The 217,685-nt window shown below is 44.1% G+C and overlaps 3 protein-coding genes and 1 non-coding gene across 5 annotated transcripts in view; 2 read left to right on the top strand and 2 right to left on the bottom strand.

Annotated features, from left to right (window-relative positions):
* The window catches only part of LOC112235933 (phospholipid phosphatase 2), a 31,720-nt gene extending 8,418 nt beyond the window's left edge, over window positions 1–23,302 (top strand). Inside the window, exons 2-6 of the mRNA XM_024404519.2 lie at window positions 14,409–14,560; window positions 14,726–14,988; window positions 15,234–15,291; window positions 21,006–21,182; window positions 21,547–23,302. Coding sequence (XP_024260287.1) covers window positions 14,409–14,560; window positions 14,726–14,988; window positions 15,234–15,291; window positions 21,006–21,182; window positions 21,547–21,699 — 803 coding nt within the window. The 3' untranslated portion in view covers window positions 21,700–23,302. The remainder of the gene's footprint in view (window positions 1–14,408; window positions 14,561–14,725; window positions 14,989–15,233; window positions 15,292–21,005; window positions 21,183–21,546) is intronic.
* A 36,478-nt stretch (window positions 23,303–59,780) lies between these two features.
* On the bottom strand, window positions 59,781–59,852 carry trnaq-uug. Its single transcript has one exon. It is a non-coding gene; the product is annotated as a tRNA-Gln (tRNA).
* A 5,258-nt stretch (window positions 59,853–65,110) lies between these two features.
* On the top strand, window positions 65,111–111,989 carry tle2a (TLE family member 2, transcriptional corepressor a). The gene is made up of 21 exons (XM_042306459.1): window positions 65,111–65,291; window positions 66,045–66,109; window positions 76,291–76,436; window positions 92,171–92,234; window positions 94,640–94,684; window positions 96,854–96,916; window positions 98,601–98,675; window positions 99,343–99,580; window positions 99,843–99,904; window positions 100,096–100,191; window positions 100,317–100,365; window positions 100,458–100,621; window positions 101,192–101,321; window positions 102,229–102,422; window positions 103,776–103,855; window positions 105,869–106,118; window positions 106,479–106,726; window positions 107,506–107,653; window positions 110,248–110,398; window positions 110,795–110,871; window positions 111,064–111,989. Exons 1-21 carry the CDS (start codon window positions 65,279–65,281, stop codon window positions 111,169–111,171), a joined length of 2,466 nt encoding a protein of 821 aa, XP_042162393.1. The 5' UTR covers window positions 65,111–65,278; the 3' UTR covers window positions 111,172–111,989.
* An 830-nt stretch (window positions 111,990–112,819) lies between these two features.
* LOC112236020 (transducin-like enhancer protein 4) lies at window positions 112,820–198,868 on the bottom strand. Of its 2 annotated transcripts, none has more exons than XM_042306406.1 (20): window positions 198,090–198,868; window positions 186,348–186,445; window positions 184,231–184,294; window positions 167,588–167,632; window positions 148,944–149,006; window positions 146,103–146,177; window positions 145,156–145,330; window positions 144,593–144,609; window positions 142,641–142,778; window positions 140,338–140,391; window positions 134,331–134,501; window positions 134,071–134,212; window positions 133,587–133,738; window positions 133,060–133,148; window positions 132,138–132,387; window positions 131,801–132,048; window positions 131,358–131,505; window positions 130,955–131,105; window positions 130,760–130,836; window positions 112,820–115,877 (listed from the first exon to the last, which is right to left on the bottom strand). In XM_042306406.1, the coding sequence occupies exons 1-20, from the start codon at window positions 198,111–198,113 to the stop codon at window positions 115,770–115,772; spliced, it is 2,289 nt and encodes a 762-aa protein (XP_042162340.1). In that variant the 5' UTR covers window positions 198,114–198,868; the 3' UTR covers window positions 112,820–115,769. The 2 variants fall into 2 exon arrangements, with proteins under 2 accessions (XP_042162340.1, XP_042162297.1); XM_042306363.1 differs by having other exon boundaries at window positions 145,156–145,333.
* Window positions 198,869–217,685: the final 18,817 nt, after the last annotated feature.

Consider the following 217,685-nt stretch of genomic DNA (forward strand, 5'->3'; position numbering starts at 1 on the left):
CTGGTTTAGAATGGGACTTGAGGAGATTTCTCTTTTTTTTCTTCACTCAAACTCAGTGGCACAGCAATGCAAATCAGAGTATCCCTGGCACATCTGAGGAAATGAGTGCAAGACAGCAAAGGAAATGCTTTGTGATCAGTTAAGAACTCACAATGTCTTTTCTCCAACTCAATCATCAAGTTTTCTGATGACACCACAGTGGTAGGCCTGAATACCAACAGCGATGAGACAGCCTACAGGGAAGAGGTGAAGGCCCTGCTGGAGTGGTGCCAGGAAAATAACCTCTTTCCTCAACATCAACCAAACGAAGGAGCTGATTGTGGACTTCAGGAGACAGCAGAGACAGCACACCCCCATCCACATCGACAAGGCCACAGTGGAGAGGTTGAAAAGCTTGAAGTTCCTCAGCGTGCACATCACTGACAACCTGAAATGGTCCATTCACACAGACAGTGTGGTGACATCACTGACAACCTGAAATGGTCCATTCACACAGACAGTGTGGTGACATCACTGACAACCTGAAATGGTCCATTCACACAGACAGTGTGGTGACACATCACTGACAACCTGAAATGGTCCATTCACACAGACAGTGTGGTGACACATCACTGACAACCTGAAATGGTCCATTCACACAGACAGTGTGGTGACATCACTGACAACCTGAAATGGTCCATTCACACAGACAGTGTGGTGACACATCACTGACAACCTGAAATGGTCCATTCACACAGACAGTGTGGTGACACATCACTGACAACCTGAAATGGTCCATTCACACAGACAGTGTGGTGAAGAAGGCGCAACAGCTCAGGAGGTTGAAGAAATTTGGGTTGGCCCCTAAGACCCTCACAAATTTGTTGTACCACCACCTGGTACGGCAGTTGCACGAACCGTAACCGCAGGGCCCTCCAGAGGTTGGTGCAGTCTGCCCAACCCATCAATGGAGGCACACTGCTTGGCCTCCAGGTCATCTACAACACCCGGTGTCACAGCCACCCGAAACACAGCCTGTTCACCCTGCTACCATCTTGAAGGCAGAGACAGTACAGGTTCTTCAAAGCTGGGACCGAGAGACTGAAAAACATCTTATTTCGTTAGGCCGTCAGACTGTTAAACAGTCACCACTAGCAGGCCTCCACCCAGTACACTGACCAGTCTCTGACATCCCATTTGGCCAAAAAGCAACAAATTAGAAATTTTGGAATGGCCCAGTCAAAGTCCAGACCTAATTCCAATTGGGATGTTGTGGCAGGAATTGAAACGAGCAGGCTTGAAAACCCACAAATGTCGCTGAGTTGCGCATGGAAGAGTGGGACAAAATTCCTCCACAGCGACTTGGGAAACTGATCAATAAGTACAGGAAGTGTTTGGTTGGAGTCATTGCAGCTAAAGGTGATGCAACATGTTATTGAGTGTAAGGGGGCAATTACTTTTTCACACAGGTGTTGAGTGTTACATGACTTTGTGAAATAAGGATGTAATTGTTGTATTATTTTTTTCCCTTTATATATTTATACAGTGCCTTGCGAAAGTATTCGGCCCCCTTGAACTTTGTGACCTTTTGCCACATTTCAGGCTTCAAACATAAAGATATAAAACTGTATTTTTTTGTGAAGAATTAACAACAAGTGGGACACAATCATGAAGTGGAACGACATTTATTGGATATTTCAAACTTTTTTAACATATCAAAAACTGAAAAATTGGGCATGCAAAATTATTTTCGGTATTACTGCACTGTTGAAGCTAGAAAAATAAGCATTTCGCTGCACCTGTGATAACATTTGCAAAATATGTGTATGCGGCCAATAAAATGATATTTGAATCTTAGTGCCACCGGTAAGAAAGCTTTTCTATCTGTGTTAAATAGGATAGTACTGGAAAAATGTTGGGAAAAAGATTTGACTCAATAAAATATGTTCCCATGTTCTTTGACCTGACTGCCCTGGAGTTTGTAGTGGTTGAAAGAGGCTTGTAAAGGAAACGATGAAGTCTCCAGGGATTCAGGACTCTCATCCAGATTGGTTGGGAAAAGGCATTGTCATGAGTTCTCCAACTGTTTCCACTCAATGAGAGATGTACTGATGACAGCAGAGGGAATAGTGCTCCCAGGACAGTTATGTTCTGGAACCTGAAGGTATTTCACTAAACAGAGTAGAATAGGTGGACAAACACACTTAGATGAGTTTGTTTAGTGAGGTATTACAACATAAATTTCACAACCAATGACCATAAGCACTACATTTTTAGGATTTGATACTATTAGGTTAAATGGAATGGAGAAGAGTACCTTAAATAGTTTCTTAACCATGGGTCTACAAATATCTATAGCTCCCAGATGTATAATCAAAATGTGTTGTCTGGTCTATTCGTTTGATCTAAGTAAAGTCAGACTGTTCCCCAGACCAGATTTAACTGCCCTCCATCCGCACTACTTGGTGCTCAGAATGCGTAAATGATGAGAACGAGAGAAAGGGGATTAGAAAGCAATGGGTAGCTGGATTTGGTGTGACTGATTGGGGAAGTCGGGTGTTTCTAGTGTGAATTAGAATTCTCGATCCAAATGCAGAAGTTGTATGCTCAGCACATACCTTCCACATTAGTCAGTCTAGCCTGCCAGAGAGGACCGCGCAGAGATGGCTGGGAGAAGGGCCCTAGTCCACACACTACACAGTGAGGGAAGAAGACACTGAGAGAAGTTGAATGAAGGGCTCTACACAGTCTACGCAAACAGAGCTGACGTAGGTCCATTTTCATTGTGTTCCAAAAAATTCAGCCAAACAAATGTACATTGAACTACTTAGAGAACGACACAGATGGACCTCCGCCAGCTCCATTTGTGTAGACTTGGTAGAGAGGAGTGAGAGTTGAGGAAAGGGCATAGATGGACTGGCGAAGGAGGAACAGAGTAGAGCCACTGAATGTGAGACTGAGAGGAGAGTGGCTGGAGAGAAAAAAGTCACTGGATGACCGACCCTCAGTGTGAAAGACAGGCCATCCAATCCCAGTGTTCAAGCACGTGGCCCAGCTGTGACTCTGTAGGAAGGCCGCCTCTCCAGTCTGAACCAGTCAGGTCACATCTAGGGCTGTTGGGGTGACAGTGTTACTGTAAAATTCTAGATGACTGTCGAGTCACAGTAATCTCCTCTTGTGCATTCTTGTACCTTTTTTATTGACCTTTTTATTTCAGTATTTGGACTGTCTCTATGCACACTCACAGGGCCCTATACACTCTCTCACACACACACAAACACTCCAACAAACACTCACTCCATCAACTGCTCACTCACACATAATAATGCACATACATTTATACTGACTCTACATACCCGCACACCCACTCACATACAAGCTGCTGCTACTCTGTTTATCTTATATCCTGCTGCCTAGTCACCTTACCCCTATACATATCTACCTCCATCACTCTAGTATCCCTGTCACCTTACCCCTATACATATACCCCTATACATATCTACCTCCATCACTCTAGTATCCCTGTCCCCTTACCCATATACATATCTACCTCCATCACTCTAGTATCCCTGTCACCTTACCCCTATACATATCTACCTCCATCACTCTAGTATCCCTGTCCCCTTACCCCTATACATATACCCCTATACATATCTACCTCCATCACTCTAGTATCCCTGTCCCCTTACCCCTATACATATCTACCTCCATCACTCTAGTATCCCTGTCCCCTTACCCTTATACACATCTACCTCCATCACTCTAGTATCCCTGTCCCCTTACCCCTATACATATCTACCTCCATCACTCTAGTATCTCTGTCCCCTTACCCTTATACACATCTACCTCCATCACTCTAGTATCCCTGTCACCTTACCCCTATACATATCTACCTCCATCACTCTAGTATCCCTGTCACCTTACCCCTATACATATCAACCTCCATCACTCTAGTATCCCTGTCCCCTTACCCCTATACATATCTACCTCCATCACTCTAGTATCCCTGTCCCCTTACCCCTATTCATAACTACCTCCATCACTCTAGTATCCCTGTCACCCCTATACCCCTATACATAACTACCTCCATCACTCTAGTATCCCTGTCACCTTACCCCTATACATATCTACCTCCATCACTCTGGTATCCCTGTCCCCTTACCCCTATACATATCTACCTCCATCACTCTAGTATCCCTGTCACCTTACCCCTATACATAACTACCTCCATCACTCTAGTATCCCTGTCACCTTATCCCTGTCCCCTATACATAACTACCTCCATCACTCTAGTATCCCTGTCACCTTACCCCTATACATATCTACCTCCATCACTCTGGTATCCCTGTCCCCTTACCCCTATACATATCTACCTCCATCACTCTAGTATCCCTGTCACCTTACCCCTATACATAACTACCTCCATCACTCTAGTATCCCTGTCACCTTACCCCTATACATAACTACCTCCATCACTCTAGTATCCCTGTCACCTTACCCCTATACATAACTACCTCCATCACTCTAGTATCCCTGTCACCTTACCCCTATACATAACTACCTCCATCACTCTAGTATCCCTGTCCCTTACCCCTATACATATCTACCTCCATCACTCTAGTATCCCTGTCACCTTACCCCGATACATATCTACCTCCATCACTCTAGTATCCCTGTCACCTTACCCCTATACATATCTACCTCCATCACTCCAGTATCCCTGTCACCATACCCCTATACATATCTACCTCCATCACTCTAGTATCCCTGTCACCTTACCCCTATACATATCTACCTCCATCACTCCAGTATCCCTGTCTACCTCCCTTACCCCTATACATAACTACCTCCATCACTCTAGTATCCCTGTCCCCTTACCCCTATACATATACCCCTATACTACCTCCATCACTATAGTATCCCTGTCACCTTACCCCTATACATATCTACCTCCATCACTCCAGTATCCCTGTCACCTTACCCCGATACATATCTACCTCCATCACTCTAGTATCCCTGTCACCTTACCCCTATACATATACCCCTATACTACCTCCATCCCTCTATTATCCCTGTCCCCTTACCCCTATACATATACCCCTATACTACCTCCATCACTCTAGTATCCCTGTCACCTTACCCCTATACATATACCCCTATACTACCTCCATCACTATAGTATCCCTGTCCCCTTACCCCTATACATAACTACCTCCATCACTCTAGTATCCCTGTCCCCTTATCCCCTATACATAACTACCTCCATCACTCTAGTATCCCTGTCCCCTACCTACCCCTATACATCCATCTATCCCCTCCATCACTCTAGTATCCCTGTCCCCTTACCCCTATACATATCTACCTCCATCACTCTAGTATCCCTGTCACCTTACCCTTATACATATCTACCTCCATCATTCCAATATCACTGTCACCTTACCCTTATACATATCTACCTCCATCACTCTAGTATCCCTGTCACCTTACCCCTATACATAACTACCTCCATCACTCTAGTATCCCTGTCCCTTACCCCTATACATATCTACCTCCATCACTCTAGTATCCCTGTCACCTTACCCCTATACATATCTACCTCCATCATTCTAGTATCCCTGTCCCCTTACCCCTATACATATCTACCTCCATCACTCTAGTATCCCTGTCCCCTTACCCCTATACATATCTACCTCCATCACTCTAGTATCCCTGTCACCTTACCCCTATACATATCTACCTCCATCATTCCAATATCACTGCACATGTATAGTAAATATGGTAGTACAAGCTTTTTTATCAATAGCCTGTAGTTGCATCACGCAGCCCATATATGTTTTGATTACTAATGCATTCTAAGGTTTGTATCATTAACAAGTGAAGTTGCCCAATAACTAGAAATCTAGCATTTAGGACCTGTTTCAAATGATCACTTTTATGTATAACATAGCCACTTCATATGCGCGCGTTCTCTTGTTCCGAAATGGGAAAAATATACATTATATTTTATTCAGCTAAGTTCAAATATATTCTTCTTACTATAAAATAATGTCACAGGACTCATAAGCATATCTTGTCAGCTAAATGAACAAGCCTACAGCCTATATCATGGTGCATAGCCAGATAACATACAGAAGGCCAAATCATATTCTGTTCTTCTGAAATACATTTCCTTCAAGTTTCTTTAGACCTGCCTAAAATAAATAATGAATTTATTGTGATGGTGTGTATTCAATTGATTTATTCAACTTTTTTTAAATGTAGATGTTCCAAAGGCGAGCATCAGAGGATGCTGCTTGTGTGAGTGGAGCCTGGAGATGCTAAATGTGTTTATGTCAAATAACGGGAATGACATTAACCAGCTGACATCTTTTCAAGACAGCCACAGCCCTAGTCACACCACAGCATGTGAATATCACATCAGATGAATCAGCTATGCTTTAAAAAAATCACACAAAGTAAAATCCCAGGCTGTATGTTTTTGTAATTTTGTAATTTTGTCCAACTGTGTCTATAAAGCAGTCCAGGTGCCACACAGTAAAAAGCAGGAAGAGGCCCGCCCGGGCTATAGTGCAGTGTCAGTAAAGTTTGAGGCGGAGAATGATTCTTTAATTAAATCAGTGGTCTAGATGTTCTGTGCAGTTACTCAGGTGTTTGAGTTCAGGCTCTGACCACTCCATTACTGCACTCATTTCAGGGAATAAATGTACATTTCAATGCAAGAATCGAAATGAGCCGTGTACAGCCAGGTCCAACATTATTGGCACCCTTGTTGAAGATGAGCAAAAAAGACACTGAAATAAATAATACATTTTATGCTCAACATTTTTTGGAAATGTATATTTTATACTAATACAATTGCTCCAAAAAGAGTGTAAAAATTATTGGCACCCCTGTTTTCAATACTCCCGGCACCCTCTCCTTGCGAGGATAATGGCACTGAGCCTTTTTCTCAAGTGTTTTATGAGTTGGAGAACACATTGGGATGGATCTTAGACCATTCCTTCACACAGAATCCTTCCAGATCCTTGATATCCTTCACCTGCGCTTTGGACTGCCCTCTTCAATATAAACCACAGGTTTTCAATGGGGTTCAAGTCTGGAGACTGAGATGGCTATTGCAACATTATGATTTTGTGTTCAATTAACTATTTCTTTGTGGATTTTGATGTGTGCTTGTATTGTATTGCTGGAAGATCCATGTTTTGGCTTCCTGGCAGAAGCAAACAGATTTTTGGCTAAAATGTCCTTGTACTTGGTAAATGCCGTTGATCTTAACAAGGGCCCCAGAACCAGTGGCAGCAAAACAGCCCCATAACATCCAAGATTCACCACCATATTTACAGAAGGTATGAGGTTATTTCCTGTATACGCATCCTTCTTTCAACGCCAAACTCACCACTGGTGTGCGTGGCCGAAGGGCTCTATTTTCATGTCATCGGACCATAGTAGTGGTTCCAATCCAAGTGCCAATGGTGTTTAGCAAACTTTTACATTTGTTAGTTGCTCTCAATAAAGTCACTTTTTATGGCAACCCTTCCAAAGAGCCTATTGGCATGGAGGTGGCGTCTAATTGTAGATTTGGAGACGTGGTGACCCACAGATGCGACCAAGTTCTGTAATTCTCTAACTTTGGGTCTTTGATATTTCTTTGCATCCTGAGCCATCTTCCTCACTGCGTGGGGACAAGATATGCGTCCAAGTTTATCACTGATCTTAATTGTTGCCCTAATAGTGGTAAGTGGTATGTATTTTTTGTTGTTGCTATTTTCTCTGTACCCATTGGTGGATTTTATGAAGGTCAACAACCATTTGTCACTTGATTTGTGAGCTCTTTGCCTTTTCCCATGGTAATGGATGACAACAGGAATTTACATGCGTATTATGACATTACCAGTAAAACAGGAAGCCATGGAAGGCCACTAGTTCATTTGTTGAAATTAACTTAGAATCTGCATTAAAATTCAAATGTTTGATTTTGTTTGATTTTATTTCTGAGAATCTTTAGATGTGCCAATAATTTCAATTCCATATGTGATATTTCATAGTTTTGATGTCTTAAATATTATTCTACAATGTAGAAAATACAAAAAAATAAGGAAAACTCTGGTATGAGTAGGTTTGTCCAAACCTTTGGCTGGTACTGTGTATATATAGCATCCAATAGCTCACTATTTATTTTAATTATTTGTTTTATACAGTAATTTTTGCTTATATTTATCAAGGGTGTCTGACTGTATTTTCAATTATGTCTCTTTGGTTCTTGTGCTGGAAATTCAATTCACTTCATGAATTGAGATGGCATTGATCCCTGCCCTCCACTGTGTAGACAGAGAGAGGACGTGACAAATTGCAGTGACTCTCAGTTTCCAGTGAGATCATGACCCAAATCATCCCATGTAATTGCAGATCAGCTGTCTAAAATAAGCCGGCCTCCATTCAGACCTCTATATTTACAGAGCGGGAGAGTATAGGAGGACACGGGGATTGAAGGAATGACAAAGGATGAATGAGCTCGAGAGACTCTGAATAAGAGAGTGAGGGCACAAAGGAGGATAGAAATGAGTGGCGTTGATGGAATAAAATGAATCTCTTCTACCCAGCTCAGAGGGGTCAGGTAGCTTAGGACCCTCTATGAAAACGTGTAGATCTTATGCATATCCTGTAACTTTGAGCAGGTGCTGGATAGCTTTAACAAACTTTTTTCCCATGTGTTTGTGTCTGAACCAATTGTCTTAAAGAGTTATTTTCCTCCCCTCTCCCTTGTATTTCTGTGCCCCAAGACCCCATTTAGGAGAAGCATAGAGTAGGCGAAGGTGCCATTGTAAATTATTGTGAATCGAAAGTAGAGGAGGAAGGGGAACATTAGCTTCTCAAAATGTGACTGAAAGCTGTTCAAATGGGGTTCCTTAATCTGAGGCAGGTAATGTGAACTCCTGCTTCTTGTGACTTCAGAAGGCCTCATTATGGGCTCAAATAGGAGATATTTCACTGGCATTCCAAGCAGGGCCTCATTTCCCTCCAACTGTAGAGTCAGGTGATTCATGGGGCGAATACATTCCCTTTCAAACCTGCTTTCCTCTATTACTCTACCTTTTCTTGTAACAACTTTCATTTGGACCGTGAAAGACCAAGTTCCCTATTTTCCTTCTGTAAAGATGAAGTTCTGCAGCACTGTCAATTTGGGCTGTGGCATTTTGTTGTGGTATCCTGGAGACCTATTTTGCCTGTCTATTTTTGCCTGTCAGTGGGACTGTGTTTGTTTGTGTCTGTCTGTGTGAATGTTTTTTTGGGGTGGGTTAAGAGGCTTGGAAATCTAATAGACACCCCTACTGTAGGACACTAGTGCCGATTTTTATTTAAATTTTATATTTTTAACTTATTTTATTTTTTAGCCGACATTGTTTAAAAAAACTATTTTCATATGAACTTTTAGATGTATGTCTCATCAGTCAAAGTGATGTGTCTGCAGTATAAATGCAGTATTATCAGTACAGAAATAAAGACACACACACAGCTTAATAAGCCTGGAGGGGGTCATTTCAGGCTAGGTGTACTGCCTACCCCATGCCTTCTAACTTCTTTATAGCCAGACGTGCTAGATCCAAACTTGAGATGTGCAACTTACAAGCATTGATGTAATGTAAGATTTGTGCACAAATATTTGTTATTTTTGCTCATCTCAGATTCGACACTGATTCCCTCCACTCCTCGTTACTTGTGTTTCTCAGTGTTCTGTTTTCAGTTTACAGGAACTAATGTTCAGAAGTCTGATTATTCGGTCGCTTTTCTTTCATAATTTGAACCTTATTTTTCCCACTGAGCCACTACTAATGCTTCTGACAGACCCTTCTGAACAATGGTGTTGAGAGCATTGCAATTGCTGCAGGGTGTTTGTTATACAGCATCAAGCACAAACTGTCTATTTAAAATGGCCTTCACCATGCTGTATTAAAGAAAAGAAAAATGTCCTAGATTTTATCCAGAGGGCCAGACCAGCGCTCAGACTCACAACACTAATACGGTAAGCATTCTAAGTTCACTCATATGGGCAATGCAAACCAGATACAGGTTTCAATAAGCCTCGAGTTTGTCAGCATTTCCATTCTGTTTTCAATCGGCTGCAAGGTGTGAACATTCCTACCAATAGGATTTTGTATTGAATGGCTGTGTGTGTAGAGACAGATTTCATGTCATACTGTCTAAAACATTTCCAGCTGTACAGTAACGACAGCCATGCACACAGTAGCCCTCAAGCACAAGTTTATTTTTATTAGGAATGTATGGCCACTTATATTCCCGGTAAATATTGTTTTTCTGAATACATTACAGAGGATTTGACAGCTGGTACTAATCCCAAGCAAGTTACATTATGAAAGATCAAGAGTCTGGAACTTCGCTTTAAGAAAATACTGTATGTTGTATAAAAACTTTCAAAGTGATGTATGATTAACTCAGAAGTGAAGTGGTGATAGAGTGAATGTCCTTCAGAGATCATCAGCCTGTCCTGATTTAAGTTACACTCAGCTCAGATGTTGGGAACAAAAACATGGCAAATTATTCCTCCAGAAACCAAACACATGTTATCATGGACACTGGATCAGGGGGAGTGGGATGAATGAATAGTCACAATAACCAAGAAACACAAACCTCCTCCACTCTTTCTGTGGTTCACTTCCTGCCATGTGTGGATTTGGAGGAGGAAAAGGAAGCCGTTCCTTGACGTTCTTGGTGTGATTCTGACTGATGTTGTTTGTGCTAGCTGGAGGCAGGATGTAGGACAAATGAATTGACAATAAAATGGTGGACGGCCACATTGTCTTGTGGCACCACCAGAAAGGATGGAGGTGCTGAGGGCCTGGGGCCACTAAGGCTTTTATTTTAGGGTTCTATTCCCTCACGAAGCTTTCTACCACTGTGTAAACACTACCCCAACAGCCTTGTGCTGAGGAAAACGGAGCGGCGGGCAGGTGAGCAGAGTACAGAGGGATAATGGTTGGTGCCGGTTGAGAATGAAGGGTTGCCACTTGGATCCCATATCTGACGGTTAAGTGCCACCTGTTTAGTGGTGACGCTGTCTGATCTCTGTTGATATAATGGTGGGTGCTTGCATTCATATTAAATGTAATAAACATATCCTCTTGAACTAATATTAGAAGGCTAGCAATACAATGGACACTTTTTGTAGATGTAGCTTGAGTGAATCTTAGCGGCTATCTCCAGTTTAGGTTTTTCTCTCAAATGTGTGTCTCATTGTGCCTTTTGTCGTGTCTGAAACCTAGCAGCAAGGCTAGACTGTATGACACAGTACACTGATCTATCTTTATCCTATAAGGTCATTCCACCTCAAAAAGCACAAGAAAGAGGATTTCGACACCCACCATCTCAGATTGTTCTGAAATTGTTTCTGTTGTTGTAAGCAGATAAGATTAGCATTCCTGCAACATTGTTTTATATAATTTGATCTCTGAGAAATTAAGCTAATTGATTACACCCAAATTGGCCATTTTAATTGATGGGATTCATATAATATTCAATAAATATAGTGCCTAACATCTGATTTGGACCAAACTTTTTTTCGAACAATGAGTTAGACCATTTCTTTGGATTCCTCATGTCTAAAGCCCCTCACGGACCCCACCCCAACCTCACATGCCAATCCCACCCCAACAATGAGTATATCGTATCAGTTCTCTATGTCTAACAAGTAGTTTGGAGCTGCGGCTTGGAGTGTTGTTTCTTTATCCAATGTATTGTATTCTCAGTGAATTTTGTGATCTTTTTTTCCCCCTGTTCAGAGAGATTAGTCATTGAAATTGTTAGGTTTATGTCCCATCCTACATTGTTCTTGGTGCCGAAGACGTGGATGTAAATTATGGCAGCCTCCCACACCTCTCTGATTCACTGATTTCAAAGGGGTTGGGTTAAATGTGGAAGACACATTTCAGTTGAATGCATTCAGTTGTACAACTGACTAGGTATCCCCCTTTCCCAATCTAGACAGTGCTGTTTCAGCGGATTTTGTATTTTTGCATATTTATTTTTAGAATCGAGGATCAAATGAGATGTGTTGACTCTCTGTTCATGTGATACGAGTTAGATCTGATATAAATATCATTTTCTTCTTCAAGCTTAGGCTAATTCTTATCCATGTAAATGTATATGTCATCAACATCTAGTTTACAGTAAACTAGATGGTGTTATCTGGCCTTGTGTTTTCTTCATGATATTTACTATGAATACTAGTTTGTCCAAAACAGTCATTGAGCCGGCCGCAACCGGTAGATCCATGAGGCGGCGCACAATTGACTCAGCGTCGTCTGGGTTAGGGGAGGGTTTGGCTGGTAGCGATGTCCTTGTCCCATTGCGTACTAGCGACTCCTGTGGCGGGCCGGGGGCACTGACACAGTCGGTGCACAGTGTTTCCTCCGACACATTGGTGTGGCTGGCTTCCGGGTTAAGCGGGCATTGTGTCAAGAAACAGTGCTGTTTGGCTGGGTTGTGTTTCTGAGGATGCACGGCTCTTGACCTTCACCTCCTGAGTCCGTACGGGAGTTGCAGCAATGGGACAGGACTGTAAGTATCAATTGGATACCATGACAATTGTGGAGAAAATGGGTATATAAAAAAGTCCATAATAAATTAGTAATGCTAACTGGCTAGCTACCCACGACAAATTTACATCTACCTTGCATAACGTTAGTTTTGGGTCATTTTTGCCTGTTTAACTAGCTGGCTAGCTAGATTATTACAATTCACATATATCAAGCTGATAATTATGACGTAAAACGCTTGCGTTGTTTATTTCTTGTTTCGTCTATTGTTGCCATTGTCCTGGCTGGAAGAAGGTTCAGTGAAGGGGGAGGTGCAGCATTAGTTAATACAGTAGGGGAGCGACTGCTTCTTAAATGTCATGTTTTATGCGTTCTCCACACTCTCGCCCTTACAAGAACGTCCCCTGAGAATGCACTCGGAGAGTGTGGAGCACGATAGTATGCATATTGAGAAACACCCTGTGTTTTAAAGCACTGTCTGTGTGTCCCTAATCTTGCCAACAGACAAAGCTGTGAATGGATCAGTGGTTCGCCTTGATAAGCTCCGCAACAGTAACAAGGTGTGATGTGTAATGAGAGAGAAAAAATGGGCGGATAGGACGTTTCTTTAGGACCATCAGGTGACATCCTGACAACTGATACACAGAAATGTGTATGGCAACAATGTTTGGTGGAACGTTGATGGAATATTCTAACCCTCAGAAAACTGGACACATGAATTGTATTGCAATGTCCCATGAAATGTGTCTAGAATATTAATATGGGATATTCTGAGAACATGGTAACCACGTTCTGGATTGGTTTGACGTTAAGGGAATGTTCGCCTAACTCTAACCCCAAAACATGCTGAATAGTTTGTCATTGAATGTTCCTGGAAAACTGGACCCTCAAACATCAGTGAAACATTAGGGGTGATATGACAAACACTTTCTCTCTCCCTAGAATTGTTAGCTGGGAAGAGCTCCTAGCAGTTGTACCAATAAGGTCTTTTTCACATACGTTTTAATTTGTAGATGCAGCACAGACGAGAAGAGTATTATTCATTAGGTTGAGTTTATCAACATGAACTGCAGTAATGAACGCATAATGCCTTCCTCATGGTGTGTTTGTGGCTTTGCATCACACATCAGACAGGTTGAGCGTGTGTGTGTGGATTCGAAGATGTTTTCCGAAAGTTTCAAGTGCATTTTCCATCCACTCTATAGCCTTGAGAGGCTGTATTTGGGCTTGTTTGTGCACACCACCACATCAGTCAGTCTTCTAAGGAAGTGCACTGGGGAGGGGTGTGTGTGTGTGTGTGTACATCTGAGTCCATGTGTTTGTTTTTGCAATCCCTTACTCTAAAGATTTTACTACAACATTTCACAACCTACTTCAATGTTTGGTGTGCACTGCTTCGGTATGCTGGGCTTTTCTGGGCCATGAATGTGGTATATTTTCAGGATAGTGTTGTTCCACTGAACGAGGTCTTCAGGAAAGGAGGAGAAATAAAACTTCTCAGAGCACCTTGAAGAAACATTTAACCTCCCAGATTGAATAGTGATGTAATGTCTGGGTTTCTGGAAATGTAAAATATGTTATTTAACTGATGGATGCTCTCGTAAATCTTTATATACGTTAGCTTGAATCAACAGCATTATCATTAATCGCTCCTGATGTACTTTATCACCCTTTATTATAGGAAAAGTCGATGCTGGTAGTTGAAGTAAAATAATGAAAGAGAAAATAAAATTCACATCCTGCTAGTTCAGGTGCTGGACATAAAAATGAATGAAGAATTAAATTATGTCAACAGTTGGATCCATACAATTGTTGCAGACATCATTTTTCAAGTTGGAGTGAATTAACAAGTTGCCTGCCTGCTCTTTCTTCTCATAGCGGCACTGCCTTTCCTCATTATGACCGTCGTTTTCCGGCCCTACCAGAGGGGTGTGTACTGTGACGATGAGGACATCAAGTACCCCTTCAAACATGACACTATCACCCACGGCCTGCTGGCTGCAGTCACCATCTCCTGCACCGTCGTTATCGTGAGTTGAGATAAAGAACATCTGACTACATTGATTCCCAGATCAGTGTCACAAACAGGCGTTTGTCTATGTAGCCAGTGGACCAAACCATATATTACCTGTCATACTGGAAGATACTGGAAGGTTAGATGTAATTCAAGCTCCTCTCTCTTTCTCTTCCCATAGCTAGCATCAGGAGAGGCCTACCTGGTCTACAGTAAGAGGATTCACTCTAACTCTGAGTTCAACGGGTACGTGGCGGCGCTCTACAAGGTGCTAGGTACCTTCCTGTTCGGAGCAGCTGTCAGCCAATCACTGACAGACCTGGCTAAGTTCACCATTGGACGCCTGCGGCCCAACTTCATGGCCGTCTGCAACCCCAAGGTCTGCAAAGGCTACATGCTGGATATCAACTGCACCGGCAACTCTCATGACGTCACTGAGTCCAGGTAGTTACTGAGGTAGAGGGTATGAGGGGAATATTGTTGACCGGTGCATTGCTCTATGCCAGTGGTTATTGCTGAACTGGAACCCATGCTTGCACAAACTGCTGCTCACCAGGACAAGGGTTTTTGACCACAGCTTAATGCTCTGGTACAAACACACTGAATAGATCCACTGTAGTCTCCAAACAGTCATGACAGGTTGACATGACCATTTTTAAGAACATCAATTTTTTTCTCAATTTTTCCAGGTTGTCCTTCTACTCCGGCCACTCCTCCTTCGGGATGTACTGTATGCTGTTTCTAGCAGTGAGTATACAAGGCTCATGGAACAGATGCAAATATCAACTACAAACACCCTTATATTCAACATTCTCAAATGGAATCAATTGATGTAACGCCTCTCCATTTAAATTAGGAGTAATGGGGTAGATATGAAAAGGCAAAATAGAGCAGGCTTTACTGAGAGTGATTGTGCTCATATATAAATATATATAAAGGGCAAGTCAAAAGTTCAGCTGAATTTGGACACAGAGGCTAATGCCCTGCTGGACTGTCATAGACTGGAGATGAAGGCTAGGCCTGTGTTCTGTTCCTGGTTATCTAGTTCAACTGCCCTGGGCCTTGTCATTGTGAAATGTAGTATTTATTAAGATCCCCATTAGCTGCTGACAAGGCAGCCGTTACTCTTCCTGGGGTCCAAACAGGAATATAACAACACATCACAACAAAACAATAGTCCACATCATAAATAAAACAATTACATCACAACAAAACAATAGTCTACAGCGGTGGTTCCCAAAGTGTTTATAGTCCCGTACCCCTTCAAATATTCAACCTCCATGTGCGTACCCCCCCTAGCACCAGGGTCAGCGCACTCTCAAATTTAGTTTTTTACCATCATTGTAAGCCTGCCACACACACAACCAGGCTCGTGGGAAGTGACAAAGAGCTCTTATACAATAGGACCAGGGCACAAATAATAATGACCAATAATTTTACTCTTTATTTGACCATCTTACATATGAAACCTTATTTGTTCATCGAAAATTGTGAATAACTCACCACAGGTTAATGAGAAGAGTGTGCTTGAAAGGATGCACATAACTCTGCAATGTATTGGAGAGAGTCTCTGTCTTAAATAATTTTCCACGCAGTCTGTGCCGGTATTCACATAGGTACGTGGTTGCAAAGGGCATCAGTGTCTTAACAGCGCATTTTGCCAGGGCAGGATACTCTGAGTGCAGCCCAATCCAGAAATCTGGCAGTGGCTTCTGATTAAATTACATTTTCACAGAACCGTTTGTTGCAATTTTGATGACGCTCTCTTGTTCAGATATCAGTAAGTGGACTGAGGCAGGGTATGAAAGGGATATCGAATCCAGTTGTTTGTTTCATCCGTTTCGGGAAAGTACCTGCGTAATTACGCACCCAGCTCACTCACGGTGCTTCGCTATATCACGTTTGACATTGTCCGTAAGCTTGAGTTCATTTGCACACAAAAAAATCATACAATGATGGAAAGACCTGTGTGTTATCCTTCTTAATGCAGACAGAGAAGAGCTCCAACTTCTTAATCATAGCCTCAATTTTGTCCCGCACATTGAGTATAGTTGCGGAGAGTCCCTGTAATCTTAGATTTGGATCATTCGGGCGAGAAAAAACATCACCCATATAGGCCAGTCATGTGAGAAACTCGTCTGACCTCTTGCATGATGACAAGTGAAAATTATGGTCAGTAAAGAACTTTAAGCTTGTCTCTCAATTCAAAAAAAATTGTCAATACTTTGCCCCTTGATAACCAGCGCACTTCTGTATGTTGTAAAAGCGTTACATGGTCGCTGCCCATATCATTGCATTGGGCAGAAAATACATGAGAGTTCAGGGGTCTTGCTTTAACAAAGTTAACCATTTTCACTGTAGTGTCCAAAATGTCTTTCAAGCTGTCAGGTATTCCCTTGGCAGCAAGAGCCTCTCGGTGGATGCTGAAATGTACCTAAGTGGCGTCGGGAGCAACTGCTTGCACGCACGTTACCACTCCACTATGTCTCGCTGTCATGGCTTATGCACCATCAGTACAGATACCAACACATCTTGACCACCAAAGTACATTTGATGTCACAAAGCTGTTCAGTACTTTAAACATATCCTCTCCTGTTGTCCTCGTTTCCAGTGGTTTGCAAAAGAGGGTGTCTTCCTTAATTGACTCTCATAAACGTAACGGACATATACCAGGATGATGAAGAAATTGTCTGAAATTGAATAGTTTTTTTGGCCTTTTCCCCCAGCATTGTCCCAGCCATATCCGCGGCAGCAGGAAGAATTAAGTCCTCCACAATAGTATGGGGCTTGCCTGTCCTAGCCACTCTGTAGTTCACCATTTAAGACCTTCTAGCCCCTTCTTAATAATGGTATCTGTTGCTTTTATACATGTCTTACTACTTGAAAGTCGTCTTAATTCTCACTCAAAAAACTCCTGTGGCTTATTTTTCAAATTGGCTAGTTTTGTTTCTAAATGTCTGCGCAAGAGTGAAGGTTTCATCGAGTTGTGAGATAGTACTTTTGCACATGTGACACACTTTGGCTGAAGAAAGGCACTACTCCCAATATAAGTGAACCCCAAATCAATGTAGTTCTCATCATATTTGCGCCTCTTCGATGGTCCAACGTCCCTGTCTGTTATCCGGTGCTTTCCCGGGTAAGGGGGTAGTAGCTCTTAGAAACTGTCAGTGTCCATGCTAGCTGGGCTATCAACAAATGTAGATTTACTGATGCTAGCATTGGATGTGCTCATGGAAGCAAAACAACTTGTGTTATTGACAGGTGCAGGTGTAGTACTGCTGGTAGTAGCAGTACTACCAGTAGAGCTGGTATGTGTCTCTATGGACGCGGGCCTTACATTTTGTTTTATACCATTTATCCATTTTAGAGCAAACTGAATGAGCAGCAGCTACATACGGACTGTTAGTGGGATTCCCACGAGAGAGTAACGATTAATGTGATTGGACGTTAATTATTTGACTAGGCTACCTGAATTTGACATTGTTATTTCGCTGAACACTATATGGTTTAATGGTATTTTTGGCAGTGAAACGAGGCTACTCAGGTGAGAAAAAACCCTCACACAAATGTATAGCCCTGTTGGAAAATATAAATGGACTGTTTGAAAATGTGAAGATCATTTTTTTAAACAAATACAACTAAAACAATAAAAAAAAAAAATGTGAATCACATTTTTATTTGGCGTACCCCCGACAGCATTGCGCGTACCCCCAGTACCCAGTTTGGGAATACCTAGTCTACATCATAAATAAAACAACTACATCATAACAAAACAATCTACATAATAAATACAAATACAATAAAATAAAATCATTATAAAATAATACAATTACATCAAAACAATAAATAAACATAACTAAAATGATACATCACAAAAGACATTGTGCACTATGCAAATGTACAATAATGCAATATTACTGTGTGTGCATGCATGTCTTTACAGTCCGTGTTTTGCCGTGAGGTGTTGTTTTATTTTTTATTATAATGTAACCTTTATTTAACTAGTCAGTTAAGAGCAAATTCTTATTTACAATGACAGCCTACCTGGGAACAGTGGGTTTAACTGCCTTGTTCAGTGGCAGAACGACAGATTTTTACCTTGTCAGCTCGGGGATTTGATTCAGCAACTTTCGGTTACTGGTCCAACGCTCTAACCACTAGGCTACCTGCCGCCCATGTTTTATGTTTTTTTTTTTTTGATTTCACTGCTAGCTTGTACTGGAGCCATGATGTGGAAGAGTTCCATGTGGTCATGGCTCTAGTACATTGCTGTACAGTGCAATGCACTGCATTTCCCAGCCTCTATGTTTGGGCTTAGGGACTGTGAAGAGACCCCTGGTGTCATGTCTTGTGGGACATGTATCGGTGTCTGAGCTGTGTGTTCGCTGTTTGAACAGACAGTTTGGTGCTTTCAACACGTCAATAGCTCACAAAAAGACAAGTAATGCTGCAGTCCATCTCTCCTCTACTCTGAGCCAGGAGAGATTGACATTCATGTTCTTGATATTCGCTCTCTGTGTACATTTAAGGGCCAGCCGTGCTACTCTGTTCTGGGCCAACTCTAATTTCCCTATGTCCCTCTTTGCAACACTTGACCATATAACTGGGCAGTAGTCCAGGTGTGATAAAACTAGGGCCTGTAGGATGTGTTTGGTTGATTGTAATGTCAAGAAAGCAGAGCAGCATTTTATCACAGACAGACATCTCCCCATCTTAGCAACTGTTGCATCAATATGTTTTGAGCATGTAAGTTTTGCAATCTAGGGTTACACCGTGCAGTTTAGTCTGCTCAACTCACTCAATTGCCACATTATTCATTAAACTATTTAGATGAGGTTTAGCTTTTAGTTTTTTTATATTTAGGTGTAGTTTATTACTAGCCTCCCATTCTAAAACTGACTGTAGCTGTTTATTATAGGTTGCAGTGATTTCACTTGCAGTGGTAGCTGAAGTGTAAATGTTGAGTCATAAACACACAAGCTTTACTCAAGGCTAGTGGTAGGTCATTAGTAAAAATAGAAAACAGTAAAGGACCAAGACAGCTGCCTTGAGGTATATCACACTACCTGGTTTACGTGAGAGAGGCTTCCATTAAATAAAACCCTCTGTGTTCTATGAGGTAGGTAGCTCTCAATCCACGATATGGCAGAGGATGTAAAGCCATGACACGTCTTTTTCAGCAGCAGATTACAATCGATAACCTCAAAAGCGGCACTGAAGTCTAACAAAACATCTCCCACAATCTTCTTTCTGCTTATCATCAGTCATTTGTCTCAGTGCCATACATGTTGCGTGCCCCTCCCTATCAGCGTGCTGAAAGTCAGTTGTTAATTTGTTCAGCTGTTTGAACCAGAAAGGGGTACTTCAATATTCTTGGGTAGCGGAATGACTTTTACTTCCCTTCAGGCCTGAGGGAACACACTTTCCTGTAGGCTTAGATTGAAGAGATGGCAAATAGGAGTGGCAATACAGTTCACTACTATCCTCAGTCATTTTCCATCCAAGTTGTCAGCACCAGATGGTGTGACATTGATCGACAGCAATAAATCTAGCCATTGACAGACAGACAAGGCAGGCAGACGACTCGGTCCTCACTGCCAATCAAAGCAATCAGTAATCTGCTCTGCTTTGTTCCTCTTTGATATTAATCACATCTAATAGGCAATATCTCCATCTCCCTACAAGTGTTGAATGCTGAGATTGAGTGTATGTGCGGTAGGGGGGCATGCATGGATGCCAATTTACACACCTACTATGGCTGGAGCCTGGTAGCAGCCCAGAGAAATGAATGTGCCAGTTAGACATTCTGGCAGCAACTCTCCTCTTCTGTGAAAATGGTTTTCAGTTCATAGTTGGGCATAAATTAGATCAACATTCAACGTCTTTTCATGGTTTATGCAATTCAAAGCATACCATATTTCCGTTTTTACTGGGATTTGATTTAGTATGAAGGGGCATTTAACTTTTAAATTATTGCCTGTTATCATGTAATTTGATTTAGTCATATAAACATTTCATTTATTGTGTATTTAACAAAGTTACGACACACTTGACGGAAAGAAATTGAATACAATTCTTGCCTGTTACGTGTTTATCTGACTAGTGACTACATGTAGCCTGCTGATGTTAGCATTTTGTAAAAGCTGAACAATGTGCTTTCATATTAGCCACGTGTAGAATGGACTCACACACTGTATACATGAAAATAACATTTACTAACAAATGCTGTGTTTCAGACGTTCATTGAGGCATATTTGATGGACTGAAATATGATGATAGGCTTAATGTTACTGGGGCCAGTTTACAGTCAAATAACATTGCCTTATTTGGTGAGATGGTTCACCACTTGTGAACACAAAAACCACTAATGACCTCAATCAGCAGTAAAAGCAAATAGTCTTCAAACAAAGATAGCTCTACTTATGAGAACTGAAACATCTCCTCCCTCTCTTTCTCTCTAGTTGTATGTCCAGGCGAGGCTGAGGGCAAAGTGGGCCAGACTCCTCCGACCCACAATCCAGTTCTTCCTGGTGGCTTTTGCAGTGTACGTGGGCTACACCCGTGTGTCCGATTACAAGCACCACTGGAGCGACGTTCTGGTGGGCTTCCTCCAAGGTGCTCTCATTGCCATCCTCAACGTGAGTGTTGCCTGCTGGCTTTTTATAGTTCCTAGTCCCCTGTTTTTATTTAAGCTCTTTCAGCAGCGCCTTTGGGAAGTCTCGGTGACGTGGGTGATTCATATTGGAAAGCGTAGCCGCGATTCGTATTTCAGACTACTGCATGCAATTGGGGACCCTCCCAGGCCCAATGTTTTATGACTTCTCTGGCCCGGTTATAGAGCTGGAGGGGTTATGCAACGCACTGTGTGTTCCTCTGAGACGTGGAGCAGCTGCATGGTGCCCTCCACCACCAGACATACAGTATACAATCACATTTTCCAGCCCTACTCTGGTCCTCTCACTTTGTCTGACCCACACCATTTCACTCCTCTCCTCCCTACAGGTGCGCCACGTGTCAGACTTATTCAAGCAGGGTCCTCCCCACTGCTCCAGCCCAGACACGGTCGAGAACGAGGAACTGGAGCGCCGCAAACCCAGCCTGCAGATTGCAGATGCAGATCACAACAACCATTACAGCTACCCAGGGCCTGTGTGAGAGGGGCCAACCCAGTCAACCACTCTCACAACAAGCTCCCACAAACCACTGGACTGACTGAGGGGGCTGCGCACATTACCAGAATCCTCTATGTCCTGGGTGCACCAGCGCATGAGTGGGAGAGGACTTTTATATTGAGACATCTTGGTTGATGTTCACTAGTTTCTTAGTATATTCGTCTCAGAAGTTTTTATGTTGCTTTTTTTAACACAATAGATTAGGTAAGAGTACCAAACATTCAGATAAGAAAAAAAGACCATTCTCAGAAGAGAAGATGTCTAGATGAGTCCCATTTTAGTGCACCTTTAGTCATATGAGTAATCTGAAATTCAGTGGGAGTTTGGGATTGATATGTTGATTGTTTCACCTATGTGAAATGGACTGCAGAGATTTAGAAATGTTGACGTTGATTGTGTAAGCTTGATATACCACTAGATCACAAACAATCAATGCAAACGTTTGGCATAAAGATTTTAGAAATTGAAAATGAGAAATTCTGCTTTTAGCTATGCACATTCTGGCATCAATCACTCTATTTTTTTAAATGAAGAAATCAATGTTTTAACAGTAACATTGCTCCTTTAAGGTATTTGGAAAGTGCCTATTCATTTTTATTTTATAGATGACTTTATTCACAAGGTCAGAAATGTCTATAATGCCAGCACTGTTAAGGTATTGTGCAATCACAATCACCCCTGTTAGCCACTGTGAGCCACAAATACTGTATCTGCTAATATTATGGCATTTTTATTTTTTCAAGTATGTTATTTTTTTCTGTGGCCCATATCAAACCAGTGCCTTCTTGGACTAGTGCCCTTTAAGATTGACACAAATGGATCAGATTCCAAGTTCACAACACAAACCAGATGCCTTAACATGAGCCTTTAAGAGTTGTAATGATACAGCTTACCATTCATTTGTGAGTCATTTGTGGCAAGCTGGTATAATGCTCTATGCAAAGTTCAAGGATTTTTCCTTTCTTGTGTGGACTGCTGGGGCTAATTTGTGAAGAAATGCTCCTGTACAGTGACAATGTCAGGCCTGGCCCTGCTTGGCACAGGAGGACTGATGACAGATCAGTCAGCTCTGGCAGAGAGAGGCTCACCTCTGGTAGTAATTGTGAGGCTCAGAGAGCTGACTCAGAGCTGGCCTGTGACTGTGGAATGGCAAGGTACTCAGAGGGGCCTCCTTCTAAGACGCGGGTCCTACGGACTTCAAGAGATTTAAAGACTTTTCTTTGAATTCCATAAATGATAACCACCTGGAGCAGCTTCAGTGAAGTGTTGTTGTTGTGTAACATCTCACCTGTATATTACTGAATCCCCCAGCCCAAATTTGCCCATGAAGCAATAGTATCACAATGTTATGGGGTTTGAGTTTCCTCCAGGTTTTCATCATAAAAGGCCCTCCGTTAGCCTTGTTCTGGGTGGTGTGTGTTTCATATGTAATAATACTATTCCTGGCCTGCCGGGTGGCGCATTGGTCTAGGGCACTGCAGCGCTAGCTGCGCCACCAGAGACTCTGGGTTCGCGCCCAGGCTCTGTCGCAGCTGGCCGCGACCGGGAGGTCCGTGGGGCGACGCACAATTGGCCTAGCGTCGTCCGGGTTAGGGAGGGTTTGGCCTGTAGGGATATCCTTGTCTCATCGCGCACCAGTGACTCCTGTGGTGGGCCGGGCGCAGTGCACGCCAACCAAGGTCGCCAGGTGCACGATGCGGCTGGCTTCCGGGTTGGATGCGCGCTGTGTTAAGAAGCAGTGCGGCTTGAAAAAAATGTTTTTAAAGAATAATAATACTATTCCCATTCGCGGATTGGTCCTGGTTGGCCATTATACATGTACAGTTGAAGTTGGAAGTTTACATACACCTTAGCCAAATACATCTAAACTCACTTTTTCACAATTCCTGACATTTAATCCTAATAAAAATTCACTGTCAGTTAGGATCACCACTTTATTTTAAGAATGTGAAATATCAGAATAATAGTAGAGAGAATGATTTATTTCAGCTTTTATTTATGTCATCACATTCCCAGTGGGTCAGAAGTTTACATACACCCAATTAGTATTTGGTAGCATTGTCTTTAAATTGTTTAACTTGGGTCAAACTTTTCGGGTAGCCTTCCACAAGCTTCCCACAATAAGTTGGGTGAATTTTGTCCCATTCCTCCTGACAGAGCTGGTGTAACTGAGTCAGGTTTGTAGGCCACTTGCTCGCACACGCTTTTTCAGTTCAGCCCACAAGTTTTCTACAGGATTGAGGTCAGGGCTTTATGATGGCCACTCCAATACCTTGACTTTGTTGTCCTTAAGCCATTTTCCCACAACTTTGGAAGTATACTTGGGGTCATTGTCCATTTGGAAGACCGATTTGAGACCAAGCTTTAACTTCCTGACTGATGTCTTGAGATGTTGCTTCAATATATCCACACAATTTTTCTCCCTTCCCCATGATGCCATCTATTTTGTGAAGTGCACCAGTCCCTCCTGCTAGCAAAGCACCCCCACAACATGATGCTGCCACCCCCGTGCTTCATGGTTGGGATGGTGTTCTTTGGCATGCAAGCCTCCCCATTTTCCTTCAAACATAACGATGGTCATTATGGCCAAACAGTTCTATTTTTGTTTCATCAGACCAGAGGACATTTCTCCAAAAAGTACGATCTTTGTCCCCATGTGCAGTTGCAAACTGTAGACTGGCTTTTTTTATGGCGGTTTTGAAGCAGTGGCTTCTTCCTTGCTGAGCGACCTTTCAAGTTATGTGGATATAGGACTTGTTTTACTGTGGATATAGATACTTTTGTACCTGTTTCCTCCAGCAACTTCACAAGGTCCTTTGCTGTTCTGGGATTGATTTGCACTTTTCGCACCAAGGTATGTTCATCTCTAGGAGACAGAACACGTCTCCTACCTGAGGGGTATGACTGCTGTGTGGTCCCATGGTGTTTATACTTGCGTACTATTGTTTGTACAGATGAACGTGGTACCTTCAGGCATTTGGAAATTGCTCCCAAGGATGAACCAGACTTGTGGAAGTCTACAATGTTTTTTCTGAGGTCTTGGCTGATTTCTTTTGATTTTCCCATGATGTCAAGCAAAGAGGCACTGAGTTTGAAGGTAGGCCTTGAAATACATCCAGAGGTACACATCCAATTGACTCAAATGATGTCAATTGGCCTATCAGAAGCTTCTAAATCCATGTTTTTCTGGAATTTTCCAAGCTGTTTAAAGTCACAGTCAACTTAGTGTATGTAATCTTCTGACCCAGTGGAATTGTGATACAGTGAAATAATCTGTCTGTAAACAATTGTTGGAAAAATTACTTGTTCATGCATAAAGTAGATGTCCTAACCAACTTGCCAAAACTATAGTTTGTTAACAAGAAATTTGTGGAGTGGTTGAAAAACAAGTTTTAATTACCCCAACCTAAGTGTATGTAAACTTCCGACTTCAACTGTATGTCAAACATTATGCTGTTCTGTTCACTGTACATTTATCTATCCATAGCTGTTTATGTATGCACAAAAGGAATCTAAATAAATACCAAATACACCATGTTTCAATGCAATGCTATATTTTCATATTAACAAAACAGCTGAGTCTCTGCGTAGCTTTCATCAAGGTTTAATCTTCAATGTATGCATTGTCTTGACACATTGTTTGTCATACATTCCATTCCACATTTAATGAGTTTGCATTCCAAATAACTCATTCAGTAATCAAATAATTTGATGCCACGCTGGTTTCACTCTTGCAACACATTTCACAAGTATGGGTTAGGTGGTGGGGCTTGTGAGTTCAGAAGTGTGAAATGTAACTGATCTCACATTGTGGCCGAGTGATTTGTAAATCGTGATGAGGTGGGTATGATATCAGAGTGCGTTTTGAAGTAAATTTTGGGGCAATAAGAGAAACGGGATGCCTTGCCATCTAGTCTGGTTTTGACTCAATGGGATACAGCTTTTGTCAGATTTGACGTTTTGTAGTAGGTTAGGAGAACTTATGCAGCAGGTTAGGATAATTAAAATAGCAGACATAGGTTAAGGTTAGGAAAAGGGTTAGAGCTAGCTAAAATGCAAAATGGCGTCAATTTAACAAAAGCTGTATCCATTCTAATCTGGGCATGCTCCAGCTAGCTTGTTTATAATAATCATGAATCATGATTTCCAGCTGCTTGATGATTCCAGTCCCTCTGCAATTACTTACTGTATGAGGTGGAAGGTCTCATTCAGAAATTTAAATTAAACAAATTAATTTAAATGTTTATTTCACAAATATACAGTAACTTATATACATCTACTGATAAAGGATTGGTATCTGCTTTTATGGGTCTATAGTTTGTGAGAGAAAAACCTGACCATAGAAAGATAATCCCTATGAGTTTGACATCCTTCCTATTGACAGTGGAATTCCCACGAGTACGTTTTTCTGACTGTTAAAAACACCCTGCCTCACCTATTGTTCCTGTGCAAAGAGGAAACCAACATTCTCTGTAAAAAGCTATTTGCTCATTGTTCTGCTATTACCATGGTTCTCTTATCTGAGTTTCCGTTCTTGTGTGAGGAGGGTATATTTGGTGATTCTTCAGTTTCCTTCACTGTTTGTGTACACTTGGCCCTGAGTATTTTCACTAGCCATTGTAGGGAGTTTATCCTGTGTACATTAAAGAGATGAATAGAGATATCACAATCATCAATGCCTGTTGGGTTTCTGCTCTTGCACACTTGTGATGGAGTATAGCTTTGGAGAAGCTATCTTGAGGTGGTTAATCATGACACTTCCACTGAAATTTTCGGACCATTTAGGTAGCGGTAGCAACACTGACTACATGAGGTTATAAGTTTGATTAGTGTCTGAGAGCCCAAGGCTTTACATGCAATGCATGGTGGGAATATGGCTCAACTGGGCAGATCCATGAATTACATGGTTTTTACTTGAAGACACCCTGTCCTGTGGTTTACAAGTTCAGTACAAAACCCCTTGACTTATCCCCCTGGCTTTTCAACAAGACTAATTAAAATCAAGTTCCAGGGATTGGGAGAAGTTGAGCAAGACTCTCTACCCCCTCAGACAAGGGCCGGAGAATGGGAACTCTCAACCATAATAAACATACATATCTACATAAACATTGGACCCCATATTTTTAAAAGTCTTACTGGCAGCTCAAATATACACCACTCATTTAAAACAATATTAGTTACTGACCTATTTCGAAATACCTGAGTATGTCTCTAACTTGTTTTGTGTTTTCAATGTCAGGTGGTTAGGAGAGTAAAAATCGTTGATTGAGTTGCAGCTAGGTACTGAGTGGACTTAAATGCATATGCTACATTTCTCAGTAATAAATAACACATGCATACAATAGTATCCCGAGTTTGCTGAATATCTGTTCCTATGGTAACACAGGCACATTTCAGAGCAATGAGTGTGAGGCTATGGACCTATAGCTGAAATGCTAAGACATTTCAACCCCTTATTTAGCATAGTAATAAGAACATTCATAGATCTGACTGGAGAGGTAACCTCACAATAAATATGATTAGGCTAATCTTGCAGGTGTGCATTTATTATAATCCTGAAATCTTAGTATTAATCCAAAATACAGGTATCATAATCTTCATACATGACAAATAACACAGTAATTCACACAGTTCCTTAAAACCCATCTGAGCGCTAGAGACATGAATGGTCCAGGAGTGAATGGCTCAGTGCCTGGTGAAAAGTGGCTCCTCAAATGAGCGGTTAGAGAAACCTCAGCTGGGAAGAAGTCTAGAAGTCTGACAGAGAGAGAATGTGCTCCGGCTGCAGTGTTTGGGGCTGTGGCTCCAGCCCTGTCGTGCGCCTCATTCTGGTCCGACTCACACACACTGTGACGACCATGTGGTCCCAAGCTGGAATGCCTGGGCAAACACTGGAGCACATTAGATTGTAGCCTTGTATTGTCTCTCTTCGCCTCGGCCTACATTGTTATTTTGCGGCTTTCATTGTTGTTATTTTGCGGCTTTCATTGGGGTGTGTCTCTGTTTATGTTCATGGTTCACGTGCTTAAGACAAGGGACGTGAGTGCTCCTCACAATGTCAACACCCACTCTCAGTAACTAGCTCCTAGCTGTTATCAGACTTAAACAGGGGATTAGACCTATTGATCAAATGGCCCGGTTCAAAGGTTATCTAGATAAGACCATTAGGCCAGTGTCCTTTCAAACATTTCACAGATAGTGGTCTGACTACTCAATGATTCTGCTGCATTCACTCATTTGCCAGTCGCTATTGAATGTAAAATGTACACTATGTATACAAATGTATGTGGACATCTAGTGGAAAGCCTTCCCAGAAGCGTGGAGTCTTATAGCAGCAAAGGGGGGATCAACTTCATATTAATGCTCATGATTTTGGAATAAGATGTTCAACGAGCACGTGTCCACATACTTTTGGCTATGTAGTGTATCCACCATCAACTGTAGATATACAGTAGGTGTCATGGTTAAAGTTTTATTTTCTCATGCAGGATCCCTGTATAGAGGCATTTTCAGCTTAGCTCTACATTCTACCAATTAAAATGTATCCACAAAATAAGCTGCCACTGCTTGAGTCACTGTTGTTTTCCACCTCCTGTTACAGGCAGCTCTCTGTCTCACTGCTGGCTCCTAATGAGACACCATCCCTCATGTGGCCTTGTCCACATAGCATCTATTCACTGTTGTGTTCTGTGTTCATTCGTCGTGGACTCTAAATCCTCTTGAAATTGTATTGTAATCCCTAGAAATATAATTATTCTTTCGCCGAGCCATTTGACCAAGTTTTAGTCCACCGTCATATTTTTCATATAACTCCATTAGTCGACTTGTCTAACGCTTTAGTAAAATTGAGTCAAAACTGATTGTCATAACAGAAAAGCCACATGCCTCGCTATAAAGTATGTTAACATGTTTTGGTCCATTTCACTGCATCTATTTCAAGAAGCTTCAGTTCATTTAAGTAATCTGTGACAGAGCGTAACCACGTCCTTAAGCCTATTATTTTCATGTCTAGTAGGGTTTGACTGTAAAACAGTCCAAAGCAGATATTTATAAAAAATATGTGCATACATTTCATCCTGCAAAATAACCAAAGGGCGGAGTGCCTCCAAATCCTTACTGTACTCACACACTCCCATCCATTCCATAGTTTGTATCGCAAATTAACCCATGGTTTGATTCTCATGTGACCCATTCATATTTGCAATTTATATCTAGGCTTTACAGAACGATGTATTGCTTTTGCAGACATTCCTTTTACAAACCATTAATTTCAGATGCAAACTGTCCCTTAATGTAGCGAGCTAGAGTTTTCTCCTTCCCCTGAAGCAAAAATTGAAAAAGAGAAGAGCAGAGTTCAACCCGGTCTCATAGCCTTTCGCATTATTATATACGTAAATCTGAAATGTTTGATTGTACATGATTTGGAAAGGCTGTCTATATAAGATCCTACAGTTGACAGTGCATGTCAGAGCAAAAACCAGGCCATGAGGTCGAAGGAATTGCCCGTAGAGCTCCGAGATAGGATTGTGTCTAGGATCAGATCTGTGGAAGGGTACCAAAATGTTTCTGCAGCATTGAAGGTGCCCAATAACAAAGTGGCCTCCATCATTCTTACATGGAATAAGTTTGGAACCACCAAGACTCTTCCTAGAGCTGGCCGCCCGGACAAAATGAGCAATCGGGGGAGAAGGGCCTTGGCCAGGAAGGTGACCAAGAACCTGATGGTCACCCTGACAGAGCTCCAGAGGTCCTCTGTGGAGATGTGAGAACCTTCCAGAAGGACAACCATCCCTGCAGCATTCCACCAATCAGGCCTGTCTGGAGGAAACATGGCACCATCCCTACGGTGAAGCACGGTGGTGGCAGCATCATGCTGTTGTGATGTTTTTAGCGGCAGGGACTGGGAGACTAGTCAATATAGAGGGGAAAATGAACGGAGCAAAGTACAGAGAGATCCTTGATGAAAACATGCTCCAGAGCGCTCAGGACCTCAGACTGGGGCGAAGGTTCACCTTCCAACAGGACAACAACCCTAAGCACACAGCCAAGACAATGCAGGAGTCTCTGAATGCCAGTGAGTGACCCAGGCAGAGCACTCTCCATCCAACCTGACAGAGCTTGAGAGGATCTGCAGAGAAGAATGGGAGAAACTCCCCAAATACAGGTGTGCCAAGCTTGTAGCGTCATACCCAAGAAGACTCGAGGCTGTAATCGTTGCCAAAGGTGCTTCAACAAAGTACTGAGTAAAGGGTCTGAATACTTATGTAAATGTGATATGTATTTTTTTTTATACATTTGCAAAAAAATCTAAAAACATGTTTTTTCATTGTCATTGTGGGGTATTGTGTGTCGATTGATGAGGGAAAAAAAATATTTAATCCATTTTAGAATAAGACTGTAATGTAACAAAATGTGGAAAATTGTCAAGTGGTCTGAATACTTTCCAAATGCTCTATATATTCTGTTCAGTTTGAGAAGGAGAGTGTGAAGATGAGAAGGAGGACCGGAGGTTAACTCTGATAGCATGCTACTACTATAATTTAATTTAATTAAAAAAATATATGTTTCTTGCCCAAGATGTATTTATCAGAGTTATTGACCTCACTCATTCGAGTAACTTACATTGTGGTGCTCAAACTTGAAGCAGCAGCTGCATCACAATCAATTGGAAATGGACAGTTCATGGTGCTGAAAGTAAGCAAATTCGAGTAGGCATAATTCATTTCAACCATCTTCATTTTAATTAGACTTTACCAAAAACAAGATGGCTTTGTGTTGGAGCCTATTTCTTCCTTTTTAAGAAATAAGAGGTAGGCCTACCTGTTTGACAGACTATAGGCTATAGGCTGCTAAATTCATAGATTTGTAGGTCAATTCCTCCACCCACCATGCACTCTTTAAATCCTTAAGAGTCTACTGACTCACCGTGCATCAATCTAAGTCACATAATTTAAAAATCCCATCAAAATCCATTTAAGCTAGAGAGAGATATTTGTTTTTTTGCATGGTCTATGTATGTCTCAATCCACAGCATCCACCGTGGAAGGTGGCCGAACTACAGCGATGTTTGTCAGACCATGAGACAGGCGTTGAGCTCTAGACCCGGGACCTGGCTGGACAATGCTGTACTTCTTTCAGCCTGTGGAGCAGAGCACTGACGTCTGGCACCCAGCCATCCCCACAACCACCACCAGCCCTGACGACGGATTTATATATTTATACATGGTCACTGTTACTGTCGCTTCAACTGCGGCTCCAGTCGCTACTATTTCACAGCGGCGTGTGCTTTGCCGGCCCCTCATAAATCTAAAAAGCTGTGGATGACTTACTGGCTCACTGGGAACGACCATCTCAGACACACAGAGAAAAACAGACGTTCAGTACCTGAAAGCGCAGTGTGAGAGCCATGACAGCCAGGGGCTTGACATGGATACAGCAGAAGGCTCTGTTTCAGTATGGGATGATGTCATTTTGCAGGGAAGGATACACTTACTGCAGCATGGGATAATACATCATTTGTTGATCAGACATGATGATGAGCAGATATGTTGCTGTGTCTATGTGTTTACATATACAATAATGTACACACAAATCATATGAATTATATACTTTAATGGTGTACTGATGATACACAGCTCAGCCATCTCATCTAGTGTGGAACTGATTTATGTCTCTGCCAAAGGGTGAAAAGGAGTATTTATCCAACTAGATTTTTACCATGTTTATGTGTTTATCTTTAAGCGAGACCGATTTAAGACCAAGACCGGAGCTGAGGGAAAAATAGAGCTACACTACAAATTATTACTAACCCAAACACAGTGGAGAATAATGGGCCTTCTATGCCTTCAGAGAAGGGCTAAGGATTTATAAAATTATTATTATTATTATTATTTTCAACGATGTTCTGATTTAATCTCCTCAATTTTTGTTGGAAATGAAAGGGTTAACACTGAAGAGAAAAATCAATCAGGATTTTATTTTTGCTGTTCTCTGGGGAGATAAATCTAGCTAGGTAAGTCAGTCATTGGCTAGGCCATCAGAAGCTAGATAAATCAAATCAAATCAAATGTTATTGGTCACATACATGTTTATAACAGATGTTATTGCGGATGTAGTGGAATGCTTGAGCTAACAAGTAATATCTAACAATTTCACAACAAATACCTAATACACACAAATCTAAGTAATGGAATGGAATTAAGAATATATAAATATATGGATGAGCAATGTCAGCCATTCAACTGTGTTAGGGCAAAATGTTGGAGTGGCAGTGGATTCAACCAATCACATTTGGACTGTTTTTACAAAAACTTATGGAAACTTCTGTTACGGTTTTCTAGGTGTGAAGGAGAGTCGGACCAAAATGCAGCGTGTAGATTGCGATCCATGTTTAATAACGAACGTAAAACACGAATCAATAACAAACACTACAAAAACAATAAACGTAACGAAAACCGAAACAGCCTATACATGTGTAACCTAACACATAGACAGGAACAAGGACACTAAGGACAATCACCCACGACAAACTCAAAGAATATGGCTGCCTAAATATGGTTCCCAAACAGAGACAACGATAAACACCTGCCTCTGATTGAGAACCACTCCAGACAGCCATAGACCTTGCTAGATAAACCCCACTAGCTACAATCCCAATACATACACACCAAAACCCCAAGACAAAACACACCACAATACAAAAACCCCATGCCACACCCTGGTCTGACCCAATACATGAAGAAAAACACAAAATACTTAGACCAGGGCGTGACAGAACCCCCCCTAAGGTGCGGACTCCCGAACGCACCTCAAAACAATAGGGAGGGTCCGGGTGGGCGTCTGTCCATGGTGGCGGCTCCGGCGCGGGACGTGGAACCCACTCAGTCAATGTCTTAGTCCCCTCTCCTCGCGTCCCTGGATAGTCCACCCTCGCCGCTGACCATGGCCTAGTAGTCCTCACCCAGAACCCCACTGGACTGAGGAGCAGATCGGGACTGAAGGACAGCTCGGGAGTGAGGGGAAGCTCGGGAGTGAGGGAAAGCTCGGGAGTGAGAGAAAGCTCGGGAGTGAGGGAAAGCTCGGGAGTGAGAGAAAGCTCGGGAGTGAGAGAAAGCTCGGGAGTGAGAGAAAGCTCGGGAGTGAGAGAAAGCTCGGGAGTGAGAGAAAGCTCGGGAGTGAGAGGAAGCTCGGGAGTGAGAGGAAGCTCAGGCAGGTAGGTAGATCTACCAGATCCTGGCTGGCTGGTGTTTTCAGCAGATCCTGGCTGACTGGCAGATCCCGGCTGACTGGCGGATCTGGAAGAGTCTGGCTGACTGGCAGATCTGGAAGAGTCTGGCAGATCTTGAAGAGTCTGGCTGACTGGCAGATCTGGAAGAGTCTGGCTGACTGGCAGATCTGGAAGAGTCTGGCGGATCTGGAAGAGTCTGGCTGACTGGCAGATCTGGAAGAGTCTGGCTGACTGGCGGATCTGGAAGAGTCTGGCTGACTGGCAGATCTGGAAGAGTCTGGCTGACTGGCAGATCTGGCTGACTGGCAGATCTGGAAGAGTCTGGCTGACTGGCAGATCCTGGCAGACTGAAAGATCTGGCTGCTCCATGCTGACTGGCGGCTCTGGCTGCTCCATGCTGACTGGCAGCTCTGGCTGCTCCATGTAGGCTGACAGCTCTGGCGGCTTCTTACAGATTGGCAGCTCTGGCGGCTCCGTGCAGACTGGCAGCTCCTTGCAGGCTGGCAGCTCCTTACAGACTGGCAGCTCCTTGCAGACTGACAGCTCCGTGCAGACTGGCAGCTCCTTGCAGACTGGCAGCTCGGGCTGCTTCATGCAGACTGACATCTCTGGCTGCTCCATGCAGACTGACATCTCTGGCTGCTCCATGCAGACTGACAGCTCCTTGCAGACTGACAGCTCTGGCTGTTCCATGCAGACTGGCAGCTCTGGCTGCTCCATGCAGACTGGCAGCTCTGGCTGCTCCATGCAGACTGACAGCTCTGGCTGCTCCATGCAGACTGACAGCTCTGGCTGCTCCATGCAGGCTGGCAGCTCTGACTGCTCCATGCAGGCTGACAGCTCCTTGCAGACTGACAGCTCTGGCTGCTCCATGCAGACTGACAGCTCTGGCTGCTCCATGCAGACTGACAGCTCTGGCTGCTCCATGCAGACTGACAGCTCTGGCTGCTCCATGCAGACTGACAGCTCTGGCTGCTCCATGCAGACTGACATCTCTGGCTGCTCCATGCAGACTGACAGCTCTGGCTGCTCCATGCAGCCTGGCAGCTCTGGCTGCTCCATGCAGCCTGGCAGCTCTGGCTGCTCCATGCAGACTGACAGCTCTGGCTGCTCCATGCAGACTGACAGCTCTGGCTGCTCCATGCAGACTGACAGCTCTGGCTGCTCCATGCAGACTGACATCTCTGGCTGCTCCATGCAGACTGACATCTCTGGCTGCTCCATGCAGACTGACAGCTCTGGCTGCTCCATGCAGACTGACAGCTCTGGCTGCTCCATGCAGCCTGGCAGCTCTGGCTGCTCCATGCAGGCTGGCAGCTCTGGCTGCGCTGAACCACTGCAGCCTGGCAGCTCTGGCAGCGCTGAACCATGCAGCGCTGGCAGCTCTGGCAGCGCTGGAGAGGCGGGAGACTCCGACAGCGCAGGAGAGGCGAGGCGCACTGTAGGCCTGATGCGTGGTGCTGGTCCTGGTGGTACTGGACCGAGGACACGAACAGGAAGCCTGGTGCGGGGAGCTGCTACCGGAGGGCTGGGGTGTGGAGGTGGTACTGGATAGACCGGACCAAGGCGCACTGGAGCTCTTGAGCACCGAGCCTGCCCAACCTTACCTGGCTCGATGCCCACTCTAGCCCGGCCGATACGAGGAGCTGGAATATACCGCACCGGGCTATGCACCCGCACTGGGGACACCGTGCGCACCACTGCATAACATGGTGCCTGCCCGGTCTCTCTAGCCCCCCGGTAAGCACAGGGAGTTTGCGCAGGTCTCCTACCTGGCGTAGCCATACTCCCTGTGAGCCCCCAATACATTTTTGGGGCTGACTCCCGGGCTTCCTTGCCAACCGTGTTCCCTCGTATCGCCGGCTCCTCTCTCCGGCTGCCTCTGCTCTCCTAAGTGCCTCCACCTGTTCCCATGGAAGGCGATCCCTTCCCACCAGGATCTCCTCCCATGTGTAGCAACCCTTGCCATCCAATATATCTTCCCATGTCCAATCCTCATTGCGCCGCCTTTGCTGCCTTTGTTGCTTCTCCTGCGGCTCCTGCCTGTTGACACGCTGCTTGGTCCGTTTGTGGTGGGTGATTCTGTTACGGTTTTCTAGGTGTGAAGGAGAGTCGGACCAAAATGCAGCGTGTAGATTGCGATCCATGTTTAATAACGAACGTAAAACACGAATCAATAACAAACACTACAAAAACAATAAACGTAACGAAAACCGAAACAGCCTATACTTGTGTAACCTAACACATAGACAGGAACAAGGACACTAAGGACAATCACCCACGACAAACTCAAAGAATATGGCTGCCTAAATATGGTTCCCAAACAGAGACAACGATAAACACCTGCCTCTGATTGAGAACCACTCCAGACAGCCATAGACCTTGCTAGATAACCCCACTAGCTACAATCTCAATACATACACACCAAAACCCCAAGACAAAACACACCACAATACAAAAACCCCATGCCACACCCTGGCCTGACCCAATACATGAAGAAAAACACAAAATACTTAGACCAGGGCGTGACAACTTCTGCCTTCTTGAAGGCCAACAGGTCACTGCGCAATAGCGAGCAGTAGTGTTCCCACAGTCTAGCTAGCTAGCTTTTGGTGTTGGCTAGTTTGCAGCAGCTGCAGCAGGTGTTATCAATGAGGATGTTGTTGCTAATTTGTTAGTGTCTCACTTCTCAAGAATAACATTTAAAGTGGACGTGACAGCATTTTAGCCATATCAAATCTTATTAAAATCACATACAGTCGTGGCCAAAAGTTTTGACAATGACACAAATAATAATTTTCACAAACTTTGCTGCTTCAGTGTCTTTAGATATTTTTGTCAGATGTTACTATGGAATACTGAAGTATAATTACAAGCATTTCATAAGTATCAAAGGCTTTTATTGACAATTACATGAAGTTGATGCAAAGAGTCAATATTGGCAGTGTTGACCCTTCTTTTTCAAGACCTCTGCAATCCGCCCTGGAATGCTGTCAATTAACTTCTGGGCCACATCCTGACTGATGGCAGCCCATTCTTGCATAATCAATGCTTGGAGTTTGTCAGAATGTGTGGGTTTAAGTTCTCAATGGGATTAAGGTCTGGGGGGTTTCCTGGCCATGGACTCAAAATATTGATGTTTTGTTCCCCGAGCCACTTAGTTGTCACTTTTGCCTTATGGCAAAGTGCTCCATCATGCTGGAAAAGGCATTGTTCGTCACCAAACCGTTCCTGGATGGTTGGGAGAAGTTGCTCTCGGAGGATGTGTTGGTACCATTCTTTATTCATGGCTGTGTTCTTAGGCAAAATTGTGAGGGAGCCCACTCCCTTGGCTGAGAAGCAACCCCACACATGAATTGTCTCAGGATGATTTACTGTTGGCATGACACAGGACTGATGGTAGCGCTCAACTTGTCTTCTCCAGACAAGTTTTTTTCCGGATGCCCCAAACAATCGGAAAGGGGATTCATCAGAGAAAATGACTTTATCCCAGTCCTCAGCAGTCCAATCCCTTTTGCAGAATATCAGTCTGTCTCTGATGTTTTTCCGGGAGAGAAGTGGCTTCTTTGCTGCCCTTCTTGACACCGGGCCATCCTCCAAAAGTATTCGCCTCACTGTGCGTGCAGATAGACTCATACCTGCCTGCTGCCATTCCTGAGCAAGCTCTGTACTGGTGGTGCCCCGATCCCGCAGCTGAATCAACTTTAGGAGACAGTCCTGGCGCTTGCTGGACTTTCTTTGGCGCCCTGAAGCCTTCTTCAGAACAATTGAACCGCTCTCCTTGAAGTTCTTGATGATCCGATAAATGGTTGATATAGGTGCAATCTTACTGGGAGCAATATCCTTGCCTGTGAAGCCATTTTTGTGCAAAGCAATGTTGACGGCACGTGTTTCCTTGCACGTGTTTCCTTGCAGGTTCTTCCTCTGTCATGGATGACAGTGGAAGAACAATGATTCCAAGCACCACCCTCCTTTTGAAGCATCCAGTCTGTTATTCGAACTCAATCAGCATGACAGCGTGATCTCCAGCCTTGTCCTCGTCAACACTCACACCTGTGTTAACGAGAGAATCACTGACATGATGTCAGCTGGTCCTTTTGTGGCAGGGCTGAAATGCAATGGAAATGTTTTTGGAGGGATTCAGTTCATTTGCATGGCAAAGAGAGACTTTGCAATTATTTACAATTCATCTGATCACTCTTCACAGCATTCTGAAGTATATGCAAATTGCCATCATACAAACTGAGGCAGCAGACTGAAAATGAATATTTGTGTCATTCTCAAAACCTTTGGCCACGACTGTACACCTCCAGGAAGAATATGACACTAAACAAAACAAAGAAATCTGACAAGTGACCACTTAGATATTGTCATTTTCACGTTTTGATAAATTCTTTGAATGTTTGGGAATTACATACACTAAGGCATTTGTGAAAATTCTATAGCAAAATAGAGTGGGAAAGCATATGTGCATTTGCACAATTAATAGACACTGCAGTAAATAAAACCAAATAAAAACATCTGTCTCGTCCAGGACCAGAGTCGACACAGACTGGTGCGCTATAGCCAATTAGAGTTATAGTTGGCCTTGATAAAAACAAGCCATTTACCAAACGGACCTGCCATCATTCACTTTGAACTGGAATGTGTGTTTTACAGGCAGTTGCAACAGCGCGACTTTAGATCATTAGAACGCATTCGGCAAAATCCACGTAAATACACCTGAATGGATTTCTGAAAATATGTAAATACCACAGGAGTCCTCTTACATTTGGGAACTTTACTGTCCTATTGATCAAACACCCATGAAAGGTAGGTGCTCTCTCCCTCAGTTATGCACACCAACAACAACAAGATCAAGAACTAATGCTAGCCAGAGCAAGATGAACTAAAAGGAACATTAGATAAACCCTCTTAAACTTTTTCAGCTAGTTGGCCATCAAAATTGCACTGATAAACAATGGGGAATTGTAGCCTCCTTGTCCTGCTGTAGCTTTTCTGCCATTGCATGCTTGTCCCAACCAAGCACCCAAGCAAACTGGCTAAAGTTGGATAGCTTGCTAGCTACCTACTACCAGACACAAATGAGGGATCACCTCGTTCTCACAATTTTACTCGCCGTAGCAGAGCTGGTTAGCCTGTTTACGTGTTATCTAGACAGTACTTGACTAACTATTTATTTTTTGGTCTACGTTTCCTGACATCGGTCATATTCAGCATTTGTAAATTCATCAGTTGTTCTGCGCTCTGGCACACAGATGAAAGTACTCTGAAATTGGTGTATATAGCAAGAGTGAATTTGCAAATGCAAGATATATGCTAACTGGATAACAGTCATTCAGGTTCTTAAAAGCTAACCAAATGACACCTGCATCTCTAGCTGTGTATAGCCACTGAAAAACAATATGAGGGGGAAAAGTCAGTCTCTCATCCACTCTTCCAATGGCATGACATTACATCTTCCTAGCAGCTGGATAGCTAGCTAGCCAACATTAGGCTCCGTGTTTTTAGCTTGCTACATAAATAGATACGCTAGCCTATTAGCAACATTATGACTGACTTGTGATCATTGCCCTTGCTAGTTTGATTGTATTGACATTCCTGGCCTTCAATTACATTTGTCCATTTTTGGCCAAAATATTGTGTAATTGATACTGAAACAGTGCATTCCAAATGGAGGCAGCAAACAATGTACCAGGCCAGCTGGGATTTACAACCTGATAGCAATATTTTTTGGACTACCGAGAAATGTATTATTGAATTATATTAATCATGCATTGAACTGCATCTATCTATTCTGCCAACAATGCCCAAGTGTACACTATGGAACTTTGAGTCAAATAGAACCTATTTTTAAAACCTCTTATAAAGCTGGTTTTGTAGCATAAACTGGAAATTTGAAATTATGTACTGATATTATGATTGTTTGTTTCATATCTTCAAAGTAATTAAAACGCTGTCAGTTCTACTTTAAACTTTAGGTCACTTTGTGTGCTAAACGGGAAATGTTTATGCAATGGGAAGTAATAGTTACATTTCGACTGGGAAATACTTAATGTTTGTGTTTTTGTATTATTACGATTGGGACCTACTGGCTTATTATGTCACAGTTTATGGACGGCTTATCCTTTAACATCATGCTGTGTTTGACTGCTGTCTTTCCATCAGACCTATGCAGTGGTGTTGTGGTACCTGGAGAAGTGGGTATACTCAAATGTTGCCAAAAGGTTCCCAAACGGCCCACCCAGTGAAGGAAAGGCACCCTGTATGAAAAATCACACTTTTTACGGAAAAAAATACAAAGATTAGATGGTCGAACAATGCTTAAACAACATCAATCTGATTGGGTGGGCCTGTCAGAGCCTGGCTTCCCAGTGGGTGTGGCTTCTTGTCCACCCAGGCCCATCCACTTCTATGCCCCTGATGCAAACAGTGCATGATGACAATTGCACATCACAAATAGGCTACTAACCAACACTTTGGACTAAACTTTTTCAATAACTGGTTTGCATACCGATTGTTGCCTTAGTTACTGGTAGATATCATACATTGAAATGTCTTTCCTACCCTACCGGCTACCGATGTCATTATTCTGTGAGCTGCTCCATGCCAAAACCAGTTGAGAGCTCCACACTCTTGCTGCCTGGAGATGACATTCCCCTGAAACTAGGCTGTGTGTTGCCCAGATGTGAATATAATTCCCTTGCTTTGCGATTGTGTGGGCTACTTTGTGCATGATTTCTCTATTGTACTAAATACTTGATACATCGCATACCTCCACTACACTACTTTGATACGCATCAGTAGGGATTAAGAAGTGAGTATACGCAATGCCCACTGAAAAACAAAGTAAAAATGAAAACTAATTTAGTTTCATCCTTCAAGACATTTAGAAGTATGAAACTTTGTCTTGAAACTTTTTTATCAGGGTTATCCTTGCTCTAATGTTCTAATTATCATTACACTATTTATTATTCTATTATGAGAGATACTATGACAGTAATTCACTGTAAAAGGTACACACGTTGTATCTGGCACAAGTGACGATTAAACTGATTTTGTAATGTTCGTCGTTAAGGTTAGACCAAGGCGCAGCGTGATTTGGGTTCATCATATTTTATTAAAATGTGAACCAGCAAAAAAACAATAAAATGAACAAAAAGCTTTGTCGTGCACAATACATGCAATCAAACAAAGACAAGATCCCACAACTGAAGGTGGGAAAAAGGGCTGCCTAATTATGTTCCCCAATCAGAGACAACGATAGACAGCTGCCTCTGATTGGGAACCATACTAGGCCAACAAAGAAAAAGAAAACATAGATATGCAAAAACTAGAGTACCCATGCTAGTCGCACCCTGACCTAACCAAATATAGAGAATAAACAGGGATCTCTAAGGTCAGGGAGTGACGGATTTCAAAGACTGCCATTTCAAAGATACATTTTTTATCATTTTTTATAACCCATACGTTTTTTTGCAAATGTATTCCTTTATTACATTTATTTTGCCTGAACACTCAACGATGATTAACACCTCAGTTATGTGTGCTGCTGTCATGGTTGTGGTCAAATGTCATTTAATGTCAATTTAGCAATTGAACAAAAATCCAATTCAATTTGAAAATGTTCCTATTTGCAAAAGCATGTAACAGAATTTGGGTATTCCAGAACTGTAATTTACATGTAAATAAACATAACCCTGTTTTATGTTTTTAATACTGCAGATAGAATGCTCTGTGTGCCAGATATGGTACCATTCAGCTTGTCTGGAGATGACAAAGAAGGACATTAACAAAGCCAAAATAGAAAATGATTGGAAGGGGCCTCTGCTGTTAAATTTGAGACATATAAATTAATGACTGTTGTGCCTTGTAACTACTTTAAAATATGAAACTGTTGCACTAAAAATGCAAACATTTATTTGGCATGCAATTTAAGATTGTAAACATTGTACAACTTTATGTAAACATTGTCTAACTTCATATAGAACAAGTTGCACTTTAAATGAACATTTCTTTAAAGCTATTGCAAATAAAAGCATATTTTCTTTTTTTTTCTGAAACAATCACTGAATTAGTTATTCATTTCTTCATCTTTAAATGCAATATTTGAGATTTTGTGTATTTCTATCAAATCAAAATGCTGTAATTTCTACTTAAGGCAAAGGTTTTAAAAGTATGCTAGACATTTATAGAATAAATCATACATAGTGTGATGTTTCTGTGACAAAAGGTGAATTAGTTATTGATTTATACCACTTTAAATGGCATCTTATAGGTTTTATATATTTATATCAAATCAAAACTGGATTATTATTCAAACCAAGGTTGTAAAACTATGCTAGACATTTATTGAATAAACCATATATATTTTTATGTTTCTGTGACAATCAATGAATTAGTTATTGATTTTTACAATTTTAAATGGCTTTTGGCGAATGTCTGTTGAATGTCAAATCAAATCAAATTAAATCTAATTTTATTAGTCACATACACAATACAACAGGTGTAGGCCTTACAGTGAAATTATTACTTACGAGCCCCTAACCAACAATGCAGTTTAAAAAAAATACAGATAAGAATAAAAAATAAAAGTAACAAGTATTTAAAGAGCAGCAGTAAAATAATAATAGCAAGACTATATACAGAGTCAACGTGCAGGGGCACCGGTTAGATGAGGTAATATGTACATGTAGGTAGAGTTATTAAAGTGACTATGCATAGATGATAACTACAGAGAGTAGCAGTGGTGTAAAAGAGGGGGGTGGGGGGCAAAGCAAATAGTCTGGGTAGCCATTTGATTAGATGTTCAGGAGTCTTATGGCTTGGGGGTAGAAGCTGTTTAGAAGCCTCTTGGACCTAGACTTGGAGCTCCGGTAACGCTTGCCGTGCGATATCAGAGAGAACAGTCTATGACGAGGGTGGCTGGAGTCTTTGACTATTTTTAGGGTCTTCCTCTGACACCGTCTAGTATAGATGTCCTGGATGGCAGGAAGCTTGGCCCAAGTGATATTCTGGGCCATTCGCACAACATTCTGTAGTGTCTTGCAGTCGGAGGCCGAGCAGTTGCCGTACCAGGCAGTGATGCAACCATGCTCTTGATGGTGTAGCTGTAGAACCTTTTGAGGATCTGAAATCCTTTCAGTCTCCTGAGGGGGGATAGGTTTTGTCATGCCCTCTTCACGACTGTCTTGGTGTGCTTGGACCATGTTAGTTTGTTGTTGATGTGGACACCAAGGAACTTGAAGCTCTCAACCTGCTCCACTGCAGCCCGTCAATGAGAATGGGGGCGTGCTCGGTCTTCTTTTTCCTGTAGTCCACAATCATCTCCTTTGTCTTGACCACGTTGAGGGAGAGGTTGTTGTCCTGGCACCACACGGCCAGGTCTCTGACCTCCTCCCTATCGGCTGTATCGTCGTTGTCTGTGACCAGGCCTACCACTGCTGTGTCATCGGCAAACTTAATGATGGTGTTGGAGTCGTGCCTGGCCATGCAGTCATGAGTGAACCGGGAGTATAGGAGGGGACTAAGCACTCACCCCTGAGGGGCCCTGTGTTGAGGATCAGTGTGTCGGATGTGTTGTTGCCTACCCTTACCACCTGGGAGCGGCCCATCAGGAAGTCCAGGATCCAGTTGCAGAGGGAGGTGTTTAGTCCCAGGGCCCTTAGCTTATTGATGAGCTTTGAGGGCACTATGGTGTTGAACGCTGAGCTGTAGTCAATGAATAGCATTCTCACATAGGTGTTCCATTTGTCCAGGTGGGAAAGGGTAGTGTGAAGTGCAATAGAGATTGCATCATCTGTGGATCTGTTGGGGCGGCATGCAAATTGGAGTGGATCTAGGGTTTCTGTGATGATGGTGTTGATGTGAGCCATGAGCAGCCTTTCAAAGCACTTCATGGCTACAGATGTGAGTACTGCAGGTCAGTAGTCATTTATGCAGGTTACCTTAGTGTTCCTGGGCACAGGCAGTATGGTGGTCTGCTTAAAACATGTTGGTTTTACGGACTCGGACAGGGAGAGGTTGAAAATGTCAGTGAAAACACTTGCCAGTTGGTCAGAGCATGCTCGCAGCACACATCCTGGTAATCCGTCTGGCCTTTGGCCTTGTGAATGTTGACCTGTTTAAAAGTCTTACTCACAACGGCTGCAGAGAGCATGATCACACAGTCTTCCGGAACAGCTGGTGCTCTCATGCATGTTTCAGTGTTATTTGCCTCGAGGTGAGCATAGAAGTAGTTTAACTTGTCTGGTACGCTCGTGTCACTGGGTAGCTCTCGGCTGTGCTTCCCTTTGTAGTCTGTAATGGTTTGCAAGTCCTGCCACATCCGACGAGCGTCAGAGCCGGTGTAGTACGATTCGAACTTAGTCCTGTATTGACGCTTGCCTTTGATGCTTCATCGGAGGGCATAGCGGAATTTCTTATAAGCTTCCGGGTTAGAGTCCCGCTCCTTGAAAATGGCAGTTCACCTTTAGCTCAGTGCAGATGTTGCCTGTAATTCATGGCTTCTAGTTGGGGTATGTACGTATGGTCACTGTGGGGACGACTTCATCAATGCACTTATTGATGAAGCCAATGACTGATGTGGTGTGCTCCTCAATGCCATTGGAGGAATCTTGAAACATATTCCAGTCTGTGCTAGCAAAACAGTCCTGTAGCTTAGCATCTTCTTCATCTGACCACTTTTTTATTGATTTAGTCACTAGTGTTTCCTGCTTTAATTTTTGCTTGTAAGCAGGAATCAGGAGGATAGAATTATGGTCAGATTTGCCAAATGGAGGGCAAGGGTGTGCTTTGTATGCATCTCTTTGTGTGGAGTAAAGGTGGTCCAGAGTTTTTTCCCCTCTGGTTGCACATTTAACATGCAGATAGAAATTTGGTAAAATGGATTTATTAAGTTTCCCTGCATTAAAGTCCCCAGCTACTAGGAGTGCCGTCTCTGGGTGAACGTTTTCTTGTTTGCTTATGGCGGAATACAGCTCATTCAATGCTGTCTTAGTGCCAGCCTCAGTCTGTGGTGGTATGTAAACAGCTACGAAAAATACAGATGAAAACTCTCTAGGTAGATAGTGTGGTCTACAGCTTATCATGAGATACCTCTGGCAAGCAATAGCTTGAGACTTCCTTAGATATCGTGCACCAGCTGTTATTTACAAAAATGCATAATCCGCCGCTGTTCTATCCTGCAGGTACAGCGTATAACCAGCCAAGCCGTATGTTGATAGTGTCATCATTCAGCCACGACTGTGAAACATAAGATATTACAGTTTTGAATGTCCCATTGGTATTTTAATCTTCCGCGTAGGTCATCTATTTTATTCTCCAAAGATTGCACATTTGCTAGCAGAATGGAAGGAAGTGGAGGTTTATTCGATCACCTATGAATTCTCTGAAGGCAGCCCGCCCTCTGGCCCCTTTTTCTCCACCTCCTCCTTCTTTTTTACCCCCTTTTTCTCCCCAATTCTCATCGCTGCAACTCCCGTATGGGCTCGGGAGAGACGAAGGTCGAGAGCCATGCGTCCTCCGAAACACAACCCAACCAAGCCGCACTGCTTCTAAACACCGCGCATCCAACCCGGAAGCCAGCCGCACCAATGTGTCGGAGGAAACACCGTACACCTAGCGACCTGGTCAGCATGCACTGCGCACAGCCTGCCACAGGAGTCACTAGTGCACGATGAGACAAGGATATCCCTACCAGCCAAACCCTCCCTAACCCGGACGACGCTAGGCCAATTGTGTGTCGCCCCATGGTCCTCCCGGTCGCAGCCGGCTGCGACAGAACCTGGGCCCTAACCCAGAGTCTCTGGCAGCATGCAAATCACAGGGATCTGGGCCTGTTCCTGAGAACGCAGTATATAATTTGCGTTTGGCTCGTTACACTCGTTAAAGGATAAAAAGGATTCTGCCAGTCCATGGTGAGTAATCACAGTCCTGATGTCCAGAAGTTATTTTCTGTCATAAGAGACAGTACCGGCAACATTATGTACAAAATAAGTTTAAAAATCAGTTACAAACAACGCAAATAAACAAACAAAAAAACACAGTCCTATGCATAGTCCTCCTCAGAAGAAATTCTGAGTCCTCACTGTCCGAGACCGAGTCAAGACTGAGTACAAATGTATCCTACATCGAGACTAGAACAAGACACTCAATGCACTGGATTTGTCATGAAATGCCCCTGCACACAATTACAAACCCCACAACTCAGTAGCCAAAAGCATTTTGCTAGCTACTGCTATCCAGACTTGACTAAATCCATGTAGCAAAGGGCTGGATCACATCTACTGGGTTTGTACTGGTTTCTATTGGGCTGGTGCAGTGGGCCTATTCCAGTTCCAGACAGAGTGAGGGACCACAGGGGGAACCAGGAGGCCTGGGTTTATTGCACTCTGCACAGCCAGCTGGGCTCCCTTGGAAAATTCTAGGTCCCTTCCTGTGTCAGAAATGTTGAGGGAAAAACAAGAGAAAAAAGGAAATTCTGAGTGTGATGGCTAGAGAGTGGAGGGCAGTTTAGTTCTCATGCTCTGGCGCCCCATGGGGAAATAAGAAGGCTTGAAGAGAGGATGAGAGGCACATAGAGGGAGAAGGAGACAATACATGTGGGAGAGAAACACAAAGGAAAATGTAAATTTAAGAATAAAAAAAGGTACAGGATGGGTAAGTGGAAGAGTAACCTAATGCATGGATTGTTTTTCCTCATAAAACTGATGATGAATGGAGCCAGAGAGGATAGTCATCAAAGCTTTCTATGTGGCTGTCCTGAGGCAGACGTTTTGGCTAGTGTTACGGAGAGACTGGGAAGACAATTAAGGGAACAGACATGTCAATAACAGTAGTATATATTCAGCAAGAGACACCACAAACTCACCAAGAAGGAATACTTGAGAGAGAGCAAAGTGGTTTGCAGTCTGTTAAGCATGACCAGTCCTCAGGATAGGGAAGAGGTGCTTCCTAAAATATTGTATTCATCTAGGCCTGCTGAATGTGAACCAAAGGCTTGATACACAATACTCTTTCAATAGAGAGACCAATACTGTACTTCATAAGATAATGAATAATATGGCCTCCCGAGTGGTGCAGTGGTCTAAGGCACTGCATCGCAGTTGTTAGCTGTGCCACTAGAGATCCTGGTTTGAGTCCAGGCACTGTGCAGCCAGTCGTAACCGGGAGACCCCTGGGGCCGTACACAATTGTCCCAGTGTAGTCCGCGTTAGGGGAGGGTTTGGCCGGCATGGATGTCCTTGTTTCATCGTGCTCTAGCAACTCCTGTGGTGGGCCAGGTGTAATAAACGCTGACACCGTTGCCAGGTGCACAGTGTTTTCTCCAACACATTGGTGTGACTGACTTCCGGTTTAAGTGGGCACTTGGTCAAGAAGCAGTGCGGCTTGGTTGGGTCGTGTTTCGGAGGACGCATGGCTCTCGACCTTCGCCTCTCCCGAGTCCATATGGGAGTTGCAGCATTGAGACAAGACTGTAACTACCAATTGGATACTGAAAAATGGGTAAAAGTAGATAAAGATGAATATAAACATGGTGGCGTTTAGGTCAAAACAATGTACTTGAGAGCTTAGTCCAACCTCATAACAGTGACTTTCTTCTGACCCCATCCATTCCCCAACAGAGCAGATCATCTCTGGTTTCCACTGATTATTTTCTTTGTCTGTTTTTGTTATCATTCATTCTGTTCATTAAGGATGTGAAATATTGCTGACTGATACAGATTCACTAAGATTAATATTTGGGCCCTTTAGCTCCACAGAGCTGGGTTTGTCCAGACAGCGGAGGCACCCTTGACCCCTGATCTTCATGGTCCAGAGAGGAGTCAGATATCAAGATAGTCAGGAAGACTCAGCTCACTCATGACTGTCTGTGTGGGTTTATTGGTTTTCATAGACAACAGCACACAGACAGTGAGTGGGAGGATATTATCATATTTCTACACAATTGTTATTGTTTGTCCAGCTCCTGTGCCAAGTCAGATATGTATAAACACTCTTGTTGTTATTGGCTTTCATTAGTCATGTAGTCACCCTGGAGTCTGACTGATGAGACAAGATCTCTACTGTATCTCTACTATATGACATGTTATTGCACTGGAACAATCTATTGACCACTGTGAAGGAGACTATGGGTGAGAACTTCTAAGCAGCAACAGCCAGCAGGACCCACTAATTGGGCTCAGGGCGCCAGTGCCGACATGTTATAGTTTAGTCAATGATATTTCTGAATGGCACAACTCCATATGAATACAGGTAGATCACTGTCTAATAATGTTTATATGCAAGAATGGATATGATTAAAAAAAATCCTATTTTGGACATTGTGATCTCCCGAGTGATGCAGCGGTCTAAGGCACTGCATCTCAGTGCAAGAGATGTCACTGCAGACCCTGGTTCAAATCCAGGCTGCATCACATTAGGCTGTGATTGGGAGTCCCATAGGGGGGTGCACAATTTGTCCAGTGTAGGATGTCATTGTAAATAAGAACTTGTTCTTAACTGACTTGTGTAGTTTTTTAAAAATGATGCTGTTTTCTTCCAACAAACCTCCCTGTGTGGCGATGACTGTACATGGAAAATATGAACTGGTTTAGTGTTTCCAAAAGTTTATGGTTATTAGTCAAGCTTCAGAACATTGACTACACACGCATAATCAAAGTGGTACATTTGTTCTGAATTACAGTCATCCACTGCCTGTGACAACTGAGACTCCTAATGGACATCATCCTCTGTGCCTCATTAGAAAATATGCACACATGCAAGCACAAACACAAACTGATTTTATTGTTGACAAGATTGCACTGATCCCTTGTCAGTCTGTGAAAAGCATATGATGGACCCATGAGGGATTAATACGTCTTATCACATTTTTTATAAGAAAAGAATGTTGGTCGTAAAAGGGAAGGAAAGGGGAAGTATAATAATAATATAACCAGTTGTGGGAAAGTCAGTGGAAGACCCTCACACACAAGTTAGGGTTGAGGTTAGTGTTAAGGGTTAGGGTTGAGCTGTGTTTTGGACATAACGCCAAGTTTAGGGTCAAGGGTTAGGGTTAAGCTGGGATGTGGACATGAAGCTAGGGTTAGTGTCACACCCTGATCTGTTTCACCTATTTTTGTGCTTGTCTCCACCCCCCTCCAGGTGTCGCCCATCTTCCCCATTATCCCCGGTGTATTTATGCCTGTGTTCTCTGTTTGTCTGTTGCCAGTTTGTTTTGTTCATAAAACCTACCAGAGTTTGTTTCCCTGCTCCTGCCTGTTTCTTACATCTGTTTTCTAGTCCTTCCCGGTTTTGACCGTTCTGCCCGCCCTGAGCCTGAGGCTGCCTGCCGTTTTGTACTTTACCGCACCCTTCTGGATTATTGACCCCTGCCTGCATTGACCTGTCGTTTGCCTTCCCCTGTTGTTGTAATAAACTCTTATTACTTCGACACTGTCTGCATCTGGGTCTTAACTAAACATGATAGTTAGGATATTAGGAATAGGGTTGAGGGTTGACCAGTGATGTGGGCATGAAGCTAGGGTTAGGGTTAGGGCTACGTTTAGGATTACTGCTGTGAGTACAGTGTAACACATTGAATCAATAAGTAATTACAATACTTGTTCAACTGTAATTGCACAAGTAGCTAGAGAGTAATAAGGGAATTGTAATGTAAAGTGGTACTATTTAAAGTTAGATAATTATTTTTTGTATTTTATTTTGAAAAAACAATTCGTAACGAGATGAAGACAGAAATACATTTTTATCTCTCATTAATTCTCTCTCATTCACTGTGTGTGTATGTATGACCATGAGTTACAAAAGTAACGATACAAAGCCCTTTGCCTAATGACTATTCTCTATCAGCTGTACTATACTGACTCCTTGTGGAAACCTTTATAACTGCAGTTTTGATCATACTTTATGTATTTTTTCCCATGGTGCCAGCTTGAGAAATGTGCTTTGCATAATAATAGGGTGTTATGTGACTCTACAAAAAAGAGCAGTGATCAAATCAATTTTCACTAAATGTCAATAATATGGTCATCAAAATTTCCAATAAATCATTTGAAAACATGAATGTGGAAATTGTTAACCACAATACTGTCTTGTTTTGTACACTTTGTACAAAATAATATTATGCAGTACTACAGGATATTTCTTAACGTAGCTCTTTATTAGCTAGCTATAACTGGCATGTTCACGTATCGCCAACCAGGATCAAACTGACCATGACCTAACCATTTGGGTGGTCTTAACCAATCATAGCACAGTATGATATGGTGGTAAAATGCATCCAATTACAATTCAGTATGTTTACACATGTGAATATTACATCCCCCTTCTTTTAAAACAAAATGAAATGTTTACATATTCTAAGCGTTTCTTTTGAATACATGCTCTGTAGTTTGAACTCAAGGTAAGTAACCATTTATATTACATAATACACCAACTGAATCAACATAAACTCTGAAACAATAATCCAACATACTGTTACTTTTCTAACAAGCGACTCTCAGCAACTCAGCTTTCACAGTAGAAGTAACATCTTAACATTTCAAACAAATACAATACCAAAGCATTTCAAGTGAACTTTCAATAACAAGTTTACAGTCTGGAACTCTTTTAGGGCAGCGATCCGCCTACACCCTTTGACATTTCACAGGTCTAGGACAGCTCTGGACTTGACCTCTCTTCCTCACCTTGTGCGATATGATGCTGAGCATGCTTCTGTGTCAGTCAACAGTTCTTGTGGTGTTGCAGGTCAGTATGGTGTATGTTGTGCTGTGTGTGTGTTTAGTCCATCACGTTCTCTTTCAGGGGAACAGTGCATCTCATCAGTGTGTTGTTCTTTTGTGTTCAGTAAGTGACGACGATTGCGGAGGTACACTGCTCCTTCTCCGGTGCGGACGTGATATGAACGTTCAGTGTCAGCTGGCTGGATGACGACTGCTGGCTTCCAGAGGCCATGCTCCTGGATTCTAACTGACTCTCCTTCGATCAGTGGTGGCAGTGGTCTAGCTGACCTGTCGTAGTATCGCTTTTGTTGTTGTTGTCTCTGTGCACGTTTTCCATGCATTTCCTTGTAGCTGACGACCTCAGGTTGCAGCTGCTGGTTCAAATCAAATCAAATCAAATGTATTTATATAGCCCTTCGTACATCAGCTGATATCTCAAAGTGCTGTACAGAAACCCAGCCTAAAACGCCAAACAGCAAGCAATGCAGGTGTTGAAGCACGTTGGCTAGGAAAAACTCCCTAGAAAGGCCAGAACCTAGGAAGAAACCTAGAGAGGAACCAGGCTATGAGGGGTGGCCAGTCCTCTTCTGGCTCTGCCGGGTGGAGATTATAACAGAACATGGCCAAGATGTTCAAATGTTCATAAATGACCAGCACGGTCAAATAATAGGTCTGGGACAGGTAGCACGTCCGGTGAACAGGTCAGGATTCCATAGCCGCAGGCAGAACAGTTGAAACTAGAGCAGCAGCAAGGCCAGGTGGACTGGGGACAGCAAGGAGTCATCATGCCAGGTAGCCCTGAGGCATGGTCCAAGGGCTCAGGTCCTCCAAGAGAGAGAAAGAAAGAAAGAGAGAAAGAGAGAATTAGAGAGAGCATACTTAAATTCACACAGGACACCGGATAAGACAGGAGAAGTACTCCAGATATAACAAACTGACCCTAGCCCCTCGACACATGAACAACTGCAGCATAAATACTGGAGACTGCGACAGGAGGCCAAACAGGAAGGATATAACCCCACCCACTTTGCCAAAGCACAGCCCCCACACCACTAGAGGCTAGAGGGATATCTTCAACCACCAACCTACCATCCTGAGACAAGGCCGAGTATAGCCCACAAAGATCTCCGCCACGGCATAACCCAAGGGGGGAGGGCGCCAACCCAGACAGGAAGATCACATCAGTGACTCAACCCACTCAAGTGACGCACCCCTCCTAGGGGCGGCATGAAAGAGCACCAGTAAGCCAGTGACTCAGCCCCTGTAATAGGGTTAGGCAGAGAATCCCAGTGGAAAGAGGCGAACCGGCCAGGCAGAGACAGCAAGGGCGGTTCGTTGCTCCAGAGCCTTTCCATTCACCTTCACACTCCTGGGCCAGACTACACTCAATCATATGACCCACTGAAGAGATGAGTCTTCCGTCAAGACTTAAAGGTTGAGACAGAGTTTGCGTCTCTCACATGGGTAGGCAGACCATCCCATAAAAATGGAGCTCTATAGGAGAAAGACCTGCCTCCAGCTGTTTGCTTAGAAATTGTAGGGACAATTAGGAGGCCTGCGTCTTGTGACCGTAGCGTACGTGTAGGTATGTACGACAGGACCAAATGAGAGAGATAGGTAGGAGCAAGCCCATGTAATGCTTTATAGGTTAGCAGTAAAACCTTGAAATCAGCCCTTGCCTTGACAGGAAGCCAGTGTAGGGAGGCTAGTACTGTAATAACATGATCAAATTTTCTGGTTCTAGTCAGGATTCTAGCAGCCGTATTTAGCACTAACTGAAGTTTATTTAGTGCTTGTAGTAGTCTAACCTAGAAGTAACAAAAGCATAGATTAATTTTTCTGCATCATTTTTGGACAGAAAGTTTCTGATTTTTGCAATGTTACGTAGATGAAAAAAAGGTGTCCTTGAAACAGTCTTGATATGTTCGTCAAAAGAGAGATCAGGGTCCAGAGTAACGCAGAGGTCCTTCACAGTTTTATTTGAGACGACTATACAACCATTAAGATTAATTGTCAGATTCAACAGAAGATCTCTTTGTTTATTGGGACCTAGAACAAGTATCTCTGTTCTGTCCGAGTTTAAAAGTAGAAAGTTTGCAGCCATCCACTTCCTTATGTCTGAAACACAGGCTTCTAGCGAGGGCAATTTTGCGTCTTCACCATGTTTCATTGAAATGTACAGCTGTGTGTCCTCCCCATAGCAGTGAAAGTTAACATTATGCTTATGGTTGGTGCTGGGAAGGTTTGAGCAAAGTCTGCGGCTCATCAACAGCTGGGCGGTTGATTTTAAGTTGTCAACTGGACTGTTGCGGTATTCAAAGAGGCTGAGGTAGGGGTCTCTCTTGTCTGCTTTTGCTTTGTCCATGAGTGATTTAGCAATCTACACTGATTTTTCAGCAAAGGCCATTACTTTGAGGGTAATGTGGGCTTGTGGTGACATGTGTAAACTCCCATGCTTTTGTGAAGGATACAAACTCATTTGATTTGTAACAAGGCCCATTGTCAGATATTAAAGTCTCTACAATGCCATGCCTGGCAAAGGCTGCTTTCAGCTTGTGTATCACAGCTGCAGATGTGGTGCTGTGAAGCTTGTCGAGTTCTAAGTATCTGCTGTAGTAGTCCACTGTTACGATGTATCGGTTGCCACGATCTGCCAGGGTCGGTCTGGGATACAGTGAGGTAACATTGGCTCTTTGGTGTTTGAGGGGCGTCGTTCAAGACATATGTCGCATTTACCAACAATGTCCTCTATTTGTTTGCACATTCCAGGCCAAAACAAAATGTCCTGTGCTCTCTGTTTGCACTTTTCCATGCCCATGTGTCCAGCATGGATCTTTGTCAAAATCTCTTCTCTGAGACTGGTAGGAATAATGATTTTCTCTCCTTTTAAAATTATTTTGTTGATCTGTGATAGTTCATCATGATGGTTCCAGAATTCTGAAATGCTGTGAGGGCATTTTCTCCTCTCCTCAGGCCATCCATCCTGTATGACTTTCCTCAGCTGTGCGAGTTGTGAGTCCTTTTCTGTTTCTGCTTGGATCTGCTTCAGTTTTGTGTCACTAACTGGTAAGTTGCTGTACACAGTGTGCACTTGCATGTCCATGCCTTCTCTGAGGCTGCTGTCCTTATAAGTAAGAAACTTCCTGGAGAGTGTGTCTGCGACAGGGATGTCTATACCTGGACGGTGAGGGATTGTGAAGTCGTATTTTTGTAGTTGAAGGATCATTCTCTGTAGCCTTGGCGGGGCAGCGGCTAGTGGTTTCCTCATTATTGACTCAAGGGGCTTGCGGTCAGATTCCACAATGACTTGTCGTCCATATACGTACTGATGGAAACGTTTACATCCGAACAGAATGGCATAGAGCTCCTTTTCGATTTGAGCGTAGTTGATTTCACAGTCTGTGAGAGATTTGGAAGCGTAGCCGATGGGCTTTCCTTCTTGCAGTAGCACTGCACCTAGTCCATACTTTGACGCGTCCACTTGGAGTCTGAGCTCTTTGTCGGCATCGTAGTAGGCAAGGATTGGTCCTGGTTCTTTCGTGATCAAGTCTTTCACATTCTGGAAAGCACTGTCGTGTTGCTTGTCCCAGAGAAACTCACTGGACTGCTTTAGCAGTTGACTCAGGGGTGCATTAGCATTGGAGAGGCTGGGTGCGAACTTGGCTAAGTAGTTGACCATACCAAGCACTGTTTCCAGCTCTGCACAGTTCTTTGGTGGCTCCATTTATTTTATGGCTGAGATCTTCTGTGGATCTGGCTTAATTCCATTTGCTGTGAGAAGATGTCCGAAGTAGCTGACCTCTGTAGCGCTCTTCTCGGGGTTGAGCCGGACTGCTCTCTCGCGGGACCTTTGCAGCATCGCGCGGAGGATTCGGTCGTGCTCAGCTTTGGTTCGATCATAGACAATGATGTCGTCCACAATGGCCACAACTCCGTCGAGGCCTTCGTACACTTCGTCGATCTTTCGCTGAAACTCGTCTTGGGCTGAGATAATCCCAAAAGGCAGGCGACGGAACCTGTAGCGCCCAAACGGTGTGTTGAATGTTGTGAGCTTAGAGTGAATTTACAAACGCACCCAATATTTCCATGATATGAGCCTAAGTGACGTACTTAGAATGTTCAAATCTGTGGGACGGTCTTTTTTATGAAACCCGCGAAATCGGTATGTTCATATGTGTTCTTTGAGTTTGCGATGGGCATTCCACACTCTACCAGAGTAAGATCGATGGGACATTGTATTGCCAACAAGTATGGGTAAGTCCTGAGGTTGTTTTACGGTCATAAGACATCCTTGGACTGAAATATAAGGTATCCTTCACTTTTGTCATTCAGGTGTTTTTAGAGACACGCAGTACTTCATTTGTACATCAGGAGGTGCCGGAACAAATAGTGAGCGCGAGAGGGGGGTGACCTGGGGAGCTCTGAGGTACCGGAAAATCGCCATTATAATAAAGTATTGCATGCACATCATCACATTTACGTAGTGGTCTAGACTAGAGCAGTAGAGTAGAGGCGCTTGCATTATTTTTTTGTAGCCTAGGGTCCGAGAAAAATGTGGCCTTTTAGAAACGCATTCCATGCAATTATATGTCATTTTATATGACTAGAAACTTTAGCATAATCTTTTTTAATACCGCACAAATGATTGAATTGTCAGGCTACTTTGACACTGACAAACTGAGAATCTGAGATAATTAAAAACGACCTTGTCTTGAATCCATCAATAGCCTAGGCCTAGGTGTGTGGAGACACATATCGTACAATATGAGGAAATTAAAGTCCTAAAAAGCTTCCAGTTTCACTGACTCATCCAGTGATGAGCAGCTCACTCACCAGCCATTGTTTTAGTTTGTAAAAACAATGCTATTCACTCAATAGGCCTATTTGGAAGGTATATAATATTTTTGCAGCCTACAGACAGATAAGTATTTTTGTTTCAGCAGGAGCCATTTACTTTACAACCTGTGCTATCGCACGATTGTGTTTAAAATATTGCTAAAGGCCTGTTTTGGCTGCATGCTGTTCACTGACAGATTTGCCACACATTCCCGAATGTAGGCAATGCCTTGTCATTGGGCTGCACACCATCCACAGCTATGCTATTTAAACAACAAAAGCGAGTGATCCTCTGTGGCTAAATTATAGGCCTACTCCTGGTGTAGTATTCTGAATTATTTCATTTATTACTGCTATAACTTCGGCAAATGTATTTCAATTTATCAGGGGTGCTGAAGCGCCACCAGCACCCTATGATTCTATAAGGAAACAAATTATGAAGTACAACTCAGGAGAGATGGTAGTTGCATCCTCATGTCTACCAGAGCAGAGATGGGGAAAGAGATCATAGAAAGTGAATCTCATTCTGGTTCTGTGAGAGACAGGCTACAGGAAACTGCCACGAGTTGGTATCTAGGCTACAATGTTGAGCAAATCATAAACCAGGGCTGGCCCAACCCGAAAACATTGTTAGAATACCGGGCACAGGCTGAAAATCTAAGTTTTCACATTAGGCTATGTTTTTTATAGGGAGCAGGACAATTACAGAGGAGACAACTCTAATTAACTTTGGTCGCTTTTATTTGACTGTTTACATTGCAAACAGTGAACATTATGTTTCATGCCAGGAGAGGTACCGGATGCTGGCAAATAGATTCCCAGAACGAAACAGTCCAAAACTGAGAGGTGCTGGATCCTGTTAGGCTCAAATTAAGCAACGAAAACATAAAGTTACAAAGTAAAACTCATAGACTAGATGGAACACAGTAAATGTTAGTCCGGGACACTCAAATTAGTGTGATATGTTACGCTTGGTAACCTCACAGACAATTTTAGCTAATTAGCAAATATTCAACTACTTACCACTTTTTAGCTACATTGTATCTACTTAGCATGTTAGCTAATCTTTTCCCTAACCTTAAACCTTTTAGCTAAACCTAACCCTTTAACCTAACTCCTAAACTTAACCCTAAAGTCTAACCCCTATCCCCAACGACTAGCCTAGATAACGTTAGCCAGCTAGCTAACATTAGATACCTAGCCACCTAGCAGAATCCATAACATATCATACATTTTGCAAATTCGTAACATATAATGCAAATCGTAATTCGTGACATAACATACGGAATGAGTGATGGACATCCACAAATTAATACATACCATACAAAACGTAACATATTATACTAAATGGAGTGTCTCGGATTTACATACTGAATAATACAAAATGCTCTGAGACCAGGTTTACATGGCTGGCACTTTACTCCATAGTGTTAACATTCTTCATTGCTAAAGCGTATGGCACTGTACACTTTATGTATTCTATATTCTTCCTTATTCTCCTATAAATATGTATATAAACTTTTACCCAATGCTGCTAATGCTCATCATGTTTGCACTGTTACTGTACACTTATGACCATATAATAATACACCTACACACACTGATATTCTATAGAGAGAGAGAGAGAGAGAGAGAGAGAGAGAGAGAGAGAGAGAGAGAGAGAGAGAGATGTCCATGTTGGTGTGTGTGTTTATGTATGTGGGGCTGGGGAATTATTTTTCTGGTCTTCATGCCTTGACAAAAAACGTGCAAATCTGCTAGTGGGATGTCTCAACTTCCTGTTGTCTTTCAGATTGTGGCATCGATTAGATTATAAAGTGTATTCAGAAAGTATTCAGACCCCTACGTTATAGCCTTACTCTAAAATTAATGAACATTTTTTTCCCTTATCAATTGTATCTACTTAGCAATGTTAGCTAATCTTTCCCCTAACCTTAACCCTTTTAGCTAACCCTAACCCTTTAACCTAACTCCTAAACTTAATCCTAAAGTCTACACAATACCCCATAATGACAAAGCGAAAACAGGTTTTTGAAATATCATATTTACGTATAGTACCAGTCAAAAGTTTGGACACACCTACTCATTCCAGGGTTTTTCTTTATTAGTACTATTTTCTACATCGTAGAATAATAGTGAAGACATCAAAACTAGGAATCAACACATATGGAATCATGTAGTAACCAAAAAAGTGGTTAACAAAACAAAACATATTTAATATTTGGCTATTTTCTCTAAAGTAGCCAACCTTTGCCTTGATGACAGCTTTGCAAACTCTTGGCATTCTATCAATCAATGTCATGAGGTAGTCACCTGGAATGCATTTGAATTAACAGGTGTGCCTTGTTAAAAGTTAATTTGTGGAATTTCTTTCCTTTTTAATGCATTTGAGCCAATCAGTTGTGTTGTGACAAGGTAGTGTGGCATACAAATGATAGCCCTATTTGGTAAAAGACCAAGTCCATATTATGGCAACAACAGCTCAAATAAGCAAAGAGAAATGAGAGTCCATCATTAGTTTAAGACATGAAGGTCAGTCAATCGTGAAAATTTCAAGAACTTCAAATGCAGTCTCAAAAACCATCAAGCGCTATGATGAAACTGGCTCTCATGAGGACCGCCACAGGAAAGAAGAACCAGAGTTACCTCTGCTGCAGTGGACAAGTTCATTAGAGTTAACTGCAACTCAGATTGTAGCCCAAATAAATTCACAGAGTTCAAGTAACAGACACATCTCAACATCAACTGTTCAGAGGATATTGTGTGAATCAGGCCTTCATGGTTGAATTGCTACAAAGAAACCACTACTAAAGAACACCAAAAAGAAGAAGAGACTTGCTTGGGCCAAGAAACATGAACAATGGACATTAAACAGATGGAAATCTGTCCATTGGTCTGATGAGTCCAAATTTGAGATTTTTGGTTCCAACTGCTGTGTCTTTGTGAGACGCAGAGTAAGTGAACGGATGATCTTTGCATGTGTGGTTCCCACCGTGAAGCATGGAGGAGGAGGTGTGATGTTGTGGGGGGTGCTGCGCTGGTAACAATGTCAGTGATTTATTTAGAATTCAAGGCACACTTAACCAGCATGGCTACCACAACATTCTGCAGCGATACGCCATCCCATCTGGTTTTCGCTTAGTGGGACTATCCTTTGTTTTTCAACAGGACAATGACCCAACACACCTCCAGGCTGTGTAAGGGCTATTTGACCAAGAAGGACAGTGATGGAGTAATACATCAGATGACCTGGCCTCCACAATCACCTGACCCCAACCCAATTGAGATGGTTTGGGATGAGTTGGACCGCAGAGTGATGGAAAAGCAGCCAACAAGTGCTCAGCATATGTGGGAACTCATTCAAGACTGTTGGAAAAGCATTGCAGGTGAAGCTGGTTGAGAGAATGTCAAGAGTGTGCAAAGCTGTTATCAAGGCATAGGGTGGCTACTTTGAAGAATATCAAATATCAAATATATTTTGATTTGTTTAACACTTTTTTTGTTTACTACATGATTCCATATGTGTTATTTTGATGTCTTCACTATTATTCTACAATGTAGAAAATACTAAAAATAAAGAAAGCTTGGTACACCTGTATTTGGGGAGTTCCTCTCAAGCTCTGTCAGTTTGGATGGGGAGTGTTGCTGCACAGCTATTTTCAGGTCTCTCCAGAGATGTTTGTTAGGGTTCAAGTCCGGGCTCTGGCTGAGCCACTCAAGGACATTCAGAGACTTGACCCGAAGTCACTCCTGCATTGTCTTGGCTCTGTGCTTACAGTCGTTGTCCTGTTTGAAGGTGAACCTTCACCCCAGTCTGAGGTCCTGAGCACTCTGGAGCAGGTTTTCATTAAGGATCACTCTGTACTATGCTCCGTTCATCTTTCCTTCGATCCTGAGTGGTCTCCCATACTCTGCCAATGAAAAAAAATCCCCAAAGCATGATGCTGCAAACCACCATGCTTCACCGTAGAGATGGTGCCAGGTTTCCTCTAGACGTGACACTTGGCCTTCATGCCAAAAACTTCAATCTTGGCCTCCTGAGTGGCGCAGTGGTCTAAGGCTGGCGGAGTCACTACAGATCAGGTTCAATCCCGGTTTGTGTCACAGCCAACTGTGACTTGGAGACCCATGAGGCAGTGCAGTGTTGTCCGGGTTATGGGAGGGTTAGGCCAGCCGGGATGTTGTTGTCCCATTGTACTCTAGCTGGCCATTGTGCTGTGGCTGGTCATGCATGCTGACACGGTCGCCAGTTGTACGGTGTTTCCTCCAACACATTGGTGTGGCTGGCTTCTCTGTTAAGCGAGCAGGGTATCAAGAAGCAGTGCGGCTTGGTGGGGTTGTGTTTTTCGGAGGACGCATTGCTCTCGACCTTCGCCTCTTCCGAGTCCGTATGGGAGTTGCAGCGATGAAATAAGACTAAGTGGGCAGTCATGTGCCTTTTACTGTTCATATTGTGAAAATATATATTATGCCTGTTGCATGGATCGTAAAACATGTGCTGCTATACTTTACATTTCAATTTGCTGTTATACAGTGGTGGAAAATGTACTCAATTGTCATACTTGAGTAAAAGTAAAGGTACCTTAATATAAAACTAGTAAAATGCTACTTGAGTAAAAGTCTAAAAGTATTTGGTTTTAAATATACTTAAGTATTAAGAGTAAATGGAATTGCTCAAATGTACTTAAGTATCAAAAGTCAAAGTGAAAGTATAAACCATTTCAAACCTGCACAATTTCCCTTTTTTTTATTTTTATTGACAGATAGCACTCAGACATAATTTTTCAAATTAAGCATTTGTGTTTAGTGAGTCCGTCAGATCAGAGGCAGTAGGGATGACCAGGGATGTTCACTTGATAAGTGTGTGAATTGGACCATTTTACTGTCAAAATAGAACGAGTATTTTTGGGTGTCAGGGAAAATGTATGGAACAAAAAGTACATTATTTTCTTTAGGAAAGTTAGTGAAGTAAAAGTTGTCAAAATGTAAATAGTAAAGTACAGATCTCCGAAAAAACTACTAAACTAGTACTTTCAAGTATTTTTTACTTAAGTACTTTACACCACTGCTGTTATACTTTGGTTCTATATATCACAAGTAATACAACATTACTGTTATAAAACAAGAAATCTAATGATTCAGTGTTTTGCATATATGGCAAATATTTGGTGTACAATATACCAAACTGATATCTACTAACTTGCCAGTATTATCATTGATGATTTAGCCTATTGATAATATGTCAAATAGAAATCCAAAGTTGCAATTTTTCATAAAATAAGGTTCTACCGAGATTTGAACTCGGATCGCTGGATTCAAAGTCCAGAGTGCTAACCATTACACCATAGAACCGTGCTGCGCATGACGAGTGGAATTATAAAATATAAAAATGATTTATAGTTCAAATGTTAACATTAAATAATTGTAGAAATATCTTTAGTATGATTGTATTCGATTAACTCAATATTACAGTCCATATTTAGCGGTGTCTAGGATCCGGCAAATCATTCCCCTTCGTTTCAATGCAATTGCAATGCCACAAATGAACGGGAGGCGGCAACCTGTGCTTATTATCGCAGACAGATTTCCTTTCAAAGAAAGCCCATATGGTGTCCAAGATGAGAAACAGAATGATTTGGAAGCTTTGGCAAATGGTAATACCAAAGATTTGTATAATTGACCCAAGATAGATCACGGCCTTTCGTTTTCAATGGGAGGAAATTAATCATAGTGGGCAGAACAAGCAAGGAGATGGGCAGAGCCAAGCACGAGCTAGCGAGATCCTATTGGCGTGTTCTAACATGTAGGTAATTTGCATATTTCATTAGGGACACTTAATGCGCCTGTGCAATAACTAAATTCGCCCTTGGACTCCTAAACAACTTTTAAAAACTTTGGCAAAGGTTAAAGCCTCCTCTGCATTGTTTACCCCAATGGGCTAATCATTAGCTAGGTCACATACTCTAAATATGATGTTGTTGCTTGTTTAATGTCTTTAAATAAAAGCTCCCATTGGCACTAATACAATCATGTGATTTTTTTTACAGTGTTAATAAATACAGAGAAATTGTGTGAATTTTACAGTTAATAGGCTATAGCAGCCAGATCGTTCAAGATTGACTTCGAAAATATTGTCATGCCAGACACTCAGATTGTAAAACGCTGCCAATTGCACAAAAAATGGAGTTGAGAAATATATAGTATAGCATTACAAAAAACTGGTATCCAGCGTTTTTCAATAAATATCAGCAACACTGTTGTCTTTTCCCTAAATTGTATTTAGGAATGTTGGCAGTGACTGGACTTATTCGAACATATTTCTTTCCACGCAGCAATCAGCTGTGTGTGAGGAGTTGCACACTCTTGCCACCCGACAACTGATATATTAAGCTCATAAATAAATGACATAGCTCATTAACAGCTTCGGGAATTAATATTTTCGTAAACATTTTTTTATTTATTTTATTTTTTACAATTAGGCCTATACAGACTACAGAATCGCATTACTACAATATTAATTTTTATTTATTCCTGTAGGCCTAGCCTATTTAACCAAAATGTTATTTGTTTAAATACTGTTCATGTCTTGACAAACAAGCAGCTCCATAGTATAGGCCTACATAAACTTTTCTTTGCTAATAATGACATCGCTGTGTCTAATATGAAAAAATACAGAAAAGTAGGTGGTTATTTTCAGTGGTGTAAAGTACCTGAATAAAAATACTTTAAAGTACTACTTAAGTAGTTTTTTTTATATCTGCCTGGTCATCCCAACTGCCTCTGGTGATCTGGTGGACTCACTAAACACAAATGCATCATTTGTAAATTGTTTGAGTGTTCGTGTGCCCCTGGCGATCCGTCAATAAAAATACAAAATTGAATTGCGCCGTCTGGTTTGCTTAAAATAAGGAATTTGAAATGGTTTATACTTTTACTTTTACTTTTGATACTTAAGTACATTTTACTCTTAATACTTAAGTATATTTATAACCAAATACTTTGAGACTTTTACTCAAGTAGTATTTTACTTGGTGACTTTCACTTTTACTTGAGTCATTTTCTAGTAAGGTATCTGTACTTTTACTCAAATAAGACCATTTTTCCACCACTAGTTATCTTTTTAATGCGCATGCTGATGTTCAACACTGAATTGAAGATTTTCTGCCTCCGCTGAGATGGGTCTGGCGCAAGGATCCAGGACGTATAGGAGGGGCTCACTCGAGATGGAGATGGTTTGGCATTCTTACCTCTGCTTGGAAACGCTGGTTGATAACAAGTGTGAAGCATTAAATACAAATATCATTTTTTTTATTTATGTTTTTTGAAAATGTAGCGAGCCCATGATTAACATACAATAGGGAATAGCCTATGTGGTGGGACTGCCCATGAGCAGGTTTTTCTAGATGTGAGAAAAGAACAGGTCCCACTCTACTGTATGTAATGAATGACAGGGCAGTGTGAAAAAGTTGTAATTTGCAAGTTAATGTTAGGCCAACATCTCTTCCTTCTGCAGAGTGTGTTTGAATTCAAAATGAATTGCTTATGCCAAGATACTGGACTGTATTAAATACATAGGCTATATCCGTTATATTGATCATACAGAGAACAAGAGAATATTTACTTTATTGAGCCTTTATTTAACTAGGCAAGTCAGTTAAGAACAAATTCTTACTTACAATGATGGCCTATAGCCTACAGTAGGCTTATGTCAGATATTGACAATGACCTCTTCAAAGATCCCCAAAAAATGTCATAGTCATATTGCATAAACATTGTTAAGCTAAGGGAATTGTATTTTTATGGTGACCCATGGTTTATTCCAAAGAGATGTGTAGGTAGTTTTGGTTGAGCAATGCCTGATGTTGTTGTTCGCATCCACAAAGAGCAATGAACAAGTATTTGAAAAAATACAAAATTGTATCACTCCTAAATACTGGTAGGCCTATATGACTGTATGTAACTAACGCATCGATTCAGATGTGGTATATTGTTTCAGTTTCCAGTGTAGTATGGACATATAGCATCATATTGCATCAGGAATGTGAGGGACTGTTGAGTGGGCGGGGAATGCAACATGAAAGGAGAGCAGTGGAATCCTGAGTTCACAGATACACATGCCGGTGGGTGTTAATGTGCCTGAGTCTGTGTCAGGAGTGTGTGTGTATGTGTGTGTGTGTGCGTCTGTGTATTTTGTGTTTATTTCTGAGTGCGTGAAAGTGTGTCACTGTATGTGTGTGTGTCTGTGTGTGGCTGCTGATGTGGGTCATTACCCCTTCTTTTCCCCCAGGGGCCAGCAGGAAAGAGAGGAGGGAGGATGGAGGGATGGAGTGGGGGATGGAGGGAATGGGAGAGGGAGGCGGGTTCCCAGGAGAAGAGAGACCTATAAATCACTGTGCTGTCTCTGTGCTGACACCAGGCTTGTCTGCTGGGGGGAGGGGCACTCATAACAACACTGGAGCCTTGTCTCTCTGTCACTCACCCCCCTGCTGGGCAGGGGCCATCCCCAGCATGTGGGGGTGGGGGGCATTTGGGGGTACCCAGCCCCCCATCGGTTCAATATGATACCTCATTCTATCACTTGTTTTCATTTGAGATGGATGTACTGAAACAGCTTAGTTCTATGTTAAAACTTGATGTGAAATGCATGAATTTACTAACTCTTTTGACTCATCAGATATGCTGCTGTTACTGTTTATTATATATCCTGTTGCCTAGTCACTTTATTCCTACCTATATGTACATACAATATTTACCTCAATTACCTCCTAGCCTGTACCTCTGCACATTAACTCGGTACTGGTACCCCATGTATATAGCCAGATTATTGTTACTCATTGTGTTTTTATTCCTCATGTTATTATTTTTTATATATTTTTCTCTCTGCATTGTTGGGAAGGGCCTTTATATAAAAGGAGTGTGTTGATCATATGGACTAGTTGCTTTTCAACAGGACATTTTCCTAAAAACAAAAGAGCCTCTTCCATAACAATGGTGTGGTGATTGAGGACTTTGAAAGGAGTGCTGTGCTCCAGACCAGACAGCACTGGGATCTGCAGGCCTCAATCAGACCCCAGTTAGTATCACCCCCTCTCTGGGCTGACCTGCCTATAGCAATAATGTGTGTCCTTCACTTCTACCAGATCACATTCTATCATCTATTATTATGCCTTCTCCAGCACACAACGCACACCCATACATCCTGCTGGCTGCCTGCCTGCCCTACGCTGCCCGCCCTACCCGACCTCCTACTACATGAAACATCTCCAAGCAGAAGCCTGCAATACATTGCATTCCGCACAACTTTTTTTATTCTAATAAATGTGATCCTAGACCCTGGGAGAGAGACCAGCAAGCTGCATTAAAATTCATTGGGAAAAAATTGCAATAAAATCTCTCTCTCCCTCCCCCTCCCCATTTCTCTCTCTCCCTCCCCCTCCCCATTTCTCTCTCTCCCTCCCCCTCCCCATTTCTCTCTCTCTCCCCTCCCCATTTCTCTCTCTCTCACCCTCCCATTTCTCTCTCTCTCTTTCACTCTATTTTTCTACCACCCTTGGGCACTCTCTTTCATTCAATCTCTAACTCTCACACTGGCTCCTCTTTCTTAGCATCCCCCCCCCCCCTCTCTCTCTCTCTCTCTCTCTCTCTCTCTCTCTCTCTCTCTCTCTCTCTCTCTCTCTCTCTCTCTCTCTCTCTCTCTCTCTCTCTCTCTCTCTCTCACTCTCACTCTCTCACTCTCACTCTCTCACTCTCACTCTGTATTTTCCAACTCCACCCCTGGCAGATTGTGATTTTCACTGTCAGAAAATTGCTTTTTCAATATCTGTCTCTCTAATTATGAGGCCTGCTAAAGGGGTCGTGCCACCAGAATACCAATAAATGTCTCTGAATTTTTCCTCTTTTAATGCTATTTTTGATTCTTTAAAGTTTAAAGGAACAAACAATACACACTGTAATATGCAGGTGCTTGACTTTAATCACCATTGTATTACTCACTGGATCATCAAGAGTGCAAGTCTCAATGCTGTGTTGTTTTCAAATCAGCGACAACAAAAATGTCTGTTTTAAAAACATTTTTAAAGCTTACAGCTATAGCTTTCCTTCTGTACCATACTTGCAATATTAACTAATTATGAGATTAAATACATTTGTTTGTGAGGTGGGATGCTCTCTTTACTCATGTTCATTGTTTATTTCAGATGTCCAAAAATGAACATTACTCAGATTTAGAATATCATTTTATCATAGGGCCTGACAATATATGTTCTCATATATATAAGAAAATATATATAAAAAAGATACACTAAAAAATATGTAAATATATATATATATGCAACATTCAAGATTTGTGCACCGATATACGATTTGTGGGAAGAGGAAATAAGCTTTATAGACACTGTTCTGTAGGTCTACCACAACTTCATCACTATCACGTCTAAAGGGTTAAATTGTCCTCTCAGCGGGTTCAGACTACTTGATTGACGTTTGGAGCACTGTACTACCAGCATCCTCCAATAAACAAACGGTCGGTGTCCCCCACGTGGGTGTTCGGATTACTCATTGGTTACTTTCACCAGCGTTAATTGTGACTGGGTCGAGCCCCACGTGGAGATTTCATTCAATTGTTGAACGATTCCATTGTACCCCACGTTCTATTGTAAGCTACACGTAGTGTATATACAATTATAACATGGTTAATGTAGGAATCGCAAATATATATTGTTTAAGTACAAAGCGGGCTTCATTTGCATGGCTACACGAATGAACGAACTGAGTAGAAAATGTACACGCATGGTGAGAAAATCAACAAGGTTGTTTACTTTACTAATATCATTAGACTATTTATACAAGAGCAATTGGCAAACTGTATGTCATTGGTCTGAAATGTTTTAACACCAGCAAACAGATTTGGCCTTCTTTCATTAGAGTGGGTAGGCTAGATGCGTTGTTCATAAATAAGGACAGAAAGGCGAAACCTTAGCTCCAGTCCTATGCTGGCTTGATCAACGAGAATAGCGAGATACTCCCTTCTCATTCTGTCTAGCAAATGTCCCTTTAGTTTCTCTCTCAAGAAAACAAGTCAGCTATGTCTTGAAGATCAGGCGAGGACCAGAAAAGGTGGGAGTGTGAGGAGAGCAGTGTTGTAAAGGAGAAGGGCGACGAACGAGACAAAAGAGGCTGCGGCTGCATTGAATGTGGTGGTGTCCGACAGAACCCACAGTACAACCTAGCCACATTTGCTTTTTATTCTAGGTGAGAATACACCGGGGAGGGGAGTATTTACGAGAAGAAAAGGTGCCATTTTACTCATTCGAAGTGCGTAGTCACGAGGCCTCTAAACATTTAGTCGTGGACTGGGTGCATCTTTACTACATCGAATGTTATTTGTCTGTGGGTTGAACATAGATCAGAACAAAGGGAGTCTTGAGCAAGGAATTAGCGAGCCGAGACTAGCTTTGCCATTACTGCCTCTGAAACCAAGCCAAATGCGTCTCTGAAACCGACAATATAACGTCTTCTCCATTTCTGTCCTTTTTTGCCCATAAGGGAGGAAGAAGATATTTTTTTTAAAGAATTCGGCGCCCAGAATGTTTCCTCAAAACCGACCTCCGGTAAGTACGATTAGCATGTAACGTTCGGTAATTCTGTTGGGGCGATACTTTAAAACCTCAGCGATCTATACATTATTATCTAACCTTTCTCTGTCTATTGAAGTAAGTTTATTTGAAATAAAGGAAACAACTTGAGCAAGAATGTATACAGAGGTAGGGCCATAAACTTGCTACATGATTTATTGTTCCATTTTTATCTCTGTCATTGTATCTATGCTATTTGTATCCGGAATTCCTTTGTGATCATGTTGGTCAAAAAGTAACACATGCTGCAACATTGCAAACCCTTACTCATTTTACGTTTAGTACTTGAACGACGAGCGGTGTAAACTCAATCCAACATGGGTCTGTTATAAACAGAGGGGATTTATACCGCCAGAATCTGGCAAAACAAGAACTTTAGGGAAACTCATTCTGTACAAATTCTGGTCTCCTGTTGTTGGTATAACTTTAAAGTGTCAAATTAGAACATCCAACCTCGATTTATCCAAATGGTAGGCTGTATTGGCCTAGATGATGGAGTGGTCTAGGTTTGTTTGTCCTTTCCACACTCGGCAGTCTATTTGAGGGGTGAGTCAACTTTAGGCAAGGGTTTGGGTTGTTTATTTAACTAGGCAAGTCAGTTAAGAACAATTTTTTTTATTTACAATGACGACCTTGGAACAGTGGGTTAACGGCAGGTAGCGTAGTAGTTAGAGCGTTGGACTAGTAACCGAAAGGTTGCAAGATCAAATCCCAGCTGACAAGGTAAAAATCTGTCGTTCTGCCCCAGAACAAGGCAGTTAAACCCACTGTTCCTAGGCTGACATCGAACAAAAATAATTCGTTCTTAATTAACTGACTTGCCTAGTTAAATAAAAAAATATATTTAAAAAAACTACAGATTTTACCTTGTCAGCTCGGGGATTCGATCTAGCAACCTTTCGGTTACTGGCCCAACGCTCTAACCAACAGGCTACCCAGTGAAGTGTCACTTACTGTTTTCAAGAATGAGTTTTTCCTCTCTGGCATTCATCTTATTGATGATGCATGTGCTTTTGATTTGTTTGATTCGAACAAAAGTATCAGGCAGTCTATAAATGAGGTTTTCTAGACACCCAGTACCAGGAACTGCAATCTGAATTGACTTTGAACTGGTAACTAAATATTTGTGCTATAAACTTTACTCATGTCAGATTTATGTTTTTTTAATGTACTTGTTGTGTGGAATCAATACATATTTTTTGCAAAAATACAGTACATGCCTTCTATATGAAGTAGCCTATCGTATAAGTTTCTATTTGAAACAGAGTTACCCTCGTCTCTCCTCCATGCCAACCATACACCCCACCCTGAGAGTGCTTTCACATCCATGTCCTCCTAGGGATGGGGATTAGGCCCTAATGCTAAGTATGATGCATGGTCGGAGCCAGGGTGGGGAACAGAGGTTAATGGGGCACCTTTGTCCCTAGAACACGTACAATGCCTTCAGAAAGTATTCACACCCCTTTACACATTTTGTTGCATTACAGCCTGAATTAAACATTTATTCAATTGAGATTGTCACTGATCTACACACAATACCCAATGTCAAAGTGGATTTTTTTTGTTGTCGAATTTGAGAAATTACTAACAAATTAAAAGCTGAAATTTCTTGAGTCAAGTATTTAACTCCTTTGTTATGGGAAGTCTAAATATGTTCAGGAGCAATGTGCTTAACCAATAAGTTGAATGGACTTATTCTGTGTTCAATGGTGGTGGTTAACATGATTTTTGAATTACTACCCCATCTCTGTACCCCACACATACAATTAGCTGTAAGGTACCTCAACCGAGTACTGAATTTCTAGCACAGATTCAACCACAAAGACCAGGGAGGTTTTCCAATGCCTCGCAAAGAAGGGCACCGATTTGGTAGATGTGTAAAAATAAAGCACACGCTGCATATTCCTTTGAGCATGATGAAGTTATTAATTACGCTTTGGATGGTGTACGGTATCAATACACCCAGTCATTACAAAGTTACAGGCGTCCTTCCTAACTCAGTTGCCAGAGAGGAAGGAAACTGCTCAGGGATTTCACCAAGAGGCCAATGGTGACATTAAAACAGAGTTTAATAGTTGTGATATAAGAACTGAGGATGGATCAACAACATTGTAGTTAATCCACAATACTAACCTAAATTACATAGTGAAAATAAGGAAGCGTATAAAGAATAAAAATATTCCAAAACATGCATCCTGTTTGCAACAAGGCACTTAAGTAATATTGCAAAACATGTGGCAAAGAAATGTACTTTTTGTCCTGAATACAAATAATTATGTTTGGGGCAAATCCAACACATCACTGAGTATCACTCTTCATATTTTCATGCATGGTGGTGGTTGCATCATGTTATGGGTATGCTTGTCATTGGCAAGGACTGGGGAGTGTTTATTTTGCATAAAAATAAATGGAATACAGCTATAAGCACAGGCAAAATCCTAAATAATACCTGGTTGTCTGATTTCCAACAGACACTTGGAGATGAAGTCACCTTTTTAGCAGGCCAATAACTTTAAACACAATACCAAATCTACACTGGAGTTGCTTATCAAGAAAATGTTGAATGTTCCTGAGTGGTTTAGTTCAGTTTTGATTTAAATTGGCTTGAAAATGGCTGGCTTGAAAATGGCTGGCTTGAAAATGGCAGTCTAGCAGTGATCAACAATCAACTTGACAGTGCTTGAATAATTTTGAAAAGAACAATGGGCAAATATTGTACAGTCCAGGTGTGCAAAGCTCTTAGAGATTTACCCCAAAAGACCCTCAACTGTAGTCACTGCCAGGTGCTTCTATAAAATATTGACTCAGGTGTGAATACTTCTGTAAATTACATTTCTGTATTTAATTCTCATTACATTTGCTTATCATTTCTAAAAGCATGTTTTCACTTTGTCATTATGGGGTATTGTGTGTAGATGGGTGAGAACATATATTTAATCCATTTTGAATTCAGGCGGTAATACAACAATGTGGAATAATTCAAGGTGTACTTTCTGATGGCTAGCACCAGACATTACACTGTATTTAATCAATAAAACCGTGTACATATTTGATAGTAGTTGAATTGGGTTAAAATAGATTCTACTAGTAATTTTTAAATTATTTATGCCACTTCCTGAGAGGAAATTCTACCTCCTTCAGGTTTTCTCCATACCATGCCCATAGTACCCTGACAGAAGAGTGAGAGGGCTCTAAACAAACTTAGTGCACCCTCACCCCAGCCAGCTGTAGGACTAAAGGGAGAACAGAACAGAACGTGGCGCTGTGGTTACAGCTCTTAACCCAATCCATCTCATCCACCAACTCTACACTGCATCCCCTGGGGAGCTAGCTACCAACCACAGCTCAAATGTATGGTTATGCATCCTGGAGGGAGAGGGGCGCTGGGTTGGGAAAGAAAGCACAGATTCTGTTTCATTTTAACCACAACAGGCTTGAAACACTGAAAGCCTGTCTCCAAAGTCATTGGCTTTCATTAAAGTATGTTTGGAAGACCCAGGGAACAATTTATGAAACTATACTGAACAAAAATATAAACGCAACAATTTCAACGATTTTTCTGAGTTACAGTACATATAAGGAAATCAGTCAATTGAAATAAATAAATTAGACCCTAATCTATGGATTTCACAACTGGGCAGGGGTGCAGCCATGGGTGGGCCTGGGAGCCCACCCACTGGGGAGCCAGGCCCAGCCAATCAGAATGAGTTTTTCCCTACAAGAGGGCTTTATTACAGACAAATACTCCTCAGTTTCATCAGCTGTCCGGGTGCTGGTCTCCGATAATCCCGTAGGTGAAGAAGCAAGATGTGGAGTTCCTGGGCAGAACATGTGTTCTGTGGTTGTGAGGCTGGTGGACGTACTGCCAAATTCTCTAAAACGACGTTGTAGGCAGCTTATGGTATAGAAATGAACATTCAATTCTCTAGCAACAGCTCTGTTGGACATTCCTGCAGTCAGCATGCCAATAACACACTCCCTCAACTTGAGACATTTGTGGCGTTGTGTTGTGTGTCAAAACCACATTTTAGAGTGGCCTTTTATTGTCCCCAGCACAAGGTGCACCTGTGTAATGATCATGCTGTTTAATCAGCTTCTTGATATGCCTCACCCTTCATGTGGATGTGTTTTCTTGGCAAATGAGAAATGTTCACTAACATGGATGTAAACAAATTTGTGCACAAAATTTGAGAGAAATAAGCTTTATGTGCATATGGAACATTTCTGGGCTATTTCATATCATGAAACATGGGACCAACAATTTACATGTTGCGTTTATATTTTTGTTCAGTGTATATATAATCCTTTATGGAACGTTGTTTGTCAAGTTTCCTTTAATGTGAAAAGCATGGTAGAGTGAGTATAATGTACTGAGTATACATTTTGCCTGGTCAGTCTGTCATGGAAAGAGCAGATGTTCCTAATGTTGTGTACTCACTGTATATGTAACAGAATATATATCCAGAAATCTGCTCTTGCTAGAGTCGTTCTTGTGATTTTATTTGACTTTTTTCAAAACGTTGGGAAGCCATACAATGGATGAAGTTCAATTAATGTTTAGGTAAACACCTGACATGCAGATGTGTGAAACATATTTCCTCATTTTTGTTACATAGCAGTGAGACATTTATTTGATAACATTTTGCTGTGGCAGGCAGACTGCTTAGTATAGCTGACCAAGGAGACCAGCTCCACCTTACAGTTCTTGGAAATCAGCATAATGCGGACTAGTAGTAGATGTGTCAGCACTGCTGTTCTCAATGCTTAGCATCCAGTTCCATTTACCGGTAGCGTTTGCCGGCCAAGAGTACTTAGCACCTCTGAGCAGAGTGCTGGATGTAATTTCCAAACCGATTCTACATGTAGAATCGCACGACAATGTCAGCAGTAAGACGTCCACCAGAGTCAGCTCACCGAACCAAACTCTGCTTATGAAAATGCACCACACTACACAGGTCTGGCTGTAGAGTGTAGATCTACAATCACACCTAATGATTAAGAGTTCTGTTTGTACATGTATCCATTCCACCCCCACCCCCCTCTTCCTCTGAGGTCCAGTAATGCCAGCAGGCTCCTGGAGCTCTCTTGGCCCAGTCAGCAGACTCTCCTGCTCTCCCGTCAGACCCTGATTGATCCAGGACTCCCACTGAGCTGATTCTGGACAGGTCCACTTCAGCAGTACTGGGGAGTGATGGGCTGGGAGGGAAGCGCCTGGTAGTGATGGGCTATGAGGGAAGCCCCGGGTAGTGATGGGCTATGAGGGAAGCCCCGGGTAGTGATGGGCTATGAGGGAAGCCCCGGGTAGTGATGGGCTATGAGGGAAGCCCCGGGTAGTGATGGGCTATGAGGGAAGCCCCGGGTAGTGATGGGCTATGAGGGAAGCCCCGGGTAGTGATGGGCTATGAGGGAAACCCCGGGTAGTGATGGGCTATGAGGGAAGCCCCGGGTAGTGATGGGCTATGAGGGAAGCGCCGGGGAGTGATGGGCTAGGAGGGAAGCGCCGGGGAGTGATGGGCTAGGAGGGAAGCGCCGGGGAGTGATGGGCTAGGAGGGAAGCGCCGGGGAGTGATGGGCTAGGAGGGAAGCGCCGGGGAGTGATGGGCTAGGAGGGAAGCGCCGGGGAGTGATGGGCTAGGAGGGAAGCGCCGGGGAGTGATGGGCTAGGAGGGAAGCGCCGGGGAGTGATGGGCTATGAGGGAAGCGCCGGGTAGTGATGGGCTATGAGGGAAGCGCCGGGGAGTGATGGGCTAGGAGGGAAGCGCCAGGTAACCCAGCTTTCTTAGCTCTTTATTTCCAGTATTCGATTAGATGGCTGCCTGCCTGCCAGAGGAGAGGTTTTTGGGCAAGGTTTAAACCAGCTCTGGAGGTGTGGTGCTTAAGTCTGAGCCATGGGAAGAACAAACCGGCTGTGGGTGGGTTACCTAATAAAGGAAGGTACTTACAGCAATTAACAAAGCTGACAACCAAACAGTTATGCACCGCCTATATACACTGACAGCGGGGACATTTGAATAACAAGCTTTCAGGAGCGAGGGGAAAAAAAGGTGTAGCGCAAATGAAAGTGGTGCCTAGCAGCCCTCCCCTTAGTTAGAGAGAACTGGGGCATTTCTCTCATTCACTCCCACATCACAGCAGAGATCCTGGCGCTTGTGATCAATTTTGTGCGTGTGTTTGTCTACGTGTATTTGTGTGCGCGTGCGTGCACGTCATCCACCCACAGAGGTGCTTTAAAATGCAAATAACTGGTTTGTTGACTATTTGAATAATTTGATATGAGGCTTGAACTTCAAAAGCTTTCTGCAAGGACAATATATTGCCATGTTTCACTGTTGTTTAAATCAGTAGGGGAATGCTTGGGTGAGAGTGGAGGGGGGCAGGGGGCTGTTACTCTTCTATGGTTCTCCAGCTGGGGGCTGGGGATAGGTCTGCCGTGCCCTCCTTCCCACTACTGTGTCCCCAGAGACGGGCGGGCAGACAGGCAGGTAGGGCCCCAGCAGTGAGGGAGCATGGTGGCTGTTTACTCGGAACAATCGGCTCTGTGGGAAAGCACAGTGTAATTAGCAGGATGGTTCGTTGGCTAGATTGGTTCCCAGTTCTTATGCTGTTGGAGACTGGGAGAAGACCGCTTGGCATAGAAGTGCAGGTAACACAAAGAACTGAAGTCTTCAAGGGGCTTCACCTTTGGTGTGTGTGCGCACGCTTTTGGCGTGTATGTGTGTGGGCGTGTTGCGTCGTGTGTGTTTTGGGGAGAATCAAGGGATGTGAGGTCATAGTGGTTTGGTGCTATTTGGTTTAATTAGAAGGAGTAAAAGGAAAACAACATTGATTGCATGCAGGGAATGCCACACCCACTGTTCCTTAGAGGGTGTGTGTCTGTGCATGTCTCGCTCTGTGTGTGCATGTCTCGCTCTGTGTGTGTGTGTGTGTGTTAACATGTAGGACTTTAATAGCAGCCAGACACTCTATATGAAGCATCAGTCATTTGCAGCAGCAGGTTGTGTGTGCTGCCCAGCACCTAGCGGCTGTCTTCCCTGGCTGGGGTGTCCCTGTAGGCCTTCCTCCAGCCTATTTTAAAGGCCCATTAAAGACAACTTAGGCCTGATTAGAGACATTACTGTCCCGGGATGCCTCTTCACCTCTTCTCCTTTCCACCACTACTGCTCCCAGCTGGGGCCTGATTTAATCACTACAATGTATTCCTTGCTGAGCTGGACCAGGGCAGATTACCAGGGGACTCAGGGAGGAAGGCTGCTATCTGATCAGCCACCTGACTGCCTATGGTTCCGTTACCCTGATGGTGCTCTCTAGCCTCTGGCTCTTCATGGCTCGGTGGAACATGGCTGCTTGGAGCTTGGCACATTCCCTGACTTCCTATAGGGACAAACAGGATTAGTTGGGTCCTATCTGGCTGGATGCCTGGGTGGGTGATTGGGTAATCCAATGGTGATCAGGTCAGCAGTGTGACCTCTGACATCACACACTAAACCAGAGCAGCTGACCAGTGAGGTAGAGGGATCAGTGAGTCATCTGACTGACAGCTAATAGGAGGGTCTGCTCTGCAGCACTCCACTCTTCCATATTGTTGTTTTTGTGAGGGGCCACAGGGGTCTGCTGTGTACCTGCAGGCATCTTTTCTGACGTTGGCCTGAATCATAACAGCACCTGGGCATCAGAGCCAGAATGGCTGATGTTAGCAGAAGCCCAGGCAGCAGTTTCCTCTGTCTTCATAAATCTCCCCCATCACCGAACTCAACTACTGGGTCAGCCTCGATCCCACACTCGCCATTTCTGTCTCAAAAAAATCTCTCTGCGCTGTTCTCCAGCGCGCGCACACACTGAGGTGAAAAACAAGAAAACAGGGAGTGGAAGGTGGAGAGAAGGGCAGAATTATTCCCCCTCCCCCTCCTTACCTCCCTCGCCTCCTACAAAATGGCCTTGGCGCTCTTGTTCCTGAGGCGCCTTTCTCTGGCCTGTGAAGAGTAATTGGTGTGTGTGTGAGAGCGAGGGAGTCTGTGTGCCCCTGCCTATGCTCAGGGGGAGGATCTGGCCAGCAGATTGAGTTGGAGCGCAGGCAAGCAGGCAGGGGAGAGGAGCTCGTTAGAGGCTGGAACAATGAGCAGCCCCTCTCTTGAACCTCAGTGGACCTGAGGGGTGTACTACGATTTAAGCTAGATCTACTCTGGGTTTTCTAAAGCTTGCCGGCTTCAGTTAGCTTCACATTCCAGCTCTGGCTTCATCCTTACTATGACGGTGAATATTTCTTGTCTACCTATGTCATACTAACACACACCTGCTTTTAGCGGTGCTGTGCAGATCCACAGTGCATTCACATGCAGGACCGAGCGCTTCCATATGTCCTCTCTCTTGACCTCTCCCTTCTCCAGTTTCCCCCTTCACCAGGGAATCCAGCAGAAGGAACAGGCAATCTACTTAATGTGACTAATGTCACTTTATAAACCAATAACATTCTTCTGCATAGGGCCCATGAGTGGAGCTATACCCACTCAATTATTTCCTCTAGACACACACACACCACTTCTGTTCTCATTAAAGAGAGCAGTGGTGTGAACGGCCTGTCGTATATCCTTCAATGTAGCTTTAGCACCACGGCGGAGGGGTGGGCCTCCATTGATAGAGACCCAGACAGACAGACAGTCGCTAGCCCAAGGTCCGGCCCATTGTCTGGCTGTCCTGCAGCATTACCTCTGAGGCCCTGCTAACTAATTGCTCGAAGCCCTGCAGAGAGGGACCAGAGAGCAGGGCCATGCTACCGGGGGTGCTACTCCAGAGAGAGGAGGGCCAGGCTACCGGGGGTGCTACTCCAGAGAGAGGAGGGCCAGGCTACCGGGGTGCTACTCCAGAGAGAGGAGGGCCAGGCTACCGGGGTGCTACTCCAGAGAGAGGAGGGCCAGGCTACCGGGGTGCTACTCCAGAGAGAGGAGGGCCAGGCTACCGGGGGTGCTACTCCAGAGAGAGGAGGGCCAGGCTACCGGGGTGCTACTCCAGAGAGGAGGGCCAGGCTACCGGGGTGCTACTCCAGAGAGAGGAGGGCCAGGCTACCGGGGTGCTACTCCAGAGAGGGGAGGGCCAGGCTACTGGGGGTGCTACTCCAGAGAGAGGAGGGCCAGGCTACTGGGGGTGCTACTCCTGATGGTGTCCTACCCATTCTCCCTCTCTCCTTCCTTCCTTTCAACCCAGACTTAATATTAAACAAGTGTCTTAATTTGGTCAAGAGCCCCTTGTTCTCCCCTCCCGGTTTCCCTCACACATCTGGCCCTGACACTTTTTTTGTCCCATCACAATGGTTCCTGTCTCTCCTGGTTTCCCGACAGTTTCATCCCCCCTTTGTGCTCACACCCCTCCGAGTCTTTCAGCTTTGTTCTTCAGCTCCAGGAAACTCATCATGGCTCTCCAGCTCACAACAACTGTTCCCCATGCATACAATCACATCTCTCATAGGACCCACACACAGAGATGACTAGTGTTGGGCACACATCTGGTATTAGAGTCATGCGTGAAGGATGTTAACCTGACTTGGAATGTAAACATGCAGTGATAAAACGTGTACAGGTATAACATTATTACCAAATCACCACAAAACATACTGGTTATGTACGGGTAACTGACAAATTAATGGAAACATTTGAGTAAATGAAACCTACAAAGTATATTGAAAGCTGGTGCTTCCACACAGGAGTGGTTCCTGAGTTGATTAATCAATTAACATCCCATCATGCTTAGGGTCATGCATAAAAATGCTGATGCTGCAACCACGGGGCATAAGTGGTCACTGAATGGTTTGATGAGTATGAAAACGATGTAAACCATATGCCATGGCCGTCTGTCACCAGATCTCAACCCAGTTGAACACTTGTGGGAGGTTCTGGAGCGGCACATGAGACCGCATTTTCCACCATCAATAAAACACCAAATTCTAGTATTTGTTGTCTAAGAATAGTGTTGCATCCTTCCGATAGAGTTACAGAATCTATGTCAAGGTTCATTGAAGCTGTTCTGGCTCATGGTGGCCCAATGCCCTATTAAGAAACTTTATGTCGGTGTATCGTTTATTTTGTCAGTGACCTGTATATAGAGTCTGAAAGATGTTCACACTTTTGACAAGATATGCTGACAGTGCTTATTGTCTTTCTGCGTAGGCACCTCTCCAGCCACCCCCTGGGTCTTCAGCGTCTGCGGCGGCAGCTGCAGCCTCGGGAGCCCCCCAGGCCCTAAAGCTCACCTACCCAGAGACCCTGGACCGCATCAAGGAGGAGTTCCAGTTCCTCCAGACCCAGTACCACAGGTACACAACCTCCCCTAGTACCCAACTCAACACGGCAGCCTTTTCTCTCTCTCTGTGTGCGTGTTTGTTTATGTGCTAGTTTACAGCTTATGTAGCTCACAGGGGCCACGAGGGTTTGGAGAGCTGCTTAACATCTTATTAGGCTACCATGACCAGAAGCAGGAGTGGGTTGGTTATATACTAGATCTGTTCTAGAACGCCCACTTGACCCAACCTCAGCTTGTACTGAGGGGGAGGAAGAGGGAGGAGAAGAGAGAGTACATTGGAGAAATGGGCCACGGAAAGGAAATGGAGAAAACCACAACAATGGATGGAGGCTCACAGGCTTTCTTCATCCTTTACGTTTGTTGATGAACTGGAACGTGCATCTTCTGGATGTCGTTAACTGTATACGAGTAGTTTTTTTATGCATTTCAAGGCTTTGAGAGAGTTTTCCTTCCGTAGGCTGCTGGGCATTGGGGATGGGTTGGGGCTCTGTTGTTAAGGACTTTCAGAAGATTGAGACTCCATAACAATATTCCAACATGTATGTGTGCATTTCAGTGCGTGTCTTCCTGTATGTCTATATGTGTGGTTGATGTGTAAGAATGTAGACCGAGCTGGCCTGACTGGCTTTGACTGTGGGCCTCTAGCTGTCAGTGTCGTCCCAGCCTGCCTCCCAGCCTGCTCTGCCTCTCTCTGTTCTCTTGGCACACCTTCACACGGTCCCCCGCTTTGATTCGACCAGCCAGAATCAGCTCATCCACCCTCTCCTCCAGCTAACTTCTATTGTATGGCCCCCTCTCCCTCTACCCAGCTCCCGGATGAAAGGCTCCCTATACAAACAGGGGGCCAGCGTTCAAACAGGCCTGGCTGATTCCAGATATATCTTCCAGTGGCGCTGTATGGCAGTGACTCGTTTCTCTCAAACAAGCCAGCAATTTAAAAACAAGCCAGCACATTTTCTTGTTCTATGTGATACCTTAATGTGGATAATTCCCCAACCCCTTTGTGGATTATAAAGTGTACAGATGTGATCAGTATGTTCAGAAACATCGAACTCAACCTTCTGGCAATCTCAACATGATTCTTCCTTATCAAATGCGTAGTGTTGGGATCACCTGGAGGCTGGAGCTCCCTGGGGAGCGGAGATGTGCTCTGCTACAAGAAGGACGGGCTAATCCTTCTAAGGCACACTTTGAATGGGGAGAGGGAGTGTTTTCCAGACATACCGGATTAAATGGAAAGGACAGAAACCAAAACACAAGTCAAGAAGGGCGTAGTGAGGCAACACGTCAGAGCCAGAAAAAGCCACCCACCTCTCCAACTATCCTCCTAGCTAATGTATGTTCCCTGTCAAAGCATCATGATGACCTTGCTGCCAATATCAGACGCCTCAATTGAATACAGAGAGAGTTGTCTACTATGTCATCGCAACCTGGCTAAAAGACATTAATGATTGCAATTAACTTAAAATAGAAGGCTTTGGAACCCCAATTAGAACAGAGATCCCATAATCGCCCAAAAGTCACTGGGGGACTCACAAGCCACTGCTTACTCACAAGCCCTTTCACAACAATGCAGAGACAAAAAGTAAAACAATTACAAAAAGGGAGATGGTAACACAATAAAATGACAGTAACAAAACTATATACAAGGAGTACCGGTACCGAGTAGATGTGCAGGGGTACGAGGTAGTAGACATAATTGAGGTAATATGTACATGTAGGTAGGGGCAAAAGTCTGCATTTAATATAAACTAAATATGAATTGGCAAGAATCAAGCTTGCTGGATTAACACTGAATTCATTATCCCCCAACTATAAATTGCATTCTTTGGCAGATTCTAGATTCGACTTAAGCATTCTACAGCAGCGAGCCACACACACAGTGTTATGCAAAGCATGTTTAGGACAGACACCAGTCTATTGGATTAGGGGTGACCTGCTTAGCATCCCTCAGCAGACAGACAGGAAAGCTGCAGGTCTCTCGCCACCAAGGATCTCATGAGCACACACTCGCCTATTACTGACAGCCTAATCAGTCTTACTCTAGGTTTAAACGCATGGCACGCACACAACAGAGTGGACAGAGACTGACAAGCTGAATGCAGCCTCACACTCAGACCTGGGTTAGAAATAGCAGGGTTTAGGTTAGTATTTTGGCCTTATTGATCGTGGCTGGAGCCTGATGGTTGTTGCTTAAGTGGATTAGGAGGCAGGAAAGAGACCAAGGTAAAGGGATTAGGAGTAATGGGCTATGTGTCTTTCCTGGTCTCTTTCTGTGTGTGTTTGACCCTCTTGTTCTTTGTGTGTGTGATACAAGATACAGTATCCGGACCCCATAGAGGAAGACATTCATTAAACCTAGCTAGATGTGTGGGTCACTTGCTACTGCATGAAATGAACTTGTTTGTGCCTGCCAAGTTAGTTGTGTGTGTGTTCTGCAGCTGCTCTTTACACAACCTCTAATCAGCAGACTGGAGGGAGCTGCTGACATGGGGCTCTCATTACAGTAATTCTCTCTACACACACACACACACACACACACACACAGATCTGTCTTGACTGGGGAATGTGTGACATAGAAACACTGTTTCCATACGAACGTCAGCGCCGACACACATCTAACAGTGTGTTGATGTTGTTGTGTATGGAGGTCTAGCATGGAGGAGAGGCTCTCGTACTGTTACCATGCTGCCACTCAGAGAACAGAGTACCCACTTCTCTCTCCTGCTCTGACAGGATCACACTGTTTTGATACCAGGACTGTGCTCAAAACAACTGTGTGTGAGCGGATGGAACATTGGGTTTATGTCTGTCTCAAGGTTTATGGTTCAGGGTTGTTTGTGTGTGTGTGGCACAGCCTGTCTTTGTGGGATTGTGTGTGACTGAGCATGTGTTTGGTGGTTACTGGTTGGTGCTTAAGTGAGCAGGGTGGGTCTGAGCATGTATTCATGAAAGGACCGTCTACAGTAAACTAGTCTCATGTGTGCGCACACTATCTTTACTGTAAACTCACACATGCTAGTTAGTACAAAGAGCACTGCCCCCACCCTTGAAAGGCTACACTGAGTGGAGCGCTGGGGGTGGGGGTTTAAAAGGGAGGACAAGATGAGGGGGGGACTGGGATGGAGGGGGAATGTGCTCTGTTGCTGCAGAGGAAAAACTCATTAATAATGAATTTGATGTAAAATGAACATCCACACAACTGGAGGGGGTAAATGGCCTTAATGTACCCCGAGCACAATACGAACAACCATCCACCAGCCGGCCTGTCCTACTCCGCACCAGCCGGCCTGTCCTACTCCGCACCATACGCTATTCATAAGACTTTGCTACACGCGTGCATTTGTTGTGTATATTAATTTCCCTCTAGCTGTCAGTGGGGCGTTTTGTGTCCAAGCCTTGACACGCGCTCATTGGGAACAAGGTGAAGACTACGACCTGGACTCATCCAATAAGAATCGCTCATTTAAATGTTCTGTTACAAGCCGCACTGCTTCTTAACACAGTGCGCATCCGACCCGGAAGCCAGCCACACCAATGTGTCGAAGGAAACACCATACACCTAGCGACCTGTTCGGCGTGCACTGCGCCCGGCCCGCCACAGGAGTCGCGAATGCACGATGAGACGAGGATATCCCTACCAGCCAATTGTGCGTCGCCCCATGGACTGTGGCTGTGACAGAGCCTGGGCTCGAAATCAGTCTCTGGTGGCACAGCTAGCACTGCGATGTAGTGCCTTAGACCACCGTGCCACCCGGGAGTACACTATGGTGTTTTGATTGAGGTATAGTGCATGTGATCGAGCGTGTGGGCACTGCAGTGCACAAACGCGCATCTGTGTGATCGTGTGTATTTCGTGTAGTCTGGTGGCACGTGCGCGTGTGTGTGTGTGTGTGTGCGCTTGGGGTAATGGTGCTCTGCTGACAGAGCTGTCTGAGTGCTGACAGGCTACAGATTCGTAGCGCATTCCGATGATCATCTTATCTGCTGTCACTGTGAGGGAGAGATGGGCAGAGCATGCTGACATGTAGCAGACTCCATATCACTCTTTTCTCTCTCTCTCTCTCTCTCTCTGTCTTACACTCACACTGTGTCTTACTCTCACACTGTGCTCTCTCTCGCTCTCTCTCGCTTCTCTCTCTCTCTCTCTCTCTCTCTCTCTCTCTCTCTCTACTATCTCTACCAGGGGTTGAAACCGGTTCAGGGAACAAATCCCAAAATTTGGGAAATGACCATTTCTCCAGGAACAAAACCATCATGTCCTCTAGTATTCTGGAACAGAACCACTATTTTCATATCTTGAACTGGTTAATTATGTTATTCACAAAAAAATGTTCCTCCTATTTAGTATATCATTCTGTAATTCAGTGAAGTAATTTTCATCCCCCTCTACTCACCCGTGAAATTTCTGTCGCATCTCAGACCTGCACTTAACTGACCAATTAAACGTGTAAACAACTACCTTACACGTTCCATAGCAAGCTGCTCTAGCTGTGCTAATTGGTAGGGTAAATTAATGAGCTAAATGTGAAAACGATGTAGATTTCACAGCTTAAATGAATGAAAAGGAACTATATGAACAATTACATTTTTCGGGGTTTGAACCGATTCAGAACATATGCTAGTCGGATCAGGGGGTGTTCAGAACGGAGCAATTAATCTTTCTCTCTCAATCTACACACCATCCACTCCTTCCTTTCTATGCACATCACCTCTGTCTGAGCCATGGACTAATTATTACAGGCAACCCCCCATACACACTAGGAGAGAATTGTGACATATCTTTTTGAAAGTGATCCTATCTTCTGTGCTAAATTCACAATAAAAATCGGAATATATTTGCCTGTATTTGTGCGGTATATTCCTCTGCTGTTGTATGGTATAGATGGGCTGATATAAAGGTCAAACATTACAAGGGAAGGGTGTATGTCAAATAAAGTAAAAATCTAATCAAACTTTATTTGTCACATGCGCCAAATACAAGTGTGGACTTTACTGTGAAATGCTTATTTACAAGCCCTTAACCAACAGTGCAGTTCAAGAAGAAAATATTTACCAAGCTGGCTAAAAAATAAAAAGTAACACAATAAGAATAACGAGGCTATATACAGTGGGGCAAAAAAGTATTTAGTCAGCCACCAATTGTGTAAGTTCTCCCACTTAAAAAGATGAGAGGCCTGTAATTTTCATCATAGGTACACTTCAACTATGACAGACAAAATTAGAAGAAAAAAAATCCAGAAAAATCACAGGATTTTTAATGAATTTATTTGCAAATTATGGTGGAAAATAAGTATTTGGTCACCTACAAACAAGCAAGATTTCTGGCTCTCACAGACCTGTAACTTCTTCTTTAAGAGGCTCCTCTGTCCTCCACTCGTTACCTGTATTAATGGCACCTGTTTGAACTTGTTATCAGTATAAAAGACACCTGTCCACAACCTCAGTCACACTCCAAACTCCACTATGGCCAAAACCAAAGAGCTGTCAAAGGACACCAGAAACAAAATTGTAGACCTGCACCAGGCTGGGAAGACTAAGCAGCTTGGTTTGAAGAAATCAACTGTGGGAGCAATTATTAGGAAATGGAAGACATACAAGACTACTGATAATCTCCCTCAATCTGGTGGTTCCACGCAAGATCTCACCCCGTGGGGTCAAAATGATCACAAGAACGGTGAGCAAAAATCCCAGAACCACACGGGGGGACCTAGTGAATGACCTGCAGAGAGCTGGGACCAAAGTAACAAAGCCTACCATCAGTAACACACTACGCCGCCAGGGACTCAAATCCTGCAGTGCCAGACGTGTCCCACTGCATGTCCAGGCCCGTCTGAAGTATGCTAGAGAGCATTTGAATGATCCAGAAGAAGATTGGGAGAATGTCATATGGTCAGATGAAACCAAAATATAACTTTTTGTAAAAACTCAACTCGTCATGTTTGGAGGACAAAGAATGCTGAGTTGCATCCAAAGAACACCATGCCTACTGTGACGCATGGGGGTGGAAACATCATGCTTTGGGGCTGTTTTTCTGCAAAGGGACCAGGACGACTCATCCGTGTAAAAAAAAATGAATGGGGCCATGTATCGTGAGATTTTGAGTGTGAACCTCCCATCAGCAAGGGCATTGAAGATGAAACGTGGCTGGGTCTTTCAGCATGACAATGATCCCAAACACAACGCCCAGGCAACGAAGGAGTGGCTTCGTAAAAAGCATTTCAAGGTCCTGGAGTGACCTAGCCAGTCTCCAGATCTCAACCCCATAGAAAATCTTTGGAGGGAGTTGAAAGTCCGTGTTGCCCAGCAACAGCCCCAAAACATCACTGCTCTAGAGGAGATCTGCATGGCGGAATGGGCCAAAATACCAGCAACAGGGTGTGTGAACCTTGTGAAGACAAACAGAAAACATTTGACCTCCTGTCATTGCCAACAAAGGGTATATAACAAAGTATTGAGAAACTTTTGTTGTTGACCAAATACTTATTTTCCACCATAATTTGCAAATTCATTAAAAATCCTACAATGTGATTTTCTGGATTTTTTTCCTTCTAATTTTGTCTGTCATAGTTGAAGTGTACCTATGATGATAAATTACAGGCCTCATCTTTTTAAGTGGGAGAACTTGCACAGTTGGTGGCTGACTAAATACTTTTTTGCCCCTCTACCAGGGGCACCGGTGCGGGGGTACAGGCTAGTTGAGGTAATCTGTACATATAGGTGGGGCATGGGTAACAAACAAACAGCGAGTAGCAGCAGTGTACAAGGGGGGTCGGTGTAAATTGCCCGGTGGCGATTTTTATGAATTGTTCAGCAGTCCTAATGTAGAGGTCGATCGATTTTAATCGGAATGGCCGATTTTTATTTAGGGCCGAGTTTTCATAACAATCGGAAATCAGTAATTTTGGACACCGACATTGCAGATTTGGTTTTTTTACAACTTTATTTAATGTGGCAAGTCCGTTGCGAACACATTATTACTTTCAAAGACAGCCTTGGATCGGTGTGTTAACTGCCTTGTTCAGGGGCAGAATGACAGATTTTTACCTTGTCAGCTCGAGGATTCAATCTTGCAACCTTACGGTTAACTAGTCCAACGCTCTAACCACCTGCTTCACGAGGAGCCTGCCCGTTACGCGAATGCAGTAAGAAGCCAAGCCAAGGGAAGTTGCTAGCTAGCATTAAACTTACCTTATAACTAGTGATTATGATTGATTTTTATAACTACACATGGTTGATGATATTACTAGTTTATCTAGCGTGTCCTGCGTTGCATATAATCGATGCGGTGCCCATTCGCGAAAAAGGACTGTAGTTGCTCCAATGTGCTCCAACCATAAACATCAACGCCTTTCTTAAAATCAATGCACAGAAGTATATATTTTTAAACCTGCATATTTAACTAAAAGAAAGGTTAGCAGGCAATATTAACCTGGTGAAATTGTCACTTGAGTTCATTGCCTGAAGAGTCAGGGTATATGCAACAGTTTAGGCCGCCTGGCTCATTGCGAACTAATTTGCCAGAATTTTAAGTAATTATGACAACATTGAAGGTTGTGCAATTTTTAACAGCAATATTTAGACTTTAGGGATGCCATCCGTTAGATAAAATACGGAACGGTTCCCTATTTCACTGAAATAAAATAAAATGTATTTATATAGCCCTTCGTACATCAGCTAATATCTCAAAGTGCTGTACAGAAAACCAGCCTAAAACCCCAAACAGCAAGCAATGCAGGTGTAGAAGCACGGTGGCTAGGAAAAACTCCCTAGAAAGGCCAAAACCTAGGAAGAAACCTAGAGGAACCAGGCTATGAGGGGTGGCCAGTCCTCTTCTGGCTGTGCCGGGTGGAGATTATAACAGAACATGGCCAAGATGTTCATAAATGACCAGCATGGTCAAATTAATAATAATCACAGGCAGAACAGTTGAAACTGGAGCAGCAGCACGGCCAGGTAGACTGGGGACAGCAAGGAGTCATGTCAGGTAGACCTGAGGCATGATCCTAGGGCTCAGGTCCTCCGAGAAAGAGGAGAATTAGAGCGAGCATACTTAAATTCACACAGGACACCGGATAGGACAGGAGAAGTACTCCAGGTATAACAAACTGACCCTAGCCCCCCGACACAAACTACTGCAGCATAAATACTGGAGGCTGAGACGGGAGGGGTCAGGAGACAGTGGCCCCATCCGATGACACCCCTGGACAGGGCCAAACAGGAAGGATATAACCCCACCCACTGTGCCAAAGCACAGCCCCCACACCACTAGAGGGATATCTTCAACCACCAACTTACCATCCTGAGACGAGGCCGAGTATAGCCCACAAAGATCTCCGCCACGGCACAACCCAAGGGGGGGCGCCAACCCAGACAGGAAGATCACATCAGTGACTCAACCCAATCAAGTGACGCACCCCTCCTAGGGACGGTATGAAAGAGCCCCAGTAAGCCAGTGACTCAGCCCCTGTAATAGGGTTAGAGGCGGAGAATCCCAGTGGAAAGAGGGGAACCGGCCAGGCAGAGACGGCAAGGGCGGTTCGTTGCTCCAGAGCCTTTCCATTCACCTTCACACTCCTGGGCCAGACTACACTCAATCATATGACCCACTGAAGAGATGAGTCTTCAGTCAAGACTTAAAGGTTGAGACCGAGTTTGCGTCTCTCACATGGGTAGGCAGACCATTTCATAAAAATTGAGCTCTATAGGAGAAAGCCCTGCCTCCAGCTGTTTTCTTAGAAATTCTAAGGACAATTAGGAGGCCTGTGTCTTGTGACCGTAGCGTACATGTCGGTATGTACTGCAGGACCAAAACAAAAAAAATAAACATTTTGTTTTAGAAATGATAGTTTCCGGATTCGAAAATATTAATGACATAAGGCTCGTATTTCTGTGTGTTATTATGTCTATGATTTGATAGAGCAGTCTGCCTGAGCGATGGTAGGCACCAGCAGGCTCGTAAGCATTCATTCAAACAGCACTTTCGTGCGTTTTGCCAGCAGCTCTTCGCAATGCTTCAAGCATTGACTTCAAGCCTATCATCTCCCGATCATCTCCCGAGATTAGGCTGGTGTTTCCGATGTGAAATGGCTAGCTAGTTAGTGGGGTGCGTGCTAATAGCGTTTCATGTTAAAAGGGACCACCAGCTTTCATATGTTCTGAGCAAGGAACTTTAACATTAGCTTTCTTACATGGCACATATTACACTTTTACTTTCTCCAACACTTTGTTTTTGCATTGTTTAAACCAAATTGAACATGTTTCATTATTTATTTGAGGCTAAATTGATTTTATTGATGTATTATATTAAGTTAAAATAAGTGTTCATTCAGTATTGTTGTAATCATCATTATTACAAATAAATAAAAAATTGGCCGATTTTTAATTTGGTCTTTTTGGTCCTCCAATAATCGGTATCGGCGTTGAAAAATCATAATCGGTCGACCTCTAGTGTAATGGCTTGGGGGTAGAAGCTGCTGAGGAGCCTTTTGGTCCTAGACATGGTGCTGCTTTCCCTGCGGTAGCAGAGAAAACGGTCTATAACTTGGTTGACTGGAGTCTCTGACAGTTTTATGGGCTTTCCTCTGACAGGATGCTCTCAATGGTTCAGCTTTTGAACATTTTTGAGGATTTGGGGCCCCATGCCAAATCTTTTCAGTCTCCTTAGGGGGAAAAGGTTTTGTTGTGCCCTCTTCATGACTTTCTTGGTATGTTTGGACCATGGTGTCCACATCACCAACAAACTGAAGAACTTAAAACTCCATCGGCTCCACTACAGCCCCGTTGATGTTAATGGGGGCCTGTTCAGCCCGCCTTTTCCTGTAGTCCACGATCAACTCCTTTTGTCTTGTTCACATTGCGAGAAAGGTTGTTGTCCTGGCACCACACTTCTGACCTCCTCCCTGTAGGCCGTCTCATCGTTGTCGCTGATCAGGCCTACCACTGTTGTGTCGTCAGCAAACTTAATGATGGTGTTGGAGTCGTGTTTGGCCATGCAGTCGTGGGTGAACGGGGAATACAGGAGGGGACTAAGTACACACCCCTGAGGGGCCCCAGTGTTAAGGATTAGTGTAGCAGACATATTGAAGCCTACTCTTACCACCTGGGGATGACCTGTCAGGAAGTCCAAGATCCAGTTGCAGAGGGAGGTGTTTAGTCCCAGGGTCCTTAGCTTAGTGATGAGCTTCGTGGCCACTATGGTGTTGAATGCTGAGCTGTAGTCAATGAACAGCATTCTCACATGGGTGTTCCATTTGTCCAGATGGGAAAGGGCAGTGTGGAGTGTTTGAGATTTCGTCATCTGTTGGGGTGGTATGCGAATTGGAGTGGACCTAGTGTCTGGGAGGATGCTGTTGATGTGAGCCATGACCAGCCTTTCAAAGCACTTCATGACTACCGACGTGAGTGCCACGGGGCGGTATTCATTTAGGCAGGTTACCTTCGCTTCCTTGGGCACAGGGACTATGGTGGTCTGCTTGAAACATGTAGGTATTAGACTCTGTCAGGGAGAGGTTGAAAATGTCACTGAAGACACTTGACAGTTGGTCCGCGCATGCTTTGAGTACACTTCCTGGTAATCCGTCTGGCCCAGCGGCTTTGAATGTTGACCTTTTTAAAGGTTTTGCTCACATCGGTTACCAAGAGCATTATCACACAGCCATCCAGAACATCTGGTGCTCTCGTGCATGCTTCAGTGTTGATTGCCTCGAAGAGAACATAAAAGGCATTTAGCTCGTCTGGTAAGCTTGTGTCATTGGGAAGCTCGCGTCTGAGTTTCCCTTTGTAGTCCGTAATAGTTTTCAAGCCCTGCACATACGACGATTATCAGAGCCGGTGTAGTAGGATTCAATCTTAATCTGGTGTTGATGGTTTTCTGAGGGCATAGCGGGATTTCTTATAAGCGTCCAGATTAGTCTCCCACTCCTTGAAAGCTCTAGCCTTGGCTTCTGGTTGGGATATGTATCACTGTGGGGACGACGTCATCAACGCACTTATTGATGAAGCCAATGACTGAGGTGGTGTATTCCTCAATGCCATTGGATGAATCCCGGAACATATTCCAGTCTGTGCTAGCAAAACAGTCCTGTAGTGTAGCATCCGTGTCATCTGACCACTTCCGTGTTGAGCGTGTCACTGGTACTTCCTGCTTTAGTTTTCGCTTATAAGCAGAAATCAGGAGGATAGAATTGTGGTCAGATTTGCCAAATGGAGGGCGGGGGAGAGCTCTGTATGCATCGCTGTGTGTGGAGTAAAGGTGGTCTAGGATTTGTTCCCCCCCATGGTTGCACATGTGACATGCTGGTAAAAATGTGGTAAAACTGATTTAATTTTGCCTGCTTTAAAGTCCCCGGCCACTAGGAGTGCCGCTTCTGGGTGAGCATTTTCTTCTTTGCTTTTTTTTTCACCTTCATTTAACCAGCTGGCTAGTTGAGAACAAGTTCTCATTTACAACTGCGACCTGGCCAAGATAAAGCAAAGCAGTGTGACACAAACAACACAGAGTTACACATGGAATAAACAAACATGCAGTCAATAACACAATAGAGAATATTAAGTCATATATGTGTGTGTGTGTGTGTGCGTGTAAATGAGGTAAGGCAATAAATAGGCCATAGTGGTGAAATAATTACAATTTAACACTGGAGTGATAGATGTGCTTATGGCCTTTTTATAGTGTTGGTTGAGTGCGGTCTTAGTGCGAGCTTCGCTTTGTGGTGGGAAATGGATGGCTACGAATAATACCGATGAGAACTCTCTTGGTAGATGGTTGTTGGCAACTTATCATAAAGTATTCTACATCAGGTGAGCAATACCTCGAGACTTCTTTAATATTAGGCATCGCGCACCAGCTGTTATTGACAAATAGACACACACCCTCACCCCTCGTCTTACCGGTGCATGGAAAATCCCGGCAGCTCTTGTTTGTTTCTTCGTTCAGCCACGTCTCGGTAAAACATAAGATGTTAGAGTTTTTAATGTCCCGTTGGTAGGATAATCTTAATAGTTCATCAATTTGATTTTCTAACGATTGCACGTTAGCAAGTAGAATGGAAGGCATTGGGAGTTTACTCGCTCGCCTCCTGCTTCTCAGAAGGATCCCCCAATCTCCACGCAACTTGAGGAAAGTCACCCTCGGAAACGCCCAGCCTGGCCCTTGTCTAGGTGAACGGATACGGATAGAATTGTCACTTTTCAGAAATCCTGCCATGGGGACCTCTGCGGGGGGCTACTCCACTATAATACAATCTATCAGGGGAATGAATTTAATCCCCCGAGCTCTCACCCGCCCCTCCCATCCCTCAATCTCCTCCCTCTCCCGTCTCCTCCCTGGCGGTGATAAATGAGTCAATTATGGGTGGCAGCGCCGGCCTTCTGAAGGGGAGCGGATGTGCTGTTATTACCTGTTGTAGCCTGGTAATGTTGCAGTATTAATCATATTCTAATTTCCCAGGCCCTCACTGCTCTCCCCCGCATAAATCTGCTACACACAAACAAGTCAGCAGCATGCCCGCCGGGGTGTTAGAGGACACGGGGGAGAGGGGGGGGTGTGTTAGAGGACACGGGGGGGTGGGGGTGTTAGAGGACGGGGGGGGGGGGTGTTAGAGGACACGGGGGGTGGGGCGTGTTAGAGGACGGGGGGGTGGGGGTGTTAGAGGACACGGGGGGGGGGGCGTGTTAGAGGACGGGGGGGGGGGTGTTAGAGGACACGGTGGGGTGGGGGGTGTGAGAGAACACGGGGGGGGGGGGGTGTTAGAGGACACGGGGGGGTGTTAGAGGACACGGGGGGGGTGTTAGAGGACACGGGGGGGGTGTTAGAGGACGGGGGGGGGGTGTTAGAGGACGGGGGGGGGGTGTTAGAGGACGGGGGGGGTGTTAGAGGACGGGGGGGTGTTAGAGAACAGGGGGTGTTAGAGAACACGGGGGTGTTGGGGGACACGGGGGGTGTTAGAGGACACGGGGGGGGGGGGTGTTAGAGGACACGGGGGAGGGGGTGTTAGAGGACACGGGGGAGGGGGGGTGTGTTAGAGGACACTGGGGGAGGGGGTGTTAGAGGACACTGGGGGGGAGGGGGAGGGGGTGTTAGAGGACATGGGGGGGGGGTGTTAGAGGACACGGGGGGGTGTTAGAGGACACGGGGGGGGTGTTAGAGAGGACACGGGGAGGGGGTGGTTAGAGGACACGGTTGGGGGGTGTTAGAGGACACGGGGAGGAGGGGGTTGTTAGAGGACACGGGGGAGGAGGGGGTTGTTAGAGGACACGGGGGAGGGGGTGTTAGAGGACACGGGGGGGGGGGGGGTGTTGTTAGAGGACACGGGGGGGGGGGGTGTTAGAGGACATGGGGGGGGGGGGTTTTAGAGGACATGGGGGGGGGGGTTTTAGAGGACATGGGGGGGGGGGTGTTAGAGGACAGGGGGGGAGGGGGGGTGTTAGAGGACACGGGGGGGGGGGTGTTAGAGGACATGGGGAGGGGGGTTTTAGAGGACACGGGAGGGGGGGGGGTGTTAGAGGACACGGGGGGGTGTTAGAGGACAAAGGGGGGGTGTTAGAGGACACGGGGGGGTGTTAGAGGACGGGGGGGTGTTAGAGGACACGGGGGGGGGGTGTTAGAGGACGGGGGGTGGTGTTAGAGGACACGGGGGACGGGGAGGGGGTGTTAGACACGGGGGGAGAGGGGGGTGTTAGAGGACACGGGGAGGGGGTGTTAGAGGACACGGGGAGGGGGGTGTTAGAGGACACGGGGGAGGGGGGGTGTTAGAGGACATGGGGAGGGGGGTGTTAGAGGACACGGGGGGGGTGGTTAGAGGACACGGGGGGGTGTTAGAGGACACGGGGAGGAGGGGGGGTTGTTAGAGGACACGGGGGAGGGGGGTGTTAGAGGACACGGGGGGGTGGGTGTTAGAGGACACGGGGGGTGGGTGTTAGAGGACACGGGGGGGGGGGTGTTAGAGGACACGGGGGGTGGGTGTTAGAGGACACGGGGGGGGGGTGGGTGTTAGAGGACACGGGGGGGTTAGAGGACACGGGGAGGGGGTTAGAGGACACGGGGGGGGGGTGTTTGTTAGAGGACACGGGGGGGGTGTTAGAGGGGGGTGTTAGAGGACATGGGGGGGGGTGTTAGAGGACACGGGGGGGTGTTAGAGGACACGGGGGGAGGGGGGTGTTAGAAGACACGGGGGAGGGTGGGTGTTAGAGGGCACGGGGGGGTGTTAGAGGACACATGGGAGGGGGGGTGTTAGGACACGGGGGGGGGGGTGTTAGAGGACACGGGAGGAGGGGGTGGTGTTCGTTAGAGGACACGGGGGGGGGTGTTAGAGGACACGGGGGGGGGGGTGTTAGAGGACACGGGAGGGGGTGGTGTTAGAGGACACGGGGGGGGGTGTTAGAGGACGGGGAGGGGGGGTGTTAGAGGACACGGGGGGGGGGTGTTAGAGGACACGGGGGGAGGGGGTGTTAGAGGACACGGGGGAGGGGGTGTTAGAGGACACGGGGGGGAGGGGGGTGTTAGAGGACACGGGGGAGGGGGGTGTTAGAGGACACGGGGGGGAGAGGGGGGTGTTAGAGGACACGGGGGGAGGGGTGTTAGAGGGCACGGGGGGGTGTTAGAGGACACGGGGGGGAGGGGGGTGTGTTAGGACACGGGGGTGTTAGAGGACACGGGGGGAGGAGGGGGTGGTGTTCGTTAGAGGACACGGGGGGGGGTGTTAGAGGACACGGGGGGGTGTTAGAGGACAAGAGGGGGGTGCTAGAGGACACGGGGGAGGAGGGGGGTTGTTAGAGGACACGGGGGAGGGGGGTGTTAGAGAGGACATGGGGAGGAGGGGGGTGTTAGAGGACACGGGGGGGGGGGTGTTAGAGGACACGGGGGGGGGGGTGTTAGAGGACACGGGGGGGGTGTTAGAGGACATGGGGAGGAGGGGGTGGTGTTGTTAGAGGACACGGGGGAGGGGGGTGTGTTAGAGGACATGGGGGAGGGGGTGTTCGTTAGAGGACACGGGGGGGTGTTCGTTAGAGGACACGGGGGAGGGGGTGTGTTGTAGAGGACACGGGGGAAGGGGTGTGTGTTGTAGAGGACACGGGGGAAGGGGGTGTGTGTTGTAGAGGACACGGGGGAAGGGGAGGTCGATGGCTAGTTCCTTAAAGGAGTGCTGTGTGTGTGCTTGGCTGAGAATTCCTGGGGTCCCATGGTGGGTCATGGTCACATCAGGGTGGCTTGGCAAAGACAGAAGGACTGAGGGAGGAGGGGTCAGAGAGGGAGAAACGGACAAATGGAAGGAAGAAGAGAGGGAGGAGGGGACTGATAAATAGTGAGAGGGAGGGGACACACAGGGCAATTAGAAGGTGAAGGTGGACAAATGGAGAGAGAGAAGAGATTGGGAGGGAGAAGTGCGCCCCATCCCTGCCCTTCAATGACACCTTGGTCCTGGGAGAGACTGCAGTCAGGTCTGGTCTGGCTGGGAGGCAAGCGCTAAGTGTGAGCTCAACTATTCCTGGTGTGCTCTGAAGCGATAATGTCCTGTCACCTGCCCAATCCTGTCTCTGCTGGCACACATCTATCTGCAGGTGTCTGCACTGCCTACTAAACATGGATGTGTGTGTTAGTTAATGTGTGTGTATTTCTGGCTCTGTGTGTCTTTGTGGGCGTGGGAAAACGTTTTGAATTATATTGTATGAACACTATTGAACAGGGTGTGTATTATATAGATATGAGTATCTGTTCTCTTGTAAATCTTAACCTCTTCCTTACAGCCTGAAGATGGAGTGTGAGAAACTGGCCACAGAGAAGACTGAGATCCAGAGACACTATGTTATGGTGAGACCCTCAAACACAGTCAACAACACACTCAATCCACTCCACCTTGGGTGTTGTAACAAACACCATGCTGATGATTCTTGTCTGCAGGAGAAGAGTTGAGATTTATTGTGTTTCACTAAGCAGGCAGACAGTTCAAGGGCTTTATTGGCATGGGAAACAAACTTGGCAAAGCAAGTGAAGTAGATAATAAACAAAACCAATTAACATTAAACATTACACTCACAGAAGTTCCAAAAGAATAAAGACATTTCAAATGTCATGTCTATATACAGTGTTGTAACGATGTACAAAGGGGAAATTAATTAGCATAAATATGGGTTGTATTTACAATTGTATTTACAGGTAGCCTAATCGCTTTGGGCCAGTAACCAAAAGGTTGCTGGATCGAATCCCCAAGCTGACGAGGTAAAAAAAAGTGTTATTCTGCCACCGAACAAGGCAGTTAACCACTGTTCCCTGGTAGGCCGTCATTGTAAATAAGAATTTGTTCCTAACGGACTTGCCTAGTTAAATAAAGGTTACATTCCCCCCCAAGTCTGTATTTGGCAGTAGCCTCTGTTAGTTATTGCTGTTTAACAGTCTGATGGCCTTGAGATAGAAGCTGTTTTTCAGTCTCTCGGTCCCTGCTTTGATGCACCTGTACTGACCTCGCCTTCTGGATTGTTCGCGGGGTGAACAGGCAGTGACTCGGGTGGTTGGTGTCCTTGATGATCTTTTTGACCTTCCTGTGACATCGGGTGGTGTAGGTGTCCTGGGGGGAAAATAGTTTGCCCCCGGTGATGCGTGCAGACCTCACCACCCTCTGGAGAGCCTTGCAGTTGTGGGCGGAGCAGTTGTCGTCTGCAAACTTGGTGATTGAGTTGGAGGCGTGCATCGCCACGCATTCATGGGTGAACAGGGAGTACAGGAGGGGGCTGAGCACGCACCCTTGTGGGGCCCCTGTGTTGAGGATCAGCGAATTGGAGGTGTTTCCTACCTTCACAAGGGTACGCGCTCAGCCCCCTCCTAGACTCCCTACTCTTTTTTTTTTTTTTTCCCCCATGATTTTCTTGGGTCTAATTGTGTTGCTGCCCTGGGGCTCTGTGGGTCTGTTTGTGTTTGTGAACAGAGCCCCAGGACCAGCTTGCTTAGGGGACTCTTCTCCAGGTTCATCTCTCTGTAGGTGATAACTTTGTTATGGAAGGTTTGTGAATCACTTACTTTTAGGTGGTTGTAGAATTCAACGGCTCTTTTCTGGATTTTGATTGTTAGTGGGTATCGGCCTAATTCTGCTCTGGATGCATTATTTGGTGTTTTACATTGTACACAGAATATTTTTGAAGAATTCTTCATGAGGCGTCTCAATTTGGTGTTTGTCCCATTTTTGTGAATTATTGGTTGGTGAGCGGACCCCAGATCTCACAAATATAAAGGGCAATGAGTTCTATAACTGATTCAAGTATATATTTTTTTAGCCAGGTCCTAATTGGTATGTCAAATTTGATGTTCTTTTGATGGCATAGAAGGACCTTCTTGCCTTGTCTCTCGTCTCATTCACAGCTTTGGTAGTTACCTGTGGCACTGATGTTTAGGCTGGGGTATGTATCGTTTTTTTTTGTGTGCTCTAGGGCATTTGTGTCTAGATGGAATTTGTGGTCCTGGCAACTGGACCTTTTTTGGAACTGTCTCGGGTTAGACTGTGTGTGTGTTGACTACACAACACCACTGATGCCAGCATCTGGCAAGGGACTAAACATCACACCCACTGGAAACCACATGGACCACACGTGTTGTCTCCAGCCCAAATATGGGTAATCCTCCACATTCCCTTAGAGCAGGCGGTGTTCAGATGAGGAGTGATCAGAGAGCCCCCTAACCGCAGCTGACTGTGGTGCCAGGCCCCACTGTTGCAAAAGGAGCTATGTGGTAGCCTGGCACAGCCCTGGCACTCTACCCATTTCTCGCTTCTTTTTTTGGGCTCTGAATTTGAGTCTGCAAGTTGCTTAGCAACAGCTCTGAATCTTGGCACAGCTGCAGAACAAACAGCCAGCTGTCTATATATATATATATATATATATATATATATATATATACGCGCTTCCATCTCTTTATTTCTTCCACCTAGCTGACAAACCACTCACTACTTACTCCTCAATCAAACCTGTTGAAAATGACATGTCAGAATGTCACAAGGGACGTCTGTTTTTAAAATGATTTGAGCTCTGCCCGATGATGATTTTCCATCCTTGTTCTGAACCGATTGATTGACACACCATCTCTGGGCTCACATGCCAGGTTGGCATAGCTTGGAGCTGAGGGCACAAAATGACTCGCCCATTCATCTAGACTTGAAAGGTGTATTTTCTTTTTAGATCTACATATATGCAAATGTATAACCATCGATTTCCGTCTCATTTTTACAGTATTACGAGATGTCCTACGGCCTTAATATTGAAATGCACAAACAGGTGAGTACAACCGCCTTCCATTGTCATCTCTCCCCCTCTCCCTCCCTCCCTTTCTAGTCAATCTGGGTCTAGAGGAGTTATATATGCTATGCTGCTGGGAGAATCTAGTGAACTGGCCTCCAGCACAAAATGCTAATCCGCCAAGGGTGGACCCATGACACTGTGCTGCTGTTGCATTAATAGGATCTGCAAACAGAATTCTTATTTCTAGACAGACAAGAGGAGAGATGTGCCCTTCCTAAAGCAGCTGGAGCATCTTCTTTACTCCCCTCAAACATTCTCTCTCTTACCGCTGCTGACTTTACCCTCCTCCCTCTTTCTCTGACTTTACCCTCCTCCCTCTCTCCCTCTTTCTCTGACTTTACCCTCCTCCCTCTTTCTCTGACTTTACCCTCCTCCCTCTTTCTCTGACTTTACCCTCCTCCCTCTTTCTCTGACTTTACCCTCCTCCCTCTTTCTCTGACTTTGACTTTACCCTCCTCCCTCTTTCTCTGACTTTTTCCCTCTTTCTCCCTTTACCCTCCTCCCTCTTTCTCTGACTTTACCCTCATCCCTCTCTCCCTCTTTCTCTGACTTTACCCTCATCCCTCTCTCCCTCTTTCTCTGACTTTACCCTCATCCCTCTCTCCCTCTTTCTCTGACTTTACCCTCATCCCTCTCTCCCTCTTTCTCTGACTTTACCCTCCTCCCTCTTTCTCTGACTTTACCCTCCTCCCTCTTTCTCTGACTTTACCCTCCTCCCTCTTTCTCTGACTTTACCCTCCTCCCTCTTTCTCCTTTACCCTCCTCCCTCTTTTCTCTTTGACTTTCTCTGACTTTACCCTCCTCCCTCTTTCTCTGACTTTACCCTCCTCCCTCTTTCTCTGACTTTACCCTCCTCCCTCTTTTCTGACTTTCTGACTTTACTTTCCTCCCTCTTTCTCTGACTTTACCCTCCTCCCTCTTTCTCTGACTTTACCCCCTCCCCTTTCCCTTTACCCTCCTTCTTTCTCTGACTTTACCCTCCTCCCTCTTTCTCTGACTTTACCCTCCTCCCTCTCTCCCTCTTTCTCTGACTTTACCCTCCTCCCTCTCTCCCTCTTTCTCTGACTTTACCCTCCTCCCTCTCTCCCTCTTTCTCTCTCTCTCCTTCTCTGCCCATCTCTGTTAGTCTTTTCCTCCCTCCCTCCTGCAGGTATACAGTCCACGCTGCTGAATTTCACTTTAAATCAGGTCACTGCCTTCGGAGCGTCTGCTCTCTTCCTTCGTTTCGCCATCTCAATCGCTCTGATTTTGACAAGCCACACAAATCACCCTCCTTCCTTCTCTTTCTTTCTCTCTAGCTCTTCCTTCTCCTTATGCATCCTGCCTCATTGGCTGTCAATTCCTCAAGTGCACAAGAGCCTCCCCTTTCATTTCACTCTCCCATTTTGTTCTCCCCTCTTTATCCTCTTTCTCTTGCTCTCATTTTCATTCTCTCCCTCCCACCATGCTGCCCTTCTCTCCAATCTCCCTGGCTCCCTTTCTCCTGAAGATGACATTCAGTAGTTGGCGTTCTCTAACAAGAAATCATTGTGTTTCCCTGGGGAGGGAGCTGATGGATTTATGGAGGAGAGTGCTGAAGGGTGGGCACTGCCTGTCTGCAGAATAGAGGGAAGCGGATGGGGGGGCAAGAAGGAGAGGAAGAAGAGTGTGAAGGAGGTTGTGGGTGGGAGTTCACCACAGCATCAATAAATCACTTAGTAGAGAATGGTGTGTGGCCGGCCGGAGCGATAGGAGAGAGGAGAGGCTAGCTGTCAGCAAGACTAATGACCCCCAGTCATAATGATGTTGTCATCATGATCTCTGCATGAATATCATTACTGGTCTTAACAGGTTTGCTGGGGTCCACCGCTAAGTTAATGAGGGGAGGGAGGGAGAGCTGTGTGGATCAGAGAGGCAAACGCCCATGGCTAAGCCCACTGACCCCCAGCAGGTAGGCGCACACACACAGATGCTGGCCATGAATATTTTAGCTGGGTTCCCTGGCAGTGTTTGGATTTGCATGGACCAGATGTTTGGAGCTGAAATATTTACCACACTCGCCCTCGCAGCCAGCCCTGCTAAGGTTTTGGGGTGTGTTTTGCTTTGATGAGCACACACAAAAACACAGTGTCCTCCCTCTCACACTCTCCCTCTCTTTTTCTGCAGACGGAGATCGCCAAGCGCCTGAATGTGATCTGTGCCCAACTCATCCCTTTCCTGTCACAGGAGGTGACACACACATACACACGGTCATGCATATTAACACATCAGTAACACGTTCAATATCTCTGACATCCACCCACAGACTGGTGCACATGCTCCTCGTAACAAAGAAGTCCCAGTATAACATTCAGACGTACAGTACCACCAGGAAGCAGACACATACATTAACACAGATGCTGTGAGACAGAGTAAAAACATTCATATAAGTCCTATGATGATAGCGATTGCCCATTTACTGCTTATCACTTAGTATGAATTTATTTATTACCATTTATTCTCATGACTTTAAAATGATTTCATTATTAAAATGATTAGTTCATTCCAAGTCATCGTCTAATCTCTAGAGCTGTTGCCTATGCTGTCTGACAAAATCACTATTTTAGTAGTTCTTCAGCCAGCTGTGCAGGCTGACTGTCATTGTTTCTTTCCTGCTCATCACCTTGGATAGAGTCAAGGATATGTTTAGCCTTATTCTAACACTGTTAACATGTACATTGCTCAGCTTGATGTATTTCGCATTTACAAGGGATGAGACAAAGACTCTTAAGAGCTGTGCAACACACAGCATGTTTTGGTTTCTCTTACAATAAATTTGACAGTCCTGTAACAGGTCATTTTTACAGAGTAAAATGTAAAAGAGAATGGTATCAACCTACAAGCCATGTAGTCAAAGTATTAAATGAAACACTGATAAATAGGCATAACATTAGCTCAACATTACACTATTGTTCTATATTAAATCAACCTCTTCACCCTCATCATTCAGTAAGGCCTCATTTAAATTTAATAGTGAAGTAACTTGCACAATTATCGCCCATTCCATCTATTTGTCATTCATTCAGTGGGCTGGGATCGTTTGCGTCGCTGGATAGTCAAGCATTATTCTAAAGGCCCACTGCAACATGTAGCACATGTTTGTTTCCCTTACAATAGATGTTATTAGTAATAAAGTTTGAGTAAATAAAACAGTCCCATAACAGCTTCTTTTTACGAAGTAAAACGTAAAAGAGAATATTATCAACCCACAAGACGTGTGAGCAAATTATTTGCCGCTGATAAAATGGGCATAACAAACTTCTCATTAGAGTATTGTCTTTCTAAATTAAATCAGCCTCTTCACCCTCCTTATCATTCAGTTACCCTACAATTTATTTTTAAATTAAGCCTAAGGTGCACAATTATTTCCCGTTCATCCATTTGTCATTCATTCAGTGAGGCGAGAGAGAGGGACCCATTAGCGCCTGGCTGGGTACTAAGGATCTACAGTTAAGAATAGGTGTGGGGGGGAGTAAAAAGACTGATTTCAAAATTCTGACAAATGAGCAGTGTAAAATACAAATATTTAGGTAGTCAGGGAAGGAGCTAGGCATTTGTTTTTGGGGCTGTTTTTTAATTTATTTACAAAATCAAACATTGGTGGGTGTTGGCCTATGGCGGTTTTAGTGTTAACCGGTTCACATGCTTTTAAGATAATGGTTCTGTTCCGGGAACAGTATTGATCAATTTTGGTTTGGGTTCTGTTCCTAAAATAATCGTTATTTTCCAGTTTTCGGTTCTGTTCCCTGAACCGGTTCCAACCCTTGCTATATATACCACATTTTTGTATTGAATGTATTTACATTTTGTTAAAAAGCAGACTTTTTAAGTTTCTCCTCTCCCCATCTCACTGTTACCTTGGCTTGTCCCACAGCACCAACAACAGGTGGTCCAGGCCATGGAGCGCGCCAAGCAGGTGACTATGGGGGAGTTAAATGCATCGATAGGGGTACGTGGACTCCCTCCTCTACCTCATACAGTGTTTAACTCATCCTCTCATACAACTTTATTTCGGTTATTTTGTTTGTGCTTTCTGTGGGTAGCCAATTCCCCCTCCTCCCAGCATGCACACACAGGTTCACAAACACGCACACACAGACAGACAAATTGGTCACTTAGTGCAGGTCTGACTGGAACAGGCTGAGATGAGTGTTAGGAAATGGAGAGGGAGAAGAGAGAGGGATGAAAGATGACACTGTTTGTGTGTCTGCGCAATGCTACTGCTGTGTGCCAAGAGACAACCCAATGGCCTCACCAAACCAGAGGACCTTCAAATTGCACATTGCATTGATTTTTACAGCCTGAGAAAAATATTTTAGTGTTATGCGAAGAAATACAATTATTTGAGAGATTCTGATTTTCTTGGCTTTTTTCACATCTTTTTAACAATCATGCACTCCATGGATTGATTTTGTGGCAGTCTTCTCTCTCCTAGGGAGACTCTCCTTCCCTCTACTCTCCCTCCATCTTGGATGGCACCATGCATGGGCTCCTGCATCACTGGAGACAGACATCTTTCTGTATACCTCTCCCCCTTCAGCCCCTGTACAGCCCCCATCCAGCCCAGCTCTAACCTTGCATTGTCTTCTCTCTCTCCTTCTTTCTCGTCCTTTCAGCAACAGCTGCAGGCGCAGCACCTCTCCCAGCATGTGGCCCAGGGTTTGCAGGGTCTGCACAGTATGCAAATGGGGCCCCATCCTGGGGGCCTCCCTCACCCTGGCCTGGCGCTGGGCGGAGGGTCCAGCCTCTTGGCTCTGTCTGGGGCCCTGGGGGCCCAGCTGGCTGCCAAGGAGGGCCACGAGAGGGCCCACCTGGAGGCTGCCGCTGCTGCAGCCGCCGCAGAGCACCACAGAGGTATGGGCTTGGACAGGGACAGGAAGGGGAGCAAGATAGAGAAGGACGCGACTGGTAGGGATGGATTAGACTGAAAAATTAGACTGAAAAATGAGATGTGTAGGGTTTGGTCTAGGCTGGGGCTTGGCTAGATTGTTGGAGCTGATTAGATTGGGCTAATAATGTGTGAAATTGATAGTGATATACTAAAGAAATAGACATTTCAAGAAAATACCACGTGTGAGTGGTGATAGTCATGTTGTATTGTGTTTGCTCTGTTTTGGCTGGCTGCGGGGACGCGGGGCGATGCTGCCCATCATGGACGTAGACCGTGAAGCGGGACCGGTGAGAACACTACACCAGAGTTCCCTACAGCCAAGTACACTGCAATATAGTACACTTCACCTTGATCCTCAATCTCCCACAGACACTGAGCCCTGTTTTTTTTTCCCATCACATTTAGCCGGGGTGGTTATGAAGTTGACATGGTTTATACAGTTCGTCTCATCACCTTCTCTTCCTTCTCCCTCCCTCAGAGCTCTATGTCCAACGGGGATAAGGGCCGTACAGCAGACTACCTCAGCAATGGGAAGAAGAGGAGGGCAGACGAGAAGGAGTTCATGACGGACTATGTTAGTATGCTGCATCGCTGAAAAGTTGATTAGCAATATGTGTGCGTTTGTCACATTAATTCAGTAATTAGGTGGGTGTGTGTACGTGCACATTTTTTAACTAATATCCCACATTTTGATTGCAGGGCAGCGATGCGGATAAGAGTGATGATAATTTGGTGGTGGATGAGGTGAGTTGGCCTGTCTTTGCATCTCAGTTCAAATCCCCTAAATCACTCTGATTGACTGATTCAGATTGATGAGAGAAACACTGCCCCCCCCCCCAGGACCCCTCGTCCCCCGCAGTGTCCACTCCTACTCGTCTCGAGAAAACGGCCTGGACAAGTTGCCCCCGTCTCGTAAAGACGCCCCTCCCCAGGCCAGCCCTGCGTCCCTGGCCTCCTCCAGCAGCCAAGCCTCCCCCTCCCGCAGCAAGGACCGGGAGCCACCGGTATGCTCCTCATCAGTCCATTACATGCCTTTATTGTGAGACAAACGCACAGCTTCATACAGTTATGCCCGGGGTAAGATGAGTGCTTGTATGTATGGTGAGGCATGCTCAGCCCACACACTTAGTTCCAGTGATGGTCCTTCCATTCAGCCTCAACTCTGTGGCAAGGACGCTCACATCCCATGTGACCCTAGCCTTACTGAGCCTTAGTGAATTACTGCATTTCTACATGACCTCTCTACAGCATAGATTCTAGATACATAGAACAGCAGTGATACAGAAGCCATCTGTTAAATATTCCATTCCAAGTGGTTTCTCCATGTTGGGTGTCCTTCATGTAACTCCACAGCATTAGCACCTAGTGTCTCTCTGAGAACTGTGGTGTGATGGAAGGATATCTCACATTCACGTCACATGATCTCTTCTCTCACACCCTCTCGTTCTTTCACACTTTTCAATCTTTACCTCCCTCCTCCTCTCCCCATCTCGCTCTCTCTACTTCCTTCCACCTCTCCCCATCTCTCTCTCTTGCTCTGCCTCTCTGTGTCTCGCTCTCTCTGTGTGTCTCAGAGGGAGAAGTCCAGTACCCCAGGTATGAAGCCAGGCACCCCCCACGGTTCCCAGGACTCCTCCACCCCCGGCCCCAGTGCACCCCCACAGTTCCGGCCCGTCCCTGGCAAACCTGGCGTTGACCCTCTGGGTAAAACCAAGAACATCATGGATCACATGTGTACTGAAGTTTTCACTAGGTTTTTTAATATCAGCCTTAATCATCAGATTTTGACTGAAGCAGCCTACAGTTTCCATCTGCATTCAGTATTTCAGTCCATGCATTAATCAAAATGGTAAGCCATGTTCCAACCATTTGAGCTATACAAAATGCCCTTGACATGGGTTACCTGATGTGTTTGTGAGAGATGTGCAGTTGTGTGGATTTTCAGCTGGGAGTTTAAGAGAGGACTCTGGCACTTTCATAATTATGCTGTGTCAGTCTATTGCAATGCATCAATCTCCCCTCCCAGCAGCTCCCATTCAGTAGTCAAGTGGCTCCACACTGCTGCTGTGTGGCAGACCAGCCAGCAGAGTGTAGTAGTGCTCTTGTGATGTTCTCACTTCTGTGGCAGAGAGCTATGCGTTTGAGCCTGTTTGATGTGGAACCCTACATAGAGGATCAGAGCTGGCTCCCAGGCTGGCTGTTTACACAGGGTCTCTGTCTTCTCTAACAGTGTTAACTCTATCAGCCACACTAATGGGAATGGTAATCATGTCCTTTCCCAAAGCAATACAAACTTCTCTTTGTGTCTCCATCTCTGTATTCATAGTTCTAAGGTAAACATCAGCTACTGGTCTCTGTTGGATTCTAGCTTTTCAATTTTTTTTGTTGCTTTTCTCTCCAATTTCGTGATATCCAATTGGAAGTTAGTCACGTCTCTGCAACTCACATATGGACTCGGGAGAGGCGATCGAACCCGGGTCTGTAGTGACAACTCTAGCACTGCAATGCAGTGCCTTAGATGACTGCGCCACTCGGGAGGACCCCGATTCTTAATCTTATCTCCTCTCTCCCTCCCGCCCTCCTCTCTCCCCTTTTCTCCTCTCCCCATCAGCTCTGGGTCTGAGGAACCCTCTGGCGGTGCAGGGAGCGTATCCCCCCGGGGCATTTAGCCTGCCCCCTCCAGGAGTGAATGGGGAGCTGGCGGGGGCAGCGGCAGCCTATGGAGCGGGGCTCCATCTGGTCTCCCCCCAGATGAACGGCTCTGCAGCCGCCGCCGCTGCAGCCGGATATGGACGATCACCAGTGGTGAGCGAGGAATGGGGTGGTGATGGAGGGAAGGAAAACTGAAAGAGAGGGAAACGGAATATATATATACACACACACACACACACATACATACAGTTGAAGTCGGAAGTTTACATACCTTAGCCAAGTACATTTAACTCAGTTTTTCACAATTCCTGACATTTAATCCTAGTAAAAATTCCCTGTCTGAGGTCAGTTAGGATCACCACTTTATTTTAAGAATGTGAAATGTCAGAATAATAGTAGAGAACGATTTATTTCTACCTTTATTTCTTTCATCACATTCCCAGTGGGTCAGATACACTCAATTAGTATTTGGTAGCATTGTTCAACTTGGTCAAATGTTTCGGGTAGCCTTCCACAAGCTTGCCACAATAAGTTGGGTGAATTTTGGCCCATTCCTTCTGACAGAGCTGGTGTGACTGAGTCAGGTTTGTAGGCCTCCTTGCTCGTACACACTTCAGTTCTACCGACAAATTTCTATAGGATTGAGGTCAGTGCCTTGTAATGGCCACTCCAATACCTTAACTTTGTTGTCCTTAAGCCATTTTGCTTGGGGTCATTGTCCATTTGGAAGACCCATTTGCGACCAAGCTTTCACTTCCTGACTGATGTCTTGAGATGTTGCTTCAATATATCCACATAGTTTTCCTACCTCATGATGCCATCTATTTTGTGAAGTGCACCAGTTCCTCCTGCAGCAAAGCACCCCCACAACATGATGCTTGATAGCAAGGATGAACCAGACTTTTTTTTCTGAGGTCTTAGCTGATTTCTTTTGACTTCCCCATGATGCCAAGCAAAGAGGCACTGAGTTTGAAGGTAGGCCTTGAAATATATCAACAGGTACACCTCCAATTGACTCAGGCTAATTGACATCATTTATCAGAAGCTTCTAAAGCCATAACATAATTTTCTGGAGTTGTCCAAGCTGTTTAAAGGCAGAGTCAACTTAGTGTATGTAAACTTCTGACCCAGTGGAATTGTGATACAGTGAAATAATCTGAAAACAATTGTTGGAAAAATTACTTGTGTCATGCACAAAGTTGATGTCCTAACTGACTTGTCAAAACTATAGTTGATTAAACAAGAAATTTGTGAAGTGGTTGAAAAGCAAGTTTTATTGACTCCAACCGAAGTGTATGTAAACTTCCGACTTCAACTGTGTCTCTGTTCATGCACTAGGCTTTTATTGGAAATGATATGACCTCATAAACCAGTTATATCTATATCTCTTCGTGGTATGGACTGATTATTCACTGGGGAAACAGTACATTTCTAGTATGTGGTTGTAACTGCAGTTGTAACTGCTCTGTCAGATGCCTGAGCTAACATGTTGTCCGTGTCCTCCAGGTGGGCTACGAGTCTCCTCACCCCCACATGAGGGTACCAGGGTTACCCGCCAGCCTGCAGTCCAGTGCCTCAGGGAAACCGTGAGTACTGTTCTCTACAGTTCTCTCTGCCGCTGCTACCGCAGCCACTTATACGGTCATCACACCCTCTAATTCTCTGACCACAGCACAATTTTACTGTTATGTCTTCATACTCGTTTGTTGCTATTGTAGGCTTTTATTGTCTTGAGGGTAACCTCAAGCTTCAGCTTTGTTAAAGGCCCAGTGCAGTCAAAAAACTGCACACATTTTCCTGTGTTTTTATATATATTTTCACACGGAGGTTAGAATAATCAGCGGTGTGGACTCAGTTGCATGACTTGGACTCTATTCTGACTCCAATTGCAAATTTGACTTGAGACTCGACTTGATAGCAAATAATGACTTGACTTGGAGCCTCAAGACTCGGCTTTGACTTGAGACTGATGACTTGAAATGATCTGGGCAGGTTTCGTAAAGTTTTGTCACTCATTTTGTGGCACGGTGTCTCTGTTGATTACTCTCCACGCAGCCAGAGACAGTAGCTGCTGCATCGACTTGCAAAAGAAGTGAAACAGATTTTCTGTAAACTCTGCTCTCTGATTGGACCAGCTAACTGTTAGTCAACACATGTCAGGGTAGTGCAGTTCTCAAAGTGAGATGGTTTTGGGGGGTCGCGAGTGTGAAATTGAATGGAATAAATATATATTTTTCATGTATTTTAATAGGCAACCATTTGTATTTTCTATGTATCTTTGTCCATTTGATCTGATTTCTAATATAGGCCTAATGTATTGCACCAAATTGTCTCAAACATCTCATCTGTGTTTCAGAACACAAAAATTGCATGTCTTGATTGTTGACCAGTCATCAGCATAGGCACCCATAGGTGAGCACGCATACCCATAGATTAGTGTCCAGAAAGCTCTTGCTTACTTTTCTCTGGCAAAGACAGAGTAGGCCTACGTTTTATATTATTCATATAAAATACCGTTTAGAAATCTACTACAGACACATTTTTGCAAGAACAATAACAGGCTACCTGGCGATTTCATTGATAATTTTCATATTTCAGATAGGCCTAGTTTGGGTGGCTACTGGCTATAGGTCTAAAGATGGCTGTAACATCGCACTGCCTTCAATATTATGGTATGAAGATGTAACATTCTGGCGAATGAATTATGGTATTCGTGAGGAAGAGGGTCTACCCAGTTGGCAACGAGCATTCGGCGGGCAGGCGGCCCTCAACTGATAGGATGAGGCGCTGACAGACCGTGTTTCCACCCTATCCTGCAACCCTCGCTGCATACAGTTAGTTAGGCCTTATGATTCTGCTTGCTCTGGACAGAGAAGTGAAATGATATCCAGTTAATATTGGCTGCTAACATGAATGACTTTCAGATAAACTACATTTTACAACCGGATTTGTATTTCTGTGTCTTGCCATTTATGTCTCTAATGACAGGTGATTATGCGCAGTGATTATGTGCACTCGTCTTATGGTAAATTGATCATTTACTTATGAAGCTTGCATTTGGAATTTGTTTTTAAACTTAATTCTTACATATCAAAATGTTAGACAAAATACTGAAACGGCCTGTCTGGTAGCTTCAACAAATAGACAGATTTGTAGTTGTACATACAAGTCATTGTATGTAAAGCATTTTTTTTTTTTTGCTTGACTTGTCTTGACTCTTCTTAGAATGCACGACCTGGTCTTGACTGGACTTGTTCTACTTGGGACACAATTTGAGACTCTGACCTTGTGATTGGCTCTTGAGACTCTGACCTTGTGATTGGCGTTTGAGCCAACTGATTGGCTCAAACGCATTAAGAAGGAAGGAAATTGGACAAATTAAAATGTATTTGATTTACTTAAACAATTATTTACTACAAGATTCCATATGTATTATTTCATAGTTTTGATGTCTTTACTATTATTCTACAATGTAGAAAATAGTAAAAAATAAAGAAAAACCCTTGAATGAATAGGTGTTCTCGAATTTTTGACCGGTAGTGTATACAGTAATATTTTTGTTCTTCTCCTCACTCTGTTTACCTCCTCTCTCTCACCAGTGCCTACTCTTTCCATGTAAGTGCGGATGGACAGATGCAGCCGGTGCCTTTCCCTCCAGACGCCCTGCTGGGCCCGGGCATCCCGCGGCACGCCCGGCAGATCCACACTCTGAACCATGGAGAGGTGGTGTGTGCCGTTACCATCAGCACCTCCACACGCCACGTCTACACCGGCGGCAAGGGGTGTGTCAAGGTGTGGGACATCAGCCAGCCTGGCAGCAAGAGTGCCATGGCCCAGCTCGACTGTCTGGTGAGTGGAGAGACACACTCTGCATAGAGACACAAACACACTGACACCAAAGAGATAGCAAAGGAAGGACACACTCAAACAGTGGTCATGTAAGGACAACTTAAAGTGATAGGCATTTTATTTTTTATTTTTTATACTTTATAGTGTACATGAAAAATGTATGTACCAAGTTGTCTTGAAGGGAAATGTTGCTGGGTGGTAATGTTTTACTCTGGTGGTACTGCTGCGGCTGCAATCCTTAGAGGACTTAATTCTGCTGCGGTCATATTATTAATAGTTGTGAATTTTATGTTGCCCACCGCACACAGACACATTTGCACCCTATAATTACTGGAGTTATTTTCTCTGTTACCCAATCAGAATAGGGATAACTACATCCGCTCCTGCAAACTCCTCCCTGATGGCCGGACCCTCATCGTTGGAGGCGAGGCCAGCACACTGTCAATCTGGGACTTGGCCACACCCACTCCCCGCATCAAGGCGGAGTTGACGTCTTCTGCCCCGGCCTGCTATGCTCTGGCCATTTCCCCCGACAACAAGGTCTGCTTCTCCTGCTGCAGTGACGGAAACATTGTAGTCTGGGACCTGCACAACCAGACCCTGGTTAGGTAAGGAGAGGAGAAGGTGGTAAAGAGGAAGATGAGGTTAGGAGAGGGGGGAAATATTGTGGTATGGGACCAGCACAACCAGATTCTGGCCAGAAGAGGAGGAGGGTAGTGTAGGGCTGGAGAAGGAGGGTAGTGTAGGGCTGGAGAAGGAGGGTAGTGTAGGGCTGGAGAAGGAGGGTAGTGTAGGGCTGGAGAAGGAGGGGTGTAGGGCTGGAGAAGGAGGGTAGTGTCGGGCTGGAGAAGGAGGGTAGTGTAGGGCTGGAGAAGGAGGGTAGTGTAGGGCTGGAGAAGGAGGGTAGTGTAGGGCTGGAGAAGGAGGGTAGTGTAGGGCTGGAGAAGGAGGGTAGTGTAGGGCTGGAGAAGGAGGGTAGTGTAGGGCTGGAGAAGGAGGGTAGTGTAGGGCTGGAGAAGGAGGGTAGTGTAGGGCTGGAGAAGGAGGGTAGTGTAGGGCTGGAGAAGGAGGGTAGTGTAGGGCTGGAGAAGGAGGAGAAGGAGGGAGTGTAGGGCTGGAGAAGGAGGGTAGTGTAGGGCTGGAGAAGGAGGGTAGTGTAGGGCTGGAGAAGGAGGAGAAGGAGGGTAGTGTAGGGCTGGAGAGGAGGAGGAGGGTAGAATAGTGCTGGAGAGGAGAGTGCATAAGAGTAGAGTGAGAGGGTAGGGCAGGAGAGTGGAGAGGAGGGGAGAAGGGTAGAGGGGAAGAGAGCAGGGCAGTGGGCTAGATGACTATAGATCACATCTGAATGGCTCTGGGTTGATGTTGATTGTATCTCTGTGCTCCCCAGGCAGTTCCAGGGCCACACTGACGGGGCCAGCTGTATTGACATCTCCAACGATGGGACCAAACTGTGGACGGGGGGGCTGGACAACACAGTACGCTGCTGGGACCTGAGAGAGGGACGACAGCTGCAGCAGCACGACTTCACCTCACAGGTACTGACACCAGCTGAGACTAGATCAGGGCCAGTATTCACAGTGTCTCAGAGTATAAAATTGATTTTAAGAATATACTGAGAATATACATTTTACCCCTACTTTTATGAGTGAAAATAAAATCTCTGCATGAAGCCTCCTTAGTCATAACAGTCCCACCATGTCAACATGTATTTAGGACACCTCATGAGCTGTCCTAAACAGTTAAGTTACCAGCAGGTGTTGATAATAGAAAAATGCAGTGAGTCAGTGGTTCCTGCGCCACATGCAACTGCTTTGGAGTTGTTGAAAGAGTGTTTTGATATTTCTAAATGATCAATCCATATACAATCTAGGTCTGTGTACAACAGTAGACTTATCTCTTGTGCTCTAGACAATGATTTCACAAGATATGCCTAGATATGTAGAACCATAAGGCTAATAAATAATCTTCTTTTTGATTATTTAATTAAACTACATGTGTGTTATTTCAAGTTATCCTTTTAGAGCGCAATTTCACATTGTAAAGAAAAATGGCAACTTTGATTGTGTTCGATTAAAATTCTAGACCTTTCAAATGATTTATATAACATTATCGGCAAGTGACTTGATGCCTACTGTGCCAAAGCAATTTAGTTGTGTGTTAATATAATGGTAATATTATAAAAAAATCCACTTTTAACAACCATCAGTTAGTTAAAAAAAGGTTGGCCCCTTTATTTTCTCTTTTTTACCTATTTTGGATATGAATTGCTCTTCAACTAAAACCTAATATTAGACGAAGGCTACCTGGGTGAACAAATACCTGGGTGAACAAATAACCTGTTGCCAACCTTTGTTTATTAAATAAATGAAAAAGTATCAACACCCCTGTGTGAAAAAGTAATTGCCTCTTTCCACTCAATAACTGGTTGTGCTACATTTTAGGAAGCGTTTGGTTGCAGTCATTGCAGCTATAGTTCATCAGTCTCTCACATCACCGTGGAGGAATTTTGGCCCACTCTTCCATGCAGAACTGCTTTAACTCAACAAAACATTTGTCGGGTTTTCGAGTACGACCTGCTCATTTCAGGTCCTGCCACAACATTTCAATCAGGTTTAGGTCTGGACTTTGACTAGGCAATTCCAGGTTTCTATTCAGCCATTCTGATGTAGACTTGCTTTTGTGTGTTGAATCATTGTCTTGCTGCATGACCCAGCTGCGCTTCAGCTTAACCATGAATTCTACTCTGTATCAATTCTCTGATACACAGCAGAATTCATGGTTCTTTCAAGGAGGGCAAGTTGTCCATGTCCTGAGGCAGCAAAGCATCCCCAAACCATCACACTACCACCACGCTGGATCCAAAAAGTAACATATTGAATCTGTATAGGGTGATCATCCAGGTGCTTCCTGGCAAACTTGAGTCAGCGTTTTGGACGACATGGGTCCTATTATGCCTGGCGAAAACCAAACACTGCATTCCACAGTAAGAACCTCGTACCAACGGTCAAGTATGGTGGTGGTAGTGACGGTTTGGGGACCTGGAAGACTTGTGTATGTTTTGAAACGTGCTATAGAGATCACAGCTGGCGATGCCTTATCGCGATTGGTTATTCCCCATTTGAAACAATGTCAATGAGCGTCATCACTATCTTTTCTTTGCAGTAACTGTTGTGATTACCAGCTGAGATAAACCTGTGTTGATTTTACTCCTGGCTCAGAGTTTGTCTGAGCAGTGTCTTAACATCATCCTAAAACCTACTCTGAGCTTTGAGTGTTTTTAGTCTTAACACGATTCCTAAAACTTTTTCTGAGATGCTATGTGGATACAGCCCCAGTACTGTACTTCACTTGTTAATATGTATGGAGTGGCTGCGTTTCCAGATTTTCTGGAACCCGATTTGCCGTAGCTAAATATGGAGATTTATGCGCATGTGAAGTATTTTTTTTTAAATGTACGTACTGCTGCCCACTCCGCTGCCTATGTAGCGGCTCTCAGTAGTGATTGGAAGTTTGGATCTTTTTACTGACTCCAATCTTTTCAAATCATTCAGTCAAAATAACATCTTTCAACTCATTTAGTTTGATTCAGTAATGCCCAGAGCACGCAGGACCCCCCCCCCCTACCGGCAAACTTAAAACTGGAATCATGTTTCTACAAGCTTCTAGTTCACTGTTGGAGGCTTATTGTAGCTGTCATTTGTGACTGTTTGAAGCACACTTTTATAAGTATCAATGTACATACGATTATTTATTGATGGCTTTGAAACGAGGTCTAGTTGTGGCCACAAAGGACTAGATTGTGAACGACTTTTGGCGGAATGCTTTCGGCTTGACTGCCGCGAGGGAGATTAGCACAATATCGTTTGAACTGCAGCAGCTCCCCAAATGAATTGTTCGAGTGTTGAGCAGAGGCAGGTGTTTGTTTTGGTTCTACAAAGCTGTGTCCATCGATAACATTTGCTAATCAATTAATTGCGTTCATTCTTGCACTATGTGATCAATTATCAGTTCTAAACATGTACTTTTCTTTGTCAAACTGTATCCACAGCCACAGCCTAATATACCCGACCTGTCGCCCCATTCAGTCGTGTAATGAGCTAGTTCTCTCTCATCCTCTCCTTCCCTCCAGATCTTTTCTTTGGGCTACTGTCCTACAGGAGAGTGGCTGGCAGTGGGCATGGAGAGCAGTAATGTAGAAGTGCTGCATGTCTCCAAACCAGACAAGTATCAGCTGCACCTCCATGAGAGCTGTGTGCTCTCCCTCAAGTTTGCCTACTGTGGTACGTACCACACTGCTAATTGTTCCATTCAAATGTTTTCTTGTGTGGTCTTGAGGACAAAATAACATTTTTAGTCATTTAGCAGACTCTTATCCAGAGCGACACACAATTAGTGCATTCATCTTAAGTAGCTAGGTGGGACAACCACATATCCCATTCATAGTAAGTACATTTTCCTTCAGTAAAGTATCTATGAGCAAAAGGCTAGTAGGAAAATAAGAAAAAGGGAGGGAGACTTATTTAAGATACTCTTTTGAATAGGTAAGGTTAGCCTGAAATGACTGTGGCTCACAAAGCAGACGTCTCTTTCTCCCGGTATGCAACAAACTAGCCATCCCTCTGTCATGCTGCATCTCCTCTGCCCATCTCCCATTGTGTGTGTCTTTGGTTCTGCAGGTAAATGGTTTGTGAGCACAGGCAAAGATAACCTTCTGAACGCATGGCGGACACCCTATGGATCAAGCATATTCCAAGTAGGTCCCCGCTTTGATTTACTACTGGTTTGTGCCTTAAACTTTGTCACTAGAGAAATTCTATTTCTAGTTAATTAAGCCATTTATTATATAAATCACTTTTTTATAATGATATTGTCTCTGAATATGGCCTGTGTGTGTCTGTAACTGGAGTCTTAAAATTATTTTTTTTTACAATTTTTGTTTCTCCAGTCAAAGGAGTCGTCTTCTGTGCTCAGCTGTGACATCTCCCCTGATGACCAGTTCATTGTGACCGGCTCGGGTGACAAGAAGGCCACTGTGTACGAAGTCATCTACTGATGAGGGAGCACTCTGATTGGATAAAGTGGGGGTGAGGCTCCCTTGGCACACCAATGGACTGTAAAGAGAGTGGTGGGAGTCGTGGAGACCAGAGACACATTGTACTTTGTTTTATTTACTTTCGTAAAGGATGCAGATGAGGGTGAAGTCGAATATCTGGAACTTTGACCTTAAAAAAAAATATGCTCCAAAAAAGCTGGTAGTCTAGCGACACAAAACGTGGGATTCCTCCAAAGACCTCTGATTTTCCCTCACCTTTTTTCTCTTTTTTTTACAAAATGAAAAAACATATTTTTTTAGCCTTAGAATTCATGACGAGCAGTAGGACCATTGTGTGTGCACAGAGGGAGATAAGTGGGTTGTGAGTGCTGGGGGGGGGGGCTGGACTGGACGGAGGGGTGTGTGGGTGACTACAGTTTTGTGTGTAGCCTTACCCAGTCTCTGCTCGTATCACTGTCTGTCTGTACTCATCTAGCAGATGGCATGGCGGACAGACAGTTTGCTGTGAGATTCCAATGACTAAAGGTGGTTAGATTCAGCAGCAATATGATTGTATTGTAATACATGATAAAAGGACAGAACACTATCCAGAATACAAAACTAAAATTTGTGTTCACAGTATTCTGCAATTTCAGGGAAATGGCTACTTACATCAACACTCAACAATTACATGTTTTCTATTGTATTTGTTAGGGCACATAGACAGACAGGTATTTTCACTACTGCATCGTGACCTTTGAACTCAGTATATGAACTGTAAATAAAACTCTGAAGGCAAAAAAAAAAGGACATTCGTGGGTCGGATTTGCTTAGAGCCGGGGAGAAAAAGAAATGGAAAAACAACTAAATTTTATGATGGTTTGTACATTGTAGTTGAGTAACTTTTAAGTGCATATTCCCAAGAGCAGCAGGACTGTGACTAACCACCATACAGGGCTGATGGGTTTGGAAAGGTTGGTAAGATGTCTGCAGCCACACAGCTTAGTGGGAGCTTTGATATGAGTCTGGCTGACTGTCTGCTGCTTCTAATGTCATTGTGTCCTTAACTGGAAGTGTGGCTGAGGAGGACCTTCCTCTTACTTCAGTGTCCTCTCAACCCTTCCCTACACACACCCTGTGTATTTGTTCTCTATAGTACAGCTTTGCTCAGAACAGAAGCCTCAACCATGAGTAGGTCTCATATCCAAAGGTGGACATGTTCCATGAGTGGGGAGTTGTGCCTGTGTACAGATAGATAATGATAACACAATGTGTTCAAAGCTACTGTGTGCCCCCCTGTAAATCTGAACGGTCTGAAGAGTACATGTTGCGTATAGCAGCGATGTCATGGAGGCCCATGTCTTTATAATGTACTCATTAGGAGTGGGATGAAGTGGCCCTGGCCTAGACATTTACCTGGAGGAGCTGGTGATTTATGGGATGATGGAGGTATTCTCTAGATGGGGAGCCGGTATGTACTGGCCAAGGAATGGACCTGTGGGCTAGGTGAAAGACGTTAGGGCTGGGGGAATGATGTGGGCAAGAGTAGATCTAGGTGATGTAATGAGACCAATAAACTATTTTGTATGGTTCTTGGTGTTTTCATACTGTACTGCATGTTTCCAACATTCTAAACTGCATTCAATAAGAACAATGAATACTCAGCAGGCACTTAAAAGATGAACCATTTATTTTTCCAGTCGTAGTATTTCTTGTAGAACACATGGGAAATTCGTTAGAAAGGAAAACAGTTCATTTACTACATTTTAATTTCATTGGCTTTAAGTCATTAAATAAGAGCACTATTCAATCCGTAGCGCTGAAGAGCTGTGCTACAGTGCGGTAGAAATTGAACCGCAATGTTCCCACTTTCAAGGATACTTCATTAACGGTAAACACGGCATATGTCAGCTCAATCGAAGATGACCCTTAAATTTCAATCGCGCTACGGATTGAATCGAGCACTTAAAACAAGTCATTAACTGTCGTAACAGAGAAAGCAGGGGCTGTGAAGGTTTTACTGACAGTGACCACGTTTACATGCACACCAATATCCCGTTATTCTGGATACTTAAGTATTCTGTTTCTAAGTAGACGCATATAATGGGATATGTTTTACAATAACCCGAAAAAGCTTGTATCCCAGTTCTGAGAACCAGATAAGATGCCTGGGATGTGCTAATCTTCGACTGGATATTGTGGCATATAAACATTTTATCCCGTATCAAATATCATGGGTGTTGTGATATTTTCATCTGATTGTCAAACAAATCACTTCAAAAAGTAGGCTACCATAATAATTCCATAATTTATTTTGCTTAGACTCCGTACTGGACCGTATAGCTTACTGACTACTTTCACCCTTATTTTTACAAATTTCAAACATTTAGTAGGCCAGATTATGATTTCCAACATTCGGTAAACTATTTGCCAACTAGTTAGTCATGCAGCTTCTCTTCTGTCATAACTTGTTGCCCGAGAAGACTAAATAAAGTAGTGCACACCAGAATGTCTTACACCGGTAGAATGAATGCATTAGTAATCTAATTAACACCAGTAAAGTTGTCTTTCATTTAGGGACCGGGGAGAAAATGCAATAATTTAAACAGTGGAATGATTGGTCCTGTGCAAAATGTCCAAATGTGATCAGTTTGACTGGTTTTAAGGATATGAAAAGCTGATGAAACAAGTTTCCAAAAAGACTTCAGTTTGTCTTGGTGCATATTTTCATGTGGTTGAAATACTGTCTGCTTGCATAAGTGACCAAGATAAAACGCATTACACGCATTTTCCCCAAGAGATCATTTTTCTCACTCTAGTTCCTGACAATTTACATTAATTGTATAATTTTACTGCAAGAAATGCATAATTCAGCAGGAGTTAATATTATGTTACACTACATGTGAGGTTATAGACCTACAGTCAGTGTCCAGATTTCAGTTACTATTCCATTTAACCCATATATCTGTTTATTCATAGATACAGGGATACTCACGATAGGGATATCAAAGGTGCATGTAAATAACTGATCCCAAATAAGACCTTAAGCGGTATATGAGCTACAATCCGGAATACATGTACGCATGTAAACGTGGTCAGTGAGCTGAGAGACACTCACCCACAATAACATCTGCTAAATATGTGTATGTGACCAATAAAATTTGATTTTGAATTGAGAGAGACTGTCTATGGCTGACAGGCAATGAGAGTGGGGGTAGGGAGGCAGGCACCATATACTGTACACTTCCCAATGTCTCTTCACCTTTCCCCAACACAGCAACATGACCTAACACCTGCTGCTGTATACTGACCGACTATAGATTGAACAGAAACACTGAAATAGCATTACACACGAATGACTGAACCTACATAAGTACAGTTATCACTTCTGCTTGAAACAGGAACAAAAACAGGAGTCGGAACAAGCCTTCCCCAAAATGGTAACCCAGTTTTAGGACCCCTGTGGTGTTGTGAAAAGGGCAGTACAGTCCACTGCTTGTCACCATCACCAAGGAGAAGGACACAGATCAAAAATACAAATATATTTCCCTCACCCACTTGTGTCACTAGGTTGTGTAGTGTATCGCTCAATTTTGCTCTCCAAGGCCAACGTACAGACGTAGGCAAACACAGCACCCTCTTAAAATATAAAGCAACAACTGTTCAAGTAGCTTGAGCGTGACTTAAAACAAATGTACACATTAAGCTCTGTGACAAGTTCTATCGGAGCAGGGTTTTGCAATATACGTGGATATCATCAATTTCCTTATTTGCTACACGTTGAAGCATGTAGTATTAAACAGGGAAGTTAAATGAGCATTAAAAGGTGAGTGGTGTCAGGAGAACAAGCCATTGGTAAGCATGAAGATGAACAGCATAGCCCAGTGTTGCTCCTGTCTGTTTAGTGTTTGTGGCACAGGGGCCCGCTGAGACTCAGATTGACTCCGCTCCTCATTAAATGCGGCCTTTGTGAGACAAAAGTAAAATAGATATTAGGGGAGTGAGACGGGGAGCGCTGCTATGAATATTTAATTGGGTGCAGGGCTGTGTGTGTGTGTATATCTGTGTTGTGGGTATATCTCTGGGGCAGAGCTCCAGCACTTCTCCAGCCCGGCTCACGGTGATAGCTCTCCCAAGCTCCTGACACCCCTTGCTGGGGAGCTGTGGCGCAGCGTTGGCATCATTAAGGGTTCCACTGTCTGACTAATGAATCGATTGTCTGGTATCAGTGCTCCTCGCTGCAGCTCCCAGAGTGGCGCGCTCCTCCTCTGGGGTTTCCCTTCTGCTGAGCTCTTAATCAGAAAACAGCACTAATTACCCTCCTTTTCTCCCTCCTCTTCCTTCTCTTGTTATCTCTAGCCCTCTCCTTCTCTCTTGCGCTCTACACATCTCTCCCTCTTTCTACCCTGCCTCATCCTCAGGGCTATGGTGGTAGTGTACATGCTGGGATGAGCAGCTAGCTGAGATGAGGGGGGTGTTGTAGTAGGGTCCTTTGGGAGCTGGAGCTGGGGAGATTGCTACTGTACAAAAGAGCCATAGCTGCCCCCACCTGCCCTGCTGTAGTCCTGAAGTAGGTAAACCCCCCCCACCCCCCACACACACACACTTATTTCCTGTTCTCAGTAGACCACCTCATACACAGTGGCCTTCTTGTCTCCAGAACCAGTCACTATGTACTTATCATCCGGTGACACGTCACAACTCAGGACAGACGAGGACTCCTTGGACTGACAGAGAGAGAGCGAGAAGAAGAAAGGAGAGCGGGACGGGGAAAGAGATGGAGAGAGGAAGAAAATAAAAAAGTTGTTACAAATCAGTGAGTCATCCATGAACTCTGATGTGGACCAGAGGTGGACCTGCCAAAGCCTGGTCATTATCAGTAGGTGTAATAACACTCAGCTCCACACAGCTACATGTCTTAAACAAGGGAGTGAAACCGAGATTAAACAGAGAGAAACTGATAAGGCACTGCCATACTGTGTTGGATCTTGTCTAGCCATCTTGTCTCGAGTACCACAATGGAAATAAGTCCCAGACTTTGTTATCATCGATTGTATTTATGTGCATGTATGGCTTTTTCAAGTTTTATGTTTGCTTGTTTTTTTTAAATGGTCAAATTAATAAACTAAACAAAACGGAGTCACAGACAGTATGAAACAGACAGAGAGACAGATGTGTGTTTACTCAGGAACACATATGTCTGGGAAGGAACACACTTCCACAGCGGTGAGTGAGTGACAGTGATTAGGAGAGATCTCCCTGTGGGTCCCACATGGCACCACACATCACTGCTCTACTCAGGAAGCTAATGTCTCACTCGCCTCATGCCTCTATAGCACCCTTTATATCTGGTTCTAACATGTCCTTTGTCCACATTCTGATTGTGCCCACATTTTCAGACAGGTGTAGATGATTAAAAGATGCATTAAACTGATTGTGGTATATATATATATATATCTCACTGATCATCCCCAAAGCCAACACCTCATTTGGCCGCCTTTCCTTCCAGTTCTCTGCTGCCAGTGACCGGAACTAATTGCAAAAATCGTTGGAGACTTATTTCCCTCACCAACTTTAAACATCAGCTATCTGAGCAGCTAACCGATCGCTGCAGCTGTACATAGTTCATCTGTAAATAGTCCACCCAATCTACCTACCTCATCCCCATACTGTTTTTGTTTTATTTACTTTTCTGCTCTTTTGCACACCAGTATCTCTACACACCAGTATCTCATCATCTGCTCATTTATCACTCCAGTGTTAATCTGCTAAATTGTAATTATTTGCTCCTATGGCCTATTTATTGCCTACCTCCTCATGCCTTTTGCACAAACTGTATATAGACTTTCTTTTTTCTACTGTGTCATTAACTTGTTTATTGTGTTATTGGCTTGTTTATTGTTTACTCCATGTGTAACTGTGTTGTCTGTGTCACACTGCTTTGCTTTGTATTTGCCAGGTCGCAGTTGCAAATGAGAACGTGTTCTCAACTAGCCTACCTGGTTAAATAAAGGTGAAATAAAAAATAGTGATCAGGTCTTCCTGACCACCTCCTGTAAGAGATCCAGACACATTGTGTAGACGGATCTGGACAGTGAAACCATTTAAATCATCATTATCCCTCCCTCTAAAATCATGTCTTAAAATAAATAAATCATTTTGAAAGAATATCTGGACAAAGGACACATGTAAGTGTAACCGATGTGAAATGGAAAGCCAGTTAGCTGGGTGCGCACTAATAGCTTTACAATCGGTGATGTCACTCGCTCTGAGACCTTGAAGTAGTTGTTCCCCTTGCTCTGCAGGGGCCGTGGCTTTTATGGAGCGATGGGTAATGATACTTCGAGGGTGGCTGTTGTCAATGTGTACAGAGGGTCCCTGGTTTGAGCCCAGGTAGGGGCGAGGAGAGGGACGGAAGCTATACTGTTACATAAGCACTAGGTATAAACCAGGCTTGTCTCTATGTTGGTCCACTACAGAGTTGGCTCCTTATAGCTCAAAATGCCCTAATAACACTAGTGTGTATTTTCAGAGGAGGCTGGTGGGAGGAGCTATATGAGGACAGGCTCATTGTATTGGCTGGAATGGATTATTGGATCGGTACCACATGTTTGACTCTATTCCATTCCAGGCATTACAATAAGCCTATCCTCCAATAGCTCCTCCTACCAGCCTCACTGATTACAGCCTAGATGTATTAATTGAATCAAAATAGGGCACAAAATAACATGTTTTTGTTTGGACACAATCGGAATAGTAAATAATATATTATGGTCTTTCTGGTGTATTATTGACCATTCTCTACTTTTTCTCTACAATAATACCAACGTCAATATCAGCATGCGAAGTAGCTAGCTACCTGTAAAATCACCTAAAGAAACTGCAATTTACGATCTCTACAATTTACGATCTCTACAATCTCAACCATGTTCAACTTGCAGTTCCTCTCAGTCTACCTCCAGAGCCCAGGGTGAAGACGTTGCTATGGTAACAACGGCCCTTTCACACAGACACACAAGACGTGTTGGGTTTAGGGTTGCCAGGTCTAGCTAAATTCTCCAGCGAATGACTACACAAAACCCGATCAAAAGGCCTGAAAACTATGACCTTATTTTTTTTCGCAGCAAGAGAGGAGTTGTCACATATTTTTGGAAACGTCAGATTACCTAGCTAGTGCTGTTTTATTTTTTATTTTATTTTTATTTGAAGGCCTGCACAAGCTTTTTTTCTAATATATATATATTATTAACAACAAATCAATGCATAAAGCACATGAGGGAACACAAGCATACATATATTACAAACAATGGACAATCGACCTAGGTGGTACAATATCACATTATAATTACACAAGGACCTTAAGGGACATACATATACATACAATTCTACCAGCTTTTTTGTTAATAGAGCATTTAACCGTCTTAAAATACAGTTCAATTTATTTTTGTGGGGTACGAAAATGTGGTTTTCTGTTTGTAAATTTACATTTGTGTACATGAAATTTGGCCAAAAGAATAATGAAATTAATTACATAATGTTTCAGCTTATTTCTATTGTATGTAAAGAATCCAAACAGTACATCTCTCCACAATAGTGTAAAATCTTCATAAATGTGTTCAATTATAAACCTACAGTTTCCTTACATGCATACAATGCCAAAAAAGATGAAACACTGTTTCTGGGTGGTCATTACAAAAGGAGCAATTTGAGTTGATGTTTTCCTTAAACTTCTTCATATAGTGGTTGGCAGGATAATATTTATGAATCATTTTAAAGGAAACTTCCTTAATTTTGTTAACAAGTAGGTATGTGTGTGGAAACATCCCATTTTTTTCCCCCCAACAGATATAATCAATAAATCTATTCCAATAAGGCATGACATAAGGTATAGGTACAATATCCTGCTGAAACAAGGTTCGTATCGCTCTGTTGATGAATGGACCAAAAGAGAAACAAATCTTTCCTACTGATGAGTCAACAGGGTCAATAGAAGGTAGGCTCTGAGGGTCAGGTCTTGACACATTCCTGAATAATATAGCAACACCTGAGGGAATGGCATCTAAAACAATTGCAAAATCTTTAGGTGTTACAGGGACCTTGTAAAGTGATAAGAATTCCTTATAACTGAGTAAAAGACCCTCTGCATTTACCAGTTGGCTCACCAATAGGATATTATTTCAGAACCAATATTCTAAAAACAAAGAAGTATTTTTATACAATATATCCCGATTATTCCATATATAATATCTGTGTGGAGAAAAATTGTGTTTTTAAATTAAGGACCATGACAAGAAAACCTGCCGATGAAAAGCAGAAAGTTTCAATGGAATATTGTCAATATTATAATTGCAAAACAACAGTTATGGCCACCAAAAGTAGAGAAGACATGAGGAATAAAATTCCAGATAGAAGTGAGTCTTCTTAGGAATTGTTTTATCCAATTGATCTTAAAAGTATTATTTAAAAGTAGTAAAGTCCAGAAAATTCAGTCCACCATTCTCATAAGTGTTCATTACAACAGTTTTCCTAATGTAATGGGTACGGTTTCTCCAAAGAAAGTTGAAAAGCATCTGGTCTATCTCCTTGCTTATGTTACTGTCAAGATATAAAGATAGAGCACTATATGTTAGTCTAGAGATACCTTCGGCCTTGGTTATTAGGACTCTACCTTTTAAAGATAAGTCCCTCTGTAGCCATTGATTTAGCTTCTTCTGGGTTTTTTTAATAAGAGGGTTCAAATTTAGTAAGCCTCTAGACTTCTGATCCTGTGTAATGGTTATGCCTAAATATGTAAGTTCTTCTTTTACTGGAATACCATAATATGAAGGTGTCAAACAATCTTTGACAGCTATGAGTTCACATTTATTAATGTTAAGATATAGACCAGACGCTTTGGAAAAGGATTGTATCACATTGATCGATATGGGAATTTGGTTAGCGTCTTTCAGAAAAAGTGTAGTATCGTCAGCCAGCTGGCTTATAATAATTTATTTACCAGCTATGGAAATACCTTGTACAGGACTATTATTGAAAGAATTTGCAAGAAGTTGGGTGATTAATAAAAACAGGTACGGAGAAATAGGACAACCTTGCCTAATTCCTCTCTTTAACTCAAATCTAGGTAAGGTGCCATATTTCAATTTGATAGAGCTGTTACCATTTGCATAGAGAGTCTTAATAGCCTTAAAGAACAAATCCCCAAAGCCAAGTCTCTCAAGGGAGTGGAAGAGAAACTGATGCTCTACTGTGTCAAATGCTTTATAAAAATCTAAAAATAATATAAAACTATCCTCAGTTATTAGGTCTGAGTAGTCAAGTATGTTTAATACTAGTCTGACATTGTTAGAAATATGTCTGTTCCTCATAAAGCCAGACTGTTTCATCAATGATTGCATCCAGGACTTCTTTAATTATTTTTGCAAGTAGTAAGGCTAATATCTTATAGTTATTATTAAGAAGACAAATTGGACGCCAGTTATCGATGAGCAGCACTTCTTTTTTAGGCTTAGGTATCAGTGTTATTAACCCCCAACTCATTGTAGGAGGGAGAACATTGTTTTTAATACTCTCTAAAAAGACTTCAAATAGGAAGGGAGCTACTTGTTCAGAAAATAATTTGTAGAATTCTGATGTAATGCCATCAACACCTGGTGATTTATTGTTCTTTAGATGTTTGATAGACTATAATCTCTTCAACTTTGATGGGTTCATCACCCTGTTTAGATTCTATATCACTGATAGAGTGAACATTATTCAGTGAGTTAAAAACATATTTGTAGATTCCTGACAGTACGTAGAGCTATACAATTTTCTGTAAAAATTGCTACAGTATTTAGCGATTAATTTTTGGTCATCTGTAATAACACCATCAATGTTTAACTTATGGATAGTGTTATTTTTAGAGTGAAATTTCTCAAGTCTAAAGAAATAGGATGAATTCTGTTCTCCCTCCTCAATCCATTTTTTCCTAGATCTAATAAAGGCTACTTCTGCTTTTAATTTATATATTATCCAGTTTATTTTGTAACTCAATTAGTTCCATCTTCTCCTCCCCCGAGAGGTCAGCTGGGGACTTCTGAGAAAGGGAAGTTATCTTAATGATCACCTTTTCCTCCTCAGCGCTTCTGGTCTTAGCAAGATTACTAGCTCCCAGTTCTTGCAATAAGATTTTTCTTCACAAGCCCTTTCCCAACTATATCATTATTTAATAATGAGCTATTTAGCTTCCAGTAGGATGCTCTACTAAGGTTAATATCAGGGGTAAATATTTTGATATCAATGTAAATGGCCCTATAGTCTGTGAGGGGAGTAGTACAAATATTTCTAGTAACACACTCACTATCAATACATTTGGATATAAGCCAAAAATATATTCTGGATTGTCTGGAACCTGTTTTGTTACTCCAAGTGAATGATCTGTCGGCCGGAAACCACTCTCTCCATATATCAGTAAGATCAAACTTTTCCATAAAAAGTATTAAACCCAAATTCTGATTGGTTGGCCTACCCGGGGGCCATATATCAGTTGAATTATCTATAATAATGTTAAAGTCCCCTCCTATCAATAATAACGAATTGGGAAATTTAGATAACAAATGAAGTATATGTTTCTCTATAGATTCAAGTAACTAATCATTCTCATGTTTGGTGTTGTACCCGTAGAAGTTTACAGTAATGAGCGTAATGTCATTGTAACGGATCACAAGACAAATAAAGTGACCAAAGGGGTCACATTCCGAGTGTAGAATATTACCAAAGGTATTTTTCATTGTAGTGACACCAGCGGAGCGTTCAGATCCATGGGAAAGCCAAATATCGTTGCCCCACTGTGACCTCCAGAAGTTGGCATCAGCCGAAATTGAGTGAGACTCTTGAAAAAAGCAAAAATCTGTTTGAAATGGTTTAGCAAATAGAAATAAGGCCTTGCGCTTCACACTGTTTCGTAACCCCCTAGCACTAAGAGAAACTATAGACAAAGACAAAACAACAAAGATTATATAAAAGTATAAACTGTAGTAGGATGAGTCAGACGTAGGATCAGTGACAGTAAACGATAAGGAACCGAGATCTGCACCATTTAAGTCAATTTAAAGTGAAAATAGCTTATTCCATAACCTTTGAGCTAGACCTCATCTGGCTTTGAAATTCAACTCAACTGAAAATTATGTTCAAGACCAAACCAAGGGTTCTTGTAGTAAGAGAGACTAAAAACCCTCTTTAGTGTAATCAGGAACTATTCTGAGAAATAAAATAACAAATAATAATTTAAATAAAAGGCTACCTACTATTTTAAGTACATATGAAAGCTGATCATAAAATAATTGAATAAAAAAAGTTTTACATATAAATGTTCCTGAGACCTTTTTTGGAAAGAAGTATTAATAACTAAATAGAGCAATAACCGTGTAAAGTCAGAGCAGACCTGTATGCCCTTTAAAACAGTATCTTAGTTACTGTATACATAAAAAATAAATACAGCTTTCAATCTTCTTCGGAAGTTTGTAAACAAAATAGGTCTTCTGGTCATACAAGAACAAACTAATAAATTGAAATACCTATGTATTCCTGAAAAAGTCACCTGATGCTTGTTAGGTAAACAACATAAGGAAAATGAGAATACCATGGCTGAAACCATCAACCTGTTCCTTCTAGTGAGATTTTAGGGAGGAATATGGATTTCTGAACCGTTGATGAAGCCTCGTCCTCCGACGAAGTAAGCAGCCTTTCCCTCATTTCGTACTATCTTGACCGTTGGCCACAACTTGTTCCTTCTTTCTATGTCCTCCGGGCTGAGATGCTCGGTGAAACGCATACCATGGCTCTGAAGGAAGGCGTTCTTCCTAGCAGCTTTCTAGACAGCATCCCTGTAGAATCTGGCAGTGAAGAGGAGGATGATACCCATTGGTCTTGAATCGTTTTGCTGTTGCTTCTTGCCGAGGCGATGCCCAACTTCGATGGTATCACCAACTCTGTTCTTCTCTGCAGGCAAAACTTCTTGGCAGATGCGGATAGCCTCTTCTCACACATCTTCATTCTCCACTTCTGGCAAGCCGTAGTCTCAGGTTCCATCTTCTTGTGTATTATTCCAGATCAGTGAGACGTCTATGGTAGACATTGTTATTCTTTTCCACCCTTTCCACCCTTTTTTCAACTTTTGCCACTCTCGTTTTCACATCCTTGATTTCACCACATGCAAACTCCACAGTCTTTTTCAAGCCTTCACGCCTACCATTTTCTCAATGGCGTCACACCTGGAGTTGATGAGTAAGGAGAGGGTAACCACGATGTCAGAGTTCATGTTGGTTTTTTTGGAGGGTGGAGGTTTGCACGGAGTAACCGGTAAAGAGGGGAATTCATCATCTTCAACAGCATTCAAAAGCATGATATTATCCATAGGCCAATCATAGTTATGGCAGTTGTCTATAAGCACGTTATGGCTAACTTCTTCCTTTCTTTTTTTGTCATGACTTTGCATGGACATGCCAAAATAAATTATCCAATTATTATTCCAGTCACAGGAAAGGTCTTATATCTTGAACAACAAAAAAATAGTAATGACTGTAAACTTTTTTTTCTTTCACAATCTTTCTGAAGTTTGGTACGGAGCTCGGTAAAAAAAAACGTCTGTTCAAGCCGCCATCTTGGCACCTCCCCGAGTGAACATAATTGTACACTCACAAAGCCGACTAAAAACGACGATTGATGGGCTTATGTTGCAAAGTTCCCTTGCTTGGCGAATCATTTGGATCACCCCCCAAGATGGCAAACGGGATTCTCCCAAGGGCATAAGGCGAGGGTAAGTGTACGAGGGTGTGTCTTTTAAGTGTTTGGACCGTAGAGTGTGGCTGCATTCCAAACACTTAAAAGACACACCCTCTCCCCTCAAATTAAGTGGACACTTCTGATGACGTACCATGACGTTTGACGAGTTTACACTTGCAAGGGGAAGGAATTCATTTTAAATGGACCACCTTTGTCCGGAAATTCATCACTCGTTCGGCCCGCAACGATTGTGTTCTCAGCCACCGGTAGCTTGTCGGTGCTTTATATGCGCTACAGTCAATTATGATTGCATTTCATATCTTGGCTAGAAGACCACGCATCCGCAGACATCGAATATTAGCCATCCTACTATATCAGGTCATCTAAAATTACAATGTATAAGTATGATTTTCGGGGAACGTTATGTGCGCAAGTTAACGTTTCCAAAAGCGAACCAAACAAAAACATCATTACGTGTTTGAGCCATCATGTGCATTAGTAGCACAATTTCTAACTTATTTACATTTGTTTTTACTTACGCTTGAATGTTGACTTCTCCATATTAATGTTGGTTTTAAGTTTTGGTGGACTTTTCTTAGCGGATATACAATCATCGTGAATTGAATTATGGGGCGTTTCAGGCCAGGAGTGAACATAATTGTACACTCGCAAAGCTGACTAAAAACGGGGACTGAGGGGCTTACTTTGCCAACTTCCCTTGCTTGGCTAATCATTTGGACCAATGACAAAGATGGCCACGGGGAATCGCCTAAAGGCATAAGGCGAGGGTAAGTGGAGGAGGGTGTGTCATTTATGAGTTTGAAATGCAGCCTGAGGGTGACTTCCAGGGAATGGGGAGGGGATCAATAAACCCATCAATTTTGGGTGAAACACACTTGAATGATGCCATTCATGTTCTACTTAAGAAATAAGGCCCGAGGAGGTGTGGTATATGGCCAATATACCACAGCTAAGAGCTGTTCTTAGGCAGGAAGCAATGCTATTATAAACTGTTTACCAAAATAATTAGAGCAGCAAAAATAACTGGTTTTGTCACACCCGTGGCATACTTAAGTGATAATGCCAAAGAAGCCGGTGTTTGGAGTATATATATAGGCACAGGTGTTAACTTTAACTCCTATATGTACATATTACCCCGACTAACCTGTGCCCCCACACATTGACTCTGTACCAGTACCCCCTGTATATAGCCTTGCTACTGTTATTTTTCCGCTGCTCTTTAGTAATTTATTTTTATTTAAAAAATGTACTTAACACTTATTTTTCTTAAAACTGCATTGTTGGTTAAGGGCTTGTAAGTAAGCATTTCACTGTTAGGTCTACACCTGTTTTATTCAGAGCATGTGACAAGTAACATTTGATTTATGAGATTAAACTTCGCTCTGAAGCCTGCAACGTGTCTAATTAGCCCCTACCTACACCCTCCATAATTTTCACTCCCCCAGTTTTGGGGCACTTGTGCATAGGGCGGAGACGCACGGGAACGTGCAAATGGAGGGCCGACACACCTCTCTGGCCCTGCCCCCCACTCACTCAATCAGCAACAGCCTGCCTCACTGCATGATAGTCAGCAGTGAAAATAATAATACCATTTTTTTTTATTATGAAAAATGTCATGGCAATTTAGAAGTAGCCCAAAAACCCACAATCATCAAATCAAAGTTTATTTGTCACATGCGCCGAATGCTTACTTACAGGCTCTAACCATTTGTGTGGAAAAAAGGTGTGTGTGTGTGTAGGTAGATAAAGAATAAAACAATAGTAAAAAGACATTTGAAAAAAAGAGTAGCAAGGCTATATATAGACACCTGTTAGTCAGGCTTATTGAGGTAGTATGTACATGTAGGTATTGTTAAAGTGACTATGCATATATGATGAACAGAGAGTAGCAGAAGCGTAAAAAGAGGGGTTGGCAGGTGGTGGGACACCATGCAGATAGCCTGGTTAGCCAATGTGCGGGAGCACTGGTTGGTCAGGCCAATTTAGGTAGTATGTACATGAATGTATAGTTAATGTATTGATTGCATAGTCACTTTTTCACCCGTGACGACATTGTTTTCAAGTAGCCCAACTGCTAGAAAACTATGGTCATGGCAACCCCGATTGCATAATGGTACTGATATGAATAATTTGGTACACTGTTTAGATTGAGCACATCTAAGCGAGATATATACTTTGTCATGACGAAATAAGCGGATGGAACTGTTCTAGACCAAGGGGATCTCAAGCCTTTTGTGGCCGGGGACCCCTTTTGTGATAGCAAATTCATCAGTGACCCCTCATAATCAGAACACAACTCGAGTGCGTTCTGATAGCCTATAAAGAGTTTTACTATGACGTCTGAAATCCATGGCTGGACAAACCAGGTCTCGGGCCCGGGAAGAGAACATTTGAAAAGCCTGCCTCTTGGCACATTTCAAGCTAATTTCTTGCTATTCTACACATTTTGCCATGAGGCAAAGAGAAAACATTGAAGTTTTAAAGCTTACAGTGCATTTATGTTTAAAAAAATGTTAAAAACATTGGGGGAATAGTATTGAGTTGAAAAGTGGATAATTAGGAGTACTGTGGATACACATATCCCTGTGAGCCAGGCCCATGTTGCCCAGGGTTAAAGACATACATTGTAGATTAATAATATTACATTGTTTTGTATTACTAGAGGTTGACCGACTATGATTTTTTAACACCGATACCGATTATTGGAGGACCAAAAAAAAGGCAGATACCGATTAATCGGCCGTTTTTGAAATTTAGTTGTAATAATGACAATTACAACAATAGTGAATGAACACTTATTTTAACTTAATATAATACATCAATAAAATCAATTTAGCCTCAAATAAATAATGAAACATGTTCAATTTGGTTTAAATAATGCAAAAACAAAGTGCTGGAGAAGAAAGTAAAAGTGCAATATGTGCCATGTAAAAAAGCTAAAGTTGAACTTCCTTGCTCAGAACATGAGAACATATGAAAGCTGGTGGTTCCTTTTAATGAGTCTTCAATATTCCCAGGTAAGTTTTAGGTTGTAGTTATTATAGGACTCTTTCCCTCTATACCATTTGTATTTCATTAACCTTTGACTATTGGATGTTCTTATAGGCACTTTAGTATTGCCAGTGTAACAGTATAGCTTCCATCCCTCTCCTCGCCCCTACCTGGGCTCGAACCAGGAACACAACGACAACAACCACCCTCGAAGTAGCGTTACCCATGCAGAGCAAGGGGAACAACCACTCCAAGTCTCAGAGCGAGTGACGTTTGAAACGTTATTAGCGCGCACCCCGCTAACTAGCTAGCCATTTCACATCAGTTACACCAGCCTAATCTCAGGAGTTGATAGGCTTGTCATAAACAGCGCAATTGCTTGAAGCACAGCGAAGAGCTGCTGGCAAAACGCAGAAAGTGGTGTTTGAATGAATGCTTACGAGCCTGCTGGTGCCTACCACCGCTCAGACAGACTGCTCTATCAAATCATAGACTTAATTATAACATAATAACACACAGAAATACAAGCCTTAGGTCATTAATATGGTCGAATCTGGAAACTATCATCTCAATCTCAAAAAAGATGTTTATTCTTTCAGTGAAATGCGGAACCGTTCCGTATTTCATCTAACGGGTGGCATCCATAAGTCTAAATATTCCTGTTACATTGCACAACCTTCAATGGTATGTCATAATTACGTAAAATTCTGACAAATTAGGTGGCCCAAACTCCATATACACTGACTCTGCGTGCAATGAATGCAAGAGAAGTGACACAATTTCACCTGGTTAATATTGCCTGCTAACCTGGATTTCTTTTAGCTAAATATGCAGGTTTAAAAATATAGACTTCTGTGTATTGATTTTAAGAAAGGCATTGATGTTTAGGTACACATTGGAGCAACGATACGCACCGCATCAATTATATGCAATGCAGGACACGATAGATAAACTAGTAATATCATCAACCATGTGTTGTTAACTAGTGATTATGATTGATTGTTTTTTATAAGATAAGTTTAATGCTAGCTAGAAACTTACCTTGGCTTACTGCATTCGCATAACAGGCAGTCTCCTCGTGGAGTGCAATGTAATCAGGTGGTTAGAGCGTTGGACTAGTTAACTGTAAGGTTGCAAGATTGAATCCCCCGAGCTGACAAGGTAAAAATCTGTCGTTCTGCCCCTGAACGAGGCACCCACCATTCCTAGGCCGTCATTGAAAATAAGAATATGTTCTTAACTGACTTGCCTAGTTAAATAAAATTGCCAAATCGGTGTCCAAAAATACAGATTTCTGATTGTTATGAAAACTTGAAATCGGCCCTAATTAATTGGCCATTCCGATTAATCGGTCGACCTCTAATTATTACACACTTTAAAAACATATTCCACAGATCCCTTGGCCAAAAGTAGTTTAATCTGTTTGTAATATTCATAAAAAAATGCAATGTATAATAAAATATTAAAAAACGTATAAAAAATATATATATTTTGAGATCTGGCCGCGGACCCCCTGCAGTACCTCTGCGGACCCCACTTTGAGAACCCCTGTTCTAGACAAGTATGCCCATACCATCTATTGGCTGATTTGGCGATCTGGAGTGCAGGTAACTGTTTTATATTTACATTTTAGTCATTTAGCAGACACTCTTATCCAGAGCAACTTACAGTAGTGAGCACATACATTTTTTTAAGCGTTATGAAATGTGATATTGTCTTATCCCCTGTGATTAGAACCTTAGAGGTTTGACAAGTTCCTACCCGATTTCATAGACGGACCACTTAGAAGTTAAATCATTACACACTCATAGAACATACACTATCCTCAAACTGACAGGAGTTTCATGTTTCACTTCTGGGGGTGGATTATCCTTTTAACCCTACGTGGTTCAGCTGTGCTCTCAGCATCACTAATCACAGCTTTCAGAACCACAGAAATACAGGGAGCTGACTTTCTCTACAATAACTGAATAAACAATCCCTACTACTGTACCTCTATTCTGTCTCCACCAGGATCCGTCTCTGTCTGCATCAGACCTATGATCCTATCCCCAGATGGCTCCCTACTAGCACGGCTCCTCTCTCAATCCATCCCTCCTTTAAACCTCTACCTCCTCCCACTTCTCCCCCTCCACTTCTCTCCCTCCACTCTCCCCCTCTTTCAATCTCATCCTCCTCCTTGCATCCCCTCTCTCCTCCACATGACAGGTTCATATCACCAGGGCTGTCAATCAGCAGGCCATTGGTGAGAGAGGCCATGTTGACTGACAGACACGCTCACACTACAGAGAGACGGGGAGGAGGGAGAGAGGATGGATCGGTACAAGGGATGAGGTAGTGTTGAGTGAGAGCAATTGGAGGGAGGAGAAAGGGGGGTTTGTGTATGTACATGTGAGAGAGAGAGAGAGAGAGCGAGATGAATCGGGAGTAAAAGCGAGCAAGAGAAAGAAAGCAAGAGAGGAAGTAGCAGAATAATACCCTTTATAGACAGAACGCCACTACAGTAATGTTTCGATAGCAACAACTGATAACCTTTTAAGACAATTTTAAAAAGTGCACCATCAGAAGCATCTGTACCTTTTCAGACAGTAGAATTCTGCTCCGGCATAGAATGTTCTGTATTGTTTCCCTGACGACAATAAACGTTCCTGATTGCTGTGTTTTATGCTGTTTTTTTTATGGAGGGGAAGCTAGATGTGTTTTCTTTCTACTAAAAGTCACAATATTAATGAATTTTAACAAAAACATTTAGGAGAGTGGTCTGCGCGCAGGCAGCAGGCAGGCAGGTTACGAGCAGGCATCTCAAGATTATTATTTACATTTCGCCTAATGATTGATGTTTGTCCCACTTTAGAAGTGGCATTCCTTTATAGACAAGTAAAATGCCCATTTTAGTGGCGCTTCGAATTTCCAGAGAAGGTTCCGTGTCAGCATTTCAAAAGCTGTTGTATTTGTACCCTTATAGACAAACAAACATGCTGTAGCCGAGGTGCTTTCAAGGTGCCACATTCCATATGTCTGAAAAGGGTATCATAGTGTGAGAGAGACACAGAGATAGAGAGGGAGATTGTGAGACGTCATGTAGAGGGAACTGAGGGGCATTTGGATAATAAAGATAGCATCTGTGCTCATCAGAGCAATAAGGAGACACCAGCCAAGGCTGCAGATTCCTCCCTCCCTGCACTAGACTAGCAAACAGCAATGACAGCCATACTGCCTCCCTCCCACACACAACACAATATCTCCCCTTTAAATGGTCTTCCTGTAGCTCATCACACTCATACATACCGCATAGATAAAGCCTAAAGTGTGTGTGTGATGCAGTCTGTTCTGTCTGATAAAGCCCAGAAAGTCACCTTGAATCATATCTGTGATAAACAACTTGTCTTTCAACCTCTGTCCCACCCTAACTCTCAGTGGGAAGAAGCTAACTTCCTGCAATTCTACACATTTCATTTTGCCAGAGAGAGAATTTGCAGTTCTATAGCTAATCTCATGCTATTCTATACCTTTTGCCATGGGGCAGAGAGTGAATGTTGCTGTTCTATAGCTAATTTCCTGAAATTCTACACATTTTGCCATGGGGCTGATGGAAAACCAGGGGGCCCCCAACACCCCAGGGGCTGCGGGGGGTTGTGCTATGCCAGTGCGCTCACTCACACACACACTGATGGGAACAGGAGAATATTAGAAGATTGGGCTATGGATTTGTGTTGGTCGTGGGATAGGGAAAATAAATTGTGTTGGGGTGGGATAGGGTTAGTGTTGGGTTCACTGACGGTACAATACCATATGAGTATTAGCCAGAGGGCTATCCTGCCTCTCTCTCTCTCACCTGGAAAATACTGGCTCCATATGGCGTCCTCCATGCATTCAGCAGATTGTCCTTCCCTGTGCTCACAAACCACTTGCCTGAAACACACACACGTTATACTTCAGAGTTAGCTGATGTATCCAACCACTATACATCTCATTAGCATAATTATGCAAGTTAGGAGAGTGTCAGTCAGAGTTCTGAGCTTGTACGTACCACAGGAGGCAAACTTGAGGGAGAGCACACAGCTCTCATGGAGGTGCAGCTGGTACTTGTCTGGTTTGGAGACATGCAGCACTTCTACATTACTGCTCTCCATGCCCACTGCCAGCCACTCTCCTGTAGGACAGTAGCCCAAAGAAAATATCTGGAGGGAGGGAGAGGATGAGAGAGAGAGAGAAAAAGCTCATTACACGACTGAACGGAGCTCATCTGACAAAGATTATCATCTGCATCATCATGGAGATATGATACAACAGAGAGGAGCAGAGTGACTGGTCTGAAATAGAGGCTGATAGGTACACTATCATATTAAGGTGAAGTCTTCTCAGAAAGACAGTCCTGAGTTGGTCATACCTAGCGTTAGCTAGTCACAACGTCTCAGGTGTGTCATCAGTACCTGTGAGGTGAAGTCGTGCTGCTGCAGCTGTCGTCCCTCTCTCAGGTCCCAGCAGCGTACTGTGTTGTCCAGCCCCCCCGTCCACAGTTTGGTCCCATCGTTGGAGATGTCAATACAGCTGGCCCCGTCAGTGTGGCCCTGGAACTGCCTGGGGAGCACAGAGATACAATCAACATCAACCCAGAGCCATTCAGATGTGATCTATAGTCATCTAGCCCACTGCCCTGCTCTCTTCCCCTCTACCCTTCTCCCCTCCTCTCCACTCTCCTGCCCTACCCTCTCACTCTACTCTTATGCACTCTCCTCCCCCTCTACCCTCCTCTCTTCTGCTGCCCTGGCTGTGCAGGTCCCAGACCCTGATGTCCCCCCCCACCTCTCTACCCCTCCTAACCTCCTATTTATCCCCCTCTCCTCTTTACCCCCTTCTCCTCTCCTCTCCTTACCTAACCAGGGTCTGGTTGTGCAGGTCCCAGACTACAATGTTTCCGTCGCTGCAGCATGAGAAGCAGACCTTGTTGTCGGGGGAAATGGCCAGAGCGTAGCAGGCCGGGGCAGAAGACGTCAACTCCGCCTTGATGCGGGGAGTGGGTGTGGCCAAGTCCCAGATTGACAGTGTGCTAGCCTCGCCTCCAACGATGAGTGTCCGCCCATCAGGGAGAATCTTACATGAGCGGATGTAGTTATCCCTGTTCTGATTGGTGGAAAGAGAGAACATATGTATTGAACAGCTAAAACAATCAATATGATTGGTTAAGCCTTTTAAAGTTTGTGTCCACTCACCAGACAGTCGAGCTGGGCCATGGCACTCTTGCTGCCAGGCTGGCTGATGTCCCACACCTTGACACACCCCTTGCCGCCGGTGTAGACGTGGCGTGTGGAGGTGCTGATGGTAACGGCACACACCACCTCTCCATGGTTCAGAGTGTGGATCTGCCGGGCGTGCCGCGGGATGCCCGGGCCCAGCAGGGCGTCTGGAGGGAAAGGCACCGGCTGCATCTGTCCATCCGCACTTACATGGAAAGAGTAGGCACTGGTGAGAGAGAGGAGGTAAACAGAGTGAGGGAAGTAGGAGAAAATGGAACGAGTGTCATCCACTGAAATAGAAATCTGTATATTATTACAAACAGTCATGCAAAAGCATTGAAGACTGTCAACACTGCAATGGGAATGGCAATTGAGAAATATTCACCCAAACCTTGCTAATTGTTTTTACACAAGAGCCGTTGGCAGAATGCAAAAGGGAAGATTGTATTACAGGGGCCAGAGTAAGAGTGCTATTTCCAATGGCCAATCAGTTAGGGCCGGGACAATACCAGTATTGAGAACGTTAGTATCGTGGGCAAGGGAACAAAACACAACGCGGATTGAACTTCTTTAGGAAACAGACCTAATGATGGAAACAAACATCAATATGTTGTCATCAAAAGTCACATTTATTTATTTTCCAAGCTATAACACACAATATTTTACATAGCAGGTTTTTAAAGGACCAAAGAGTTTGGTTTGCTTCATATTTTCATTTTTGACATGAAAACAAAATATTGCGATACTGGTATCGTCCCGGCCCTACAATCAATAGCATAGCGACGCCAAGGTTGTTGTGTAATTTTATATCTAAATTGGGAGAGCTTGCTGCTTGCCCCAGCTAAAACAACAACAACAACAGTTCTCTATGTTTGGATGGAGGAGAGGAGCGACATACGGTTTTCCCCCAGAGGATCCACCAGGCAGTGAGGAGGACAGCCCTGGGGCTCTGAGGTGGGACCGAGACTCATATGCCACCTGGAGAGCCTAGGAGGAGGACCAAAGACATGAGGAGGATTACTAAAATAATAATCCGGTGTTGTAACAGTTCAATCTCAGTAAATCCTAATCTTATCAAATTCAGTGAAATCTTGACAATTCATCCAACATAGGCGTTCAAACCAGTTACTACCACAGAAAACATTGTCAAAACAGAATAAGGCTGTAAGTTTTGTTTTAAACCAGTGATGCATACCTTTCATGCTTCAGGGCCACAGTGTTTAGACTTGATTTGTTTCCTTATAATTAGTCATTGATTCACACCCGGGCAACCAGGTGGGTGCACTAACTGGCCAATTTGGGACATAATTGCTCAATTAAGTGCCAGGAAGAGACAAAGACAATAGACAATGCAGCCCTTGAGGTCTGGAGTTGTGGACACCTGTTTTAAACAGAGAGGTGAGTGAGGTGTGCTAAAGAACTCACCAAGGGGCTGCGGGTGTAGGCGCTGGTGGCAGCGCTGATCTGGGGCGAGAAGCCCCCGGGACTGGCTAGCTCCCCATTGACGCCTGCGTGGGACACCCCCCCAAATTGAGCCGGGTACAAACTGGGGGGCACAGACAGAGGACTGCGGAGAGCTAGGGGGAGGGGGGTGAAGAGAGGGTGAATGAGAACATCCATCACTGAGGACCAGAGAGGTCAGACAGATGGGGTCTACGGAGAGTTGTGTTGGTGATATCTTATACTATAACATGTCTTTATTGCTTTTGGCTGATCAACCGTACCACAGGAGCACATTATCACAGTAGGGAGTAGTGGTGAGTTATAATGGTATTATGAGCAGATTAAAAGTATAATTATGGTATTACATGGCTATATGATCACAATAGATTAATAGGATGGTATAGCAGGGGTATAATAACAGGGGCACAGACAGAAGGTATGAAAGACAGACAGGTGTGTGACTCACCCAGGGGGTCAGTGGAGGAGGCAGCCCTGCTGACCAGGCGGAGGCAGGACGTACTGGGGCCGGCGGGGCCGGGGGTGAGAGCCTCATGGTGAGACGGGGACGGGGTGCTCGACTTAGACAACGAAGACCCAGACTTCTCCACCTAAAGAGAGGTAACGAGATACAGTCATGATACACCTTCATACAGATAAGTAAGGGATAGTTCTCTCATTTGTTGATGTTGGTCACAATGTTAATGCTTGACAATGAATGTATAATACCTGTGCTGGGTCCTTGGCCTTGCCCGGTGTGGGGCTGCATGGTAGGGGGGAGGACGGGACCTCTCCGGGGCTCCTGGGGGACCCTGGTAATTCCTTCCTCAGGGTGGGGGCCCGGTCCAGACCGTTCCCGTGGGGGGAGTGAGGGGGGCTGCCCGCGGGAGACGTGGGTTCCTGTGTACATAGACCGATAAGGGACTCCAGGTCACCCCAAAACTACACAAGACCGTAGCTTCACATTAGCTGTCAAAAATCTCTAAAACTGTAAGATTATAGACATTATAGATCACTATAGTGTCCGTATGGATTTAAGCACAAGTGTGTATGAGACCTGTACGGTACTGTAAGTCAAACCCAGCAAACTGTCTACCTCCCTGCCACAGCCACCCCAATAAAACCATTCTCATCTTCTCCCAGTGTGCTGCAGTCAGCACATCTCCTGTAGCTGTGTCTGAGCAGAACACACATCCACAGACTGTACCACAACAATCACCAGAGACATCCCCTCTCACACACTCAATAAGAACATCTGTCAAATTCTCAAATTGTTCTATATGCAAAAATCACCCAAGAGACTTTCCCGCTTTTGTGCATTGTGCTGCGCAGTACCAAATGCAGAAAGCTTGGATAAAACATATATTTCGGTACACTGTATTAATTATTTAAACAATTTAAAATATTCTGAGGGCATAAATAAAGGAAACACACTGCTGCTATCTGATGAGAGGAGGGGTGTCTGTGCGTGTGTTCCAGAGCTGTGTTCAACAGGGAGAGACTTTACTCACTAGGAAAGGAGAGAACAGCAGCTCCTCATAATTCAGAGTGATCGGTGTCCTCATTGTGAAATTATCAATTTTACCCTCTACATTTAAAAATGACCATATACACTGATTGTTTAAAGCAAAACTACCAAAACTATTGCTGATGGTAAACCTGAACAATCAATTATATTGTAAGACTTAGCAGGTAGGCTATAGCCAGATGACAGTTGTGTCTCCGGTAGCAGCGCATAGATGTCAATAACCTAGCAAATGACATAGGTTGTCACTCAACTAATAAAACCTAACAACACGCAAGCCATTTTAGTATTTGAATGCTGTAGGTGCCACACAGATTTGCAAGATCAGGAACAGGCAGTCTACTTCGCGTTGGTCAGCACGCGAAGCTGGGCACAGTACACAGTTTAACTAGGCTACTGATACTGCCTGAGGTTGTACAGCATGCAAACTGATCAGTGACTCAACACTTTCACTTACACTGAAGGAGAGAGGATGCATCAGTTGTCACAAAAGATAAGGTCTTTTCAGAAGATAGAAAAATTTTTCTTTTTTTTGTGACAAAATGTTTATTTTTTTCTTTGGGGAGGGCTACAGGTACACTACACAAACTCATACAATCTCATACTCTGTTTGCATTTTCCTGTTGGCTGATGGTCAAAAAGAAAAAAACATCCCAAAAAAGGTACAGAAATATAAAGTATTGATCATTTTGATCATATCATAGAATTAAAAAGTAACAATAAACCCTGTTTGCAAAGGAAAATAAAAACAAAAATGAGTCTCCACGCCCAACATCTCGCTGTGGATAATTCAAATGATTGAACTTCTAGTGGTAACTGTATCCACTGTTGAATTGAGAGAGAGTGAGGTGATTTCCATCTAATAGCCAACAGCTGTTTTGCAGCAGTGCTGCCTGCCAGCAGTAATTGTCTCTGATTAATTAGGAGATTCAAGAAACTATCATCGTTAAGTAACATAGTACAGTGCATTCGGAAAGTATTCAGACCCCATCCCCTTTTCCACATTTTGTTACGTTACAGCCTTCTTCTGAAAGGGATTCAATTAATTGTTTTCCTCATTCATCTACACACAATACCCCATAATGACAAAGCAAAAACAGCTTTTTAGAAATGTTTGCAAATGTATGAAAAAGAAATACCTTATTGACATAAGTATTCAGACCCTTTGCTATGAGACTCAATTGAGCCCAGGTGCATCCTGTTTCCATTGATCATCCTTGAGATGTTTCTACAACTTGGAGTCCACCTGTGGTAAATTCAAATGATTGGACATGATTTAGAAAGGCACACATCTGTCTATATAAGGTCCCACAGTTGGCAGTGCATGTCAGAGCAAAAACCAAGCAATGAGGTCAAAGGAATTGTCCGTAGAGCTCCGAGACAGGATTGTGTCGAGGTAAAGATCTCGGGAAGGGTACCAAAACATTTCTGCAGCCTTGAAGGTTCCCAAGAACACAGTGGCCTCCATCATTCTTAAATGGAAGAAGTTTGGAACCACCAAGATTCTTTCTAGAGCTGGCTGTCTGGCCAAACTGAGCATTCGGGGGAGAAGGCACTTGGTCAGGGAAGTGACCAAGAAGCCGATGGTCACTCTGACAGAGCTCCAGAGTTCCTTTGTGGAGATGGGATAACCTTCCAGAAGGACAACCATCTCTGCAGCACTCCACCAATCAGGCCTTTATGGTAGAGTGGCCAGATGGAAGCCACTCCTCAGTTAAAGTCATATGACAGCCCGCTTAGAGTTTGCCAAAAGGCACCTAAAGGACTCTCAGACCATGAGAAACAAGATTCTCTGGTCTGATGAAACCAAGATTGAACTCTTTGGCCTGAATGACAAGCGTCACGTCTGGAGGAAACCTGGCACCATCCCTACGTTAAAGTATGGTGATGGCAGCATCCTGCTGTGGGGATGTTTTTCAGCTGCAGAGAATGGGACACTAGTCAGATGAACGGAGCAAAGTACAGAGAGATCCTTGATGAAAACCTGCTCCAGAGCGCTCAGGACCTCAGAATTGGGTGAAGGTTCACCTTTCAACAGAACAGTGACCCTAAGCACACAGCCAAGACAACACAGGAGTGACTTTGGGACAAGTCAAATGTTTTTCTTTGTCATTATGGGGTATTTTGTGTAGACTGATGAGGAGAAATAACAATTGAATCCATTTTAGAATAAGGCTGTAACGTAACAAAATGTGGAAAAAAATTAAGAGGTCTGAATACTTTCCAAATGCACTGTACATGCAAAGCATTGAATATTTACATTAATGTACTTTGAAAGGAATTTTGTAACTTTGTCCCAGAAGCATTTAACTGCAGTGCCTACCTGATTTAGGGGACACAGTGAACAGTGAGTTGGGAGTTGGGGCCAATGTCTTCGTAAAATATTTCCTTGGTAAATACATTCTGTGAACAAACTTATAGTTTATAAATTGATGGTTCAGATTACTGGATGCCATGGTCATGTTTCCATATTCTGTTCCAATAAAGGGTTGTTCAGGTTCACTTAGATCTAACCCATACTTTTTAATGGCTTGCCCAGAATATGAGCTTTCCAAAAGTTGTTTATAGACATCAGTCCTTTTGGGAGCCCAGATAATTTATTTATATTTATTTATATTTCACATAATTGGATGGTTCGGTATTTGGGTTTCCCAAGGGACTCCATAGGACAGCATTGCTGACCTAAGTTGTAAATATAGAAAAAATAAGTTTCCTGTTAATGTTTATGTGTATTTCAATCTTGGAATGTTTTCAAACCATTACTATCCATGATATCAACAAGGGTACGGATTACACACTTGAACCATTGGGTGGATGCAAAAGGCCGCCCTCCACATTGCAAGGTATTATTGTGAAATATTGGAGTATGGGCATGCCATTTTGATATCAAGTTACATTGTTTTAAAATGTCGTGCAAAATAGAGATTGTGTGAGCAATAGTAGGACCAAAGCGTAGTTTACATTGTTTAAACAGACGGATTTTGATGGGGATTTTTGTTTTATGTTATTTGATTTCTGCGGAGCCACAGAAATTGTAGGAGAAGGGTTAAGAGGTATATCAGTGAAGACCACCTCTTCCAAGGCAATAGGAGACACCATTTTTCTCTATATACTCAGTCAGGGAACGTAAGAATAATGTCTAAACTAATTTAGGATGGGGCAAAATGCTAGTGCCTGTAAATACAATTTCAACTTTGCTACAGATAGTCCTCCTACTTCTTTCCCTCTTAATTTAATCTGGGATCACTTACATTGCCTTATTCATTTTTTAAATCCCACTATGGATTTTATCCCAAAAGCCAGAAGGGGAGACATGGGAAGAATTGAATTACAAAAATCCAGCCATGGCCATTTTTCATTTTGACAATACATATTCTGCTGGTTAAAGCAACATGGATGTTAGTCCATCTACTGAGGTCAGATTGAATTGATTTGAACATTCTGTTTAAGTTTCTAGCAATGGTTTTATATAAGGAAGAAAATCTATTATACCCAAACATTTAAAATGGGAAATTATTGGGATTCCAAAAGCAAAACCAGTCCTCCGTCTGGGTCTTGAGAGGAAGTAAGGCAGATTTGGGTCGATTCATTTAATAACTTGAGATGAAGCTGAATTTATCGATGATCTTCAATGCATTTGGGAGTGATTGAGATACAATGTCTAGATATTGTAAAACATTGTCCACGTATAATGAGATGAAGTGATCAGGGAAATTGGTAAACAAATAACAAAGGAGAAATCAGATCACCTTGTCTGTTGCTTATTGTGATTTTGAATGATCAGAGCAGATATTGCCTATAATATCTAAAGCAGAGGGATTGACATATTTAGTGTTTTAATCATATTAATGAAATTGGAGGCCAATTCCCATTTGTTCGAAGACAGACCAGAGATATGACCATTCTAGTCTATCAAAAAGCTTTTTCTGCAACAGGAGATAAAACAGCCCAAGGTTCTGATGAAGCATTTAAGATATGTAATAGTCGACGGAGGTTATCTGAGAATAAACGTTTTTTAACAAACCCACTTTGGGTAAGGAAGTCTCAAGACGGGACAACATTTTGGAAAACGGTTTGATATCTGTGTTTATCAAGATAGGGAGCGATAGTGAGAACACGGGGTAGCATCCTTACCTTAAAAAAAAAAGAAGCTAAAATAGTGGTGTATTCACATCTCCCAAATGAACCTTTATGTGTTAATCATTTCAAGCAATAGTGGACCAAATTGATTCCCACATTTTAAATAGACCTTAAGGGGGAATCCCATACAGGCGATTTTCCTTTATTCATTCTACCCAATGTCCTTTTGAGTTCTTTGAGAGAGATTTGGGTCCCAGCGAGGCGGCTTCCTCTGTTGAGAGAAGAGGAGTTCTTAATTATTTTAGAAAGGCCTTAGTCTGATATTGTGTGGATTCTTATACAATTCTTTATAGAAGCGGGATAATCTTTGATTAATTTGGCTTCTGATAGTAATTCAATAGTTGCTATTTCAGCTAATTGATCATTCCTGCATAGCTTGTTGGTAAATGACGGTGAAGATTACAATGGAAGTAATGGTTGAGTCGAACTCGATGGATAGCAAATTCTGCTCTCGGCCTTATCAATCAATTAAGTTCTGTCTTGACTTTGGAAAGAGCTGCAACTCCCATACGGACTCGGGAGAGGCGAAGGTTGAAAGCCGTTTGTCCTCACAATCCATCCAAGCAGCACTGCTTCTTGACACAATGCCCGCTTAACCCGGAAGCCAGTGACACCAATGAGTCAGAGGAAACACCGTACACCTGGAGACCATGTCAGCGTGCATGCCCCTGACCCGCCACAGGAGTCGCTAGAGCACGATGGGACAAGGACATCCCTGCTGGCCAAACCCTCCCCTATCCCGGACGACGCTGGGCCAATTGTGCTCCGCCCCATGGGTCTCCCGGTCGCGGCCGGCTGTGACAGAGCCTGGACTCGAACCAGGATAGTGGCACAGCTAGCACTGCGATGCAGTGCCTTAGACCACCACGCCACTCGGGAGGCCTGATGCACTTGTATCTTAAACATTTGAATCGTTTTCCTATAGCAGTTACATGGGGTCAGATGACGTTGCATGTAGTAGGTGCTGATCTAAGGCCAGTTTAGCCTTTTCCCTCTAACGGGTTTGTTTAGAATTGGGAGAGGGTAAGCTCATCCAAGATCTGTGTCTACGTGTGACTTGGTTATTCTTACTTCATTAGAGACATCAACCACCAGGTTATCCTCACTCTTGTCCCCATCACTGTCCTAAGAGACACAGAGGAGAGAATGTCAGGTGCACACTCTCTCTCACGTAAACAACATTGCCCACCCTTCACACCTTCCCTCTGTCAGCCGTACACACAGACTAACACACACACTACACACATACACAGATACGCCCACCCCTCCCCCCCTTTCTCTGTCTGTTTGGCCATATTACTACTTTATTCCTCTCTCTCCCTTCCTCTCTTCTTCTCCCCCTCTCTCTCTGGGAATAGTGGTGACAGCGATGGCACTTAATCACCATGGCAACAGTGCGTTGATGTGATCGTGGCCTGATATTCCTATTGACATCACAGTGGAGTGGCATCACCCCCTAATTATATTGAGCCAGATCAGGGCCATGTTGGAGAGGAGACTATTCCTAAACATAGACAGACCAGAGCTAGGACAAAAAAACATATTGTACGAAGACAGACCAGAGCTGGGAGAAAAACATCCTGGATGTAGACAGACTGGAGCTAGGAGAAAAACATCCTGGACATAGACAGACCGGAGCTAGGAAAAAAACATCCTAGACATAGACAGACCGGAGCTAGGAAAAAAACATCCTGGATGTAGACAGACTGGAGCTAGAAGAAAAACATCCTGGATGTAGACAGACTGGAGCTAGGAGAAAAACATCCTGGATGTAGACAGACCGGAGCTAGGAGAAAAAACATCCTGGATGTAGACAGACCGGAGCTAGGAGAAAAAACATCCTGGATGTAGACAGACTGGAGCTAGGAGAAAAAAACATCCTGGATGTAGACAGACTGGAGCTAGGAGAAAAACATCCTGGATGTAGACAGACTGGAGCTAGGAGAAAAACATCCTGGATGTAGACAGACCGGAGCTAGGAGAAAAACATCCTGGATGTAGACAGACTGGAGCTATAAGAAAAACATCCTGGATGTAGACAGACTGGAGCTAGGAGAAAAAACATCCTGGATGTAGACAGACCGGAGCTAAGAAAAAAACATCCTGGATGTAGACAGACTGGAGCTAGGAGAAAAAACATCCTGGATGTAGACAGACTGGAGCTAGGAGAAAAAACATCCTGGATGTAGACAGACTGGAGCTAGGAGAAAAACATCCTGGATGTAGACAGACTGGAGCTAGGAGAAAAACATCCTGGATGTAGACAGACCGGAGCTAGGAGAAAAAACATCCTGGATGTAGACAGACTGGAGCTAGAAGAAAAACATCCTGGATGTAGACAGACTGGAGCTAGGAGAAAAACATCCTGGATGTAGACAGACCGGAGCTAGGAGAAAAACATCCTGGATGTAGACAGACTGGAGCTAGGAGAAAAAACATCCTGGATGTAGACAGACTGGAGCTAGGAGAAAAACATCCTGGATGTAGACAGACCGGAGCTAGGAGAAAAAACATCCTGGATGTAGACAGACTGGAGCTAGAAGAAAAACATCCTGGATGTAGACAGACTGGAGCTAGGAGAAAAAACATCCTGGATGTAGACAGACCGGAGCTAAGAAAAAAACATCCTGAAAGTAGACAGACTGGAGCTAGGAGAAAAACATCCTGGATGTAGACAGACCGGAGCTAGGAGAAAAACATCCTGGATGTAGACAGACTGGAGCTAGGAGAAAAATATCCTGGATGTAGACAGACTGGAGCTAGGAGAAAAACATCCTGGATGTAGACAGACTGGAGCTAGGAGAAAAACATCCTGGATGTAGACAGACTGGAGCTAGGAGAAAAACATCCTGGACATAGACAGACCGGAGCTAGGAGAAAAACATCCTGGATGTAGACAGACTGGAGCTAGGAGAAAAACATCCTGGATGTAGACAGACTGGAGCTAGGAGAAAAACATCCTGAACATAGACAGACTGGAGCTAGGAGAAAAACATCCTGGATGTAGACAGACCGGAGCTGGGAGAAAAACAACCATTACATCATGTAGTACAGAGAGGCGGATGATCAACAGAGCTCCCTGTCCAGCCTGTTTTAAAAACACAACATCTCCCTTCACGAGAGGCTACACTGATGTGATATTTAAGGCAGTTCTCATAGAGGAGCTATGTCAATCAGAATACTCACTCCACAGAGAAAGAGATCATGTTCACTAGGGTAATCTATTTTGGCCATTGCATGTCTTACCCTTCCAAGCTAAACACATATTTGACTAGCAGAATGACTGTGACCTCTGGTTGACCTGTGATGTCAGAGACTTGGGGCTGATCCAGCGTTAATACTGCAGTGCAGGTTTAATTGAATGGCATACGTACGTAGTGAGGTGGGAGGGGCTCCTTGTCATCACAGCGCCTCCTCTTAGCGTCGCCCCCTCCCTGGGAGGAGGAGTACCCCCCCGACGGGCCCTGGCGCTCCTCCACTTGCTGGCTGTCTGTCGACGACACAGACTTACTCTGCACACACACACACACATATCAAATAAAAAGAGCTGACACACAACAGGTAAGTCATACAGAAAATGCAATCAAACAACACATTAAAAGTGTATTAACTTTCTCCCTGACACGGAAAAGCTCATATGACTCTCAAATATGACTCTGATCATTTTACAAGAAGCCAATTTTCTGGCTATTTATACTAGAAAGAGCATGGTGTGATCACCATAACAGAGGAATAAAACATCAAAGTGGAGTATTATTTCTGGGGTCTATGTGGGCTAACTCTATTCTCTTTCATCGGTTGACTCCTATGGAACGTTCTGTTCTTTTGAACTGTGGAGGACACAGACAGGAAGCTGGTTGGACGGACGAGACCAGAACACAAAGAACCACAGTTTTCTGCTCCATCTGTCCCTCCCTCTCTTCTCTCTCGCTCTTTCCCTTGCTTTTTCTTTCTTCCTCTCCATTAAAAAATAATAATCACATAAGCACAACTTAACAAATAGCAATTGATATGCATCTCTCCTTCCTCCCTCCCTCCCTCCCTTCCGCCATCCATATTTGGGGGGGGGTTATAAGCTGACATTGAATTGTTTTAAGATGGTCATATGTATCATTTAGCTATTTGATTTTAGTTACAGTCTTGTCTCATCGCTGCAACTCCCATATGAACTCGGGAGAAGCGAAGGTCGAGAGCTGTGCGTCCTCCAAAACACAACCCAGCCAAGCAGCACTGTTTCTTGACACAATGCCCACTTAACACGAAAACCAGCTGCACCAATGTGTCGGGAGGAAACACCGTACACCTGGCGACCGTGTCAGCGTGCATTGTGCCCGGCCTGCCACAGGGGTCGGTAGAGCACGATGGGACAAGAACATCCCTGCTGGCCAAACCCTCCCCTAAATTCGGGCGATGCTGGGACAATTGTGCGCCGCCCCATGGGTCTCCCGGTTACGGCCGGCTGTGATAGAGCCTGGACTCAAACCAGGATCTCTAGTGGCACAGCTAGCACTGCGACCAAACTTTAACTTCCTGACTGATGCCTTGAGATGTTGCTATAATATATCCAAATACTTTTCCTCCCTCATGATGCCATCTATTTTGTGAAGTCACTCTGGAGGCCCCTTGGTAATTTATATTTATAAATGATATATTCATATATATAGTTTTCATTTTTTATATCTGTGTTCATATTGTCCATGAGTTTCTAATATATAAACCATATGGTTCAAGAGAAAAATTGGCTAATTAATGAATAAAGCATCTAATCAACAATGGCATTATTTTCAATTAACATTACAACTCGTCCAACTACTGTCTTTTTTCATAACTGCCACCAGTTTGATGCCAAAACATCGACAACAAAGACATATTAACATAGTGAAATAAATAAGTGTGTATAAAATATTCAAGCTGAAACCCTCATATTAAACACTAATGGTATTCACTAAGTTGATGGTTTACATTTAGGATCATGTTTAACAGCTTTGTCATTAGTTATTTAATTATTTCATATAGGCCAGAGAGAGGGCCAGAGATAATTACAGACACCTGTGATAATTTGAAGTACTCAAAATGGCCGCTATATGTCTTGTGATACTATACATAAAATACTTGAAAGATACCAAACCCTCTCTTTGCAACCCTACCATTGGGCCTGAGTTAAGGAACAACAGAACTGTTCTACTGTTGTACTAGCTATGCTAACCTAGGTGCTGGTCCTATTAATGGAAACTCTCCAACAAAACAGACCCTTTTAGAGGTCCTCTTTAAAGAGGGTCTCACAGTCACACACACGCGAACGGACACACACGTTGGGGTTACTTACCCTGCTTGGCGCAGCCTCTGTGAAGGGAACAGAAAGAGGGAAGGAGCAGTAGAGGGGGTGAGGGGTAGAGGGGGAAGGGGTAGAGGGGATTGACGTCAGCATAGATAATAATAACAACAGCCCCACAGCATGCCAAGGTCAACCTGAAAAAGGCCTGTCCCAGTGCAATAAAAACACAAGCTTTGTATTGTACATGTTTCCAATCTGCAGTGCTGCCCTCTCCATCTCGGTCTCCACTCCTCAGAGACACAAAGCTTTCTGTCTTCCCGTTCATTCATTCAGCACTCATCTGTCTGCTCAGTTTCTCTCTCATTCTTTTTCTGCACCTGGGTCCTACAAGTTTAACATCTAGTCACCCTCCATCAATACAGCCTCGCAGGCAACATAATGCCATTTGTTAGTTGTTCAATGTTTAATGAGCGCTGTTCCTCAAAATATTCCGCCACCCTTTGAGTTCAACAAAAGTTCAACCAAGTGGTTATTTTGTATCAAAAGCTGACACATTTCAGTTCAACAGTTCTTCACCAGTGTCCTTCACGTGGAGGTCAGTCAGTGAGTAGTACCTCTTAGGTGCTCAGGGTCCAGGTGGTTGCGTTCATCCTTGGAGGCCAGGTGGGCTGAGACCCCCATGGCTCCAGTAAGGGCAAGCAGACCTGAACCTCCCCCCAGAGAGAGGCCTGATGGGTGGGGAGTCAGGGGAATACCTGGGGTGTGGTGAGACAGATGCTGGAGCTGCTGCTGCTGTACACCAGGGAGACAGGGCAGGGGGAGAAGGAGGACAGGGGGAGAGAGAGAGAGAGAGAGAGAGAGAGAGAGAGAGAGAGAGAGAGAGAGAGAGAGAGAGAGAGAGAGAGAGGAGAGGGGACAGGGAGAGCGAGAGAGGGGACAGGGAGAGCGAGAGAGGACAGGGAGAGCGAGAGAGGACAGGGAGAGAGAGAGAGAGAGAGAGAGAGAGGGGACAGGGAGAGCGAGAGGGGACAGGGAGAGCGAGAGAGAGAGAGAGAGAGGACACAGGGAGGGAGAGAGAACACAGGGAGAAAGAGAGGGAGGACAGGAGGAGGGAGATAGATCGGGAGAAGGAGGAATAGAGAAAAGATAGCGCAACAGGAAGAGAGAGAAAGAGAAAGAGTGGGGCAGAAGGAGAGAACAAAACAGAGGGGGGAAAAATATATGGGATGTGGAGGGAGAGGAGAGGAGGGGGGGTACAGACAGATAAAGAGAGGCTATTTTCCTTGGGTCTTATTACAGCTTATTTTTTGTGTGTGTGTGTGTGTGTGTGTGTGTGTGTGTGTGTGTGTGTGTGTGTGTGTGTGTGTGTGTGTGTGTTACAGTGAGAGCTTGTCGGAGCTCTGATCACATTACTCTCTACTTACACCCCTGCACTTTAAACACTGCATAGGTAGAGGTGTGCATGCCCCTGTAGACTGTGTCTTTGTGTGTGTGTGTGTTGATGTTGATAGTGTCACTGTTGGGGGTGTGAGGGTTGTCATGGTGACCAGAGGTGACTCACCCCAATGATGGCGTTGAGTTCGGCCATAGTGACCTGTTTGGCCCTCTCCACTGCCTGGACCACCTGCTGTTGATGCTACACACACACACACATGTTATTTATCCCGCTGTGTGCTTCTCATAACACATAGACATACACTATATACAGTGCCTTGAAAAAGTATTCATCCCCTTGGCATTTTTCCTATTTTGTTGCATTACAACCTGTAAGCAAAATATATTTGGATTTGGATTTCATGTAATGGACATACACAAAATAGTCCAAATTGGTGAAGTGAAAAAAATTAATTGTTTCAAAATATTCAATACATTTTACTTTACCTAAGAGTGGCCAGAAAAAAAGCCATTGCAGAAAGAAATAAGCAAACATGTTTGGTGTTCACCAAAAGGCATGTGGGAGACTCCCCAAACATATGGAAGAAGGTACTCTGGTTAGATGAGACTCAAATTGAGCTCTTTGGCCATCAAGGAAAACGCTATGTCTGGCACAAATCCAACATCTCTCATCACCCCGAGGACACCATCCCCACAGTGAAGCATGGTGGTGGCAGCATCATGCTGTGGGGATGTTTTTCCATCAGCAGGGACTGGGAAACTGGTCAGAAATTAAGGAATGATGGATGGCGCTAAATACAGAGACATTCTTGAGGGAAACCTGTTGTTCCAGTCTTCCAGAGATTTGAGACTGGGATGGAGGTTCACCTTCCAGCAGGACAATGACCCTAAGAATACTGCTAAAGCAACACTCGAGTGGTTTAAGAGGAAACATTTAAATGTCTTGGAATGGCCTAGTCAAAGCAGAGACCTCAACCCAATTGAGAATCTGTGGTATGACTTAAAGATTGCTGTACACCAGTAGAACCCATCCAACTTGAAGAAGCTTGAGCAGTTTTACCTTGAAGAATGGGCAAAAATCCCAGTGGCTAGATGTGTCCAAGCATATAGAGACTTACCCCAAGAGGCTTGCAGCTTTAATTGCTGCAAGAGGTTGCTCTACAAAGTATTGACTTTGGGGGAGTGAATACTTATGCATGCTCAAGTTCATTTTTTTTTGTCTTACTTCTTGTTTGTTTCACAATAAAACATAATTTGTATCTTCAAAGTGGTGGTAGGCATGTTGTGTAAATCCAGGTTGTAAAAGGCAACAAAATAGGAAAAATGCCAAGGTGGGTTAATACTTTCGCAAGCCACTGTATAAACAATAGTATGTGGACACAACTTCAAATTAGTGGATTTGGATATTTCAGCAACACCCGTGGCTGACAGGTGTATAAAATCGAACACACAGCCATGCAATCTCCAGAGACAAACATTGGTGGTAGTAGAATGGCCTTATTGAAGAGCTCAGTGACATAAAACGTGGCACCATCATAGGATGCCACCTTTCCAACAAGTCAGTTTGTCATATTTCTGCCCTACTAGAGCTGCCCCGGTCAACTGTAAGTGCGGTTATTGTGAAGTGGAAACTTCTAGGAGCAACAACGGCTCAGCCGCGAAGTGGTAGGCCTCACAAGCTCACAGAACGGGACCACCGAGTGCTGAACCGTCTAGCGCATAAAAATCATCTGTCCTGAAGCAACGTCAGCACAAGAACTGTTAGTCGGGAGCTTCATGAAATGTGTTTCCATGGCCGAGCAGCCGCACACAAGCCTAAGATCACCATGCACAATGCCAAGCGTCGGCTGGAGTGGTGTAAAGCTCACCGCCATTGGACTCTGGAGCAGTGGAAACGCGTTCTCTGGAGTGATGAATCACCCTTCACCATCTGGCAGTCCGACAGACAAATCTGGGTTTGGCTATTGCCAGGAGAACGCTACCTGCCCAAATGCATAGTGCCAACTGTAAAGTTTGGTGGAGGAGGAATAATGATCTGGGGCTGTTTTTCATGTTTTGGCTAGGCCCCTTAGTTCCAGTGAGGGGAAATCTTAATGGTACAGCATACAATGACATTCTAGACGATTCTGTGCTTCCAACTTTGTGGCAACAGTTTGGGGAAGGCCCTCTCCTGTTTCAGCATGACAATGCCCCTGTGCACAAAGCGAGATCCATACAGAAATGGTTTGTCGAGATTGGTGTGGAAGGACTTGACTGGCCCGCACAGAGCCCTGACCTCAACCCCATCGACCACCTTTGGGCTGAATTGGAACACCGACAGTGAACCAGGCCTAAATGCCCAACATCAGTGCCTGACCTCACTAATGCTCTTGTGGCTGAATGGAAGCAAGTCCCTGCAGCAATGTTCCAACATCTAGTGGAAAGCCTTCCCAGAGGAGTGGAGGCTGTTATAGCAGCAAAGGGGGAACCAACTCAATATTAATACCCATGATTTTGGAATGAGATGTTCGACGAGGAGGTGTCCACATACTTATATTGTACCTGACATATGTTTTGTAATCTCATTCACAAACACACCGTTTGTCACATACTGTTCACATAATACAAATATCACAACAAACACTCGCTGAAGAAAACATACTGTATGCACATGCAGTACTAATGTATGCACTGATTGAGCTACCAGACACCCACATGGAAAAAAAGTCACATACCCACACAAACGTACGCAGCAGGACTACACACTCAAACGACCCAAACCTACACCTATTTACTCATTCAAATGTACACACACACACACACACTGCGTAAACACACACACACAAGTGAGCATACACACACAGAGGCAGTATTGATCAATGTAAAACAGTTGCCAGCTCTGTGACCTTCCCTTCAGTGGACACACACTTGTCACCGGACACACACAAAAAAACGAACAATGTATTATAAAGCCAGTGCAGCCAGGTGTGTGTGTGTGTGTGTGTGTGTGTGTGTCAGTGATACTTACCTCCTGAGATAGGAAGGGGATGATCTGAGCACAGATGGCACTGAGACGCTTCACAATCTCCGCCTGCAACACACACACACACACTTCAGTCTCATCTTATGTTTCATACAAGGTAATATAGCACAACATTATTCATGCCCCTTGGGCCATCAGGGTAATTTTCTTCGGGGAAGCAGCAGGAGCAACAAACACATACATCAATGAAAGTACAGACACTTTGTCCATACCATTTCATACAGTTATCAAAGTTAGATCATTTCATTGAGGCAAATCCGGTTAGTAAACGTGATGGAGGTAGTTCGGTGACAACTGAGCTCCTCAAGCTCATACCTTGGCTTTAGATCAACGGACTAACAGTCATGTGGCATGCAGGTGACCTGGTTTCAAACCCAGCCTACCACAAGTGAATGAGAGAGAGAAATAATAGAGAAAGATTATGAGACCGGAAGAGAGAAAGTGGAAGATAGAAGCTTTGAAAGGCCAGCTATGTTATTAGACTCCAGTTTCTCATGCAGGTCTCTCCCTCTCCTCACTGCATTCAATGCCATTCTTTCATCCATTTTCTCTAACTCGCAGAGGCCCATTGAAAATTCTCTCTCTAGACGTGAGGAGTCGAGGACATTGAATTGTTGTCTATTCTACATACACAGACACATACACACGCACGCACGCACGCATGCACGCGCACACACACACACACACACACACACACACACACACACACACACACACACACACACACACACACACACACACACACACACACACACACAGAAAAGCACTAATGTGGCAACACACACGACATATGGTACAAAGGAAAATGTACAAATGAGCATGCACACACACGTCTATGCACACACACACTACATGCCTCACCTATTTCTGCCCTGAGACTCATTATGTTCTCTTCTTCACTCAGGCGTTCTCACCCTCTTTAACAGCCTTCCCACTGAGCCATTATTACCCTATTCATCCTTTTCCTTCCTTCATCTCTCTCTATCCTCCCTCCCCTGCCTGCATCCCTGCCTGCCTCCCTCCGTGATGGTTGTCTATTTGTGTGTCCTCCATCCCTCCAATCTAACACATGTTTCTGACACACAAAGGGAGACAAACGAGATTAGAGGACACAGGAAGTCCTGACACCCCCTCTACACTGACTGACAGGAGCTTATTTATACACACACACTGCCAGCCTGTCCCATCTCAATACAGGCCAAATTATACAACACAGCTCTCTGATAGATACATCGCTCTGTTCAAAGGGTAGAGAAGACCTAGCTAATTATATAGTGTGTGTGTGTGTGTGTGTGTGTGTGTAGACTGGCTTGTGTGTGCGCGGTGAAAGGGAGAGAGAGGACGTGAAATAGTCAGAAGAGAGAAAGGGAAGAGGGAACAGGGACTCTCCTATTGGCCTTGAGACAGAGGGGGTTTATTTTCACTGGACTGTGTCTACAATAAACTGTATTGATGCTGTACAACAGTAATACATGTAGCTAGACACAGACAGAGATGCATACAAAGCTCTCCCTCGTTTTCCATTTGTCAAATCTGACCATAACTCTATCCTCCTGATTCCTGTTTACACGCAAAAACTCAAACAGGAAGTACCAGTGATGCACTCAATACGGAAGTGGTATGAAGCGGATGCTAAACTACAGTACTGTTTCGCTAGCACAGACTGGAATATGTTCCGGAACTCATCCGATGGCATTAAGGAGTTAACCACATCAGTCACCGGCTTCATTAATAAGTGCATTGACTGCATCATGCGTCATGTGACCGTACGTACATATCCCAACCAGAAACCATGGGTTACAGGCTAAAGAATAGAGCTGTTACTTTCAAAGAGCTGGACACTAACACGGGTGGTAATAAGAAATCCTGCCAAGCTCTATGTCGAACCATCGAACAGGCAAACTGTCAATACAGGACTAAGATCGGATCCTACTACATCGGCTCTGACACTCGTCGGATGTGGCAGGGCTTGCAAACTATCACGGACTACAGAGGGAAACCCAGCCACGAGCTGCCCAGTGACGCAAGCCTACCAGAAGAGCTAAATGCCTTCAATGCCCGCTTCGAGGCAAGCAACACTGAACCATGCGTGAGAGCACCAGCTGTTCCGGACGACTGTGTGATCACTCTCTCCGTGGCCGATGTGAGTAAGACCTTTAAACAGGTTAACAAGGACGCAGGGTGAGACTGATTACCAGGGCACGTACTCAGAGTATGCGCTGACCAGCAGCCAAGTGCCTTCACTGACATTTTCAACCTCTCCCTGAACCAGTCTGTAATACCTACATGTAATACCTACATGTTTCAAGCAGACCACCATAGTCCCTGTGCCCAAGAACGCCAAGGTAACCTGGCAGTGTGGTGCCAGGAAAACAACCACTCCCTCAACGTCAGCAAGACAAAGAAGCTGATCGTGGACTCCATAGTGGAAAAAGTACCCAATTATCATACTTGAGTAAAAGTACTTTCATTGAAAATTACTCAAGTAAATGTCACCCAGTAAAATACTACTTGAGTAGAAATCTAAAAGTATTGGTTTTAAATATACACAACATGACAAAAGGTATGTGGACACCTGCTCGTCAAACATCTCATTCCAAGATCATGGGCATTAATATGAGAGTTCCCCCTCTGTTGCTATAACAGCCCCCACTCTTCTGGGAAGGCTTCTACCCCCAAGCCATACGGCTGCTAAATAGTTAGTTAAATAGTTAATCAATATCTACCCAGAATATCTGCATTGACCCTTTTGCACAAACTTATTTTTTTTTACTAATCACATACGCTGCTGCTACTGTTTATTATATGTTACTCAATTCGTAGTTATGTGTACAAACTGTATCTACCTCAATTACCTTGTACCCCTACACATCGACTCAGTACTTGTGCCCCTTGTACATAGCCAAGTTATCATTACTCATTGTGTATTTATTAAGACTTTTATTATTACTTGTTTTACTTTTCTATTATTTCTCTATTTTCTTTCTATCTACATTGTTGGGAAGGGCCTGTATGTAAGCATTTCACTGTTAGTCCACACCTGTTGTTTACAAACATGTGAAGAATAAAATGCTATTTTATTTTATTTAGACAGAGAAACTAATAATTTAGTTGTTGACGAGCCAACAACACAACCATGACTGCAACTGATCCCGGATCTGTCAGACAAAAGTCTTGGCAGCCTGCTACAAACAGAGATCAGCACGGCTTCCTCTCCTTCATCCCTTTCACTCTCCCTCTCTTTCTCCAGCGTAGGCCAGTTGTCAGCAATAACATGGACTTTCTCTGCCAAAAGAGTGCATAACATGCTGACCACACCGCTCGCATTACGCATTACACATACATGTTGTTATTCAATAATTTCATCCAAACTATGTGTCAACAAGAATCTTATTTTGTTTCTTCACTCCGTGTCGACAATAAAGGGTCCAGGCCAATTAGCAAGGGTGTTATTGTAGCCCTAGAATTAGCTGGTATATGGGTCTAGCTCAAGGATAGCTCAAGGCTAGCTGGTGCTTGCTTCTGGACAGAGGCCTTAGCTAACAGTAGCCACTCTTTTGCAGCTAGCTAGCTGCGATGATCCGGTGTAACGATCCAGAGCGGCAGGAATCCAGTGATGTGGTAGAGAGAAGCAGTCCGATATGCTCTGGGTTGACATCGCGCTGTGCTGACTGGCAGGTATTGTCCAAGCTAAGGCTGGCTGGTGACCGAGAAAAAGGCAAGACAGCTAGCTGTGACTAACAAAGACTAGTAGCTAGTTAGCTGACGAGCTCCTGATGGAAGTTCCAGTTATAAGGAATAGAAATAGCAGATCCGTACCACATTGGGTGAGGCGGGTTGCAGGAAAGTATATTTAGTTCGTAGATAGAAAGTGAGATTAAGATATATACAAAAAAGACCAGCTATTTACACGGGATAAGACCAAGACAAACACACATGTTGTAACAGCATTCTTCCTCCTCTTCTGAGGAGGAGTAGCGAGAAGGATTGGAGGACCAATGCGCAGCATGGTAAGTGTCCATAACGTTTATTTAAAGACATAAACTGAACACTACAAAACAATAAACGTGAAACGAACGAAACCGAAATAGTACCGTGAGGCAACAAACACACACACGGAAAACAAACACCCACAACTCAAAAGTGAAACCCAGGCTACCTAAGTATGATTCTCAATCAGAGACAACTAACGACACCTGCCTCTGATTGAGAACCATACTAGGCTGAACTCAAAACCCCAACATAGAAAAACACACATAGACTGCCCACCCCAACTCACGCCCTGACCATACTAAATAAAGACAAAACAAAGGAAATAAAGGTCAGAACGTGACAGTACCCTCCCAAAGGTGCGGACTCTGGCCGCAAAACCTGAACCTATAGAGGAGGGTCTGGGTCCTCCTCCGTGGCCTCTTAAACACGGCGACCCTCACCGCCGACCTTGGACTGGAGACCCTAGAAATGGGTCCCGAATGGATGGGAGACTCCGGCAGCGTCGGACAGGCGGGAGGCTCCGGCCTGATTTGAAAGATGAACTGAGGTCCACACTCTTAGTCCAGTTGGTGGTGGTAATGCACCTTAAAGTTGGTTGCCAACCACCATATAAAGTCCACAGAAGAGAGATTACTAGAAACTGACAAAATATCCCCTTCATCTGTGGATTAATTGTTGGAGTAGAGAACACACGACTTTGTGTGACTCAAAATGGGTCAAAATTCTACAAACATCTCAGAAAAAAGTACCTTGTGCGTTTCAGATAAAATAACAACCCAATGTTTATATCCCAGGAGAAATTAGCTAGCAACGGCAAGCTAGCTGAATGTCCATGAATGTTTAAAGTGTTTCGACCTGTCCCTAAATTAATATAGTTGGTTCAGAGTTCGTTTTGATATTTCAACCTGCGTTGCCTGATCGCGTCTGGTGTGGATGGACAAAATCAACATGCGCGCAACGGCGGACGCACACGCCCAGTCTAGTCAGCATGTAAGGGAGTTTTGGCAGGGCTGTGAATAGAGGGATGGATGAATGGGTGGATGGATACAAAGGAAGAAGAGAGAGCTGGTCAATAAACACCTGAGGATAAATAATCTGCCAACAGAACACTGCTGTCTCTTTGTCTGGCAGAGGGGGGGTGAGATGAGGAGGAGAGAAATGTGGAGGCGAGGAGAGATAATGTCAGTCTATGTTAAGCTGCATTTTAAACAGAGCAGCAAATCACCCTAAATTCTTACAAAATGAGGGAGGAAGAGAAGATGGATGGATGAGAGGGATGACAAGGACCCAGTCCTCTGGAGGCTGTGGAGCACACCAGTCAATCACAGCCTGAGGGAGCCACAAACGCGAACGCATGCACACACACACACACACACACGCACGCAGGTACGCATGCGCGCACACATATACACTCAGCGTGCTCGCCAATCATCAGATATGTTTCAGAGTCACAATTAACACAGTGAGCTGAAACACAAGAGTCATTACTGAGACTCTGAAACTAACGCAAGTGGATCCTCAGTATGACATAGACAAGATGCAGTAAGCTTTTCTGGAGTATTTACTTTATAACACAATGCAAATGCTTTGCTAATAAAGCTTTGTGAAATGTAATGTGATTTGAGTGTGTGTGTGTGGGGGGAGGGGGGCTCATTTGGGCAATGCCAGCTGAGTCTTTCCCTGAGCCCCAGTGTGGCTGTGCTGGTCAGCTTTAGAGAGAAGAGGTGGGTGAGAGTGTGTGTGGGTGTGTTCTTGTGCATGTGTGTGAGTATTTCATTTTATGTGTTTGTGCATGCCTTCCTGACTGCAATGGATCTCAGTGCATCTCAGTGTATGCTTGCGTGCCTACATGTGTGTTTAGCAGGAGTCCCCCCAGCCCCCTCAGCCCTGTAACACCAGAGAGAGAGAGAAATCATATCTACTGGGTGAAATACAAGTGTGCCATCACAGCAGAAAGATTTGTGACCTGTTGCCACAAGAAAAGGGCAACCAGTGAAGAACAAACACCATTGTAAATACAACCCATATTTATGTTTAGTAATCGTCCCTTTTGTACTTGAACTATTTGCACATTGTTACAACACTGTATTTAGACATAATGACATTTGAAATGTCTTTATTATTTTGGAACTTCTGTGAGTGTAATGTTTACTGTTTAATGATCTACTTCACTTGCTTGGCAATGTTAACATATGTTTCCCATGACAATAAAGCCCTTGAATTGAATTGAGATCCCGGTCAGCCAGCCTAAGTCTAGCCTTATCTCCCTCCCCCTGCTGCCAAACACCATGCCCAGACAGGACAGGACATGGGTCTGCGCCATCGTGAGCAAATTGATTTTGTCCCGACACAAAAGCGATCCCAACACGCAAGTTGAAATATCAAATCAAACTCTGAACCAATTCTATTAATTTGGGGACAGGTCGAAAATAAATTAAACATTTATGGCAATTTAGCTAGCTAGCTTGCAGTTGCTAGCTAATTTGTCCTATTTAGCTAGCTTGCTGTTGCTAGCTAATTTGTCCTGGGATATACATGTTGAGTTGTTATTTTACCTGAAATGCACAAGGTCCTCTTCTCCGACAATTAATCCACACATTAAACGGTCAACCAAAACGTTTTCTTTTTCTTCTTTGGACTTTATATAGCGATTGGCATCAACTTTCATAATAAGGTGTATTACCACTACCGACCGACCGCAGTTCATCTTTCAATCACCCAATCTGCTTCTATAAACCATGGGAGGCAGGACTTGTGACGCTGACCACGCATTCAGCGTCACAAATAGAACTGACTTCTGTTTTAGCGCTTGGCAACGCAGACACTCATTGTCGCGTGAGCAGTCTGGGTGCAATGATTGAATAACATGTATGTGTACATTTATTTTGCAACGCACGCGCGGCGAGCGGTGTAGTCAGCATGTAATGGAACTGCTCTCCTCTCTCTGCAAACACTTTAAGACAAATATTAGTGACCAATGATGCACTAATGAGCCACTGGTTGTGGTCACAGCCACAGATCAATAAAATAACTGATCTCTTTCTCCCTCACCTATTCTTTCTCTCACTCTTTCTCTCTGTGCACTTAGACTCTCTGTCTATCTTTCTCTTTCCTCTGTGCAGTTGGTCTCTTTCTCTCCTCATCCTGTTCACAACCCCCCCTTCCTCTCTCTCTCCCTCCCACTTTCCCTCCCCTCTGGGCAGCCCCTCTTCCTGGCGCTGAGCCAGCAGCCCCCCTTCCATCCTCTCTGATTGATGGACCCTCTATTCGGGAAGAGGAGGAAGAGAAACACACAGAGGGAAAGAGGAAAGGAGAGCAGTAAAGCAAACATACTATTTTACTATTTTCTACATTGTAGAATAACAGTGAAGACATCAAAACTATGAAATAACACATATGGAATCATGTAGTAACCAAAAAAGTGTTGAACAATCAGAAAATATTTTATATGAGATTTTTAAAAGTAGCCGCCCTTTGCCTTGATGACAGCTTTGCACACTCTTGGCATTCTGTCAGCCAGCTTCATGAGGTAGTCACCTGGAATGCATTTCAATTAACAGGTGTGCCTTGTTAAAATATAATTTGTGGGATTTCTTTCCTTCTTAATGCGTTTGAGCCAGTCAGTTGTGTTGTGACAAGGTAGGGGGATATACAGAAGATAGTCCTATTTGGTAAAAGACCAAGTCCGTATTATGGCAATAATAGCTCAAATAGTGTAAGAAAATAGAAATGACAATCCATCATTACTTTAATACATGAAGGTCAGTCAATCAGGAATATTTCAAGAACTTTCAAAGTTTCTTCAAGTGCAGTTGCAAAAACCATCAAGCGCTATGATGAAACTGGCTCTCATGAAGACTGCCACAGGAAAGGAAGAACCAGAGTTACCTCTGCTGCAGAGGATAAGTTCATTAGAGTTAACTGCACCTCAGATTGCAGCCCAAATAAATGCTTCACAGAGTTCAAGTAACAGACATCTCAACATCAACTGTTCAGAGGAGACTGTGTGAATCAGGCCTTCATCATCAAATTGCTGCAAAGAAACCACTACTAAAGGACACCAATAATTAGAAGAGACTTGCTTGGGCCAAGAAACACGAGCAATGGACATTAGACCGGTGGAAATCTGTCCTTTGGTCTGATCAGTCCAAATTTGGGATCTTTTGTTCCAACTGCCGTGTCTTTGTGAGAAGCAGAGTAGGTGAACGGATTATCTCTGCATGTGTGGTTCCCACAATGTAGAATGGAGGAGGAGGTGTGATGGTGTGGGGGAGGCTATGATAGGTACACCATCAGGGATTTATTTAGAATTCAAGGCACACTTAAGCAGCATGGCTACCACAGCATTCTGCAGCAATACGCCATCCCATCTGGTTTGCGTTTAGTGAGACTATAATTTGTTTTTCAACAGGACAATGACCCAACACACCTCCAGGCTGTGTAAGGGCTATTTGACCAAGAAGGAGAGTCATGGTGTTGCATCATTTGACCTGGCCTCCACAATCACCTGATCTGGTTTGGGATGAGTTGGAACGCAGAGTGAAGAAAAAGCAGCCAAGAAGTGCTCAGCATATGCGGTAACTCCTTGAAGACTGTTGGAAAATGCATTCCTCATGAAGCTGGTTGAGATAATGCCAAGAGTGTGCAAAGCTGTCATCAAGGCAAAGGGTGGCTACTTTGAAGAATCTGAAATATTTCATATATTTTTATTTGTTCAACACTTTTTTGGTTACTACATAATTCCATTTGTGTTATTTCATAGTTTTGATGTCTTCACTATTATTCTACAATGCAGGAAAACCCTTGAATGAGTAGGTGTGTCCAAACTGTTGATTGGTGCTATATGTAAGCAGACTCACAGAGTGAGAACCAACAAACAGTTATCTTTGTGGGGACCAAAACATTTATTTCCATTCAAAATCCTATTTTCCCTAAACCTAACTTTAACCCTAAAACTAAACCTAACCCTAATTGTAACCCCAAACCTAAAATAGCTAAATGTCTCCACTTTGTTTTAATATCCTTATGGGTACATCTGGTCCCCACAAGGATAGTTAAACACAACACACACACACACACACACACACACACACACACACACACACACACACACACACACACACACACACACACACACACACACACACACACACACACACACACACACACACACACACACACACACACACACACACACACACACACACACACACACACACACACACACACACACACACACACACACACACACGCACACACAGGCTCTTAAGCAGACAGAGAGGCCTTTATAGGGCATCTGTAAAAATGCAGTCCTGCAGACAAATTTCTGCCTGGGTCCCAGAGTTTTTAACAATATCTCTCCTAGGCTCCCCAGCAATATACAGTAATGTGCTTACCCATTACTCTGACATTCATATTCACACACTGCCAACTTACCAGCTTGGCCTGACAGACTGCTTCAGCTTTAAACTCCTGTCCACCACAAAGCAATTATACAGTACACCGCTAGCCCCGTACACTGTCCACACACACACACACACACACACACACACACACACACACACACACATAGAAAAGATACATACACACAATGTGGAAGCACACACACATATACACTGTGGTAGTACACACACAACAAAGGAGTGTACCATACCGTACAAACGCAGTAACATACTGGCACACACACGCAGGCAAACACAGACATTTGTTTATGCTTTCAGTCTCACACGCATATATAAACAGGCTTGCATGTGCACACACCTGTAGACACACACACACACAGATGCATTCACACACGTACACATACACACAGATGCATTCACACACGTACACATAAACACAGATGGGCTCACACACAAACACCCAGCAGGGCGTGTGCAGCTACTCAGATGCCTTTTGATCGAGTGACAAACCCATTATGCTAAAAGACTAGCTCCCTGGGAATCTCCCTCCCTCCCTAAATGAGGTCTGTTACACACACACCTCTGGATTCAGGTCATAACGCCAGCCAAGCACAACCAGAGGAGGATGTGAATTAATATGAACTACATATAAACATGCACTGGGCTGTCTGCGCACATAGCTAGCGGTAATTAGGCATGAGCGAACAAACACACATTCATATTATGCAGATGCTAGAGCACACACACTCACACACTTTTTATAAAACCCTCTCACTTTCTCGGTCTCTAACTCTCTCACACACACACACACACACACACACACACACACACACACACACACACACACACACACACACACACACACACACACACACACACACACACACACACACACACACACACACACACACACACACACACACACACACAGATGGAACAGGAAGGCACGCCAGCTGCTTCATCTGTCCTTAGGAGTCTACTGGGGATAGAGCAGAGCAACTCTGAAAACATCACCCACACCCCCAGCCTTCCATAGGCAGTAATCACTACCTACAGTGCCTTCAGAAAGTATTCATACCTCCTGACTTATTACACATGTTGATGTGTTATAGCCTGAATTCAAAATAGATTTTTTTGTCTCTCACCAGTCTACACACAATAACAAAGTTTTTTTTTAAATGTCTGCAAATGTATTGAAAATGAAATACTGAAATCTCATTTACATAAGTATTCACACCCCTGAGTCAACAATACATGTTAGAATCACTGTTGGCAGTGATTACAGCTGTGAGTCTTTCTGGGATGTCTCTAAGAGATTTGCACACCTGGATTGGGCAATATTTGCACATTATTCTTTTTTTAATTCTTCAAGCTCTGTTAAGTTGGTTGTTGATTATTGCTAGACAACGTGCAATGTTGTCCTGGTAAGCAACTCCTTACCTGCTAGAAGGTGTCTCCCAGTGTCTGTTGGAACACAGATTGAGTCAGGTTTTCCTCTAGGATTTGACCTGTGCTTAGCTCTATTCCATTTTGATTTAAAATAACTAGTCCTTGCTGATGGCTACCATACCCATAACATGACGCAGCCACCTCCATGCTTGAAAAGATGAAAAGTGGTACTCAGTGAGGTGTCGTGTTGGATTTGCCCCAAACATAATGCTTTGTATTCAGGACATAAAGTTAACTTCTTTGTCACATTTTTTGCAGTTTTACTTTAGTGCCTGATTGCAAACAAGATGAATGTTTTAAAATATTTGTGACTCGTTTCAGGAAACGACGCATATGTTGCACATCACTACTTCACAGGAAAGGCATTTGAACATAAACCTTTATTTTAGTATCAAAATGCATTTTTGGGCAGAAATGCCTTCTGGAACATGTGAACTTTAATTTGCCTTAATTACTAACTTGTATGTTATCTGTAAGTACGAATAAAATCGTTAAAATTATGAGCCTAGTTGGTTTAGTCACGGAAAAAGACAGGAACCTTCCAGTTAGCCATGATTGGCTGAGATAATGGCTGGGTTGGACATGAGCCAATTGTAAACTGGGGATTATTAGGTGAGTGTGATGGTTTTGAGGGCCAGATAGGGAATTTAACCAGGACACCGGGGTTAACACCCCTACTCTTACGGCATGTGCCCTTTAATGACCTCAGAGAGTCAGGACACCCGTTTAACGTCCCATCCAAAAGACAGCACCCTACACAGGGCAGTGTCCCCAATCACTGCCCTGGGGCAATGCAATATTTTTTAGACCAGAGGATAGAGTGCCTCCTACTGGCCCTCCAACACCACTTCAGACAGCACCTAGTCTCCCATCCAGGGACTGACCAGGACCAACCCTGCTTAGCTTCAGAAGCAAGCCAGCAGTGGTATGCAGGGTGGTATGCTGCTGGCTGAAGCAGATATTGTAGTCTTCTGATGACAGTGATTGGGAAGAATTGTGGATCAACAGTGTTGTTGTGACGGAAGAAGTTGACCGAGCTTTGAAATCAGTTGAATGCCTGGTGGAAGCAGATTATGATAGCTAAGGAGATGGAAAAAATGATGGCGTTTGATTGAAAATATGCGAAGGGAGTTGAAAAGAGAACATAGAGAAGGCTGTTGTATAAAACACCTGTCTCCAGATTACATCTTCAAACTAAGGGCAACCATGGCATCCGTGACAAAGAGGGAGAAGCATTCATCCATGTCTAGCTAGCTACATTTTCGGATATTATACGTTTCTAATTTTGTCAAAGTCGTTTTCATTGCAAGTTAAAGCGTACTATTAGCTTGTCAGCTAACATTAGCTGGCTGGCTTGCTAGATAACGTTACGTGTATGATCTGCGTAGTAATATTATTCATATCTCAGAAAGCCATTTGCATTGAACTCGGGCCACTTTCTAGAGCCCTGACTTTCAGACATGAAGATCACTGACGACGTCATGATTTGACCTCATATTTTTCAAAGTTCCCAGTTGAAAAGCACTGTTAGGTTCATTGTTTAGCTAGCTAGCTACAAATCTAAACAAAAGACTACACTTTGCCAGATGATTACATGACTGACCCATCAGGTTAGCCAGGTGTGTCTGGGGTGATTATGGTCATCCATTGTATTTCATGAACATGTGTTCATGTCTGGACAATAGTGACCCATCCACTTAGCTAGATGTGGCTGTGGGGTGGTTATAGCATTTATTTCACATGACCCATCAGGTGTGTCTGGGTAAGAATCATCTAATAATTTATACAATTTAATTTATACAATGTGCAAGTAACCATTTCACTGTACCGTTTAAACCTTGTATCCTGCGCATGTGACAAATAAACTTTGATTTGATAAATTGTGTGTTTACCAGAAACGGTCATGTGAAGAACAACATGACCTGCACCAAAGTCAGATTAGGATATAGGCCAAGGACTAGATAAAGTGTATTTCTGCTACTACTTTCACCACTTTTAGTCTTGAAATCTTTGGTTGTTTACTACACTACCTTACCCCACTCTGTTTAGCACATGGCCCCACATGAATCCTTAAAGATGGGTGGGGCTAAGGCTTAAGAGGGTGTGAACGATGCTGAATGGGTGTAAACAAAGAAGAGCTCTCCAGTAGGTGCACCAAATATTTCAAGGGCCATTTTCTCAGAAGTGGGGTTACAAGTTTATCAACTTTCAAAGCAGAATTACTTTCCCATTGTTCCCATATACAATTTTCTAGCTCTGAGTCTATACTTGTATCCAATGTCAGTCATTTTCTAAATTCTGTACAAGCTTCCATTGTGGAGTTACTACAATGTTGTTGATCCTTCCTCAGTTTTCTCCTATCACAGAAATTAAACTCTGTAATTGTTTTAGTTACCATTGGCCTCATGGTGAAATCCCTGAGCTGTTTCCTTCTGCTCCGGCAAATGAGTTAGGAAGTATGCCTGTATATTTCTAGTGACTGGGTGTATTGATACAGCATCTAAAGTGTTGTTAATAACTTCACCATGCTCAAAGGGATATTCAATGTCTGCTTTTTTTGTACCCATCTACCAATAGGTGCTGTTCTTTGTGAGGCATTGGAAAACCTCCCTGGTCATGGGGATGGATCTGTGTTCGAAATTCACTGATAACCAGATAATTGCATTTGTTGGGCAGTGGCAGTCGGTGCCGTTTAAGATGAGGGAGGATGAATATTTTTTTTATGAGCATGGCCTTACTTCTATTACAGCATATGGGATGACTGTCATTCACATTCCATTCACCCAGTTCAATGTAACATTGATAGGTTAGGCTACTTACATGATACATTTTCCCTGTAACCATCATGAGGTTGCTACAACCTAGCCTATGAATGAAAGTTTACAACACAGGTCGAGATCATTTTTAGTAAACAAGGTGACAGACAGTAAAACTATCAATATTGCTTTGCACACTCTTGCCGGCATCTAGCTCACAGGAGGTTGATGGCACCTTAATTGGGGAGAACGGGTTTGTGGTAATGGCTGGGAACAGAACAAGTGGAATGGTGTCAAATACATCAAATGGTTTCCATGTGTTTGATGCCATTCCATTTGCGCCGTTTCGTTATCATGAGCAGTTCTCCCCTCAGAAGCCTCCTGTGATTTAGCTGATCTAGGGTGTAATCATTAGTCTAACAGTTGCAAATGAGAGCATCTATTGGACAAATTCAGGTATGTTTATCCCCGTTTCGTTGAGTTTAAGAATGAATACACCCCTGCTCACACGCAAACACAGTTCACTTTCATAGCAGTCACATAGAAACAGTATGATCACTTTGCTCGTTGTACTGTATATACATATATAATTCCTTCTCGTAATTATCTATGGGTTCTCCTCCTCTCACCTTTTCTTTTTGCATTTCAGTGCACAACACATCAGCTGTCTGTGACCAGGCAAAAAAAAAAAAAAAAACTTTCCAAGCCAAACCTTCATATCATGACTGCTATCCGCTACACACAGCCTACACCATTGTCACGTCATAGTCAACTAGAACTACTAGAACTGACGTGTTAGTAAACAATCATGCAGTACAGTGTACAGTCAGAAAGCAGTTTAGCAGTTACACCAGCATGCCCCGGTGGCAATACATTAATAAAACTAAAAGCTTACCTTGACTTGGTAGCGTTCCAATGTTGGATAGTCATAGCCAGCTAGCTAACACAGCAGCCCTCTCGGTTTGAGCTGGGTGTTTGAGTAGGCTAAACTAGTTGGCTGCATAAGCAGTTCAGCAGTTACACTGGAGGGCCCCAGTGGCAATAAATTCATAAAAACAAAAGCTTACCTTGACTTGAAGAGTTCCAGTGTTAGATAGCTATAGCCAGCTAGCTAACATATCATCCCTCTCTGTTTGAGCCAGGTGTTTGAGTAGGCTAAACTAGCTAGCTGAATTCACTAGCTAAGTGAAAGATACAAAAAATACAAGAACCAAATATAGCTAGCTCTCTCTCTAGCGCTTCTCCTTAATTTTGGAAGAAATTAATTTGTTTAAAACTGTTCAACTATTTTCTCTCTCTTTGAGTCAACTACTCACCACATTGTATGCACTGCAGTGCTAGCTGTACCTTATGCTTTCAGTACTAGGTTCATTTTCTGATCCTTTGATTGGGTGGACATGTCAGTTCATGCTGCAAGAACTTTGATAGGTTGGAGGACATCCTCTGGAAGTCACCATAATTACTGTGCAAGTCTATTGAATGGGGTGAGAACCATGAGCCTCCTAGGTTTTGTATTGAAGTCAAAGTACAATGAGGAGGACAGAAGCTAGCTGTCCTCTGGCTACACCATGGTGCTATCCTACAGGGTGCTGCTGAGGGTACTATAGAACCTCATAGCAAAACATTGTTTTAATCTATGATTTGGTGACGTTAATATATTTAGTAGTTTTATCTAAAAAAATACAAATAGAAATTCACTGGAGTTGGTTCTCTCCTTCCTCCTCTGCGGAGCCTCTACTGGTGTGGGGTAGAGAGATACCGATTCAAAAATCATGTTAAGCACTATTATTGCACACAGAGTGACTCCATGCAACTTATTAAGTGACACATTTTTACTCTTCATTTTTTATTCATTTGTAAACATGAAAAAAAACATAATTCCACTTTGACATCATGGGGTTCTGTGTGTAGGCCAATGACACAATCTCAATTCAATCCATTTTAAATTCAGGCTGTAGCACAACAACATGGAAAAAGTCAAGGGGTGTGAATACCTTCCAAAGGCACTGTATATCTACTGAGCTTTCTAGACCTGACTGGATATATAGAACTAGCCTTCTGTAGGCCGTTATCACTAACTATATCTACTGGCATTCTAGACCTGACTGGATATATAGAACTAGCCTTCTGTAGGCCGTTATCACTAACTATATCTACTGAGCTTTCTAGACCTGACTGGATATATAGAACTAGCCTTCTGTAGGCCGTTATCACTAACTATATCTACTGAGCTTTCTAGACCTGACTGGATATATAGAACTAGCCTTCTGTAGGCCGTTATCACTAACTATATCTACTGAGCTTTCTAGACCTGACTGGATATATAGAACTAGCCTTCTGTAGGCCGTTATCACTAACTATATCTACTGAGCCTTCTAGGCCTGACTGAAAATATACAGGATATTGTCGGGCAATATCCCTGAATACAGTATATAATGTATACCACAGAATATTTAAATCCTTTTTCCTGGACCTATATCTGTGAGCTAGCTTACTGCAGGCTGCTTATGACAGATATCACTAGAACTACAGGGGCGGTGTACATCTGTGAATATAAAATTACTTCTGCAGGCTTCTTAGGACCGATATCAGTGAACATAATGTATCACCATACCTCCTGTACACATATACCACCATATCCCTGAGTCTTCTGAGAACATATAGCATGGAATATATAACTAGCTGTCTGCAGACCTAAAACATCACACTTGATGATATGACTGTATTGCTGCCGACATATATATCACTACATATGTAACTCCATTATACTAAGCCCTCGGTGTTTCTCTCTCTCTTCCAGTGAGGCAGGAAGGTGTGTGCTGTGCTGCGCCTGCTGTTTTAAAGCCACCATGATGCCATGGCTGATCAGTGATCACCATCTCCACGGCAGGAAGGGAGGGAAGCAGACAGAACACACACACAGATACTATCAGATCAGTTGGTATCAGTAGCCCTGTTGGCAGACGGCCCATTCCTTCCAAATCCTCACCTATACACATCCCTCCCTGATCAGTAGAAGCTAAAGGGAATAGTGACTCCTGTAGAAAGCGAGTGACTGCTTGATGGCTCAATTAATGGCAGCAGCACGCCCCGCACGTGATAAGGAGGAGAGTAATGGCACACGGCTGGGCTGGGAAGAGAGAAACTAAGAGCAGATACTGTTAAATCTATTCATGATTCATTATTCCTTGCTTTGGCTCAAAGCTCCCCTTGTCATTTCTCAGTGCACTCTCGCTAATTTTTTATTTTACTTTCACCCTCTCTCTGGCTCATCCTTTGTACAGTATCTCTCTCTGGCTCATCCTTTCTACAGCATCTCTCTCTGGCTCATCCTTTAAACAGTATTTCTCTCTGGCTCATCCTTTAAACAGTATTTCTCTCTGGCTCATCCTTTGTACAGTATCTCTCTCTGGCTCATCCTTTCTACAGCATCTCTCTCTGGCTCATCCTTTATACAGTATTTCTCTCTGGCTCATCCTTTGTACAGTATCTCTCTCTGGCTCATCCTTTCTACAGCATCTCTCTCTGGCTCATCCTTTATACAGTATTTCTCTCTGGCTCATCCTTTGTACAGTATCTCTCTCTGGCTCATCCTTTCTACAGCATCTCTCTCTGGCTCATCCTTTATACAGTATTTCTCTCTGGCTCATCCTTTCTACAACATCTCTTTCTGGCTCATCCTTTCTACAGTATCTCTCTCTGGCTCATCCTTTCTACAGCATCTCTCTCTGGCTCATCCTTTCTACAGCATCTCTCTCTGGCTCATCCTTTCTACAGCATCTCTCTCTGGCTCATCCTTTCTATAGTATCTCTCTCTGGCTCATCCTTTCTACAGCATCTCTCTCTGGCTCATCCTTTGTACAGTATCTCTCTCTGGCTCATCCTTTCTACAGCATCTCTCTCTGGCTCATCCTTTCTACAGCATCTCTCTCTGGCTCATCCTTTCTACAGTATCTCTCTCTGGCTCATCCTTTCTATCGCTCTCTGGCTCTTTTTTTACTACCCATTTTTCTTTCTCATATCACACTAATTCCCCCCTCGCCCTCTCTCTGTTCTCTCTCAAATGTATCTCTTTCTCTCTCATCACCTGTCTCAGCCCTCCTTCTTCCTTCTCCTGTGTCCCCTGCCAGCAGCCTTACTCCCCCTCTCTCATTCCCTCCTTCCCCTCTCTTCCTCCCCTCCCTCTCTCCCCCCCATTCTTCCTCCCCCTTTCTGGAGTAACACAGGCAGATCTCTATTCACGTCTCCTCTGTGGTAACAGTAGAGCTGACAGTGGAGCTTTACCCTGTCGGCCTGGCTACTGGCTAATGGCACATATTCACTATGGTTCTGGGTCTGTTTGGTTCTGTGCCTAGCTCTGGATCTGGGTCCAGCATGGGGACTGCTAAACACCACCGGACCTTTTCACTGCTGTCCGTAACGATGGAGAAGAATGAGCGTGTAAGTCACCTTGAATGAAGACGTCAGTCAAGTGGATAATGTGCCACAACGCGCACTCTGCAACAAGAAAGGGACATGGGGTGCCTGCCATGACTCTGCTGATCATGACACACACACACACACAAACCCTACTACAATGAACACACTCTTTCAGAGATGATGAGAAATACTACAGTTCATGGGTGTGAAACACACATGCACACACACCCGGTTTGAGGGTGTGTATGTGTGTGTGTGTGTGTGTGTGTGTGTGTGTGTGTGTGTGTGTGTGTGTGTGTGTGTGTGTGTGTGTGTGTGTGTGTGTGTGTGTGTGTGTGTGTGTGTGTGTGTGTGTGTGTGTGTGTGTGTGTGTGTGTGTGTGTGTGTGTGTGTGTGTGTGTGTGTGTGTGTGTGTGTGTGTGGTGTGTGTGTGTGTGTGTGTGAGTGAGTGAGTGAGTGAGTGAGAGAGACAGAGACAGTGGCTGGTGTCAGAGAGGGATGGTGACTGTGGTGTCTGCCCTATACTGCTCCCTGTAAAGACCATTACTGGAAGAGACCAGACACAGACAACACACACAGTAATACTGAAAGACAGTAACGTCTCTCTTACCTGCTTGTGCATCTCTATGTTCAGCCCATAGGACATCTCATAGTACTGTATGGAGAGAGAAATAACAACGTTCAATAAGTATACAGAGGTAATAGATTAAAAATAATCAGATGATCAATTGTGTGTGTGTGCATGTGGGTAAATTCATGTCTGCATGGTGGAAATGTGAATGTGTGTCTGTGTATGTCGTTGTCAGTGTTTGTGTGTATGAGGCGGTGTTTGTCTGTCTCAGCACCGGTGTGGGTGTGTGTACACAGTAATAACTTCCATCCGGGCTGGAGAGACAGCGGGGATCAGTCATTGTGACATAGCCAGTCCCAGTCTCAGCAGGCACATGAACAGCATGGAGAATGATGACCATCAAACCTGACTTCTCTCCCTCTCTCTCCCACCCCCCCACTCTTCCCTCCCCAATCTCTCCCCTTCCTCTCCCCCCTCTCCCTCCCTCTCTCTCCCTCTTCCCCCCTGAAACTCTCGTTGTCTCTGTATCACTCTCTCTGTCTTTCTGTCTCTTCTCGCCCTCTCAGAATCTCTGCATCTCACAGGGACTGTCTGTCTATATCTCTTTCTCTCGCTCTCCATCTCTTGATCTCTCTCTCTGGCATTTCTCTCTCGATCACACACACACGATGCATGCACACACACACGCGCTCACACAGTACACACACACGCACGCTCACAAGGTACACACACACGCTCACACACGGTCCTCTTGAGCCTTCCTTCCTTTGTCCATCTCTGAATCCTCTCCTCTCTCCAACATCATAAAAGCCATGTTCTTTTGTGCCATCTCTCCTCATCATGTCCTCCCTCCCTCTACCGCTCCATCCATCCCCCATCTCTCTCTCTTTTTCTCTTGCACTCTAACCATTATTAGTCTCTCTCTCGCTCTCTCTCTCTCTCTCCCTCGCACTCTAACCATTATTAGTCTCTCTTTCTCTCTCCATTCTTATTCATTCTCTCTCTCTCATATTAGATAAGTAGGTTCTGAGGACCAATATGCTAATGTGGCCATGTACTGGACAACACAAGCCTCTTCACAGAGCAGTCTGTATGGAGGAATAAGGACTATGTAAAGGCTTTAGAATGCTCTACATACCATATTATAGGCTGAAAGATAGTGCATAAGGCTCCATAGAGAACCAACATGGCTGGACCCATGCAGCGAGGTGAACAATGTGGGAATGGGTTACTGTAATGAACGTATACACTGAGTATACCAAACATTAAGAACACCTTCCTAATACTGAGTTGTGTGTGTCTGGCTGTGTGAGGATACTCCTCAGGCAAAGTCAACACTGATAGAGAGGCAGGCTAAATTAATTAAATGGCATGAAAGATCAAGATACTGTACAGCCACATATGATCCTTTTCATACAAAACACTGCACAGTGTACTACAAGGAATCTGCTCAGCTTAATCACACCAAAATACATCTGTCATGTCATGTCTTGCATATTCTCATTCATCTAATCTACTCTCATTCATTTTAATATTTCACATTCCTATAACTCTCCACACATACTATTCCAAGGATCATCATTCTCAGCCATATAAAAGAACAACGCTAAAATCCTCATGCAGGCTTATGATCCCAGGTGATGAAGCTGAGCTAGCTAAGAGCCCCACACTACACAACAACAGCAGCCAGCCACAGAGCTGTTATCAAGGCTGATCTACTACACACATACAGCAGAGCGGAGCAGCGTTGTTGTAGCGTTGTGCAGGTTTGTCTGTTCTGTTTCTTAATGGCTTCATCTTCCATCTGCCTGACTGTCATCCCCCTGTCCTACTCCCCCACCGCCCACCATTATATAATATCCCTCTCGTGTCAGTGCATTCTCATTGAGCGCTATGTGTATAATACCTGGTGTATCCATGTGTGTGTCAGTCTGTAGCAGATTGTGCACGGCATGTGGCGGATGTGGCGAAGGCTAAGCCCGGCAGAGAAACAGTAAGCCAGCCTGCTGATGCTGACGTCACCTCCCCAACCACCACAACGAGGAGGGTGTGTGTGGTGTGTGACACTGTGTGTGTGTGTATCAGTGTGTGTGAGAGTGACAGACAGAAAGAGAGGGTGAGACAGAGATGAGGGTGTATGTCGCAGTATATAGGTTCGCATGTGTGTGCGTGTGTGTGTGTGTGTGTGTGTGCGCACGCGCGTGAGTGCACGTGCGCATTAACTTGATGGCAAGGATCGACAATGCGAGTGTGTTGGCCCTCACACTCTTGGACACTGACGATAATAGCGATAGACCCCATCGGAGAACAGCTTTGATTGCTACCAAACTAAGGCGCTAAAACATTGACATTGCTGCTCTGAGTGAGACCAGGTTCCTGGATGAAGGGTCCCTGAAAGAGGAGGGAGAAGGTTACACCTTCTTCTGGAAAGGTTACCCTCCGGTTGGACAACATCAGCACGGTGTGGGACTTTTAAGAACAGCCTATCACTCAGCCCCCCGAAACACCAGTTGGCATAAGTGAAAGACTCATGTCTCTCGGTATCCCCTTAACCAAGATGCATTATGCTACTCTTCTCAGTGCATACGCACCCAAGTTACCATCTGAAAATGAGGCAAAGGACTGCTTCTACCAGTCACACCGCATCCCCAGGAATGTCAAGATATTTCTGCTGGGTGACTTCAACGCTAGGGTGGGACAGAACAACAGGATATGGAGCGGAGTCATGGTGTAGGCCAGGTCAATGAGAATGGCATGAGACTACTAACTCTATCTGCCGAGCACAATCTCATTGTCACCAACACCTTGTTCCAGCAGAAGAACAAATATAAAACATCATAGCTGCACCCACGCTCCAAACACTGGCACCTGACTACGTCATAGTTGAGACGTTCTGACACTAATGGCTTCCTGCTGACACCTGCCACGAGGGGTGCAGAATGCTGGACAGATCACCGTATGATACTGGCTAAACTCCAGGTGAGAATACGTCCCCCCAACGCCGGTGGATGAATAAGAAACAAGAAATCCAAATTTATGTCGACAAAAACGGCATGCATCATTTCTACAACTCAATTAAAGCTATCTATGGCCCTAGAAGTCATTCCATCACCCCCATGAAAACAGCCGATGGTCTGACTCACTTGAAGGACCAAAACCAGATCCTGATGAGGTGGGCTGACCACTTTGAAGCACTACTCAATCAGCACTCTCCTACAGACCACTCCATCCTGGAAGAACTGCCTGTCCGTCCACCCATTCAAGACTTCAACCATTTGCCAACCTTCCAGGAGGTGTTATCAGCTCTCCATTACCTCAAGAACATCAAGACCCCTGGTGCTGACAACTACTTAAGAAGGGAGGTTACTTCTGCACCAGAACGGTCCACCAGTGCATCACTGAGGTTTGGGACCTGGAGATTGTCCCTCCAACAGTGGCGGGATGGAAACATTGTCACCATCTATAAGAACAAGGGTGACAAGTTCATCTGCGGCAACAGCCGGGGGATATCCCTTCTGGCAGTGGCCGGCAAGTTCGTGGCCAAGGTGATGCTACACATGCTGGTGAACAACATCACAGAGGAACTGCCAGAATCACAATGCAGCTTCAAAAAGAACAGGAGACGGTCGACATGATACTTGCGGCACAGCAACTCCAGGAGAAGTACCGTGAACAACATCAGGACCTTTTCATGACATTTGTCGACCTCTCCAAGGCCTTCAACACTGTGAGCAGGGAACTACTATGGGGCATTCTACTCAAATGTGGCTGTCCAGACAAATGTGTCAACATCCTTTGCCAGTTCCATGATGGGCTGATGGCTCCAATGGCCATAGGAGGGCAGGAGTCATTGCCCTTTGGAGTAAGCATCAGTGTGAGACAGGGATGTGCGATGGCACTGGTACTCTTTAACATCTTCCACCTATGTGTCACCCAGCTTTTCCACAAAGTTGCAGTGTACTTCAGACTGGATGGAAATCTATTCAACATAAGGAGGCTCCAAGTAACCACCAAGGTTTTGACGGAGCGGGTTCTTGAGCTGCAGTATGCTGATGACTGTACTCTTGTGGCCCACACTCCAGAAGGCCTTCAGTCTATCCTTGTAGCATCTATGAGGGTCTATAGTAGGATGGGACTGTCTATCAACACCACCAAGACAGAGGTGGTCTGCCAATGGAGATCCGGCCCTCCACCCACCATGCCTGTCTTCACCATTGAACATAAATCACAGACAATAGTCCCGTCCTTCAAATACCTGGGAAGCATCCTCTCAGGGGGCTGCAGCATCAACCTCAAAATTCAAAATAGGATCAACAAGCATTTGCTGCCTTCGGGAAACTCAGACTCAGGGTCTTCCAAAACAGGGATCTCCACCCCCACACCACAGTCGCCATCTATCAAGCCCTCTGCATCACCACACTTCATTACAGCTGTGAAAACTGGGTCATTTACAGTCGCCACAACAAACAGATTGAGCGATTCCACATAAGACATTTTGGGAATCACCTGGTGCAACCGTGTGCCCCATACAGAAATACTTGCTAAGACCAACTGCAAGAGCATGGAGGCCATGGTCACCCAGCACCAACTGCGCAGGCTTAGGCATTTCATTAGAATGTCTCAGGAGCGCTTGCCAGCGAAAATCCTGCACAGCCAGATACATCTTGACCGGCGATCTGCAGGGGGGCAGATGAAGCACTACAAGGACCAGCTAAAAACATTGCTGAAGCAATGCAACATCAAATCCACAGACCTGGAGGATGCTGCTGTCGACCGTTCCACCTGGCGGCAGCTATGCCAGACCGGTGAACAGAGGTGGGAGGAGGAGAGGAGCACAAAGAGACAGCAAAAACAGCTCAGGTGACAAACAACCATGCCTGCCCCCGCCAACACAGACTGCATATGCCCCATCTGCAATACAGTTTGTGGATCTCAGATTGGACTCCACAGTCAAAGAATTCACTGTTAACTCAGAAGTGGAAGTCATCATCAGATACGATGGACTACCATAAGCAAGTCATTGGCTAACTAATCTCTAGTCATGTGATAGTCCTAAACCATCAACAACATCACCCCCACTCCGTCTTTCTATTCCTTTCTATAACACTCACAGTCATCTGAGCAACCAACGTATTGAGCAGTCAGTACTTCATTTCACTCAACCATCTCTCTCTCTCTCTCTCTCTCTCTCTCTCTCTCTCTCTCTCTCTCTCTCTCTCCATTTCAGAGTGTTTGCGCTCTCGTTTGCCCTTCCCCCATTTCAGTGACTCATCATGTTGAGTGAGTGTCAAAGTGTCTCACCAGCCAGCCAGCCTGTGTCTTTACTATTCTGTTAAATCTCCAGACTTAAGAAGATGATCTGTGAAGTGCATCTAATCCAAGGTGATTTGGCTAAATGGTATGTGTGTGGGTGTGCATGCGTTTGTGCACGTAGACTGCATTGTTTATCAGCATCCCTCATGTGGTGCCTGTCTCTCCACTTCTCTCTCTCCTCCCACACCAACAGATACCATCAGTATATTAATACATTCATTAGCAAGCTTTATTCACAAGTTCTTAAGACTGGTGAGATCTGACTTTTAGCTCTGTAAACTCCACATAGAGAAATAACTAAAAGTCGATAGAAAGTCTTCACTTCTTTGTTCATAATCAGAGTTGGAGAAATATGACCAAATCCCAACCTAAATGGATTGACCTTGGAGTAGCCTTTCTCATTGGGCCTAGAGTATCAGGGGCATATTTTTATTTGACCAGGTAAGTTGACTGAGAACACATTCTCATTTACAGCAACGACCTGGGGAATAGTTACAGGGGAGAGATGAATGAGCCAACTGTAAACTGGGGATGATTATGGGGACTGTGATGGTATGAGGGCCAGATTGGGAATTTAGCTAGGACCCCAGGGTCTTACAATAAGTGCCATGAGATCTTTAGTGACCAGAGAGAGTCAGGACACCCATTTAATATCCCATCCGAAAGACAGCACCCTACACAAGAGATATTTTCTTAGACCAGAGGAAAGGGTGCCTCCTACTGGCCCTCCAACACCACTTCCAGCAGCATCTGGTCTCCCATCCAGGACCAACGCTGCTTAACTTCAGAAGCAAGCCAATAGTGGGATGCAGGGTGGTATTCTGCTGACAAATGTTGATAGAGCCACCAGCAGCCAATCTTTGTAAAGATGTGTGTTCTGCTGTGTTCCTACATGTTACCAGACAGTCGAGGCAGGTTGAAGACTCTTAAATCACAATCCTCCTGGACCCTTTTTTTCTCCCTAAATCCTCAGCTTGCACTGTCATATGTCATAGAAACGGGTGCAGGGTGCATTCCTTTTACAATTCTATCCTCATCCCTTCCCCTCTCCCCCTCTGCCCTGGTTCTCTCCTTCCTCCCCTCTCCTCTTCTGATACTCAATCTCTCTCTCCATCTCCCTCTTTCCATCTCTCTTTCGCAATCTGTGACTGTAATGTTCCTGAAGAGAGCACAGTTTGTCAGGCTGAATCAGACAGATAAGCTGGGGGTGGAGTAAGCGGCTGAGAGTAGTGCATTAATCCTCCCCCCTCACAAACACCCCTCCCCCTGCGGGGATGTATAGCACGCAAACACACATGAACACACAGGGTTATATTGCATGTGACCACATGGATGGTCATTAAAACTGGAACCCTGCAGACCCCCTCTATTCCAAACAGAAACACTACACACAAATACTAAACACACACACAAACACACTCATAAAACCCACAGAAATGACACAGACACATGCCAACCTCTTCTGTCTCCCTGTCTCAGGCCTGACACTGACAGATACCTCTCATTCTCTGATCAGACAGTGAAACAATGTGGTCTTGTTTAGGCCCAGAGCAGCCAAAAATGTGATTTTCCTGTGTTTTGAGGTTGGAATAATACTGTGAAATTTTGAAAATTATGATAATGCCTTTTGAAAAGCCTGCCTGAATTGCAGCCTGTTTGGGTGAGATGTCCTAACAAAATTGTTGCTTGAGAAATTGCCCTTTGCTAAAAAGCTATTTTTGTTTCTTTTTATATATTTTTAAAAACTTTTTACCCTTTTTTCTCCCCAATTTTTTGTGATCTCCAAATTGGTAGTTACAGTCTTATTCCATCACTGCAATTCACGTACATACTTGGGAGAGGCGAAGGACGAGAGCCATGCGTCATCCGAAACATTGCCCTGTCAAGTCGCACTGGTTCTTGACACACTGCTCACTTAACCCGGAAACCAGCCGCACCAATGTGTCGGAGGAAACACAGTACACCTGGCGACCGTGTCAGCGTGCATGGGCCTGGCCCGCCACAGTTGTCGCTAGAGTGTGTTGGGACATACCGGCCAGCCAAACCCTCCCCTAACCCGGACGATGCTGGACCAAATGTGTCTCTCGGTCACGGCCGGCTGCAACACAGCCCAGGATCGAATCCAGATCTGTAGTGACACATCAAGCACTGCAGTGCCTTAGACTGCTGCGCCACTCTGGAGGACCCTTTTTTTACCATTTTAATTGAAAACAATCACAGTAAGGTGCTTAATTATTACCCAGAAATTATTTGATATTGGGATAAAAATGGCTGCAAATACACAGATTTCAGGAGAGCTGTGAAATCTGAGCCCCATGAATTATAAATACAACAACCAGAAACAAGGCGCCCGCAGTCACCCTCCCGTGTGTATGTCCATGTCTCTGTAGACTACCACAGAAGACTAACAGAGACGGCTTCCATATCTAACAGAGACGGGTTCCATAAAAAAGAAACGTCCTCACTGTCAACTGTGTTTATTTTCAGCAAACTTAACATGAAAATATTTTTATGAACATAACAAGATTCAACAACTGAGTTATAAACTGAACAAGTTCCACAGACATGTGACTAACAGAAATGGAATAATGTGTCCCTGAACAAAGGGGGAGTCAAAATCAAAAGTAACAGTCAGTATCTGGTGTGGCCACCAGCTGCATTAAGAACTGCAGTGCATCTCCTCCTCATGGACCATATTTGCCAATTCTTGCTGTGAGATGTTACCCCACTCCTCCACCAACGCACCTGCGAGTTCCCGGATATTTCTGGGGGGGAATGGCCCCAGCCCTCACCCTCCGATCCAACAGGTCCCAGACATACTCAATGAGATTGAGATCCGGGCTCTTCGCTGGCCATGGCAGAACACTGACGTTCCTGTCTTGCAGGAAATCACGCACTGAACGAGCAGTATGGCTGGTGGCATTGTCATGCTGGAGGGTCATGTCAGGACGAGCCTGCAGGTAGGGTACCACATGAGGGAGGACGATGTCTAACCTGTAACGCACAGCGTTGAGATTGCCTGCCATGACAACGAGCTCAGTCCAATGATCCTGTGAAACACCACCCTAGACCATGACGGACCCTCCACCTCCAAATCGATCCCGCTCCAGAGTACAGGCCTTGGTGTAAAGCTCATTCCTTCAACGATAAACGCAAATCCGACCATCACCCCTGGTGAGACAAAACCGCGACTCGTCAGTGAAGAGCATTTTTTGACAGTCCTGTCTGGTCCAGCGACGGTGGGTTTGTGCCCATAGACGACATTATTGCCGGTGATGTCAACACCGGTGATGCCTTACAACAGGCCTACAAGCCCCCAGTCCAGCCTCTCTCAGCCTATTGCGGACAGTCTGAGCACTGATGGAGGGATTGTGCGTTCCTGGTGTATCTCGGGCAGTTGTTGTTGCCATCCTGTACCTGTTCCGCAGGTGTGATGTCCGTCCTGTCTCCCTGTAGCGCTGTCTTAGGCTTCTCACGGTACGGACATTGCAATTTATTGCCCTGGCCACATCTGCAGTCCTCATAACTCCTTGCAGCATGCCTAAGGCTCGTTTACGCAGATGAGCAGGGACCCTGGGCATCTTTCTTTTGGTGTTTTTAGAAAGGCCTCTTTCGTGTCCTAAGTTTTCATAACTGGGACCTTAATTGCCTACCATCTGTAAGCTGTTAGTGTCTTAACAACCGTTCCACAGGTGCATGTTCATGAATTGTTTATGGTTCATTGAACAAGCATGGGGAAACAGTGTTTAAACCCTTTACAATAAAGATCTGTGAAGTTATTTGGATTTCTACAAATTATCTTTGAAAGAGAGGGTCTTGAAAAAGGGACATTTCTTCTTTTGCTGAGTTTAGCTTATGCATAAAGCTGCAGAGTGCGTTAATCAAACGTATAAAACATCACCCCCTGCTGCCTGCCTGCCTGCTTATGCTTTTACCTCGTTTTACGGAGGCAACATTCCAATATGCTGCTCCAAATGAATCCTCATGTCTATTCCATGCTCAACATCATCATCATTATCATCATCAGCCGAGTCGTAAGTCATTCCCTGGAAGTAGTACATTAGCGGGTGGGAACATCCCATACCTGGTTTTTAAAGTTACAGAATAATGAATGATAGGAGCAGTCTAAAGAAAGACTGGACTGCCTGTGCAAACAAGTCTTAAGGCTACAGTCTAACTACCTAAATATATCCTTCTGGGTTAGCTCCACTGTGGAGCCACTGAGACTTTGTTACTTCCCATTATTTACGTGTCTGTGCTCACACTCTCTTTCTCTATCCCTCTCTTTTCCTGCCTTTCCATCTCAGCCACTCTATCTTTGTCATTCTCTGTCTCTCTCTGTTGGTGTTGTATCTCTCTCTGTCTGGCTGCCTCTCTCTCAACTTCCCTTTTCTATTTTTTTCTCTCCCTTTCTCACTCCTGAGCCCCTGTCCCTGCCTTTCTCCCTCCCTCTCAATCTCCCTCCTTCTCACTCTGTTCCTTACACTCCCTCTCTCCAGATCACTGACAATACAGTAGGCATTACAGACATCACAGACACAGATGTTAGAGACCATTCCTCAGAGCTAACCTCAACCCCAGCCATTCATAGGCTACTCTACATAACTTGTATGTACACCAATATACAGTGCCGTGAAAAAGTATTTGCCCCCTCTGTGATTTTCTCTATTTTTGCATATTTTTTATAACGAATGTTATCCGATCTTCAACCAAAACCTAATATTAGATAAAGGGAACCTGAGTTTACAAATAACCAACAAAAATGTATACTTATTTTATTTATTCAAAAGTTATGCAACACCCAATTACCTTGTGTGAAAAAGTAATTGCCCCCTTACACTCAATAACTGGTTGTGCCATTTTTGGCTGCAATGACTGCAACCAAATGCTTCCTGTAGTTGTTCATCAGTCTCTCACATCGCTGTGGAGGAATTTTGGCCCACTATTCCAAGCAGAACTGCTTTAACTCAGCGACATTTGTGGGTTTTCAAGCATGACCTGCTCATTTCAAGTCCTGCCACAACATTTCAATAGGGATTAGGTCTGGACTTTGACTAAGCCATTCCAAAACGTATAATTAGTTGCTTTTAAACCATTTTTATGTAGACTTGATTGTGTGTTTTGGATAATCCAGGTCCTGAGGCAGCAAAGCATCCCCAAACCATCACACTACCACCATCACGACCACCGCATTTAACCATGGAAAGAGGTCTGGGAATATGGCTGAATATAAACAGCGTAGTTATTCCCTCCGCAAGGCAATCAAACAAGCGAAATGCCGATACAGATACAAAGTTCCCTGGTAGGCGCCGACAGAGATGGCCGCCTCGCTTCGCGTTCCTAGGAAACTGTGCAGTGTTTTTTTTTTTTACGTGCGGTCTCTCCTTCACTGCAGCCGAAGTGAGGAAGACATTTAAACGTGTTAACCCTCGCAAGGCTGCAGGCCCAGACGGCATCCCCAGCCGCGCCCTCAGAGCATGCGCAGACCAGCTGGCCGGTGTGTTTACGGACATATTCAATCAATCCCTATACCAGTCTGCTGTTCCCACATGCTTCAAGAGGGCCACCATTGTTCCTGTTCCCAAGAAAGCTAAGGTAACTGAGCTAAACGACTACCGCCCGTAGCACTCACATCCGTCATCATGAAGTGCTTTGAGAGACTAGTCAAGGACCATATCACCTCCACCCTACCTGACACCCTAGACCCACTCCAATTTGCTTACCACCCAAATAGGTCCACAGACGATGCAATCTCAACCACACTGCACACTGCCCTAACCCATCTGGACAAGAGGAATACCTATGTGAGAATGCTGTTCATCGACTACAGCTCGGCATTCAACACCATAGTACCCTCCAAGCTCGTCATCAAGCTCGAGACCCTGGGTCTCGACCCCGCCCTGTGCAACTGGGTACTGGACTTCCTGACGGGCCGCCCCCAGGTGGTGAGGGTAGGCAACAACATCTCCTCCCCGCTGATCCTCAACACTGGGGCCCCACAAGGGTGCGTTCTGAGCCCTCTCCTGTACTCCCTGTTCACCCACGACTGCGTGGCCACGCACGCCTCCAACTCAATCATCAAGTTTGCGGACGACACAACAGTGGTAGGCTTGATTACCAACAACGACGAGACGGCCTACAGGGAGGAGGTGAGGGCCCTCGGAGTGTGGTGTCAGGAAAATAACCTCACACTCAATGTCAACAAAACTAAGGAGATGATTGTGGACTTCAGGAAACAGCAGAGGGAACACCCCCATCCACATCGATGGAACAGTAGTGGAGAGGGTAGCAAGTTTTAAGTTCCTCGGCATACACATCACAGACAAACTGAATTGGTCCACTCACACAGACAGCATCGTGAAGAAGGCGCAGCAGCGCCTCTTCAACCTCAGGAGGCTGAAGAAATTCGGCTTGTCACCAAAAGCACTCACAAACTTCTACAGATGCACAATCGAGAGCATCCTGGCGGGCTGTATCACCGCCTGGTACGGCAACTGCTCCGCCCACAACCGTAAGGCTCTCCAGAGGGTAGTGAGGTCTGCACAACGCATCACCGGGGGCAAACTACCTGCCCTCCAGGACACCTACACCACCCGATGTTACAGGAAGGCCATAAAGATCATCAAGGACATCAACCACCCGAGCCACTGCCTGTTCACCCCGCTATCATCCAGAAGGCGAGGTCAGTACAGGTGCATCAAAGCTGGGACCGAGAGACTAAAAAACAGCTTCTATCTCAAGGCCATCAGACTGTTAAGCAGCCACCACTAACATTGAGTGGCTGCTGCCAACACACTGACACAACTCCAGCCACTTTAATAATGGGAATTGATGGAAAATGATGTAAATATATCACTAGCCACTTTAAACAATGCTACCTTATATAATGTTACTTACCCTACATTATTCATCTCATATGCATACGTATATACTGTACTCTATATCATCGACTGCATCCTATGTAATACATGTATCACTAGCCACCTTAACTATGCCACTTTGTTTACATACTCATCTCATGTGTATATACTGTACTCGATACCATCTACTGTATCTTGCCTATGCTGCTCTGTACCATCACTCATTCATATATCCTTATGTACATATTCTTTATCCCCTTACACTGTGTATAAGACAGTAGTTTTGGAATTGTTAGTTAGATTACTTGTTGGTTATTACTGCATTGTCGAAACTAGAAGCACAAGCATTTCGCTACACTCGCATTAACATCTGCTAACCATGTGTATGTGACAAATAAAATTTGATTTGATTTGAAGTGGAGTCCCAATTCAACGGCTCAGACACGAGACGTATGTGACAGGGTCTACAGGAAATCACAGACTACAAAAAGAAAACCACGGACACCGACATCACGCTTCCAGACAAACTAAACACCTTCTTTACCTGCTTTGAGGATAATACAGTGCAAACGTCGTGGTCCGCTAACAAGAACTACGCCCCCCCCTTATCCGTGGCCGATGTGAGTAAAACATTTCAATGCATTAACCCTCGCAAGGCTGCTGGCCCAGACAGCATCCCTAGCTGCATCCTCAGAGCATGCGCAGACCAGCTGGCTGGTGCGTTTACAAACATATTCAATCGCTCCCTATCCCAGTCTGTTGTCCCCACATGCTTCAAGATGGCCACCATTGTTCCTGTACCCAAGATGGCAAAGATAACTGTACTAAATGACTACTGCCCCGTAGCACTCACTTCAGTCATTATGAAGTGTTTTGAGAGACTAGTCAAGGATCATATCACCTCCATCTTATCAGCCATCCTCAACCCACTTCAGTTTGCATACCGCCCTAACAGGTTCACAGACAATGCAATCGCCATCACACTGCCCTATCCTATCTGGACAAGAGGATTACCTATGTAAGAATGCTGTTCATTGACTACAGCTCAGCATTCAACACCATAGTACCCTCCAAGCTCATCATCAAGCTGGAGGCCCTGGGCCTCAACAACGCCCTGTGCAATTGGGTCCTGGACTTTCTGACGGGCCGCCCCCAGGTGGTGTAAGTAGGAAACAACATCTCCACCTCGCTGACCCTCAACACTGGGGCCCCACATGGGTGCATGCTCAGCCCCCTCCTGTATTCCCTCACCCACGACTGTGTGGCCATTCCGCCTCCAACTCAAATCATCAAGTTTGCAGACGACACAACAGTAGTGGGCTTGATTACCAACAATGATGAGAGAGCCTACAGGGAGGAGGTGAGGGCACTCAGAGTGTGGTGTCATGAAAACAACCTCTCACTCAATGTCAACAAAACAAAGGAGATGATCGTGGACTTCAGGAAACAGCATAGGGAGGACCCCGCTATTCACATAGAAGGGACAGCAGTGGAGAAAGTGGAAAGTTTTAAGTTCCTCAGCGTACACATCAACGACAAACTGAAATGGTCCACCCACACAGACAGTGTGGTGAAGAAGGCGCAACAGAAATTTGGCTTGTCACCCAAAACCCTTACTAACTTCCACAGATCCACAATCGAGAGCATCCTGTCGGACTGTATCACAGCCTGGTACAGCAACTGCTCCGCCCACAACCGCAAGGCTCTTCAGAGGGTGGTGCGGTCTGCACAACGCATCACCGGGGTCAAACTACCTGCCCTCCAGGAAACCTACAGCACCCGATGTCACAGGAAGGCCAAAAAGATCAAAGCCAACAACCACCCGAGCCACTGCCTGTTCACCCCGCTATTATCCAGAAGCCGAGGTCAGTACAGGTGCATCAAAGCTGGGACCGAGAGATTGAAAAACAGCTTCTATCTCAAGGCCATCAGACTGTTAAACAGCCACCACTAACTCAGAGAGGCTGCTGCCTACATTGAGACCCAATCACTGGACACTTTAATAAATGGATCACTAGACACTTTAAATAATGCCACATAATGTTTACATATCTTACATTACTCATATCACATGTATATACTGTATTTTATACCATCTATTGCACCTTGCCTATGCTGCTCGGGCATCGCTCATCCATATACAGTGGGGCAAAAAAGTCTTTAGAAAGACAGACTGATGACAGACTGATGTGGAGGGGCTCAAGCTGTTGCAGAGGGAGTAGAGCAAGAGCGAGAGACAGAGAGAGGGACATGTTCTGCTTTTGGACAGTCTGAGAGTCTCATCCTCCTAACTCAAGATGAGGCTCCTCAACAAGCTAGAATCAGAGACGGGCAACTCCCGTCCTCAGGGGGCCCGATACTTATTTTCCACCATAATTTGCAAATAAATTCATAAAAAATCCTACAATGTGATTTTCTGGACTTTTTTCTCATTTTGTCTGTCATAGTTGAAGTGTACTTATGATGAAAATTACAGGCCTCTCTCATCTTTTCAAGTGGGAGAACTTGCACAATTGGTGGCTGACTAAATACTTTTTTGCCCCACTGTATGTACATATTCTCATTCACCCCTTTTTAGATTTGTGTGTATTAGGTAGTTGTTGGGGAATCGTTAGATTATTTGTTAGATATTACTGCACTGTAGGAACCAGAAACACAAGCATTTCGCTACACTCGCATCTGCTAACCATGTGTATGTGACCAATAAAATTTGATTTGATTTGTAAACCATGCTTGACCGTTGGTATGAGGTTCTAACTTTGAAATGCAGTGTTTGATTTTTGCCAGGCATAACGGGACCCATGTCATCCAAAAAGTTATACTTTTGACTCATCTGTCCATAGTACATTCTTCCAAGAGTCTTGATGATCATCCAGGTGCTTCCTGGCAAACTTGAGTAAACTTTTTGGACGAGATGGGTCCCATTATGCCTGGCGAAAATCAAACACTGCATTCCACAGTAAGAACCTCGTACCAACGGTCAAGCATGGTGGTGGTAGTGACGGTTTGGGGATTCTTTGCTGCCTCAGTACCTGGACAACTTGCCTTAATAGAAGGAACCATGAATTCTGCTCTGTATCAGAGGATTCTACAGGAGAATGTCAGGCCATTTGTCTGTGAGCTGAAGTGCAGCTGGGTCATGCAGCAAGACAATGATGCAAAACACACAATCAAAATGTTTAAAAAGCAACAAATTCAGACCTAATGCCAATTGAGATGTTGAAAATCAGAAAGGGGGCAAATACTTTTTCACGGCATTGTACATTATATGCAATATATCCACATTTTAGAAAAAAAGGTGCTATCTAGAACTGAAAATGGTTCTTCGGCTGTCCCCATAGGAGAACCCTTTTTGGTTCCAGATATAACACTTTTGAATTCCATGTAGAGCCCTTTACGCAGAGGGTTCTGCACGGAACCCAAAAGAGTACTACTGTATCTTGAACCAAAAAGGGTTCTCCAAAGGGACAGCCAAAGAACGCATTTGTAACCCTTTTTTCTAAGATTGTAAATGTATATCGCACCTGCCCCAGCTATCCCCCATCTCTATGGAGACCAACACTATGGAAAAGGCTTCATTCACAGACGTTTTAGCCTATTTCTTGATGCTGTTGACCAACAGTCCTGTGGTCACAAAGGTCATGACATTTAATATGAATTCATGAGGGTTGATCAAATGTCGCTGACTGTCCCCCAGTCTATAACACAGAGTAGACTGTAGTCTCTCCTCACATTGGAGTAAAGGCTCCTACATATCTATCCAACTACCGCCAACTCAACCATCCATCAAACCTTGCAAAGGTGAAATCTTCCATAAAGGACAGCCTCTCACAGTCACAGAGAACAGTGTGAATACTCTTAGTCTGAGGTAGTGTCTGTCTGTCTACCATTGTGTACTGTCCTTCCCCTTTCTCTCAGTCTCTCTCACTCACTTTCTTCCATCTCTCTCTCTCTCATTGATGGAATGGGAGCTGCTCAGCAGATGGTTCATATCATATTCAGGTTGTCCTCACCGTGTTTGTTCCACAGACATAGACATAGTTAATAACATACAAGTCTTTAGAAAGACAGACTGATGTGGAGGGGCTCAAGCTGTTGCAGAGGGAGTAGAGCAAGAGCGAGAGACAGAGAGAGGGACATGTTCTGCTTTTGGACAGTCTGAGAGTCTCATCCTCCTAACTCAAGATGAGGCTCCTCAACAAGCTAGAATCAGGGACGGGCAACTCCCGTCCTCAGGGGGCCTGATTGGTGTCACACGTTTGCCCCAGACCCAGCTAACACACCTGACTCCAATAATCAACTAACCCGGATCTTTAGTTTAGAACGCAATGACTTTAAATCAGCTGTGTTTGCTTGGGATGGGGAAAAAATGTGGCCCCCGAGGACTGGAGTTGCCTATCCCTGAGCTAGATAGTTTCCTATGTTGGTGTAATGGAGAGGGGTATATTTCTCCACGTTGTCTCATTGATGTCTGTGAACCAACGCTGGTGGAAATAGAATAGATCTTACCATGATGTAGTGTCTCTGCATCTCTGTCTTCTCACTGGCCAGCTTCTCACACTCCAGTTTCAGGCTGCAGAGAAAGAGGGAAAAAACACACACACACACACACGTGTCAACAAACTGATCTAAGGCAGGACCTACCCCGCTGCAGCTCAACCTGAATCTCTCCTTTGTGTCAAAGCTGAAAAAGGTTATGGGTCTAGATCAATTAGACAGAGAGACCGATGGGATCCAGGCTGCAGTGGGAGAACAATACTAGTTTCAACACACTGTTCACTGCTGTGACTGAGAGAGTTATGGCCATGAGTATTCAGCTCATGGTGTGAAGCTGGGCTCTCAGCACCAAGGTTACAGTCTGGAGGTCAACTCTACTCTGTTAACACTCTGATAAAACAGACACTCTGCTATGATATGGAAGAACAGACCAATATCACCACACCCTGCTAGCCTGTGACATCGAGCATAGGAGTCGGTAAAACGGCACAAACAGATCTGGGACCAGGCTTGCACCCTGCCACTGTGACATCCAGCGTAGGAGTCGGTAAAACAGCACAAACAGATCTGGGACCAGGCTTGCACCCTGCCACTGTGACATCGAGCATAGGAGTCGGTAAAACGGCACAAACAGATCTGGGACCAGGCTTGCACCCTGCCACTGTGACATCGAGCATAGGAGTCGGTAAAACGGCACAAACAGATCTGGGACCAGGCTTGCACCCTGCCACTGTGACATCGAGCGTAGGAGTCGGTAAAACAGCACAAACAGATCTGGGACCAGGCTTGCACCCTGCCACTGTGACATCGAGCATAGGAGTCGGTAAAACAGCACAAACAGATCTGGGACCAGGCTTGCACCCTGCCACTGTGACATCGAGCGTAGGAGTCGGTAAAACAGCACAAACAGATCTGGGACCAGGCTTGCACCCTGCCACTGTGACATCGAGCATAGGAGTCGGTAAAACAGCACAAACAGATCTGGGACCAGGCTTGCACCCTGCCACTGTGACATCGAGCGTAGGAGTCTGTAAAACAGCACAAACAGATCTGGGACCAGGATTGCACCCTGCCACTGTGACAGGTGGACTATGATGGATAAGATTAGAATCACCACCTGCATTTGACCTGTGTATGACTGTGTTATATCAACCTTATAGTTCACTGCACCCATCCTTGGCTTTCAAATACATCAAGTGCAGTATTATTAAGCCTGACGTGTAATATTCCACAGAATAATAAGTGGAGCAGTAGAAGTGTGACAATGGTTCCCAGGGGGATCCCCCAGTCCTTTAGAGAGAGGAGGGGCAGTTCCTCCCTGAGGTACACACATTCATATAGGACACAATCCTCAGACTCCCATCTTCAGACACACAGATAGCACAGACCTTTCTATTGTGTATTAATGTTTATGACATACAATATCACACAACTATAGTTCCTTTTTAAATATAGATACATATATTTATTTTTTATTTAACTAGGCAAGTCAGTTAAGAACAAATTCTTATTTACAAAGACGGCCTACACTGGCCAAACCCAGACGACGCTGGGCCAATTGTGCACCACCTTTTGTGACTCCCAATTACGTGATACAGCCTGGATTCGAACCAGGGTGCCTGTAGTGACACCTCACCACTGAGATGCAGTGCCTCAGACCTCTGCGCCACTCGGGAGCCCAATATATATCATAGGTAGCTCAGTGGCAGAGAAGGAGATCCGTGTAGTCTTTTTTCCCCACTGTATGGTGTCTAATTTATGTCAGAAACATCAACACAGAATAGAAGTAAAAGTCTGTGCTATCCATATATCTGTGTGTCTGAAGATGGGAGTTTTGAGTTACATACATGGGTTTTACATTAGGATGGTGCCTACATACAGTATGCCTGCATGGGGTAAGATGGAGGTTGGTGTGTATATACTATCTGTATAGTCTATAAGGGGGAGGTGGAGGGTAGTGAGTGAGTATGTACTATCTGTATAGTCTATAAGGGCGAGGTGGAGGGTAGTGAGTGAGTATACACTATCTGTATATTCTATAAGGGGGAGGTGGAGGGTGGTGAGTGTGTATATACTATCTGTATAGTATATAAGGGGGAGGTGGAGGGTGGTGAGTGAGTATACAGCACCTGTGGTATTGAGCCTGGAGGAACTGGAACTCTTCCTTGATGCGGTCCAGGGTCTCCAGGACTGTGAACTTGAAAGACTGACCAGGCTGAATAGGGACCTGGGGGAGAGAAAAGAAAGGAGAGGAAAGAAGAAGGGAGAGTAAGGTCACTTCAACACATATCATAAAACATTGTCCTTGCTCTCTTTATCTCTCCGCACCCCTCTTTCACAAACATTCTCTCACTCTTTTCTCTCCAACCACCCTCTTCTTCTCTCCCCTTTCCTCCTCCTCTTTCTCTCCTAATGACTGTCTCCCTCCCCCTCTCACATTAGCATCTCTCTCTCTCGTCTCTCCTCTCCTCCCTCTCTCCTCCCTCTCCTCTGCTAGGATGGTTTTTGCTAATGTATTCTTGCCTACAAAGCACTGAGAAGGGAAAACGTCAACTGAATAACTCATGGTGAATCACAAACATTAAAACGGCACTGTCTTTCACCTGCTAAAAGCAAAGAATCTCAACAAACGCCCCCCAGGAGAACCCTGCCCCCCCTGAAGCCTGTCTGAAGCACTTTAGGTGTTGTTCCCCTCGCTGTGTAGTTGGGGGAACACAAACACAGCAGGGATGTTGTTTTAGAGGCAGGGCAATATAACCGGATAGAGGGTGGGGGGAGGACTAGGTAGCTGATTCAGGTGGCTATTCAGCAGCCTGATGGTCTGGGGGTAGAAGTTATTGGCCAGTCTTTCCGTTTTTGCCATGATGCTCCTGCACTGCCTGCGTCTGAGTTATGGAAGTGGGATGAACAGTCCGTGGCTCAGGTGAATCGGGTCCCTGATTATCTTCTTGGCCTTCCTGCGACACCTGGTGTTGAAGGTGTCCTGGAAGGCAGGCAGTGTGCACCCAATGGTGCGTTTGGCTGAGCGTTTCACCTTCTGTAGCACCTTATGGTTAGCGGCGGTGGAGTTGTGTTGCAGTTTAACAGTCTGCTCTTGATGGTGCGCCTGTAGAACACTGAGGGCTCTCGGAGACAGGTCAAATTTCTTCAGCCTCCTGAACTTGAAACTTTTGACCGTCTCCATGGCAGGGCTGCCATTGATGAGGATCGGGATGTGCCCAGCCTGGTTCTTCCTGAAGTCCACAATCAGCCCCTTTGTTTTGCTGACGTTGAGCGAGGGTTGTATACCTGGCACCAAGCCGTCAGAGTGCCTACCTCCCCCTGTAGGCCGTCTCATCATTGCTGATAATCAGGCCTACTACTGTCGAGTCGTCAGCGAACTTGATGATGGAGTTTGACCTGTGTGAGGCCACACAGTTGTGGGTATACAGGGAGTACAGGAGGGGACATAGGACGCAACATTGTGGGGCCCCCGCGTTGAGGATCAGTGTGGAGGAGTTAATGTTGCCTACATTCACCATCTGGGGGTGGCGCGTCAGGACCCAGCTGCATAGGGAGTTCAGTCCCAGGGCCGTGAGCTTAGAGGGCACTACGCTGTAGTCGATGAACAGTGAACTCACATATGCATTCCTTTTCTCCAGGTGGGTGAGGGTAGTGTGCAGTGAAATGGCGATTGCGTCGTCGTGGATCTGTCTGGGCGGTAGGTAAATTGGAGAGGGTCGAGTGTGTCAGGGAGGGAGGAGGTGATGTGGTCATTGCCGAGCCTCTCAAAGCACCACACGGTGACGGGGGTGAGTGCTATGGGTCGGTAATCATTTAGTTCAGTTCCATTCCCTTTCTTGGGCACTTTATAGCTGAGGGGATGGAAGTGTGGTGAAGGAGGAACATACTACTGAAACATACAAACAGGTGCGTACACACACGGGCGCTGAGCTGACACGCAACAAGCCCTTGTGCTAAATGGGGGCTACGCACAAAAAGCCTGGGACACACGCACACACAAATGCATGCACACAACTGAGGCTAAAAAGATAATGCATGTCAGTGTTATTCAACCACATGCTCCAGATCAGTGGCATAGGCTGCTTCAAATCCAAAAAATTGTATTTGTCACATTTAGCAGATGTTATTGCAGGTGTAGCGAAATTGTAATACTTCACCTCACACGCCCTGACCGGACTTTAGTCTGCACAACTCTATCTGTCCATCTCTCTCTCCCTCCTCATTCCCTCACTCCATCTCACCACCCCCACCCCTGAGAGCCAATACCAGACCTCTCCCCTTTGCCCTTTTCCGCTCCACCTCTTTACCCTCTAACTTCTCTCCCCCTTTTTCCTCACGCTTTCTTTCCACAGAATAGGGTGCGAATCCTGTCTGTCCAGAGGCTAACTAGGCGGCTAAAAGATTGCAGGTTTCAGTAGGAGCTTAATTAGTCTAGACAAGGAAATTCAATTAAATTTCAATTAGGCTAATGGTGGAGGTCAGACACTCTTTGGGCTTTCCAGTAATTAAGCTGCGGGTTGTGCAGCTCAGTTTGTGCCTAGTGCTGTGGCGGTTTCATGGACCAATGGCCTCAACTCAGTACACAACCCCGGTGGGGGAGGGGCGGCTGCCGACAGGGCCCCACTGACCTTCATTCATACCACACTGGTCTGACACTGGTCTGACACACACACAGGGGCGGGGGAAAGGAGGGGGATAGACTGCAGTAGAGAAGAGATGGCCTAACAAATCCTCTGACCACTAGACAGTGGACAACCACAGACTACATTCCAGACCGACTACTGTCCATTTTACATCAGCACTCACAATAACACATTCCTTAATGCAGACAGCAGGTTTTCTGTATGGGTCAGGTTGTGAGTGATATAACTACAGACCCAGCGTGTTCTGGTCTCAGAGCATCCTGGGGGAGTGGGGGGAGTGAGGGGGGAGTCTCCTCTCCTCTCTCTCAGTGTGGCTCAGTTGGGCCCTGGTGGTGTCAGACAGCATGGGGGATCCTGAAACACCAAACAGATCTGGTTAATCTAGGAGAGGAGGGAGGGGGTAGACAGACAGGCCAGCATTCAATCACAATTTAGAGGAGCTGGAACTGGAGCAAGTTGAGCCGAGAATTTAGAAGGATTATCCATGGGTGGGGGGGTCGGGGGGGTGAGGGGAGAGACTGGGCTAGGAGATCACATAACAGTACAGAGCCAGCAGCAGGGCCACAGCCCTCCCTCCATCCGTCCTCTCATCAACCCCCCCTAATCTGTCCATCAATCACTGGGGGAAACATTTGATTTAGGCTGCTGTTTCTGGGCTGAAACAGATGTGGGTCTGGGACTGATCGGGACTGCAGAGCGTCTGTCTGCTCTGTGGCACACTTTCTGTTCTGTCACGCCGCCCGCTCCCTCTCTCCCTCAATCTTTCTCTTTCCATCTCCCTCTCTTGCTCTCTCTCTGTCTTTCTCACTCACTCTCTGTCTCTCTGTTTCAGACAGGCTGGGGAGAGAGATGTTCAGAGGGGCATAAAATAATAATTTGCTGGTGAAATATTTAGGGTAAAGGCACATGAATAGATGAAGAGTACCAAGTGTAGAAGGGAGGTGTTAATGTGATATTGGGTGTAGGGGACGTGTTTATGTTTGTTTGTGTGGGTGGGTGGGTGGGTGTGTCCTCCACATCACTCCTGTTCTCTCTTTTTATTTTTCCCTCCACTCTTTCTCCTCTCCTCTGGGGGTCCTCCTATCTCCTCTCAGTGTGGTGTCTCCATCTCTTCTGTCCCCCTCTCTCCTCTCAGTATGGTGTCTCCATCTCTTCTGTCCTCCTCTCTCCTCTGAGTCTGATGTCTCCATCTCTTCTGTCCTCCTCTCTCCTCTCGGTCTGATGTCTCCATCTCTTCTGTCCTCTTCTCTCCTCTCGGTCTGATGTCTCCATCTCTTCTGTCCCCTTCTCTCCTCTCGGTCTGGTGTCTCCATCTCTTCTGTCCTCCTCTCTCCTCTCCGTCTGATGTCTCCATATCTTCTGTCCCCCTCTCTCCTCTCAGTCTGGTGTCTCCATCTCTTCTGTCCTCCTCTCTCCTCTCGGTCTGATGTCTCCATCTCTTCTGTCCTCCTCTCTCCTCTCGGTCTGGTGTCTCCATATCTTCTGTCCCCCTCTCTCCTCTCGGTCTGGTGTCTCCATCTCTTCTGTCCCCCTCTCTCCTCTCGGTGTGGTGTCTCCATGTCTTCTGTCCTCCTCTCTCCTCTCAGTCTGATGTCTCCATCTCTTCTGTCCCCCTCTCTCCTCTCAGTCTGGTGTCTCCATCTCTTCTGTCCTCCTCTCTCCTCTCGGTCTGATGTCTCCATCTCTTCTGTCCTCCTCTCTCCTCTCGGTCTGGTGTCTCCATATCTTTTGTCCCCCTCTCTCCTCTCGGTCTGGTGTCTCCATCTCTTCTGTCCCCCTCTCTCCTCTCGGTGTGGTGTCTCCATGTCTTCTGTCCTCCTCTCTCCTCTCAGTCTGGTGTCTCCATCTCTTCTGTCCTCCTCTCTCCTCTGAGTCTGGTGTCTCCATCTCTTCTGTTCTCCTCTCTCCTCTCGGTCTGATGTCTCCATCTCTTCTGTCCCCCTCTCTCCTCTCGGACATTGTGGTGTGAAGCAAAAGCCACTGCTATACAATACTGGATTAGAAATGGAGGGATTGGCAGTGAAAAGAGGGCTTGGAGTGGATCCAAAATTTGGTCAGATCAGCTCTTTTCATAAAAAACAACAAAGGCTTTGACTGAGGGGAGAATGAGCTTTAGGATTGGAGAGCACAGTTAATTTGGATTGATGTGTTCATACTTGACTTCATAAGAACCAGCTTGTTATCAGAAATGTAAACAGGTAACAGTATGGATAAAGATGATGGTTACATCTGCCAGAAAATATCCATGACATACCTGTATTTCATTAAAATCCTGAGGTGCGAACAGAACAACAAGCTCCACAATACATATGTATCCAGAGGAAAACAACCTAAAAGCAAGAGAGAGCTAACGCACGCACACCACCACTCACCCTAACCTAATTAAGGGAACATATGTGATTTGTGCAGCCAGATATTTGGCGTTGGTTTGTTTACTTGGCTGTAAAAACAAAGTGTTACCCTGAGAGATGCAGAGAAGTGAGACCAGACCCAGTACACACAGCCCCAAGCTAGAGTATTAATATGGGCCTAATGGTCAGGAGGTGGAACACAGAGGCCAGACTTAAGGCTAGATTTACTAGGCAGATGAGAGATTACTAATACTTAAAAAGCACAGTTTGTGAAAATCTACTCTCTGCCGATTCTGAATAGTCACGGGGAGTATGAACTGTTCTGCTGCCACTCCAGCTCTGCCAGAGAACAGAATGTAGAGTTGCACACACACACACACACACACACACACACACACACACACACACACACACACACACACACACACACACACACACACACACACACACACACACACACACACACACACACACACACACACACACACACAGCTGTAACATTGGCACCCTGGCGAGCAGTTGGTAGCAGGCTCTCTGCCGTATACACACACCGGACCCGTGTCCCTGTCTGCCTGCGGTAAGTCCCCTCCTGTGTGAGTCTACTTCCATGAGATCAGGATCAGTCCAGGGCCAGATCAACTCTCTCCAGACAACTATCACAACAGTCTCTGGAGGGGGGGGCGTCCCTACAGGTAAAGACAGAGTGGTCTAGTCAGTGGATGCACTGACAATCAGCTAGTGTAGACTTCAGCTTTAACACAAAGATTACCAGATGACCTACCATACCACTAACTTTAAACTCATTAGGGGGGTAGCAGTGGTCGTGTGCTACCTACTCTGTCTATGTAGATAAGGACGGTGTCCATCCCACCATCTGTCCACTCTCAGGTCTGCCTCCCATGGCTCTTGCTGCGGCGGTTGGAAATGTGTGTTTGGTAACTGTGGAAACTCTGGGCGTGACATTCACAGCCTGGTTTTATTGTTCTTGGCCTGGGTGGGTGGAGATTCACAGTAGGGTGGGCGATATTACGATAGTATCGTCTATTGAGGATGATTGACAGCCATCGCCAATGGTGACGACATTGTGATGTGACAGACGATACATTTCAATTTGACTAGCCTCACGCAGTGCATGGGTGACAGTCATTAAATTGTCTATATTCCTATAGACCAATTCAATTCATATATTATATTTACAGAGTGCAAGAGAAAAATGTAGACATATGTTCTAGTTTTTCCTCTCTCTCTCCAGTAGTGGATGATCATGATTCCATGGTCAAACAATGAATCTCTCAGAAAGTTTTAAAAGCTGCTACATATAGAATTCTCCCCCATGTGTAAGATATGTGAATTGCAAGAACACAAGGCTGCATTCAAAACAAATCTCCCCCGCATCCCATTTCACCATAACATGGTGGAGACTCACGCTTCAGTTAATACTTTCGGTTTCGCCCACCAGTTTTATTAAAACAGATGTAAAAACAATCTTTTTAGTTATTGAAAAGATATTTCACAGTGATTTAGATGGTACAATGATTCCCCACACTATTTAGTGCTTTTTTTCCTCACAGAAACTGAAATTTAACAAACTCTGTAGATTTTTAGCAACCAGGAAATGACAATGATTTCTACATTGGCCCCTTCACCGGTTTCCACTAGATAACACAGCTTCAGTGTTGCCAACTCCTCAGTCGGGAAAGTAGCTATTGGCTGTCCTAAAAGTGGCTAGAAGTCGCTAAATGACGTCATCGCCTAATTTGCTTACTTGGCCATGTACACGTAACTGTGATGGACTCTGTAGGAGAGAGGAATAAAGTCGCTGGAGAGACAAAAAGTGAGTAAAAAACACCCTAAATATGTTTAGAACTACAAATGAACTTTCTTCTGTCGATTCTTGTTTTTTTTTATGTCACAATTCCAACCCTCCTCCTTTATCCGGGCTTGGGACCGGCAAAAGAGAAACTTGGGACCGACCCAAAAGAGACACTCTGGCGGAGTTACTTAGTTTTTTATTTGATTTATTATTATTTAGTTTTTAGTTTTTTAGTTTAGATTTTTACATTTACATCCCACCCTGAATGTAAGCCAGGGCGGGATCAGCCAGCGGCGGTTCCCCGCATGCGCGATTCATTTGCAGTCTGGACGTGGAGGGGTGAACATCTCCTGCTCTGACTGCAGCTGGGAGGGACTGCTGCGTGAGGACTGGGCCGCCTGTGAGTGCTTTGGCACAGGGTGGGGCCCACGGTCGCTAGATTTGTCGCTAGTCGCTTTTTTGAAAATGTGTCGCTAGAGGGGTCTGAATACTCGCTAAATATAGCGACTAGGTCGCTAAGTTGGCAACACTGCACAGCTTTCCTATTTTGACAGCAGAAGCCGGCAATAGGCGAATATCACAACACTGGCAGGTAAGTTATACTGTGAAACACTATCATTCCACTATTACTGCAGATATATTATGGACATTTTCTAAAATTACAATGCAAAAATACAAATCCTGTTTGTAGTACCTTTTACGTTGTTTTTGAACAACCTACAAATATGGTAGGCTTAATGTAATAATGAGAGAGATAGAACAAACAATAGCAAGATAGAAACATCTAATAAGAAATTTGAACAAATCTGACTGTTGAGGAAAGCATTATGACATAAAAATGCATTGATGCAAGACCGCAAATGTTTCTTTCTTAAATGCCAAAAGCCTAATCCTAATCATTTAAATAACATAAAAGCATTAAGACAAATTCAATTATGAAAGTATTTCACAAATATTCTGTGTTTAATGTCCTAAATTTGCATTTAAAATGGGAACAATTATGTAAGTCAGCGTCTATGCTATTTTCAATCAAAACTTTATTCTAAAATGACAAATAAGTGACATTGAGCAAACAATACCAACATGGAAAAATCAAAACATTAAATAAAATGACTTGTAACCTAGTTGGCCTGGCCCTATTTTCATATTACTCTAGCAATGTCAACCTACCTTCAAGGACTAGTAGCCTAATAAGAGAGGATTAGGCAAAAATGCAAATCAGTTTATAATTATCCAGTTCTGAGGACAGCAGAGTAGCTTGCTCTGTCTGCAGCCCATGATGATTTACAACCCATTGCACGATGCACAGCCAGCGAGGCTCTTTGACTGTGTCACTCGCTCTACCTGCACGCTTCGGCACACACAGACATGCCCACACACACACACACACACACACACACACACTTCTTTCGTGCCGCAGATCCACTAAATATATTTTGTCAATGTGGGGATTTATCTCATCCCTCTCATAGCATGCAAGCTCACGGTGGGATCTTTTAAAAACTTATTTCGGGGGGGGGGGACAATAGCGGGCTATACCATGGTATATCACAATGTTTCATGAGTACATAATCACGTGACAAAGATTGACATCACCCAACCCTAGTTCACAGAGCAGTCCCTCACTTCAGATAACACTAGCCACAAGAATCCAGTGGAACCAATTATGTTTCTGTTTGCCTTGTAAATCAGCCCTGGGTTTAACCCTTTAGGAGGACCACTGAACAGATAACAATGTCTCTGTTCTGCTCCAGGAGTCAACACAACACAGTGCTGTTGCCATGTCAATGTGGTTTATGTTTTCAGTTACTTGTCATTTCAAAAGGCCAGTGACATTGTGAGTGACAGGGGAGATAGAGGCCCTTCCTCCTCTTTATATTGTCTCGGATGGTGCATACAGGATTTATACAGATACCGCTAGTCAAGTCCAGTGAGTCTGACGTTTAAATGATCTGGACATTGATATGTTCATTTGATACAAAAGAAGACATTAATTCATAGGATATTAATATTATAACAAGATGAGGCTTGGGATACACACAAAACATGACTACCTTTGGAAAATGAGACGCAAAGAAACTAGTCTCTTGACAGTAATAGGTACAGGGGGCTGTTTCAAAGTCTACACAGTCACCCTCTTTTCCTCGTTCTCTCTCAAGCTCACACGCATGCACACGTTCCTTGCATCCTCACTCTGTGCTGTAGATCCCATTACACGGGCAGCAGCAGTATGTATTGATCGATCTGTTAAGGTTGGCTCAATCTGGGACTGAACTTTATCACAAACACTGTACAACTCTGAACAAAAGCTCTGAACTGTGACTGGACTATAGGCCTATTTCCAGTGTGATCTCCTACTCATTTCCATTTCTAATTCACTATGCCTTGGTTCTCTCTCAATCTTGCTTCCTTCTATTCCACTGATTTGCATTCTTTCTGTACATATAATTGATTTCACATGCCCCCTCTTCTGAAAATGTCACCTATAATTCTCTGTGATTGCAGGCTGAAAGCTAAGTGATCACTGACCCATTTGCACCAGATACAAAGACATGGACAACAAATCTGACTATAGAAACTAGACCTCGACCTCCCGAGTGGCCCAGCGGTTTAAGGCACTGCATTGCAGTGCTAAATGCATTACTACAGACCCGGTTCATTCTGGGCTGTGCCACAACCGGCCAAAGCCGGGAGTCCCATAGGACGGTGCACAATTGGCCCAGTGTCGTCCAGGTTAGGGGAGGATTTGGCCGGTGGGGCTTTACTTGACTCATTGCGATCTAGCGCCTCCTTGTGGCGCGCCGGGTTCCTGCAGGCTGACTCCGGTTTCCAGTTGACCAGTGTTTTACTCCAACACATTGGTGTGGCTGGCTTCCGCCTTAAACTGGCGGGTGTTAATAAGGAGAGCGGTTAGGCAGGTCATGTTTTGGTGGACACATGACTCCACCGTCGCCTCTCCCGAGCCCGTTGGGGAGTTGCAGCGATGAGACAAGATCGAAAATTGGGGAGAAAAGGTGGTAGTAAAAAAAACAAATAATAATAATAAATATATATATATATATAACTACACCTTGTTTCTCTCCATCCGACTCTCTCGCATGTATGGTCAAACCCATCCTTTCTTCCAGTTTCATTCTTCAGTTCCTAACACTGTAGTTTAGTAAATAATGAGAGGAGGGTGGTAGGGGGAGAGGGGACTGAAGGGAATACCTTCCACTGCCTTCTAACACACTATCCCTGGACACATAATCACAGATACAGCACAGAGTGCGCACACACACAAGTGTTTGTTTTACTATCCAAACAATTGATTCCCATTCAAAATCCGATTTTTCTTAACTTTAACCTCAACCCTAACCTTAACCCCAAACCTCACCCTAATTCTAACCCCTAAGCCTAAAATAGACCCTTTTCCGTGTGATGACTGGCGAAGTGTTCCCACAAGGACAGTAAAACCACACACACCCCCCTGTCTTTCCCCTGTCAGCTGCACCCAGGGGCTGTTGAGAGGTAGTTGAAAGGTAGTTGTGTGGGTGGCATAGCTGACTCTCACTTCACTTGTGTGTGTGTGTATGTGTGTGTGTTAGAGGGACTCTCTTCATACACCCTAACTGTTCCATGTCTCTGTCCTCTCAGTGTAGTCCCTGTCTATCTCTGTCCTCTCAGTGTAGTCCCTGTCTCAATCTCTTTCCTCTCAGTGTAGTTCCTGTCTATCTCTGTCCTCTCAGTGTAGTCCCTGTCTCTATCTCTTTCCTCTCAGTGTAGTTCCTGTCTATCTCTGTCCTCTCAGTGTAGTCCCTGTCTCTATCTCTTTCCTCTCAGTGTAGTTCCTGTCTATCTCTGTCCTCTCAGTGTAGTCCCTGTCTCAATCTCTTTCCTCTCAGTGTAGTTCCTGTCTATCTCTGTCCTCTCAGTGTAGTCCCTGTCTCTATCTCTTTCCTCTCAGTGTAGTTCCTGTCTATCTCTGTCCTCTCAGTGTAGTCCCTGTCTCTATCTCTTTCCTCTCAGTGTAGTTCCTGTCTATCTCTGTCCTCTCAGTGTAGTCCCTGTCTCTATCTCTTTCCTCTCAGTGTAGTTCATGTCTATCTCTGTCCTTTCAGTGTAGTCCCTGTCTCTATCTCTTTCCTCTCAGTGTAGTTCCTGTCTATCTCTGTCCTCTCAGTGTAGTCCCTGTCTCTATCTCTTTCCTCTCAGTGTAGTTCATGTCTATCTCTGTCCTCTCAGTGTAGTCCCTGTCTCTATCTCTTTCCTCTCAGTGTAGTTCCTGTCTATCTCTGTCCTCTCAGTGTAGTCCCTGTCTCAATCTCTTTCCTCTCAGTGTAGTTCCTGTCTATCTCTGTCCTCTCAGTGTAGTCCCTGTCTCTATCTCTTTCCTCTCAGTGTAGTTCCTGTCTATCTCTGTCCTCTCAGTGTAGTCCCTGTCTCTATCTCTTTCCTCTCAGTGTAGTTCCTGTCTATCTCTGTCCTCTCAGTGTAGTCCCTGTCTCTATCTCTTTCCTCTCAGTGTAGTTCATGTCTATCTCTGTCCTTTCAGTGTAGTCCCTGTCTCTATCTCTTTCCTCTCAGTGTAGTTCCTGTCTATCTCTGTCCTCTCAGTGTAGTCCCTGTCTCTATCTCTTTCCTCTCAGTGTAGTTCATGTCTATCTCTGTCCTCTCAGTGTAGTCCCTGTCTCTATCTCTTTCCTCTCAGTGTAGTTCCTGTCTATCTCTGTCCTCTCAGTGTAGTCCCTGTCTCTATCTCTTTCCTCTCAGTGTAGTTCCTGTCTATCTCTGTCCTCTCAGTGTAGTCCCTGTCTCTATCTCTTTCCTCTCAGTGTAGTTCCTGTCTATCTCTTTCTCTCAGTGTAGTTCCTGTCTATCTCTGTCCTCTCAGTGTAGTCCCTGTCTATCTCTGTCCTCTCAGTGTAGTTCCTGTCTATCTCTGTCCTCTCAGTGTAGTCCCTGTCTATCTCTGTCCTCTCAGTGTAGTTCCTGTCTATCTCTGTCCTCTCAGTGTAGTCCCTGTCTCAATCTCTGTCCCTGAGCAGTAGTCAGATAAAGAGAAAAAGAGGAGCGACTTACCGGATGCCTGCCCTGAGGGTACATGGTCCCAGGAGAGATGTTCAGTCTGATTGATTATCAGGTCAGAGCCTGTCCCCTGACCCTCCACTCCTCTGCCCCCCACCAGGAACACAGACCAGTCCAGATCTTTCTGCCTGCTTTGGTCTGGTCTCAGGCAAGGTTGGAGAGAGCAGTCCTCCCTCCTGCCCAGTCCTGCTCTCTTCTCTTCTTTCCGTTCAGCTCTGCTCTGTCTGTCCCTGTCCGACACGGAGCCTATCGACACAGCTGGGAGAGCTCTGTCAGTGCATCCGTTAAACAGCTCTCACGGTAAAACAAATCCCCACACTAACACTTTGGCTCCTTTTCCTTCTTCCCGTTTCCTCGGTGTAACCAAAGTCTCACTCTCGTTTCTCTTTTCCTCTCTCCGCCTCTCTCGCTCTGTAATCAGTTGGAGTCCACAGGCACTGACATGGCAGTGAAGCTTGAGCGTTACACCCAAGTACACCCCCTTTCCTGTCCCTTCACCAACCCCTCCAACAAGATACAAACACTACACTCCTCCATTCAAATTCACCTACAATCTACAGTACCTCCAGCCCCTCTTCTTCTCATAGGAGAGAACAGAACCTTAAACTGAAGGGTTGAGTTGTCTGTTGGAATACAAAATGTAAAAAAGAGGGAGAAAAACTATGACAGAGAGCGAGCTTTGCTTTTAATCTAAATAATACTTTTTTTAAAACAGGAAAGCAGGAAAGAACAGCAGGTCACTAGGAGATCCAGTAGGATTTTCAGCAGGGAGCCCTGGACTGTAATATATTGTGCCTGTTGGCTTCAACATAAACAAGACAGCCTGCTAAAGCTCCCCTTAAGGTGGAGCGGCTGAGATAGAGACACACCGACACGGAGATAGATAGAGATCCCCTTTCAATTGTAGTCAGATGGACAAAGCAATCAGCCATGCACAAAGAGACAGGCGCAAACAGAAAGACACATCTTTACACACTATCGTTATAGATACGAGTGCACACACACTCGTAAATGAACCACTCACACAAACACAAAAACACACACAAACGCATAATTAGTCATTCTGAAGAGATGAAAGGTATGTCAGTATTCTAGTTCATACACGCACACACACTGACGACACACACACTGACGACACAGAGAGAGAGAGATTTCACAGATACCCCTGTATTTATTTGAATGTCAAGAAGAAAATAGTCCTTTCAGTACATAAATGTATCCTCAGAAAAGAACTGGGTCTACAAAACATAAGCTATGTTAAACATGCAATGTTGAAAAAGGTCTCAAGACATACTAATAATGTAGCGGTAATTTCTGCCCAGATTGTTATTTAAAGCCATAAGTCTGTACTCCCACTGTTTGCCTATAGGCTTGATGAGTTTACAGAGGGCGGCTTCACTGTTGAACTTGATCAACCAGGAATTAATCCCTTATGATTGAACATCCCCCTCTCATCGCTTCCAAGACTCTTACCAGGAAAGAACACACAGACAGACACGCACTCTTACAGCATCTTGAAAAAGAGGTAACCTAGTAACAAGTAAAGCTCTTTCCATTTTTACAGAACAAAAGTTTACAGTAACTAAGGCATTTGGTCCAATAAAGCTCACAATAACAGGTTATTACACACACCTGGACCTAACTGTGCTGCACATCAGTCCTTCTCTCTTACAGTCAGTAACCTGAGTTATTCATATCCCTAACTAACCCTCACTCCCCTCTCTCATTCTTTATCCATCCATCTCTTCATCTCACACATTTCATCATCCACAACTCATTTGCCCCCCCCTTCCTCTAGATATTTCTCTCCCTCCCTCCCTCCTCTCCCTGAGGTAAGGCAGGTAGGGGATTGCACTAATCATAGTTATCTAATTGCAGGGATTAGGCAGGTAATTATTCACATGACTCTGAGTCTGTTTCCCTGGGAGAGCTGATCGGGAACACAGGGTTCAGGGCTGATAGGCTGATGGGCTGTCTAGTCTACACATGGCTGGCTGGGTGGTGCTGGATAAACAGGGCTGGGTGCTGGCTAAATATGGATGACTGTGTTCATGTCTACACAGGCACCTTGAGATGTACCTGAGAACACCTAAGTATAGTGGTCACTCAGTATGGTGGTCAGCTACTGTAGGTGGTACCAGTGTTTTTGACCATTGTTTGTGATTCTCCATAGTCAAGTCGATATGGCCCTTATCCGACTTCAATTTAATTTATTTTTTTGTTTTACCTTTATTTAACTAGGCAAGTCAGTTAATAACAAATTCTTATTTACAATGACAGCCTACTAAAAGGGAAAAGGCCTACTGCGGGGATGGGTGCTGGGATTAAAAATAGATTTGATAAAAATATAGGACAAAACACACACCATGTCAAGAGAGAAAACACAACACTACATAATGAGAGACCCAAGATGACAACACAGCATGGTAGCAACACAACATGACAACAACACGGTAGCAGCACAAAACAGGGTACAAACATTATTGGGCACAGACAACAGCACAAAGGGAAAGAAGGTAGAGACAACAATACATCACGCAAAGCAGCTACAACTGTCAGTAAGAGTGTCCATGATTGAGTCTTTGAATGAAGAGATTGAGATAAAACTGTCCAGTTTGAGAATAACAATCAATAACCCCTCCTCCATTGACCCCCCTACCCGCTCTTGCACTGTATAATCTACTTAAGCAAGTCACATTAGCATATTATATTCTTATTCATATCTTACCATACTGTATGAACTTAATTGGTGTCAGATGGTGATCTATAGACACAAAACAAATACATTAAAATCCTTACTGTATAAGTAGTCTACCTGAATACTAGTCTGAGTAGTCAGGCTGTAATACATAATTCATTGGCATATACAGCCTGAAACAAATACCTGCAAAATCGTCTAAATGTTCCTGACAGGCCAGAATGTTGAATAAAATGACATTTAAACTCACTCTACCGGTTGTCTGTGCGGTTTGTGAGACTGAATATCCACAGTAAGTATTGTTTAACCAACTTTTAGAGAGCTAGTAGAGGTATATGGTTCAGTTAGGCACCGAGGTAAGATTTGTTTTATACTGGATAATCTGTCGTAAATAGCTATTGAACCCAGCATGCAATGCCAATGAAAATGGTATATTCCGAATGGGGGGGTGGAGAACAATCAACACTTTCTTCAGATTTCAATCTATCCAACATAAAATCATTTTACCTCAGTGCCAAGCCATATTTTACCAGCTCTCTAAAAGGTTGGGTAAACAATTTGACTACCCATCTGTGGATATTTAGTAAAAAATTTCAAGCAGCTGAAAGACAAACCACACAGAATCGGTGAGTAACTTGAACTGTAATTGTATTAAACATTCTGGCTTGTAAGGAACATTTACACAATTTTGCGGGCATTGGTTTCAGGTTGTATATACCAATTATTGTGTATTACAGCCTAATTAATCAGACTACCTGCATGCAGGATTGGCCTATAAAAGCAATTGTTATAGTAATTTCATGGCATCTTCCTAATGACTAAATTCTGCATCAATCTCACCTCTCAGGAGGGCTCAGGAGGGCTCGAACATACCTGTGACCACAGTGTGCATAATGACATCATAACCTAGCTTTAGTCAACAGCACAGCAACATTATTATATTTCTATAGACGTGCACGCCGTGGGCGATACTGTATCAGATTGCAATCATATTTGCATTCGTTGATGACAGTTGAAAGTATAAGCCTAGACAAGTGAGTTATCCCTGCTTTTCTTTCAAAATTCACACGTAGTTTGTTATCTACAGTATGCGCCATGAAATAAGTTCACTCAATCAAAGACGAAAAAATAACCAGCCTAAACAGATATAAGATTAAAAGAGCAGCCCTAGGTGTAAAGATAACTGTGACGAGACAGACCAACATTATCGTCGAGGCATGACACCCTCTGGGATGATTCAATTTGAGGAAACGAGTACATACCGTAATACTTCAGGACCACCTTAAAAGCTTGCCACTGTCGAACTGTGTAATCGCTCTCTGATTGGTCAAGCGTGCTGCCTGCTTTAGCCAATAGGCACCACTTTGTCCCACGTTGGGTCTTGACATCGTTCGAAAAGTCTGACCAATCATGGCTTGGATGCCAAATGACTGGCTGTGGGCAGTGGAGAGGGAGTTTACATTTATTTTGTATTTAACCTTTATTTAAGTAGGCAAGTCAGTTAAGAAAATAATCGCATTTTACAATCACGGCCTACCCCGGCCAAACCCTCCCCTAACCCGGACGACGCTGTAACAATTGTGAGCCGCCCTATGGGACTCCCGATCACGACCTGGTTATGATACAGCCTGGGATCAAACCAGGTTCTGTAGTGACGCCTCTAGCACTGAGATGCAGTGCCGCTGCGACACTCGGGAGCCTGTGAGGATTGTGGGCATTAAAGTTCCAATTATTCTGCACAAACACACATACATGCCTTCGCCGACTCCCGCTGTCAGTCACGCTACATACATGCTCAGTAAATTCTGCCTTTAATTTCAATTATTCTATTCCTACTGCTGTATCCAAGCTGAGCGGGTCGTGTCCGCAGTCCGAATAAAAGATGAGAAATGTTTTGAAGGAGACTGAAAAAATGACCCTTATGTTCATTTCAAAGCTGGAATTATTCTGTTTACAGTATCTTCAGATGAGACCATTCCATGCCATGGACAGAATATGATGTGTGTGTGTATTTCTTATTCTGTCAAGATTTAAGACAGAGGAGTCTCTCTACTATAGTTTTTTGCATCTGCAACCTACAGATTAGTTGCAGAGACTAACGTTTGTTGATGCAGCACTCTGGAGTCTGTATTTCTATAACATGTTACTGTAAAGCAATGCAGAGGTCTCAGAACCCAGAGCTTTGAACTCACTCCAGCTGTCTGCTTTGAAAGCCTCCCCGTTTGAAACAGTGTTGTCACTCTGTCTCTGTCTATGACTGTGTTATCTGCTGCACACAAATGCATGCACTCACACACACACACAAACACATACACACCAACATGAACACACTAAGTAAGCATTGAACGCTCTGATAGATGAAGCCTATTCCATGAGTAAGTGCTTACCACCTTTGGCCCTGTACCTCATTGCCTATATCACCCTCAGAGCAGTGACTCACCTCTCTCTCTCTCCCTGATTCAGAGGGGTTGGGGTAAATGCGGAAGCCACATTTTGGTTGAATGCATTCAGTTGTACAACTGACTAGGTATCCCCTTTACTTTTCTCATTCTACCTCGCTCTCTCCATCTCTAGCACCCCATGTCTCTTTTATCGCTCACTTTCTGTGTGCCTGTCTCCCCATCTCTCTCTCACACACACACACACACACACACACACATTAAATTCAAGGGCTTTATTGGCATGGGAAACATATGTTAACATTGCCAAAGCAAGTGAAGTAGATAATAAACAATAGAAATTAACAGTAAACATTACACTCACAGAAGTTCAAAAAGAATACCTCTATACCTCCCCCACTTCCTCTTTTGCTCTCTCAACCCCCCTCCGTCTGCTCTTCACTTGTTGCCTCCTTCCCTCCTTCCCTCCCATATGTGTGAAAGTCAGTCTGTCAGGGCGTTTCACTATAATGATAGTTCTGTTTACAACTCCACCTCCCATGCTCCACACAGGTTCTCTCTGCTATGAACACAGCAGTTACTCCCTAGTTCACAGTAGCACACATTCAACTTTTGCAGGTTTCAACCTCATAGGACAAATACATTCAGTAAAATACAATGGCAGTTGAAAAAAAACATTCCCTTCAAATGTGAAACTCTGGACAAGCTGGATGTTGGTTAAGGGCTTGTCAGTAAGTATTTCACTGTAAGGTCTACCTGTTGTATTCGGCGCATGTGACAAATAACATTTGATTTGATGTTGACATTGGGTAAACAGAACGGTTCCAATGAAAATGATGTGAATAGCGTCCGTGTGTTTTACCAGTACTGTGGCCTAGCCCTCTCCTGACCTAGTAATGAAAACATTTGGCTATTTGGGTGTGTTCATGTGGACATTCCCTTTCCTGTCTGTGCGCTCAGGGCCATGTGTGAGACTTACTCAGTCACACTGCCATTTTGGTTTATCCCACTTATATCCTGTTTGATTTGGAGATGGGGGTGCACAGTTGAGCCTGTATGTACAAATGTGTGTGTGTGTTTTTTCCAAATCACAGGTGCAGGGAAATGCTTGCGTTTCTAGCTCCAACAGTGCTGCAATACAATTAAAATAAAAAACACAATACACACATAATCCAGAAAAATTATGAAATATCAGCACGAGCAATGTCAGAGACCAGAATATAAATATATGTACATAGAATGTATATAAATATATACATATAATGATGTATTTTATATGTACACATTATTAAAGTGACCAGTTTTCAATGACTAGAATACAGCGTATACATATAAATGGTTAGGGTCAGTATATACAGTGGGGAGAACAAGTATTTGATAACCTGCAAATTGGCAGTGTTTCCTACTTACAAAGCATGTAGAGGTCTGTAATTTTTATCATAGGTACACTTCAACTGTGAGAGACAGAATCTACAAAAATCCAGGAAATCACATTGTGTGATTTTTAACTAATTAATTTGCATTTTATTGCATGACATAAGTATTTGATCACCTACCAACCAGTAAGATTTCTGGCTCTCACAGACCTGTTAGTTTTTCTTCAAGAATCCCTCCTGTTCTACACTCATTACCTGTATTAACTGCACCTGTTTGAACTCGTTACCTGTATAAAAGACACCTGTCCCCACTCAATCAAACAGACTCCAACCTCTCCACAATGGCCAAGACCAGAGAGCTGTGTAAAGACATCAGGGTTCAATTTTAGACCTGCACAAGTCTGGGATGGGCTACAGGACAATAGGCAAGCAGCTTGGTGAGAAGGTACCAACTGTTGGCTCAATTATTAGAAAATGGAAGAAGTTCAAGATGACGGTCAATCACCCTCGGTCTGGGGCTCCATGCAAGATCTCACCTCGTGGGGCATCAATGATCATGAGGAGAGGGATCAGCCCAGAACTACACGGCAGGACCTGGTCAATGACCTGAAGAGAGCTGGGACCACAGTCTCAAAGAAAACCATTAGTAACACACTACGCCGTCCTGGATTCAAATCCTGCAGCGCACGCAAGGTCCCCTTGCTCAAGCCAGCGCATGTCCAGGCCCGTCTGAAGTTTGCCAATGACCATCTGGATGATCCAGAGGAGGAATGGGAGAAGGTCATGTGGTCCGATGAGACAAAAATAGAGCTTTTTGGTCTAAACTCCACTCGCCGTATTTGGAGAAAGAAGAACCAACCCAGCCGTGAAGCATGGAGGTGGAAAGATCATTCTTTGGGGATGCTTTTCTGCAAAGGGGACAGGACGACTGCACCGTATTGAGGGGAGAATGGATGGGGCCCATGTATTGCGAGATCTTGGCCAACAACCTCCTTCCCTCAGTAAGAGCATTGAAGATGGGTCGTGGCTGGGTCTTCCAGTATGACAACGACCCGAAACACACAGCCAGGGCAACTAAGGAGTGGCTCCATAAGAAGCATCTCAAGGTCCTGGAGTGGCCTAACCAGTCTCCAGACCTGAACCCAATAGAAAATCTTTGGAGGGAGCTGAAAGTCCGTATTGCCCAGCGACAGCCCCGAAACCTGAAGGATCTGGAGAAGTTCTGTATGGAGGAGTGGGCCAAAATCCCTGCTGCAGTGTGTGCAAACCTGGTCAAGAACTACAGGAAACATATGATCTCTGTAATTGCAAACAAAGGTTTCTGTACCAAATATTAAGTTCTGCTTTTCAGATGTATCAAATACTTATGTCATGCAATAAAATGCAAATTAATTACAAAACCCCTTAAAATGTGTGGATTCGGGTTATTTCAGCCACACCCGTTGCTGACAGATTCATAAAATCGAGCACACAGCCATGCAATCTCCCTAGACAACCACTGGCTTTAGAATGGCCTTACTGAAGAGCAGCTCAGTGACTTTCAACGTGGCACCATCATAGGATGCCACCTTTCCAACAAGTCAGTTCGTCAAATTTCTGCCCTGCTAGTGTAACAGATGTTAATCGTACTCTCCTTGCGTTGTGTTTAGTTCAAAGAAATCGCCCCAGCCAGTGGTCTCAGTTGAGCGTTATTTATTATCTGTGATTAAATAGGAAACAGCACGTTAGTTGTGTAGGGCTTAATAATGTTGATGGCTGTCGATGGTAAAATCTGTAGCATGAAAACAACTGTGTTAGCAGTGAGCTTATGTGACCATTACATCGGTGCATGCTAGCTAACACTCTTATATACAGCAATCATATACCAAAGCACATCCCAGAAAGCCCTTCAATCCCTAACAGGTACCATATGCCCACACATGTATAAATCAGGAATGTACAGCAAACTTGTACACATTGTAAAATATGAAAATATAATGCAGTATTCAGCACGTGACCTGCCCTCATGCATCACATTTTTATACTGGGGAGACTTGACATTCGCGATCTCCCCCTACAGTTGAAGTCGGAAGTTTACATACACTTAGGTTGGAGTCAATAAAACTCGTTTTTCAACCACTCCACAAATGTCTTGTTAACAAACTATAGTTTTGGCAAGTCGGTTAGGACATATACTTTGTGCAGGACACAAGTCATTTTTCCAACAATTGTTTACAGACAGATTATTTAACTTATAATTCACTGTATCACAATTCCAGTGGGTCAGAAGATTACATACACTAAGTTGACTGTGCCTTTAAACAGCTTGGAAAATTCCAGAAAATGATGGCTTCAGTCAATTGGAGGTGTACCTGTGGATGCATTTCAAGACCTACCTTCAAACTCAGTGCCTGTTTGCTTAACATCACGGGAAAATCAAAAGAAGTCAGCCAAGACTTCAGAAAAAGAATTGTAGACCTCCACAAGTTCCAAACGCCTGAAGGTACCGAGTTCATCTGTACAAACAATAGTACGCAAGTATAAACACCATGGGAACACGCAGCCGTCATTCCGCTCAGGAAGGAGACGCGTTGTCTCCTGGAGATGAACATACTTTGGTGCGAAAAGTGCAAATCAATCCCAGAACAACAGCAAAGGCCCTTGTGAAGATGCTGGAGGAAACAAGTACAAAAGTATCTATATCCACAGTAAAGCGAGTCCTATATCGACATAACCTGAAAGGCTGCTCAGCAAGGAAGAAGCCACTCCTCCAAAACCGCCATAAAAAATCCAGACTACGGTTTGCAACTGCACATGGGGCAAATATCATACTTTTTTCATCAGTCCTCTCCTCTGAACTGTTTGACCATAATGACCATCGTTATGTTTGGAGGAAAAAGGGGAGGCTTGCAAGCCAAAGAACACCATCCCAACCGTGAAGCATGGGGGTGATAGCATCATGTTGTGGGGTGCTTTGCTGCAGGAGGGACTGGTGCACTTCACAAAATAGATGGCATCATGAGATAGTAAAATTATGTGGATATATTGAGGCAACATCAGTCAGGAAGTTAAAGCTTGGTCTTCCAAAGTTGTGGCAAAATGGCTTAAGGACAACAAAGTCAAGGTAGGCCTCCCGGGTGGCACAGTGGTCTAAGGCACTGCATCGCAGTGCTAGCTGTGCCACCAGAGATTCTGGGTTCGAGCCCAGGCTTTGTCGCAGCAGGCCGCGACCGAGAGGCCCATGGGGCGGCGCACAATTGGCCCAGCATCATCTGGGTTAGGGAGGTTTTTGCCATATCCTTGTCCTTGTCTCATCGCGCATTAGCGACTCCTGTGGCGGGCCGGGCGCAGTGCATGCTGACCAGGTCGCCAGATGTACGGTGTTTCCTCCGACACATTGGTGCGGCTGGCTTCCGGGTTGGATGTGCATTGTATCAAGAAGCAGTGCGGCTTGGTTGGGTTGTGTTTCGGAGGACGCATGGCTCTCGACCTTCGCCTCTCCCAAGTCCGTATGGGAGTTGCAGCGATGTAACTACTACCAATTGGATAACACGAAATTGGGGAGAAAAAAGTGTTTAAAAAAAAAGTCAAAGTATTGGATTGGCTGTCAAAAAGCCCTGACTTCAATCCTATATAAAATGTGTGGGCAGAGCTGAAAAAGCGTGTGTGATTAAGGAGGCCTAGAAACCTGACTAACTGCTTGTGGAAGGCTACCTGAAACGTTTGACCCAAGTTAAAAATGTAAAGTCAATGCTACCAAATACTAATTGAGTGTATGCAAACGTCTGACCCACTGGGAATGTAATGAAAGAAATCAAATCTGAAATAAATCACTCCCTACTATTATTCTGACATTTCACATTCTTAAAATAAAGTGGTGATCCTAACTGACCTAAAGCAGGAATTTTTACTAGGATTAAATTTTAGGAATTGTGAAAAACTGAGTTTAAACGTATTTGGCTAAGGTGTATGTACTGTAAACTTCCAACTTCAACTGTATCTGCATGGGGGGGCAATAACAACACGCCTTATTGTCACCGGAATTGAACCAACCAATAAGAGTGCTTTAACTTCTTGGTGACAGGGGGGCAGTATTGAGTAGCTTGGATGAATAAGATGCCCAGAGTAAACTGCCTGCTACTCTGTCCCAGATGCTAATATATGCATATTATTAGTAGTATTGGATAGAAAACACTCTGAAGTTTCTAAAACTGTTTGAATGATGTCTGTGAGTATAACAGAACTCATATGGCAGGCGAAAACCTGAGAGAAATCCAATCAGGAAGTTCAAAATCTGAGGCTTGTAGTTTTTTAAAACTCAGCCCCTATTGTAGATACAGTGGGATATTGGTTATGTTGCACTTCCTAAGGCTTCCACTAGATGTCAACAGCCTTTAGAACATTGTTTCAGACTTCTACTGTGAAGTGGGACCGAATGAGAGAGGAATGCTCTTAGGCGCGGTCACGAGAGAGTTAGCTCTCGTTCCATTGCTTTTCTACAGATATAGGAATTCTCCAGTAGGAACATTATTGATTCTATACTTAGTTTGACAAGTTTCTACGGGCTGGAACTTTTTGACCGGTAGTGTACATGTGATATTTCAGTTGGTTTTTAATACATTTGAAAAAAATGCCTAAAAAACTATTTTGGCTTTGTCATTATGGGGTATTTTGTGTAGATTGATCAGGGGGAAGAAATTCAACAATTTTAGAAGGAGGCTGTAACATAACAAAATGTAGAAAGGGGTCTGAATACTTTCTGAATGCCGTGTATGTCTCATGTCTGAGCTGTTGAATTGCTACTCTACTTTGTTCCTGTACTGTCGTTTTGCCTCTAATCATCACAGTGGAAACAACATCCTCTATGCACTTTCTGATGAACCCTGTTACCGAGTCAGGGTTTACGAGTCAGGTATACTATTCTCAGAGGCGACCTGGAACATTTCCCAGTCTGCATGATCATAACAATCTTGAAGGATAGATTCTGATTGGTCAGACCAATGTTAAACAGTCCTTACCACGAGAGCTCCCTGTTTAAGTTTTTGCCTATCGATGGGGAAAAGCAGAATGGAGGCATGATCTGATTTTCTGAAGGGAGGGTGGGGTAGGGCCTTGTAGCCGTCCTGGAAAGGAGAGTAGCATTGATCGAGGGTCCGTGTGTAGTACAGGAGCTGTGTTGATAGACTTTTGGTCGTATTTTCCTCAGATGTTTTTTATTAAAGTTTACAATAAATGTGCCGTTTCCAGTTTGCACTTAGTCCAGTGTAGTTCCTCGAGAGCCACCGCATGTCGGCTTGGGGGGGGAATATAAATGGCAGTGACAATGACCAAAGTAAATTCTCTCGTGTGGTAATGCAATCGGCATTTGATAGTGAGGTATTTGAGATTGGAAGAAATGTATGAACGCCGCCTGAGTCTGACTAGGGCCCCGCTCCTTCTACTTCTTCTCTGGCATTGGCTTTGTGGTGCAGCACCCGGGATGAATAGAGCTTCCTCTGGAAGTTCAAACAACGGATCCAGGTCAGGGAAGTCAAATTTCTGCTTGAATTTCTGGTGAGTGACCGCTGATCTAACATCCAAAAGTTTTTGCCAGCTGTAGGTAATAATACAATAAATGTTCTGAGCAAATAATTTAAGAAATAACACAAAAAATACTGCAAAGTTGGCTAAGAGCTAGAAACAGGGTGACGGTGCCAGCTTGTGCGTGCGTGTGTGTGTGTGTGCGTGTGTGTGTGTGCGTGTGTGTTGAGGTGGTCATTGTGTTTTGATATGAATGTGGAGAATCTCCAGGAAACAAGACAAGGATCCAAACTTGGATCAGGCTCATTTCCATCTCACTACCGCCTCCCGCTCACACACATGGATTTGTGTTGGCAGCTACTCATATTTGTATGTGTGTGTGTGTGTCTCTCTCTCTCTGGGTTCTATAAGCATACATGCCTGGTGGCGTTTTGTGTGAGCCTGCATACAGTTTGTGAGGTTGTGGGTTTGCATGCATGATACTATTGACATATTGGTTATATGATGCTATCTTTGTTCAGTGCTCCATCTTTCCTCTATGTGTAGGACTGTGTAATATATTACACATACAGGTATAAAGGTAGCATGTAGCCTAGCGGTAGGAGCGTTGGGCCAGTAAATGAAAGGTCGCTGGTTCGAAATACCAGAGCCGGTCAAAAATCTGTCTATGTGCCCTTGAGCAAGGCACTTAAACCTAATTTGCTCCAGGGGCGGTGTACTACAATTGCTGACCCTGTAAAAACAACACATTTCACTGCACCTATCTGGTGTATGTAACAATAAAACACTATTTTGTACAATATGGTGTGTATGACGTATGTATAATGTTGTTGTATATACTGTATGTGTAGGCGTATATAAGAATATAAATATGTACAGTACCTCCACTGTATATCTCCTGTTTATCTGTGTGAGTCAGTGTCCCTATGAAGCCAGGCAGCACATCCTTGGTGCTGCCTGTGAGTGGAGTGCTGCAGTACTTTCCTTTGGGCTATGTACTGTACATACGTACTATGCGCACACACACGCACGCACAAGCTGGCACCGTCACGCTCTGATCACGCTGCTTGGCTAAAACCAATTGTGTGACTAATTGGGATTCAGGCAGGCTGCAGTGCAAAACAGCTTTTTCAATGCCTGGCTCTGTGGAAGGCTGGAGTGTATGGTAGTGTCGAGGGAGGACAATGGAAGTTATGCATAAGACAAAATACACACCACATCCAAAACACACACACGAACATCATGCATGCACAAACACACAGTGTGCATGTCACACAGTGACAAAACCCAATGGTCAAGTGCATATATTTGGAACAAATACATAACATCTACTATGACCATGTACAGTGCATCCCTGTTTCTAGATTTTGTTACGTTACAGCCTTATTCTAAAATTGATTGAATAAAAAATGTTCCTCATCAATCTACACACAATACCTTATAATGGCAAAGCGAAAAAAGGTTATAATTTTTGAAAATGCATAAAAAAATTCAAATGTACGTTATTTACAGTTGAAGTTGGAAGTTTACATACAGTTAGGTTGGACCATCTGCTAGCCTGCTAGCCACGGCCCGCTAGCTGTCTAGAGCATATTGGACTGTTAGCTGAAGAGATCCATCAGCCAATTTCTTGGGCCACTATACCTATTTTGCCAATTGGACTGGACCCCTTTACTACACTGAACCCTACTAATCCATCATGACTGGACAACTGACGTAACAGCACGAGGAGGCTCCGTACGAGGAGGCTATAACAGACTTCTTCCGTCAAAACGTTCCTCTAAGGCCCTTCTGCTAGCTTGCTTGCCCCGGCCCGCTAGCTGTCTGAATCGCCATGTCTCCAGCCAGCCTAACTAGTCACTGGGCTCCTATGATCACTCGGCTACGCATGCCTCGCCCTAATGTCAATATGCCTTGTTCTTTGCTGTTCTGGTTCGTGATTATTGTCTTATTTCACTATAAAGCCTCTAGCCCTGCTCAATATGCCTTAGCTAACCCTTTAGTTCCACGTCCCACACATGCGGTGACATCACCTGGTTTAATTGATGTTCTAGAGACAATATCTCTCTCATCATCACTCAGTGCCTAGGTTTACCTCCACTGTATTCACATCCTACCATACCTTTGTCTGTACATTATTCCTTGAATCTATTCTATCGCGCCCAGAAACCTACTCCTTTTACTCTCTGTTCTGAACGTACTAGACGACCAGTTCTTATAGCCTTTAGCCGTACCCTTATCCTACTCCTCCTCTGTTCCTCTGGTGATGTAGAGGTTAATCCAGGCCCTGCAGTGCCTAGCTCCACTCCCATTCCCCAGGCGCTCTCATTTGTTGACTTCTGTAACCGTAAAAGCCTTGGTTTCATGCATGTTAACATTAGAAGCCTCCTCCCTAACTTTGTTTTATTCACTGCTTTAGCACACGCTGCCAACCTGGATGTCCTAGCCATGTCTGAAGCCTGGTTTAGGAATACCACCAACGATTCTGACATTTCCATCCCTAACTATAACATTTTCCGACAAGATAGAACTGCCAAAGGGGGCGGAGTTGCAATCTAATGCAGAGATAGCCTGCAGAGTTTTGTCTTACTATCCAGGTATGTACCAAAACAATTTGAGCTTCTACTTTTAAAAATCCACCTTTCCAGAAACAAGTCTCTCACCGTTGCTGCTTGCCATAGACCACCCTCTGCCCCCACCTGTGCCCTGGACACCATATGTAAATTGATTGCCCCCCATCTATCTTCAGCGCTCGTGCTGCTAGGTGACCTAACCTGGAACATGCTTAACACCACAGCCATCCTACAACCTAAGCTTGATGCCCTCAATCTCACACAAATGATCAATGTACCTAACAGGTACAACCCAAAATCCGTAAACACGGGCACCCTCATAGATATCATCCTAACCAACTTGCTCTCCAAATACACCTCTGCTGTCTTCAACCATGATCACAACGATCACTGCCACATTGCCTGCATCCGTAATGGGCCTGCGGTCAAACTACCACCCCTGATCACTGTCAAACACTCCCTAAAACACTTCAGCGAGCAGGCCTTTCTAATAGACCTGGCCCGGGTATCCTGGAAGGATTTTGACCTCATCCCGTCAGTAGAGGATGCATGGTTATTCTTTAAAAGTGCTTTCCTCACCATCTTAAATAAGCATGCCCCATTTAAAAAATGTAGAACCTGGAACAGATATAGCCCTTGGTTCACTCCAGACCTGACTGCCCTTGACCAGCACAAAAACATCCTGTGGCGTACTGCATTAGCATTTAATAGCCCCTGTAATATGCAACTTTTTAGGGAAGTTAGGAACGAAAATACACAGGCAGTTAGGAAAGCAAAGGCTAGCTTTTTCAAACAGAATTTGCATCCTGTAGCACAAACTCAAAAACATTCTGGGACACTGTAAAGTCCATGGAGAATAAGAGCACCTCCTCCCAGCTGCCCACAGCACTGAGGCAAGGAAACACTGTCACCACCGATAAATCCACTATAATTGAGAATTTCAATAAGCATTTATCTACGGCTGGCCATACCTTCCACCTGGCTACCCCTACCCCGGTCAACATCCCTGCATTCCCCACAGCAACTCGCCCAAACCTCCCCATTTCTCCTTCACTCAAATCCAGATAGCTGATGTTCTGAAAGAGCGGCAAAATCTGGACCGCTACAAATCAGCCGAGCTAGACAATCTGGACCCTCTCCTTCTGAAGTTATCTGCCGAAATTGTTGCAACCCCTATTACTAGCCTGTTCAACCTCTCTTTCGCATCGGCTGAGATTCCCAAAGATTGGAAAGCTGCCGCAGTCATTCCCCTCTCCAAAGGTGGTGACATTCTAGACCCAAACTGCTGCAGACCTATAACTGTCCTACCCTGCCTTTCTAAGGTCTTCGAAAACCAAGTTAACAAACAGATCACGGACCATTTCGAATCCCACCGTACCTTCTCCGCTATGTAATCTGGTTTCAGAGCTGGTCATGGGTGCACCTCAGCCACGCTCAAGGTCCTAAACTATATCATAACCGCCATCGATAAGAGACAATACTGTGCAGCCGTATTCATCGACCTGGCCAAGGCTTTCGACTCTGTCAATTACCAAATTCTTATCGACAGACTCAACAACCTTGGTTTCTCAAATGATTGCCTCGCCTGGTTCACTAACTACTTCTCTGATAGAGTTCAGTATGTCAAATCGGAGGGCCTGTTGTCCAGACCTCTGGCAGTCTCTAAGGGGGTGCCACAGGGTTCAATTCTCAGGAGGACTATTCTCTGTATACATCAATGTTGTCGCTCTTGCTGCTGGTGATTCTCTGATCCACCTCTACGCAGACAACGCATCCTGTATTCTTCTGGCCCTTCTTTGGACACTGTGTTAGCAAACCCCCAGACAAGCTTCAATGCCATACAACTCTCCTTCAGTGGCCTCCAACTGCTCTTAAATGCAAGCAAAACTAAATGCTGGCTCTTCAACCGATCGCTGCCCACACCTGCCCTCCCTTCCAGCATCACTACTCTGGACAGTTCTGACTTAGAATATGTGGACAACTACAAATACCTAGGTGTCTGGTTAGACTGTAAACTCTCCTTCCAGACTCACAGTAAGCATCTCCAATCCAAAATTAAATCTAGAATCGGCTTCCTATTTGACAACAAAGCATCCTTTGCTCATGCTGCCAAACATACCCTCGTAATACTGACCATCTTACCGGTCCTCGACTTTGGCGATGTCATTTACAAAATAGCCTCCAACACTCTACTCAACAAATTGGATACAGTCTATCACAGTGCCATCCATTTGTAACCAAAGCCCCATACACTACCCACCACTGCGACCTATACGCTCTCCTTGGCTGGATCTCGCTTCATACTCGTCTCCAAACCCACTGGCTCCAGGTCATCTACAAGTCTTTGCTAGGTAAAGCCCCGCCTTGTCTCAGCTCACTGGTCACCATAGCAGCACCCATCCGTGGCACGCATACAGCAGGTATATTTCACTGGTCACCCCCGAAGCCAATTCCTCCTTTTGCCGGCCTTTCCTTACCGCTCTCTGCTGCCAATGACTGGAACGAACTGCAAAAATCACTGAAGCTGGAGACACATCTCCCTCACTAGCTTTAAGCACCAGCTGTCAGAGCAGCTCACAGATCACTGCACCTGTACATAGCCCATCTGTAAATAGCCCATCCAATCTACCTCATCCTCATACTGTATTTATTTATCTTGCTCCTTTGCACCCCAGTATATCTTCTTGAATATTCATCTTCTGCACATCTATCACTCCAGTGTTTAATTGCTATATCGTAATTACCTCGCCACCATGGCCTATTTATTGCCTTACCTCCCTTATCTTACCTCATTTGCACACAATGTATATAGACTTTTTCTGATGTATTATTGACTGAATGTTTGTTTATTCCATGTGTAACTCTGTGTTGTTGTATGTGTCGAACTGCTTTGCTTTATCTTGGCCAGGTCGCAGTTGTGAATACTGATAACAAGTTCAGAGGAGCCTCTTAAAGAAGAAGTTACATGTCTGTGAGAGCCAGAAATCTTGCTTGTTTGTAGGTGACCAAATACTTATTTTCCACCATAATTTGCAAATAAATTCATTAAAAATCCTACAATTTGATTTTCTGGATTTTCTTTTTCTCATTTTGTCTGTCATAGTTGAAGTGTACCTATGATGAAAATTACAGGCCTCTCTCATCTTTTTAAGTGGGAGAACTTGCACAATTGGTGGCTGACTAAATACTTTTTTGCCCCATTGTACATAATATGACATTTGAAATGTCTTTATTCATTTTGGAACTTGTGTGAGAGTAATATTTACTGTCCACTTTTTATTGCTTATTTCACTTTTGTTTATCCATTTCACTTGCTTTGGCAATGTAAACATATGTTTTCCATGCCAATAAAGCCCCTTGAATTGAATTGAGAGAGCGAGAGCGTGTGCCTTCTGGCTGAGGGGCAGACAGTGGATGTCAATGTTGAAAAAATCACGATGCCATGTTTGGAAAATCCTTGGGGAGCTCTGTTGTTTAACTGGCCCAAAACAACTGTGCTACGGGAGAGTGTGGACAACACTGACCACATTTACATGCACTCCAATATCCAGTTATTATTCTGAATACTCAAGTTTTCTGTTTTTGAGGTGACGCAAATAAACATCATATCCCGTTTTACAATAACCAGAAAAAAACTTGGTTAAGGGTTTGGAGTTAAGGTTAGGGTTTGGTTAAGGTTTAGGTTTAGATGTCTTTATGGATCCACCTGTACCCGAAGACCCAATCCGGGACCCAAGCGGGTCCGGATCCAGAATTTGAAATAACATCACGGTTCTGGGTTGGATCTGACATGATTGTCAGGGGTCTCAGGTAAGTATAATCTTAACTGACTTGTCTGGAAGGGCCCATAAAGATCAGAACGACTGCTGCATTAGAGAGACATTTTATAATTCTCTTGCATTTCACGAGTGGAGCTTGGCGCGTATTGCTTGTTGTTGGCCAATCATAAGTCATCAAAGCAGCAATAGCTACAGTCCAGAGCCTCCGTGTGTGCAAAAGCTTAGGAGATATCTAATCAATGGAAGATGGAATTAAAATGACAGAATTAAAAGTTAAAGGAGAAGAATAAGCTACAACGACCAAGAGCCAATAGGTTGGCTGCTACTTAATATTCTGGAGTTGTTGATATTTGTAACTGTAGGATGACAAAGTGCATGCACTGCAGCCTCAATTAGCCTAGCTATCTAACATTAGCCAGCTTAACTAGTTTCACCTGGTTTGATGCAGTCAAGACAAGTACTAAGTAATCCAATTTGATGATAAATAACCTAGCTATGGCAGCTATTAGTCTACTATAGTGTGAGTCGGCTTGGTTGGTTGCTGTCTCTCATCTCTCCCTCCTCTCTGCTCCTGTCAATCACTCACAGTAGGGCCCCTCCCCCGGCTGCTAAAGCAGCACCTCTCTCTCTCTCATGCTTTATCAGCTCCGGTTGATAAAGTAGCTTACAAAATGACTTTTCTGCTTCTTCCCTCACTCTGATCGGAACGGGTCTGGATTTGACCAGGTCTATACAGAACGGGTCTGGTTGTCCTCCGGTCCGTTCTGAACGCGTCTCTATATTTAAAAACATTTATTTATGTATATCGGGTCCAGGTGAAAACTTTTTGGACCCGTGAAGATGTCAAGTTAGGGGTTAAGGGAAATATGATTTAGAATGGGAATCAATTGTTTAGTCTGTACAAGTATGGTAAAAACAAACGTGTGTGTGTGTGTGTGTGTGTGTGTATGTTGGTGTGTGTATGTGGGTTGGTGTGTGCGTGTGTATAAATACAATATGCACACGCAACAAGAAAGTAGTAGGAGTGCCTGCCTGTGTTTGAACCAGTGGAGGCTCCTCAGAGGAGGAAGGGGAGGACAATCCTACTCAGTCAATTTCATTAAAAAAAAATAGTGGAACATTAAAGTTATCCTTTTTAGATAAAACTATACTAAATATATTCATGTCACCAAATAATTGATTAAAACATACTGTTTTGCAATGAAGGTCTCCAGTAGCCTCAACAGCACTCTGTAGGGTTGCGTCATGGTGTAGCCAGAGGACACC

The sequence above is a fragment of the Oncorhynchus tshawytscha genome, linkage group LG01 (genome assembly GCF_018296145.1).
Source record: "Oncorhynchus tshawytscha isolate Ot180627B linkage group LG01, Otsh_v2.0, whole genome shotgun sequence".
Lineage (NCBI taxonomy): Eukaryota > Metazoa > Chordata > Actinopteri > Salmoniformes > Salmonidae > Oncorhynchus > Oncorhynchus tshawytscha.

Excerpts from the sequence above, each read along its gene's own strand:
- tle2a (XM_042306459.1), top strand. Across the intron at positions 96,917-98,600 it reads TCCCTTTCCTGTCACAGGAG|CACCAACAACAGGTGGTCCA; the intron begins GTGACACACACA and ends CTTGTCCCACAG. Across the intron at positions 100,622-101,191 it reads GCAAGGACCGGGAGCCACCG|AGGGAGAAGTCCAGTACCCC; the intron begins GTATGCTCCTCA and ends TGTGTGTCTCAG.
- LOC112236020 (XM_042306363.1), bottom strand. The coding sequence starts at position 198,113 with ATGTACCCTCAGGGCAGGCATCCG. Across the intron at positions 133,149-133,586 it reads CCTACACCCGCAGCCCCTTG|GCTCTCCAGGTGGCATATGA; the intron begins GTGAGTTCTTTA and ends TCCTCCTCCTAG. Across the intron at positions 130,837-130,954 it reads CCTCAAGTTTGCCTCCTGTG|GCAAGTGGTTTGTGAGCACA; the intron begins GTACGTACAAGC and ends TGTGTGTTTCAG.